General features: G+C 45.0%; 4 protein-coding genes and 1 long non-coding RNA gene across 8 annotated transcripts in view; 4 read left to right on the top strand and 1 right to left on the bottom strand.

The window, feature by feature from the left end:
- Positions 1–962: 962 nt before the first annotated feature.
- Positions 963–5,642, top strand: LOC137324135 (uncharacterized). The gene is made up of 3 exons (XR_010963509.1): positions 963–1,119; positions 3,985–4,033; positions 5,446–5,642. It is a non-coding gene; the product is annotated as an uncharacterized lncRNA (long non-coding RNA).
- Positions 5,643–43,050: 37,408 nt separating this feature from the next.
- Positions 43,051–80,359, top strand: LOC137324297 (cation channel sperm-associated auxiliary subunit epsilon-like). The gene is made up of 9 exons (XM_067988438.1): positions 43,051–43,107; positions 47,919–47,977; positions 49,304–49,382; positions 61,238–61,317; positions 68,341–68,440; positions 69,073–69,165; positions 71,772–71,926; positions 78,694–78,747; positions 80,230–80,359. Exons 1-9 carry the CDS (start codon positions 43,051–43,053, stop codon positions 80,357–80,359), a joined length of 807 nt encoding a protein of 268 aa, XP_067844539.1.
- A 2,571-nt stretch (positions 80,360–82,930) lies between these two features.
- Positions 82,931–92,960, top strand: psmb1 (proteasome 20S subunit beta 1). The gene is made up of 6 exons (XM_067988605.1): positions 82,931–83,134; positions 88,880–88,987; positions 90,247–90,328; positions 90,864–90,993; positions 92,181–92,287; positions 92,614–92,960. Exons 1-6 carry the CDS (start codon positions 83,040–83,042, stop codon positions 92,797–92,799), a joined length of 708 nt encoding a protein of 235 aa, XP_067844706.1. The 5' UTR covers positions 82,931–83,039; the 3' UTR covers positions 92,800–92,960.
- A 13,778-nt stretch (positions 92,961–106,738) lies between these two features.
- fam120b (family with sequence similarity 120 member B) lies at positions 106,739–200,205 on the bottom strand. 4 transcript variants are annotated; one of them, XM_067988604.1, is made up of 12 exons: positions 200,184–200,204; positions 190,572–190,630; positions 181,204–182,256; positions 177,855–178,035; positions 175,451–175,564; positions 174,036–174,211; positions 171,038–171,130; positions 156,934–157,140; positions 155,934–156,036; positions 154,887–155,039; positions 152,101–152,158; positions 106,739–106,813 (listed from the first exon to the last, which is right to left on the bottom strand). In XM_067988604.1, exons 3-12 carry the CDS (start codon positions 182,212–182,214, stop codon positions 106,780–106,782), a joined length of 2,130 nt encoding a protein of 709 aa, XP_067844705.1. In that variant the 5' UTR covers positions 182,215–182,256; positions 190,572–190,630; positions 200,184–200,204; the 3' UTR covers positions 106,739–106,779. The 4 variants fall into 4 exon arrangements, with proteins under 4 accessions (XP_067844705.1, XP_067844703.1, XP_067844702.1 ...); XM_067988602.1 differs by lacking the exon at positions 106,739–106,813 and adding an exon at positions 116,727–117,709 and having other exon boundaries at positions 200,184–200,205; XM_067988601.1 differs by lacking the exon at positions 106,739–106,813 and adding an exon at positions 140,907–143,232 and having other exon boundaries at positions 200,184–200,205.
- A 13,572-nt stretch (positions 200,206–213,777) lies between these two features.
- The window catches only part of dld (deltaD), a 7,216-nt gene continuing 3,956 nt past the window's right edge, over positions 213,778–217,037 (top strand). Inside the window, exons 1-5 of the mRNA XM_067988271.1 lie at positions 213,778–214,413; positions 214,554–214,847; positions 215,288–215,348; positions 215,482–215,739; positions 216,746–216,806. Of these exons, the coding sequence (XP_067844372.1) occupies positions 214,345–214,413; positions 214,554–214,847; positions 215,288–215,348; positions 215,482–215,739; positions 216,746–216,806 (743 nt within the window). The 5' untranslated portion in view covers positions 213,778–214,344. The remainder of the gene's footprint in view (positions 214,414–214,553; positions 214,848–215,287; positions 215,349–215,481; positions 215,740–216,745; positions 216,807–217,037) is intronic.

Here is a 217,037-nt window from a genome sequence, read left to right as displayed (position 1 = left end):
GTGCTCAGAAGGTTGAAGTCAGAGGAATCCAGTGTTGAAGTGGGGACAAAGGGATGAGATTGCAGAGATAAGGTAGGGGAGTCAACAAGGGAGGAGGGTGAGGGGAGATTTACAGATGCAGAAATTATTTTGAATTGAATATGCAGGGAATGGCAAGCCAGTGTAGGTCAGTGAGAATGGATGTGATGGGCAAATGGAACTAGGTGCATGGCAGGATGCATTGAAAATTTGTAGCTAATGGTGGGTGAAGGGTGGGATGCCAGCAAGGAGACTGTTGAGTAGTAAATTCTGGAGATGAGGGCTTCAATGGCAGAGGAGCAGCAAGCAATTGTTGGCTAAGATTTGAAGTGTAAAGCTCTGTTCAGAGTCAAATCAGAATCCAAGATTGAGAAGAGTCTGGTTCAGCTTGAGAGTGACCAAGGAGGAAAGTTAGTGGCAAGTGGAAGTATTGAGTCGTCCAGGATCTGATGTTGGGGCAAGCAGTCTTAACAGTAACAGCATGGAGGGAGCAAATAAGAGAAGTGGTAAAGCTGGGTATCATCAGGGTGCATGTGGAAGCTGATCCAGTGCCTGCATTTTACACCATGGAGGACTCAGGAGGAGCACCATGTAGGTAAGAGGCTAATCCAAGAACTAAACTTTCTGGAAGTGACAGTTTGAGAGTGGGAAGAGAAGCTATTGCTGAAGAGACAGTAATAAGTCCAGTCATGTGGCATACCTAACCAAACATTATTAAAAAAAAGCTTTTAGCTACGGATTTTCAAATCATCATCAACAACAAAATGGTACCCTCACCCCTTGCCAACACGTCTTCATCGCTTCCGAGGCAATCAGTACCACGTGACATCATGTCACCCCCAAGGGTGAGGGGACGGCGGTTAGCCGGCGTGACGTCTGATTTTAAAAACTCGTCAGCTGTTACATTAGCTGTCCAATAAGGAGCAAGCTTCCCCCCCCCTCCCACTGCGCGTAATGGGATGAAGCGGGCGGGAAGTTAACGACTCGGGCGCGTGCTGAGCAACTGCTGCTTGGGGTCTCGAGCATGTTGAGCCGGGGTGTGGCGGCGTCGTCGATGGTGCTGCTGCTGTTTGGCGTCGATGTCATTTCGGGCGTGTGGAGGTAGGCAAGGAGGCAGCGCAGCTAATAAAGACAATATGGACCCCCCCCCCATGCGAGTTAAAAGTACCTCCTTTCAAGGAAAGGGTTTGTGTAATAAACAATATGAACGTTTTCAAAAGCGATGCGTTATTTTCAGTTACCAGAAGGTTCCAGAATTCCCAACGGTTAGCGAGATTATTGATGAAACCAAACTGCATATAAATAGACATGATGTGGAGATGCCGGTGATGGACTGGGGTCTGACGAAGGAGATAATCTCCGAAAGCTTGTGATTTTAAAATAAATTTGTTGGACTATAACCTGGTGTTGTAAGATTCCTTATATAAATAGACAGACCAAGGGATTTATTTCCTGTAGTAAGATACCAAATAAACTTTGATAGGGCTGTAGTTCAGTCAGTTCCATTATTGAATCCATGCCGTAACCCCGCTGGTTATGAAAATGAAATGGTAATGGGTAGATTGGGTTAAATTCGTATTTGCTTTTAAAGCTGTGCATCAGAAAAGTAGGACTATTGATTTCCTCCCCCCCACCCCTATCATTCACCCTTGGGTGCTGCATCTCTGACTCTTCCCTTCCTGGGTTTCTCTGGCCAATAGCTGTTACAAGCCTAGTAACTCCCATAACAATTTTGATTCATCTTTCCATTGGAAAACATGTCAGGTTCCATATGTACGCTGATGACACCCAGCTCTACTACCACCATCTCTCTCCACCCCTCCACTGTCTCTGATTTGTCACACTGCTTGTCTGACATCCAGTACTGGATGAGCAAAAATTTCCTCCAACCAAATATTGGGAAGACCAAAACCATTGTCTTTGGTCCCTGCTGCAAACTCTGTTCCCTAGTCACTGACTCCATCCCTCTCCCTGGCACTGTCTGAGGCTGAACTAGACCATTTGCAACTTTGGTGACCTATTTGACCCTGAGATGAGCTTCTGATCACATCTGCTCCATCGCCAAGACCGCCTACTTCCACATACATCGCCTGTTTCTGCCCCTGCCCCTGCCTCAGCTCATCTGCTGCTGAAACCCTCATCCATGCCTGTGTTACCTCCAGACTTGACTATTCCAATGCCCTCCTGGCCATCTTCTACCCTCCATAAACTTGAGCTCATCGAAAACGCTGCTGCCTGTGTCCTAACTCGCACCATGCCCTGTTCACCCATCCCCTATTCTCGCTGACATTGGCTCCTGTTCTAGGAACACCTCGATTTTAAAATTCTCACCCTAGTTTTCAAATCCCTCCATGGCCTCGCCTCTCTCTATCTCTGTAACCTCCTCCAGTCCTACCACTAGATTGATTCCTGGGGTGAGAGGGTTGTCCTATGATGAGAGATTGAGTAGAATGTGCCTATATTGTGGTGCCTTCAGTTATCTAGGCCCTAAGCTCTGGAATTCTCTCCCTAAACCTCTCCCTCCCCCTCTCTCCTTTAAGACGCTCCTTAAAACTTACCCTTCACCTGTCCTAATATCTCCTTGAGTGGCTCAGTGTCAAATTTAGTTTGATGATGCTCCTGTGAAGCGTCTTGGGAAGTTTTACTATATTAAGGGTGCTTTATAATTGCAAGTTGTTGTTGTTGTCTCAAGTATCCCTTTTTCCCCCAATACCTTTGTCATATTTGATCTGATGACTCCATTTTCCACTTCAGAGCTTCAGAAATGTCCTTTTTCCTCAGCTAAGATTACCCCTCCACAGTGGTCAATAGGACCCTTGATTGTGTTTTTCCTATTTTCCCCTTTCTCTTCTCTCTCAGCAGTATCTTCCATGCCATCAGCCTCTGCATTTGCCAGATCATCTGCCAATTCCACCACTTACAAAACAATCCCACAACCAAGCACATTTTCTCCTCTCCACTCTGGTTTTCGAAGGTACCAGACCCTTCACAATACACTTGTTCATTCCCCCTCCCCCCCACCCCTGTCTCTTGTCACCTTCCCATGCAACTAGAGGGACTGCAACATTTATCCATTAACTTACTCTCATAATACTTCCTAGGGCACCAGATATTCTTTCCATGCGTGACAGTAATTCATTTTCTCAATTCTCTGATCTAGAATTGCATAGAAATTACAACATTGAATCAGGATGTTCAGCCCAATCAGTCCATGTTGGTGTTTATCCCCCATGTGCCCACCCTATTCCCAACCTTTCCTTGATACATCTATCTAGCCGGTTCTTAAATGTTTGTCTCTGCTTCAATCACTAAATCTGTTAGTGCATTTCACAGCCTCACGATCCTGTGTGCAAAAAAAAAGTTTATCCTGGTCTCTCTCCTAAACCTCTTATATTCATTGTCCCCTTGTTCTAGAGCTTCACTTTTGCAGGTTATGACTTTGTTTCAACCCCATCAATTTTATTTTGGCACACACTCCAAACTGAGTTTTGTCCTATGTACAATGTATAGAAGCTATGATAGTCCTCTGAATTTAAAAAAAAAGTAATTCCCCAAGTTGGATGAGACATCAAACCGAGGCCCCGTCTACCCTCTAACATGGATGTAAAAGATCCCATGGCACATTTCGAAGAAGAGCAGGGGAGTTCCCCCTGGTGCTCTGGCCAATATTTATTCTTTTATTGCTAAAACAGATGATCTGGTCATTATCTTATTGCTGTTTATGGGACCTTGCTGTGCGCTAATTAGCTGACGCTTTTCCTACACTACAACAGTGACTACACTTCAAAAGTACTTCATTGGCTGTAAAGTATTTTGGGATGTCCTGAGGTTGTGAAAGGTGCCAAATCTTTAGAGAAAACTTAAGTAAATTTAAAAGTAAGCTATCTTCACATCATAAAGCAAGAGCATTTTTTAACAATGTACTGTAATTGTAATTTTGTTCTAATTTTAAAATGACCTTTTCAGATATTACACCAAAATGGAAGGTCGAATTTTATTGAATACACGAAGCACTGTAAGTGACATTGCCACAACAGCAATGATTAATTATTACGTTAGAGCCATGATTACCTGCCTTCCTGTTATTAATGTTTGGGATTATCCGCCAACTGGACAAGGTGAAGTCGGAGCTTTGAGTTGGATGTACGGTAGTGTAGTGATTGTTACTGTGCTAGTAATGCAGAGGCCTGGACTAATAATCCAGAAAATGTGAGTTCAAATCCCGCCATGGCAGTTTGAGAATTTGAATTCAATTTTTAAAAAATGGAAATAAAAAGCTGGTACCAGTAAAAAGGTGACCATGAAGCTGATGGATTGTTGTAAAAAGTCAACTAGTTTCACTAATGTCCTTTAGGGAAGGAAACCTGCCTGATCTGGGCTACATGTGACTCTGGTCCCACACTAACATGGTTGACTTTTAACTTCCTTCTGAAGTGGCCCAGCAAGCCTCTCAGTTATATCAAACCGATAGAAAGGAACAAAAGAATGAAACTGGATGGACCGCTCAGCTGCAATCTAGGCATCGAATCAGGACACGAGAAAGGTGCACCCAGCCCAGTTGACCCTGCAAAGTCCTCCTCACTAACATCTAGAGCTGATGCCCAAATTGGGAGGGTATTCCCACAGACAAGTCAAGCAAAAACCTGAGAGAGTCATTTTCACAGAATCCAATCTATCACACAACATCCCAGACTCCTTCGTCAATATGCCTGGGTATGTCCTGTCCCTTCAGCTGATCGACTAGAGCTGGGGCCACAGTGATATACAGTCGGGTGGGAGTCAAACAATGCAAAGGAATCTTGCTGTTGATCACAAACAACAACTTGCATTTATATATTGCCTTTAACATAGTAAAATGTCCCAAGGCACTTCACAGGAGTGTTATCCGATAAAATTTAACATCGAGCCACATAAAGAAATATTAGGACAGGTGGCCAAAAGCTCGGTCAAAGAGATAGCTTTTAAGGAGCATCTTAAAGGAGAGAGAGGCGGAGAGGTTTAGTGAAGGAATTCAAGAGCTGAGGGCTTAGGCAGCTGAAGGCACAGCCGCCAATGGTGGGGCAATGGAAATCGGGGATACACGAGGCCAGAATTGGAGAAACGTGGAGGTCTCGGCGGGTTGTAGGGCTGGAGGAGGTTGCAGAGATAGGGAGGAATGAGGCCATGGAGGGCTTTGAACACAAGGATAATAATTTTAAATTCCATCTCACTCCACTCCTCAAAACCTCTACCCCTTTGTCCATGCTTTCATTCACTTCCCCTAACTCTTCTCCATTCACTGTTAGGTGTCCATTCTCTCACCAATGAAGTGTTTTGTGACATTGCACTATATAAATGCAAGTTCTTACATAAAAAATGTAATGGAATTCAGGCTTGTGTTTGAGCTAATTCAACACCTGGTAATACTAACTATTTTAATATTTACAGCTTCATCTGAATTATGAAGGAACATCATTTGTTGAATGGATTGTACCACATCTATGTACAATCAGCTCTCCAACGTAAGATTAAATTTAAGGAACTGCTTAATGGGGAGGAACAGCTGTTACTTTCTTTTTGGTCTTTTCTGGCAGGGAAAAGGAACATTTTCTGCTATATTGTAATAAACATTTATATGGTGACAAAATGATGCAATTATAATTTAACAATTAAATAACTTTTGAATATATTTGTGTACCTTTTTATTTGTTTGTATAGATTTTCTAATTGAACGAATCATGCCCATTGACCTATAGTAATGCTGACTGTGTGCAACTTTGTACAATCAGCCTAATTAAAATATAGTGAGCAAGGTCCAGGTGTGGAAAATTCCTGTGCTTAAGAGCCTGCCCATTGATGGGTGAAAAATCACATATTGTGGCAGGATTTAAAGGCCTGCAACAGCTTAAAGGATCAAGCATCCTGATTTAAAAAAAAATCTAAAACTGTAAGCTTCTGTGAAAAAACAGAAACTATGGAAGGAGTGGACCACAAAACAGGCAGGTTGTCTAATCAATGTTCTTCTAGAGGAAGTGAGGCAGAGGATGGGGGTCTCTCTTAGGCATTGTGAGCTACAGCCCCCAAGAGCAGCCTAGAGGGAATTGGAATAGGTGGCCACCAGCAGGAATATCACCTTCACAACACTGTGCACCTTGTAGCAATGCAGGAAAAAGTTCAATGATTTTACCAGGTTAGCCAAGGTATGAGAACCCACTATGACCTTGCATTAATGCAGTGTGCTAAGCATGTATGCACTTAGTTACTTTCCCCTCACACTATTTTAAAGTAATTTCCAAGCTTATCGTGGGTGCTCATGAGACAGCAGGATGTTCTTTGTACCCCCAACGTTTGGCTGGAATTGTTCCTTCATTCACATCCTTACATACATTCAATCCATAAAGTCCACCCATTCTTTGGAGCTGATTGTTACATGTGTATGTTGAAAAATGGGTATTACTGCAAGTCACCTTAACAATTGCAGCATCTCATTTTTACTCTTCTTACAGGAGATGACAGTCTATAACAATTGTGAGAGATCATTTACAGGGGAAACCACCTAACTGTAGATCTCTGACCCTATTGGAAGAAAAAGTCTTTTAAAATCCTGGGAATGGAGGCCATAGAAGGTGCCCGAGATGGGGAATTAGGAGGTTTGCCATAGTTTGTTAGCAAATTTTGTTGCTCTTCCTTTTCATCCTAATCTCCAATTCACTTTTTGCCAGCAAAGCATGTATTTAAACCCTTTTACCATCTAAATCCTACTCGTAGTTATACGTGAAGCCTGCTTATCATGATATCTTTATAACCTGTTTTCCTCTTTTCTCCAGATGTGCCACAGGAAGGCAATCCGGAGTTCCATCTGGCCATGGCCAGCTCTTTATAGAACAGACTGGTACTCTCTCGCTCCCTCCCAAGTGCCAGCCCTTCTTGGGGGGGATTTAGCCAATGAGCTAGAGGAGAGTGCACTGTGTGAGAGAAAGCATGAGTGACCAGGTTCAGGCGGTGGTGCTAGCAGAGAAGGAGGAGGAGGGCCAGATTGTGTCCCACCCCAGCTGCTGAACCTAGAGATTTGAACCTCAAAGGAAACTATGTTTAAAAGAAGGATACTTTTTGTGTATCAAATATTTGTGCAGACTTGGGGACTGTGCCAAGCAGCATACTACAGATGACAAGTCAGGTGGAGGAGTCCACTCGCTGCATGTGTGCAGTGTTGCATAACAGTTGTGCAACACTGCAGTTCACCATGGAGCTTGAGACGCTCCAGGAATATCTGTAGAAAAAGCTCTTAAGCAATCGGTGCTCCTCCCACTGATGCTGAGAATGCTGCCATGGAAGCCTGTGATTCTGAAGTGGAATGGGCTATCTCTTTGAGGACGAGGAGCAGAGTCTCATTGATGCCATAGGTTTTTTGTCATGCCAATCAGTGGCCATGGTGAGTCAGTGCCCAGAAGCAGTGGGCACTGATAGTGCTGTCTCTCAGGATGCCAACACATCTGGAAATTCCTGCCATCCCCCTCTGGCCACACAGAAAGCACAAAAGCCCAGGCTATCCACAGTTGTGGAAGTGGTGCAGCCTGTCTATGTTCTATCTGAGGCTTCAGTTGCTGGGAGACAAGGACCACCTCAATCCCAAGAGGTCTTATGGACACGCATCATCTCACATACTCCTGCCAAGAAGGCAGAACTTAAATGAAGTATAAGATTAGATTTAAGAGGGTATATGGCACACACTGTCACCAAGGGGCACCACTATAGAAGCAGACACTAGACACTCATACTTAATGTTTTGGCATTAAAATCTGGTTGCACTGTAGTTGCGGCAAAGTGTGTTCTTGCAAAGATTTGTGAGCATGTTTCATCAGGTGGCAGTAATATTTTTTAAAGTTGCCTGGAAGATCTCCACATCATGACTACCATCGACACCACAAACTGCCGGCTCACAGTGGAAAGGATATCCAAGAAGATCGCGCATTTAGACACAGACATCAAGTTTTTACAGAGCTGCAAGAAAGCAGACAAGATCCCGAAAGGACTCCAGATCACGAACCCACTCAAGTCCACATACAACTCGGATTACGCTGAGAGACTCTGCCGCCGTACCTCTCGCACACTCCGCAACCATCTCATACACCAACTCTACAGCAGACGCCACAACCTCGAAACCAAGATAGAGTCCATACTCTCAACCTGTACTCAGGACACAGCAGACCAGCTACGTTATACCGCCAAACAGACGAGGCAACGGAACTACGCTGCCTACATGAAAACCAAGAGCAGGAAGCTTGAGAAACTCGGCATCACCACCAGCAACGACCAAGCTTCCCCTGGTACCACGGTTGCAACCACAGGGAAGTCTATTGTCAATTTATCCGACCACACCCTTCAACCAGACGAAATCGAAGTTCTCAGCCGAGGGCTCAATTTCTGCCCCACTACCAAAATGGACCCCACTAGTCTCGCGGCGGATACAGAGGAATTCATCAGGAGAATGAGGCTCCGGGAATTCTACCACAAACCCCAAGATTTCAGCAGCGAACCCAATGAGACAATCGACGATCCGGAACAGCAGACAGAGGGATCCGCGGTACAGCAACCGAAGAGGAAAGAGTCAAACTGGACTCCTCCGGAGGGTCGCTGCCCTCAGCTGGACATGTATGCTCAAGCTGTCAGGAAATGTGTCAATGCCAGATTCATCAGCCGCACTCAGAAGACAGTCCAGAATGTCACCCGAGCACAACGCAACGCCATCAACGCTCTCAAGACCAACCGCAACATCGTCATCAAACCAGCGGACAAAGGAGGAGCCATAGTCATACAGAACAGAACAGACTATTGCAAAGAAGCATACCGACAACTGGACAACCAGGAACACTACAGACGGTTACCCGCAGATCCGACCAAAGAACACACCCACCAGCTCAACAAACTGATCAAGACCTTCGATCCAGACCTTCAAAGCATCCTACGCATTCTCATCCCACGTAATCCCCGCGTGGGAGACTTCTACTGCCTCCCAAAGATACACAAAGCCAACACACCCGGACGTCCCATCGTATCAGGCAACGGAACCCTGTGTGAGAACCTCTCTGGATACATCGAGGGCATCCTGAAACCCATCGTACAGGGAACCCCCAGCTTCTGTCGCGACACTACAGACTTTCTACAAAAACTCAGTACCCACGGACCAGTTGAACCAGGAACACTTCTCACCACGATGGACGTCTCGGCACTATACACCAGTATCCCCCACGATGACGGCATCGCTGCGACAGCATCAATACTCAACACCAACAACAGCCAATCTCCGGAAGCCATCCTACAACTCATCCGCTTCATCCTGGATCACAATGTCTTCACCTTCGATAACCAGTTCTTTACCCAAACACACGGAACAGCCATGGGGACCAAATTCGCACCCCAATACGCCAACATTTTCATGCACAAGTTCGAGCAGGACTTCTTCACTGCACAAGACCTCCAACCAACACTATACACCAGATACATCGACGACATTTTCTTTCTATGGACCCACGGCAAGGAATCACTAAAGAGACTACACGATAACATCAACAAGTTCCATCCCACCATCAAGCTCACCATGGACTACTCCTCAGAATCAGTTTCTTTCTTGGACACACGAATCTCCATCAAAGACGGGCACCTCAGCACCTCACTCTACCGCAAGCCCACGGACAACCTCACGATGCTCCACTTTTCCAGCTTCCACCCTAACCACGTCAAAGAGGCCATCCCCTATGGACAGGCCCTGCGAATACACAGGGTCTGCTCAGACGAGGAGGAACGCGATGGACACCTACAGACGCTGAAAGACGCCCTAGTAAGAACGGGATATGACGCTCGACTCATCGATCGACAGTTCCGACGGGCCACAGCAAAAAATCGCATAGACCTCCTCAGGAGACTAACACGGGACGCAACCAACAGAGTACCCTTTGTCGTCCAGTACTTCCCCGGAGCGGAGAAACTACGCCATGTTCTCCGCAGCCTTCAACATGTCATCAATGAGGACAAACACCTCGCTATGGCCATCCCCACACCTCCACTACTCGCCTTTAAACAGCCACCCAACCTCAAACAGACCATCGTTCGCAGCAAACTACCTAGCTTTCAAGAGAACAGCGTCCACGACGCCACACAACCCTGCCACGGTAACCTCTGCAAGACATGCCAGATCATCGACACAGATACCACCATCACACGAGAGGACACCACCCACCAGGTGCATGGTTCATACTCCTGTGACTCGGCCAACGTTGTCTACCTCATACGTTGCAGGAAAGGATGCCCCAGAGCATGGTACATTGGCGAGACCATGCAGACGCTGCGACAACGGATGAACGGACACCGCGCAACAATCGCCAAACAGGAGGGTTCCCTCCCAGTCGGGGAACACTTCAGCAGTCATGGACATTCATCCACCGACCTTCGGGTAAGCGTACTCCAAGGCGGCCTTCGAGACACACGACAACGCAAAATCGTCGAGCAGAAATTGATAGCCAAGTTCCGCACCCATGAGGACGGCCTCAACCGGGATCTTGGGTTCATGTCACGCTACACGTTACCCCACCAGCGAACAAATGTTATCTGTTTTTAATATAATGGGTCATTTGCTGGCTCTCTCTGCCTTCCGGATGTTTCTGCCTCTCTCTGTGTTTTTTTTCTCTTTTTTTTCCCTGTTTGTTTTTTTGTTGAATGTGTATTCGGGGGTTCTGCAGGTGACACCTCTCTGTCTGAACACGGTGATTGCCTTGGCAACGGGCAGTTGCAGGGGCAGTCTGTAAACACCATGTATTGTTCTATATGTATAAATGCGTAGGCTTCAAGGAGCTCTTGAAACATTTGCCTGAGGAAGGAGAAAATCTCCGAAAGCTTGTGAATTTAAAATAAAATTGCTGGACTATAACTTGGTGTTGTAAAATTGTTTACAATGGAAGATTTAAGGCATTGTAGGTGAAGGCATATTTGTGGAGGGCATAGGAAGATATAGGCCTGTAAATTCAATCACGCATGGTGCCAAACAGCCTCCTAAACCTCCAGTATGATGGTATTGAGCTGCTTAAGTGTTGTAGCTGCACCCATCCAGCAAGTGGTGAGTATTACACCGCACTGTTGACTTGTGCCTTTTTAGATGGTGGAGAGACATTTAGGGGTCAGGAGGTGAGCCACTTGTCACAGAATACCCATCCAGGTTCTGCTATAGACCAGCATGAGCTGCATCATTGTCTGAGGAGTTGTGAATGGAGCCGAACACTGTAGAAGCAGCAGCAAACAGCCCCACTTTGACCTTACAATGGAAGGAAGCGCATTGATAAAGCAGCTGAGGATAGTTGGGCCAAGGACACTGCCCTGAGGAACACTTATTCCGATGTCCGGGGCTGTACTGATTGGCCCCCAACAACCATTTTCCTGTGTGTGCGGCATGACTTCAACCACTGGTGGGGTTTCCCCTTGATTCCTGTTGAACTCAATTTTGCTAGGGCTCCTTGCTGCCATACTTGCTTGAATGTTGCCTTGCTGTCAAAGGCAGCTACTTTCTCCTCTCTCCTGGCATAGAGCTTGTGTGCATGCCCAAAGCAAGGCAGTGACGCGGGCTGGAGCCCAATGGTTCTGATGGAACCCAAATTGAGCGTGAGCAAGCAGGTTATTGGTGTGTAGGTGTTGCTTGATGGCACTATTGATGACTCCTACCACTTCGATGATTGGGTAGTGGCTGATAGGGTGGTAATTAGCAAGTCTTTATTAAAAATCACTAATAATTTTTGTTTAATGGTCACTTGTGAAAGGGTAGCAGCAATTTTATTCATTTAAATTATATTCAAGAAAACACAAGCTGCTTTTATAGTTTGCTGTAGCCTAGCAATACACTAGTCTCCCCTGGTAATGAGCCTGCTGACCGGCTGCAGAAAGCAGATTTAATGGCATAAAGGCTGGCTCTCAGAATCCAAATTAAAAGGGCAAGATAAAAGTAGCGTTAAAAGTATAATAGCATTCTTTGTTTTTCTGCAGGTCCCTCTCCGTTGAATTATTCTGTCCTGTGCGTGGAATATACAGAATTGAGCCAGTAGTTTTGAACAAGGCACGTATTTTTATCAGAGTAAACGAGGAGGAACAATGTGGTAGACTAATTTTTCAAATGAGGTTTCCCATGAAATTTGTTGTGCCAAACCTTCATCTGAATTAGTCAAGTTATTCTTTGAGATTCTGTGCTGCAGTTATTTTTACCACTAATAGGAAATTATAGGTCAAATTTCTGTTCTACAAAAAAAGCATTAACTTTTGTTCAAAAATACTTAGCAAAAAGGAAAATATATTTCGTTTCTCCATCATTGCACTTTCTATCTTCACCCGAGCAAGGGATTTTGCATGCTTTGTAGCAAGCTGGGGTTTACATACTGCAGCCATCTGAAAGCAGCGCTCAAAAATGTCAAATGGCTATGTAAGGGAACGTAACGAATAAAAATACCAGGGGTTGAGAGTAATGGACTCAGACAATGGCCCAGATTTTCCTTGGGACTTGTGCTAAAGTAATAGCGTATCTATGTAGGGACCCTTGAACGGCGCAAAACAAAAAGGAAACTATTAATTATGCCTTCCTGGGGCCTGCATTGGCAGCGAATGCTGTAAATTGGACTTTTATGCTGACCATTAACATCACACTACATTTGCGCCACAAATTGCTGGACTGTCAAGTTGATAATAATGTAGCAAGGGGGATGTCGAATCACTGACCTCATGGATGGCGTGCCCAATGGCTTATTTCTCTGATGAACCATATGGCACTCTAAAAAGCTGAAAACAGCTGCCATAACTTAGATTGAGGTGTGGCATTTAGAGTTGAGTGACCTGCAACTTCTGAAAAGACCTTAAATCAACTTTTAAAAAAATACTAACATTTAAAAAACCTTTTTACAATGCAGTAAAAAGAAACTAAGTGTTTTCTACAGAAATGTCTCAACAAGATCTGAAAATGGGAGCTCAGAACTATGGAGAGTAGGTTCTACAGACATCTTGAGCACTTCCCTGGGGTTCTGCAATGACATGCAGGATGTGCAGTTGGGCATTGCAGACTATCATAACATGTAGGGAATGGTGACCGTTCTTACTTATGAACATGACGCGTTCATCAAGTGGAGCCTTCAGTGGCACGTGAAATGGAACTTTGCTGCGCTGGGGACATGTCATACTTGATGAAGTCTGATGCCCTATGGCATAGGGGATCTGTTGAATGCAGGTCCTCGCACCGCCTTGGATAATGTTAGAGGTCACCGGTGCCTACATTGAAAGGAACCGCAAGTGTAGAAATTGAGGGACATCATTAACTTTATGGCTACTGACAAAGCCCTGAGGGAGGTGGACTGTGTGTCCAGGTCCTCTTTTAGGATCTCACAGAGGTGGCCCATTGCCTCCTTGCTGAAACACAGTCTGTGTGCGCATAGCTCCTCCAACTTTATCTTGAAGGACATTTATTCCATGCAGAGTCTCATTTGGGGGGGGGAAGAGGCAGGGTGATAGTTACATCTGCGCAGTCTGCGGCCACGCTGCCTCACTTGATGTGCCAGCTCCCTCTACTCCTTTTCCAGGTCGTCCATTGTGATCAAGATCAATGGAACACCCAGTGGATAGACCATTGCACTGCTTTCACCCTCTTCTGAGTGTCAAAATAGCTTGTGTTCTGCAAATGATTATCTTCTGACACACAAACATGATGGTATGATCGGAACAAAAAGACTACCAGAGATTAAAAGAATAAAAATCCTCTAGGAACGATTCATTGACAGCTAGAATGAGACTCCACAGCTGCATTTGTCCCTTTGTGGGCCTCCCAGATTGAGGGTCATGTGAGGACCATAAATCACTTCATTAACAGGTCACCCATGCCATTAATTTCCAGCCCTAAGTGGCTGTGATGCAATTAATGCAGAATAATGTCATAAATGCAGCAATTCTATGATCGCCATTAACTACAATGGAGAGTTGAGCGCCGAGAACGGACTTTTATTGGCTTTGGCAAGACTAATGGCGGAGTGGTGCAAATGGTCCATCCATTGGCGGAGGTTTGCAACTCATGGCATAGCTCAGTTACTCTGCAAATTGCTGGATTTTTAATGTATTAATAATGGCCTATGACATTAATGCATCATTATAATGGCGTGACTTACTAGCAATTGCAGGCCCCATGTTTCTTGGGACTTTTGCACCACTCCACCATTACCCTCGCCGGAAACAGTTAGATAATTATCATAGCTCTGCCCCCATTAAAACAATGGCGATTGTGATTTTCCTGCATTTAAAGTCAGTTTTCACACCACTGCCACCTAGACTTAGTGGTGGTGGCTTGACAGCATTGTGATTTATGCTTCAAGGTGGGATTTAAACTCCCAGTTGTTAAAAGTGTATTACTGTTGGAAAGATGAAACAACTAGGATCTTTGAGTATCTACTTCCTGCACCTAGGATTTTCAATTTTAATATTGCCATGCCATATGTCCGCAGCCCCTTCAACTTATGGGATTGTTTTCAGAATTTAAATAACCCCTTCTATGTTTTCCCACAGTGCTCAACCTCACTAAAGCCACTAACACAACAAACATTTTTTCTAAGGGAAAAATTTGCAGGGCTTGGGTAAAGAGCAAGGGAATAAGACTAATTGGATAGCTGTTTTAAACAGCCAGCACAGACACGATGGGCCGAATGGCCTCCTTCTGTGCTGTATTATTCTATGAATCTATAACACTAATTTGCTTATTAAACACTTGTTTCAATTATTTATGATTAAATTCATGTACATATACTTCAAAAGCATTTCAAACCCATCCACTCAGAAGAAAGTCAGTCAGTACATAAATTTTTGCTGTCCACAAAGATTTGTGATCTTCAGTCTCATTCAAGCCCAAATTATTCAGAACTTTTCAATAAAATTCTTATTTACATATTTAAAATTATGTGTGATTGTGGGTGGGCAAAACCTTTAGTTCAGATGGATAGTTATATCACATAGATAAGATGTGAATTTAAAACTGATGTCCAAAAATAAGGAAGTGTTGGCACCAATGAAAAACATAATGAAGAACTGATTCTATGCCACATATCATACAGTGAGAGCAAGGGATGATCACATGATTCTCCTAAAACTAAAGTGAGCAAAGCTCTCAAAAGCATAGTGTTTCGAGATTGACCTCAATTTATTGACAGACCTAATCGTAATGTATGTGAAAGATAGATGAATGAAGAATGTTGCAGAGGGAGTTCTTGGGTCTGGGTTGAGGAAAGACCTGACCTGGTATGGTGTGAGTGGGGAACAATTCCAGTTTTTTTATAAACAAGCTCATCTTACTACAAAAATTACCCTAAAATTGCAATGCAGATTCACTAGGATAAGACAAGGGATAAGATTACCAAAGAAATTAGGCCTGTGTTTCAGAGGGAATTACAGGATGGAAAAAAACGAAAGGATAAAGGGAAATGGGATCAGATTAGACTGTTCCAATGGGGAAGCTGGCGCAGGCACAGGCACCAAAATTTCTATGATTCTACAATCATGACAAACACCAAAGAGTTTCTTCCGATTTCTTCTTTCTCACACTTACAGATACACATCAAGAGAGCAGAAATAAAACGTACTGGCAGTTAAATTGGGCCATGTAGCGCCTACCTTTTAGGCGCTATGCTGCCAACTAAGGTTTCAAAATGGTGTCCAAGATCTAACGGGAAGTGCGCAGGTTGCCATCTTGGTAAAGGGGTTTGCAGGCGTGCGGCTAACGACCACTGGCAGCATGCAGAGTAGAGAGATCGTGACATGAATCAGTGCAACGCTGATTTGAAGTCACTGCTGCCATTTTGCAACTCCACACTCCAGCAAACACCCTGTCTTAATCTCGCATAGCTGAACACGACGTTAAATGGCATGAAGGACCCCCCCCCCCCAACCTCCAGTACTATTTAAAGGGATCATGACTTACAGGTTAGGTGCTGGATTATTTCTTATAGTTGCTGGCGCAATTGTACTCATTTTTGGAGGTTTCCTATACTTGGCTAAAGTTTAAGTACTCCACAGGAGTACTTTTTGTGTAATTTAATTAAAAGAGTTGCTTCCAGACGTGGTTGGCCTGGTTGGGCTTTCTCTGGGAATTGAACATGACTGGGAGAATGAAGAGAGGCCACGCGGAGCAGGACAAGCTGCTAGAAGAAGGAGGAGGGGAAGCAGGGCACTCAGCAGGAGGCCATATCCGTGGAGGGTCTTCAGGGACCAATTCTCTTACCTCAACTTCAGCGACGACCAGTGCATCAGACGTCTTCAATTCACAAAAGAGGACGTGACTGAAATCTGTCAACTGCTGCAGCCACAACTGCAGCCTCAAAGCAGGGCAAGGACAGCAATGCCTGTGGCTGTCAAGGTGACCGTGGCTCTTAATTTTTATGCCGGTGGCTCCTTTCAGGTTGCTTCTGGAGATGTAACAACATCTCAGTTTGCAGTGCACTGCAGTATAAAGGAGGTCACCGAGGCTCTATACAATGAGAAACACATTCATCTTATTCCCTCTCGCCAGAGACAAACAGGAGGGGTGAGCATGCGGTTTTGCATGGATTGCAGGCTTCCCCATGGTGCAGGGTGCCATTGACTGCACGCATATTGCCTTGCCTGCTCCTCATTTGAACTTGGCCATGCTCATCAACAGAAAGTGCAGCTGGTGTGTGACCACAGGCAGCGCATCATGCAGGTGAATGCCCGCTATCCTGGCAGCAATGATGATTCTTTCATTCTGCAGCAGTCTTCTGTTCTGCCTTTATTTGAACCACCATGGCAAGTCAAAGGCTGGCTACTGGGTGACCAGGGTTAACCTCCCGTGACATGGCTTATGACTCCGGACAGGAACCCACGCACATGTGCACAGCAGACCTACAATGAGAGCCATGCTACCATAAAGAACATTATAAAGCACACTATCAACGTCCTCAAGCAATGATTGTGCTGCCTGGACTGCTCTGGAGGAGTGCTGCAGTACTCAGCTGAGTGGGTATCAAGATTTGTGGTAATATGCAGCACAACCTCGCCATTATGAGGGAATAGCCCTTGCGACCAACTATCAGGTTAGAAGCTGAGGAACACTGGGAAGAGGAGGAAGTGGAGGAGGAGAAGGAAGTGCAAGAGGAAGGGAGGCTACAACGTAGACAGTCCCTATTTGCCAGGGCTCTACATGATTAGATTATTCATGAGCGATACCAGTAACCACAACGACACCTCCCATTCAACAACAGTCCTTACCTTTCCTCTATCACTGACCATCACATTGTCTTCTTTCTGACAACACATATTGGTTCCTCCCTCAGTTCACCGCAGAAATAAAAACCACCACAAATGCAAATTAAATCCAAATTTATCAATTCACTCATTAAATAATGCATACAAATTGAAACAAATCACCCTTAGTGCCAGTCTTCCTAGTGCCTTTACCTTTCCTAGTGTTCCTATGAGGTGCTTCCCCAATGGCTGCAGCATGGGAGGTAGAAGGTGCTGACTTTCAATTGAGGAGACTGCAGATGACCTTGGAAGATAACCTCGAGCAGTTCTGGGCCTAGAGGGCCCGGCTTCAGACTGCACCATCTCAGTCTGGGCTGGCTGGCTGACAGGCAACAGCAAGGGAGTGGCAGGGGTGGGAGCAGGAACGCTATCATCTTGAGAGGACAGTAGGTTCCTGTTCCATGGAGCCGCTGCCACTCTTCCGGGCTGGCGTCTCAGCAATCCTGATGATCTGTGGGAGAACAGATTGCTGGCCTGGTGTGACACTCTGGAAGCCCCTTTCAACAATTGTATCCAGAGCCACAGTGGCAGCAGTCTGACATTCCAATGCAGCAGTCACACCTTTGATGGAAGCTGTTTGTGTTGCAATGGAAGCTGTCATCAGACGCTGCATCATAGTGGGTTCCACAGGTGTGCTGATGGAGGTGACCACTCATTCCATATTGGAAAGGATGGGTTCCAAGCTCTGTGCAAAGCCCAATGCCAAGTGGAGCTGGATGTTGTGCGCAGGCTTTTTGGTAGACTTTCCAGTGCAGCAAGCATTTGGTTTTGTACGCCCATCAGCCTTCTGTAGACTTGCCATCGAAGTCCTCATCTGACTCCTCTGCAGCACAACTAGCGTGCGACCTCTCCCTCCGGCAAGCTAGCACCTGCAGTATCTTTCCCCCCCACCCCAGCTCCTGTGCACTTGTGCCCAGTGTCTCAACCCATGCAGATCCCTCCCCTATCCTAGCCTCTAAAGTACGCGTAGTGTCAGTCTCTGAGCTGGTGGCTGCGAGTGTAAGATCGAGCCTCTTCATCATCATTGTCTTCTTCCTCTTTCTCCTCTGATTGGGAAGGTTCCAGTTCTTGGGTATCTGAAATTAAAAAGGGACAAGGGTTGGATTGTGGTGAGGGGAGAGGAGAAATAAGAAATGCATTCTTCCACCATCTGCAGCTTGTGAGTTAGAAGAGATGATGGGATGAGGGAGAAGTGGGAAGATAAAAGGAGAATTAAGTATGTAGAGACCCTAATCATTGATCCCTCCAGTGCCGCCAGTGGCCACTGCCTCAGCGATGCCCCTTCCCATGATGGTCAGCATTGTCTCCTCCATGGGGGTTAAAACATACAGACGTGCTTGTCCACCAGTTTTTTGCTGCTACCTCCTGTTATGCGCCACCTTTTCCTGCAAGAAAGAGAGAAGCGTGTCAGTGTGTGTCCTGCCATATGTTTGGGTGCAGTGGCTGTCATGGTTGAATAGCTGCCAACATGTGTGAGTTGTGGGTTTGAGGCTTGCAACAGTGCTAAGTGTGTGACTTACTGGCCAGTTGAGCAGAATTCAGCATTTGTGTCACTCAGCAGAGAATAATATAGGAGTAGGGATCAGTGTTGGGACCACTGCTCTTTTTGATATATATTAATGACCTGGACTTGGGTATACACGGCATAATTTCAAAGTTTGCAGGTGACATGAAACTTGGAAATGTAGTAAGCAGTGAGGAGGAGAGGACCTCATTCCTTCTGAGGATGCACCGTCACAGGACAAACAGCCATGCACCAGCACAGATACTGGTACTTCGGTGGGTTCTGTTAGCCAGATAGTTGGATTGTCACCTCGTGTTGGAGGACGCACTCTCTCCAAGTTCTGCTCAGCTGGACACAGATGCTGAACCATGAGGCCATCGTTGAGAAGGAGAATGATTAAGGTACAGCTGCACTTTTGTGAGGTACGAGAAAAAGTGCCACGCACACTCTCCACAATAACGGAAAGGATGGAGGAGTCCAACTCCAACGCTAGTGGGTTGTTGTCGTGGGTGAACATGGAACAGGAACTTGCGAGAAGGTCTGCAATGGAGAGAGTGGCCGCCTCCATTGAGCTTCAGGTTCTCCAATGAGTCTGTGCAGGCCATGAACACGGCCGTGCAAACTTTGGATGCCGACATATCTGCAGCCTTAAGCAGGATGACAGATACCTTATCCGTGGCCTTACAAGGCATCGCTGTTCTGTACCAAACTGCTCTCTGGCAGACTGGTAGGAGTGATGTGGCGCTGGCCCGGGAAGAGGGATTATGGCGAGAGGGGACATGGAAGTGGGAACTCCACTCAAAGCACTCCCACATCTCACCCGTTGCCCCCCCCCCCCCAACTAGTACCCGCAATGCTGCCTCCTGTCCAGGTGGCCAAGTCTGCCCCTGCACAGGTGCAGGTGCAGCAGTCTTTGGTGGGGCCCTCACGGTCTCCAAAACCCATGGGTCGTAGGCCAAAGGCATCTCAGCAGTCAGGGCAGGGATCTGAGCAGCCTGTCACTACCTCTGCTGAAGCCACAGGGAATGCACTACGTAGAGCAGTAGAAGGCATGTGTTAAAGCAGTTGTAGTTCACCAAATGTCTGCACAAGGGAGTTTTAAGAAATGTTATGATATTCATTCTCCTTTTTTTTAAATTGCCACATTACATTTATTGATTATCACCACTAAAACGCCTTGGCCATTATTGCGTCCCATGTGTCAAGTCGCCCTTTCATTTGCTTCATCATGACTGACAATACATGACAATACCCATTGGCCAAATGTGCAATGGGTGTATGCGGGGTTGAAGGACTGTTTTGTGCAAAGTTGGGGGGGGGGTTGGTGGTGGCTGGTGCTTGTGACAGGCAAACTGAGTATCTCAATTTCTTTATTTTGTAAATCTCATATAGAGAACCTGTGAGATATGAGGGCATCCTTGGCATCACGGGCAGCAATGTGCGTGGATGGTCTGGCGATGGGTGCCCCATTTTATTTTCCTCCTTGTCCTCATCATCCTTTTCCTCATCCACCTCATCCTTTTCCTCTTCAATGTTGCCACCAGCAGAGGATGCTTGATGAGCGCCTTTGTCCTCCTCCACCTGTAACCTTCCCTGCTGCACTATGTTGTGCAGGACGCAGCACACCATGATTATTCTGGACATCCTCACTGGCAAGTACTGAAGGGCTCCTCCAGGCCTATCTAGGCACTTGAAGCACATCTTCAACATGACTATGGCTTGCTCAGTTGATACACCTGATGGTCATGCGGTTCCGATTGTATCGCTGTTGCGTCTTGTTGGTAGGGTTCCTCACAGTTGTCATGAGCCACGTCTGCAGGGAGTATGTCTCCGACGAGCCAGCTATTAAGTCTGCCTCCTGTCTAAAAGAGGAATGGAATGTTGGACTAGCCCAAAATGAAGGAATCATAACAGCTGCCAGAGAATCTAGCACACATCTGCAGAATCTCTTCCTGTGGTCGCACACCAGCTGTGCATTGATGGAATGATAGTTCTTTCAGTTTATGAATACTCCTGGCTCATGTGGTGGTCCTCAGATTGCCATGTGTGTGCAATCGATTGCGCCCTGCACCCATGGGAAACCAGCCAGAGAAGCGAAACCCACTGTCCGCTCATTCTGGCTGGGATGTTGCATGGGAAGTTGACGTAACAGGCGCCCTGGCAAACAATCCATCCGTCACCTGCCATGTACATGTATGTGCAGATGATTGAAAGACTCTGGAAATGTCACTGATGGTGCCCTGGTAGGACCCAGAAGCGAAGAAATTGAGGGAAGTGGTTACTTTTACTGCGACGGGCAATGTGTGGCTACCAGATCCAGCGGGGAGCAGCTCTTCCTGAAGGAGGGTGCAGATGTCTGCGACCACCTACCGACCCAATCTGAACCTGCGTAGGCACTCCTCTTCAGAGAGGTCCAGGAAGCTCAGCCTCTGCCTGTATACCCTCTTACGTGGGTTGTGCCTCCTGCGACGTTGGCCCCTCTGTTATACCCTCTCTGTTCTTCTCCAGGTCCTTGTTGCACACCTCTGTTTTGTGCACCAGCAGATCCCAACACAGCACGGTGTGGCTGACACGGATATTCATTTTGCTTCTCCTCAGATGTCCTCTCGAGTATATCCCCCCTTGTCCTGATCTTGTCGGTTTGAGCGGCTGCAAAGTCTTCCTAAAGCTGTCTCAACAAAGAACCATCAGTCTAAACAAAGAACTCTCGGTCTCAACACTAGAACTCTGAGCCATATGTTTGCCTGAGAGTCCAGCTGCGATGCTTTTGCTTTTATTTCAGATGTGTCAATCACAGGTTTAAAGGGCCAAATGAACTTCTGCATGAATTTTGCCTCTGTTTCACTGGCGAGATTGAGAAGCCAAGGTTAAAGTTGTTTCAGACTTAAAATTAAGTACCTCAACTATTTTAGTGAGATAAATTGCCCCTTTAACAATCCACCCACCATGGGACTTCCGGATTTCGGATGCACGTGTGCGCATCCAAACACACCTGGGTTAAACCCGAAAGTGGATGTCTCTGGAAACAGTAGTACTGTCAAATTATTAATAGATTGTCAACTCTGCCCCAGAGTGGTTATACACTGATGCTTTTTGACATCGATATCTTTACTGTGAAGTACACTTTAACCAGTGAACATTGATGTATTGCAGACAGCCTGAAGAAACTGATATTGGTACAGTGAAGCTAATGGCCTCCTCCTTTGCAGTAATTTCTGATAGAGCATTTTCTGTTCAAGTCCTGTTTAGTACAGCAGATTTAGTCCAGCTAACACTCTTGATTTCTCTTAGACAACAGAAGATGACGCACGCTACTTTAATTTACGTGCTGCCTTATTCAACTTTGTATGGTATATGGTGAGACTACCCAATGTTCAGAGGTAATTAATTGTAGAAAATAAGTTGTTGAATAGATGATTCTATATAAAAGTCTTATGTTCAGTGTTCAGTGACCTTGTGCTGTTTAGACATGAAAGGTTCCATGAGGAACTGGACTATGTTTGCTATTTGTTGACTGAGAAGGAATACAAGGATACACAAATACAGCCCAATTTTGAGAGGTTGACATTGCACCTGTTTAAATAGATACCAGAGGGATAATTTCATGAGACTGCGTTACCATCAGGGTGGAGGTGTAAAATTACAGCTCAGCTACATTCTTGCCTTCTGCTGTGGCAATTAAAGAAGGCAAGTCCTGGGAAGGGGGGTGGGGTTAGAGTAAGAGCTTTTTATTCAAACATCAATTTTTCTTCCTGCTGTCAGGTTGAGTTTCCTTCTCTGCTAGTCTGTTCTGTGATGTCACTGATGGAAAATATTCCTTTGCATCCCAGGTGCAGGGACAGAGACCTCGGACCAGCCTGAGAGCCAATCCAGGGCCTGCAAACCATGAGCAGCTGGGATGGTAGACTATTGAACTGGTAGTGTGGTCTCCTGGGGTCCCATAGCTTTGGATCAACTTTCAGACTTGTTTCAAGTCTTGGGCCAAAGTTTCTAATGGAGCCACACTTGGACATACCCCCATTAGTCATATCATTCAGCAATCTAGCAGGGAGGGAGCTTGTGCTGCAGATAAAGAAATAACTTGATACTTGTAAAGAAATACCAAGATTTGTGCAAGTATTCAATTTTAGTGCTGCTCCATTTTAAACTGTAAAAGTAATGTCCCCCCCCCCCCCCCGCAGTGGACTTACCTTCCACCTCGAGTAATTATAGATTGCCACCTGCCGTCTATATCGGCAGCTAACCATTTGACATTACCATAGGAGTCAATTACAAAGGCAGTCCCCACTGCTTTTAGCGGGCATGTTGGTTTTAACACGATTTGCCCGCTATACGTGGTGGATACTAAAATCAAAAAGGTAAGTAACCAACATTTTTATTTTAAAACAGGAAATCACACTTAGCAACTGCCTCTCCTAATTGTTAGCATCTCATCACGAAGGCAATCGCACTTTAACGAGGTGCTAACAGCCGGTTGGAACTGCTTGAGGACCGACTTTGGCTGAAATCAGCAGGGTAAGTATTTATTGAACTGCCCGAAATAGTCAGTCTGCTTCATACGTTATAAGCAGCTCCTTTGTAATTGACTCCTTTGGTAATGTCAAATGATTAGCACTATTTGCTCAATATAGGCGGCTGTCCAAGATAAGCGTGGACAATGTAAATGGTGGGGACAGTTTTAGCAAGCAGATCTAAACTGAAAGCTCAAGAGAACAATACACCTGTAACTTACTTGATGCATCTGTGCACAGCTGTTTGACTTAGGTTACTGATGCCCCCAGCGACAGCCTAGAATGAGCTGGTGACATGGAAGTTAAGAGTAGTTGTGACCTTAGCAGCAGGTGGCGCAACTCTACGACAGCTTCCTTTGGAAAGCAAAACCTCTGCAAGCGCTGCTCCTCAGTGAAATGCAGATAGGCACACCTTTGCCTGTATACTCTAGTGTGGGATTACCGATGGGTAAGTGCCTCTGGTGTAGCCTTAGCAGCTACGTCTCCCTGTATTGCTCGTTCTCTCCCAAGAAATAAAGTGTAAAGAATCTTACAACGCCAGATTATAGTCCAACAATTTTATTTGAAAATCACAAGCTTTCGGAGGCTTTCTCCTTTGTCAGGTGAATGTGGGAATCCTTGAACGTTTCGCATTTATATTCAGAGAACAATACCTGGTGATTACAGATAATCTCTCCAACTGCCCGTTGTCAAGGCAATCAAAGTGTTCAGACAGAGAAGTGTTACCTACAGGAACACCGAATATACAAACGGACAGAGAGAGAGAGGGAGAAACATCTGAAAGGAAGAGAAAGACAGAGAATGACCCGTTGTATTTAACTTTTATTCGCTGGTGGGGTTACGTGTAGCGTGACATGAACCCAAGATCCCGGTTGAGGCCGTCCTCATGGGTGCGGAACTTGGCTATCAATTTCTGTTCGACGATTTTGCGTTGTCGTGTGTCTCGAAGGCCGCCTTGGAGAACGCTTACCTGAAGATCGGTGGCTGAATGTCCTTGACTGCTGAAGTGTTCCCCAACTGGGAGGGAACCCTCCTGTCTGGCGATTGTTGCGCGGTGTCCGTCCATCTGTTGTCACAGTGTCTGCATGGTCTCGCCAATGTACCATGCTCCGGGGCATCCTTTCCTGCAACGTATGAGGTAGACAACGTTGGCCGAGTCACAGGAGTATGAACCATGTACCTGGTGGGTGGTGTCCTCTCGTGTGATGGTGGTATCTGTGTCGATGATCTGGCATTTCTTGCAGAGGTTGCCGTGGCAGGGTTGTGTGGTGTCGTGGATGCAGTTCTCCTGAAAGCTGGGTAATTTGCTGCGAACGATGGTCTGTTTGAGGTTGGGTGGCTGTTTAAAGGCGAGTAGTGGAGGTATGGGGATGGCCTTAGCGAGGTGTTCATCGTCATCGATGACATGTTGAAGGCTGCGGAGAACATGGCGTAGTTTCTCCGCTCCGGGGAAGTACTGGACGACGAAGGGTACTCTGTTGGTTGCGTCCCGTCGAACAGCCATGGGGACCAAATTCGCACCCTAATACGCCAACATTTTCATGCACAAGTTCGAGCAGGACTTCTTCACTGCACAGGACCTCCAACCAACGCTATACACCAGATACATCGACGACATTTTCTTTCTATGGACCCACGGCGAAGAATCACTGAAGAGACTACACGATAACATCAACAAGTTCCATCCCACCATCAAGTTCACCATGGACTACTCCTCAGAATCGGTTTCTTTCTTGGACACACGAATCTCCATCAAAGACGGGCACCTCAGCACCTCACTCTACCGCAAGCCCACGGACAACCTCACGATGCTCCACTTTTCCAGCTTCCACCCTAACCACGTCAAAGAGGCCATCCCCAATGGACAGGCCCTGCGAATACATGGGATCTGCTCAGACGAGGAGGAACGCGATGGACACCTACAGACGCTGAAAGACGCCCTCGTAAGAACGGGATATGACGCTCGACTCGTCGATCGACAGTTCCGATGGGCCACAGCGAAAAATCGCATAGACCTCCTCAGAAGACTAACACGGGACGCAACCAACAGAGTACCCTTCATCGTCCAGTACTTCCCCGGAGCGGAGAAACTACGCCATGTTCTCCGCAGCCTTCAACATGTCATCGATGACGACGAACACCTCGCTAAGGCCATCCCCACACCTCCACTACTCGCCTTCAAACAGCCACCCAACCTCAAACAGACCATCGTTCGCAGCAAATTACCCAGCTTTCAGGAGAACAGCATCCACGACACCACACAACCCTGCCACGGCAACCTCTGCAAGACATGCCAGATCATCGACACAGATACCACCATCACACGAGAGGACACCACCCACCAGGTACATGGTTCATACTCCTGTGACTCGGCCAACGTTGTCTACCTCATACATTGCAGGAAAGGATGCCCCGGAGCATGGTACATTGGCGAGACCATGCAGACACTGCGACAACGGATGAACGGACACCGCGCAACAATCGCCAGACAGGAGGGTTCCCTCCCAGTCGGGGAACACTTCAGCAGTCAAGGACATTCAGCCACCGATCTTCGGGTAAGCGTTCTCCAAGGCGGCCTTCGAGACACACAACAACGCAAAATCGTCGAACAGAAATTGATAGCCAAGTTCCGCACCCATGAGGACGGCCTCAACTGGGATCTTGGGTTCATGTCACGCTACACGTAACCCCACCAGCGAATAAATGTTATCTGTTTTTAATACAACGGGTCATTCTCTGTCTTTCTCTTCCTTTCAGATGTTTCTCCCTCTCTCTCTCTGTCTTATGTTCTGGCCGTTTGTATATTCGGTGGCCCTGTAGGTAACACCTCTCTGTCTGAACACTTTGATTGCCTTGACAACGGGCAGTTGGAAAGATTATCTGTAATCACCAGGTATTGTTCTCTGAATATAAATGCGAAACGTTCAAGGATTCCCACATTCACCTGACGAAGGAGAAAGCCTCCGAAAGCTTGTGATTTTCAAATAAAATTGTTGGACTATAACCTGGTGTTGTAAGATTCTTTACATTTGTCAACCCCAGTCCATCACCGGCATCTCCACATCAAGAAATAAAGTCAATGGGAAACCAATTAATTGTGCCGTGTCTGAAAAGGGAGGAAAGTAGCAGCCCCTGTGAAGATGGCGCAAAATCAGATGGCAGAATAGTTGACAACAACAAAAAAGCAAAAATTACACAATAATAAAAATTTTTACAGCATCTGTAAATGTAAGACCTGATTTTAACTCGAGTGGGAGTACAGCGGGGTCTGTGAGGCCCGGGCCGTTTTAACTCCCAGACCTCAGTTAAATGTTCAAAGGCAGACTCCCACCTGAACCCGGCATGAATCACAAGGACACCGGTGGGCAGGAGCGGGTTTTTGGGCGGCAGAAGGCCGCTGCCAGGGACCCAACGGAATGGTCTTCAGCATAAGGTAAGCGCTCGAGAGGAGCCCTGAGGCAACCGTGGTCAGGGAGTGGGAAGGTAGCCGGGGGCAAGGGAGGCCCAAAATTTCCTTGTGGGGCCCAGCGGAGCACTTCTGATCCTTTTGGCCCACAAGCAAAACTTGTGATACCAATCAAAAATTTATACTTACCTGGGCCTCTGCTGGCCAAGATCCTGCCTGCTGCCAGATTCCACTACAGCGATTGGGAGTAAAAATCGTGTCGGGGTCCAAATAATGTCATCTGACCCTGCTGAAAATCCAGGAGTTAAATTGGCAGCGGGCACGAGTGTATTGGGAATGCAGCAGGTAGTGTCCGACCGCCATTTTAACCCCCTGGGGTGTGTCTTTAAATTCTCTTCCGCCTTTATTACATGGCCTAGTGACCCTTAACACCAGTTTTATACTGATAGGATTATGATTCAGCACAAATAAGATGGAAATTGGGACATATTATGTCATCATGCCTTTGCTGCCTCATTTGCATGTGCCTGCCCGAAAAAGGGCAGGAGTTGCCGTCAGAAAAAGACAGTGGAAAATGGGGTGCATGCACGAATTGCTGGAGATCTTGTGTAATGGATCTCCATTACGACGGATCTTCAGTAAGTGTACAAGTGACTGGCACATGTTTCATTCTCCATATCACGATGCTTTTCAAAATTTGTGCTTTCTGCATTTACTGGTCAGGTCAAAAAAAGAGTCAATGCACTTTTCAATATAAAAAGTGAGTGTATCTCTGGTGCATATGTATCATTTTTTGCTGATATTCTGTCCTGTACTTTTCTTTACTCTCTAGGTCTCCATGTGCTGCACAGAATTCCTCAGTTAAGGGTGTGGGAAGCATCCCTGCCTCAGCTGACTCCACTCTGTAACTAACTACTAGGAGACATACAAGAGAGGCACATGGTCACTTGCCCCCTCTATTTTTTTTCTCATACAATTTTTTCTCCTGTGGGAAAGATCCTTATGCTTCACTTCACACCTTCTCAGCATGGAAATGCTGTGATATGCAATGCCACAGTATATAGAATCGAGCAAGCAGCCTAGCAATCTATGAGGCGATGTTTTACTGATGCAATTGTGCCCACACCATTGCACCATGTCATAATTTTGCACATGGACTTCAATTATGCTAACTTTTCCATGGTTTTATATCAACATGTACGCATGCAAAGCAAAGTAGGCTTCAGTTAATTGCATAGATAATAATGACTGTCTTTGTGACTTCCTGCAGCATGCCTTTTTTGAATGTTTATTTTCCTAGCAGTATGCAGTAATTAACGCAATATGATCCTGACAAATCTTATTGCTTGATTGACCAGTTTAGAAGATGAAGACAGTGAAGAGGAGTTTGAGTTTTCTTACAGACACATCCAGATGGATGTAAGTAATTCTATAGAAGAGAAGCGGCTAAAGAGCTTGAATTCTGTGATTTCGGTATTTCTTCTGCATCATATTCTGTAAATCGTTTTAAAATTCTTACACGGCTTACTGGCTGTCATTTTGCCCATTGTTTGTTGATTAGGTACTCAGGATTTGGATAGTTGACCCTGAAAAAGCTGCTTCTGCAGAACTGAATAAAAAGGCTGAAAAGCCTTCTCTGGTAAGAACATAATATTGTATGAATCTTACATGAATTTATTTTACTGAGAAAGATCACACTTGAAAGATACGTGCAGTCTCTACATGCAAACTAAAAGCCTCTCCAATTAATGAGAGAAACACTCAAACTCAGGGACACATTTAAATATTGAAGCTCCCAGTTAGGTGACCTCATCTTCTTCCTTTGACCCCGCCCCCACACCCACCTTCTCCCCGTTTTGCTGCCATCCCGCCTCAGTCTAGCTGGGTGTTCAGTTATTTTTCCTTTGCCAGATATTGCAGGTTGTTTACCTTTGTGCTTCTACACCACGATAAAAAGATTATAGTTTTCCGATGCTGTGCTGAGCCCAAACCAGTTTTTAGCCTCTTTGGTTCCCTCAATAGAGACAGAGATCTTATACTTAGACAGTTTTCTTCGTGATAACTTTTAAACTTGGATAGTATGCCACTGTTTATCAGACCATGCAGGTTTTTGGTGCCATTGGAAGCTTCGTGTCTAATTTTTATTGACATTTTTCAACCTAACACCTAGAATGCTTCCCCTCTAAGAACTGTCTGGTTTTGTTGTTAGGAGCTTCTAAAAGCTTTCTAGCAAAGTGAGAGCACATGATTTTCTTTTGCAAAAGATAGATGTTTCTAGACATTTTGAAAAGTGTGCTCCTTTGAAAGGAGGCAGCTTTGAAATATAAACAAGTATATGCGTGGTGTTTGTTATGCTGATCACAGTTTTGGGGAAAAAAAACCTGGATGGTAAAGGTCATATTTTGTCAATAGTGCAGTGCTCCATATCACAAGTTGTTGATCTTGGTCAAGCTGCCATGGATTGGACTCTGGATGCTTCCCCTCTCCACAAAAGAGAATAAATAAAGAGTGAGTTACTGACCCATTGGGTGTCATTTAATGGCGAGCTTAGGAATGGCATTTTAAGGACTCCTGGGACCAGGTCACCTACTTGCTCTGCCAATGTGATTTAGTGGAACCTAAAGAGGGAATGGCTGGATGGGCTGGAACCCATCATACAAGTAAAGGCCACAAGATCTGTACTATCATATTTGATTTTACTGAGCTAGTCACTGTTTAGAACTGATGTATGTTTTCACCCAACAGTTATCTCGTATTTTGACCAAAGAGTTCTTTAATCTGGGACAGGAGCTAATACTGGCAACGTTTCCTACAGCTCACAGTTATGAATCGATATTTAATACTAAAGGGGGGTACGTATTTAAGAAAGGGTTATTTTATGTAATAACTGAAAAAATGTTTTCTTTGTTTGTATATTTACCATTTTATAGGTTTAACAAAGGAGATTCTCAAACAGCATTTAATAGCTATTCCCTCTCACTTATTCTAACTCCATGTACATGTAGGAATTGCCATCATGTTATCCAGAATTTACAAGGACACCAGAATGCAGGAATAAAAGATGGCCAGCCAGCCAAGCTCTTTCATGACAAAATTAACCATTTCAAATTCTTTGTCTTACTCCAAACAAATACCCATTAATCTTTGTTGAATTAGGGATTGGTCTGAATCCCTTTTAAATGCTGTAACTATTACTGCATTGGGTAGCAATCTCTGATACAAGGGTGTCGATTTTAACTCCCCAAAAATTGTCACTCACGGTCTCATAATGGAGTCGGTACCCTTACTGCACCATTAATCCCGACGATGCGGGCAGTGCCATTTTGAAAGGAGCCTACCATTGGTTGCCCAAAACGCCTGCCTGTTTCAGGAGATAAACTCCTTTAGTATGCAAATAGGAGTCCTATGACGTACTGTGGACCCAACACAAAAGTTCTTGGTAGAACTGCATGAATTTCAATATGAAGTTGTTCTGGGAGGTATTTGCTCAGGATAACATAAGCAGCGGTCTACAGACATAATGGGTATGATTTTGACCTCAAGCCGGGTGTGAAACCTGGAAGATAAGTTAATGAGGTCAACAAATTTTACCTCCGGGCTTCACGCCTGGCAACCAGCCTGATTGATAGGCTGGTTGGCTGTCAGTCAGGAAGGCCAGCGGTAGCAGGCCGCAGTTGGGGATCGGAGGGAGGGAGGGATCGTGGGCCGGGGAGGACATTGGATAGGCTGGGGAGGAAATTGAAGGTCCGGGGAAGACATTGGATCGGCCGGGAAGAAGATCGGGGGCCGGGGAGGGCATCGGAGGGCTGGGGAGGACATCGGATGGGCCGGGGTGAAGATCAGGGGGCCGGGATGTGGAGATTGGGGGATCTGATGCCGGGACAGATCAGAGGTCGCTAGAGGTCGGGTGAAGAGTCGGAGTTGGGTGGTGGGGGGGAGTCAGTTGATTGCGGGTGTTCTGTCAATCAGGTGAGCTTGTTGGGCCTGAAAGGTGCTCCCCTGCTCCTTCAGGCCCACAAGCAGTGCAATAGAGGCACTCACTTCATGGATCCAGCCCTTCCCGCCTGCTTTCACCTGTTGTGAACCTGAAGCGATGGGAAACCCTAACAGATAAGGTTAAATTCATTTAAGTTTTCTAATACACAAAGAATTAAGTACCACAAGTATTTCAATTAGGTACAATGCCCCTTTAAGTATCGGCCTGCTGGCTTTAAGTGGGAGTTCCTGGTGTCTGCTGTCTACACGCATACATACCTACCTGAGTTAAACCCAGAAGTGGGCAAGTTGGAGCTGGGATGCGGTCCTGCTCCAACAAGCTGTTAGTTTAACCTCCTTAATTTCCCCCCAAAAAAATCCCGTAACCCCCTAAAACAGGCTTGATTTCCCCTTTTAGAAAACTCAGGTAAATGTTAAAGATGGACAGGTTAAATGACAAAAAGCAGGGCACATCTTAGTATGTACATTTTATTACCTTTTTACTGCATCATCGATGTCAGGAATCATTTCCTTCAGTTGATTCCATTGGTCTGTTGATAAAGAGGTTCCTTTTTTCCTGGCTTTATCTCACCATCTTAGTTCATCCAGTAGTCTCTGATATCATCTAGGACTTTGCCTTTAAACTCACACATACAAACATATCTCATCTTGCCAATCTGAAATAGATCATCATCTCTGTCACTTTTAGTGTTTTTTGCACCCCCAGGTAAGAAGTCTCTCTAGCCCAGAATTTTATGGTACAGACATAACCGAACGAGTCATAGTACCTCCTGCTGCAAAATCCTGGTCAGGACTTTTTTCTTTGTGATCCCCTTTATTTCTTCCCGCCAAGTACTGCTCATCACCATGCATCCAGCTTAAGGGAGGTTTTGGTGACATGAATTGTGCAATCATCAACAGTTCCACTCTGATCAGCTGGCAGGAGGCATAATTAAAACAAAGCAGCCTGGTGTCATGTTTTCCTTATTGTAAATGTAAAAAAAATCTTAAGTTTACATACAGGTTCTCCTCTTTCAGTTCAGTGAATCACATTTCTTCTGAATGGTGGTCTGTACAATAGTCAAACTGAGAATTGACAAAATTAGTAGAAGTCCACCAACTGAGATGGGCAAGTTCATGACATGACTGGTGTCTTTGGGATTTCTAATTGTGATTTGAGTTAATAGGTCACCCAAACATAAAGATGATTTTCAGTATAGTCTATTGGATTTTTTCAATAGGTACTGGACAGTCAGGATTTATAATGTAACCACGGAGATAATTCTAACGATTAGTGGCAGACCTATGACTTTTGAAGATTTATTTATCGTGGATACACACTACACAATTGAAAAACGTCTAGGACTCTCTGTCATTAAAGCACTTGGGTATCTTTCACTGAAACTGGCTCAGAACACCAATCCCATGCTTGTGTACCATCCATGTTCAGACAGCAGTGCATTACTTCTGACAGATTATGGTACCTTTATAACCCATGATGGTTTCATTACGGTGGAGGAGCTGAAAATTGTGCCCACCGATCTACAGTTTCAAGAGGAGAACAAAGTAATAACAGCTGTGTTCCTGGAGAGAAACATCTTATTTCTTATTGGAGATTCAATTTACAGAAGACATTCAAAAGGTTTTTATACAAAACTCGGGGTCAAGAATGGTCTACCTGAAAACGAGATTATTGGCCTACTGAGCAGAAAGAAATGTGCAGATGCTTATCCAGTAGAGGTAGGTCTATTTAATTTATTACCAAATTAAAAATACTTTTTCTCCTCATAAGCTTTTGCATTTTTTAACCATCCAGTAGCCCACAATTGTAGTTGCTTTAAAAGTACCAGAGATGAACCAGTAAAGTTTGGAGGTGAGTAGAAGAGGAGATAGCTTATGGAAATAGTCAAAGAGAAGTCTTTTAGTGAACACAGCAATGTGGATGCTTTTGAAACATGAGAATCTACAGAAACTATGAGAATCTTTTCTGTCAACATACATGCTATTACAGGGGATGGTTGTGAGAACCAAGATTCTTTTTAAGAGCCTGCCTTACTCGATGAAAGGTATGCCGAAGTTTGACTCAACCCCAAACCTTTTTGTGGCACTGCCTGGGAAATTCATGGGAAATGCACGGGGTTGCATGACTCCTAGAGATTATCAGAGAAACTTACTATCTCCAGCTCACTAACACCCTCTGAAATTCTCTTAGGTGGTCAGATCAGACCACCTATACGAACCTATCATAATAGCAGCACCGTCAGCCAAGAGAGACGAAACATTAACAGCAGGGGCAATAAGAAGATTTCATCTTGATCAGGAGAGATTTGGGGGGGTTTTAGTGCCATTGGTTGAGGAATAAATGTTGGCCAGAACAACAAAACTGCTCCTCTTCAAATAGTGCCATGGGATGTTTTACATCCACCTAAGAGGGGAGACAGGACCTCATTATAACATCTCATCCGAAAAGCGACAGCTGACAGTGCAGCACTCCCTCATCGCTGCAGTGGAGTGTCAGCCAATATGGTGTGCTCAAGTCCTGGAGTGGGGCTTGAGCCCATGATCTTCTGACTCAGGGGTGAGAGTGCAACCACTGAGTCCAAGGCTGACACATACTGAAATGTCTGCTCCACAGCTGGGTTGACCCATTATGTTATTTATACCAGTTATATACCTATTTGGATTGTTAACAAGTAACTAGCAGTGTTATTGTAGGCGTGCTTGGATTGGCTCAGTTGTGCATTAGATGTAATGCAAGAAAGTACACTGAGTAAAGTCACACAATCACTACAATTGCCGTCAATGTCACTTGGGTTAGAGAGGGTAAAATTGACAAGAGTTCCTGCTCTTGAGCACCATCCAGCACACTCTACTTGAAGTGCGTTTGTGTGAATGTTGAGTAAGGACAGGATTGTGCTCACCTGTGATGTTCTCTTTGGTCAAATAACCTGCTGTCACTCACTGTCAGGGAGCACACATGAATAATGCCCAATTGGGCAAACTGCTGGAGGATGTCTAGCATTTTGGAACCGTATCTCACTAAGGAAGCAATACCTTCATGGAGTGGAGAAGAGAAAATTGGCAAAAATTTTTTTTAAAAGGGGAATAATGTCCAGGTGATTCCTCCCCCATGAGATAACAAATTCCTGTTTTATGTGAAAGATGCACTTCTTTCAGCAACGACAAAGATTCTATCTGTGGTAGGGGTGGCCAACGTGTGTGTCATGAGCTGCAGTAAGCTTTTGGGGGGAATTTTGACTTTGGGTGATATTGTAAAACGGGCAATATCGATTCAGCCGCCCTTTATACACCTCTCTGTTAATTGTATCCATATGATTTATATCAATTAGTGTTAATTGTATTCAGGTGGTGCATATCAATTGAGAACCCTCTTGTATGCATTTATATGAGAGCTTATCTATGGTGTGATATTGATCTCTGAGAATAAAGGCTTGGGAGCAACTGAAGACCAGGCTCTTGTATTCGATCCTTCACCACATGGCTATCCAATTTATAACAATCTCCCCATTTTCATTTCCATTGAAGTCAATTTCATGTCTTTATTTTTAACTCTCCCTGTTCTGCTGAAGTATTGTTGTTAATTCAATTACAGTTGGCTTTCTGGTGATCTTCCAGACAATATTTGGCTATTTTTGTTTCAACGTAAATATTCCCTGCAATTCTCAAAATAATTATTTTTTAAAAAGCAGAGAGCATTTTCCAAAAAAAGCCAAAGAATAACAACCAAAAAAGATACTGGAAAACTGAAATATATATATATATATATATATATATATGTATAAACATTTTTAAAAAACAAAATCTGCCCTCCCATTACACCCAACCTAGATGGGACAGCACAGCATACAGTGCAATCCTGTTCAAACCAGGAGAAATTGCACTGTCTTATTTAAATGTATTAAACATTCAATGAAATTCCTGTATATTTTGTGTGAGATTACTTTAGGCCAGCCTGAAGTGACCAAACCTTCTGGCTGGAACACACATCCTTATATTTAAAACTTATACCTCTTTTTTGGTACTGTATTCAATTTCTTCTTCTGGCTCCAGAACTTTTGAATGATTGACTGCCCCTGATGTATGGTAAGTAATTTAACATGACTTTCCTCAGAAAGTACAGAGGAGGTTAAGAATTTTGCATATAACATATGTTACTTCTGGTCATATGACTATAATCCACTTTATTAAAATGTTTACCTATTTCAATTTATTTTGCAGGGCAGATATAGCTTGAGTTCAGGAGCTGCATGGACTAGCAACCACTTGTATCTTTTAAATTCAAAGGCAATCTTATTTACCAAACATTTAAAACTAGATGATTGGTCAGCTATCCTTAGACTCCAAGAAAGTGCCATCAAAAACATTGTTGCGGTATCATTTGGTTCACGTCCTCCTGAAGTTGGAGTCCTGATAGAGGCCAAGGATAAGCATAACCAAAGAAAACTAATCTTAACCATTTACAATGAAGAAACAGATACATGGATACGATCTTCCCTTTTCTTATACACTGATTCACACTCTTTGCCTTTTGGTCCTTTTCAAATGCAATTTATTGAATCAGCTTTGCCAACATTGTTTATCTGGAACAGCAAATCAGTGTTCTATAGCTTGAGGAACAACAGTAAGAGTGGAAACATGCGTATTAATGGAGACGATAACCTTTCCAAAGCAGTGGAAGGAAGCTATATCCATCAAATTGTTTTTGGTTAAGTACTTTGTTTTCTTAATAAATGATCATTTTTCTTGACAAATATATTATTGGTATTAAAATGTTATGTAGGCAGTAAAGATAATGATTTTACTTATAGGGGAAGGGAAGTGTCAGGAATACTTTTTGTTCAATGTATTTCCCCATTGTCTACTGAAAAAATATGTAGGGGTGGTTTTGCAAGACAAGTCTCTGAGCAGGAAGCCTTGCATGTATCAGAGATTCAGGCACATTGAACTTAATGACTGGAAAACCTGGAGCACTATGAATTGGGTGTGTTGACCTCCGCTTCCACTTCATGTTCCTGGCGAGCAAACATTTGCATTGGGAGCCTCATTTTGCAAAATTAGTCCATAAGTCTATCTCTAACTGTAATCTATAATATATACTAAAAATCTTATGCTTGCACACATTTCTTGTTGTCACCATTTGATTTCCTGTTGTCACTTTTTGGCCCCGATATTACCAGGGAGGCGGGATGGCAGCGGGGGCGGGGCGACTGGGCGTGTGGGTAACCCGCCCTGTAAAATCTGTCCGTTCCCCACGCGATTCCAGGTAAATTGAAGGCACTTACCATGGCTTCTGGGTTTCCCGTCATCAACCTGCACAGCGGGCGGACTGCGCACCCGCATCACAGGCTGTCAGCTGGAGGAGCCCTATTTAAAGGGGCAGTCCACCAATGCTGCTCATGCAGCAAACAACCAAAAGTACAGAATGGAGCTGACCAGGGGAAAGGCTGCTCCCAGATTTACCGATGCCTCACTCCAGGTCCTACTGGATGGGGTGAGGAGGAGGAGAGATATTTTCTACCCAGCAGACGGGAGGAAGTGGCCTGTCTCTGCCACCAAGAAGGCCTGGCTCAAGGTGGCAGAGGAGGTCATCAGCAGCAGCAACGTCTCCCGCATATGGGTCTAGTGCAGGAAGTGCTTCAATGACCTAACTAGGTCAGCCAAAGTGAGTACAGTTACTCATTCTCCTGCACCGTCTTCCACATCACCGCCCCCACCCCACAACTCCTTCTGCACTGTCAACACTACTCTATCATATCACTCCTCACACCCACTCAAACCTCATCCTCAACTTACCTGCACTTACTCACCTCCCCAGTACTCATCCCACCACTACCACTCAACCCAATCCTCATACAATGTCATGGCACTGTCACCCTCTGATGCATCTCTTTCATGGTCAGCCTCACCCAAACCAATGCATTCAGCGGTTGTCCACGTCACCATCCCTCACTCACGCCTCTCTACTTTCTCCCCTTGTAGGAGGAGAGGGCGAAGACCGGAGGGGGGCCTCAACATCTGGTCGTCCTCACGGACGCGGAGCAGGAGGCCCTTGAACTAAGCCGCACCCTCGAGTGCCTGTCTGTTGGGGACGCTGAGACTGCCACCCAACAAACGGCTGGTGATAGAACTTCAGCACTCAATAGCAAATGATGTTAACATGCCTTGCCATCTTCAGCACCTCAATATCGGTCATCATGCTTAATATTGCCTTCTGTTCTCTTACAGGGCCTTCAGTGACCGCTGTGACGGCGGAGGGCGATTCCTCAGAGGACCTGCCGGCCTCTGAGGGGGCACCGTCGAATCTGAGTGAGCCATCCACCAGCGCAGATACACACACCTCGGTGGGTCCCCGTCCTCAGTTAGTTGGATCACACATGGTGAGTCACCACACACATGTGGGCACGAGCAGAAACTGGTGGCAGGGGCAGCTGTGGAGCGTCCGCGTCGGTGGGAGCACTCTTCTCCAGGGTCTGCTCAGCTGGACACACATGCTGAACCCTGTGGGCCATCCTTTAAAAGGAGAATGGTCGAGGGGGAGCAGCACATCTGCGAGGTGCTGGAACAGGTGCCATGCGCACTCTTTCCAAATCCCACAGAGGATGGAGGAGTCCAACTCCTGCATGAGTGGAATGGTGGCACAGGTACAGGAGGGAATCTCTGAGATACTGTCACAGGGACGTGAGGGCATCTCTGAGATAGTGTTGCGGGTAAGTGCGGGAACGTCTGCGATGGAGGGAAGGATAGCCTCCATCGAGCTTCAAGCACGGCTCACCAATGAGTCCATTGAGGCCCTGACAACGGCCCTTTGGACTAAGGGTGAGCAACTATCTGCCGCCTTAAACAGATACTCTGGCACTGGCCTTAAAAGGCTTCACACATGTCCTCCAAACTGACGTCCGGCAGGGTGGTAGGAGTGATGTGGGCCTGGCCCAGGAGAAGTATGATGGCGAAAGGGGACATGGAAGTGGGAACGCCACTCAAAGCGCTCCCACGTCTCACCCGTTGTCCCCCTCTCGAGCAGTACCCGCAATGCTGCCTCCTCTCCAGGTGGCAGAGTCTGCCCCTGCCGGTGGAGCAGTCTTTGGCGGGGTCCTCACGGGCACCGAAACCCAGAGGGCATAGGCCCAAAGCGTCAAATCAGTCAGGGCATGAACAAGAGCAACCTGCCACTACCTCTGCTGCAGCCACAGGGGATGCACCACGTAGGAGTACTCGTAAGCGTACGGCAAAGGTTTTGTGAGCACAAAGGGGATGCACAAGGGTGTTTGGCGGTTTGTCATGTTTTTTATATATATTTGATTTTTGTTAATGGCACATTAAATATTATTATTGTCACCACTGCTACCACGTCTTGGCCATTCTTGATTGGCTTGTGTAACAAGTCCCTTTCATGAGGTTCATCAGAAACACCCACATTTGATGCCACCCATTGAGTCACCCTACAGTGGGTGTATGTGTAGTTGCACGACTATTTTGTGCAGGTGCCTGTGGCGCAGCACTGTGTTGTGGAGCTCCTCATGGCGGAGGTGGACGGCATGCCTAGCGAGGCTGGTGATGTTGCTTGTCCTCGGATGAAGTGATGAATGCAGCTATGGCGCCCCCCATCCTGACGGTGTAAGTTTGAGGGGATCCGCAAAGTAGGTAAATGTGTTTTCACAGCAGAGTTTTGGGTATAAATTAAGAATTTTGAGTGGAAAGACAAAGGTGTTGCAGCCAAAACTTTGTCTGAAGTGACAGAGTGCCCTGCTGCAATACATGAGATTTTTCCCCACTTGTCAAATAATCCTTTGCATCTCCTACTGGCTGCTGGCTGAAACACATCTGCTCCAACAGGGAGTGTTTCCCACAGCACGGGAAACATGGTGAGGATCCTTCAAAATTGCATCCCTGCCAAAATCTCCTGTCAATGAGGTCTGTCAAGTACCTCAAGTATCTAAATAACTATGTGAAGTAGCATCCCGCCGGCTTTAATTGCCGGTGGGAGTCTCGCATGTGGGAGCTGCGCGCGCACCCAAACACGTCACTGGTAAACCCAGAAGTCGGGGGGTTGGAGCCGGGCTCCGAACCCACTCCAGGATTCCGCCATTTTAGGAGCCCCCCCCCCCCCCTCCGCCCCCACTCGACCATCTGAAAATCGGCCCCTTTGTCACACTTTTTGTGTCAACTTTTTCCATTCTAAATTCCTGCGTTGACATTTATAATGTAAACTTTGTCATGTTGATTGTGCAATCACAAGTGGCTCTGGAACAACTTTCTGAGCAGTCAGCCAGCTCAGCTGCTGTCTTGATTTTCTTTTTCTGAGTGTATTTACCCAGCAGACAGATATTTGTTTCTCATCGTCTCATTGGTAATAAGCATGTTTTGTATATTTAATAATTACATTGTCCTGTTCGCAGCTGCTGTAGGACCTGGCCACTGCTGATCGGGTGCTCCATGGTTCGTTTCCAGCACCTGCAACTCTGGTGTGATTTATGAGTTCATGCAGCCTTATTTCAGCCTGTCCCTTTAAGCTAGCCTCCCACTTCTCTCTCCACCCCCCCCACCGCCCCCCCCAGATACTAAAGAGCAAGTTGTGATTGGCTGGCCTGATCTGGAACAGTGCTGCTCCCCACCGTGTAGCCTCCAACTGTTGTCTATGGCCACCGGTTCACCAAGCTTCTCTTGTCCAGACCTGGTCTGCCGCTCCGCAATCTCACTGTTTGTGGCTGAAATTTCCAGTACAGGTACAGCAAGCAATTAGGAAGGCAAATGGTATGTTCGCCTTTATTACAAGGGGGTTGGAGTACAAGAGTAAGGAAGTCTTGCTGCAATTGTACAGGGCTTTGGTGAGACCACCTGGATTACTGTGTACAGTTTTGGACTTCTTATCTAAGGAAGGATATACTTGCCTTAGAGGCGGTGTAATGAACGTTCACTACATTGATTCCTGGGATGAGACGGTTGTCCTATGAGGAAGGATTGAGTAGAATGGGCCTATACTCTCTGGAGTTTAGAAGAATAAGAGGTGATCGCATTGAAACATATAAGATTCTAAGAGGGTTTGACAGGGTTGATGCTGAGAGGATGTTTTCCCTGGCTGGAGAGTCTAGAACTAAAGGACATAGTCTCAGGACAAGGAGTCGGACATTTAGGACTGAGATGAGGAGGAACTTCTTCACTCAGAGTGTCGTGAATATTTGGAATTCTCTACCCCAGAGAGGTGTGAATGCTCAGTCGTTGAGTACATTCGAGACTGAAATCAAGGGATATGGGGATCGGGTGGAAAAGTGGAGTTGAGCTCAAAGATCAGTCATGATCTTATTGATTGACGGAGCAGGCTCGAGGGGCCATATGGCCTACTCCTGCTCCTATTTCTTATGTTCATGTCAATACTTGCCCGTGAGCCACTGCACTGTCCTTGTAATCACCACTGACCTCTCCACAGAGCCTCGGGCCCCCAGCTGGTTGGCTGACCCAAGGGTAGTCCCAATCTTCTCCTGCTGCCTCTCATCTTTCAGAGTGTATATAAAGAGCACTTTTATCTGCGCTCTTTATGTATATGTATTAAAATTAAACTTTTAATTCAGTCAACTTAAATGCCATTAGTAAACCTTTAATACAGTAGTTTGGGAATCAATAAAATGGTTATCTCCCCTCTCAGCACTCCCTGTACCCCACCCACCCACTTGTTGTCCCCATCCGCTACAAGCTGTTCCCCTTGGCCCCTTTACCCACTCATCTCTGCCCTCTCAGCCTCCTCACTCCCTCTGCCCCTCGCCCATTTCATCGTCCGCTCTTAGCTTCTCCCGCTCTTCTCCTCCCGCTCCCCCTCTGTCGCTCTGCCACTCCCCAACCCCTCTCACCTTTCCCCCCTTCCTTTATGTCCTTATATTTATATGTTATTTTCATTGTAAAATCCTATGTCCACAGTTATAATGGAAACTATCTGTGTAAACTTAACACACTGCAATTATGCCCTCCCACCAGTTATAGCACTACAGCACCTCCATTGGTGGGAGAGTGCATTACACATTGACAAGTTTACATAGGTAGTTTCCATTATTAACGTGAACATAAGAATTTATATATAGATTGGAATTCTTCTCTGTACAATGAAAATACAACTATTTTCCACTTATTCAGTATTTTAATCGATATTTTCTTTTCAACTATTGCAGATCATAAATTGAATATTCTAATTAAGATGGTCAACAATTTAATGCTTTATGGTGTGGTTGGCTCAGAAACGCTGGTGAAGCTACATGCATGGGAACGGAGTGATTCAAAGATAATCCTTTACTCAAACCTTCTAAGTCAGATTTTTGTAATTAAGTTAGTAAATTCCAAAATCCAAGAAGACCTATACCCTCTCCAGACGGAAGTTTACAGTTCTTTATTTTTGGAAGGAGCACCATCATGTCCATTCAAGAAATTTTTCCACACTATGCATTACCCCGTGTACTATGTAGACATGGGACAAGCTCTGTATTTTTGGTCTGAAATGATCTACACAGAGGAAAAAGGATTACAAATAGAATTATTAGATTACAATAAGAATCTGCTTCATTGGATGATCCAAAGATCCTATCAGATAACTGAAGGTTTTTATACAAGAACCATGGTACGTGATCATTCACTAACTAGACTTAAGTTGACTGAATTATTTTTGACTTATGTTTTCAAAATACTAGATATCCTTTTACATATTTTAAAATGCAGTCAGATCCACTTTTGTTGGTCACAGACTTATAATAGGAACGACTTTAACCTTTCCCGCCCGGCAGGTGGGGTGGGCGGTTAAAATAGCTGCAGAATACATACTGCTCCCTTCCCACTGCGTTCCTACCAGTTGCCATTTTAATCCACACAGTTTAGTCAGCTGAGGCACCTGCCAGAGGCAGGCAGGAGCATTGTGAATATATGCAATTCATCAGGAAGGCAGCATTAAGTAATCTACCACTAAGTTAAGGGTTAAAATTTTCCCTGTTGAATATGCTTACGTGTGCTATCCTCTTTTTCACAGAAATGTAATAAAACCCTTAAAATCTATTGCACATTACATCCCCTAAAATAAGTAATTTTAGTCTAGATAATTTTAGTGTGCTTTAGAAGCAGCAGTTTATAAAAGTATGCACTTATTTAAGCACTTGTCATAACTCCTATTGATTGGCATCAATAAGAAAGTTAAATGCCCCAACAATATGTCTCAATCTCAACCCCTCACCTTCGATTGTACAAGTGTGACATTTTTTTCATTTCCTATACCAGCCACCTTGTGATTTCACTTTAAAAAAATTATGCTCATAAAAGTGAGGAATGTCAGTGCCAGGGAATGGAACTCCTCCCATTTTAGATCCCCAGGACAAGATTTCCTCCCAGCTGAGGTCACAGCTGAATGTGTTGGGACTACACCTCCTCCCATTGCTATGACCCTGGGACAGTTTCGTTTTAATATTGTGGGCAGGCTCCAGGCACTATCTGAACCCTCTATTGGGAACTGACCCTGCTGGCACAGAGGGAGGGAAATCTGGTGCTGCTGCCGCATTTACATGGCTGCAGCAGCTTAAAGCTACCATTTTGTGTGACCACTAAATTGGAACATTGGTAATCAAATGATACCTGAGGCTGATTCTTCAGGGCATAGAGCCTCTAAACTTACAGACTCCTCAGTTGAGGTGTTACTGGCAGAAATCAGGCAAAGGAAGCAGTGGATTTTTGGCATCAAGGGAAAGAAAAGTCCCCCAACCCTAACAGCAGCTCTGCGGACAACCGTAGCTTCGGGCATATCAGCTGTGACTGCTGCCATTGATGCCTTGAGTGCCAGAGTGGAGAGGACTATCTCTCAGACCTTCAGTGATTTGATTGGTGCCACACTCACCTAGAGTTAAAATCAGGCCGAAGATTTAGAACCGACAAGGGAACAGGCCATACTAGATTTAGTCATGGGTAACGGATCAGAATTAGTTAACAATCTTACAGTAAGACAACATCTTGCTAAAAGCAACTAAAATATGATTGAATTTGATATTATACTTAAGAGGGAGAAGAGCAGGGCAGTGGAACTAATTGGATAGCTCTTTCAAAGAGCCGGCACAGGAAAATGATGGGCTGAATGTCCTCCTGTGCTGTAAGATGATTTGATTCCATGATATGCAGGTGAGACTATAATGGACAAAAAGGAAATGGCAGCTTTCTTAAATGAGTACTTTGTATCAGTTTTTACAGTAAAGGACAAAATACCAGGGGTACAAGGGAAACTAAAAATAAGTCAAGGGGCTATAAATTGGGCTGTGTAGCGCCCATTTTCTAGTTGCTACGCGGCCTCCTAAGGACCCATAATGGCGTTCGGAATGCGCCCGCACGCTTCTAGCGGACGTGCGTCGGACACCATCTTGGTAAAGGCATTTGTGCACACGCAGATACTGACGCCGGCACCATGTAAAGTATGGAAAATATGCATTAGATCAGTGTGCAACACTGTCTTAACCTCGCACAGCTGAACAGGTCATAAACAGCATGGAGGACCCCCCACCAGCACTATTTAAAGGGGCCATGCAGAATTTACAGGTTAGTTGCTGGATTATTGTTTCTGGCTGCTGATGCATTTATACCTGTTTTTGGAGTTCTCCTATACTTGAATACTAGGACTAGGGGACATAGTCTACAAAGAAGAGCCAGGACTTGCAGGAGTGAAGTTAGAAAACGCTTCTACACGCAAAGGGTGATAGAAGTTTGGAATGCTCTTCTGCAAACAGAAGTTGATGCTAGCTCAATTATTAATTTTAGATCTGAGATTGATAGATTTTTGTTAACCAAAGGTATCAAGGGATATGGGGCTAAAGCGGCTATATGGAGTTAGGTCACAGATCAAGCAGGAACAGGCTCGAGGGGCTAAATGGCCTACTCCTCTTCCTATCTTCCTATGTTCCTATAATAAAGTTTCAGTACTCTGCAGGAAGTGGGCTGGCTAGCTGACAGGCAACAGCAAGGGCACTGGCAGAGTGGCAGGGGTGGGACAGGAATGTTGTCATCCTGAGAGAGGACAGCAGGTTCATATTTCATGGAATCACTGCTGCTTGCTGCCTCCTGTTATGCGCCACTTTCTCCTGCAAGAAAGTGGGACATGTGTTGGTGAGTGTCCTGCAGGATGTTTGGGTGACGTGCCTGTCATGGTTGAATAGCTGCCAGTGTGTGTGACCTGTGAGTTATGGGTTTGTGGCAACAGTGGTAATGTGTGAGGGTGAGAGGAAGCATCTGATTGGAAGAGTTGAGTATTAATTGAAAGAGTTTGTTGGTATGTGGGTGATGGGGGGTGTAGTGGAGCAGTGGATGCGGCTAGTGGTGCATTTGGTAGGAGATGCCACTTGACAGTTGATCTCGTTCACCTTGACCACTCGTGTCAAAGCATTGAACTTCTTCCTGCACTGCATCCATGTTCGTGGTGCTATGCGCCTGGCATTGACTTCGTCCCCTACTGCCTCCTGCTGCCTCTTGAGCTTATGTCTGGAGGGCCTCTTGCCCCTCCTTCTGTCCACCTCTTGCACCAGTGCCTCTAGTGCATCAGCAGAGAACTTTGGTGCATGCTTTCTTGCAGGCCCTGGTACAATCTCCGTTCGGCAGATTGGTCAGGTCTGGCATGCAGATTGGAGGATGTGGGATTTAGTAGTGCGCAACCTTTATTCACTGTTTTAACATAACCCAACAGTTTGTAAACATAGGGATGGGACCTGCATCCATGTTTTACGTGTGTGATGTCTGATCTCCGTGCAGACCCGTATCTTATATTTTGAAAATAAGAGGTGCAGGTTGCCTTTACATGATGCAAGCCACTCACACGATATCAGGGCCCCCTTGCTGGTGAGCAGCCATTGAACAGCGCAGGTAGGCCTGGCTACTCACAGGAATCAGGTAAATGACCAGGCAGCACGAATCTCACGTGCTGCCTGCATCGCAACAACCAGGTACCACGACCCCCGTGCCCAGATTCGGGGGTCATCAAATTTAACCCCCAAGGGATTTAATATAGTTTTAAAAAATGGTAATGGAGAAAATATGGGATTTAGGATAGACAACTCTCCAGGACCTGATGGTTTCCCATGATATTAAAAGAACTAGGCAAGGAAATTGCAGATGCATTAGTCATAAGTTTCCAAAGCTCTCTGGATTCAGGAATTGTGCTTTTGGATTGGAAAATTGCAAATGTCACTCCATTTTTTAAGAAGGGAGGGAGGAAGAAATCAGGTAACTACAGATCTGTCAGTTTAACATAAATTGTGGTGAAGTTACTGGAATCTATCAGAGTGACTGAGCGCTTGGAGAAGTATCAGCTGATCACAGAGAGTCAGCATGGATTTGTGAAGGGTAGATCATATCTGACTAATGTGGTTGAATGTTTTTAGGAGGTCACTAGTATAGTGGATAGGGGAGTGTCTATGGATGTTGTCTACATGGACTTCCAGAAGGCATTTGATAAGATACGACACTAGATTATTAGCAAAAATTAAAGTGCATGGATTTGGAGGTAACCTTGTGGCATTGGTTGGTAATTGGTTGGGAGATAGGAAACAGAGAGTGGGGATAAAAGGAATGTTCTCTTATTGGTGGGATGCGACAACTTGTGTTCCCCAGGAATCTGTACTGAAACCTCAACTTTTCACCTTATATATTAATGACTTGGATGATGGAATATGGAGTTGCATATCCAATTTTGAAGATGAAATTGTTAGGAGGCACAGTAAGTTGTAAAGATGGGAGCAGGAAGTTACAAAGGGATGTAGACAAAATGAGTGGGCAAAACTATGGCAGATGGAGTTCAATGTGGGGATTGTGAGATCATCCACTTTGGATCTGAGAAAGACAATACAGAATATTTTCTTAATGGTGAGAGACTAGGAACTGTCGTTGAGCAAAGGGATATAGGTCCATGTATACAAATCACTAAAATCTAGTGTACAGGTACAAAATGTAAACAAAAAGGTTAATGGAATGTTGGCCTTTATCTCAAGGGGTTTGGAATTCAAAAGTGAGGAAGTGATGCTTCAGGTTTACAGAGTCTTGGTCAAGCCCCACCTGGAGAACTGCATTCAGCTGGGCACCACATCTCAGGAAAGATATATTGACCTTGGAGGGGGCATAGTGCAGATTCACCAGCATGATACTAGGGCTTAAAGAGTTAAATTATGAGGACAGGTTACATAAGCTTGGCTTGTTTTCCCTTGAGTTTAGAAGGTTGAGGGGTGATCTAATTGAGCTGTTTAAAATGATAAGGGGATTTGATAGGATAGATACAAAAAGAAACTATTTCCTCAGGTGGGGGAGTCCAGAACCCTAATATTAGAGCTAGGCCATTCAGGAATGATATCAGAAAGCACTTCGTCACACAAAGAGTGGTGGAAATCTGGAACTCCCCCAAAAAGCTGTTAAGGCTAGGGGTCAATTGAAAATTTCAAAATTGAAATTGATAGATTTTTGTTAGGCAATGGTATTAAGGGTTATGGAACCAAGGCGGGAGTATGAAGTTAAGATGCAGATCAGCCATGATCTAAATGAATGGCTGAACAGGCTCGAGGGTCTGAATGGCCTACTCCTGTTCCTATGGATACTCTAAGCAAATTGTTGGGTTTCTATATCAGACCAAAAAATAAGATAAAAACTAAGAACTTAGACAGGGCACCAGAGAAAGGAGGGAAAACCAGAGAGTTAATCAACCTCTATCATTGTTCAGAATTCACTGCCATCTAGTTCATAGAACCATATAGGTTTACAGCACAGAAGGAGCTCATTCAGTCCTTGTGAGAGTAATAAAAAACTAATCCCACTGCCGTACTCTCTCCCATAGTCCTGTATCTTCCTTTGATCAAATATTTATCCAATTTTTCCTTAAAAGATGCAGCAGGCATTCCATGCTGCAAAACCCTTTGTGTAAAGAAATTTCTCCTAATCTCTCTTCTCATTCTCTTAGTGACAATTTTAAATTTATGACCCCTTATCATTGACTTCCCAAGCAGAGGAAATAACCTTTCCCGATTCACTCTATCTAAACCGTTCATAATTTTAAAAACCTCTACTAAATCTCCTCTTAGTCTTCTCTGCTCCAGTGGAAATGGTGCAAATATCTCAAGTCACTCCTCATAACTATAGTTTCCCATCCCTGGCATTATACTTGACAATCTACGCTTTCATGCTCTCTATGACTTCATCTGTCCTTTTTATAATGGAGCACACATTACCCTAACTGGGGCCTCACCAAAGGCTTGTACAAAAGAAAGAAAGAACTTGCATTTATATAGCGCCTTTCACAACCTCAGAACATCCCAATGAACTTTACAGTGAATTAAGTACATTTGAAGTATAGTCACTGTTGTAATGCTGGGAAATTGGGCAGCCAAATTACGCACAGCAAGGTCCCACAAACAGCAATGAGATAATGACCAGACAATCTGTATATTAGTGATGTTGGTTGCAGATAAATATTGGCCAGGACAGGGCCTCGATTTAATGTCATGTCTGAAAGACGGCACCTTCGGCAGTGCAGTACTCCCTCAGTACTGCACTGAGGTGTTAGCCTGGATTATGTGCTCAAGTCTCTGAGTGGGACTTGAATACAACCTTCTGACTCAAAAACAAGAGTGCTACCACTGATCCAAGGCTGACATAAATTTGTCTTGTGCAAATTTATCATTACTTCTTTATTGTATGGCCCTATTTATGAACTCAAAATGCTGTTGGCCTTTTTTATGCATTTATCTACCTGCCCTCTCACTTTCAGGAAATGATGTATTTGAACTCCTAGGTCTCTGTTTATCCATAGTCGTCAGTGTCTTCCATTGAACTTATGCTCCCATTCCTTGTTTTTCCTCCCAAAATGTATTACTTCACACCTATCCCATTCTGTTATTCCACTAACCTGTCTATGGGACTGATTTTAACAATTGGCGCAAAGCAGGCAGATGGCGGGCGGTGCATGCCTGCCAGCTGCCTTACGTTGCTGCCGTGAGGCCCAAGACATTGCTGTTTGGGGTCAATTGGTCCAATCTACCCTCTTATCAGGCAAGGCTCTTTTTCAGGAGCGCTAACTCTTAAGATTTACCCAAGTGCATATTGCTGTTTTAACAGATCACAACGATGTTGTGAATTAGGATGGTAATTTTAGAGCCTTATAATCCCACACTTAACAGAATACTGAAGAAACTGTTTGTCATTTTAGTCAATTGAGTTTCATCACGATAGAGACTACAGGAACTCAGAAAACTATACGGCAGACCTGTAAGTATTTATCTCGCCCTTAAAGTAAATGGTTTAAGCTCTGATTTGAACCCTTCCACACCCAATGGGAGTGGGGCGTGCGGGGCCTTAAAATAGAGTCAGTGTACTTACCTCTCTGTTCATGCCACATTTTTGCCAGCCACTATTTTAACTCTCTGGTTTCGGGAGGTGTGTGAGGCCTCATCAATATTCAAAAGTCGGGATCCGATGGCATCAAGTTTGCCTTCTGTCCATTGCATTCAGAATAATAAAAGAAAAAGAAACATTTGTATTTATATAGAGCCTTTCATGACCTCAGGATGCGCTTTACAGCAAATGAAGTACTTTTTTTGAAGTGTAGTCACTGTTGTAATGTAGGAGACACAGGAGCCTATTTGCGCACAAATTGTCCCACAAACAGCAATGTGACAATGACCAGATAACCTGCTTTAATGATGTTGGCTGGGGATAAATATTAGCCAGGACACTGGGGAGAACTCCCCTCCTCTTCTTCGCATAGTGCCGTGGAATCATTTACGTCCACCCGAGAGGGCAGACGGGGCCTCGGTTTAACATCTCATCCGAAAGACAGCACCTCCGACAGTGCAGAACTCCGTCAGTACTGCAATTGAGTGTCAACCTAGCTCTTATGCTGAAGTACTTTAAAATTGTATTGTAGGGATCACAGCAACCAATTTGCACACAGTAGGGTCCCACAAACAGCAGTGTGATAATGACCAGATAATATATCTTCAGTGATGTTGGTTGAGGGATAACTATTGGCCAGGACACCGAGATAGAACTCAAAATAGCTCCATGGAATCTTTTACGTCCACCTGAGAGAGCAGACGGGGCCTCGTTTTATCCGAAAGAGGGCACCTCTAACTGCCCAGTACTCTGTCAGTACTGCACTGGAATGTCAGCCTAGATTTTGTGCTCAAGTCTCTATAGTGGGACTTGAACCCACAACCTTCTGAGCTAGAGGCAAGAGTGCTACCCATTGAGTCACTGGCCCTATCTACCATATCATAGTGCTTTCCACACTCAACTTGGGATGCTGCTTCTTTAAGAAAGTAGAGGAGTAAATGGATATTAGAATTTTGATTTGAATCGCTAAGAAGGAGCATAGACAATGGCACAAATCATAAACATTTGTTTATTTGATTGCCATACAAATGGCAAAATGGTTCGTGGTGGTATTAGGACGGCCATGCTACATAAAGCTAGCATTCCTCGAGAAGAATGGATAAATGGAGATGTAGTGTATTTCTATTCATACCAATATTAGCAATGTTGTACTTGAAACCTGTTTTAATAAGATGTGTGCAATATCATTTGCTGTTTCAGAAAAGCAACAAGTGGTGTTTTAACTGTGGAATTCCAGAGCAATTTTATCGCGTATACTTGTACATTCTCATCCAGGAGGGTAAGTTTTTTATAAACTATTTCGTCTGTGTGTTGATAAATTTACAGTTCTGATGTTTGAAATGGTAAGAGAAAATAGAAGTGACATGAGTTTGTCATTTATCAAAAATAAGTGTATGCAGTGTAGTGTCACAAGGATTGCAATGTATAAATATCCTACTTTACAGCTGCCATTTTAATAGAAACCCTATTTTTTTTTATTCCAAGTTCCCCACATATCATAAGTAGTTCAGCCTAGTTTGATAGGTTCTGAGCACATACATGACAATGTCATCAAAACCTTGCAGGTAGACAGTGCTGCGTGTGGTCTCTAACTCCCATATTATATAAATCCCCAGGACATGTGTTATTGGTCCAGTTCATTTTTCCTACCTTCTCTTTGAAACAAAATTACCAGCCTCTCTGCAGGAGCATTTTAGATTAGACGGACATCAGAGTATTAAACATTTTGTTATTGGATCTGGCCCGTGCGGAATCTTGTGTTTCTCTTTCAGATTTCACAGGATCTTAAGTTGTTGTCGCAGGTTGGTACTGGCCAATGAGTGTCTAGAAAATCGTGATCATGATTATGTCCGTAAACAGGGTTTCTGCTGCACCCCGGTGAAGTTATGGCGGCAAAGCAAGGGCATCTGAGGAAGATTCCAGGCCAAAAAAAAAGAAAAGCCTTAGGGAGGAATTTTAACTCCCCGTGAGGGAATGTGGCCTAGCGAGTGGCTGGCCTATTCGGGAGCAGCAGTGAGAGGGCCAGCTTATTTTAAAGGCCGAGCCTCATTATTTAAAGTTTGCAGGGCTATGGGGAAAGAGCGGGGGAGTGGGACTAATTGGATTGCTCTTTCAAAGAGCTGGCAGAGGGCCGAATGGTTTCCTTCTGTGCTGTATGATTCTAATATGCTGCTGGCCAAATTCCTGGCCAAAATGACTGGGAAGTCGGTGGGAAGCCCAAGGGGAGGCTTACATTTCCCTTGTGGAGCCCAGAGGAGCACTATTGCTTGAGGGGCCTTTTCTCCCAGTGATATGTCTCTGGCCTGATTCAGCCTGGCATGGGATCTAGCTCAGACCAATGTTAAAGTGCAGTCAGGTCCCGATGAAATCATCTGCATATTTAAACAAGGACCCCGCTGGCTTCAGTCGGTTGTTTTTTGCGCCTGTCATTTAAAATTGTAGTTGGAGGTATTGGGGCAGGAGGACAGTAGCTAAGTATCCTGCTCCATTTTAATTGCGCCTGCCCAGTTTCCGCCAGGTGAGGAGAGTTAAAATTCTCCCTTAATTTCTTAGGTCAAATGGTGATTGCAGTAACAAATCTTGTGCTGTCTAGCTGGCCGTACAGATAGCAAATAAAGCAGAAACATTACACTCAGCACAGAGAGTGTGCCCCAACTGGGCTGTTGTCATGCAGCGTACCTTTCAGCACTGACCAACATAATATATTGTTTACAACAAAAAGAAACTAAGTGCCTCCATAGTTGGGTCATCACATCTGCACCAACATCTCTAAAAAGGGCTTTAAATTCTGTGCCAAATCGCTGTTGTATATGATTGTTGCATAAATTGCCTGTCACACAAAGTCGATTTCACCATTCCCAAGTTTAATTCAGGTAGAATAAAACTCGCTAGTAAGAAATGACCGCACGATGTTTGCTGCATTATTCAGGACAAGTAATCCTAAGAAATTCAGCTATATCCACTCAGGACCAATTGTTGCCAAGGAAACACCCAACTATTCATGTGACCACTTCAGCTGAATCTGTTCATCCCCTGGTTCACTAACAGGGAACTTCCCTTTCACAATAAGCATAACTGGACCTTGGCCCTGTTCTCACATAAACTACAGAACAATCCCCTACAACCTCTTCTCCACAGTGGCAATAGATCCATCCCTAATAGATTACATTAAAGGGATGAGCTCTTCAAATAGCCTTTCTGCAGGGTCCTTCCTGACTGTTAGCATCATGATTTTCTGGGTGAGTTTATCACGTGCCGATCACTGGGGCTGACCAATGTCACGAAAGGGTCCTAAAACAAGCGCGGGAGCCATATTTTAATATTATAATGAACTTTCTGAATACTTCCAGCAGGTGCCCTGGATGCTTACTGGGGCGGCCGATCCAATATGTGGGACGGGCGGCGTGCACCACACCGCCTGGCATGATGAACTTAGGCCCCCTTTTCATGCCTGAGAAATGGATGCGGCGTGATCCAATTTCTTGGTAGGATTCCTACTATCCCATCCAACATCTCACCCTTTCACAGAGGTACTGGGGGCAATTTGCAACTGGAGCACACATCGAGCAGGCGCTGGGCAGAACGATCATATCAATGGCTCCAGCAGGAGACCCTCATCTAAAGGTTGGGTCTCATCTAAATATTTTAGACGAGCTGCCAGTGCTCAGCAAGTGCACATAGGCAGCTCATGCTGGAGGTGGTGTGGGGAATCCAATGGCTTCTCTGTGATGCCTAGCCAGCAGTCAGTCGCCGAGGAAGTCAGTGGGGGGGGGGGGGGTGCAAATGAATGGCCAGCTGTGGGCCTGAAGATTTCTGTGGGGCTCCATTCTGGCCCCACAATAACCGTTGTAAAAATGCTTTTGGGGCCGTTTTGTGAGCGGCCTGCAGTGGTCCCTGCATCTCTGATATCAACCCTCCTAGTTCATACTGGTACTGCTCCTCTTTTTCCTTCTCATTTCACCCTTCCACTCTTCTCCTCACCCCTCAATTCAATCTGGCACGTCTGATCCCCATTCAAGCTTTCTTCTTCTCACCCCCGGCATCTTTCTGCCCCCTAATACTTTGTATGAAGTTTGCAACAAAGGTAAAAATGTAGCAGGAGAAAAATTCCAGTGACACATTTCTAAATTCACAGGTTTCACATGTTTCTGTGGGTTGTCCTCTGAAGAAACACATAAGGGTAGTAAGGTATGGCTTATCTTTGCATTTGACTTTGTAATTTTGTTCTACTTCAGCCTGCCATTTTACTTTGGTCGGGAAAGTGAGTTGATCTAGTATTGTGTAATGAGACAGGGTTAATTAGTAATCTTATAATAAAGGATCCTCTGGGGAAGAGTGATCATAATGAGAGAATTTCATATTGAGTTTGAGAGTGATGTAGTTAAGTCCGAAACTAGAGTCTTAAATTTAAACAAGGCCAATTATGTAGGTATGAGGGGTTAGTTGGCTAAGGTAGATTGGGAAATTAGATTAAAAGATATGACGGTTGATAAGCAATGGCAAACATTCAAAGAAATAATTTAAAATTCCCAGCAAATATACATACTCTTGAGGAATAAAAGCTCCATAGGAAAAGTGATCCAACCGTGGCTAACTAGAGAAGTTAAGGATAGTATTAGATTAAAAGAAGAGGCTTCCAATGTTGCCAAAGAGAATAGTAAGCTTGAGGATTGGGAGGGTTTTAGAAATCAGCAAAGGATGACCAAGAAATTGATAAAGAGGGAGAAAATTGAATATGAGAGCAAACTAGCACGAAATATAAAAACAGATTGTAAGAGCTTTTACAAGTATGTAAAAAGGAAGAGATTAGTGAAAGTAAACATGGGTCCCTTAGAGGTAGAGACAGGAGAAGTTATAATGGGGAACAAGGAAATGGCAGAGACGTTAAACAAATATTTTTTATTTGTCTTCACAGTTGAAGTCACAAAAAACATACCGGAAATAGCGAGGAACCAAGGGTCTAACGAGAGGGAGGAACTTAAAGTAATTAGTAAAGAAAAGGTTTTAGAAAAATTAATGGGACAAATCCCCTGGACCTGATGGCCAACATCCTAGGGTTTTAAAAGAGGTGGCTGCAGAGATAGTGGTTGCATTGGTTTTGATCTTCAAGAATTTCCTAGATTCTAGAACGGTCCCCGTGGATTGGAAGGTAGCAAATGTAACCCCACTATTCAAGAAAGGAGGGAGAGAGAAAACAGGGAACTATAGGCCAGTTATCCTCACATCAGTAGTAGGGAAAATACTAGAATCTATTATTAAGGACGTAGTAACAGGGCATTTAGAAAATCATAGTATGATTAGGCAGAGTCAACACAGTTTTATGAAAGTGAAATCGTGTTTGACAAATCTGTTAGAAATTTTTGAGGGTGTAACTAGCAGGGTAGATAAGGGGGATGTAGTATATTTGGATTTTCAGAAGGCATTCGATAAGGTGCCACATAAGAGGTTGTTACACAAGATTAGGGCTTGTAGGGTTGGGGGTAATATATTAGTATGGATTGAGGATTGGTTAACGGCTAAAAAACAGAGAGTAGGAATAAACGAGTCATTTTCGGGTTGGCAGGTTGTAACTAGTGGGGTGCCGCAAGGATCAGTGCTTGGGCCTCAGCTATTTACAATCTATATTAATGACTTAGATGAAGGGGCCGAGTGTAATGTATCCAAGTTTGCTGATGATACAAAGCTAGGTGGGAAAGTAAGCTGTGAGGAGGACACAAAGGGCTCGATATTGCCAGGGCTGCGGGTTCGCGGCGGGGGGGCTATTGCGCCCGGTGAAATCAGTCTTGCCCCGCGTGCAATCGCAGCCTAATTGGATCCACTTACCTGGTCTTCCGGGTTCCCACTGCTGATCTGCGCGTCGGGCGGACTGCGCATGCGCAGTAAGGTCTGTCAGCTGGAGGAGCTCTATTTAAAGGGGCAGTCCTCCACTGACAGATGCTGCAAGAAATAGGAAAAATTACAGCATGGAGCAGCCCAGGGGGAAGGCTGCTCCCAGTTTAATGATGCCTCACTCCAGGTATCATTAGATGGGGTGAGGAGGAGGGGGAGGACAGAGATCTTCCCCCTGGCGGGCGGGAGGAAGCGGCCTGCCTCTGCCACCAGGAAGGCCTGGACGAGGTGGCAGAGGAGGTCACCTGCATCACCAACATATCGCCCACCTGCATACAGTGCAGGAGGCACTGCAATGCCCTAAGTAGGTCAGCCAAAGTGAGTACACTTATTCATTCCCCGACACTCCGTCTGCCACATCACCGCCCCCACCCCACATCTCCTTCTGCACTGCCAACACTACTCTGTCACATCACCCCTCACACCCACTCAAACCTCATCCTCATCTGACCTGCATTTACTCACCTCGCCAGTACTCATCCCGCCACTACCACTCAACCCAATCCTCATACAATCTCATGGCTCTATCTCATACTCACCCTCTGATGCATCTCTTTCACGGTCAGCCTCACTCAACCTGCACTACCTGTGCTGCAGTCACAGGGCATGCATCACATATGTGCAGTAGGAAGCGTAAGGCAAACGTTTTGCGAGCATCAAGGGGATGCACAATGGTGTTTGAGGGTTTGTCATGGTTTTTACTTATATTTAATTTCTGACCAACTCACATCACATATTATATTGGCACCACTACTGCCACGTCTTTGCGAATCTTGTCTGGTTTGTGCAATAATGCCCTTTCCTGAGGATCACAAAGAAAACCCACACCTGATGCCACCCATTGTGTCACTGCAAAGTGGGTGTAGGTGTATTTGCAGGGCTCTTTTGTGCAGACGACTGAGAGACGTTGGCGATGTCCTCGGTGGCACCCTGGAAAGATGCGAAGGAGAAGTTGTTGAGGGCAGTGGTGACGTTGACAGCAACAGGTAAGAAGATGGTGCTCGGGCCAGCCGGGAGCAGCTCGGCATGAAGGAGGCTGCAGATGTTCACGACTACATGTCGAGTGACTCTAAGCCTCCGTGTGCACTGCTGCTCGGAGAGGTCCAGGAAGCTGAGCCTCGGTCTGTGGACCCTGTGGCGAGGGTAGCGCCCTGTGCGACGCATCTCTCTCTGCGGTTGCCCTCTCTCCTGCTGTGCAGGTGGATGTGTCACAGCACTGTGTTGTGGAGCTCCACGTGTCAGAGGTGGACGACTTGGCCGGGGAGGCTGGTGATGCTGTTCGCCCTCCGAGGAGGTCATGACTGCAGCTACGGCGGCCCCCATCCAGAAGATGTACATCTGAGGGGGTCCGCAAGGTAAGTACATGTCTCTGGACCCCGCGGTAAGTGTGCAAGTTGGTGAATTTGATTGTCAGGAGGAGGGTGGTGGAGGCCAAACTTTGTCCAAAGTGACAGAGTGGCCTCCTGCAATAAGTGAGGGTCTCCCCCCCCCCCACCTGTCAAATGGACCTTTGCAGCTGCCACAGGCTGACAGCTGCAACACGTCCATTTCAACTGGGAGTGTTTCCCCCAGTATGGGAAACAGTCCCAGTTGTTTCTAAAATCCCACCCCTCCTGACATATTCCCTTAATCAGGTCTGTTAATGACCTGAAATAGCAAGGTAAATACTCTCAAGTGGCACCCCGTTGGCTTTAATTGCCTGCGGGAGTCCCACATGCGGGGGCTGCGCACGCACGTCGGCGCGTCTGTGGAGAACCCGGAAGTGGGCGGGTTGGAGCCGGGCTCCCGACCCGCTCCGGGATTCCCCGATTTTTGGAGCCCCCCCGCTAGGAACGCACCCGATAGCGGGTGCTAAAATGGAGGCCAAAGAGTCTGGTTAAGTGAGTGGGCAAGAAGGTGGCAGATGGAGTATAATGTGGGGAAATGTGAAGTTATTCACTTTGGTAGGTAAAATAGAAAAAATTAATATTTTTTAAATGGTGAGAAACTATTAAATGAGGTGTTCAGAGGGATTTGGGTGTCCTTGTACAAGAAACACATAAAGTTAACATGCAGGTACAGCAAGAAATTAGGACGGCAAATGGTATGTCGGCCTTTATTGCAAGTGGGTTGAGTACAAGAGTAAGGAAGTCTTGCTGCAACTGTACAGGGTTTTGGTGAGACCACACCTGCAGTACTGTGTGCAGTTTTGGTCTCTTTACCTAAGGAAGGATATACATGCCTTAGAGGCGGTGCAACGAATGTTCACTAGATTGATTCCTGGGATGAGAGGGTTGTCCTATGAGGAAAGATTGAGTAGAATGGGCATATTCTCTCTGGAGTTTAGAAAAATGAGAGGTGATCTCATTGAAACATATAAGATTCGAAGAGAGCTTGACAGGTTAGATGCTGAGAGGATGTTTCCCCTGGCTGGAGAGTCTAGAATTAGGGGACATAGTCTCAGGATAAGGGGTCGGATATTTAGGACTGAGATGAGAAGGAATGTCCTAGCTCAGAGGGTCATGAATATTTGGAATGCTCTACTGCAGCGGGCTGTGGAGGCTCAGTCATTGAGTATCTTCAAGACTGACAGCGATAGATTTTTGGACTCTGAGGGAATCAAGGGATATGGGGATCGGGCTGGAAAATGGAGTTGAGGTCGAAGATCAGCCATGATCTTATTGAATGGCAGAGCAGGCTCAAGGGGACGTCTGGCCTACTCCTGCTCCTATTTCTTATGTTTTTATGTTCAATGCTGCCCCACGTGATGACAAGCGTATGTGGGAAGCATACCTTTTTTTCCCTTGTTCCCAGTTGATACGGTTGAGATGTGCAAATTTGCCGTGTGAAGTATACCCAGATGTGACTGTTACTTGAGACTTAGATATAGTGTAATTGGGCTCCACTTTTTTCCTCTGATTTGAGACGGAAAATAGGCATATCTTGGGCACAAAGCAGTCGAACATCTGTTTTTGTGACTTCATGATACTTCCCTTCAATGCACTCTAATTCTGACCTACTTTTATTCCTATTTTCTGACCTATTCTTAGCTATAAAAATGTTTTTTGTATTTACTTATTCATGGTGACAACTAAAAACACCGCGCCGATTTTAACTCAGGGTGGGAAGCGGGTGGAGGGTGGCAAACCGTCCTAACCTTGGCAGCGTGAGGCCTGGGCGATTTTAACCAGCAGGAAGTGACAGCTGGTCGGCGGGCAGGAGTGCAATGTCGGGCAGCAGGAGGCCCCCACCGGGGATCAAAGGAACGGTCCCTGGCACTCAGGTAAGTCACAGGGAGGACCGCGCAATTGGGGGAAGGGGGAGGTGGTGAGCCTGTAGCAGGGGAGGCCTAAACTTTCCTTGTGGGGCCCGGAAGAGTGAAAAAAAAGGTTAAAGTACTTCACTGTTTGGACCTCTTCTGGCCCCGACTCCTCTTCCTACTAGGCTGGCCTGGAGGGAAAGCCACAACCTGATCTCCATATTTAAACAAAGACCCTGCCAGTTTAGAAATATAGAAACATAGAAAATAGGAGCAGGAGTAGGCCATTCGGCCCTTCGAGCCTGCTCCACCATTCAATATGATCATAGCTGATCCTCTATCTCAATACCATATTCAGCGGGTGTTAAAATAGAAGCAGGCAGGAAGAGAATGGGTCTTTGGCAGGTTAGTCCCATGAGCAAATTTAAAATCGCCCTACATGTCATGGTCCCATTGGATATAATAATCAGCCAATAGCAGTATCCAGCCATAACTACTGTATCTGACAAGAACCTGATAAGTACGTGTGAGCATGATTGGATTTTGTTAATTATGCTGAAGTATCCACACTCAGTTTTCGACAGACTGTTAGTTGAGTCATCTGAACCCTGATGTGTTTTTAATACATTTCTTAGTTTCTGTTGTCCTTTAATACCTGTTCCATTTATTGCAGACCCAGATTCTCAGGATGTGAAATCTTAAATCTCACAACTTACAAAATTCCTGGGTAAAGAAATATTTTGCAACATCTCTTTAATAGCAGAGTTATGCAGAAGGAAAGTTATGTGACATTCTTATGCCTTAATTAACAGCATTATTTTAAATTTGCAAATGAAGATGCAGCACTGTCAGTGGAAATCCCAGATTAAGGAGTATTGATATTATTAAGAATGCAGATTGCATAAATTTAATGGTTTTCTTCAAAGTTATCCAATCTTTCCATATTTCTATCCAAATTACAGAAGATTTTAACTTTTAAATAATAGACAATGCTTAAATTTATGTTCACCATCAGTGAAAAGATTTACGCAATAATAATCTCTCCCATCCCTTCCATGTCCTCTCCCTTTCCCCATCTCTCCACTCGCCCCTCTTCCCAACTCCAGTCATCCTCCCCTTCCTACATCCTGACCCTCTCCACCCTCTCCCTCTGCTCTCTCCTTTTGCCTTTTTTAAAAAATTCGTTCATGGGAAGTGGGCGTCGCTGGCAAGGCCAGCATTTATTGCCCATCCCTAATTGCCCTTGAGAAGGCGGTGGTGAGCCGCCTCCTTGAACCGCTGCACTCCGTGTGGTGAAGGTTCTCCCACAGTGCTGTTAGGTAGGGAGTTCCAGGATTTTGACCCAGCGACGATGAAGGAACGGCGATATATTTCCAAATCGGGATGGTGTGTGACTTGGAGGGGACGTGCAGGTGGTGTTGTTCCCATGTGCCTGCTGCCCTTGTCCTTCTAGGTGGTAGAGGTCGCGGGTTTGGGAGGTGCTGTCGAAGAAGCCTTGGCGAGTTGCTGCAGTGTATCCTGTGGATGGAACACACTGCAGCCACTGTGCACCAGTGGTGGAGGGAGTGAATGTTTAGGGTGGTGGATGGGGTACCAATCAAGCGGGCTGCTTTGTCCTGGATGGTGTTGAGCTTCTTGAGTATTGTTGGAGTTGCACTCATCCAGGCAAGTGGAGAGTATTCCATCACACTCCTGACTTGTGCCTTGTAGATGGTGGAAAGGCTTTGGGGAGTCAGGAGGTGAGTCACTTGCCGCAGAATACCCAGCCTCTGACCTGCTCTTGTAGCCACAGTATTTATGTGGCTGGTCCAGTTAAGTTTCTGGTCAATGGTGACCCCCAGGCTGTTGATGTTGGGGGATTCGGCGATGGTATTGCCGTTGAATGTCAAGGGGAAGTGGTTAGATTCTCTCTTGTTGGAGATGGTCATTGCCTGGCACTTGTCTGGCGCGAATGTTACTTGCCACTTATCAGCTCAAGTCTGGATGTTGTCCAGGTCTTGCTGCATGTGGGCTAGGACTGCTTCATTATCTGAGGGGTTGTGAATCGTTCTGAACACTGTGCAATCATCAGCAAACATCCCCATTTCTGACCTTATGATGGAGGGAAGGTCATTGATGAAGCAGCTGAAGATGGTTGGGCCTAAGACACTGCCCTGAGGAACTCCTGCAGCAATGTCCTGGGGCTGAGATTATTGGCCTCCAACAACCACTACCATCTTCCTTTGTGCTGGTATGACTCCAGCCACTGGAGCGTTTTCCCCCTGATTCCCATTGACTTCAATTTTACTAGGGCTCCTTGGTGCCACACTCGGTCAAATGCTGCCTTGATGTCAAGGGCAGTCACTCTCACCTCACCTCTGGAATTCAGCTCTTTTGTTCATGTTTGGACCAAGGCTGTGATGAGGTCTGGAACCGAGTGGTCCTGGCGGAACCCAAACTGAGCATCGGTGAGCAGGTTATTGGTGAGTAAGTGCCGCTTGATAGCACTGTCGACGACACCTTCCATCACTTCGCTGATGATTGAGATGATGTGGAGATGCCGGTGATGGACTGGGGTGGACAAATGTAAGGAATCTTACAACACCAGGTTATAGTCCAACAATTTTATTTTAAAATCACAAGCTTTCGGAGATTATCTCCTTCGTCAGGTGAGTAGTGAATGAGAAGTTCTCAAATCGCATATCTTATATTCGGCTGGGACACCATCACACCAATCAAAGGTGTCGTTGGTGTTCAGACAGGTTAGCCACGGAAAACAGTAGGTCCCAGTATGCTGAATACACAATGTGTCAAATTACACAGACAGAGAGAAAGAGACCCGAAAGGCAGAGAGAGAGAGAGAGAGAGAATTTCCAGTTGTATTAAAAACAGATAACTTTTTTTTCCCTGCTGGTGGGGTTACGTGTAGCGTGACATGAACCCAAGATCCCGGTTGAGGCCGTCCTCATGGGTGCGGAACTTGGCTATCAATTTCTGCTCGATGATTTTGCGTTGTCGTGTGTCTTGAAGGCACCCATGAGGACGGCTACACGTAACCCCACCAGCAGGGAAAAAAAAGTTATCTGTTTTTAATACAACTGGAAATTCTCTCTCTCTCTCTCTCTCTCTCTGCCTTTCGGGTCTCTTTCTCTCTGTCTGTTTAATTTGACACATTGTGTATTCAGCATACTGGGACCTACTGTTTTCCGTGGCTAACCTGTCTGAACACCAACGACACCTTTGATTGGTGTGATGGTGTCCCAGCCTAATATAAGATATGCGATTTGAGAACCTCTCATTCACTACTCACCTGACGAAGGAGATAATCTCCGAAAGCTTGTGATTTTAAAATAAAATTGTTGGACTATAACCTGGTGTTGTAAGATTCCTTACTGATGATTGAGAGTAGACTGATGGGGCTATAATTGGCCGGATTGGATTTGTCCTGCTTTTCTCCCTACCCCTTCCATTTGCTTCATCTCCCCTCCCCTGCCTTAGTTCAATTTCCTCCCCACCCTCTACTAGTGCTAGACCTGAAAAATGTCCTTGGTCTTGACTCCCTTGCCATTAGTTGTATAAATGTGACTGTTTCACCAAGAGGAAGAAACCCTGAGCTTCTTTCCGTCACCCCAGCTGAAGATTAGAGTACTCAGCACAGACACAGATTAAACCTGAGCCTTCCTCGTATGTATAGCTTTGTCTCCAAGGATGCAGTGCATTCACCCACTGAGCCATCATGGGCAGGTCCCTGCACCTCTGCAAAAGTGAGGCCTCCGTGCACATGCATTTGAAAAATCTCAGTCAGTTTAGTTTTCAGAATGGAAGTACATTTCTGTATATCATAGAGATCTTTCTGTGTTCAGGTCATCTTTGAGAAATCCCATAGCCGAAAATTTGGTGAGTTCTCCAAACTCTGAGATCCTTATTTTCACACAAAGTTAAATATAATTTCAAAAGTTTAAAAAAAAACTTTTATTTTATTTAAATATAATTTTAAAATTATATTTTAAAAATTAATTTACTTCTAGGACGTGCCTTATGACAAGAACAAATTTGGTTGCCCCATTAGGGTTTATTACAAAACGCCTTTCAAGCCAGATTTAGAACTGTAAGTATTTGCTACTAATTTAAAACAAATTGTCTGTGAGGTTTGAGCAGTAAGGCCATAGAAAAAACACATGCTATGAAGCTTATCATCTGGTGAAATAAATCAGGTTTTGCATCCCAATCTAGGCAAAGGACCTGTAATTTCATACAGAATAATGAATACCACTGGTAGTGAGGGTATTGTGCATGCATGTAGCCCAGCAATCTGGGTTCCTCAGGGCTCAGGCACTGTCTCACCCTATTGTCCATCTTTTTTTAAGTAGCCTTCTCCACTTATCATCCCACTCTACCCACTCTTTTGTTGATAATTCCACTCTACACTAATCAACTTTCTTCAGATCGGACACTGTCCGTGCATACAACCTCCAATGCTCTCACAGTTCAGCGGCTGCAGCACTACATCTTGATCTGCTTCATGATCTTTGTGGATTCCTTTATTAATCCACATTTGTCTAAGTGACTATTAATTTTGTCCCAGATTATTGTTTCTAAAGGCTTCCCCACCACTGAGGTTAAACTGACTGGCCTGTAATTGTTGGGTTTATCCTTAGACCCTTTTTTGAACAAGAGTGTAACATTTGCAATTCTCCAGTCCTCTGGCACCACCCCCAAATCCAAGGAGGATTGGAAGATTATGGCCAGCACCTCTGCAATTTCCACCCTTACTTCCCTCAGCAACCTAGGATGCATCCCATTTGGACCTGGTGACTTATCTACTTTAAGTACAGCCTGCCTTTCTAGTACCTCCTCTTTATCAATTTTTAGCCCATCCAGTATCTCAACTACCTCCTCTTTTACTGTGACTTTGGCAGCATCTTCTTCCTTGGTAAAGACAGATGCAAGATACTCATTTAATAGCTCAGCCATGTCCTCTGCCTCCATGCACAGATCTCCTTTATGGTCCTCAATCGGCCCTACCCCTCCTCTTACTATTTACTATTTATATGCCTATAGAAGACTTTTGGATTCCCTTTTATGTTAGCCACCAGTCTATTCTCATTCTCTTTGTTTGTTCCTCTTATTTCCTTTTTCACTTCTCCTCTGTACTTTCTATATTCAGCCTGGTTCTCACTTGTAATATTAACCTGACATCTGTCATACGCCCCCTTTTTCTGCTTCATCTTACTCTCTATCTCTTTCATCATCCAGGGAGCTCTGGTTTTGGTTGCCCTACCTTTCCCCCTCGTGGGAATGTACCTAGACTGTACCAGAACCATCTCTTCTTTATAGGCCGCCCATCGTTCGATTACAGTTTTGCCTGCCAATCTTTGATTCCAATTTACCCAGGCCAGATCTGTCCTCAACCTACTGAAATTGGCCCTCCTCCAATTAAGTATTTTTACTCTAGATTGTCCCTTGTCCTTTTCCACAACTAATCTAAACCTTATGATACTATGATCACTGTTCCCTAAATGTTTCCCCACCGACACTTGCTCCACTTGACCCACTTCATTCCCCAGAACTAGATCCAGCAATGCCTCCTTCCTCATTGGGCCGGAAACATACTGCTCAAGAAAGTTCACACTTCAGAAATTCCTCCACCTCTTTGCCCTTTACACTATTACTATCCCTGTCTATATTAGGATAGTTGAAGCCCCCCCCCTCCCATTATCACTACTCTATAGTTTTTGCACCTCTCTGTAAGTTCCCTGCAAATTTGTTCCTCTATATCCTTCCCACTAGTTGGCGGCCTATAGAATATACCTAGCATTGTACTGACACCTCTATTGTTTCTTAACTCTAACCAAATAGATTCTGTCCTTGACCCCTCAAGGACATCTCTCTCTCCAGCACTGCAATATTCTCCTTAATCAATACTGCCACCCCCCACCCCTGTCCTTTTTGTCTTCCCTATCTTTCCTTAACACCTTGTAGCCAGGGATATTTAGTACACAATCCTACCCTTTTTTGAGCCATGTCTCCATTATCGCCACTACATCATATTCCCATGTGGCTATTTGCGCCTGTAACTCACCTTATTTACCACACTTCGTATGTTTACACACATGTACTGTAAACCTATCTTAGACCTTCTTGTATTCTTAGTCTGATATCACCTAATACTGTGCTATTTCTTATTTTAGTGCTATCTGTCTCTCCCAATCCTTTGTGCACCTTGTTCCTCCTTTCTAATGCTACATCCTGGTGCCCACTCCCTTGCCAAATTAGTTTAAACCCTTCCCCACAGCACTAGTGAACTTTCCTTCGAGATCATTGGTCCCAGCACTGTTGAGGTGCAACCCGTCTGTCTTAAACAGGTCCCGCCTGCCCCAGAACTGGTCTTAGTGCCCCAAGAATCTGAAGCCCTCGCTCTTGTACTATGTCTCTAGCCACACACTAACCTGCCTTATCTTCCTATTTCTGTACTCACTAACACATGGCACTGGAAGTAATCCAGAGAGTAATACCTTTGAGGTCCTGCTTTTTAACTTCCTCCCTAGTTCCTGAAACTCTGACCGCAGGATCTCATCCCTTTTCTTTCCTATGTCGTTGGTACCCACATGGACCACGACTTCAGGCTGTTCCCCTTCCCCCCGCAGAATGTCCTGCACCACTGTGATGTCCTTTACCCTGGCACCAGGGAGGCAACATACCATGCTAGACTTACGTCAGCGGTCACAGAAACGCCTGTCTGTCCCCCTGACTATCGAATCCCCTATGGCTATTTCTATACTTCACTGTGCTTCCCCTGTGCAGTTCTTTGCACCATGGTGCTCAAGACTGCACTCCTTCGAGGTGTCGTTACCCTCACTGGTATTCAAGGTTTGAGAGTGCCACACATGCAGAAGATTCCTGCACTGCCTGCCTCTTCCTACCCTTTTGGATAGCTACCCACTTGTTATCCTGAACTTTCTGTGGCTGCGGGGTGACCACCTCCTGGAACGTACAATCCAGGAAATCTTTAGCCTCCCTTATGCTCTGCAGTGACTGCAGCTGCCCCTCAAACTCAGAAACCCTCAGCTTGAGCTCGAGCAATTGGAGGCATTTCCTGCACGCGTGGCCCTCCAGGACACATGAAGCGTTCTGAGGTTCCCACACAGCGCAGAAATTGCAGGCAATGGGTCTCAGCTGCCCGTCCATTATATTTAGAATATAATTTTTTTTCTAAATTCCCTTAAGATAATTGATTATTATTAATTTACTTACTGTTTACTTACCCCAATTAACCTACCCTTTTATTCCGGGTCTCCCAGAGCTCCTCCTCTCTGTTCACTGTGATGTGACTCTCTCTGCTCTTAATGAATGGGGAAAGGGCTCCTCCCCTGGTGCTCAGCGCCACTTCTTTCGACTCCATTCCCGCTTTTGTACTGATACCTGGGGCCCCTCCCCTGGTGCTCAGCTCTGCTTCTCTTGACTCCACTCCTGCTTTTGTACTGAAACCTGGGGCTCCACCCCTGATGCTCAGCCAGCAAGCGGTGCATTGATTCGGATCTCCTGGTTTAGTATGTGGGAGTTTTTAAAAAATATTATTTTACAGTGAACTAGTGAATTGACCAGAATAGAAGTGAGAGGCTCAATTACATCTTTCACTGTGCTGTGCTTTGGCTAGTAAATGGGATAAGAATGCAAATGGCCAAGAATGCAAAAATGCAGTTTGCTCTGCCATCTGCATGCAAAATCATGGCCTGGCTGGGGCAGAAGAAGTGTTTGCATTTGGCAGACTATTGGTAGCTGAACCACAGCATTAGGAATTCTCCCACTAACCCAGTGCCAAGTAAAGGATTACAGCTTCTTTAAATTATAACAGTTTGTTTTTACCCATTAATAAGGTGCTATACAATGTTCTGACAGCCTGCCCAACAGCAGCTGTGCAACTGGAAATGAGTAGAAAGACTTGGCACTGTCTTCTGTTTAGAGGGTACTCTGTGCACATTGGATGCTACAGTTTAAACATAAACTAGGCTTACGCCAATATTCAGACCGCAACTTTGAGCAACCACAGCAAACTGCACAAGAAGGTAAAACCTTCAAGATAATCCAAAGATTCAGATGAAATTTTTTCAGGTAAATTCTTTTCATTTTAAAGTAAAATGTTTCTGATATTTTTTTCCAAAGTACGTTCTGGTAATTTTTGTCAAAGCCACGGGAAGTGATTAGATAGACTGTGACTACCTCTAATTGGTTAATTGTCCTAACATGCATGCTTATTATAAACTAAACGTAGGCTTTAAATTTAGACTTGTAATCAGATTATACAAGGATAACATAAACATTTGAAGGGAGTTGATGAAGGAAGTGGAATTATCAACAAGTAGAGTTGGATGATAAATGGAAACGGTGACTAATATAAAGAAGGACAGAGTATGAAAGAGTGAGTGGGCCCTGGATAACCTGCTAGACCATATGCATGCACAAAACCATTAAAAAATGATGACATGTTTCTGTGTGAATGACTTTAATGTTAAGCAGAAATGCTTTAAATGGAGGTAAGCCCATCTCCTGAAATGTTTTAGCTTGAAGCTGTAGCTAGAAGTTGGAGTGATTGTAGTAGTAGAAAGTTTTGGTGAGATTAGCTGCACAATAAGGTATTTTTAAGGACTCTTTTGGTCAGGAACTACATTTACCTCAAAGAGACAAAAGCAATAATGAAATAAGGAATCCACAACAGTTGATTTGTGTAGTTGCTCAGAAAAAAACTTGATGGCATTTAAATCATCACTAACAGAAATTGCATGCAACAGCTTTTCGTCGGGAAAATGCTGGAATCCATTATTAAGGAAGTGGTAAGTGGGCACTTAGAAAATCATAACATGATTAGGCAGAGTCAACATGGTTTTGTGAAAGGGAAATCGTGTTTGACAAATTTATTAGAGTTTTTTGAGGATGTAACTAGCAGGGTAGATAAAGGGGAACCAGTGATAGTGGTATATTTGGATTTTCAAAAGGCATTCGATGAGGTGCCACTAAAAGGTTGTTACACAAGATAAGAGCTTATGGGGTTGGGGGTAATATATTAGCATGAATTGAGGATTGGTTAATGGAAAGAAGAGATAAATAAGTCATTTTCAGGTTGGCAAGCTGTAACTAATGGGGTGCCGCAAGGATCGGTGCTTGGGCCTCAGCTATTCAATCTATATTAATGAATTAGATGAAGAGGCCGAGTGTAATGTATCCAAGTTTGCTGACGATACAAAGCTAGGTGGGAAAGTAAGCTGTGAGGAGGACACAAAGAGCCTGCAAAGGGATACAGAGAGGTTAAGTGAGAGGGCAAGAAGATGGCAGATGGAGTATAAAGTGGGGAAATGTGAGGTTATTCACTTTGGTAGGAAGAATAGAAAAACAGATTATTTTTTAAATGATGAGAAACTATTAAATATTGGTGTTCAGAGAGATTTGAGTGTCCTTGTACAAGAAACACAAAAATTAGCATGCAGGTACAACAAGCAATTAGGAAGGCAGATGGCATGTTGGTCTTTATTGCAAGGGGGTTGGAGTACAGGAGTAAAGAAGTCTTACTACAATTGTACAGGGCTTTGGTGAGACCTCACCTGCAGTACTGTGTACAGTTTTAGTCTCCTTATCTATGGGAGGATATACTTGTCTTGGAGGCGGTGCAACAAAGGTTCACTAAATTGATTCCTGGGTTGAGAGGGTTGTCCTATGAGGAGAGATTAAGTAGAATGGGCCTATACTCTCTGGAGTTTAGAAGAATGAGAAGTGATCTCATTGAAACTTATAAGATTCTGAGGGGGCTTGACAGGGTAAACGCTGAGAGGTTGTTTCCTCTGGCTGGAGAGTCTAGAGCTAGGGGGAATAGTCGCAAGATGAGGGGTCAGCCATTTAGGACTGAGATTAGGAGGAATTTCTTCATTCAGAGGATTGTGAATCTTTGGAATTCTCTACCCCAGAGGGCTGTGGATGCTGAGACGTTGAATATATTTAAGGCTGAGATAGATAGGTTTTTGGACTCTAGGGGAATCAAGGGATATGGGGATCGGGCAGGAAAGTGGAGTTGGGGTCAAAGATCAGCCATGATCTTATTGAATGGCGGGGCAGGCTCGAGAGGCTGTATGGCCTACTCCTGCTCCTATTTCTTATGTCCTTATGTTCTTTTGCGATCCATTAATGGTCTCTATAGATTTTTTTTGTCTTTGGCCTATAGATTGCATTTAATTACTTTTATTTAAATTGCACCTCCTGACAACCTTATTGGGCTCATGTGTATCACTGACCCACACCATGTAAGGTTGATTAATTAACATGAACAATTGAAGTTGAAGCATTGCTGATATACTGTCTGCATTTCTACTGATGGTAATTAAGCTTCCCACACACTGTTGAGTGCAGTGATTCTCCCACAGTTATGTCACCACTAAGCACTCACTGTTAAAAAAACAAATATACAAAACCGTCAACAGGAACAGACTAAAAAGGTATCTAATTCTTTGTAGCTATTTTTCGAGAATAAAATTCCTAGGCCTATAAATGCAGCCGCAAAAGCACCCGTTTTTCAGTTGCTAACTGACCTACTAAGCTACCAATATGGCAGGCAGGAAGTGCACGCATATTTCCGGCCAGAAGTGCGCCGTCCGCCATATTGGGAAAGGAAAAATAATCGATGTGCACTGTCCACACATGAAACGGGCGTTAGGCTCTTTGCATGTACAAATATGGGTCCTTATGCCTGTTTGAGGACCCCACTGCAAGATTGGTTTGCCCTGAGGCAGCTGGCACTGGCTGCACTCAGGAAAACCAGATCTTGGGGCCATCTGCTACCAACAAGGTATGTTTTTGAAATATACTTACCTGAATGTAGATCCGGGAGTGCTCCTCCCAATGCCACATTTAAAGAACGCGGGCCGTCGCCGCTCCCCCACCCCGATCGCATCCGTTCTCAAATCCCCATGGCGTCTGATCTTCCTCCCCAACTTTCGTTTTCCCCCCAGCTTCCGATCTCCCCCCTCCGTCCTCCTCCCAAAACTTAGTTGTTTTGATGAAGTGTGATACCAATGAATAATGTTTACGAAATGAGGTCAACAAACAAACTTGTGGAATTTCAAGGATTTTTGTTGTTTGATTATAGGTATTTGGGTGAAAAACTCCTTTACAATGTATTCGCCAATTACATTATTTGGGAAGAACATGAGAGGACTGACTTCTATTATAATACAACCATGCTACAGGTGAAAGTCTGCAATATACAATATATAAATGGAAAATCTTGCCCATAGGGCTTGGTGTGGCACACTTGGCATAAAATATGGCACAGCACCAGCGCCTAAGGGGCAACAGCTTCCATTCAAGGGACAGTTGTGGCTAATTGTTCATAACGGCATAATGGGAAACTCTGTTCCCTTTGATGCGGAAGAATTGGGGATCTTGCTGCATTAAATGAGGATGGCCCTATTTGGGACTGCAGGCTACCTTCTAGTAAAAGCACAGGTTTATCTTCCAGTAAAAGCACTGCCTGGAAAGAGGTCGCCAATCGAGTTAACCCAATTTTCTCAATGGTGTATCCTCTGACTTACAATGAGCAGTGCCATGGGAGAGCCATTCGTACATTTAAAACTTAACAACCAGAAACGGAGTGAAGAATTCAGATTGGCACCAGGCAGTATAAACAAGATACTGCCTGGCTGGAACTTATACTGTATAAATGCAACCATTGATAATATACTCAAACTTCAATTGGGACATTTTCTCAGCCATTTAGTGCATTATGGCAGCCTCATTTGATTATGAGACTAGAGCAGGTGTTACCCATAACGTAGTGATCTTCGTAGATTTAAATCCACTTTGAATTTGCTTTTTTTAGGCTGGTTGTCAGCACGAAGCACAAACCTGGAAATCTATGCTTGAACAACACAAAGAAAAACATGTGCTGCACAAAGATGTCTGGGGTCCTAAGGTAAATTACCTGTCCAATGTGATTGTATTTTATGCCTTATGCTAAAATTTGGAGGGAGGGCGATTACAAAGGTGATTTTGTCTTTTAAATATTGCTACTCATCATGTAACACGTGGGCATTAAGCAGTTCAGTCTTTAAATTTCGAGCCTGATATTTCAAGAACAATGCATCAGATTACTATACTGGTTGCTCTCTCGTGGCGCTGCACATGGAAAGTCAAGACGAAATCCGGTATTCAGGTCGAGCATGTTAGAAAGCGGTCGGATTACCGGCCCCAGGTGGGGAAGGAGGTTCAGGGGAGCGGAGGAAGGAGATCACAGAGAGGGAAGGAGGAGGAGAAGGGTTGGGAGAGGGGGGAAGGGAGAGGAAGATGGAAAGGAGAAGCTGATAGGGCGCAAGGGATGGGGAAGGGAATGAGAAGAGGGGTAGGGGAAGAGGAGGGGACAGGGCAGGAGGAGAGAGAGCAGCAGAAAACAATGAAGGGGTGTGTGGCACTGGGCCATTTCTTCACATTGGGGTTGGTGGAGAGGAGGAGGAGGGAAATGGAGGAGAGAGGGAATATAGATGGGGAGAGAAGAGAGGAGAGACGAGGAGGGGGACAGAAGGTGGAAGAGAGACTGAAAGGGTTGGATAGCTCTGGGCCAGGGCTAATTTTACGCTTAGTGGGTGAGGGGCACTGTACTGGGTACAGCCCAATTCCATTTCCGTGGAATGGTGGTGGTGGGATGGAACAAGCCTTTTTCTTCTTTTGTGGGGTGGGATGTTAGAGGGCAGGTTTTCAGCTCAGGATGTGGGTTGGTGCTGTTACTTCTGGGTGATGAGTAGGTATTAATATGAGAATTTACTGTTAGGAAAGAATTCAAACCAACAAGATCACTGCCTTGTTACAGAAAAGCCTCAACCCTTGCAGGAACAGCATCACAACATGGAACATGTTTTGTTAGGCAGCCAACCAATTGAAGTGAGAACATGACCGCACTGCAATTTGTTCTGAAATCGTAGCATAAAAACTTTTGGAGGTCGTCTTATGCACTGTTCATCTTATGTAGGTCAATTGAAAATTTCAGAACTGAGGTTGATAGATTTTTATTAGGCAATGGTATTAAGGGTTACAGAACCAAGGCGGAGTTAACATACAGATCAGCCATGATCTAATTGAATGGCGGAACAGGCTTGAGGGGCTGAATGGCCTACTCCTGTTACTATGTTCCTATCTTATTTGAGGGTATAATATTGGATATTTCAGCAGAGATTGGAGCTCTACTTTTAAAAATATTTTGAAGTCTCAGATTTTGGCATCAGTTTTTACTGATTTAATATGCAAATCATGGTTTCCCCGCCTGATTAGTTTACTAAATAGGTATCGGAATGTCTGGTCCCACTCTTCTTAACAATGCTGGGCATATGGTTGAATTGCAATGTCCAAAGTCATTTCTTAAGTCACCACTATTTTCCTCAGGACATTTCACTGCAAGTTTCCTGCAACAACAAAAGATAACTTACAAGGCATTTTTTTTATCCATCAATTGGACTCCTGTACAAAAACCTGAACTTTACTCCAGATAGTTTGTCATGTCAAGAATTCTACATTTCACCTTAGAAGAATAAACTAGTTAAAAAGGAAAATTTAAAGATGATCTTTCTGCATGTTGGACAAACCACAATTTCCTACAGTTAAACATTGTCTTTGGCCCTCACCACAAACTCCATACCCTTGTCACCAATTCCATCCCCGGCCACTGTCTCAGGTGGAATTAGACTATTCACAACCTCGGCATCCTATTTGACCCCGAGCTGAGCTTCCAACCCCATATCCTCTCCATCACAAAGAATACCTACTTCCACCTCCGTAATATCGCCTGCCTCCATCTCGGCCTCTGCCCATCTGCTCCTGAAACCCTCATTCATGCCTATTTCACCTCCAGAACCGACTATTCCAATTCTCTCCCAGCGGCCATCTATCTTCCACTCTCCATGAACTTAAGCTCATCCAAGCCTCTGCTGCATGTACCCTAATCCGCACCAAGTCCTGCTCATTCATCTCCCAGATGCTCGCTGACTTACATTGGTTCCCGGTCCACCAATGCTTCCAATTCAAAATTCTTATCCTTATGTTCAAATACCTCCATGACCTCACCCCTCCCTATCTTTGCAACCCGTTCAAACCCTACAATCCTCCAAAAACTCTGTGTTCCTCCAAATCTGGACTCTTGTGCATCCCCCACTCATTTCACTCCACCATTGGTGCATACAGCTATCTAGGCCCCATGCTCTGGAATTCTCTCCCTAAATCTCGCCGCCTCTTTACCTCCCTCTCCTCCTCTAAGACCCTCTTTAAAACCTGACTTTTTGAGCAAGCTTTTAGTCACCCCTCCTAATATTTCCGTTTTTGTCTGATTACACTTCTTGGGACATTTTTCTAAGTTAAAGGCGCTATATAAGATGCAAGTTGTTGTTGGTATTGTCAAGCAGTATGCTGAGGGTATTGGCTGTTTGTGATGAACTGAAAAGACTTCCATTTTCCTAACATCATGTAATGCTCATAGGAGATTATGGGTGTAACAATAAGGTAATTAAGATTTGTGTTGATGTATTTTGGGTTAAGAATTATAGGTCTTGTTTTGAACGTCATGGATCGATTGGAACAATGGACCAGCCGTATGAAATTCTGAACCGAACCGGCCCTATGCACCTGATATGGCCAACTGACCACACTGGAGTTTACCTTTTCAATGTGAAAATAGTGGATCCCAACTACAGGTTGTTTGATACATACTTTACTGTAATATAAATCAATATTTATAAGTTGAAATTCTGAACCATGTTCACAAACAAAAATGTGAAAAATTTACTCATACTTCCATCTCTGGAAAAAATTGTTTCATTCTAAAGGCAGAGTTCCATTCTTTAACACTGACAATGTTACCGATTGCTAATTTTCTTGTGTTAGTGCTAGCACCTTTGCCACTGGTTTCATGGTACAGTGCTTATCACATCTACTTTACACACAGAGGGTGAAAAATTCGATAGGGGCCGTTTTTGGGCGTAAGTAGTGTGATGTGCTATTACCCCGCGCCCAATGGCCCCTGTGCAGGCACAACGCAAGTTTCCACCCACCCAAGGACTTACCTGCAATCAGCATTCCTTTCCAGGCCTTCCACGTGGAATCAATGCAATTTGCACTTTCCACCACCAGAGGGAGCTCAATCTCTTAAAGGGAGGATGTTTGTTAGAAATCTCTTAAAGGTAGCTGGTACCTGTTATTTGCTGAAAATAACAGTCTACTGTCTGCATGGAGTCTGAACGGAGATCAGACATCGCACACGTAAAACACAGAAGCAGGTCCCATCCCTATGTTTACACACTGATGAGTTATGTTAAAACATTGAATAAAGGTTGCGCACTACTAAATCCCACATCCTCCAATCTGCACACCAGACCTCACCAATCTGCCAATCTGAGTTGGTACCAGGCCTGCAAGAGTGCATGCACCAAAGTTCTCTGCTGATGCACTAGACACCTTGGTGCAAGAGATGGACAGAAGGAGGGACATCCTATATCCACAGGGGTGGGGGTGGGGTGGGGGGGGGGGGTGCAAGAGGCCCTCCAGACATATACTCAAAAGGCAGTGGGAGGCAGCGGGGGAACGAAGTCAATGCCAGGCGCACAGCATCATGAACATGGATGCAGAGCAGGAACAAGTTCACTGCTTTGACATGAGTGGTCAAAGTAAATGAGGTTAACTGTCAAGTGGCGTCTCCTACCAACTGCACCACGCACTACACCCCCCATCCCCCACATACCAACAAACTCTTTCCATCAGTACACAACTCTTCCAATCAGATGCTTCCTCTTACCCTTACACATAACCACTGTTTCAAGCCGCCCACCCACAACTCACAAGCCACACACACTAGCAGCTATTCAACCATGACAGGCACATCACTCAGACACACGTCCTGCTTTCTTGCAGGAGAAGGTGGAGCATGTCAAGAGGCAGCAAGTGGCCGTGGCATTTAGCCCCTCGAGCCTGTTCCGCCATTCAGTGAGACCATGGTGGACATGTGACCTAACTCCATATACCCGCCTTAGCCCCATATCCCTTAATACCCTTGGTTCAGAGAAATCTATCAATCTCAAATTTAGAATTCAAAAGTGAGCTAGCATCAACTGCCGTTTGCAGAACAGCTTTGCAGACTTCTCCCACCCTTTGCATGCAGAAGTATGTCCTAATTTCACTCCTGCACGTCCTGGCTCTAAATGTTAGGCTATGTCCCCTAGTCCTAGTATTCAAGTATAGTAGACCTCCAAAAACAGTTACTAAAGCCTCGGCAGCCAGAAGCAGTAATCCAACCACTAACCTGTAAATCCTTCATGGTCCCTTTAAATAGTGCCGGTAAGGGGTCCTCCAGGTACTCTAAGACACGTTCAGATGGTCGGAGTTTAAGACTGTGCGTTGAGTTGAGCTTTAAGTCCCAAAATGATGTCTACCACTTTAAATCAGTGTTGCACACTGATTGAAGCCATTTTCTGCCCACTTTACATGATTCCAGCATTCGTTATTTGCGCCTGCGCTAACTCCGATACCAAGATGGCGTCTGGCGCACATCACGCTGGAAACATGCGTGCGCATTCAAGACGCCATCTTGGATGTCGGAGAGGCCGTGTAGTGCTGAAACAACGGGCGCTACACGGCCCAATTTAGCCCCCAGAGGGTCCTGGCTTCAATCTCTAGTGAAACTAGCAACCTAAATCATACCCTTTTGCCATTCTTGAAATTGCTTCTGTGCTTTAATAGTTGTTGCCCATGTTAACACACAGACCCAGAACTAAAGGTTTTTTTTTGCTTATGTCCTTTTAATGAGCATTTAATAGGAGTACGGCAAATTGGCTCAGCATTTACTTCATTCTCAGTGTGCTAATTTTCTCAATTGAAGCTGGTATAAAAGCACCTGAGACAACTGGCAGAGGTCAAAGGGTGAGCGGAGTAGTAGACATCTTATAGAAATAGTCAAAGAAAGATTTTTTTCAGTGAATACAGTAGCATGGATGCACCATCAAGTCTGCCATTGGTGGACACGTTGGAAGAGGAGCAACAGGAATAGCAACAACAGGAGAGGGCAGCCCAGAAAGGTCAAGAATTCACAAATACCCAATGCGGCATGAGTACCGCAGATAGGGCAGTTACCTGGGCTTCAGTGAGGGAATGCTATATGCAATGGCAGCATCTCACCAGGACACAATCAATAAATTATTTCATCTCCTGGAACCAAACTGCATTACCAATGGAAGTGAAAGTAACCATTCCACTAAACTGTATACCACCAGGCCATTCCAGGCACCATCGGGAGACATGACAAGGCTCAGCCAGAATACAATTTACCACTGCAGATTATCTCCACAAGTTTCAGTACTCCCAGGTCTGTGCACCTTGATGTCCATTATGGCCTCCTTGTAGCTGGACTGGACTTATTGATGTTGCCAAAAGTGTGGTCAAAGAGGTAGGTTTTAAGGATCGTCTTAAAGGAGGAAAGAGAGGTAAAGAGGTGGAGAGGTTTAGGGAGGGAATTCAGAGCTTAGGGCCAGGCAGCTGAAGGCACGGCCACCAGTGTTGGAGCAATTAAAATCGGGGCCAGAATTGGAGGAGTGCAGAGATCTCGGAGGGTTGTAGGGCTGGAGGAGGTTACAGATATAGGGAGGGGCGAGGCCATGGATGGATTTGAAAACAAGGATGAGAATTTTAAAATTGAGGTGTTGCCAAACCGGGAGCCAATGTAGGTCAGTGAGTACAGGGATGATGGGTGATCGGGACTTGGTGCGAGTTAGGATACGGGCAGCATAGTTTTGGATGAGCTCAAGTTTATGGAGGGTAGAAGATGGGAGGCTGGCCAGGAGAGCATTGGAATAGTCAAGTCCAGAGGTAACAAAGGCATGAGTGAGGGCTTCAGCAGCAGATGAGCTGAGGCGGGGTGGAGACAGACGATGTTACGGAGGTGGAAGTAGGAGGTCTTGGTGAAGGAGCGGATATGTTGCCGGAAGCTCATTTCAGGGTCAAATAGGACACCAAGGTTGCAAATGGTCTGGTTCAACCTCAGACAGTGGCTGGGGAGAGAGATGGAGTCGGTAGCTTAGGAACGGCAATTGTGCCGGGGACCGAAGACAATGGCTTCAGTCTGCCCAATATTTAGTTGGAGGAAATTTCTGCTCATCCAGTACTGGATGTCGGATAAGCAGTGTGACAAATCAGAGACAGTGGAGGGGTCGGGAGAGGTGGTGGTAAGGTAGAGCTGGGTTTCGTCAGCGTATATGTGGAACCTGATGTGTTTTCAGATGATGTCACCGAGGGGCAGCATGTAGATGAGAAATAGGAGGGGGCCAAGGATAGATCCTTGGGGGACTCCAGAGGCAACAGTGCGGGAGCACGAAGAAAAGCCTTTGCAGGTGATTCTCTGGCTATGACTAGATAGATAAGAATGGACCCAGGCGAGGGCAGTCCTACCCAGCTGGACGGTGGAGTAGAGGTGTTGGAGGCAGATGGTGTGGTCGACCATGTCAAAGGTTGCAGACAGGTCGAGAAAAAAAATGAGGAGGGATAGTTTACCATGGTCACAGTCACATAGGATGTCATTTGTGACTTTGATAAGGGTTGTTTTAGTACTTTGGCAGGGCGGAAACCTGATTGGAGGGATTCAAACATGGAGTTGCGGGAAAGATGGGCATGGATTTGGGAGGCGACAACATGTTCAAGGACTTTGGAGAGGAAAGAGAGATTGGAGATGGGGCGGTAGTTTGCAAAGACAGAGGGGTCAAGGATGAGTTTTTTGAGGAGGGGATTGATGATGGCATTTGAAGGGGAGGGGGACAGTACCTGTGGAGAGGGAACCGTTAACAATATCAGCTAACATGGGGGCCAGGAAGGGAAGTTGGGTGGTCAGCAATTTGGTGGGTATAGGGTCGAGGGAGCAGGAAGTTGGTCTCACAGACAAGGTGAGCTCGGAGAGGGCATATGGGGAGAAAGGAGAGAAACTAGAGAAAGATACAAGTTCAGGGCTAGGGCAGAGGGGAATGTTAGGGGAAGTTGTTGGCAAGGAAAAGGGAGGGAAGCAGTAGAGGCAGCTTAATGGATGGTCTCAATCTTAGTGACAAAGAAGTCCATGAGCTCCTCGCATTTGTTGTTGGAGGTGAAGGTGGAGGAGAGAGTCGCCTAGGGGGTCAGACAGGAATTTTCCAGTGTATTTTTTCCCTTATTGGCCCTGGGTTTTTCTCTTTTTTGTCTCTCTCAGGAGATTACATGGTTGCGGGAGGGGAGGTAAGGGTGGGTGGGTAGGAAGTGTCTAGTCATGATGCTCCAGCCATCATGAGTGTGGGGCAGGCTTGATGGACCAGCTGGTCTTTTCCTGCCTGTCATTTTCATATGTTCATATGTTTGCTGCCTCCTGTTGAAGACTATGTTTAGCAAAAATAGAGCAGTATATATAGCCTGAGAGAATTTTGTGGAGAGAAGCACAGTATGTATGCTGCCAAGCGTAGCACAAATAAACTAGATGTACCTTACTAACTGAAGTTCAACAAGCAGAGTGACTACCTTTATATTATTCTATCTGCATATAAGGATAATAAGTAAACAATCTTTCTTATCTTTTGTTACCTGTTTCAGTGCTTCTGAAATATCCTCAATATCACTCTTGTGCTGCAATTATAACATGTTAATGGATAAATTCTGGTTAACAATATTCCTTTGTAAAGCTATTCAGGCAAGCATAAACAGCAATGTAAGAAAATTGACAGCCATCCTCATTACTTGTATTGGCACTTTTCTTCAAATGAGACATCTTTTTCTGTAGATCTTTCCATGTGCTCTGGATAGAAGATACTGTGTTCACTGCCTGCACAAATACATCTCATGATTGCCGGACTTTGTGTTTCGAATTGGCTAGCCCTCCACCCCAAAGAGCATATTCCATTAGTGTTGCAGAGGGGAAAGCCAGTATTTCGGCAACAGGCTGGATATGGGATAAAAAGATCTCCTGAGGGTCTAACTGGACACCAAGGTTGGCCATCACCAGATTTAGCTTGAAAGGGCAAATGGGGAGATTGATGGAGTTAGAAACACATAGGTGCTAGTGTTAGTTGAAAAAGATGACATCAGGAGTGCTGACATTGAGCTGAAGGAAATTTTCACTCATCCTGGAATTAATGTAGGCCAGGCAGTTGGAATGTACAGCAGCAGCCTTGGTGGTGGTGGTGAAGAGGTAGAGTTGGGTGTCATCAGCATACATGTGAAAGGCACTAATATCATGGGGTGGAGCAGGGAGTTTAATTGTTTTTTGTGGTGGATCAGCAGTGGAGTCCAGCTGTCTGATCTTGCTGGCTGCTGATATTCAGATAATTAAATTATCTGCTTAAAGATACCAGGCAGGAGTCAGGAACTGGATGACTGGGCCTGTGCCCATACAAGTGTTGGCACTCATGATCCAGGTGACAGAAGTATGTGGGGAGGGGAGGAGTGGGGGAGGAAAGGCAACATCAATTTTTAGGTTCTTTTTTTGATGGAGGTCCCAGGTTTTTTGAATTGTTTTATTTGAGGGTGATGGGACATATAAACCAATCCTGGTAGCTGCATCCTCGTGCTATTTGGGGTTTTTGTAGACAGAAAAAAAATAAATGGAGGGGGTTCCTTTAAGCTTCCTCCTTTTGCATGACACATATCTTCTCTCTCTGCTGAATGCAAAGGCCACATGTGAAATGAGTGTGGGCAATCTAGTAGGCACAGAGCCTGTTATTCAACACATGTCTTGACTGAGAGATAAAGAAGGTTGGTGTGGACATTGGTGCAGTAGAAGATGCATTTTCTGAGGTTGGGTTCAAAGCACATTGGGGGGAGATTTTTATTGTTCACTATTTTGAGCAAAATCATAAACATGTGTATAAAGAATATGTTTATAGTTTCATCATTTATAGTAAATAAATTTTCAACCCCCCCCCCCCCCCCCCGCCGCAGAGTAAATGGAGCTTCACTCTTCAGTTGGTCTATCCCAGGGATGTCCAAGCTTTTTGTCTTCATGGGCCACAGAGGTACATACCATAAAGCTTCAGGACCGACATGTAAAGATTAAATCGAGGTTCCCATGAATTTGCATATATCTCAAATAGCTGAGACTCGTAGATCTCCGGTGTTCTGATTAAGGATTTATGTGCCAGTGAGGCAGTAGTGCCAAAAACAGCCCTTTCCAAACTTTCCCATCCATAAGATTCAAACAGAATAAACCAGCAATTAAGAAATATGAGCATAAATTAGAACTGGATTACCTACGCCAACTGTGCATGATTGTTAGGGGTCGCGTATAGCCCGTGGACCACAGACCTAAAAGTAAGGTGACTCATTCTAGTCACTTTGATAAATGAAAATTTCCAGCCCTGGTGTTATTGCCACTAGGTAAAAAACTTGCTGTAGCTTTTAACAATGTGTTTTGAATTACTTTCCTGTTATTTTTAATTTGCTAATCTTATATTTTTTGTTTCTGTAGTTTCTGTGAATTGACAGCTCGATTTGCCGTAGAAACCTATGGAGTGTTAATCAGGTATAGTTTCTGTAGCAAAAGTAATCATCTAGAGTAGTCCAGTGTGGAGCCTTATCAACATTGCACTGCATAAAATATGAGATTGTAAAGAATTATTTTAAGTGAATTAAGAGTTTTCTTTGCAATAGGCATGGCACAATGGAATTCTGTGCATTATTTGAATTTTAGGGCACATGTGATGGGAAATATGCAGTATGGTGGCTTCGCATCATTTGCATCCATTATAGTACACTTGCCCATATTTATTGGTGTACCCTCAGGAAATTACGGGCCAAAGTGTTGAAAACTGTCATGACAAAAATAGTTTATTTGAGTTTCTAGTCTGTAGGCGCAAAACAATCATGCAAAATATTCTCATCGTCTAGGACATGCGTCATTGTTCTGTGTCAATTGTTCCTCCATTATCAATTGTATATTTAATTTAAATTTATCCTAAAATTTCGACTTCAAAAGAATTGAGGTTAAATGCTGGAGAAACAGTTCAGATGTTCTTTCCACATCCTGCTAGGTGATCAGATGAAGGGCACCATTTCATGCTGTGCTTGAGATGCTATGTGACATTATGATTTGACATACTATCAGGAGAAAACGTAACATGCTGAATTTGTTTTGCCTGAAACTCAGGCTTTGTTGAACCATAAGAAACTGTCATATTTCTTTTGTTGTTCTGACAAAGGGCATTTTGGACCTTCTCCTTGTATGTATAGTCAGATATATTGTATTAGTATTTGCCAAACTTTCATGCTCATATTTCTATAAGCATTCCTCCGTGAGAGCTTCTGGCACATGCCTGGAGCACATATTGAGAAACTGCGCACTCCCAGCCTGTGATTTTGTGTCCATTAAAGCTAACGGGCATAAAATCATGGGGTGGGAGTGCGCAGTTGCCAGTAGCTGGCTCGGTGAAAGTTTCACTCCTTTGTTGTAAATAAATACATTTGTCACTTTAATCTGTGAGACCTGCTCTGTACTTAGTATCCAAACAGTGTTTGGTATTGCAGTACAAAACTATGTAAAATCCAGTAAGCAGATCAGTGAAAGTAGACTACTTGTTCAGGTACATGCCTCAGCTAAGGACAGATCATAGAAAAAAAAAGGTCCCAGGTCATGCGGCACCAAGTCCGTTTAAGGGAACCACTGTTAAACTGTCGAGAGATAAAGTGGTTCAGTTGAAAACTTGAAACTGTAACAAAGGCATTACAGTGAGTCTAGCCATTGAGCTCATTAACACTGCTAAGGATTCTCATAATATGGATGAGTCCTACCATTTGGTTATAACTTCTGAACTCCAGATATCAAATAAATATTTATTTGGGAATATATATTGTTCCAAAAAGTACAAAAGCAATACCGTCTGGAGAAATGACGTTAAAAATTCTCTTGTGACTATCATTATGTTAGCTTCATAAATATGTATTACCTGCAATTTATAAAGCATTCAAACTATATCTCTTAATAATCATTGGTTCTGTGTCATTACAGGGATGACAACACGGTGGTTGTCTCTTTGGTGTGCTCTTTTATAATTATTCTACTCTGCAGCTTTGGCTACAGTTACTTTAAGTATATGAAGATCTTTGGAGAGATGCTGTACTACAAAAAAATTGATTAATATTCTTGATAACAACAGAACAGAGCTAGCATTATGGATTCCATAATTCTCTTTATTTTATCATAAATAAATGTTCATGCAATATCCTAATCTAATTATCAAATGGTTAAAATTTAGTGAAATGCAATACTTATAAGAATTGTTATGTTATTCATTCCCAATAAAATTATGTTAAATGACACATGTTGTCTATGAACTTTGACACCAAAGCAAGTACTAGGTTTGATGTGTTCTGTTTCCAGATTTTTTTGGTGGGGTTGTGGGGGGGATTTACATAGAATTACACAGAAATTACAAGCCGAAAATAGGCCACCTGACCTAACCAGTCTGTGTTGGTGTTTAACCTACACATGAGCAGTAGTTCTAATCCCATGTGCCCCACCTGTTCCCATATCCTTTAACAAAAGCAAAATACAGCGGATGTTGGAAATCTGAAATAAAAACATAAAATGTTGGAAAAACTCAGCAGGTCAGGCAGCATCTGTGGAGAGCCCTGGAGAAGGAGCACGCGGTGTCCGCCGGTACACTTGAGGCCTTCCGCGACCGGTGGGCACTGCAGGGACTGGAGGGCATATTGAGCACGAGTAGCAATATTATTTAATTTTGTAAGTTTCTTTTGTTTATTATGATTTTGTTTTCTATTAGTTGTGCTCCTCTAAAAAGGGAGCACTTTTGTTAGGTTTTTTGTTTGATGACACTGGGTAATCCAGTGTCTCCTTATGGGATTTATAAGAAAAGACATTTGTCAATGATAAATCCTTTAACCCACTTTTCCTTCAACCACCTATAATATCTAACCTATTGCTGAATGTTGATATGACTTCCGCTTCAATCACTAACTATGGTAGTGCATTCCTCAGTTAACAACCCTCTCTGTAAAAAAAAAGTCACCTGTTCATACTAAATCTTACATTTAATCTTCTATCAATGTCCCCTTGTTCTAAACCCCCACAACCACTGATCACAGTCTGTTTCTTTCTATTCTGTCCTATCACTTCATAATGTTTAACACCTCTATCAAATCATCCCATAATCTCCTCCTCCGTTTTAACAAAATCAGTCCCAACTTTTCAAGTCTTTCTTTGTATTTGGATTTCCTCATACCAGTTGTTATCCTAGCGAGTCTGCGCTGCACTCTTTCTATTGCCTCAGGTTTGATATAGATGCACCAATACATCTTGACTTTAATATTCTATACCTCTTGCCATAAAACCCAATATTCCATTAACTTTAATGGTGTTGTCCACTTGAGGTGCTGCCTTTAATGTCTTGTGAACATGAACCGCCAAATCCCTCTGCTTTTCCATATCACCCAACTTTCCATCAAAGTACAAGTACTACTTTCTTTAACCGAAACATACCAGCTCATATTTACTAACACTGAATTCCATCTGTCACTTTTTTACCCATTCCACCAATATCAATATCCCCTTACTGCTTCCTTTGGACCTCATAATTATTTACTATCCCTCCTATATTAGTATCATTTTCAAACTTGGACATCATTCCCTCTAGTCATATCCAAATAATTGATGCACACTATAGTGAACAGAAATGGTCCCAGAACAAAACTCTGAGACACTATTACCCACTTCCTACTACTCCGAGAAACTGCCCTTGACTAAGTGGTAGAACTTTTGCCTGAGTGAAAAAGTTGTGGCTAGATAATCTAGGCTGACGATTCAATGTAGCAGAGGGAATGCTGTGCATGTGCTATGCTGTTGGAGATGCTGTCTTCCACGTGAGATGTTAAACTAAGGCCGTATCTACACTCTCAGGTGGATGTAAAATAGGCACTATTTGAAGAGTAGGGAGGTGCCTTGACAACATTTATCTCTCAACCAACACCACTAAAACAGAAACAAAAGCAAAATACTGCAGATGCTGGAAATCTGAAATAAAAACAGAAAATGCTGGAAATACTCAGCAAGTCAGGCAGCATCTGTGGAGAAAGAAACAGAGTTAACATTTCAGGTCAATGACTTTTCGTCATAACCCTTCGGGTCATCGACCTGACAGGTTAATTCTGTTTCTTTCTCCACAGATGCTGCCTGACTTGCTGAGTATTTCCAGTATTTTCTGTTTTATACCACTAAAACACACATCATCATTGCAGTTTGTGGGACTTTGCTGTGGGCAAATATGCTGCTGTGTCACTTACTAATGCAGCAATCAAAGTTAGTCTTTTATTGTTCCGCTTTCATTCTCAAAATGATCAAGCTGCCAACCCTAAAAACTAGACAGGTAGTCACGCTAAAGTTTTGTTAAAATGCATTTTCCTCAGCAAAGCAAACTGCAGACCAGGATCTCACCCATATCTGGTTTTGGGTAAAAAGGTGACAAATCTAAAATTTACATTCCTGTAGGGAGGAGAGGGAGTTTCCTTTAATGCTTAAGGTGCTGCTGCTGCAACCCGCTATCCTTCCAACTGCTCCTGAAGGATCAAGGACGACACGCTGGGACAAGACAAGCGCCCGCATGCGCAGATGGTATTAGCAGGGGGGGGGGGGGAATAAGATAGCGGCACCGCTTTAGCGCATGCGCCCTTTCATCGGTGAGGCTGTACGGTATTTTGGGGGAATGATTTGGCTGTGACACAGCGCCGCCATCTTCGCAGTGAGACAGCAGCCGGGTGAGCGGTGGTGGTGCGGCTTCGGTTTCAACTTCAGCTCGGGGGGGAATGCCGCACTCTGACGGGTATATGGGCAGCATGGAGGAGTACCAGCACTCGAGGCCCGTGCAGCACCGCTTCTCGCCGTACGCCTTTAATGGAGGGTGAGTGTGAGTCACGTTCAAAACAAGGCCGCTCGGGGCCTGGGACGGTGGAGAGATGAGGCGCGGGCTGCGAGAGAGGACTGAGAGACACAGGCCCCGGAGGGAGAGGGGAGCTGCTCCAGGCCCCGGAGGGAGAGGGGAGCTGCTCCAGGCCCCGGAGGGAGAGGGGAGCTGCTCCAGGCCCCGGAGGGAGAGGGGAGCTGCTCCAGGCCCCGGAGGGAGAGGGGAGCTGCTCCAGGCCCCGATCCCGATATAAATCCTGATCTCGAACCGGAGCCAGATTCAGATCCCGATCCATGTCGGTTTTAACAAAACCTCCACAAAGTTCACATCCTGGTGATAGCTGCTGGGCTCAGTAAAAGGCGGCGAGTTATCGCCTGGCCCCGGTCAGAGTGTTGTGGTGGTTTACGGGGTGTATAATTCAATATTTAGTCCCCCGATCTCTCGTTTCCTCGGGACGCGATAACTAACGTTCGTTTTCGGTTTCACCCATTCGGAAATGACTTCCCACACCCACATGATAGCTATTACTGAGACATGGCTGCAGGATGGTCAGAATTGGGAACTAAATATACCGGGTTATAAGGTCTACAGGAGAGATACGGAAAATAGAAGAGGGGGAGGAGAAGCCTTAGTGATTAGAGATGAAATCACGTCAATGATAAAGGAGGATATAACGAGAGGTAAGCAGCCAACAGAGACCTTATGGGTTGAATTGAGAAATAGGAAAGTATCTAAGACTATAGTGGGAGTTGTGTATAAGACCCCTGGCAGCAGCTCTGAAGTGCTAGATTTTATAAATGCAGAGATTAGACAAGCGTGTAAGAAAGGCATAGTGGTCTTAATGGGGGACTTTAACCTTCTCATAGATTGGGAAAAGCAGACTAGCAACTGTCAGAACGGTAGTGAATTTCTTGAGTGTATCTGGGATCGTTTTCAACAGCAGTATGTCCTAGAGGCAACAAGGGGGCAAGCCATACTAGATTTAGTAATGAGTAATGAACCAGATTTAGTTAACAGCTTAACTGTGCATGAACATCTATCCAATAGCGATCATAACAGTAAACTGGGCAAATCTGTTAATGGGTAAAACGACTGATGATCAGTGGGAAATGTTTAAAGAAACATTTAACATGATACAGAATCGGTTTATACCCCTGAGGGGCAAGAACTCTACTTGCCAAAAAAGAAAGCCATGGACAACTAAGAGGTAAGGGACAATATAAGATATAAGGAAAGGGCATACAAAAAGGCAAAACATGGCACAGATCCTGGCGAATGGGAAAGATACAAAGATCAACAAAAGGTCACAAAACAGATAGTAAGAGCTACAAAAAGAGAGTATGGAAAGAAACTTGCAAGGGATATCAAAACCAATACGAAGAACTTTTATAGCTACATTAGGAAAAAGAGGGTGGTCAGGAGCAGTGTTGGCCCCTTAAAAATTGAAAGTGGGGATATTGTCATTGACAATGGGGAAATGGCAGACATGTTAAACAATTACTTTGCGTCAGTATTTACAATAGAAAAAGAGGATAACATGCTGGAAATCCTAAGAAAACTAATATTGAATTGGGGACAGGGACTTGATTAAAATTAACATAAGTAAAGCAACAGTAATGAAGAAAATAATAGCACTAAAGAGTGACTAATCTCCAGGACCAGATGGTTTCCATCCCAGGGTTTTAAAGGAAGTAGGTGAGCACATTGAAAGATTATAGTTAGGGCATCTGCAAAGTTCTCTCAATTCAGGAACTGTCCCTCTAGATTGGAAAATTGCACATGTCACTCTGCTTTTTAAGAAAGGAGAGAGAGGGAAACCAGGGAATTATAGACCAGTTAGCCTAACATCTGTTGTGGGGAAAATGCTGGAGTCTGTAATTAAGGATAGGGTGACTGAACACCTTGAAAATTTTCAGTTAATCAAAGAGAGCCAGCATGGATTTGTGAAAGGTAGGTTGTGCCTGACAAATCTGATTGAATTTTTTGAAGAGGTGACTAAAGTAGTGGACAGGGGAATGTCAATGGATGTTATTTATATGGACTTCCATTTGATAAGGTCCCACATAAGAAACTGTTAGCTAAGATAGAAGCCCATGGAATCGAGGGAAAAGTACCGACTTGGTTAGGAAGTTGGCTGAGCGAAAGGCGACAGAGTCGGGATAATGGGTAAGTACTCACATTGGCAGGATGTGACTAGTGGAGTCCTGCAGGGATCTGTCTTGGGGCCTCAATTATTCACTATTTATTAACGACTTAGATGAAGGCATAGAAAGTCTCATATCTAAGTTTGCCGATGACACAAAGATTGGTGGCATTGTAAGCAGTGTAGATGAAAACATAAAATTACAAAGCGATATTGATAGATTTGGTGAATGGGCAAAACTGGCAAATGGAATTCAATGTAGACAAATGTGAGGTCATCCACTTTGGATCAAAAAAGGATAGAACAGGGTACTTTCTAAATGGTAAAAAGTTAAAAACAGTGGATGTCCAAAGGGACTTAGGGGTACAGGTACATAGATCATTGAAGTGTCATGAGCAGGTGCAGAAAATAATCAATAAGGCTAATGGAATGCTGGCCTTTATATCTAGAGTACAAGGGGGCAGAAGTTATGCTGCAGCTATACAAAACCTTGGTTAGACAGCATCTGGAGTACTGTGAGCAGTTCTGGGCACCGCACCTTTGGAAGGACATATTGGCCTTGGAGGAAGTGCAGCGTAGGTTTACTAGAATGATACCCAGACTTTAAGGGTTAAGTTACAAGGAGAGATTACACAAATTGGGGTTGTATTCTCTAGAGTTTCGAAGGTTAAAGGGTGATCTGATCGAAGTTTATAAGATATTAAGGGGAACAGATAGGGTGGATAGAGAGAAACTATTTCCGCTGGTTGGGGATTCTAGGAGTAGGGGGCACAGTCTTAAAAATTAGAGCCAGACTTTTCAGGAGCGAGATTAGAAAACATTTCTACACACAAAGGTTGGAGAAGTTTGGAACTCTCTTCTGCAAACGGCAATTGATACTTGCTCAATTGCTAAATTTAAATCTGAGATAGATAGCTTTTTGGCAACCAAAGGTATTAAGGGATATGGGCCAAAGGCAGGTATATGGAGTTAGATCACAGATCAGCCATGATCTTATCAAATGGCGGAGCAGGCATGAGGGGCTGAATGGCCTACTCCTGTTCCTATGAGCCGCTTCTCGCAGAACTTTCCCTGCAGTTTGCGATGTGCACTTGTCGAACTTAAATATATTTACACGCTAAAACTATTTTTGTACAGGAAATGTTTATGAACCAAACAAAGAAAAGAAATGCCGGACTCCCTGGTGATTCAGTTGCTAGGTTTGGGGCAGAGTGAGTTCTGCGCTGACAGATGTGCCGTACTGCAGATAAGATGTTAAACTCAGGTTCTTTGCGCCTGTTTGTGGATGTTGGGTTGGTATTCTGGAACAATGAGATCAAATTGATCTTTTTTGTACAAAAATATTCAATTATTGTATGACTACTGCCAGCAGCTGTCGTGTAATGTAAGTGCAATATTTGGGCTGCTTTAATAGTACTTTTGGGGGATATGAGTGTTATTTTTTTATTTGCTCTTGTGTTTTATGCAGTGCTGGCAAGGCCACATTTGTTGCTCATCCCTAGTTGTGATAGAGAGCATTAAGTCTCGATGACATTGTATGGGACTGGCGTCGTGGTAGGGATCCCTTATTAGGATATTAGTGAACTAGTTGGATTTTTACAACAAGTAGCTGCGTGGTCATTTTCTGTGGTTCCAGTATGCAGATTACCAGATTTATTGAATTCAGTTTCACAACTTGCCTTAATGGGATTTGAGCTCAGGGTTACTAGTCCAATAATATAATTACTATGCTTAAATTTCTAATATAACCACTACACTACTTTATCCCAATAAGATTGGTGTAAGATGGCTCAGAGGCTTGTCTAATTCCACGGAGCTTCAGGTGGCCCAATGTCAGTTGCGTGTCTACTTGAGAGGCCATTGGTCGCAGAGACGGTGTCTTCTGTTGCAGGATCCAACTGTCACATTTCAGGATTTTTCTGACAATTTTTCCACAGAGAGGATTTGGAAAAATAGTTACTTTGTTTTTTTTAAGCAGTGAATTTTCAAATTAAAAACAAACAGCATCTGGGTGAATGGTTGTTAATATGCTAAATGGAAGTTGTTTTCCCCAAAGACTAAACAATAAGCAATTTGTTAGCCTGTCTTGGCAATCAAAAAAACCTCACACTCCCACTGTATTGAAAGTCTGAATATCAACAACTTGCATTTATATAGTGCCTTTAACATTGTAAAACGTCCCACGGTGCTAAAATAGAAAGAAACTAGGACACAGGCAGGGGGAGACTGACTTTTTTGAAACAGGATGCCTGTAAGACAGTCAATAAAGGAAAACTGTGAGGGCTTCCACTGAGGTGAAGAGGTTGGAGATGCTGGAGGATAGTTAGAAGCCATCTTGTCTTACTTAATTTAAACAACTCACTGATGTGGACTAGAGCATGGTGTGATCTTTGTTTTGTATTAAGCAGAGATAAGTTTGAACTCGGTGAGTCTGTATGTTCACCTTACTGTGAAATAAAGCATCTTAATGATTCGTAGTTGGCCTTGTCTCACCAACCTTTGGAGAGATTGAAGAAGTACACATTTGAAAGACGTAAATTCTGTTCAGGTAACAAGGGCATTCTATTGTAAAAACCCTCTGGGTCACTCAGTGTGAGTCAGCTCCCACAAAAAGAATGTGTTCAGCCTGCTTTCAGGTGCGACTGATGCCACTGTACTAAAGAAAGTATCTGTGGCAGACCTAAATTTATAGCACAACTCTACTTAACTGGTGAAGTGTAGGTTAATGCCCATTAACTTACAATTGTATGTTTAAATCCTTCACCATTTGCTGAGTTATTAACGTACTTTGGAGTAGGGGAGAATTGTGAACTGCAGACAGCACATTACCTCTTCTGTAGCACGAAAGATCAAGGTGCACAAATGTAGGGCATAGCAATACGTAGACTATTAGGCATCTTTCATGGAAACAAACAGCTGATGCAGTACGGTTTGATCTTTTTATTATGTGCTACCATGAAATTGGCTGCCACGTTTCCTACTTTGCAATGGTGACTAAGTTTCAAAAGTACATCGTTGGTTGTAAAGCATTTTGGGAAGTCCTGAGGTCATAAAAGATGCTATGTAAATGCAAGCCTTTCTTTCTTCGCTGAGTATCACAATTATACTTCCCCTACCCTCTGCACTCAGTGAAGGACAAGACGCGCTTTGGAAAAATGAAAATGAACCAGTCATCTTTGAGAGTTAAACATGCGGTTGCTAATGGTGTTTGTAGAGTGAGGGATATGGGAGAGTTGTTGACTTAAATGAGAATTGCTGAATACCACTTGAGAATTACTGAGTAACTTCTCTGTAAAGTTTATTGGATCAACTGTATTGAAATGATACAATACTATAAAAATAATTATCTGTATATTAAATAAGCACTGCACTATTTTTGTCCAGAATACCTCTTTTTTTTTTGCATTTCCTGCTTCTATTTCCAACTATTGATAATGTAAGAGCAACTGAACACTTTGTTTCTCGGTGTTTGATTTTCACAGCAAATTCTAGCATAATCTACCTAAAATCGCAAAATAAAAGGATGCCTTCAGGTTTTTTTGTTTTTGGAATGTAGTTCTGACATTTTGATTTTTTTTTTCCTTGTCTCATTTCTGAAGAACTGTGCTGGCCTTAGCTGGGGACGACTTTTCGATTGTCGCTTCAGATACACGACTGAGTGAGGGTTACTCCATTCACAGCCGGGACTCGCCCAAGTGCTACAAACTGTAAGTTCAAAAACATTGTTTTACATATGCAAAGTATTTTGACTGACCTTTCACAGTGCAGGCAATTCCATGGGTTTTTGATGCTTCCATTTCTTAGAACAGTGGCTTTAGGTAGAGCACCTCTGAGGTTGTGGCAAAGGGTTTATTTCTTCGTGCTTCCTTTACAATTTTGTTTCCTCCAAATTCTTATCTTGTGTAGCTCATTATAATGTGCCAGTTGTCTACATAAATTAGTGTATGAAGCACAGATTCAGTGTTCACATGCTGAACTCCCCTAGTAGTTTAGTTGATTGAACCTGAGGCCTGTCACTTTAAATTTTGTGGTTTGTTCATTTAGCTGATGTCTGCCAGGGTGACACAAGTACTACAGTTGGTCTCATCTCCTTGGACTAGAGAGTGGAAAATCTGCCAGGGTTTCCATTCCTGATCATTATCTGTGGACCCCCCTCCCCACAAGGTGTGGGGCAAGACAGTATTTGCACTGAATGCAAGCTAATGAATTTTCCTTTAAACTTGCATTTAAAAATGAAATTTATGTAAAGTTTTCTCTGTCTTTAGGTAAATTAAAGAGTAATACAATCTTTGGGGTAAAATGCTCAAAATATTGGAGCTTTATGTGTGGCTTAAGTTTGATTTTCTCGATTGGATCCCTCCAAATTAGTTATCCATTTATCTTCCATGTAGTCCATTTAATGGCTCAGGTTGTCCACCCTTCCCCCATTGATTGGGCTGCTTTCCTTGTGGGGGCTTCTGACTGCCAGGGAGATCAATCTAACGGCCACTAACTTTCCAGCTGTCAGGTCAGCCACATTCTGGAGGTGGACTCCCTGGCCTGAGAGGGTAGAGCTATGCCTCAGTTTCTGGTTCAGGTCGCCTGCAAATCGATAACTTTTTGCCTGCAAATTTTTACTTCCCCTCTTGAGCCTGTGCAAGGCAGTCCTCCCTGAGCGCTTGCAAAGGTTCTGGCTGCTGAAAGATTTCTCCTTCCCTGTCTGCCTACCGTTAAATGCTGGGCTAAATAGATGGTCCTTGGATCCAGCATTCAAACAGTTCTAATAGTGGAAAACATGGTGGAGGCTGTATTTCCCTCGTTTGGCTATTCTTATCATATGCCAGTGGAAAGCCTCGGCCACTTCTCTTTCATGTCACGTGGATTATGTTGCTCATGGATTATGTTGCTCAATGATTGTTCTGTGAATTACATTGGCATGTTCTAACTGACCTGATTTCACATTACCTCCTTTTTAATGTACTTTTAGGACAGACCAAACAGTGATTGGATGCACTGGATTCCATGGAGACTGCCTTACGCTAACAAAAATTATTGATGCAAGGTTAAAGGTATTTACAATCTTGTAGAATGCAACAGATGATATGAATGCCCAGCTAGCTTGGGAATTGAGGTTGGATGTTGAAACTACAATGCAGTGACATTAACTGATGAATATTTCTTTTGTATTTGTGTTCATCGAGGTTACAGGGAATAAATCTGACAAATAGAGCATCTCCCATTTTAGCCACTCAGTGGCAGCGTCAAGTAAACCTTGATCAGATATAGTGTGATTAGTTGCAGAGCTCCCTCTACTCTGTCCTAACACGGTACCATAGCCCAACCCTCAGAAGAGCATTCCCTAAGGCAAAACTGCCCTTTTAAGACCCCAGCCATTCCCTGGCTGCTCCAAGGTCAAATTAGAAGCAGTTTTGTGCTGTGGTTCTGTTAGAAACTAGGCAGGCTTATGGTAAATAACGTTTTAAGATTGTGGGACTGAAAGTTTTTTCCATTGTAATTCATTGTCTCCATGTCTCTTAAGTTGCAACGTTTGTTTTTGCATTTTAGTTAATGTTGCTATGCTCTAATGACTCTGGTGTGTTTCAGATGTACAAACACTCAAATAATAAGACTATGACGAGTGGGGCGATAGCAGCAATGCTCTCTACAATTCTGTACTCCCGACGCTTTTTCCCTTACTATGTTTACAACATCATTGGTGGCCTCGATGAGGAAGGTGAGATTGACTGTTTAACAGTGACTGTACCTCCCCTTCTAGTTTCTTCCCAGTTGTGAGAATTTCATATAGTAACACAGTACACTGGTCTGTTAATGTACTATCCTGTAGAGTGGTGGGTCATAAATTGTTGCTTGCATGTTCCTAACAAAAGGATAATTGGAAAACACATATTCTAGGCTATTTATGGAATAGCATTGACACAGGTCTGGCAACAGGTTATCTATCCACCTGCTCATCCTGGTGCATGGTATAGGATTTATGAAGAAAAAGATTGGTTCAGCTATAAAGGTACTGGAGATGAGGTGTGTCCATCTGTATCGTCTGCCATGTAATTGAGTCAGTTAAATCGGTTCTTGGAGAGCTATGGATAGATGTTTATCTCTGTTTAGCATAAATATACTATTGTGATTACTGGTATTTCAGCAAAGCTTTAGGTGCAAGATAAAGATTAGAGGCCGAGCAGGCCACAAACAAGAACGTGCTAGAAGCAGGCTGGTCAGCATCTGAAAAGGGAAAAGATGGGTTAAGGTTTCTGGTATAAACCCATTGTATTTTTACTGATTTCTAGCATTTGCAGTTTTCTTTATTGTTTACAGATGAGAGCCTCGGCTCAGTGGTGGCATTCTTGTCTCCTAGTAAGAAGGTTGTGGGTTCAAACCCCACTCTATTGACCTGAGCACAAATCTAGGCTGATACTTCAATATATTACACTGTTGGAGGTGCTAGCTTTCAGATGATCTGTTAAACTGAGGCCCCAACTGCCCTTTTAGGTGGACATACATTTATCCCTCAGCATCAGTACAACAGTTTAACTGGTCATGTATCTCATTGTTTGTGGGACCTTGCTGTGCACAAATTGGCTGCCACATTTCCTTACATTACTTTGAAAGTACTTTAGCTTTGAAGTGGTTTGGGATGTCTTGAGGACGTGAATGGTGCTAAATAAATGCAAGTTCTTTACTGTTGAGTCACTACAGAATCAATAATGCAAACTTGTACAAATAAATTATCATTGGAGTTGAACTCTGTGTATTTACAACTGGATTTCTAACCACTTTCCAATATTAAGTAACGAGTCATCCAATTATAAGAATTTGTCTGCCTTGAAAGATGCAGGAGAATAAATTATTAATGTATTCGTTCATGACGCACATGTTGAACATGTTTTCTCTTTTTTAATGCAGGGAAGGGCGCAGTGTACAGCTTTGACCCTGTAGGATCCTATCAGAGAGATGCTTACAAAGCTGGTGGCTCGGCCAGTGCTATGCTGCAGCCACTTCTGGACAACCAGGTAACATCTTTTGATCCAATAACTTCTGTCATTAGCTGTCTATAACAACTTGCACAACAAATGGAACCTGAGGCGGGGGGAGGCTGGGTGTCTGGGCTGCCTGAGCAAGACTGCTCCTGGTATGGAATCTCATTTGATTGGAGTGTGGATCATGGCACTCTCCATTTTCCAGTCAACAATGATAAAATTCAAACTTATGACACTATTTTCCAATAATTTTCTTTTAAATTGTACCTTTTTGTATCATTTAACTTAAAATTATCAGCTAAACTCAGTGAATATTTGGAGAGGAGGGAGACAATAATTTGCTGCACTTTCTTTGCTAGATTGGATTCAAGAACATGGAGCATGTGGAACACATCCCTCTTTCACTGGAAAAAGCCACACAGCTGGTAAAAGACGTTTTCATCTCTGCAGCCGAGAGAGATGTTTATACCGGTGACGCTCTGAAGATTTGCACCGTTACAAAAGATGGAATGAGAGAGGAAACGGTGCCTCTTCGGAAAGATTAAGACCAAAAACCCTTGCTGTTCAGAAGAACCTTATTGCTGATTTGGAGTAGTCATTTTTCTTTCACACCAATAATGCTTCTGAATGTATCTGCGCCAGCAATTCCTTTTGTATGTTTTGTTGTAATATACTGAGAAATAAAATTTCACACCAGTAAATTAAACGTGTTTCCGTTTCGCATTTCTAGGAGAAACTGTGCTCGTAAAGGCCTGTAATAACATCGCATTTGAGTGCAGAATGGGCTGTCAAATTTTCTACCGAAAATTTCGCGCTTTGTTTTTTTTTGCCAGTTTGCTCCCAAGTTCCCCTCCTGAGGACATTCACACCTCAGCAAGGAAAGAGTTTCATTGGTGCCGATTGACCTCTGATAACTCCCCCCATGTTGCAGCTCTTCATGTGTGAGTCTAGACAGTGAGTGTCGGCTGGCAGTTTGACCACGAAAAGCATCATGGCCGAAAAAGGACCTTGTCCTTGTTCAATGTTTACGTTGAACACTATTATAAAGCAGTCGTCTGATTCGGATACTGACCATCAAAGTACAAAGAAGTTAGTGGGGATAATGACATCCAGTGCCCTTTCCTAATGCGGCATCTTTATTCCCCAGATTTAAAATCCTGGTTAAAGCCTGCACGGTTCATGGCCTGACCTTCATGTCTGAGGTTTGTTGACCTCTGTTTTCTGCAGCTGCAGAAAACAAAGTTTTTGTCCTTAATGGTACAGAACTATTAATACACTTTGTAGAAAATGTTACCCTTTTGAGGATGAAATTTAGTCAAAGATGTAATTATGGGATAGTACTTATTACCATTTTTTAAAAAAAGTCAGTTGTTTACATAAACTGGTGGATCTCCTAGGTTATTGCTTGTGGCAGAGTCAGGGCATGGAGCACAGTTTCTGATGTTTACCCGGTCTGGTCTACACGTGACTCCTGTCCCACACAAGCGGTTGGCTCTTAATTGCCCTTTGAAGTGGCTGAGGAAGACACTCAGTTGTATTAAAGCCACTACCCAATGGTTCAAGGTGGTGACCCACCACCACCACCTTCTCAAGGCGCAACTAGGGATGGGCAAAAAATGCCTGTCTTGCCAGTGATGCTCACATCCTGTGAATGAATTTTTAAAAAAAAGACTGGAATCACAGAAAAGAGTCTTGCCCATGGGCCAGTGGTATATGGACAATGCAATTACCAACTGCACCACCAGGGGGAGATGGTGCCCGTTGTCTTCCCCTTGGTACAACAGCCAAATGTTCCAACAACTGAGCAGTCAATAGCGGCAAACAAGAACATTCATTAATAATTTTAATGCTCAATTCATTGAAAGAAAAATTGCTCCCTTTAAAAAAATATGCATCAGAAAAAAACACACCTGTGGAAAAAGCTGTGTAAATGTATCTAACTCGACGCGTGAACAGTTTTAACTTAGTAGAATTTCACCCAAAAAGGGTTAAAAGAGAGACCTTTAGTAGGGGAAATACAATTAACCAACTTTGACTAGGAAGGGGAAAATTTCTCACGGTTCCTGTTGCTGATCACTACTGGGACGTGCATGTGGATGGACAGCGAATGACCACAAGCTTGGGCTTAGTGACAATGCCCAACATAGTTGAATAACCTACTGGCACTCAACGCCTGGGCTCACACGTGAAGATTGGCCATTCAGGCAAGGTACCGCAGGGTAGGTGGCGGAAGGGGGAAGAGAAATGCAACACAAGTTTAGTTGAGGTAGATAAAACGAGGGCACTGCTGGATAAGTGACCTTCCTTGACTCAAAACCATTGTCAATATTTGTGAAAATTTTACCTGTGTTTATGCCAATTAAAGAAAACATCTCTGCTATCTTTAGAAAGTTGGCTTATATCTCATTGGTACTATTCAATTTTTGAACTTAATATAGTCAACAGCTAGAGGAGATAGAGATACATACAGTTAAAGGAAACCAACATCAGCAACTAAATCTCTTTCTGTCCTCATCTGACATTTGCACACTAGTGGTGAGGCCAATTATAACACCTGGACTGCTGCCCTGACGAGATAGATGATATATTTATATCAAAGCTAGGCATATCGGTGTGCAGGTGTGTTGTACAAATCAATTGAAATTCAAACTCTGTTTTTATCCTTCTCCACTTTACACTATTACACGTCGTGACTCCAAAATACAACATGTATTATTTTTTTAATGAAAACAAAATTTTGCGTCCGATTGTCGCGTTGGTCCAGCACCAAGCAATTGTAGGACGACTCATTTGCTTTGGTTGCTGTTGGGCCAATCAAGTTGCAGAACCAGATATCAGCACAGTCCAGATGATAAATGGCAAGATCGAGAGAAGGGGGGACGTGGCAGTGGGGATAACAAGTATTGAAGCAGTCTCCATACCTATAATTATAACACCCACTGAAATTGAAGAAACAATTAAAATAAAACCCAAATTCATAAAGAAATTGGATAACAGTGGAAAATCGACATAATTCTGCTCATGAAGATTTGGTAACTCATGACCAACAAGTCCATTAGTGATTTCTGAAGCTCACTTTGCAATAAGATAAACTGAGTCCTCCCTCAACATGGATATTTACAACTGCTAACATTATTGCAGTGCATTAATTTTTGTAAGTTGTAGAAAGATATATGGTTTTAAAAATCTTGTGTAGATTATGCACTCTTATTTCCTGTTATTATTTTTGGTCATACTTTTCTGCCAACATTTGTCATTGTAAATCCCTATGTCAGCCTTTCCCAGTAAGTTTACCGACGACTGTCATGACATAGTTGCAGGCTGTGGCCACTAGATGGTGCTTTCCTTCATTTTCTGAAGTCTCCCCAAAATCTAATCATCAACTAACTATATATATATTATATATGAAACTTGCAATTATATAGTGCCTTTAACGTAGAAAAACATCCCAAGGTACTTCACAGAGGTGTAACCAGACAAAAATGGACAGTCATCCAAAGGAGGAGATATTAGGAGGGCTGACCAAAAGCTCGGTCGAACAGATGGGTTTTAAGGAGGGTCTTAAAGGTGGAGAGGGAGGTGGAGAGGCATGTGGGGTTGAGGGAGAGAATTCCAGAGCTTGTGGCCCAGGTGGCTGAAGGCACAGCTGCCAGTGGGGGGGGGTTGCACTAGAGGGCCAGAGTCAGAGTAATGGAGAATGGGTTGGAGGAGCTTACAGAGATAGGGAGCGGCCAGGCCATGGAGGGATTTAAACACAAGGATGAGAATTTTAAATTGGAGGTGTCGGGGGACGTGGAGCCAATGTAGGTGAGCACGGACAGGGGTGATGTGCGAGCGGGACTTGTTGCAGGTTAGGATACGGGCAGCAGAGGCTTGGATGAGTTGAAGTTTACGGAGGTGTAGAACGGGACATCAGTCCGAGTAACAGTGGAATAGTTGTGTCTGGTGCTGACAAAGGCATGGCTGAGGGTTTCAGCGGCAGATGGGGCTGATGTAGGGATGGAAGAAAGTGTTGCTACACATACACATATATATGTGACCATTATGTCAATGCTATGTTGATATTAGTAACAACTTTATTTGCTGGATCACAACCTAAGATTCCCCCAGTGATGCAACACAATTGTGCATAAAAGCATTTTAAGGTCCTTACAGCACGAAAACACAGTACTGCAGTTTTCCATTTATAAAGTTGGAGAGGAGTGTCTGTATACAGCAGCATCCCAGGTCATTCTCCCTGGTATTTTAAATGAAACATAACAAAGGGGATCCGTGTGCTAAACAATACTGTAGCAAAATAGCACCATTGCTCCATCAGGACAAGGTCTTTCATGCACCGACTCAAACTCTGTTGTAAATTTTTAACAATCAGTACCATTATTGTGTGAATGGGCTGAAGCCCATGCACCGGTGTTTTTTTTTAAGGAGATGACAGTTTGCTGCCGGATGCTTGGTTTAATGTTGTTTTAATTTCTCCACCTGTTCCTCTGCCGTGGATTGCTAAATCCCAGCACTGTGATAAAAATAGGTTATTGAACAAATCTCTTCCATCCGATGCCACTCACTTGACGAATGCCATAAATGTTCCTATTGAGATTGCACGCTCCATCAATGTCATAGAAATGCCCTGGGGATTAATCTTTGATTGCCAGCCTGCGCTGAGCTATCTGAGGCGGAGAATGGGTTTCCAGTTCTCCTGGGTCGGGGACGGGATAAACTCCTGCTCGGTATCCAGTGTCTGGTCCCCTCCCCACTGGAATGTGCGCATGCTGGGAATGTCGGCTGAGGACACGATCTTGTTCGGCTGTGATGCCCATCGTGGGAGAATAGCCAGCCAACAGGACGCCTGGGCTCCAGCATGAAGAATGAGCGATGCACTGGCAGGTGCCTGGCCTCTACGAAACTCAACGTCAGCAAGGAGTCGGCAGCACAGGCAATTGGAAAATAGGAATTTGCATTAATCCTTGTGTTCAAATCTCTCCCTAGCTCTGTGACCTCCTCCAGCCCTACAACCCTCTGAGATCTTGGCGCTCCTCCATTTCTGGCTTCTTATGCATCCTCAATTTTAATTGCTCCATCATTGGCGGCCATGCCTTCTGCTGCCTAGGCCCTAAGCTCTGGAATTCCCTCCCTAAACGCCTCCACCTCTCTCTCCTCCTTTAAGACCCTTCTTAAAACCTCCCTCTTTGACCAAGCTTTTGGTCACCTGTCCTAATATCTCCTTATGTGGCTCGGTATAAAATTTTGTTTGATAATCGCTCCTGTGAAGCGCCTTGGGACATTTTACTGCGTTAAAGATGCTATATAAATGCAAGTTGTTGTTGTTATGTGATTCCAATGTATTGTATAACAATACAGCAGGTGGTGGTCTCATATAGAAATTGGTACAACCTGCTGCACATCTACTTTCTGACAGTTCTGAGTTTACAGTAAGACTTTATAAATGTAAGATCTCAAACATGAACTCACTAATTTTCTTCCCTTTTTTTCTCGGTCTTTTCCTGAAGTTATGACTTTTGTTGGGACGCAGTTCCACAGGGAAAACTTTGTTTATGAACCTAGACAGTGATTGGCACTCGACCATGGACGGCATCGCAGCTGAGCTTGATCATGTGTTCGCCTGAAGGTCCCCACGCACACGCACACACATATATATACAAACACATATACACACACATATACACATACACACATATACTCACGTCTTTCTACATCAAGAGCGCTGCATAAATGCAAATTGTTATTGAAAGGAAGAACATTTCCTTTGGGTTCACACAAAGTGATATCTGTTTTCATCTCCTGTGGGGGGCACTATTGTCAATTATATCGAAGTTAAGCAGATAATTCCACACACACAGTGACAGATGTAGGCACCAGGCTAAGCTTAAACAGTACCATGTGGCAAACCCTCAGGTTAAACACCGTGGCAATGAATTAAACCAGAATTAGAAGATATCAACATGCTTTAACATGTAGTTGTAGTTCGAAGAAAAATGCGTATAATCCAATCAAATCTAATTTTAAATCAATTGATGTTTGTCCTGCAGATATCAAATTCAGTTCCACCATCTACCAAGAAAGACTGGAGAATTCTGGTGTCTTCGCCCTTGAAAGGAGACTAAGGGGACCTCACTCAGGTAAATAAGATAGTAAAGGGTATAGGGAAAAGTAAATCCAGAACAGTACTTCAAGGTAAACCATGACAAAACAGAACAGGTCCAAACTGGCGAAAAGCAAATTCCTGAATACAAAGAGGGACAAATCAACGGAAAATCACTGGATTCCGGTGATGCTGGGACTGAGGATATGCCATCTGTTAGAAGTAACTGGCTAGGGTTGATTTACGGAGATTTGGGAATGGATGAATATTCTGGAGAATTAAGACACAGATCAGCCATGATCTATTTGAATGGCGCAACAGGCTCGAGGGGCTGAGTGGCCCACTCCTATTCCTGTGTTCCTATGTCAGGAAGTTCTTCGTGCAAAGAGTGATCAATACATGGAATGGGCTTCCAGTTAGGTTAGTGGAGGCAAAAAAAACATGGGAATCATTTAAGAAACAGTTAGATGTCGTGATGGCTGGAAGTTTGTTTGGATGGATGAGGTAAGACGGCCTTCCTGATCTACCTTGTGATTTTATGAAAGACCGACATTCACAATTTAGCTCATGCATGACCAGCAGATGGCGATCAATCACACTGTACCACTGTGCCTGCTGCCCATTCAATGAGCCATTCTGTTCTAGTCAGTGACGCACAACACCAGTCTTAACTAGAAACAATATTTAAACAAAAAGTGACGTAAACAAATAAATGGTAACACCAGAACTTGAGTAAGCAGGTAAATCTGGCTCCTCGTGTTTAATGTTCCCCTGTTTGTGTAACAGGTTTGTTTATTTGTTCGTTTTCTCCCCTCTTCTCTTGAAGACAATGTCTTGTGGTGGGAGGTGGTTCCACCAGGCTGGTACATTGTTCAAGTGGCCATTCCTTATGTGTGAAGTCCAGGCAATCAGTGTTGGGCTGCAGTTTAATCATGGATTTGGGGGGGTGGTGATCAGAGCCAAGCCCAACCTGTCCACACCCCGATCTCCACATCTCCACAACTGTCATCGGATAGCGGACAGGAGCTGGGCTGATGATCCCTCCCTCTCTTCCCAGGGCACCGAGGGCCGATTGTATTGCCTTCACCCTCCTCCCCCCCCCAGCTAATTCAGCACAGGCCTGGGATCATCCATTCATCTAATGGAGGGGGGGGGGAACCCTCCTACCTATTTATCCAGAATCAACTGACATGTCCCCACCACCACCACCCCCACTTACCAATGAAGATAAATAAGTCTGTGGATGTAATTGTCACTTCCAGTCAACTTTTGATCTGCTATCGTCACCGGAGCCCCCAAACTGCACTAATGAAAAAAAAAAATCATTGAGACAAACTTCCTCTGTCCTCGATATATTGATGGAGCGAAGGAAAGTGTGGAATGAGGAGAAGCTGCTCGGCCATTCAAGCCCAGCCCTTCCGCAGTCTGTGGGCTCCTTCAGCTGCTTAGGCCCTAAGCTTAGGAATTCCCTCCCTAAACCCCTCCATCTCTCTCCCTCTCTCTCCTCCTTTAAGACGCTCCTTAAAACCTACCTCTCTGACCAAACTTTTGGTCACCTGTCCCCATATCTCCTTATGTGGCTCTGTGTTGAATTTTGTCTGATTTACGCTCCTCTGAAGCGCCTTGGGACGTTTTACTGTGTTAAAGGCGCTATATAAATGCGAGTTGTTTTTATTGTTATGATGTCTGAGTCTATGAGCTCGACGCAAATCTCAACGTGTCCCAGGTTAGCTGGTGCATCGAGTTGTCCTTCCAGTTGGCGGAGTTATTGATCACTAGGGGCACCGTGTTCATCGAGTGTTTGGCCATCGTATTTATGAAAGGAGAGTGTAACGCACATCTGTAAGAGTGCTCCACAGTTAGTAACAATCATGTTCACGACTTCATTCTCGTTTGGTATCAGGTCAGACACTGCGAATTGCCAGTTTTTAAGGCGTTTCGCCACCTGTCTGGTTAGCATTAATGCCCCGAAAAAATCCCCACCTTGCATCGAAAGAGTAGCAAAGAGCAAGATCTCCAGATATTTCGAATTGACAGAGGCTGCTTGTTCCGAGAGAGGAAATAGAAGGCGCTCTACACAATAGTGGTGTGGCTGCTTTTCTCTCCAACACAGGCCAATCCTGTTCAAAGCGCCTCGAACATTCATTCCCACAAACTGTGAAATTCCTTCCTGCCTACGAAATATCACAGGAAATCACTTCACAAATTTATCCATACAACCAAACTCCTGCTGATCATTATAGCCGAGCGCAAACGCTCTGGTACAAATGGGAAAAGGTTTTGGAAAGTAAGATTTGACCCGTGGAGCCAACTTGGTCACTATAAATGGGGATCCATCCATCTGTCACGTTCTGCCCCGGGGCAGGTCATAACTCAAGTCTCGCACATGAGATTCTTGAGCCATGTGTCGGGGAACGATGGCTGAGGCAGTTTGCCGTTACCTTCCTCGCAGTTTTTTTGTCTTTGGAGCACTGTCTCCTAGGTGGGCTGCAACTGAGAGCCCCACATGCCCTTTACGGTGGGAGGGCTACCTGCACTCATTTGACACCCCACCCTCCCACCCACCCGACATCCATCCATCCCTGGTCGGCACTCCCGTCTCCACTTTCCAGGAGTGTCCGGAGTGGCGCTCAAACCCAGCCCTTCCGACTCTGAGCCAGTGGTCACTCCATCTAGACACAAGTCCCCAGTTGGATGTCAGCCTAGCATCTGGAGACCATGTTGTGGTTTGCACTTACTGGGGCTGTCTGGAGTGGGGCCCGAACCCTTCACCTTCTGATTCAGACGGCGGTATTGCCACCACAGAGCCCAAAGCTCGCTCCTGAATGATGATCATGAAAGGCGCGTTCCCCTGTATATAAACATACCTACACTGAGAGAATCTGTCGTGGGTCAGTTACCTTCTGTAAGAACAGCTTCAGATTGGGTATAAATCTTGAGCAATGTTCTGTTTCCCAATGGAAAATCCGGTCTGTTTCATCTCCTCGCTTGTGGTTCAAACGTCATCAAAAAATACGAAGGGAGAGGTTAGGAGATTGTTTTTTATGTAGGAGGGATTGTTAGGACACAGCATGCCCTACCAGAAAGTGGTGGAAGCAGAATCCACAATAGCTTCTAAAACAAAACCAAAGAAGTGGATAAATATTTGATAAAGTTTAAAAGGGGTGCGATGAAAAGGCAGGGGGAATGTGATTGAGTGGATAGCTGTTTCAGAGGCTGGTCCGGGTGCAATGGGCTGGTACGGCCGCTATCCGTGCTGTAAGATTCTACGGGCGGATCTTTCAACTTCGGCGAGGGGGTCATAATACGAGAAGTAGCAGATCAGCCCCTCCCCCGTTATACACCAAAGGAAAATCGGACGGGGTGTATATCAGGCAGCTGATCCGCTAACTCCCGTATTACAGTCCTGCTGAAGGTCCGCCCAGTGATTCTACGGGCGGCCCTCAGTCCTGAGACAGTGAAAACCAGCGGCTATTCAATTTAATGACCTATCGGGCACGAATGCTGACTCTCACATTTCACTTTAAATCTAGGACCATTTAACTTGAGAAGGATCTCGAACAAAAGCTTCCGTCGCAGAAGTTTCTGGTTGAGAAGGAGCCCGTTTGACCCATGGTGCCATTGCTGGGGCTTCAATCACCCCCGACCTGAAGTGCCTATTTCTAATCCCATGTTCCCCCCCTTGCCCTTTTCCCCACTAGCACTTAATATCGTTCCCCTTCAAGCGTTCCTCCTTAAAATACGGCAGGTGGCAGATTTTAGTTCAAAAGTTCCGATTGGAATATTTTGACTCCTGGCCGCTTGGGCAGTTTCTGTTGAAAATGGGTAAGAAATGTGAATTTCCCAACGCCATTGTCAAAAGGGGGCTAAAAGTCATCCTCTGACTAAATTCTTTTGACAGAGTGCAGAGCCTTGTTTTTGTCCGGGCTCACCCATCCTTTCAGCTACAATGACACGGAGGGTTCAGATAACCTGAGCACTTGGTGTGTGGACTCCTCCTCAGACCTCTGTGAACAATGGGTGTTTTCCAGAACCTGCTACAGTTTATGCAGCACTCAGATAAGAGGAAACATACGGCTTTTTTTTAATATATATATATATATATGTATAATCAGATCTGGGGTCTGAGCAGCCTAGGACACGTGACTCTCCTGCCCTGTTTATTTTGTGTTGATGTTCTTATGAGTCCTGCTTCCTGTATGTGAGGAAGGGCAAGCTTGCACACTCGAGGGGGCGCGGGGGGGGGGAGTCTGATTTTCAGCTCTGTTTCCATACAGTGTATCTCTTAGATAAACTAATTAATTGCTAGCCATCTTGCAAGTTAAAGGAAATGGTGCATCTCATGTCCTGATTGGAGAAATACAAGTTTCTTTTTTTTTCTCTGTGTGTGTGTGTGTGTGTGTGTGTGTGTGTGTGTGACATCTCCTTTAAGTTACGGGGCAGTCGGTGACCCTGATGTAATGAGGCACTGTAACTGGGTGCGCACAGGGAACGAACTGCCCGAGTGCTTTGTCCGCTGACCATTCCATTCACACATCACCACGTGCGTGGGGGAGGGGCGGGATTGGTGGAGAAAATGCTCTCTCAGCCAATGTTTTGATCGCTTATCGACTAGTGTGTGCGCTCTACGGTTCCTCCAAACGTACACGCAAAGGAGGAAAGAAAGAAACAAAGTGCATTTGTATAGCGCCTTTCACGACCTCGGGATGCCTCAAAGCCAATTATGTACTTTTGAAGTGTAGTCGCTATCGTAATTTGGGAGACTCAAGTTAATAATGTGAAGCAAAAGGCTTGAGCACAGAACTGGATCCTTTGTAAATTGGCCCGTAGAACATGTTTCAAACACACCTCCTGAATAGGAAGGCTTATTAACAACTGGACCGTCAATGTTACACTGTGGATAGAGAGCGCCGAAAAATAAAGGTCCTCTCTTTAGACCCTAATAATAAATACACAGGAATGGTGACTTTATGGAAACCATCTGCTGGAGGTATGCACTGAACTGTCATTTATAGCGTCAGCCTTCGCTCGCTGGTAGCACTCTCACCTCCGAGTTAGAAGATTGTGGATTCAAGTCCCACTCCAGAGACTTGAGCACATAGCAGTAGCGTAGTGGTTATGTTACTGGGCTAGTAATCCAGAGGCCTGGACTAAAATCCAGAGTCACGAGTTCAAATGGCGGCTGGCGAATTTAAATTCAATTAATTAAATAAAAAAAAAATCTGGAATTAAAATACTAGTATCAGTAATGATAGCCATGAAACTACTGGATTGTCGTAAAAACCCATCTGGTTCACTAATGTCCTTTAGGGAAGGAAACCTGCCGTCCTTACCCGGTCTGGCCTATATGTGACTCCAGACCCACAGCAATGTGGTTGATTCTTAATTGCCCTCTGAAATGGCCTAGCAAGCCACTCAGTTGTAAAAATCTTGCTAGGGATGGGCAATAAATGCCAGCCTTGCCAGCGACGCCCACATCCCATGAACGAATAAAAAAAAAAATAATCCAGGCTGACACTCCCAGTGCAGTACTGAGGGAGGTGCCATCTTTCAGATGAGACGTTAAACCGAGGCCCCGTCTGCCCTCTCAGGTGGATGTAAAGATCCCATGGCACTATTTTGAAGAAGAGCAGGGGAGTTCTCCCCCAGTGTCCTGGCCAATATTTATCCCTCAACCAACATCACTAAAAACAGATTATCTGGTCATTGTCACGTTGCTGTTTGTGGGACCTTGCTGTGTGCAAATTGGCTGCCGCGTTTCCTACATCACAACAGCGACTGCACTTCAAAATTGGCTATAAAGAGCTTTGGGACGTCCTGAGGTCGTGAAAGCCACTATATAAATGCAAGTCTTTCTTTCTCTTCCCTCATCTTGTCACCAGAACAGGGAGACTTAGAGTGGGGTCTGCCGTCCCATGAATTTCTACAGTTGCGATGTGTCGTACAACTTGCTGCCCGGGTATCACAAATTTTGCAAACAAAGTCCTAAAGGACGTGAAAAGAACAGGTTTGTGAGTGGGTTTGAGTTTAGCAACAAGTCATTTGCTCTAATCGGCCCTCCTAAAATCAGCTTGTGAGCTCAGTGACTGTCCCAATGTGATACTCTGACCTCTGACCCCAGTGGCTGTGCAGTGTGTTAAACGAAGTGGAGCTAATACCGTCACAACGGCCTGGACCAATGTCTCAAGAGATGATTCTGTACCCTACGTCGCTGCAGATACAGTGTTTCTGGCCCTTCAGCCCATTACAAAATCCTCCTGACGCACCCACCTTCACCCCACCTCTCCCCCATTACTACTCACTTGCGGCTCGGCTGACCCCATAAAAACTCCCCCAATAAATTCCCAGGCCTTTCCTGCAGTTCCTTTAAGAACCACTGGTTTGGCTGCTCACTGGCCTCGTATTAATGGGCAGAGGCTGCGTGACTCATGCACTGCCCATCGGTGCCTGAAAATTGCAAATGGGGCCCTCCAAATGGTGTTTAAAGGACCGCTGGAGGCCACTCGACGAAAGGCTCTGGGAAATTTTTATTTTATGGGCCCAGGAGAATCGGTAGTGCTCCTGCTGGGCCCACAAAAAGGCTTCGGCCCTCTGCCGCCACGCTGGTAGGGCCCCCCCCACCTGCCCTGGGATTACCCCCCCCACCACCTACTGGCTGGCTCAGGGTCGGAGCTGACTGATTTCTTGCTGCCACGGGGATGGGGGGGGGGGGGCGTTTGGCGCCTGCAGCTCGCCGGCGGAATTTAAATAAGACCCAAAGCCAAATTTAGCTCAAGCCTCAGGCCTGCACAGGCCGACACACGGAGCCATTGCTCCACCGACTTTACAACCCGTCTCGGGCACAAGTCAAACTTTGTGGCGCCAGCGCCCAGCTTGACTTGTGAATAACGGGCACCTAAGGGCTAAATCGGAGGCCCTGTGCCATCTGTGGGATTTCACCCAGCGAGGAGTCGATGCCTTGAAGCCGAGACGAATTGGAAAAGAGAAACAGTAGCTCGGGGTGTAACTTGTTTTAAAGAAGTGATTTTCGGTGAGTGTAGAAAGCCAGCATTTAATCCAGATTTCACTGAATCTGATTCATTGTTAAACCGTTAGTGACACTGATTGAGCCTTTTCTAGCCGAACAATGTCATTTATCAGGTCCGGCTGAAGATCAGTTAAACTGATGCTGAACACATGCCAACAGCAGTTTAAAGTTGAAAGCCTCTTTATGCGTTGCATGAAACTTGTTTTTCAAGTCATTTATCACAGCGTTTCACTGAGCAGTGATAACAGATCGAGCGTTTCTCATCAAAATATGACAGACCTAGAGAAAACGCTGCAGGAGGTTTTAATTTTTTTGCCCCCCTCATGAGATTTGGGACTGTGGATATTATTTTAAGAAAGTGGAACAGACAATTAGTGACACTAAAACTCCACTGAGGGCTGCACCATTCCTGATCCAGGCACCATGACCCCAACAAAAGCCACAGCACTGGAGTCCGACAGTCCCCATTTACACTGGATCTCACTGTGAAGAATCTGCTGCCTGGAATTTGGTATTTTTAATGCGCTGCTTTGGAAAAGGAGACACAAATGCAGTGTGATCTAGGAATCAGCTGTGGCTCAGTGAGTAGCCCTCTCCCCTTTGAGTCAGAAGGTTATAGGTTCCAGTCCCCACTCTGGAAACTTAAGCATGATACTCTAGGCTGATGCTCTGGTGCAGTACTGAGGGAGTGATGCACTGTCAGAGCTTTGGAAGCACTGCAAAATACAACTCTTGACATAGCCATGACAAAGGTGCTACCAGCAGCCCTAGTGAGGGGAGAGGAGAACCAGCCATAGCATTTTGATGTCAATTGTTTTCCTGTCCCCAAAAGTGTGCCCATGGATTAGGATAACAGCTCAGCTGCGATCCCCTGCGAGGTTAAATTGCCTGTTCCTGTTCACCATATTAAGCTCACACAGGAAGAATTGGTCGAGTGCCATCATCATATAGGTTCTGGAGGGCAGCCAGCATCCTTTGAACCGTACTCCAGCAAGGGGAGGGGGAAGAGGATGGAGATAGAAGGAATGTCAGTGGCTATTTGGATCTTTAAAGTTGGGAGTGCTGGTACAAAAGGCCATTAAAAAAGACAAATAGGATTCTGGGTTTGATATGCCAGAGCACTGAATACAAAATCAAAGAAGTGATGTTAAATTTATACAACATCGGTCAAGCTGCAGTTGGAGTTTTGCGTGTAGTTCTGGGCATTCCAGTATAGGGAGGATATCAGAACCATGGAAGGGTTGCAGTGAAGGTTCATGATACAGGAAGGAGAGATTACAGTTATGAAGAAAGACTCAAAACTTTTTTTAACTGGAGTTAATTTATTTACAGTATTTAAATACTTTTGGTTTCAGAAAATATTTGTTAAAAAAAAATTTCGGGAATGTATGCCAGGGGTCACTTGCTGACGGAATGTGCTCGCTGGGTTAAACTGTGAAGGAAAAGGTTAGAAACAGTTTAAAGTGTGTGACAGCCCTTTAAAGTGAGGATGATTCTCTGTATCCGTCACCAGCCCTACAACCCTCCGAGATCTCAGCGTTCCTCCAATTCTTGCCTCTTGCGCATCTCCGATTTCCTTCACTCCACCATTGTCGGCCGTGCCTTCGGCTGCCTAGGCCCTAAGCTCTGGAATTCCCTCCCAATACCTCTCCGCCTCTCCACCTCCCTCTCCTCCTTTAAGACGCTCCTTAAAACCTACCTCTTTGACCGTGCTTTTGATCACCTGTCCTAATATCTCCTTATGTGGCTCCGTGTAAAATATTGTTTGATAATCGTTCCTGTGAAGCGCCTTGGGGACGTTTTACTAAGTTAAAGGTGCTTTTTAAATGCAAGTTGTTGTTGTTGTCGTTGTTGATGTTGTTGTAATAGTCTGGTTTGGACGAATGGGGTTTCTGTACTTGTGAAGGGAAAAGCCGGGTCCAAGAGCTCAGAAACCCGGAGAAAACCGGATCAGATGGATACGAAATAAAAATGGACGTTTCCTGCAAGTCTTACTTTGTTGGGGAAAAAAAAATAAAAGGAAGACTTGAATTTATGCAGCGCATTTCATGACCTCAGGACGTCCCAAAGCGTTTTACATCCAATGAACTACCTTTGAAGTGTAGTCACTGTCGTAATGTAGGAAATATCTGGCAGAAAATCAGACAGACAGCAATCCCAGATAGAAGAATTTGTTTTGATTAGAATTTCTCCGAGGTTAAACCAGAATTCCTCTTTATCCAGAGACCGGAGTTTGATTTGCCAAGAGCTCAGAGAAATGTTGACTTTTTTTTTAAAAAAAACTTTCCCTGCAGTTATTTTTGTTGCAGTCTGAATTTACCAAACCCACTAATCCCACGGGTGATCACACAGAGAGAGGCCGGGCTCTTTGTAGCTAATCTGCAGCACTTCCTAACGACAGTTCTTAAAGTGAGACCGTGTTTGTTTTTTGGCAAAAGTTTATGATATCACCAGACATCGCGCCTGGGAATGCGTGTAATCTTTTTGTGTGTGTGTGTGTGGAGTTTTTTCCCTTTTTTTTGATGGGAGAAAAATCTAATTAAGTTTGAAAAGGTTTCGTCTCCGAGCTGGTGTGTGTTGTGTGTGTGGTGGGGGAGTTGGGGGAATCTCATTGAATCTGCTCACTCTGCTGCCCGGGTTCAGCGAGTCGGTGGTGGGGAGGAGGACAGAACAAACAACCTCAGACTGTGAGAAACACTCGAGGATGATCAATCTAAATCAATTAGGGAGCAGCAGGCCGACAATTTTAAGATCGCCACGTTAAAGGGGGGGTGGGGGGGGGGGGGGGAAAAAAATCACTTTGCGCGAAAATGGGAGGAGGAGGAAAAAAAAAAGGCCCATTCATGAGACCCCCACAATGAGAGAGAAAGAAGGAACTGCAAGGTTTATTTAATAACTTCTGTGGGCAGGAAAGAGGGATGCCGCTTTATTGGGCGAGTAATTCTCTTAAGTGTATTTCATGGTGAGGTTGGTTTGAATAGCTATGGTGGCAGAGAATGAATGGCTGGTGGGCCACTGACACAGTGCCAGAGGGAATTGTCAAGTTTTAACTTAATCACTAAAAGCAGCAGGTGACAATTATGTCGGACATTTACTTCCCTTGGCTTCTCACAGTCAGAAATACCAATTCCGCACAAAAAAAACGACAAGCTGAGATGGGAACACCACCGTGCTGGGGATCGTTGCTTCGCATCTAAAGATAATTTTACAGCGTGTATGATTATTATTAAGAAAGAAAGAACTTGCATTTATTTAGCGCCTTTCAGGGCGTCCCAAAGCACTTCACAGCCAATGAAGTACTTTTTTAAAGTGTAGTCACTCTTGTAGGGAAACGGGGCAGCCAATTTGCGCACAGCAAGGCCCCACACACAGCAACCGGATAAACACTTGAGGGATAAATGCCGGCCAGGATCCTGGGAGAATTCCCCTGTCCAAAGAGTACGATTTTTAACTTTTGTTTTACTTTCCTTTTGGGAACAGAGTGGTCGAGAACACTTCTCCAGACGCCACGATGAAAGTTTGCCCTGGACTCACCCCCTTCCCGATCGTGAGACCCTCCCGAAACCCTCGCCCCACGACTGACCTAAGTGCCCGGGGACCCTTCCTTTGGTCCCTTCCTCCGACCAGCTGCCTCTACCTGCCCATTTTGGGTGGGCAACTGAATGAGGGCATGGGGTCGAGGACCGGGAGTTAAAATCTCCTGGGCCTCTCGCTGCCGAGGTCTGAGGGGGTACAGCGCCCGCCTCGGCCCCCTGCCCACCTGATTCATGCCCCGGGTTAAAATCGGGGCTTATATGTTCCGAGGCCATCACCATTCGCCTTTCTTCGCTCTTGGCTACACAGAGGCCGGAAACTCACCACCACATGACAAAAAGTGTTCACAAGGTTTCCGCCTCATTTTAAAAAAGTTAAGTTTAATAAAATAAACAACTCCTTCACGTTTCTAGACTATAGGGTGAGCTATTGCCCGATGGGTCACAATCATTGCAGATGATTCCCACAATTCCAGTTAATCTTGTAATATAGGCCGTCCCTATTAAAGTTGCCATCCTTCAGTGACATGGTACAGTTCCTCTGATGTACTGTACAACTGAGCCAAACAGACCAGAAGTCCCAGGTTTGATGCCCAGACCGTGTTTAGTTAGCTGATCTCACCGTACCAACATATGAAAATGACGGGCAGGGAAGACCAGGTGGTCCATCGAGCCAGTCTCCCACACTCATAATGCCTGAAGCATCATATCTAGACACTTACCCCCGGCCCCCACTCCCACCCCTCCCCCCCGCAGCCATGTAATCTCCTGGGAGAGGCAAAAAAAAGAGAAAAACCCAGGGCCAATAAGGGAACAAAATGCTCAGGAAAGTTCTTCTCCGACCCCCTCAGGCAATCAAAACCAGTCCATGAGATCACATGGCCCATCTGTTATCTGTAAAACCACTTAACCTTCTACATGATGCAATCTCTGTCCCGGCCAAGAACCGGTCCAGCTAAGTCTTGAAGGTGTGCAGAGAGGCAGCACCCACTGCAGGATGAGGCTCTACAATGGCCTTCAGCCCTCCTGCCCTAGGACGGCGATCAAATCAGCCAGATCTCTTGCTCCTAATCACTGTCCAATGGCCTTCACTGGAAAGTGCACCAGCGTGGATTTCAGGTGAGGACAGGATCGGGCTTGTTGTGATGGAGAAATAGCCCACTGACAAACTGTCCAGGATCACACACGAGGACTGTATGAGGTACCTGATGGCATTTACGATCTTTGTAACAACAAGGACTTGCATTTATATAGCGCCTTTGACGCAAGGCGCTTCACAGGAACGTAAACAGACAAAAATTAACACCGAGCCAAAGAAGGAGACATTAGGACAGGTGACCAGGCGCTTAGTCAAAGAGGTAGGTTTTCAGCAGCGTCTTAAAGGAGGAGAGAGAGGGAGAGAGGCGGAGAGGTTTGGGGAGGGAATTCCAGAGCTTAGGGCCCAGGCAGCTGAAGGCACGGCCGCCAACGGTGGGGCGAAGGAAGTGGGGGATGCGCAAGAGGCCAGAGTTGGAGAAGCGCAGAGTTCCCGGAGGGTTGGAGGAGGTTACAGAGATAGGGAAGAAAAACTGAACCCAAACAAGACTGAGTGCCTTTAGGTTCGAGAGAAGAAAACACAAAGGGAAAATAAAACGAACAGGAGCAGCAATCCTATTCTAATCAATTTAGTAATGACCTAGAGCACCAAAAGAATTCCACTGCCTTATTCAATGGGGTATACGTGCTGAGAAGGAACATTGTTAAGAACTCGACAAATGGACAAGGCGTTGCATTCGAATAGTTAGAGCACAGGCAGCATCCTTCGGACCCAGTGTTTGAAGCTTATTTGACCTAAATTAATGAAATGTTGCTCGAAACAAGACAGCAGATTTTGTTTTGCAGTTGGGGCTAAGATCTGCTAAGTGTAAAGAATCAAGTGTTGCAATCCATTTATCGCTGCGTTTCATCTTCCGCCGTGATTTTAAACGCATTTGCATGAATTCCAGACAGTAACCGCACTCTCACATCTGTTTATGCAAAGTGCCTTTTCTCAGTTTAATTCTGAACTGAGCTGAGGTTTGACTGAAATTTGAGAAAATCCAAGTTTGTGAAATGCACATCGGATCTGGTGCAGTTTCCCAGGGATTTGATCCCAAGTCACGTTTGTTTGAAGCCTTCAGCGGAGTCTATGAACATAGTTACACAGCAGCTCCCGGTCTGATGTCTGATTTTTAGGTAGCTTCAGTTAGGGTATCAGCCTTGCAGGACCCTGTTAACATTGTCTGGCTCTGGCCTGCCTGAAACTCTATTGGGGTGATTTTCAACTGCGGGTTGCCCTGTTTATCAGGCATCCGGAGGTTGAAAATGGCAGCGTAACAACAGGCACCCCTGAAACACCTAATAAGAAAGACTTGTATTTATATAGCGCCTTTCACGATCTCAGGATGTTCCAAAGTGCTTTACAGTGGCGTCACTGTTGTAATGTAGGAAATGCGGCAGTCAATTTACGCACAGCAAGGTCCCACAAACTGCAATGTGATAATGACCAGTTAATCATATTTTTGAGAGATGTTGGTTGAGGGATAAATATTGGCCAGGACACCGGGGAGAACTCCCCTGCTCTTCTTTGAAATAGTGCCATGGGACCTTTGATGTCCACCTGAAAGGGCAGACAGGGCCTTGGTTTTAACACCTTACCTGAAAGACAGCACCTCTGACAATGCAGCACTCCCTCAGTACAGCACTGGAGTGTCAGCCTAGATTTTATGTTCAAGTCTTTGGAGTGGGGCTGGAACCCACAACCCTCTGACTCAGAGGTGAGAATGCCATCCCCTGAGCCACGGTCGAATCAGCTGATTCAGATGTGATTTTCAGACGGGCCTGTAAATGGGCGCCCAGCACTTGCACCTGAAATAGGCGGGAGGCTCCTTGGGTACGCGAATCGGGGTCCTAAGCCGGTTGTAGGATTCAAGTACGGGTGGAAATATGGGTGGACTGTGCTTGCTCAGGGCATTTGTTCCAGGCGGAGAGCAGCCTAACCGGTGGTCCTTAAAAGGAGCCACTCTAAACACTGCCTGGGACATTTGTGTGGGGCCGGGGGGGAGCAGGAATGGCCCAGGAGAGAGTAGGGGTGGATTTTGACTTCGTGCGATAGCGTAAAATGGGTGAAAGCGAGTCAATGGAAGTTAATGGAAATGAAAATGGGGAGAGACGTAACACAGACTCACCCGGTTTACACTATCGCCCAAAATCACAATTAACCCCGGAGTGTCTGGATACAGGGATGTGCAGAGTTTCTCCCAAACGTTAACATTTATAAACGTTAATGTTTAGAGAGCAAGAAGGGGAAAGCTTCAACTCTTCAATCTAAATTAATGTCAGGTAGAATTAAAAATTGGGGCAGGAATTTACTTTGCAAACTAAGTTTGGCACTGCATTGGATTGACACAATTTGCCTATATATATATAATATATATATATTCATACACTAGCACACATATACATAGTCAAAACAGATGGAAATTCCCACTGTACATATATTTTGGTGCTTCATATTTATAACAGATACTTATTAAAAAAAACTGACAATTCCAGAAAGAGAAACAGATCCAACTACATCTGAATCTTTTGCGTCACGATGCTGTCTTTTTACAAGCATTGTGATGGTATTTTCGTGACACTAAGGTGTTTTCTCAATGCAAATCCAATGGTGGTGATAAACATAGATGGATAAACATATGGATCTCACACAGGTAGATCTAACCTCTAGATGTGCAGAAATTGCAACCATTTCCTTCTGGCAGTCGGGATCATGGGAGGCTTGATATCTGACATGAGAAGCATGCTCTTCTCTATTCCAAACCTCTAGCACGCCACTGAAGGAATCTGATCGTGCATATCCTCTGCCCAGCACAATATGTCCTCTTGATGATTGTGTGTTGAGTTAAGGAAACCTATAGTTAGTGGTTGTAAGGTATATGTCTTTGCAGATCTGAACCCGTTTGATTTCATCATTAACCATTCCTTTTTTTTTCTATTAATACCAAAGAACTTTTTGAATTTTGTTCTCTGATCAGTTTAGAACAGTTAGCCACAAAATGCTAGTTCTTCTGTGATTTCAGTGGAGTCTGGCTTCAGTCTGAATCAGCATTTCTCCGTAACATCCCTTCTTAACTATTTGATCCAAGTGTCTATAAGAAAGTCTGTTGGAGACAGGCCAAACCTCTCTCCGAGCTGATTAAAAGAGCTGGAATCTCTTTGCAAAAACAAATTATTAACCGTTTGAATCGATGCCTCTATTGCCGTATAGAGTTCCTCAGTGGGCATCTCCTTCCACTAAAATTGGATTAGTCCATACTTCTGATCCACTGCATGAGTTTCTCAATTTACCAGTTAATTTGTGAATATAAAGCTGTTCCAAATACCTGCAATTAACATTGTCTCTAATTGTGCAGATGATGATTAACTAAAGAGAAATGGAGAGCTACTCCCCTCTTGTGTGCATAATATCAGAGACTGGATAGATGTACACAATTATTCTTTATTCTTACTCTTTAATCCCAGCAGACTTGGGATGTTCTTTCAGTCCTAGCCACTTACCTTCTACAATTTACCTTTTTAAAGCGTTTCTCCTTTCTATATTACACTTGGCAGGACACACAAACCCAACATGAAGGCACAGCTTCTTCATATCTCTCACAAATTAGAAACATTAGGAACAGGAGTCAGCCATTCAACCCCTCGAGCCTGCTCTGCCATTCAATTGGATCATGCCTGATCTGCACCTCCTCTCCATATTCCCACCTTTGCTCCATATCTCTGATGGCTCCTCTTACCTTTGAAGGCTCCAACCTTAGTTCTCCTTTATCGATTGACATTCTTAGCCCCAACATCTTCCCTGATCTCAAACAGAACTCCTCTCCTCCATTGATAAAGCTGCTTCTAAGAGGCTTTTCTTCTGTCTACTGTTAGAGGCTGTATTTATTTATGATCAGATGTTCTATCTATTCCTCATAATCAATAAGGTTCTTGAAATGTTAAGGTCAAATGTTCATAGATTTATTGAGTATATAGTACATGCAATAATGCTTAAACAGACACTTAAAATGTAGTACTTGCAATCTCATCAGGTGATGATGATTGATGTAACACATTACAGTTTTGAGCTCAGTATTCAGGTCAATCAAACCTTCAAACCAAATTCACATTATAATTTGCTCCTTTTTAATCCTTCCTCTTACCCCCGCGACATAACAATCAGCATGTTCCTACACCACATGGTTATACCGTAAGTTAGAAACAACTCCGTATAAAAGGAAACTACTAAGGAACCTAGACATTATCAATAACTCAGTCAACAAGCTGAACCCCTCACTAACAAACTCCTTTTCTGTTGAGCTAATGAGAATATACCTCCTTACTTTTGTTATCTTTATCGCATATTTCTTTCCTTTTTACATTTAATTGCTGTTCAACCATGTGAGTCTTGAAACCCTCGTCCATTTAACCAAACGCGTCTTGCTTCCTCTTGCAAAGTTATCTTTAGTCATGCCTAATTATCCTAACAGAGTTTTAAGAAAAGGCCTCCAAATGATGCTGTCTCCCTGTTAATGTGTCGGCAGCACTTTCGCCTCTGAGTCAGAAGGTCGTGGATTTAAACTTAAGCACAAACTCTAGGCTAACACTCCAGTGCAGTACTGAGGGAGTGCCGCACTGTCGGAGGGGCCGTCCTTCGGATGAGACGTTAAACCGAGGCCCCATTTCTTTTGTTCCGGTGGAAATGAGCGGTCGGAAAATTGCGTGCAATGGCTCCCAAAATTCCTGATATGAGCTGGTGGCAGTTGAGTCTTCCTGTTGGCTGAGCGGGCTTGTAAGATGACCCCTTGTACATTCAAAAATCATGAATAAGCTCTGAATAGATCTGAACCTGTTTGTAATGTACAACTTCCTCGCCCTCACACTCCTCTTACTTGCCCAGCGACTGGGTGGAGTTAGTTCACTCCTGGGCTTAGTCAGCGGGCAATCTGTTACACAGTGCCAGGTGGTCAACTAACTCTCATCCGATGGGCCAGTGTCAATCACAGCCTGGTGCTAATTCTAATCAAAGCTCCGTCACACTTTGATCTCCTTGAATTATTAACTCCTTGGACTTCAAGTCTGCAAGAGGGAAAACAGATTCCCAGTGGTACAAACGTGCAGTATTAAATTAACAGGTGATTTCTCACCATGATTCCAGCCCAGAATTGACTGCGATATTAACGTATGAACACTTCACATCTGCGTATGATAATCCTCTGGCAGTTATTTTAAAGGAGCAGCTGAGCCATTTATTTTAAATAGCAACACGGGGGAACAATGAAAACGAGTTAAAGACGGGAAACACAAAAAGGGGTGAAAAGAGATACAAAAAAACAGCGAGTGAAATGAAAAGCAGAAAATACTGGACAGGATCAGCAGCTGGAATAAGAGAAGATATTTTGGGTGTTTTGCCTTCCTGAGGCCTGTGCAAATAGTTTACACCTGAAATGTTGACCTGCCTTTACTCTTCACAGGGGCTGCGTGTTTCCAGCACTTCCCGTTTGTATTTAAGATGGGTGTTTTTTCCATTCGATTTACTTTGCCTGGAGAAAGCTGTCTCTCTTCTTTTTATTCATCAGATGCCTCGGTCGCTGATTTCCCATGATCCATTGTGCATTTTCCCAGGCCACTGTGAACCGCGAGGAGTCTCTGATCTCAGACACAACATGGGTTCCTCCGAAGGTGGGAATGATGCTCATTCACACCCACAGAATAAGTGCCCTCCGCAGGGAGCAAGGCTTTCCCTGAGCTCTTTAGTAGTCAGTAATAAGACTGTAATGCAGAAACATCCCTCACCCCCTGCTAGCCCTGCGAAAGCGGGAGTCCATTAACTTCACTGAGCTTCATTACATTATACCCAAGGTTTCCCATTGTGTCTAGAGGGCTAGCACTTAGACAGGGTGATTGAACACTTCTAAAAACTCACAAAGGGGTTTCGACCAACAACTCAATAAAGTTGTGAAAATTGATTCTGCCCACTTCAAAGTATCGTCATTTGAAACTATTCACTCACAAAATATCTTACAAAGCACCATTTTCATTCTCGTTCCCCAGCTCCTGCTACAAGGTAAGAGATCCTTGTGAAGTGACTGCATTGTCCAGACTAACATGTCACAATGTCCAAAGCTCCAATCACATTAGCATCAGAATCGAAAGAGGACTCAGTAGAGTTGGCCCCTCCACTCTAAGAGTATCTCGTACATGGGCTGGGCTTAACACCACTGGTCTACATCATTCCTCTGCTCATTTAATTTGTAACACTGTATTATGGAAGGCCCACATAAAATTGATTTTCTGTTAAAGCAAATGGGCAAATGTTAACTTTCCCTCCTGTAAAATAAACAACAGCAACGTAGTAAAACATCCCAAGGCGCTTCACAGGAGTGTAATCAGACACTGAGCCAAAGCAGAAGATATTAGGATGGGTGGCTGAAAGTTTGGACAAAGAGGTAGGTTTTAATGAGCATCTTAAAGGAGGAGAGAGAGGTTAGGGTGAGTTCTCCAGTGCATCCCCCACATCCTTCGCTCCACTGTTGGCGGCCGTGCCTTCAGCTGCCTAGGCCCTAAGCTCTGGAATTCCCTCCCTAAACCTCTCCGCCTCTTTCTCTCCTCCTTTAAGACGCTCCTTAAAACCTACCTCTTTGACCAAGCTTTTGGTTACCTGTCCTAATGTCTCCTTCTTTGGCTCTGTGTCAATTCTTTTGTCTGATCACGCTCCTGTGAAGTGCCTTGGGACGTTTTACTATGTTAAAGATGCTATATAAATGCAAGTTGTAGCTGTTCATAGAAATATAGTCCACCATCTATTCCACTCGGTAACCTCCTGTTATGTGCTAGTTTCACCATTACACGTGAGAATAACGGGGATCCTCTGTTCCTATTTGGACAGGGTGATTTGGCTCATGAACATTTCATTCCCATCATTGCATGCATAATGTAATTCACATAACCCTGCTGTTCTCACTCCTGCTACATTACTTGCGATATCCTCATTAACATTTCGAGTACAGTATTTTAAAAAAGAAATGTAAAAAAAATTAGTTTATCATTTTGTTAAAACATCTCAAACATGGCAGTCATTCTGTGCCTGCACAGACGCCAGTCAGATAAATGACTATTTAATTTGTTTTTTTTTGGTGGGATCGGTTGAGGGAGAAATGTGATTACAACAGCAGGAGAATTCCTTCAATTAGCTCCATGGGATTCACCTAAACAAGGAGACAGAACCTCGGTTTAATGTCTAATCCAAAGGACGGGGCCTCCAATAATGCAGCACTGCCTTAATACTGCAGTGGAGTGTCAGCCTTGATTCTATGTTCAAACTGATAACCTTCTGAGCCACAGGGCAAGTAAACTACCAACAATGCCGAGCTGATACAGAGATCTGGGCATATCCTTAGCAACTACGATTTTCCTTGATGTCTTTAGATCTTTTTGATTCATTTTTTGAATATAGGCGTTGCTGGCAAGGCCACCATTTATTGCCCATCCCTAGTTGCCTTTGAGAAGGTGGTGGTGAGCCGCCTTCTTGAACCGCTGCAGTCCGTGTGGTGAAGGTTCTCCCACAGTACTGTTAGGTAGGGAGTTCCAGGATTTTGACCCAACGACGATGAAGGAACGGTTATATATGTCCAAGTTGGGGTGATGTGTGACTTGGAGGGGAACTTGGAGGTGGTGGTGTTCCCTTGCACCTGCTGCCCTTGTCTTCTAGCTGGTGGAGGTCGTGGGTTTGGGAGGTGCTGTCGAAGAAACATGTCCAGTATTACTAGTAACATTCAAGCTTTACCTTTGTCCATTTCTTTAAGTTGCAACTTTGTAAGGATGCCCTGTCAGATCCCCTCAGTAGTTTGTAGAGAATTCACTCTTTCAGCGACAAACTGCCCTGTTCATTGGCCTCTTAGTACATTTGAGACTCTTGTCCCTCACCAGAAATATGATTCCAACGTCCACTGCAACAGGTACCAGTTGGTGTAGTGCCTGGTCGGTAACTTGAATATTTTGCAATTATCAACCAAGCCGTTATCTGTAAATATTTCATGCCCTGAAGCTGGATTAAGGAACATTTACGCAGGCTAAGTGGCTTGTTAGCTGATTGTTAAAGTATCACCACTGCAGGTACATTGTTACCATTAACAAAATCGCATGTTTGAAAATGGTGCTTTCTTGTGATTTTTGTTAGTGGGTCACAAATTGGCTGTCGCGTTTCCCACATTACAACAGTGACTACACTTCTAAAGTACTTAATTGGCTATAAAGGGCTTTGAGACGTCCTGAGGTCGTGAAGGATGCTATATAAATGCAAGTCTTTCTTTCTTAAATGACAATGAAATATAGTATCACATTTTTTGAACAAAGAGGCAACTCCAGCCCTAAGTGTTTGAAAAATAATTACTGATTCTGGGACTGACAAGAAGCTGTCAAACTAATCACACTGGTTTGCTTTCAACAGCATTCTGTACAGTTGGCTGGAGTTAGAGAGTCGAGGCGTGACATGGACAAGTTTGGCCCCTTCTGAAAATGTAGCCTGTGAGATAACCTTTTGTTTGATTGTGTTTGTGTCTGATAGAATGTGGGAGCGACCAGATGACCAAAGGGGCCTGTGCAAATATTGAGAGTTATTCGAGTCAGAACCTCTCACTGGAGCAGAGTCTAAAGTGACTCATTTTGATTCTGTGTTTCAAGCTTTAATAAAGGCCATAATTCCCCACATGCTCCAGGTAACTCAACTTGGGGCGGGGGGGGGGGGGGGGGGGTGGGGGGAGAAGATTACTGTTACCAAGTCCCAGGAGCTTGCACCAGTGGAGTGGGACAAGAGGAGGCCCCTAAAAGTTTCAAAGTTTGTGAATCTTCAGTTTCTGTAATGTTCTGCACTCAAATAAAGTAATTTAAATTCCCTCCCGCCCGCCAAAAGTACTGACGTCCCCTATGTTCGCTACTGCTTTGCCGTTAATGACAGGGACCGTGTCCTTTGATTTCACCCCAACGTTGCTTTCCAATTTGAACGCACTCGCCTATATTTGGGTGGTCACGTTCAAAGGCGTTGTCACATCCAGCAGTGAGCTGACCGAATACTCCTCAGCAGCTCTTCCGTCTTGACCCACCCCAGTGGACCTTAGCAGAAACATAGGAATGGCTGGAAGAAGAAAGGCCAGGGTCCATCGAGTTCGCTTTCTACCATCCTGGATGATACAATGATAATGAAGTTATTCCTCCTTTTTTTGTTCGTGAGCTGCGATGCTGTGCTGCGTCGTGTCTTGTACGTATTATAACGGTCTAATTAGAGTAATTATTATATTGACACGAGATTCTAGGAGCTGTTGACAAGCCTTTTATACCTTGTGTGCTAACTGAGATGTGTTTGCTTGTTTGTACTAAGCTAATGAGGTGAGTGAATGGAGATATTTGCAGATAGTGCAACCTCATTGTGTCAGGGATCTGGTAAAAGGAACCTCCGTAATGTTACTGAGCTGCAACTACTGAATGGGGTCATGCAATATCCCTGGCTAGGGAGAGGGAACCCTGCCAGGGTGTGTGTTCCAGGGCTCCCCCGGGAATTCTGCCCAGAACGCCTTCCCGTTCGGACCAGCAAAACCCAGGCCAGATGAGCTCTGACATGGGTCCTGTAGTAGGCCTTTGGTAGGCCCCAAAGACTGCCTGAATCAAAGGTAATCAATCGCTGGGGGCCTATTGTCACCCTATTGGAACGGCTGGGTGGCACTCTGACTGCTGCTCTGATGTGCCCACCATACAGCCACATGCTGCCCGTCCTGACTATGGAAATGATCCCATCCTTGTATTTGGGATGGGGTCACTGCCAATCCTCATTAGCGACTGGGAATCCTGATATGCCGCTCTTTCGGTGGTAGAACAGGAGCTCCAGAACTTCAAGACATGTTTAAAAATGAACGAAAAAAGAACCTATTAAAGTCAAAACATTAAATCTGAGTGGTCCACTCCTCAGGCCTTCAACTCCTTGAGATCTCTTCCTATTAGAACATTACTGCTGTTGGCAGCTCCCACTTCAGCAGTAGTACCTTCAGTCAACATACCCCATACTCTGGAGCTCCCTCAAAACCTCTCCACCTAATTCTGCATCACCCCCTCCCTTCAAAACCTCTTCAAAAACTATTTCTTCGACCATGCTTTTGGCCACCTTCCCTAACTATTCTCTTGACTCCTTGCTCGGATGTTCCTCCCCCTTTGCGAGGCTTCTCAGGGACATTTGGCTTTGTTAAATCCTTTGTACAATGTAAGTGAATTGGTGCCACTGCTATTGACAGCGGTAAGTATGATGGTGGTACTGGCCATCGCTGTTCCTGAGCGTTTGGTCTAGTCATAGCGACTGAAAATATGGTCTTCACCTTGCCCTGTATGGATCTCTGCCAGCCACAGGGACTAAAACGGTTAGATTATGAGGACAGGTTGCATAGACCAGGCTTGTATTCCCTCAAGTAGAGAAGGTTAAGGGGTGATCGAATTGAGGTGTTTAAGATGATTAAAGGATTTGATAGGGTAGAGAGAGAGAAACTATTTCCTCTGGCGGAGGAGTCCAGAACAACGGGGCATAATCTTAAAATTAGAACTAGGCCGTTCATGGGCGACGTCAGGAAGCACTTCTTCACACAAAGGGTAGTGGAAATCTGGAACTCTCTCCCCCAAAAAACTTTTGAGTCTGGGGGTCAATTGAAAATTTCAAATCTGAGATTGATAGATTTTTGTTACGAAGGGGTATTAAGGGTTACGAAGGCGGGTAAATGGATTTAAGATACAGATCAGCCATGATCTAACTGAATGGTGGAACAAGCTCGAGGGGATGAATGGCCTCCTCCTGTTCCTACGTTCCTACCAATGGGCAGAACTCAAATCGCAATTCATAACTATCAAGTCACCTGTGCGTCACTGGTCAATACTGTAGAATCGCCCCTGCAGTGTAAATGATTATTGATTCCTCAGCACATGGGGCTGCAGCACATTCCAGACCCACTAGAAATGGTTCTGAAAATTAAAGGGGGGTAAAATTACCAGAGACCTTTGAGCTTGAATAACTTGCAGCAGTTGTGAGAGATTTGTTTTATTCAGTGTCTAGAAATGGTGTAATTCTGACCTCAGCCTTTGGTTTCACACCTTCAGTAATCTGCTTACCATGTGTATGGCTTGGTGTCAATTGATTATCACTTGAAAGCTCCAGTGCCAGTTACACCAGTAGGTGCTTAAAAGAAATCACACAAGTGACCATGGGAAAGTTCCCCCGACACCTTTTCATCAGGGCAGATTGCACAGATGTTCATTTGAAGGCTGTGGTCTATCCTGACCCACAAACCCAATTAAAAGGTCCTTCTTGCTACATGCACGTTGGGTTTGAGCGAGAAGGGTGGATGGGGTAACTGCTTTGTGCTGCTCTGCTACTTTTACACTTGGTGTAAGAACCAGCACTTTGGGCTCGGCTGTTAATACAGAGACTGAGGCACCAAAAGCATGGGACCAACAACAACAACAACAACAACAACAACTCGCATTTCTATAGTGCCTTTAACGTAGTAAAACGTCCCAAGGCGCTTCACAGGAGCAATTATCAAACAAAATTTGACGCTGAGCCACATAAGGAGATATTAGGACAGGTGATCAAAAGCTTGGTCAATAAGAGATAGGTTTTAAGGAGCGTCTTAAAAGAGGAGAGAGAGGTAGAGAGGTTGAGGGAGGGGATTCCAGAGCCTGGAGCCCAGGCAGGTGAGGGAAGGGCCGCCAATGGCGGAGCGATTAAAATTGGGGATGCGCAAGAGGCCAGAATTGGAGGAGCGCAGAGATGTCGGAGGGTTGTAGGGTTGGGAGGAGGTCACAGAGATAGGGAGGGGCGAGGCCCTCCAAAAGACTCCTCCTACACTATCAGGCGGATGTAAAAGACCCCATGGCATCGTTTAAAGAAGAGCAGAGAGTTCTCTCGCTGTTTCAGTTAATACACCCCCAAAAAACCAATTGTCTGGTGACTTCTCTCATTGCTGTTTGGAGGACTCTGCCTTCTGGAATAGTGACTACATGTCACAAGTAACTCGTTGGTGGTGAAATGCTTTGGGATGTCTTGAGAACATGATAAGCTACCCATATATAAACACAAGTTTGTTCTTTCTTGATAAAACTCCCCTGATCAACACCGGGAGATGAGGAGTACTGAGCTGCATTGGCTAATACCTAATACCCGAATAATTCAGGTTTCCAGCATCCGCAGTGTTTTGCTTGTGGTTAATATCTGCACTGACTGAAAGCAGTAAGATGCATCAACAAAGCGTAAAACTGGTGAGCTGGAACCCCAGCTGTTGTATTACTGTCTGACGGCTGCAATCTGGTACCGAATTCACCCTGGTTTTGGTATAAATCTGGCACTGGTGATATAACCCCTGGGTGTGCTGATTTCTCCTGTATTGGTGTCTTTTGCAATTCTCTGTAAAATTATCCCTGCCTAGAAAGGAGAGCCTCCCTGAACCTCTCTCAACCCTTTTACACATTGCAACAATTGCTGGTCTCTGGTTTTACCTGTGTCCTGTGGAGGCTCATTAGAACGTGAGCACTGGGGGTCAGCAGGAACACACGTTCTCTGCAGTGGCCTTGCACACCCATGTAACCATGGTTACCTGAACGCCAGGCCTTTCATACACCGAGGAGTGCAGCGGTCGAGAGACAGGACCACATGTCTGCCACTGGCTACCCTCCTGTAATGTACAAGCCCCTTCCTCTCACAGTCTGGTTAACCAAGTCTGATTGCCACCCGGGGGTGCTGGAAATGTAGGGATGGATCGCCCGTCCGTTGATTTCAACCCAATGAAAATCGGGTGGATTCCACAATGGGAGAGGGATCTGTCGGGCCAGGTTATTACGCAGGACTGGGAAGTGGAAAATGACCTCCCGAGGTCTGGTATCTGTGTAGTCAGGAAGCGAACTGAAGCGTCCCGCATTTCTTGACCATTATCTGGTCCTGCATCTCATTGCTGTTTGTGGGATCTTGCTGTGCGCAAATTTGGCTGCCGCGTTTCCCTATATGGCAATGGTGACCACACTTTAAAAAAAGTACTTCTTTGACTGTAAAGCACTTTGGGACGCCCTGAGGTTGTGAAAGGCGCTATATAAATGCAAGTTCGTTCTTTCTTTAAACTTAATGTAGCCTCCAAAGTTTGTGTCCGATTGTCTTTGTTTCCGAGTTTGGATTGTTTCACTGATCTGGCCTGCCTCTTGCCACTTGTAGCAGCAGATGTAGGGTTTTTGTGGTGTCGACCAGCTCTGTTTAATCCCGCTGAAAAAGAGGTTGAGGTGCGTGGAGAGTGCTTTCACACACTGTACAGGAGGTGACAATACACACAGACTGATCTCATTTGTGAGCTGCTTGTGTTGGAACATCAGCTTCAATGAGGTCTTTATTGCCTGGGCACTGTTCCTCAGTAATCCTGTTCCACGCTCCAAAGATCAGTGGTGGCACGGCTAAAAAAAAAATAAAAGTGAAGAAGCCAATGATTAGGAACAAAAGGGCCTGACTTACAAATCGAGAATAACTGTGGCGCACCACACCGATTGTGAAATTAACGATACTCGCGCAAACCCCTCAATCATTCTCAAATCTGATCTACAAATTATTTCTTTAACTGGAATATAAACACAGCAGCCCCTGCGAGAACTAAGAAACAGGAAGTTACAGCGGGGGCATTCCTTAAAGGGAAAGTTTACCCCTGGTTTAAAGGTGGCAGCTGTCAATAATGTAAAACCCACAGCTTCTACCTCTGCACGCAAGGCCTTTCAAGTAATAAAATGTCCCCAGGCATTTTACGAACATAGGAACAGGAGGAGGCCATTCAGCCCCTCACGTCTGTTCCGCCATTCAATGCCATCATGGCTGATCTGTATCTTAAGTCCATCTACTCGTCTTGGCTCCGTAACCCTTAATACCCTTGCCTAACAAAAATTACAGGGACCCCCTAAACAGAAGAGGGCTGGGGTTAAGGCGGGGGGGGGGAGTTTTTCAAATGCATGGTCAAAGAGGGAGGGGGGGGGGTTCGAGGAGGTATTTGAAAATGGGGAGAGAGACAGCAAGGTAGACGTGTTCAGGAAGAGAATCCCAGAGTATGGGGGGGGGGGTTGCAATGGTTGAAGGGTTTACCACTGATGGTGGAGGAGGGGAGGGGAATGGGGGGGTCACCTTAGATCGGAGTTGGCAGAGTGACTTTATTCACAAGTTCGGTCCTGTGCTAAGTGACGTGAAACATGACCTCTCTGAATTATGGAGACATTTTTCACAAAACGGCAGAGTTGTAGCTGGAAGAATAAATGTCCATCAGTTACTGTGTTGTTCCCTCCCCCCCGCAACCGAGTGGGGTTTCTGGGTTTCTGACTCCTACAGGGGCTCAACACACTGATATTACATTTACCCAACTTAACCCTGAACGCCATGTACAGAACTAAATTCATTTCATGAGTGAGATAGCTGTGAGACTCGGCCTCTGCTCCATTCCAACACTCTGTTATCTCCCATTATTTCGGTCATCTGTGTGACTCAGCTGTCGAACCAGCGAACACACAGAACTGAGTCTCTCTATTCCTCGACTCTGCAATCTCCCAGCATTTCTATCAGCGGTGTGTCTCGACTGTTCTACCGGGTAGGACAGTAGCCCGTGCAGAATAAAATTCTACACCAACCCTTGAGTTTCCCGTTCAAACTAGGGGATCCCATTGCTTCTCTTTCATTCACTGTGTTGGGGAACTCCCTCCCTAAACCTCTTTGCCTCTCCACCTCTCCCCTCTCCTTAAACCTACATCTTTGATCAAGCTTTTGGTCACCTGTCTTAATAGCGCCTTACGTGACTCGGTGTCAATTTCTCTTTGATAATCACTCCTGTGAAGCGCCTTGGGGATGTCTTACCACGTTAAAGGTGCTATATAAATGAAGTTGTTGCTGTTGTTATGTTCTGGAACAGATAGTACGATTAAGGCAAGCTTGACCTTTGCACTATGGAACTTTGCAGTTAGATTTTGGTCCACAGCCAGAACGAATATTGAGAACTACTGACTATCTTGAGCTTCTGGCCAATGTTTTTGTGATACAACGAAAGCGTTTTATATTATGGCAGTACAGCACAAGCTGACAACAATGATGACACCGACCCAGGCCGCAGTCTAAGAGAGAAAATTCCACCTCACCAAGTGCCGATACAGCAATGCAATGTTGGGAGTGCACTTAATAATCTATCGGCTGGCTCAGCTGATCAAAGCAGTGAAAAAGAAAGAACTTGCATTTATATAGCGCCTTTCACAACCTCAGGACGTCCCAAAATGCTTTAAGTCAATGCAGTACTTTTTTTTGAAGTGTAGTCACTGTTGTAATGTAGGAAACGCAGCAGCCAATTTGCACACAGCAAGGGCTTTGGTAGGGGCACTACAATAGATGTCAGTGCCTGTGTGTTCGGGAGGGGAAAATTAGATCAGGTTCAACAACAACAACAACTTGCATTTATATAGCGCCTTTAATGTAGTAAAACATCCCAGGGCGCTTCACAGGAGCGATTATCAAACAAAATTTGACACTGAGCTACATAAGGAGATATTAGGACAGGTGACCAAAAGCTTGGTCAAAGAGGTAGGTTTTAAGGAGCATCTTAAAGGAGGAGAGAGAGGTAGAGAGGCGGAGAGGTGTCGGGAGGGAATTCCAGAGCTTAGGACCTAGGCAGCTGAAGGTACGCCTGCCAATGGTGGAGCGATTAAAATCGGGGATGCGCAAGAGGCCAGAATTGGAGGAGCGCAGAGATCTCGGAAGGTTGTAGGGCTGGAGGAGGTTACAGAGATAGGGAGGGGTGGGGCCATGGAGGGATTTGTAAACAAGGATGAGAATTTTAAAATTGAGGCATTGCTGGACCGGGAGCCAATGTAGGTCAGCGAGCGCAGGGGTGATGGGTGAACGGGGCATGGTCTCCTGCCTGATTGCTATCTGGTGATCCCCTACTGCAAGTTTTCAGTGTATGGGCATTGGCTAAGGACATGATCGGGCTGCTTTGAGATGCTTTTGCAGTTGAATATCCTGCCGACAATCATATATGAAAATTGACCAATTGGGTGAGGTACTGGGAGAGTGGCGATGGCCATGGAGCCAGACTCCAGCGAGGGTCAGCACCTGGCACAAAGGATTTCTTTGGGACACAGTAGCACATGGCTGAGAACACCAAAGCCCCTGGTTCCAAAAGGCGCAGTGTGATTTCGCGGTCACGGTGTGCTTTACAAAACTTTACCTTCAGAAGTTCCAAACAAACTGGAGCGTCCAATTGCCAATGACTGACGCCGAGCTGACGGTGGGTGGGTATGTCAGTGTGTATCGATGGTCATTTTAACTAAATCCCATTGTACAGCCATTGATCAATTACAATCCTGGAATAATTTGTGACTATTTTTCTTGCCAACTTTCTCCCCTCCTCTCCTGACAGTGTTGACTGCTCACTGGGTTATGGTGCTGCTGGTTGCAGTCACTCTCTGTTACTTCATCCAAGTAGCCACTATTCTTTTGCGAACATAGACGGTGATGCTTGGGAAGCTATGCGACTGTGAGGGGCATCACAGGTGATGTCCACACATGCAGGGAGGGGGGGGTTCCCCGATAGCGATCAGGAGCAGGGTACCCTCCCTAACCCAGGGCACCCAGAACCGCTACACTTCAGGGACCAGCCAACCCAACACAGATTAGAGGGAATTGAAATTGAAACATTGCAGCTCTGTGCAGTTCAGCTACTCACTGTTTTAACCAGCTGAGCTGTCAGGGAAGCCCGCTGTTTTTTTTTCTCCCTTTTGAAAGCTTTTCACCCTTGCCCCGCTGAACAAACAGAAGCTCCATATGGTCAGCACAAATGCTGGGGCAGGGTCTGAACAATGCTTTCTTCATCCATTTGGGCCACTGTAAAACTTTAAGCAGCAGCTCACTGCGCCTGCGGTGGTGTCAAAGTCACACCCGATCACTGCTCCCAATGGTACTTTTAAAAAACAAATCACTGCCCAGGCACCATTCCGTCAATGGCACAGGAAGTCAAGTGCGTTGACTCAAACTTACAAAGTTAGCAAACTGTTGAAAAGGTCACTGGATGGAACATGGGCTGTTTCAAACTATGTGAAACTCAGGCCATTTCCTTGGTGGAAACGCAAATATCATTAACCGTTTCCATTTACTGTAACGGCCGTTTATCCAACTTTTTAAGAGGCAACTTTCAAAATTTTATTGCAAATATACAAAACATATACTACACAACAAAAACCCAAGAGAAATATTAACAACATTTACAAACATTCCCCGTACACCTTCATCCCCCCCATTATTGGTCCAATTCCAACTCAGCTTTGACAATCAAAATCCCCCCTGTCTGTTCTGAGTTAGTTAACCTCCTCTGGAGCAGCACAATTGGCCCTGGGAAAGGAGGGAGGGGGGGGGGGTTAAAATCATCCAGAGTTCCTTCTTCGATTCGCGATCAAACAGGACAGCGAGGTTGCAAACAGTCAGCTTCAGCCTGAGGCAGTGGCTAGGAAGGGGGAGGGAAATCAATGGCGATGGTACGGAGTTTGTGGCAGAGGGCTGAAGGCAATGGCTTCGATCTCCCCAATGTTTAACTGGAGGAAATTGCAGCTCATCCAGGACTGGATATCAGACAAGCAAGCTGACGACACAGTGGCAGCGGAGGGGTTGAGAAGGTAGTGATGGTGGAGGGTTTGAGAGAGGTGGTGGTGAAGTAGAGCTGGGCGTCGTCAGCGTACATGTCCTCAAATGATGTCACCGAGGGGGCAGCATGTAGATGAGAAATAGGAGGGGGGCCAAGGATAGATCCTTGGGGGACTCCAGAGGTAACGGTGCTGGAGCGGGAAGAGAAGCCATTGCAGGAGATTCTCTGGCTGCGACTGGATAGGTAAGAGTGGAACAGTCCAACTCAACTGGACGACAGAGAAGAGGCATTGGAGGAGGATGGCGTGGTCAACCGTGTCAAAGGTTACAGAGAGATCGAGAAGAATGAGGAAGGATAGTGCACCATGGTTACAGTCACAGAGGATGTTGACACCAATGTCAACATGCGGTCGAACTCTGCCAATTTTTGCAATAAATTGGAAGGTTGACACCAGTAGCAGGGCCGTCCGGGAGAAAGGTTCTCACACTGTTAGTGTGGCATACATACCGCTGTATAATTGCAGCTGGCCTGCAAAACACCTTTTAAACTTTCAAACAGCCTGCCGTACAGCCCTTCAACTTCTAGTCACTGTAAAAAGCTGACTGTCCTTTCAGGCTGGTAATCAGCACTCCGAGTACAGGTACACAAGAGCTCTGCATTCAAACATATGACCATGACTGCTCGAACACACAGCTATTAATAAAAATGCAGGCTATACCCACACTGGTTGGTACAATGTAACTGGGACATCATTTTTCCCTCTGGAAGTTGCTGACTGTAGGTAGGCGACCATTCCACAGATCCCGAATGCCCGCTGGTATTGTGCTTAAGTGGCCATTCTTCTTGCGTGAGCCGAGACAGGGTGCTTTGGCAAGCTATTTTGTCATGGGTGGCATCACAGTCAAGCCCAATGCTGCCTTCATCTGACATTGACACCCAGCTACTCTCCACCAGGGGTCACCGTGTAGTAATCACGAGTTTCCAGCTGACTCCCCCACCCCGTCTCATCCCCTCCCTCACTGGCATCCTATCCTCACCTTGGCTAAGATGAGCTAAAGCAGCACAGACCAGTAATCAAACCGAGGACTTCCTGGACCTGTGTGACAGTCTCTCCACATATCCGCTCCATCACCAAGACCGTCTACTTCCACCATGGTAACATCGCCCGTCTCCGCCCCGTCTCAGCCCATCTGCTGCTGAAGCCTTCATCCATGCCTTTGTTACCTGCAGACTGGACTATTCCAATGCTCTCCTGGCCGGCCTCCCATCTTCCACCCTCCATAAACTTGAGCTCATCCAAAACTCTGCTGCCCGCACCCTAACTTGCACCATGTCCCGTTCACCCATCACCCCTGTGCTCGCTGACCTACATTGGCTCCCGGTCCGGGAACACCTTGATTTTAAAATTCTTATCCTTGCTTTCAAATCTCTCCATGGCCTCGCCCCTCCCTATCTCTGTAACCTCCTCCAGCCCTACTACCCTCCGAGATCTCTGCGCTCCTCCAATTCTGGCCTCTTGCGCATCCCCGATTTTAATCGCTCCACCATTGGCGGCCGTGCCTTCAGCTGCCTGGGCCCTAAGCTCTGGAATTCCCTCCCTAAACCTCTCCCCCTCTCTACCTCTCTCTTCTCCTTTAAGATGCTCCTTAAAACCTACCTCTTTGACCAAGCTTTTGGTCACCTGTCCTAATATCTCCGTATGTGGCTCAGCATCAAATTTTGTTTGATAATCACTCCTGTGAAGCGCCTTGGGACGTTTTACTATATTAACGGCGCTATATAAATGCAAGTTGCTGTTGTTGTCCCACACCGGCAGTGCACTTATAAATGGAGCCATAAAGAAAAAATGGGATTTTTAGTAATCATTTGACGATGCATCCATTCTTGAACAGATTTGGACCAAGGATTTACCTCAAACAAATGGAGTCAATTGGCAGGCAATGTGCTCGCACAAATGGTGCAGCCTGCAATCAGATCAGGGACTCATCAAGGACTCGTCATTGTGATGTGTGACTGCATTTAGACCCATTTATCATCACTGCAACACTTCGCATCAGCTCATGACTTCCTGGCCCCTGTAAAACCATTTCGCAGTGGTATTCAGGAACCGTTGACGGTGAAATATCTCCACTTAGGCTAAACGTGAGGCATTTCGTTGCACTGACATATGCCTGATTGCCCTAGAATTAAATATTCAAGGACCTGGCTCTCTTCTGATCTTCAGTCTTATAGTCGGCTGACAGCTGGGCGAGATCAGCTGCTCCTCATGCCTTTGGGGAAGGGATTTGCATCACTGCTTCTTCCCAAGCCACCAGCCACTACTTAAAGATTGTGGTTTGTAATTAAAGGCTCCATTTAGTCAGACACTGTTGAACTGGCCTGAGTCGGAATTAAGTGCTGATTGGAATTAGATGGCACTGTGTAAACAGATGGGTTGAAAATCTACTCATCTACTGGCTGTCCCACTACACAGCACAATGACATTCTGGTTTTGATTTCCACACTTCCTGGCTGGAGAAGTGAGACGCAATTAGGAGTTACATTGATGTCCCTCCCTCAGCCCCTTATACTGTAGAGCTGCTTCTTCCCCATGTCCTGGGGCTCCTGACCCCCCCCCCCCCCCGCTAGAAATACATAGAAATTACAACACAGAGGCGTGCCATTCAACTCAACCAGTCTGTGTTAGTGTTTATCCTTCACACCAGCTAATCCCATTTGCCCGCCCTGTTAAAAGAAAGAAAAACTTGCATTTATATAGCGCCTTTCACAACCTCAGGACATCCCAAAGTGCTTTACAGCCGATGAAGTATTTTTGAAGTGCAGCCGCTGTTGCCCGTATCCTCTGGGATTTGGCTAATGTACACTGTGCTTGCACATTGGTTTAAGTTGTGGTTCTGGGTTCAAGTCCCACTCCAGAGACTTAAGCACAAAGTCTAGACTGACACTCCCAGTACAGTACTGAGGGAGTGCTGCACTGTCAGAGGTGCCGTCTTTTGGATGAGACCTTGAACTGAGGCCCCATCTGCTCGCTCAGTTGGACATAAAAGATCCCATGCCACTATTTCGAAGAAGAGCAGGGGAGTTCTCCCCAGTGTCCTGGCCAATATTTATCCCTCAACCAACATCACTAAAGCAGATTATCTGGTCATTAGATGGTTGTAATCACACAGCTGTTTGTGGGATCTTGCTGTGCTCAAATTGGCTGTCATGTTTCCTACATTACAGAAGTGACTACGCTTCGAATGTACTTCATTGGTTGTAATGCACTTTGGGACGTCCTGAGGTTGTGAAAGGTTTTATATAAGTGATACCTTTGACAATGTGAGATTTCATCCAGTGCAGAATTTAAGTGTCAGCCTTGTTCAGTGTTGTCCAATACATTAACCAATGGCCACATGTGGCTAGTTGGGAGTCCAATGTGGCTAATTGCATTTCTGATTAGCAAATAAAAAATGAGTAATCGCCACCGACGTTGAGCATGTGATCTCAATACCTATATTCATGTGGCATATGCTTGTGAACTTTAACCTTTTTGTGCGTTTGTTGGTGAAATAGTAAAACAAGAAGCAGAGTGTGCGAGCGTTTCTAGATTGTTGTGAGTGCGTTACTTCCTAGGTTACTGAATGGAGGTGGATGTTTGTTAAGTACATTCACCTGTACTGTGTGACTGTATGCAAGGCGATTTCTACTAAAATTAATTTTAAGCAGTCGACTAGCCCACTGACACTTTACTATTAATTAATTAATATTCTACTAACATTAATATTTTCCACTAAAATTAATGCATGCGGTTAAAATGGTGACATCGTAGCCACACCTGTGGCTAATCAGCTATTTCTGTTGGACAACACTGGCCTAGATTATGTGCTCTCCAAGTAAAGGGCTAGAACTCACAACCTTCTGACTCAAGAGTTAAGATTACGACCAACTAGGCCAAGCTGACACGAGCACACGTTGAGTTAGCTGCGGCAGCAATAGGAGGCACCGCAATTGGGTTTCCGTGCCGAAGACTAGGGAGGGGGAAGCTCAGTCAGGGCGTCTGCTCCTCATTGTTATCCAGTGTGGAATTTGGGTGAGGATAGTAGCAGGCTTAGCTGTGATGCACTCGCAGTCGACTAGCCCGCTGACACTTTACCATTAAGGTTCATGCTGGAAGGAGAAGGGAATGGAAGGGGGCAAAGAAAACATATAAATGATACTAGTTTCAGGCTTGTTTTTTCTGAGGATGGGAGGGCTGATGGGGCTCCACATGCTAATATTTTATACAAACAAACACGATACTGTCTAATGTTAATAAGCAGATTTAAAAGATTTAAGGGAGATGTCAAACACGGAGAGAAGTTACATCTGTAGCGAAGCAGGGACCAATGGCATTCGCACAAGTCAGACATCCAGATCCAGATTTCACTCGAGTAACGTAATTATCAATAGCAACTTCACTGGAAAAAATTCTGTCATCGTTTCTGAATAAGATTTGCTTTATTGTTTACCAGGCTCCACACACACGGAAAGGAGAAGGTGGCTTCCTTTTAGCTGGTAGTTGGTTCAGGTCACAACAGAGAGGAAATCTAATCTGGTGGATAAAGTCCAGGAGCATTAGCGGGATTAAATACAGCAAAGGCAGCTTAGCAAGATCAAAGACCGAGAAGTCTCTGCGCTGTCGGAGGTACTGTCCTTCGGATGAGACGTTAAACCGAGGACCTGTCTGCCCTCTCAGGTGGATGTAAAAGATCCCATGGCACTATTTGGAAGAAGAGATGGGGAGTTCTCCCCGGTGTCCTGGCCAATATTTACCCCTCAACCAACATCACTAAAAACAGATTTACTGGACATTATCTCGTTGGTGCTGTTGGTGGGATCTTGCTGTGTGCAAATTGGCTGTTGTGTTTCCTACATTATAACAGTGACTACACTTCAAAAATATTTCATTGGATGTAAAGTGCTTTGCGATGTCCTGAGGTTGTGAAAGGCGCTATATAAATGCAAGAACTTCCTTTCTTTCTATTGTCAGGGTGGCAATGGATTAGGCCCAATACTCGATTAAGTTGATCAAAGACGCCTAATGCTACCAACTCAACGCAAAGTGAAATATATTCCATCTGTCACATCCCAGTTTAAGGGTGATAAAGCTAGAAGCAGTACATCTCCCACAGCACTGCTGCAGGCTGAGGACGAGACCCGGGCAAAATCTTTTCTATTTCCCAGTGCCGTATCTGGATGTGGAGGTTGAGGCACAATACAGGGCAGGAGTGAGTGGTGGGCAGGAGACGATGCTGGTCAGAGAGTGGGAGGCTCAGGGAATAAGCAGCAGGGCAGGCCTACGTTCATAGTATGAAGTTTGGGGAGCAAGTGGTGGTTGAATTGTGTGAGAGAGTGAGAGGCTGAGGGAGGCCACAGTGTATGAGAGAGTGAGGGGCTGAGGGAGGCCACAGTGTGTGAGAGAGTGAGAGGCTGAGGGAGGCCACAGTGTGTGAGAGAGTGAGGGGCTGAGGGAGGCCACAGTGTGTGAGAGAGTGAGAGGCTGAGGGAGGCCACAGTGTGTGAGAGAGTGAGGGGCTGAGGGAGGCCACAGTGTGTGAGAGAGTGAGAGGCTGAGGGAGGCCACAGTGTGTGAGAGGGTGAGGGGCTGAGGGTGGCCACAGTGTGTGAGAGAGTGAGGGGCTGAGGGAGGCCACAGTGTGTGAGAGAGTGAGGGGCTGAGGGAGGCCACAGTGTGTGAGAGGGTGAGGGGCTGAGGGAGGCCACGGTGTGTGAGAGGGTGAGAGGCTGAGGGAGGCCACAGTGTGTGAGAGAGTGAGGGGCTGAGGGAGGCCACAGTGTGTGAGAGGGTGAGGGGCTGAGGGAGGCCACAGTGTGTGAGAGGGTGAGGGGCTGAGGGAGGCCACAGTGTGTGAGAGGGTGAGGGGCTGAGGGAGGCCACAGTGTGTGAGAGAGTGAGGGGCTGAGGGAGGCCACAGTGTGTGAGAGAGTGAGGGGCTGAGGGAGGCCACAGTGTGTGAGAGAGTGAGGGGCTGAGGGAGGCCACAGTGTGTGAGAGAGTGAGGGGCTGAGGGAGGCCACAGTGTGTGAGAGGGTGAGGGGCTGAGGGAGGCCACAGTGTGTGAGAGGGTGAGGGGCTGAGGGAGGCCACAGTGTGTGAGAGGGTGAGGGGCTGAGGGAGGCCACAGTGTGTGAGAGAGTGAGGGGCTGAGGGAGGCCACAGTGTGTGAGAGAGTGAGGGGCTGAGGGAGGCCACAGTGTGTGAGAGAGTGAGAGGCTGAGGGAGGCCACAGTGTGTGAGAGGGTGAGAGGCTGAGGGAGGCCACAGTGTGTGAGAGAGTGAGGGGCTGAGGGTGGCCACAGTGTGTGAGAGAGTGAGAGGCTGAGGGAGGCCACAGTGTGTGAGAGAGTGAGGGGCTGAGGGAGGCCACAGTGTGTGAGAGAGTGAGGGGCTGAGGGAGGCCACAGTGTGTGGGACAGTGAGAGGCTGAGGGAGGCCACAGTGTGTGAGAGGGTGAGGGGCTGAGGGAGGCCACAGTGTGTGAGAGAGTGAGGGGCTGAGGGAGGCCACAGTGTGTGAGAGAGTGAGGGGCTGAGGGAGGCCACAGTGTGTGAGAGAGTGAGGGGCTGAGGGAGGCCACAGTGTGTGAGAGAGTGAGGGGCTGAGGGTGGCCACAGTGTGTGAGAGAGTGAGGGGCTGAGGGAGGCCACAGTGTGTGAGAGAGTGAGGGGCTGAGGGTGGCCACAGTGTGTGAGAGAGTGAGGGGCTGAGGGAGGCCACAGTGTGTGAGAGAGTGAGGGGCTGAGGGAGGCCACAGTGTGTGAGAGGGTGAGAGGCTGAGGGAGGCCACAGTGTGTGAGAGAGTGAGGGGAGATCACGGGGTGAGAGAGAGTGAGGGGAGATCACAGTGTGTGGGACAGTGAGAGGCTGAGGGAGGCCACAGTGTGTGAGAGGGTGAGGGGCTGAGGGAGGCCACAGTGTGTGAGAGAGTGAGGGGAGGTCACGGTGTGAGAGAGGTTGAGGGGAGGTCACGGGGTGAGAGAGGTTGAGTGGAGGTCACGGGGTGAGAGAGGTTGAGGGGAGGTCAAGGGGTGAGAGAGAATGAGAGGAGGTCACGGTGTGAGAGAGAGGGGAGGTCACGGAGTGAGAGAGCGTGAGAGGAGGTCACCGGGTGAGAGAAATTGAGGGAAGGTCATGGTGTGAGAGAGGTTGAGGGGAGGTCACGGTGTGAGAGAGTTTGAGTGGAGGTCAAGGGGTGAGAGAGAATGAGAGGAGGTCATGGTGTGAGAGAGAGGGGAGGTTACGGGGTGAGAGAGGTTGAGTGGAGGTCACGGGGTGAGAGAGGTTGAGGGGAGGTCATGGGGTGAGAGAGGTTGAGGGGAGGTCGCTGTGTGAGAGAAAAGGAGAGGAGGTCACGGTGTGAGAGAGTTTGAGGGGAGGTCAAGGGGTGAGAGAGAATGAGAGGAGGTCATGGTGTGAGAGAGAGGGGAGGTCATGGGGTGAGAGAGGTTGAGGGGAGGTCACGGGCTGAGAGAGGTTGAGGGGAGGTCACGGGGTGAGAGGGAATGAGAGGCGGTCACGGTGTGAGAGAGGTTGAGGGGAGGTTACTGTGTGAGAGAGGTTGAGGGGAGGTCACGGGGTGAGAGAGGTTGAGGGGAGGTCACGGTGTGAGAGAGGTTGAGGGGAGGTCACGGTGTGAGAGAGGTTGAGGGGAGGTCACGGTGTGAGAGAGGTTGAGGGGAGGTCATGGTGTGAGAGAGGTTGAGGGGAGGTCACGGTGTGAGAGAGGTTGAGGGGAGGTCACGGGGTGAGAGAGGTTGAGGGGAGGTCACGGTGTTGGAGAAGTTGTGGGGAGGTCACGGGGTGGGAGAGATTATGGGGAGGTCACGGGGTGAGAGGTTGAGGGGAGGTCACGGTATGAGAGGTTGAAGGGAGGTCACGGTGTGAGAGAGGTTGAGGGGAGGTCACTGTGTGAGAGAGGTTGAGGGGAGGTCACGGGGTGAGAGGTTGAGGGGAGGTCACTGGGTGAGAGGTTGAGGGGAGGTCACTGGGTGAGAGGTTGAGGGGAGGTCACGGTGTGAGAGAGGTTGAGGGGAGGTCACTGTGTGAGAGAGGTTGAGGGTAGGTCACGGGGTGAGAGGTTGAGGGGAGGTCACGGGGTGAGAGATTAATGGGCTCAGGAAACCATGGTGATGGTGGCTGAAAATATTTTTCCAATTTCTGATTGGTTGTCTTTGTGAAATATGATTGGCGACAACAAAATGAAGAAAAACTTAATCTCAATTTTTAGTAACAATCAGAAAGATAACATTCCTGTGCTCACTTATACTCTGCTCTTGATCGGTCCCCTGCCCTGACCCTCATAAACACCGTGATTGTCCTCCTCACATCCTGTTCTATTGCCTTCTCATACAAACGCTACCAGTAGCAAGACATCCCATATTTTGAGCTTTCTGCACACATAGCGAATACGTCCCTCACAAAACAACATTCCAGTGCCTGTATAACACTTGGTGATACGGTGGAGATTCTTATCACAATGTCCTCAACAACAGTAAGTTGTGTTTATATAGAGAATTGAATGTATTTAGGCATTTCAGAGAGGTGAAACTAATGTTGGGCAATAGTAGGAGAGAAGGCTGACATCAACGTCAAATAGATTCCACGTCCTACTCACCCTCTGACAAAAAAAAAAATTCTCCTGACCTCTGCCCTCATTCTTTTGGTGATGAACATTGAGTGCATAACGGCGCTCGGTTTATTCCGTACTTATTAACGAGTCAAGTTATTTTTGTGTTGTTATTCCTGTTAGTTTCCAAAGCATTACAATCAAATTCAGTTTCATTTCCCCCCCCCCCCCATCTCCTGAAGCCGCTGACAGCTGTTGGAGGACAGTCCTACATGCACAGCCTGTCTGACATCTCGCCCAAATGGTCAGTCTTCACTTCAGTCTACATTCACAAAGATGTCCAACAGTTGAAGATGACCCCGTCCTCATGTCTGCACGTTGTACTGGGATGACTGGACAGTGATCAGGAATGTGAATCCAGGCTGAGCGTTCCCCTCTCTAGCTCAGTGTTGCCCTAAACATTAGCCACTAGCCACATGTGGCTAATTGGGAATCCAGATGTGGCTAATTGCATTTCTGAATAGTAAATAAAATATGAGTAATGGCCACTGTCCTTGGGCATGTATTTCAATACTCATACTCACCTGGCGTACTTTAACCTTTTCGTGTGCTTGTTGGTAAAATAGTAAGATGAGAAGCAGAGTGTGCGAGTGTTTTTTGATGGTTGGGTGTGATTTACGTCCTTGCGAACTGAATGGTGGTAGATGTTTGTTAAGTAAATATACACGTGTACCTGTATTGTGTGAGTGTATGTAAGGTGTTTTCTACTAAAATTAGTGCATGTGGCTAAAACAGTGCTGCCGTAGCCAAACCTGTGGCTAGTCAGCAATTTTGATTGGGCAACACGGCTCGAGCCCAAGAGCATTGAGGCCAATTGTATTGGTCCTACCAACACCCCAGTTGAGATCGGGCAACTGACTGAGAATTGAACCTCAGACTTCGAGCTCCCTATGGCTCAGTGCTATACTGGGGGGCGTGCCTTTGCCCACTAAGCCATTGGGGGAATTCACTTTTCTTAAAAGGTCAGGATTTATCATAATCAATTAGGCACAGTTGCCTATTTGTGGCCAACTTTATTCAGCATGCGCAAACAAAATAATTAGCAGGCCCTTATTACGACAGGGTATGTTAATGAACACACAGAGACACATAGACACTACACATGGGACTAACAAGCTAGCAATTAGAAACTGAATCTGATTTTCTAATCTTTGCTTGATCTTTACTGCTAAATACTGGAGTGTGTAAAATAGCCATCCTCCTTCATTAATGTTCTGTATTTTGTTGGAAACATAGGAACAGGAGGAGGCCATTCAGCCCCTCGAGCCTGTTCCACCATTCGTTTAGATCATGGCTGATCTGTATCTTAACTCCATCTACCCGCCTTAGTTCCCTAACCCTTAACACCCTTGCCTAACAAAAATCTATCAATGTCAGTTTTGAAATTTTTAATTGACCCCCAGTCTCAACAGCTTTTTGGGGGAAGAGAGTTCCAGATTTCCACTACCCTTTGTGTGAAGAAATGCTTCCTGACATCACTCCTGAACAGCCTGGCTGTAATTTTAAGGTTATGCCCCATGGTAATATTTTTTATCTGAGAGCGTCACGTGGTTGCAACCTGTTATATAATTTACTGCCATTCTGCTGCACTGAATGAGAAAAAGAGCAACCTGTTATTGTGTGACCGAGCATGTTCCGCCCTGTATATGCTTTTAAAATACAGTAGCACAACTGACGGCAGATGTCATTTTTTCCTATTCTCGTGCATTGATTCCCCTTCAATCTGTCTGTGCTGTCTGCTTTAACCACTCCGCGTGGCAGCGAGTCCCACATTCCGGGAATCCTACGGCATAAACATACTGATATTCGGGAAACCTTTGTGTGGGCAGACTTTCTGCCTGAAGGGAGCCTGTTTCAGTGAGCGCTGGGATCTGATCTCCACACTTACACTCTTATTAAGTTATTGGGCCTCTGTCTGAGTGCCCCTGCAGTGCAAGCGGGACCTGACAGAGAAGTAAAAGGGTGGGGGGGGGGGGGGGAGACAGCAATGCACGGAGGTCACTGTCTGTAGTCGGGAGCAGTCGGAAGAAGCCTTGTCGGAAGAAAGCGTCTGCACTGTTTGGACAGGCTGAATGTCCCCTTCGTAATGTTATTATCAGTAAGGGACAGCGAAGCCTTGTGAAGAGAATTGGGCCCTAGAAATGGATACGTGTGTGCCTTATTATTGTGTTATCTGAGTGCAAACACTGGAGGGGATGTTTTTGTCACACAAAAAAAAATTATATAATTTACTGCCATTCCGCTGCACTGAATGAGAAAAAGTGAAATCTGAGCATAAAATGCTTTCAGTGCCATTGCACTCGGTGGCTCAGTTCCCATAGCAACCAGAGCACTTAATCAACTTGGTAAACAGATGGTCAGTGTGCAACAGGCAGCATATGTGACAATAAAGGCCTGACATCACCACAGATGGAGGGTGGAGAGAAGGCTGGTGCAGAAACATAACCTGACATTTCCTCCTCATTTGGTGCTGCATTGTAATCTCTCACACATGTAGATTAGCAGGGCCTTTTCATGCAGAAAGAGAAAAGTGAAAGGCAGCACAAAATCTGCTCTTAAACAGACTTCCAACAATTCACTGTTCACAGCAATTACTTAACCACGTAAGGGAGAGTGGAGGCCATGGACCACTGGCCTTGGAACGTGGTGCTCGTAGCCCATCAGGAGCAGAATACACATTCGCTGACAATGTTACTGCTTTCGAAATATTGCAAACACACTCAACTCTCTGTATCTTACCCCCCCCCACCCCCCCCCCCCCGAAGGCAACTGGCCTTTTGCTGGAGAATGAGTCCCACAGGTATCGGTAGCCCACCATGCTTCATACGTGGATCTACGTGGGCTATTCGGCTATGGGGGAGTACCTCAGCATGCCTGAGCCAGACCTCCGCCTCATGCTTTATTTAGCAGGAGTCCCTGGATAGTTATTGAGCTGAAATCCTGGCTGATTTTTCCTTTCCCTAACGTGGTGGCATTAAAGCCAACCACAACAACTCAACCCAACCACTGCTAACAATTCAACCCTAGGATTTTCCTCATCTTTGGTGCCCTTGACTCAACTAGAACCTTTACTCCCTCCCATTCTCGTTGTTCCCCCTCATCTTCATGTTCAAATCCCTCCATGGCCTCATCCCTCCCTAGCTGTGTAACCTCCTCCAGCCCTACATCTCTCCGTTCCTCTGACTCTGACCTCTTGCACAACCCCTCTCCCTTCACCACCATTGGTGACCTTCAGCTGTCTAGGCTCTAAGCACTGGAATTCCTCCCAAAACCTCTCCGCTTCTCCACTTCCTTCTCCTCCTTCAAAACCCATCTCTCTGACCAAGCGTTTGGTCACCCTTCCTAACATCTCCTCCTTTGGCTCGGCATCCATTTTTTCTTATGCTTCTTATGCATCAAGTGTCCGCCGTGGCTCAGTGGGTAGCACCCTCACCTTTGAGTCAGAAAGTTGTGGGTTCAAGTCCCACTCCAGAGACTTGAGCACATAATCTAGGCTGACACTTTAGTGCAGTACTGAGAGAGCACTGCACTGTCAGAGGTGCCGTCTTTCAGCTGAGACATTAAACCGAGGTCCTGTCTGTCCTCTCAGGTGGATGTAAAAGATTCCATGACACTATTTGAGGAAGAGCAGGGGAGTTCTCCCTGGTGTCCTGGCCAATACTTATCCCTCAACCAACATCACTAAAACAGATTATCTGGTAATGTATCTAATTGCTGTTTGAGGGACAAATTGGCTGCAGTGTTTCCCAAGATTACGACAGTGATGTCACTTCATTGGCTATAAAGCGCTTTGGGAGTCCTGAGATCATGAGAGAAGATACTGAAAGTGAAATGTATGTAAGTAGCAGTGGGACCCAGCGGGCTGGAATGCTCACCATGTCCCACACCTCAAGGGTGGGGAAGGTGTTAACTGGAAACCAGCTGCTTCTCTACTTGAAAGGAAGCGAGAAAATCCGAGAAAAGTTCACCTCTGACAACCCTGCCGGTGCTGCTGCTCTGAAACCAACCAGAGGCCTGGAGCAACCTATCTACCTGACCTTTCACCTGCAGGTGTTGTGTGCCTGGGGAAACCAATACAGAAAGGCAGTAGAGAATTAATTTTTTAAGATGAGATATCTTGATATTGGCCATTTGCAAAAATTCTCATTACGCCTGTCCCATTTCTCTGGTGGCCTGAGTATTTTCTCTCCAATTTTTTGGTCCATTCTCACCTTAAGCTGATGACATTTTGCTGGGCGTTAGTTCAATGGCAGTTGGCTACCGTTCAGCACTTTGCCTAAATGGCCATTCTTCAAGGATAAACCTAGACAGTAAGTGTCAGCAGGCTATTTGGCTTCAGCGGGGGCTTTACAGTCTAGCCTGATCCTGTCCTTACTCAATGTCCACACAAGTACATCTTTACAGCAAGAGGCACTGGGTAGCGATGGGAGGTGGGTTGGGGGGGGTGTCGGGGGGGGGGGGCTGAGTTTGGTTGATTTTATTCTCACTATGCCTAAGTGCACAGAGAACAATTGCAGGTCCCCATAACCATTGCACAGCAAAGATGAGGCTAACTCACTACAGACTGGAAGTCACACCCTTTAATCCATATAGCTGAGTTACAGACTGCCTTTTTAACCAGTTGAGGCATCAGGGAGCTTGACATCACTTTTTAAATACACTTCACATGAAGTTGAATGTACCGAGCAGAGCATATTATTCTGCGATATGATGTTACTACATTTCTCGGTTCGCAAACCTTGAGCTTAACTCTACTAGGTCAACAATGCCCCTTTAAGCCTGCTTTGGGTGACCGATGAACAGATTGCGGTCTGTGTGACTGAGAGCAGGCTCAAGTCCTGGCCCTGCATTCAATTAAAAGCTTGTCAGTGCTGCTGGGGGGTAGGGAGAGGGGCGGGGTGGGGGGAGACTTTTATTAGATGTCTGCCTAGGTCAATTCCCTGTGTTTTGGTACCAGATGATGCAGACTGTGTTGCAAGCAAGACCAATTCAGGATCTCCCACCCTACTCTAACACACACACACACACACACACACACGCAAACATCTACTTTTCCCCTTGAAATAATGAACACACGGTCTTCAACAAAGAAACATTTCAGCTTCCCTCTCGGCTGGAAAAGCTGTGCAGCATATAATTAGAAAGAAGGACTGAAGCACAGGATAAAATGTAAACACTTTACGTTTCAGTTGAAAATGTGTACACATTGTGACTGTGTGCTTAATACAATACTGCCATGGAAACCTGCACCTGTTTTCTGGGGGATCTGTATTATGCACAGTGACTATAGTGCTCATTAATCCCTGATAAGATAATGATAGCAATGAGCTGCTTGGCTGCTGCTGTTGCAGTAGAACCCATTTGCTGCTCACTTTAGGAAGCTGGCACACACATTACCTTGCCCTCCAACTTGACTTCTGCTGAGGCGTACCGTACTGAACTGTAAAATCCTCCCTCTGCGTTTTTGCTTTCTTCTTCCACACACGTCGATGCTTTTGCCTAACTCGACGAGGTTTGATGTTAAGGGACCACCGTTCTGCCAAATTGCCTCAAAACCCTGTCGAGCCCTCTAATTGCTGTAAATGAACGGCCTCCTGCGGCTTTGGGTTATTTATCGTGGAAGTGCTAAAGGTGGTGCTCGTGTGGAATATGCCCTGCTTTCTGAAGGCCCTTGACACACACTGCTTTAGTTGGGAGATGTTACTTCCATAAATTGAATCTGAACTGGAAGTGGCAATGTAGAACCTACCCACTTTCACCTTACACCTACCTGCGGGAAACCCTTCCTCGCTCTTAATCCGAGAAGCCATAAACTTGCCCCCTCCCTATCTCTGTGACCTCCTACAGACCTACAACCCTCCGAGATCTCTGCACTCCTCCAATTCTGGCCCTTTGCGCATCCCCGATGCTAATCGCTCCACCATTGGCGGCCGTGCCTTCAGCTGCCTCGGCCCTAAGCTCTGGAATTCCCTCCCTAAACCTCTCTCTCCTCTTTTAAGACACTCCTTAAAACCTACCTATTTGACCAAGCTTTTTGGCCACCTGTCCTAATATCTCCTTTTGTGGCTCAGTGTCAAATTTTGTTTGATAATCACTCCCGTGAAGCACCTTGGAACGTCTTACTATGTTAAAGGCGTTACATAAATGCAAGTTGTTGTTGATGTTGTTCCAAAAGGGGTGTGTGGCCTGTCTCCACTCATGAAACGGGCACATCTCTTCACCGGCCACTTCCAACCCATGGCAAATTGCAATCACAATCGAAACTGGCCACTCAGTGTCTTTGTACACTCGGCAAGATGTTACATTTTTTTTTATTCATTCATGGGATGTTGGCGTCGCTGGCAAGGCCGGCATTTATTGCCCATCCCTAATTGCCCTTGAGAAGGTGGCGGTGAGCCGCCTTCTTGAACCGCTGCAGTCCGTGTGGTGACGGTTCTCCCACAGTGCTGTTAGGAAGGGAGTTCCAGGATTTTGACCCAGCGACGATGAAGGAACGACGATATATTTCCAAGTCGGGATGGTGTGTGACTTGGAGGGGAACGTGCAGGTGGTGTTGTTCCCATGTGCCTGCTGCTCTTGTCCTTCTAGGTGGTAGAGGTCGCGGGTTTGGGAGGTGCTGTCGAAGAAGCCTTGGCGAGTTGCTGCAGTGCATCCTGTGGATGGTACACACTGCAGCCACAGTGTGCCGGTGATGAAGGAAGTGAATGTTTAGGGTGGTGGATGGGGTGCCAATCAAGCGGGCTGCTTTATCTTGGATGGTGTCGAGCTTCTTGAGTGTTGTTGGAGCTGCACTCATCCAGGCAAGTGGAGAGTATTCCATCACACTCCTGACTTGTGCCTTGTAGATGGTGGAAAGGCTTTGGGGAGTCAGGAGGTGAGTCACTCGCCGCAGAATACCCAGCCTCTGACCTGCTCTCGTAGCCACTAGAATAAAAATAATACTTGAATGCAAAAAACTGTTGGGCGTTCTGGCCTCAGTCCTACATTATATCACTGTGCTTGAGCTGTTACATTGAACAGGGAGCATTACTGAAAGCTGATGGGATCATGAGTCCTCTAGTTAAGTTTGAAGCCCCTACTCCCCCATTAAACTGACTGGATTGTCCACCTTAGGCATTACAAGACAAATTCCAGTTTTTCCGAAATTTCAATGCTCTTCTTAGAATTAACTTGCCTGCCTTTGGATCATACAATACATGATCTTAACAAACTTGTCAACTCTCACTCATTTGGAATGAGGCTTACTCACCTTGGTTTAAAAAATCCAGGAGGTAGATTTTCATCTGGGCCTGTTTCCGGGCCCAAACTCGGTGCTGCGAGTGCAGGAGATTCCTAACCCAAGAGGCCCGCGGATCGGCAGGAATTATTCCTCGGGCCTCTTCTACATATTTGGGGCGGGCTGCCTGTCGAGCCTCCAGTTGGAATGGGCAGTGGGGGGGGGGGGTGGGGGCGGGGAGCGGAGGGGACGATTGTCGGGACTGTAGAGTCGAGGGGGAGAACTAACTCCTGGCTCCACAAAAAGTTTTTTTAAAAATCTAAAAAACTTGCCGGTGGTTGGTGGCCATATGGATCGCTGAGGAATCCAGAGTGGGGCAGGCCTGAAGCCTGCTCCGCTCATCGGTAACTTCATTTTACACAGGGGTCCTTTAACAGGCGTTAAGGCCCCTAGTTAACAAATTCAAGAGGCCCATCGCCCGGGACGCCAAAAAAAATGGGTCCCACGAATTTAGCAGTGGGACCAACGCCTACGCAGATTAAAACGGATGCAATGAATACCCTAACCTCTTTCAAGGTATTGCATATTGCATCCTCCTGAAAGTAAATGCAGCATAAACGGGATGACATTCGGTCTCACTCTTTCTGATTCTATATTTTACTCCCAATGTTTCCCAGGTGTTGGCACCTCTGCCTTCACGTTTGATCTTTTTTAAGAAATGTTATCCTTGGTGTTTCCAGTTTACCACCCCCTCCTCTTGAAGGTGGCACAGTCCCATGGTCACCGCCGGTCCTGCGCACTAGGCCCACTGGGCCTTTCTGTTTGTGTGAGCCCAAATTGTCGGCAGGTCACTCAACCCCCGCACCCCCCGCCGCCCCCAGGCAAGCCCGATCCTGCCCTCACCTGACAGGCGTACTTTGCAGCAGGCGTCGCTGGATAGGATCCGTGAGTGAGAACCTTGGCTGACCTACAGGAGTGGGACGTCACCTAAAATAATTATAGGTGCAATTCAGGGAATTGAGGCTTCTGCTAGAAATTAAATTCAATTTGCAATTTCCATCCAGAATTTTTGGCCAGTCCCACAGGAAATGAGCAATCCCCGGGCTGCAGCACATCTCCAGTAGAGGACCTAGCCAGTTAGATATACATCATCTGATGTGGACTGATATACTCCCTGCGCCAAATACAGACCCTGTATTGTGCTACTAAGCATATTGACCATACTTACTCTCTTATTCCCTGAAACAGGTTCCACGAATGTTTTTACGATGATATTAAATGGGGCGGCCATATGTTTCTTTTCTATACTGAAATAGTTGTACCAAATTATCAGTTAGATTTCCACATTTCAAATCCCAGTCAAACACTCGAGCAGGAAGCTATTAACCTTATATCAAGCCAGTGGGCATTCAAAGTGTATTTGAAAGTCACTCTGTGACTGAAGAATTCTCCACACATTTTCCAAGCCTTCTAAAACCAGTCTGGGGACCAGGAAAAATCATAGAATTACATAGAATTCACAGCACAGAAACAGGCCATTTGGCCCAACTGGTCTACACTAGCCTCCTCCCACTCTACTTCATCTAACCCTATCAGCGTATCCTTCTATTCCTTTCTCCCTCCTGTACTTATCTAGTTTCCCCTTAAAGGCATCTATGCTATTGGCCTCAACCACTCCTTGAGGTAGCGAGTGCCACATTCTAACCACTCTCTGTGGCCCAGGGCCAGGTGGCTGTTGGGAGATATGGAGTTAAGCTCCTTTATCTTGCCGGGTGCCAGCCGGAAGATCGCAGTCCCGCTATGCCTGCTGCACAGTAGCTCTATTAGGAGGGTTCCCCTCTGCCCTCAAATTGGCCACTTTCCTCTGTGCCACCTCTTCTAGCAGGGCCTCCAAGCTCGCTTCAGTGAACGAGGCAGTCCTCGCAGCTCCTCCAGCCATCTTCCACACTCAACAGGCAGCTTCCGCCCAAAGTTGTGCATCACTCCTACGCCCTTTAAGAGCTGGTGCATTAATGGATTCCCCATTCTCTTCCCCCAAGTGAATAAACCCTAGTCAAATTATTTCAAATTAGCCAACTCCGCAAAATCTGATTGGGTCAGTCCACCACACAAATATCCCAGGTGTGTATGTGAGCAATCGCAGAACTGGCCTTAATAAGCCAAACTGTATTATTAATGGATACTAATTCTCAGCAACCAAAGAAAGACTTGCATTTATATAGCGCCTTTCACAACCTCAGGACGTCCTAAAGCGCTTTACAGCCAATTAAGTACTTCTGAAGTGTAGTCACTGTTAAGATGAGAAAAATAAGATACAAATATGATTCCACTAACAGCACACCTAAGCAGTGTGTACTGGTTTCAGCCACGCTGGCATGTGAGAAATTCCAACGTGTGTCACAAGAGAAAGGAGGAAAGATAGAAGGAAAGAAACAAATGACGTTATACAGCACTTTTTACATCTCAGGATGTCCCAAAGTGCTGCACGGCCAATGATTTACTTTTGAAGTGCAGGTACTGTTGTAATGTAGATACAGATAAGGAAGGTCATTTGTCCCATCTTATCTCATCCATCCAGAGAGATCACACAATCTCCCATCACGGCCTCTAATTGTTTCTTAAATGACTGCAGTGTTTTTGCAACCAGAAATCCATTCCGCATGTCACTGTAATCTCTTCAATCAGGTTTCCACCCCTGCCACAGCAATCAAAATCATAAATTACACCCTGTGACTGTGATCATGATGCGCTATCTCTTTTCGACCTCTCTGCAGCCTTTGACACGGTCGACCACACCATCCTCCTCCAATGCCTCTCCTCCATTGTCCAGCTGAGTGAGGCTGCTCTCACTTGGTTCCACTCTTACCTATCCGATTGTAGCCAGAGCATCTCCAGCATTAGCTTCTTTTCCCTCCCCTGCACGATTACCACTTGGGTCCCCCAAGGATCTACGCTTGGCCCTTTCCTCTCCCTCAACTACATGCCGCCCCTTGGTGACGTGATCTGAAGACATGGCATCAAGTTCCACCTGTACACTGATGACACCCAGCTCTACCTCTCCACAAGCTCTGAACCCATTCACAGGCTCTGTGTTGACAGACTGCTTGTCCAATGATGAACTGTAATTTCTTCCAGTTAAACATTGGGGGGGGGGGTGTGGAATAAAGCAATTGTCTTTGGCCCCTGCCACAAACTCCGTACCCTCTCCACCGATTACATCCCCCTCCCAGCCAGACAACTGTTCGCAACCTTGGCATCCTATTTGACCCTGAGATGAGCTTCTGACCCCATATCCACTCCATCACCAAGATCGCCTACTTCCACCTCCGTAACATCGCCCGTCTCCGCCCCTGCCTCAGCTCAACTGCTGCTGAAACCCTCATCCACGCCTTTGTAACATCCAGACTTGACTATTCCAATGCTCTCCTGGCCGGCCTCCCAGCATCCACCCTCCATAAACTTGAGCTCATCCAAAACTCTGCTGCCCGTATCCTAACTCGCACCAAGTCCCGTTCATTCATCACCCCTGCGCTCTCCATTGGTTCCTGGTCCTCCAATTTAAAATTCTCATCTCGTCATCAAATCCCTCCATGGCCTCGCCCCTCCTTATATATGTAATCTCCTCCAGCACTACAAGAACATAAGAAATAAGAGCAGGAGTGGGCCATACGGCCCCTCGAGCCTGCTCCGCCGTTCAATAAGGTCACGGCTGATCTTCGACCTCAACTCCACTTTCCCGCCCAATCCCCATATCCCTTGATTCCCTTAGAGTCCAAAAATCTATCAATTTCAGCCTTGAATATACTCAACGACTGAGCATCCACAGCTCTCGGGGGTAGAGAATTCCAAAGATTCACGACCCTCTGACTGAAGAAATTCCTTCTCATCTCAGTCCTAAATGTCTGGCCCCTTATCCTGAGACTGTGCCCCTAGTTCTAGACTCTCCAGCCGGGGGAAAACAGCCTCTCAGCATCCACCCTGTCAAGCCCTCTTAGAATCTTATGTTTCAATGAGATAACCTCTCATTCTTCTTAACTCCAGAGTTTAGGCCCATTCTACTCAATCTCTCCTCATAGGACAAGCCTCTCATCCCAGGAATCAATCTAATGAACCCTCAGAGAACTCTGCGTTTCTCCATTTCTGGCCTCTTGTGCATTCCTTTGGCCCACCATTGGCGGCTGTTTCTTCAGCTATCTAGGCCCTAATTTCTGGGATTCCTTCTCTGCAGTACCTTGCCCAAGTGGTCACTATTTAGCTGCAAGCCCCAACAGAGAGTATGATGGGCTGTTCCACCATGGGGCATCACGGCTAAATCCCATCATATTCTCAATGTTGACATACATGTTCGCCCAGTAGGAGTCACTAGACAGCTATCGAGACCATCAGCCTTGGTCAATTTTCCCCTGGTAGACATAGGGTTGTTGAAGTTATTCACAGTGTGGGATCAGTTGATTCAGCTCTAACTGGGGAATCAAAGCTAAGACCTTCCTGTCAGTACGATTCAACTGGATAAAGTTACTGAGATATCGGCAAAGCCCATTTTGTGCTTTTTAAATCATTTAATATTATGTTAGACTTGTACAAAAAAGATTTTCAAATGCAAAGTCAATAATTATCAGGATGTTTCCAGCAGTTTGTCTACTGAACAAGTAGAAATCAATGCTACATCTTCCTTCAGACCAAATGGCATTTTCTATCCGTTAAAATTTCACAATCCAACTAATTCCAGCCAGGCTGGGAACCTTGAAATCCAGACCAACTAAAAAAAAAATTGAAACACAAGATAATGGTTAGAACTTTAAACAGCAAGAAAGATCTTGGATAATCCATACGTGAGTTATTTTACATAAGGACAATTCAATGTATGTTCGTTTTTCATCCAATTCCAAATATTAGGAAAAGCCCTTTGATTCTGTCAACGCTGTGGACACCAGCATTGATTAGGCGATGGTAGTCTGACACCAACCTGTAGGCATGGCCACAGGATCATGATGAGTGTCCCTTATAGGGGCGTGGATGGGAGGGAGGAGGGTGCCAGTGCTTTGCAGGACAGTAAGTATAACAGGGTCAGCAGATACTGCATGCAACGTTACGTGCAAGTGACACAGTGGCGTTGACACAAACTGTGCTAACAGAACACAAAAGCTTGTTTGGTACGATGTATACTTGTAGATGGCACATCATAGATATCACCCCCCATCCCCCTCGAATGTTTTATAACGAATGAGCTCTCTTCTCATGGTGAGGCGGAAGGGGTTACAGCTTTCACACAAATTACATTAAGGCACAGGATCTGCATACTGCAATAAACGTGCAAAGTATTGGCACCAGTTAGTAAATGTGCCGTGCTACTGAGCTATACAACCTAGAAGGCCCCGGGTTTGATCCCCAGTTTGTGTTGAGTTAACTGATGTAGGTCACCATTGACCAGAAACTTAACTGGACCAGCCATATAAATACTGTCGCTACAAGAGCAGGTCAGAGGCTGGGTATTCTGCGGCGAGTGACTCACCTCCTGACTCCTCAAAGCCTTTCCACCATCTACAAGGCACAAGTCAGGAGTGTGATGGAATACTCTCCACTTGCCTGGATGAGTGCAGCTCCAACAACACTCAAGAAGCTCAACACCATCCAGGACAAAGCAGCCCGCTTGATTGGCACCCCATCCACCACCCAAAACATTCACTCCCTTCACCACCGGCGCACAGTGTCTGCAGTGTGTACCATCCACAGGATGCACTGCAGCAACTCGCCAAGGCTTCTTCGACAGCACCTCCCAAACCCGCGACTTCTACCACCTAGGAGGACAAGAGCAGCAGGTACATGGGAACAACACCACCTGCACGTTCCCCTCCAAGTCACACACCATCCCGACTTGGAAATATATCGGCGTTCCTTCATCGTCGCAGGGTCAAAATCCTGGAACTCCCTTCCTAACAGCACTGTGGGAGAACCGTCACCACACGGACTGCAGCGGTTCAAGAAGGCTGCTCACCACCACCTTCTCGAGGGCAATTAGGGATGGGCAATAAATGCCGGCCTCGCCAGCGATGCCCACATCCCACGAATGAATAAAAAAATAAGGTGCCCCTGGGTTTGGGGGGTGGGTGGAAATAAATCAAACCAGGGTTCCTGTTCCTGACTGTAATCCAGCAACCCCTGCTAGAAATTGCATATGTGTGGATGTGGGGTGAACACAGGATTAGGCTGGGTGTGATGCACCCTGCAGTCAAATGGCCGGCTGATACTCACTGTCTAGAGTCAAAGACGAAGACCAATGACGACTTGGGCAAGGTACTAGAGGAAGACTATTGTCCAACAGGAGAGAAGGGAGAAAACTGGCAGAAAAATCTTCACATGAAATAATGGAATGACATAGAGATAGTTGATCCAGTACTTCTGTCCGATGATGTGATTTTTGGCAAAGTGTAAATAGAACGTGGGCAACTCATGCCCCTGGATTCAACTTTCTGTCACACATGGGGCAACACCACAGGAGTTGAGACCTCGGTTTCTCGTGAGTGCGCTTTAACGCTAGGGGTACTCAGACTGAAGGATAGATCGATCTCCTGGACCTTTATTGGAGTTGGAAAAGTGCCTTGAAGACACCGGTGAGTTCCTGGAGGGGTGACAGGTATGAGGAGCAGTGAAACAAAACGCATTTTTGAAACTGGAGCGTGTTTCACGCAAGGATGAGCACTGAATTACCCAGGGTCAAGTTTATACACAGATGCAGGCTCTTGTCCGTGTGAACAATTCACTACTGTATATGCTCAATGCCGTCTTGGGCATGTTACTGAAATGAAAGTCCATGGGGAGATAGCAAAATGCTTTGTGTGGGAGCTTAAGGGTGGGCGCGTGGTCATCTAACCCCTTACCGTCACATTTAACTGCAGTGCCTGTGTGTGGATCTTCACGCCAGCAGAGATGAGGGGCGTGAAATTGGTCTTCGCCAGTAGTTCATGGTGAATCGGCTACTTGTTCTACACTGCACCGATTATCTTTCCCATTGAAATCAAAGACCAACTTCACACCTGAGATTTAGTTTTTGCCACTTTGAAAAATTTTCACTTGCGCTTGGTTTAAAACGCCCTCACCGCCCCCCCAAATTTTGTACGTCTTAATACAAGTCCAATTTGATCCTCCTGAATGCTATTCGTGCCAGTGAGTTACTTCATCAGATATCCCACGCAGTTACAGACACACCCGGGGTAATTACAGAAGTGATTCCACATAGGCTATGCTGAAGATGAGGGTTGCAAATCAGCGAAAGTGCCTTGGAAAGAGATTCCACTTTTGACAATCAGGAGCAGAGAATTCCAAACATGTGAATGGCCCGCAAGTTATGTCCATAATCACAACCATGTGAAAGATGCACACTTCAGCTAAAAGTGACCCTTCACTGGACAGTCAGTTACAAAACTCTGCTTGAATTTACCATCGACTATAGGTTGTGCTTGACATTTAAAAACAAGCCTCTGTAACATTTATTTTTTCACACTGCAGATGGATTGTATAAATATAAATTTAAAGGGACCATAAATATAAAAATCACCAATAAATCCAATAAGGCTGACTCCGAACCTGTACCCGCACACCCAGCAGGGATCATGGGGTGGTGATCAGAATTGGGAACCCTGATTGACTTTCCACTTCCAAACCCAGGGCGCTGGGTCCATTGGAACATCCTTAATGCCAGCTCAGCTGAGATCGGCTAACTCAGCACAGACTGGGAATTGAAACCTTCTTGGTCTGTGTGGCTCAGCAACTCTCTGTTTCTGAAGTGGTGGCCCTGGGTACTTTGCACAGTCCCAGTTAAATATACAGCACATGAATTAATACTACAGAAAACCCTCTACCACTGTAAATTCAAGAAGGGATTGGAGCAATTAAATAGAATATGCAGTCTATTGATTACCAAGAACATTTAACTGGATGCCCTGAGCTTCACAACCCATCTATGAATGCAGTTCGTAGATCACAAAATAGACTTAGATGAGAGGGGCTAATCAGCGCATCTTAGCTCCTCCATCCAGAATAAGAGGTCTACACTTCCTCCATCATTGCGTCTTCACTCTTGAATGAGTCTAAGGTTTTCACCTCCAACACCCTACCCAAAATACCATTCCCAGTGTTGATCACTCTTTGCGTGACGTTCTTCTGACATGTCTTCTGAACTTTCCTTTCACCGGTTTTGATTCACGCATCCTTCTTCTAGTATCCAGACACACCTTCAAATAGTCCTCTGGATTAGCCATATCTATGCAATTTAATAACTTGGATGCTCTTATAGAATAGAATCATAGAATCCCACAGAAGGCGGTCATTTGGTCCACCGAGCCTATGCCGGCTCTTTGAAAGAGCTATCCAATTACTCCCACTCTCGTGCTCTTTCCCCATAGCCCTGCTATATTATAAAGTCTCCTCTCGGTGATCTAACTGAGAGGCCAAACAGATTATAGAGGTCGGACTGATTATTGAGCGTTGCTTGAGTTTTACAGGTTGCTACTGCGTAGTTTCTGTATTTTCAATTTGACACAGAGTGTTACTTTAAAGTAAAGACAGCTTACACTCACCGCGGACCGAGCTGTGTTCTTCTGTTGTGGGGTCCCGGTCTTGGTTGAGGTCCTCTACCTGAGATAAATAAATAGATTGAACAAAACCCAACGACGAGTGCATTCGATTCCTGTGTGTGCTACCTACCGCTCCTCAAAACTCTTTAGTCAATCAGTACAAAAGAAAAAGAAAGAACCTGCATTTATATAGCGCCTTTCACGACCTCAGGATGCCCCAAGGTGCTTTACAGCCAATTAAGTACAGTGAGCTTCTTATGGCTTGAACCATACAGCAGCTCCAATAATATTGACTGACTGATGCGAGTGCTTTTCTGGCACTAGTGCTGGTGTTTGTTTTGGGCTTTTCAAAATTTGGATAGAAAACAATAGAAGGCAAAACTTTGGTGGGAATGGCGATAATAAAAAGGAATTCACATTCAAGGAAGTAGGTTTTTTTTCATTCATGGGATGCGGGCTTTGCTGGCCAGCATTTATAGCCCATTCCTAATTGCCCTTGAGAAGGTGGTGGTGGGCCACTTCTCACCAGGTAAGGAGTTCCAGGGTTTTGACCCAGCGACAATGGAGGAACGGCAATATATTTCCAAATCAGGATGGTGTGTGACTTGGAGGGGAACGTGCAGGTGGTGGTGTTCCCATGCGCCTGCTGCCCTTATCTTTCTGGGTGGTAGAGGTCGTGGGTTTGGGAGGTGCAGTCGAAGAAGCCTTGGTGAGTTGTTGCAGTGCATCCTGTAGATGGTACACACTGCAGCCATGGTGCGCTGGTGGTGAAGGGAGTGAATGTTTAAGGTGGTGGATGGGGTGCCAATCAAGTGGGCTGCTTTGCCCTGGATGGTGTCGAGCCTCTTGAGTGTTGTTGGAGCTGCACTCATCCAGGCAAGTTGAGAGTATTCCATCACACTCCTGACTTGTGCCTTGCAGATGGTGGAAGGCTTTGAGGAGTCAGGAGGTGAGTCACTCGCCGCAGAATACCCAGCCTCTGACCTGCTCTTGTAGCGACAGAATTTGGGTGGCTGGTGCATTAAGTTTCTGATCAATGATGACCCCCAGGATGTTGATGGTGGGGGATTCAGCGATGGTAATGCTGTTGAATGTCAAGGAGAGGTGGTCTTGTTGGAGATGGTCATTGCCTGGCACATGTGTGGTGTGAATGTTACTTGCCACTTATCAGCCCAAGCCTGGATGTTGTCCAGGCCTTGCTGCATGCGGGCACGGACTGCTTCATTGTCTGAGGGGTTGCAAATGGAACTGAACACTGTGCAATCATCAGCGAACATCCCCATTTCTGACCTTATGATGGAGGGAAGGTCATTGATAAAGCAGCTGAAGATAGTTGGGCCTGGGAAATTGCCCTGGGGATCTCCTGCAGCAATGTCCTGGGGCTGAGATGATTGGCCTCCAACAACCACTACCACCTTCCTTTGTGCTAGGTATGACTCCAGCCACTGGAGAGTTTTCCCCCGGATTCCCATTGACTTCAATTTTACTAGGGCTTCGTGATTAGTCAAATGCTGCCTTGATGTCAAGGGCAGTCACTTTCACCTCACCTCTGAAATTCAGCTCTTTTGTCCATGTTTGGACCAAGGCTGCAATGAGGTCTGGAGCTGAGTGGCCCTGGCTGAACCCAAACTGAGCATCGGTGAGCAGGTTATTGGTGAGTAAGTGCTGCTTGATAGCACTGTCAACGACACCTTCCATCACTTTGCTGATGATTAAGGGTAGACTGATGGGCGGTAATTGGCCCCGTTGGTTTGTGTGGAGATGGAAGAGTTCAATGCAAGACTTTAATCAGTGGTAAGGATGGACAGTCAGCTGGATATGGGACACCGCACCAATAAGGTCAGGAATTTTTGTTGAACAATGTGTTATTTTATCAGGTGTGAAGAATAGAGGCTGGCAAAATTTTAAAACTCCAAACTGCTCAGAAGATGTTTTGGCATCTAGAAACACACAAAACTTAAGAAATCAAATGCAATTACCCCTTCCACCGGATCCTTACTCCTTATCCTTCCTCTACTGACGACCTTGATTCATGATATAGTGTAGATTTACTAGAGCCCTCCTGGTACTTATCTAAGTGGCCACCCTAGACAGTGCATTTTGGTGAATTGCTTCACCACAGGGGTGGGCATACCAGTTGAGCCTAATCCTGTTCTCTGTAGGGGTCATTGTACCAGTGATCAAGAGCAGGATTCCTGGCTGGTTTTCCCTCTCCCCCTAGCCTGGAGTGACTGAGGTTAGCTATAGCACTTTCACTGCTTCCTGGAATCAGACCCGGGGACGTAGTAGCAATGCATGAGGTGCATTAAATCGTTGGGGAAGCTATGTTATTCTTCGTTAAGCAAAAAGCGTACAGTTAATGTGTTAAATCATATGTTCTACACGTGACCTCCACCACCTAGAAGAACAAGGGCAGCAGGTACATGGGAACATCATCACCTCCAAGTTCCCCTCCAAATCACACACCATCCTGACTTGGACATATATCGCCATTCCTTCATCGTCGCTGGGTCAAAATCCTGGAACTCCTTACCTAACAGCACTGTTGGGAGCACCTTCAGCACACGGACTGCAGGGGTTCAAGAAGGCGGCTCACCACCTTCTCAAGGAGCAACTAGGATTGGGCAATAAATGCTGGCTTTGCCAGCGATGCCCACATCCTGAGAATGAATTAAAAGAAACACCAGAGGATGTCAGTAGTTTTTTTGGGTTACTTTTTCATTACTCTGCCATTATTAAACACCAGAACATAAAATAGTCTATGCTGATATATGCGATCTTTGGCATACCTGCTCGCGCTGAAGTGGTAGAACCAGGCTGTTGAAACCGTCCCTGATAACCCGGGTGATGGGCAGAGTACGAAGGAGAAGAGTGGGCCCTCTGCCCACGCTGGGACATGTGTCGGCTGCCTCCACCGTGAGGACCAGGCCTTTCGGAGTTCTCTAGTGACACAGAACATGTGAGAGATCGATCTTACTTCTACAAAATCATCAACAAGTGAATCCGACTAAACTATCGCTTTCACGGCACGAGCAAAATCCGTGGGATTTTCCAAGAAGCCTTTGGTAGTTTTTGTCTCCCTTTCTCTGCTGATTTTTCCCCTTCTCACCTCCTCTCTTGAAGGCATTGGCAACTTTTGGTGGGGATGCTGTTCCACAGGTGCCAATCACCCTCATCCAAGTGGCCATTCTTCATGTGTGAGCCCAGGCAGTGAGTATCAGCAAGGTATTAATCGTGGGGGCGTCACAGCCACGGTCCTGTTCTCACCCCACGTCCACACATGTGCACTTCAGTCAGGAGTCAATGGACAGCGACCAGGAGCAGGAGCCGTGACTGATTATCCTCTCCCGAACCCTAGGGTGCTGAGGTTAATTGTACGTACATATCGTTACGCTGGCCGACATTAGCAACTCGGCTCAGACTGGGGATTGAACCTGAGCCTCTCTGGTCCATATGGCTCACTGTGGACTTCAGCGCATAATCTAGGCTGACACTTTAGTGCAGTACAGAGGGAGTGCTGCATTGTTGGAGGTGCAGCCCTTTGGATGAGACATTAAACTGAAACTAATGTAAATCTTTTAAAAAAAAACTGTAAAAGTTCTTGTTGACTGTTTTTTTAATAAACACTGAATTTTCTCCCCTAATTCCATCAATAACATTTACATTCGATCCCTCCTACCCTCCCCAGCCACCACTGATTTTCATTTGGAACTCCTTAAATAAAATATTTAAAATTCTTCATTAATGATCAGGTATTTTATCCCATCTCTGTGGTCTACACAATACAGGGAAGGCAGTGAAGCATCAAATATTAAAATTCAACCCTGGTCACTGACCTGTTACATGAGGCCGGGGTCTGCTCTGTATAATTCTCTTCTTTCCTGTACAAATAGTGCCGATGAGGAACTTCAGCCTCTGAAATTCCCGAACCAGGGCATCCTACAACCGGGAATTAAAATGATCAGTAATCTGACTAAACAAAAAAATAAAACATCACACGACTGAAATCATTTTGTAGCAGCCATTAATGATGGAGAACGGGACACACGCACAATTGCCAAACTTAACTGGCAACCCAAGATGACAAGCGACACGGGTAAAGAAGGTGGGTTGCTTCAACTGGCATCAGCACCACCCCACCCACCCCCACAACCCCAAACCGCCCCACCCACCCTACCCCACTCTAGAGAGAAGGGAAAAATAGCATCCTCTCTCCCACCCGCTATCCAGCTGGAAAGTGGGCGCGTGTCAATGTCGGCGGAGAACAGGATGTGATGCCCACATGGTCGAATAACCTGCTGACAAACACGGTTCACAATGACATATAAAGAATGAGTGCTTGGGTGAAGTGGCGTCTGTGCAACCTCACCCTAATGCCTTCAGGAGAGATGGGGAGAAAGCTGAAAAAGATAATAGCAGACTGCAGTCGAAGCCCAGACTGCAGTCGAAGCCCAGACTGCAGTCGAAGCCCTTATTATATGCAATGTTGCATTTTGAACAGAGGTTTGAACACACAGAAACCTTAATGAAGGCAACGGTCGCTTAGTAGTTAAATGAACATGTGGGCGCTTCAAAGCTTTTTTTAAAACACCATCCGTATCTAAGAACATATACACATTAAATATATACACTGAGTAAAATGTATATGTGCTCACATATGTAGACACAAGCTGACCTTGAAACACCAACATTAATCATTAAGTTCACCTTGTTTGTGATAACTGGTTTTTGTATGTATGTTACCAGATGGTATTTGCTTTGGAAAACAATCTACTGTAAACCACGATCATTAGTTGAGAATCACCTCAAGCATGCACACTCCATCTGTATACCTACGTTCTTTTCTAGAAGGTCCTCCATTGTACATCCACTGTGAGACTGCAGGTACTTTGCGTGGAAAAGCTTCCCGTCAAACACCTCCCACGGCATCAGGTCGACCATTTTAAATGGAAACCCGCAGGCACTATTAGCTGAAACGAGCACGGACAGGCCCCGAACAAAGAGGGACGCCAGGTGCACAGCCCGAGAGTCAACACGGGGCACCTGAGAAAGAGAGTCAAAGATTAATGGCCGGACAATGACGGCAAATTATTCACTTGCTGCACTTACTGTGCGAAACAGTGCCTGTCAGCAAGGGGTCCATCTGGTTGAATCTATACTAACAGAACGGTCAAAGTAGGTTTGAACAGCATAGCCAGCAAGGCACGCAAAACAATTTGCAAAGACATTTTATCTCTAGGTGAGGTAAAATCAAGAACTAAACTTCATGAGTCGCAGTACTTAGCTGATTCAAGTGCAGTAATGCAGTCGGTCCTTACACCTGCAAATGCGACTTAACACAACAGGAGGATGGAACAGTAATTTTATTGTTGGTTATGAAAGTTACAGAGTTAAAGGAGGACTGCACATGCTATCAATTAAAGGGAACTACTCGGTGCAAAGAATGATCCCAATTCCTCGATGAGCCTGTCTGAGGGATTACTAGAAATTAGGAGCTCTTGCGTTGGAAGTAAATACAATCCTTTCGCATTTTTTTATTAATTCATTCTCGGGAGGTGGGCGTCACTGGCGAGGCCGGCATTTATTGCCCATCCCTAGCTACCCTGAGAAGGTGGTGCAGCGGTTTGATACAACTAAAGGGCTTGCTAGGCCACTTCAAAGGGCAGTTTGACAACGTAAGCCAGACCGGGTAAAGATAGCAGGTTTCCTGTCCTAAAGTGCATGAGTGAACCAGCTGTTTTCATTTATGACAATCCGACAGCTTCATGGTCACTTTAATTGATACCAGTTTTTCATTTCCATTTTTTTTTAAAAACTGAATTCAAATTCTAAACCGCCATGGTGGGAATTGAACTCACGTTCTCTGGATTCTTCGTCCAGGCCCCTGGATTACTGGTTCAGTAATATAACTTGATTAACATAGGTAGATAATGCAAAGGTGTTTTTTTTTTGCTGCCATCCAATCCTCTACCCTTCTCTCCTAAGGTGCTGACTCCTGTTGGGGCCATGTGTCACATATTGCACATCAAAAACACTGCAAAAATATTTAATAGTACATTGGTTGTTTCTATATTGTCAGAGTGGACAGTACCAATCAGAGAAGGAAACCTGCTGTCCTTACCCGGTCTGGCCTACATCCGACATGATAGCGTCAGCCATGGCTCAGTTGTGGCACTCTCACCTCTTAGTCAAAAGGTCGTGGGTTCAAGCCCTACTCCGGAAACTTGAGCACATAATCCAGGCTGACACTCCAGTGCAGTACTGAGGGGGTGCTGCACTGTCGGAGGTGCCATCTTTCGGTTGAGATGTTAAACCGAGGCCCTGTCTGCCCTCTCAGTTGGATGTAATAGATCTCATGGCACTATTTCGAAGAAAAGGGGAGATCTCCCCAGAGTCCTGGCCAATATTACTCTCAACCCCAATGTCACTAAAACAGATTGTCTGCTCATTATCTCATTGCTGTTTGTGGGACCTTGCTGGGTGCAAATTGGCTGCTGTGTTTCCTACATTACAACAGTGACTACACTTCAAGAAGTACTTCATTGGCTGTAAAGCATTGAGGTCATGAAAGGCGCTTTATAAATGCAAGTTCTTTCCTTTAAGCCAACAGCGGAATCAAAGACAGAGCATAGACTGTTCTTCACATTTATAAACGTGAGGAACAGGCAAACAGACCCCCACAATCTGAACAAGCACCTATGAATACTGATTGCAATCTTCACCCAAAATTACTGCTTCACTTTGAACAGCTCTGCCTTGGGACTTTCTGTGGGAAAATCATATTTTTGCACATTGAAGCCAAGAAGGGAGGCAGTAGCTCTTACAGTGCAGCATAATTTAATCCATAGATTAACTTAATCCATAGATTAAGTTATCGTTACTATGGCTGATGAATCAATGGGCAGACAGTGCATGCGCTAGCACAGAATGGGGACTTTAAAAATCAGCTCAAGAAACGTGTGGATGCGGAGTGCACAACAAAATGTCAAGAGAAGTTATTTGTTCGGAGGAGTCAGTGACAGAATCGGGTGAAATTCACAACTCAAGCCCGTTCATCTCTCCCAGCAGAGGAAGCGAATGCAGCTGAGAGAAAAAACAGGGAACAAAAGAAGAAAAGCCACAGCCCGGTTAATGGAGCGTTTCCCGCACGGGGCAGGGAATGCGGCTGATCCGCAGAAGGCTAAAGACATTAGTCCAAAGCAGGGCATCTAACGTTACATTAAAATGAAGGGATTCTGTCAGCTGGGTTATAGATAACAGACAGTAGGGCTTTGTGAACTCCAACTGACAGCAGTTAAAACAATACCAGTGTCCTAGCAAATTTGCTACAAAACCCACTGCCAGTTTCTAAACGTGTACTGTATTTCAATTAGGTTCCCCATTGACTTATACAGTACGAGATGCAGATAGTCATGGGAAAAATCAATGGAAAAGTCAGTGCCATATAATCAGCATTAGGTCCACGAGAATCACGTGAAACGACGGTAACTTCATGGGCACTGTGCGTCTCCCTCGCTTTTATTTTAATAACTTTTTATTTCCAATTTTCTCCCTCCTTCCCTCAAGTGGCCATTCACGCTTCACGTGCCGATCGAGACAAGAGAGGGTGTTGGTCAGCTATTCACCATGGTGGGCATCACGGCTCAGCCTGATCCCGTTCCCACCCGACGTCCACTCGTCTGCACTTCCAGTAGAGGTCACTGGATAACAACGGGAGCTGGAATTTCTTCCTTCGCACCCAGGTGTGCTAAGGCCAATGGTAGTACCTTGTACTGCTGTATTCAGGTCAGCTGATTCAACTCAGACCAGGGATGAAAAGCTGGGGTTTTCTGGTGCGTACGGTTCATTGCTACCCTTTACCCACGAGGCTCTCGGGGAGCTAGTACAAATCCATCACAAACCCACTAAATTGGTCACCCGAGATTATCGACTACGTGAAATCTGAGAGCCAGTGCCACTTTCTCCTAAATTAAAGAATCAAAGTGCTTTCTACATTCAGTCATAACTTTTACCAACTTTTCTTTCTAAGCTCAACATTTTTCCACAGCAAACTTCAGCCGCATCATGTTGCTTAAAGCAGTCAGCGCAGTGGAATACGCGTGTTGGGTTTCCTTTCATTCTCACTTTACAATCTAATCCCAGGAGCCAGCCTCTGACATGCTGCTCACTGGATTCCTTTGCACACTGACTTCATTCTTATAAAGGCCACCGTTCAAATTTTCTTTGAAGGGCTTAAAGCTTCTATTTTCAATCGGGATTTCCTTCTCCTTTAAAACGTGTTCAGAAATGTTCCTATTGCGACACATGGTCGGTAGTTAGGAGTGCATTACAAGGGCGTAACACGTATCGATGGGGAGGGAGGAGGAGGCATCATGAAGCGCAACAGCAAAGCTCAAAGCTATTTCTGCTCATCTGACCTCCAGATATGTTCCTGCCTTGAAAGAGATGTGAGGTATTTGTTACTCTATAAACACAAAATATGAGATGGGCTTAATGGTTCCTCTCGTTTCAGAACGAAACTGGATTGTGGAATGAGCTGAACAAGTGTATCGCACAATTGGCACTGAATGACCTGAAGCTTCATTTCACAGTCTGGTACTGGGAATCGCAATGCTATCTTATTTAAAAAGGGAATAAAAGCTTCGTTTTACATTGCACGAGATCTGTGCTAGCGATGTTAATGTGGACTTGGGGATTTCACCAAGCAGTTGCGACCCCAGAAGTAAACTTGCCTTGATTTCCTAAGGCTGGCTGGCGCTTGATCACCTGTTTTTAAACCAGGTCTATCAAAGCCACCAGGATTAGTGAAATCCTGCAAGTTTGCCGCCTGGTTGTAGCCAGCTATAAGACCAGCTGGTGTGGAGCTGTAGCACAATATAAAAGCAGAAAATGCTGGAAATACACGGGTCCATCAGCATCTGAATATTTTAAGCACCGTGGGACATTTTACTACATTAAAGGCAAGTTGTTGAATAAAGAGACATAGTCATGGCTGATCACAAGTTAATTACAGATGGGGAAAGCCATTCGGCCCATCTTAGTTCATTCATCTAGAAAGATCCAAAACATTCTTCCCATTGCAGCTTCGAATTGTTTCTTAAATGATTCCAGGGTTATTACCTCCACCACTGTCTGGAAGTCTATTCCACATACTGATCGCTCCACATGTGAGAAGAACCTCCTGATATTAGTCTTAAATTTACCTTTTACTAGTTTGAATCCGTGTCTACCTGTCCTACTCTTGCAATTTAATGTGAAGCAATTTTCTGGACTTATCTGTACCATTCCCTTAACCATCATATATACCTCTATAAGATCACCTCTCAGATGCCTCCTTTCCAAGCTGAAAAACCCAAGTTTCTCCAGTCTTTCCTCATAACTCAGACCCCTGACACGAAGGAACAGCCCCATGGTTTCACTCTGCACTGTCCCCGGTGCTCAAACTCTCTCTCTGGGGCAAAAAGGGTTAAATTATGAGGACAGGTTGCAGAGACTAGGCTTGCATTCCCTTGAATATAGAAGATTAAGGGGTGATCTAATTGAGGTGTTTAAGATGATCAAAAGAGTTGATAGGGTAGATAGAGAGAAACTATTTCCTCTGGTGGGGGGAGTCCAGAACAAGGGGGCATAACCTTAAAATTAGAGCGAGGCAGTTCAGGGGTGATGTCAGAAAGCACTTCTTCACACAAAGGGTAGTGGAAATCTGGAACTCTCTTCCCCCAAAAAAGATGTTGAGGCTGGGGGTCAATTGAAAATTTCAAAACTGAGATTGATAGATTTTTGTTAGGCAAGGGTATTAAGGGTTTTGGAACCAAGGCGGGTAGATGGAGTTAAGATACAAATCAGCCATGATCTAACTGAATGGCGGAACAAGCTCGAGGGGCTGAATGGGCTCTTGTGACTTGGTGACCTTAATTGGGCACAGTACTTGGGGTGTGGCCTATCCAGAGTACTGTATAGTTTAAACGGGACCTCCTCTGATGTATACTGTGCCGTTTTAGTTATGGTGAACAATCTCCTCTCAAAACATTAGCAGTTTACTGAGCTCCCTCTTTTTAGATGTTGACACACATGCTGTATATTTCTGGCATTTTTTAATTGTTTTGTCTGCAGGATACAGTTTTCCTTTTTAGCTCTACTGTTTTATTCATTGGCTTTTCTTTTCCAAGTATAAGAGTTTGTATTTCTACAGCTGATGCTATTGGCAATATAATTGTTCATATTACGATTATAAGACCAACAACATGCCAAATAAAACTATCATATTTAAAAAATAATTAGAATTGCCATTAATATTACTATTTTTGCAGTAAAGGTACCATTGTGCACGCAACAGGACTGACCAGATCAGAGCTGCACATTCACATCGACCAAAATTGGGATATTGAGACAGGAGGGTAACCTTCCGACTTCATGCTCCGAGCTCCAGGGGGTGCGTATTGGAGATTTGGATGAGCTCCGCGCCCGACCCTTGACTTGAATTTGAACGTGCCTGTATTTCTGAAGGTATCTGCCGGAGCGCAAAATCGGAATATCACCTACAAGATCGGAGTGGACTGTCACCTTTCCCAACAAACTCGCGCACAAACACTCAAAGTGGAAAGGGTTATTTTTTTTTGTGTGACAAAGTAATGGTTAAATCCAGACCTTTCCAGCTCAGTTGTTAGCATACCAGCACAGCAAGCCATACACGTGGGCTGGACCGGGCACTTCTAATAGCAAGAGATTGAAAAACCAGTTTAACCCCATCCAATAAATGTTTTATGGTAAATAACCTTGTTTATGTTTATACTTCTGGCAGATGTAAACAGGCACTAATAATTTTGTAACCAGGCCTGCATTCGTCATCTTAAGAGTTTATCAGGACGGCCTGGCAAGTTGCCAATTATTTGGAGTAAACAATAAAGATAACATATAAACTCTTCGATTGCATAGGGGAGATTTAATAAAGGTGTTCAAAACTATGAGGGGTTTTGATAGAGTAGATAGGGAGAAACTGTTTCCACTGGCAGGAGGGTCGGTAACCAGAGGACACAGATTTAAGGTAATTTGGCAAAAAAAACCAGGGTGGTGGGGTGGAGGAGATGAGGAGAATTTTTTTACGCAACGAGTTATGATCTGGAATGCATTGTCTGAAAGGGCGGTGGAAGCAGATTCAATAGTAACTTTCAAAAGGAAATTGGATAAATACTTGAAGGGGAAAAAATTGCAGGGCTATGGGGAAAGAGCAGGGGAGTGGGTCTAATTGGATAGCTCTTTCAAAAAGCCGGCACAGACATGATGGGCTGAGTGGCCTCCTTCTGTGCTGTATGATTCTATGATATTGTTTTAATCTTTAGGTGATTTTACATTTGTTTAGCTCGATATTGCTGGAGAACAGCGCTTGTGAGACGGTGAGCTGTGTCAACATCGTTAAAACCAGGTTCCAGAATGGTACAGACAGATTGTCAGGAGTAAAGGAGCCAAGTTTAGCACGGAGAGCGGGAATGCAGGTGCTGCTTCCTTCTTAATCCAAACTAAATGTAGAAGTGAGTGACAGGGCAAGTAACGTGACGCAATGCAGCACCTCCCACCTGTAGCCATCGCTCTGCAAATTTTCTCCCCTTCCAAGCATTTATCCAATTCTCTTTTTGAAAGTTACTATTGAATCAGCTTCCACCACCCTTTTCAGGACATAATAACTCGCTGCGTTTAAAAAAAAAATGAAGATTCTCCTCATCTCACCTCTGGTCCACACTCCAGGAGCTGTCAGTCGCGTTTAGATTCCCCTCCATTCCCCCACCCCCACGCAGGAAGCTGAGTGAACTCGGACCATCATCGCTTGATGGTAAAGCTGCCCCATCTCCCGAGCCGCAGCCAGCTGTCTCCCCCGCTGGAGAGGGGGAAAAAAAAGAGCAAACCCCCGGCCAGATGTGACACTCCCCCCCCAATATCCCAAAGCCTCGCCACGTGCAACAACCTGACAGGTGCACGGAAACCCGCGGCAGATGTAGCACTTTCTGCACATTCCAGACCAGGTGCAACAATGGCCGGGATCCCCCCCCCCCGCCGACAGGTGCACGGGACCCGCGGCAGATGTAACACTTTCTGCACATTCCAGACCAGGTGCAACAATGGCCGGGATCCCCCCGCGCCCCGCCGACAGGTGCACGGGACCCGCGGCAGATGCGCGAGACGGCTCCCGGTTTACTGCAGGCTGCGCCCTCCCTCAGGCAAACAGCTGCCGCTGCAGACACAGGTCAGTTCCAAAGAGCAATCCGACGCTGTCTCTCTCTCTCTCTCTCTCGCACTGACTACCAGGTCCCCCACCCGTGTTCTTTAACCACTCGCTGCACTACTTAAAGAATTATAATGCGGGCCCTCTCTCTCCCTTTTCTTTTTTGAATATACGTTGTTTTAAGAGGGTCGTTTTTTTTTTCCTCTCGCAGGTACTGACAATAACGAGCCCCGGTGCATCCAGATCTGTCCAGCGACTGTCAAATTTTAATGAGAAGCATTTCCCCAAACAGCATGATGTCCTCATTATAAATTACCCACTCTAGCACGATGGAATGTGTGCAGTTCAAATGAAGGATTGCATTGGGAAAATTTTGCTAATGAAAGGATTTGCTTTTTCTTCAATTGGAGTGGGGGTGGAAAAACTACATTTCCAATTCTAAAATGAGCCAATTAAATGCACCTAATAAAAAGAAAGGAAGGAGAATCCAAATTAGACAAAACTGAAACAGCAGCATATAGTCTGAATTAAGTGTCATGTGCCTTTGAAGTACATTTCACAAGCAGATTCAAAACTACATTCTACTATTTCACTGCCGTATTTGGTATGTGGAATAAATGTACAGCGTTCACTGTTCATCTGTCCTCACTCCAACAGCAACCTAACAGTCCTCTGGAGGCGAGCATTGTGTGTGTTATAATGAGTCGTGTGCACTATAGCGACTGCCATAGCACAGTTTGAAAAAAAAAGTCAGGAGTCAAAGTTCAGCTGCCTTACAACCGAAACTACACTCTTAACTGCAGGCCTTTTAATGAGGGCCTGGCATATGCCTTGGAAGTTCTGGATAATTAACCAACTCTTCTAGTTAGACCTTAAAACGGCCCACTCTCCATCTTCCAGTTCACTTTTTTTTTCCCTGACTGCCTCAGTACAAGAAAAATGATCATACTTCTAAAATGCAGGATGGAGCCAGATTGAAGCAGACTGGTAGCTATTTGCAGCATTCTGTTAGTGGTTGCATCCATTTTGTCCGCCCCTCCCAAGTACGCACAACCACAGGATCTAGATGTTGTAGACAAGTTTTATTAAAAGCTGTAGGGTATTTGGGGTTTCTCAGAGCTGTTTGTGATATTCAAAGCCATCTAGTTTGAAAGCAGTAAGATTCTTTTGTGTTCCCGTAGAGGGAAGGAGATATTAGTCTGCCCAGGCTGAAACAGGTTAACAATCCCACATGAACCAACTCCTGCATTTTCAAAATTCCAGTAACAGCACTTTACCTAATGATTAGCAATGACAGCTGAAGCATGGCTTATTGACTCAAACACTACTAACCACAAAGGCATTTAGAAAGTGTGCCGAATGACTGCTTGTGACCCAATGAATGATTCGCAAAGTATCCACGCATTCTGCAGCACTCCCGCGTCAGTCTGGTACCCTGTTTACAGGCCCAAGGTCGTGTAGTCTCAATTCCAGAGCGAGTCCCACACACTGGTGGGGAAGACTTGCTCCTTGTTGTACAGGATCTCCACGTAGAATCAAGCAGCGCAGGAGGAGGCCATTCGGCCCATCGTGCTCGTGTCGGCCCTTTGAAAGAGCTATCCAATTAATCCCACTCCCCTGAATGCGATCTCACTGGCATCCTCGCTCTGTGGCTGCAATTCAGGGGTCTGAGGTCTAGCACAATGTGAATGTAAAGCGTGCAGGTCTGAGACAAGCAGACACCGAGGGCTATGCTAACATTTCAAGAAATGCACCAGCCTCTCCAGTCCCATTTCTCCAATTACTTCCATATCAGTTTGACATTCCTGCACTTTATGGTCACAGGAAAAGGATTGCAAAAATCCCTAATGGGCAAAAAAACAAGGACCAACAGGATTGCATCCTCCTCCCAAATATTCCTTATGCGTTGTAGGCTATGGGAATGTGGGGAGGAAGACATCGCTTAGTACCGAGCAACGAGTACTTGGATGGGGATTTTTAAAAATTGGTTCCCGAGATGTGGGCAACACTAGCAAGGCTGCATTTATTGCTCATCCCTACCACGATTGTTGTGTGAGTGGTTTGCTAGGCCATTTCAGAGGGGCCTGTGGGACTGCAGGCCAGACCCGGTGGATTCTGTTCATTGAAGCTCTTAGTGAACCAGTTAGTTTTTATAACAATCACTCTTTTGTGGTCAGTATCATACACACTGCACTACCAAATATCAGCAAATTGTGGATTCTACCGCGGGTCCATAAGTACAGTATTGTCTGCACTGCTATATGGTAATGTAACAGTGGGATGTAACTTAAACTATTCAATGCTAAGTGAGATAAATGTGCTAATTTACTAGCTTATCTTTGTTAAATTTTTTTTGTAATTTCTCAGGATGTGGGCATCGCTGGCAAAGCTGGCATTTATTGCCCTTCCCTGAGGTGGTGGTGGTGGTGGGTCACCTTCTTGAACTGCTGCAGGTGCTTCCACAATGCTGTTAATGAGTCTGCTTTAATTTTTGCTGGTGATAAATAACATAAGGTGAAGTGGCAAACTAAGCTGCCTACTAAGTCATGCTCCAGGGAACCTGAATTAAAAGATTCTTTTCGCCCCAGTAGCTCTGTGATATAACTTGGTCCTCTTGCTACTAATTATACTGTGGGACACATTCGTAACTAGATAACGGAGATTTGTGAATGTGCAGCAGCTTTTAAGATGCAAGTGTGACTTTGCCAGTGTAACATCTGCCGAAGTTGGGAGGAGGGGTGTCAGGTCCAATGGCACCAATTCCTCTTTGTTTAAAGGGCTGTCTCTGTCCGATGTAAAACAAATGAGGAACTAGCTAAAAAATGTTTTTTTTTTAAAAAGCAGGAAGATGTAGTTGCACACCTCTGCAACTTCAAAGTGTTAAACAGCATTAAGTGAAGCAGCCAAAGATATTCCACAGCAAATTTTTATATTGTTCTTTTAATCTGGATTTTGAGAGGCCAGTGTCCAGGAGCCAGTTCCCAATTGTCTGCAGCTGAGCTACGGAAAACAGATTAGAACCCAAATCTAAAATGAGAATAAAAGCAGCTAGGAAAAGATAAAAGGTCAAAGGTGGAACTGTGCCCCTCCGACACCCAAAAAATGGCAAAACATCAGTTGAAATTAAGAATGCCCACAAATTCCACATTCAAGGTGTTTAGTGAGTTTGTTTCCAATATACACATAAAACCTTGGCATTCAGTATATCAAACCCATGCAACAGGTTACAAGAAGGACTCCCTCTGTATATTCCAGTTTTTCCTCCTCCAAAGTTGTCCCTTTATCCTTCCTTTCCTGAAGGTGGTATCACATGCTGGGATATGAATCCAAGGGAAGGATTGGCACCTCATTGGAGTGGCCATTCATACTGTGCAAGTTTGTCCAATGAGTGTCGACAAGCTATTGATCAGTGGGGCCATCACAGTCAATCCTGGGTTTATCCTCACTTGATGTGCACACACATAAAGGAATCACTGAACGAAGATCAGGAACCAGAGCTGACTTTTCCCTTCCTAGCTTGGGAATGCTTACATCAGTAGGAATGCCGCTACCCCTACCTTGGCTAAGATCAGTTAACTTGGCACAGACTAGTAATGAAAGCTGTGCCTTCTCTGATCTGTATGGCTCAGCATCACACTGGGAAGTACATTTAAACCTTGAGCCATCAGGAGCGTTCAGAGGCACCTGAAACATTTTTTTTAAAAAAGGATCCGCCTAGGAGATCATTCCATCACAGTAACCCAAGTGGCCTAACTTTTGCCACCAGGAATACCACCAACTCCTTGGGTGGCAAGAAGCTAAAATTGGACTTTTCCTTTCCTGGGAATGGATTTGTGTCCCTACTCTTCAGGAAGTGTTTGAAAAGGTCAGTGAGCATTCTTTAAAATTCCACAGTTACCAAGTAGTTGACGGGCCTACGGGTTCAGGTACAAACAAGACCTACAGCATGGCTCACATCAATGATCGGGACTCCCTTAGAGTGGAAGTCATAGTGTCTTCAGAAGCTATGTGGTGCTGAGGGCTGGAGGACCCTTAAGACTGTAGATAAGTCACTGGATCGCCTTACAGAATGGTTTCCTGTCTGCCCCTTGCACTTATGAGTGACTGGAATGCGCCAGGACTGGAGTTTCAAAACAGGCAAGGGTCTCTCCAGGAGCAATCCTCTGCTTCCTTTCCAGGGTTCATCAATCACAAGGCATAAGCATGTGTTTTGAACTGGCAATTGATCAAATCCTCATGAATAGCTCGGCAGGTCCTCTACTTTCCAACTATTCTGTTTGATGTTGTTGGGAAACCTAGGACCACTGGCCAGTTACTTTCTTTGTTAAGAAGGCAGCTCTTAGCTATTTTGGGCTAGGTACTGGCCACGTAACAAGTCGGACTGCCTGATGGGCCCTGTGCTTTGAGTGATTGTGCCAAGGAGTTCAGCTGTAGAATACTGCTGTGCAGAAAGCCTGGGACCATGTCTGTGTGAATGCTGATAGGGAAAACTCAAAAGTAAACAATATGGCCAATGATTTTTTTTGTCCTTGCAGTTGAAGCTGAAACCAAACTGAAAATAGAACCTGCGAACTGTTCACCCACTAAGCAAGATCCTGTTGGAGAAACTGGGAAGGGAAGGAGAGCCGTTAGGCAGAAGCAGAGAGCCTTTCAAAGAAATGCCTTAGTAGCAATCGAGTATTGCTGTGAAGATGGACTGAAAGGCTAAGTGGGTAGTCAGGGAAATGAAGTAGGATCAATTGATTGCGTTCATCTATAAAGGCTTGAAAACCTGATCCGAAATCATTTTGTCCACTGGCCAATGCCTGTTCACAATCGTAGTCTGGGATATTGCTAATGACTAACAAGACCCGATGCTCTTCAACAAACGCTTGGAATGGCATAACCTGATTAGGGAGCGTCAGTACGGTTTTGTGAAAAGGAGGTCATGTCTAACTAAATTGAATTCTTTGACAGTCACTAAGATAGAGGTTGAGCATGGATGTCATCATACATTGATTTTCAGGAGGCATCTGATAAGATTCCACACAATGATTGCTAGATAAAATTAAGGCACATGGAACTGGGAGCAACATCCACACATTGACAGGAAATTGGTTGGGAGGAAGATACAGCAAATCAGGACATTGCAAATCACTTCATAATCAATGAATTACTTTTGAAGTATAGTCATTGTTGTTATGTAGGCAAACACAGCAAGTCCCACAAACAGCAAATGGTGGTCTTGGTTAAGGGAAGAATGCTGGCCAGGACACTAGAAGAACACCCTGCTCTCCTTTGAATAGTGCCACGGAGTCTTTTACATCCACCAGGACAGGCAGATGGGGTCTTGATTTAATATCTCATTGAAAGATAGTACCTCTGACAATGTATCTGAGTACTGCTCTGAAGTGTCAGTCTAATTATGTGCACAACCTTCTGACTCAGATGTGATAGTGCTACAAAGAGATTTAGGGGTCCAGTTACATTAGTCATTAAGAACTAACTCACAGGTGCAAAAGACAATCAAAAAGGCTCATTTGATGTGGGCTTCATCACAAAAGGTAGAGATCTCTAAAGCAAGGAAGTACTGGTCAGACCTCACTTGGACTACTGTGTTCTGTTTTGCACACCCCAACTTGGGAAGGATACACTGGTCTTAGAAAAAGTCCAACAATATTTCATCAGGATGATGCATGGAAGGGGGAGACTTAGTAGGTTATGTTCCCTAGATTTAAGGAGTTAAGGGGTGATCTGACTGAGGTGTTTAAGATAATTAAAGGAATTGACAAGGAACAACTCTTCTCTGTAGTGGAAGAAATCCACAATAAGAGGAAATAATCTTACAAGTCAACCGTATAATTCCCTTTACACCAAGCGTTGTGAGAAAGTGGAATGCATCGATGTAGAATCAATTAAGGTGAATAAAAGGGAGATAGATACTTAAAATAAAAAAACACAAATGCTGGAAATCTGAAATAAGAGCAGAAAATGCTGACATTACACAGCAGGTTAGTCAGCACCTGTAAAGAGAAAATACAGGTTATGGCATTTCAGGTGTGTACTCTTCATCTGACTCAGATACTTACTTGGGAAAGTAAGGGTATTGAAGGATATGAAGAGAAAGCACAGGGGGATTGTGAGTTATGACGATAAAGAGCTGCCATCGCTAACAAAAGAGTACAGCGGGCTCAATGGGCCAACTGACCTTCTCCTGTTAACCCTTAGGGTTTGGAGAGAGTACTATATGGAGTTGGTGTCTAACCCAATGAGCTGCAGTAGGGATTCAGCTGCAAGGAGGTGGGAAAGGCCAGATGAGTGTGCTGCCTTAATGGACCAGTTCATTAGGAGCAAGTGAACCCTGCACTACATTCCCCAGCTAATGGTGGGACGCCAGGTGTTAATAGTATTCATGCCAAATTTTTAAAAGACTTGCACTAATTCCTTTTGAACAGCCTAGCATGCTATCAGATTTAGCAACTCATCTATACTGCTCCTTTGTTATATAGCACTGTTTGCTTATGTCACAGATAACAGATTATAACAAGGGCCCAGTATAACTGCACAGTTTTGATTTGACATAAAGTTCGCTTTTGTTACTGGTTATTAAAAGGTCGATATAGAAATAGATTTATTTGCTTGAATGTTGACACAGGTACGGGGCTCCTTGCTATGTCCTAAGAACCAGGAAAGGCACATTGAAAGTTATCAGGGACAAGCAGATGGGCAGAGTCAATTACATACCTGTATCTGAGTGAGAAGGTCAGCTGGCTTGTCCCGAACACAGAGAGCCTGAGCCAAATATGCATCCAGGTCCTCCAGACATATCGTGCTTACCTGAAACAAACAATTAAACACTTTCTGAAAATAGGCACCCCGCTAGTCCGTTTCCAATTTACCATGAGATCAGGTTGAAGTTGATCATTCTGTGGTTACTATCTCCCAAGGGTGCCATGACTTCCAGTTCCTGTAGCTAATCTGATTCACTTAACGTCAACACGTTAAGATGTGCACCACCTCTTGTAGCTTCCCTAACACATTCAATCATGAAGCAATCATCTATTAGGTTTACCAACTGTGTCTCCAAACCATTTGGGGATTCTCAGTTTATATTTAATTGACTAAAATCCCATTAAAATAACCTTCCTGCTTTCATACACTCCCTCCATCTCTTCATGCACCAATCTCCCATTTTATGCTTAGTATGTCTGTAGCATACTCCTCCAATCTCTCTCAGGCACTCCCTTTTCATTTTACTTCTCTCAGGTATTCCCCTTCTATATTCTCTTTTGCTTGTGGTCGCCTTTAAATTTTTATTTTGTCAAGTGCTCCCTTTTTAATTCTTCAACTACCTTTTTAAATTCTCTGATCTCCACTGCTGCCTCATGCCAAGGATTCTAGAGAGTGGAGTTCTCCCAACACATAGTTCAGCATTTTTTGTTTTACCTTCAAATATTGACAGCTCCTGGTGCGGTCTGTCTCTCTCCATTAAGTTACTTCAAGTTTCTTGTTGGTTGGCATCTGTGAACCTTAATGCTGCCAGATTTATTTTGGACCTCCAAAGAGCCCTTGTGAGAGCGATCATGTTGGTCAACCACAAGAAGGTCTCTCCCAATGTGTCCTTCTCCTTTCCGCTATCTGATCACAAGCTGTCTGTCCCCTTCCGCCATCTGATCATGGGCTGTTCTTCTTCTCCTCAACCTGTCAACACGAGCTACCTCTCTCCCTCCCTGCCTAGTCTCATGCTCCCTCTGTCTAGTCTCTCTCTCTCCCTCCCTGTCTAGTCTCACGCTCCCTCTGTCTAGTCTCTCTCTCTCCCTCCCTGCCTAGTCTCACGCTCCCTCCGTCTAGTCTCTCTCCCTCCCTCCCTGTATAGTCTCCCCCTCTCCCTCCCTGTCTAGTCTCACTCTTCCTGCCTAGTCTTGCTCCCCCCCTCCCTCCCTGCCTAGTCTCGCTCTCCCCCTCTCTCCCTGCCTAGTCTCGCTCTCCCCCTCTCTCCCTGCCTAGTCTCGCTCTCCCCCTCCCTCCCTGCCTAGTCCCGCTCCCCCCCTGCCTAGTCCCGCTCCCCCCCCTCCCTCCCTGCCTAGTCTCGCTCCCCCCCTCCCTCCCTGCCTAGTCTCGCTCTCCCCCTCCCTCCCTGCCTAGTCTCGCTCTCCCCCTCCCTCCCTGCCTAGTCTCGCTCTCCCCCTCCCTCCCTGCCTAGTCTCGCTCTCCCCCTCCCTCCCTGCCTAGTCTCGCTCTCCCCCTCCCTCCCTGCCTAGTCTCGCTCTCACTCTGCCTCCTCGCCTAGTCTCCATTAAATTTTTGCTACAATGCACTGTGATTATTTTCAAAACAAACTGTTAAAAAAAAAATATCCAACTACCTGGAGACAAGTACTTCCCCTTACATAGCACTGTCCCTCGACAGCTATCTCCTCTTAACTAGAAAACCTTTGTTGAGCTTTCAGTGCATGAAGCTGCTGCTGTTTGGAATTTCTTTACTAGTTCACTGATAATTACCATTCCCTTTCTCTGCAGAATTAGGGTGGCAATGTGGGACCACAATTCATGTCCGTGGCCCTGGGGAGGGGAGGGGAAAAGTCAGCCATGTTTCTTGCTCCCAATTGCTGTCTAGTGCCTCCTGCTGGAAATATATTGTGCGGCTTGTAGAACTCACAAATATTTCATTGTGAACTTCTGGCGAAGGAACTGAACTTGTGGCGAACAGTCTGCTCACTGAAACTGACTTTTTTTCCCCTCAAAATATAAGCAAAGATGAAGGAGACTATTGGGCTCATCGAGCTCATCCTTCCATAGACACGTACCCACCTGCCATTAAAGCATCCAGTTGCTTCTTAAATAACTCTAGAGGGCTTTGCAACCATTACCCTACCAGGGAGACCATTTAATGTATGAATCACTCTTTGCAGAAAGAAGTGCTTTATGAACTTGCCTTTTACCAGTTTGTACCAAGGCTCCTTTACCCTGGAGTCCTGGTTTAATTTGAAATAGTTGTTTTAAATGTTACTGCATTTACGTAAATATTGCAGGTCAAAAACAACACTGCAAAAATATTTAATAGTGTATTGATTGGTCCTGTCCACTCTGGCAATGTAGAAACAATCAGGGAAGGGAACCTGCTGTATTACCCGGTCTAGCCTATTTGTGACTCCAGTCCCACACCAATGTGGTTGACTCTTAACTGCCCTAAGTTTCCTAGCAAGCCACTCAAGTTAGAAGGCGGCCCACTACCTCCTTCTGAGGGCAACTAGGAATGGGCAATTAATGCCAGCCTTGGCAGCGACGTCCACATCCTGAAAATGAATAAAAAAACGTGGAAGTGTGACACACCCCACAAAGCTGACTTAGAAACCAACACTGAGTGGTCAGCATTTTTCCATAAAACAGAAAAGTCTGCATGGATCAAAGAAATATATAAAATGGATGAAAAAGTAACATCATAAAATATTTCCATTATACCTCTGGATCATAATCAGGGCCACTGATTTACAGTGACTGAATAAATCAAATCCTGTTCTTATTAAATGGAATCTGGGATGTTTACTGTTGTTATGAGATCACATTCCAATCATTTGTAGCTATGCCCGCTTGTTTCTGTTGACTGAATAAGTCAGACTGCATGTTTATTTAGTTGGGTTATGGGATTTGCATGGGTGCTTTGGAACTCATACTCTGTCCATCATGCCACGAAAACCGCAAATGAATGGCCTCGATCAAAACAAGCAATCATATCTCCCTACCTGCAGCGTAATATAGATTAACAGGCAGCAGACAGCAGTAGTAGTGGGCAGCTCCAGAGGAAGTAGCTCCTCCCCAAAGTCCTGTAAGCCAAAACATGCTAGAAATGTGCAGTAACGCAACTTCTTAACCTCTGACCCTTCTGTCAGCCACAAGGTTTGTAAATCGGGAGTTCCTCCTGTAAAGAAGAGATTTGGTGTATGTTACCGCCTGCTTCAGCAGGTTCAAACATACTTTGGTAAACAGCGTGTGCTGCGTTGGCTGAAATAGCACCTTCACAGTGCAAATGAACAGCTTCTAGGTACCAGTTAAGCTCCTGCGTCGGAAATGACGATCCCATCTCTTTAATTTAAGGAACGGCATAAAAGCACAGATGGGAGCTCCCCCAATGGCTCAGTTGGTAAAGTCAATTTGTACCTGACTCACATAGACTGAAGGCTCTGGGTTTGACTTCTGGTCTGCACCAAGTCAGCTGATCGCAGCCGGATTGGCGGTTGGGGCACACCTGTTTTAGGGAAGGGAAAGTCATCCCAGGTTCTTGCTATCCTTTGAGCCGCTGCTGGAAAGTGCATGCGTGCGGACATCTGGTTGTGAAGTCCCCCACGGTCAAATGGAATAGAATTTTTCTAGCTTACACAGAGGTCAGTGACCAAGGCAATGAGGGCAACCTCACAAAAAGTTCTTTTCATTTGATAATTAGACAGCATACTCACTAGGGGCATTCAAATGAAAACAGAATGCTGGAAATGCACAGCAGGTTTGTCAGCATCTGTAAAAAGAAAAGATGGGTTCTGACGGAGGATCTCTGCCCAAAAAAGTTAGTTTCTTTTCCCCCGCTCTCCTTTCAGAAGCTGTCGGACCTGCAGCTTATTTCCAGCGTTTTCTGCTTTTATCTCAGATTCCAGAATCCACAATTTTTCTTTTTATCTCAATTAGCAGGTTTCCCTCTAGAAACTGGAGAAAAGTTACAATGCATAGATTATAATAATTGTAATTAATATTGTTGGGGAATGCTGAAACTAAAATTATTTATTCTTTATTGAACATTTTTTTCCCCCGTTAAGGTTTATGTGCGCATCAAGTTAAGGGATACCTGTGCTGGGAATTTCCAGATTCTGCAGTCAGTGTTACCGTTAAGCATTCCCAGGTCAGGTACAGCACAGCCGGATGTACCAGATACCACTAAAACAGAATAACTGATCATTTACCTCCTTGCTGTTTATCGGACCTTGCTGTGCGCAAATTGGCTGCCATGTTTCCCTACATTACAACAGTGACTACACTTCAAAAGCACTTCGTTGGTTGTAAAACGCTTTGGGTTGTCCTGAGGACATGAAAGGCGCTATATAAATGCAAGCTCTTTCTTTCTATTTCTTTGCTAAATTTGTCAAAACATAAAATGTGATGAGGGTGGTACCTGGTATCTCTGGTGGTAAAGCTGGCACAAGATCTGGCTGCTGGAGCAGGTTACCCGGGTATACAAACCACTCCTTTACTGTAGGACACAATCTGGCAGCACCAGGTTGGGCATCTAGACACAAAGAATTTCAAACAGGATTATCAGCTGTCGCGGGATGTCCTCTTTTAGTTGACCTGCAAAATGCTGAACACATCTTCACAGAACAGATCTTCATAGAATTTTTCAGTGTGGAAGGAAGTCATTTGGCCTACCATGTCTGTCTGAAAGAGCTATCCTTATAATCCTATTCTCGAGCCAGTATTTATTTTGGGACCAATGCAGTTGAATCAAAACAGCAGTGCCTATTTCACTCAAGTCAGTTAAGGAGAAACTGCATTAGAATGATCACTCTGGGAACTCACCTCAACTGGTTACGGTAGTGAGTAGCTCAGCCATACAGGGCAGGATCTCAGGCTGATACTTCACTACAGTACTGAGGGAGTGCTGCACTGTCTTTCGGATTAGACGTTAAACCGAGGCCTGGTCTGCTCCCTCAGATGGACATAAAGATCCCATGGCACTATTTGAAGAAGAGCAGGAGAGTTCTCCTGGTGTCCTGGCCAATATTTATCCCTCAACCAACGGATTATCTGGTCATGTACCTCTTGAACCCACCTACTGATCACTAATCAACGACCCATTGGCAGTGTACGCATACGGACTAGGGTGAAGATATGAACGAAGTAATGGAGGTTGCCAGCTGTCCACTGATCCGTACCCCAGCAAAGAGTCAGTGACATTCAGGCGGGGAGTAGGAGGGAAGGTAAAAATCGGCAAGAAGCAAGAAAAAGTTTTCGACATTCAGTTTTTACAGCCATTCAGCAAAAGGTCAGTGGAAATTCCAAACCGTGTTTAAGATAAGATGAGAGCAATTAGGGATCAACATTTGGCCTCAGCACCATCAGCAAAGGAGGAAAAACACAGTTAGGGTTTTCACTCCTAATCGCGATCTTGTTGAAAATGTTCACGTGGCTGTCGAGTGGGAACAGGGCTGGGCTCGGTTGTGATACTGCCCACAGCCAAATAGCCTGCTGATTTACAGTGTCTTGGCTCACACATGAAGGATGTTAAGGCCTTGGAGAGGGTGCAGAGGAGATTTACTAGAATGGTACCAGCGATGAGGGACTTCAGTTATGTGGAAAAACTGCAGAAGCTGGGATTGTTCTCTGAGAGCAGAGAAGGTTAAGGGGAGATTTAATCATGAAGGGTTTTGATAAAGATGAGGAGAAACTGTTTTCACTGGCAGGAGGGTCGGTAAGCAGAGGATACAGATTGAAGATAATTGGCAAAAGATCCAGAGGGGACATGCCTCTTTTGTGCCATAAATTTTTCTATGTTTCTATGAGGAGAACAAATTTTATGCAGCAAGCTGTTACGATCTGGAATGCACTGCCTGACAGGGTGGTGGAAGCAGATTCAATAGTAACTTTCAAAAGGGAATTGGATAAATACTTAAAAAGGAAAAATTTGCAGGACTATAGGGGAAGAGCAGGGGAGTGGGACTAATTGGATAGCTGTTTCAAAGAGCCGGCACAGGCATGATGGGCCGAATAGCCTCCTTCTGTGCTGTATAGTTCTATGATTCTAAGAATGGCCACGTGGGTGAGGTACCAGAGGTTGCTCGGTGTCCATGGAACTGACAAGACGTAGAGGAGGGGAAAAATAAATTATAAAAATACAACACATCACTGGCTCACCACACAGCTTTTCTACTATGCAGATATATTTTTGCAACAGTATGTACAAGGTTTTGCAGAAGAGCAATGCACAAAGACCTAGCTTCCATATGCAAACCTGGTAATTTGTATTGGTTGCACAAGGTAAGAAATCAAAAAGAGATAGCACCCCAACAAACATAAGTCTCTTTTTCAAATCACTAAGTACAGCGGGGTTATTTAGATTCTGAGCATTTATTTCTGCTTTTTTTTTTAAGTGGTTGTGTTTAAATGAGCAAGTGCTTATGACATCAGGGGAATTGGCATGGTGGAGTGGCTGAGTGCGATCATGTGAGAAAACTAAACTAACCTCAGCTCCCTTGATGTCTCAAATGATAAAACTGACCCCATTTAATGACCAAATTCCCCTAAGAACTGCACGTAGAAGATTCGTCCCACAGTTATTAACCTGGGGGTTCAAGTTGATGTGTGTGTGTGTGTGTGTGTGTGTGTGTGTGTGTGTATGATAATTCAGCATCCTCACATTGTCAGGTTCTGTAACTCCACCAGGTTCACCGAGGCGATTATCAGCACTCGATTTCAGCAGAAATAAATACAAGGAGGCTAATGGTCAAAAGCTCACTACCGCATATGAAACATTGTCACCCCTCCATTAGAAACATCTAAGTATCTACAGGAATCCTTACTTGGTTCAGCTGCTAGAAGAATGCCATAAATGGACTGTCGAGCAGGTCGGTAAACGATAGCTTGTCCAGGAAGTTCAGTGTCCAGCTCATCTTCCAGAGTGTTGCTGCACTCAACCTCCCCAGCATTCAGGACATTGTAAACAGTGTAGCTTTCTGCTTTGACGTGCTGCTCCCTTGCAACCTTATTAAATTTTTAAAAAATCAGAACATAGATTTAACGAGAATACCATTTAAAAAAAATTCGTTCTCTGGATGTGGACATTGCTGGCAAGGTCGGCATTTATTGCCTTCTCAAGGGCCTAGTTGCCCTTGAGAAGGTGGTGGTGGGCCTTCTTCTTGATCCACTGCAGTCCATGTGGTGATGGTGTTCCCACAATACTGTTAGGAAGGGAGTTCCAGGATTTTGACCCAGTGACAATGAAGGAACGGCGATATATTTCCAAGTCGGGATGGCGTGTGACTGGGAGGGGAACGTGCAGGTGGTGGTGTTCCCATGCACCTGCTGCCCTTGTCCTTCTAGGTGGTGGACTTTGAGGGTTTGAGAGGTGGACTAGTGCCTTCAAGGATTAAATTAGGATCACAAGTGGGGTGGTTTATAAATTGTTCCCTTTTACAATCCAGAAAAGTGGGTTAGCTTTAAGATAAGAGTTATGAGGGAAGGAATCTTTGGGTCTCTTTGTTTAGTGACGTCATAATGCATTCATAAAGATTTCCTGTGTCTGGTGTTTCTGGTGAAATCTTTTAAAATGTATTTATGACTTCACTGGAAAAACTGCTGACTTAGGAAGAGGAAAAGACTTTACGGTCCAAACAAGCCTATTCCTTTTTATAAATCACTCCTACCTGCCTGCTCGCTCATCATTCCCTTTCTCTTTCCACAGTTAAGGTGAGGGATAAAGGAAAGGAAAGGATTTGCTTTTATATGGCGCCTTTCATGACGTCAGTACGTCCCAAAGTGCTTTACAGCCAATGAAGTACTTATGAAGTGTAGTCACTGTTGTAATGTAGGGAAACGTGGCTTAGCAAGATCCCACAATACATGACCAGATAGTCTGTTTCAATGATGTTGGTTGAGGGATGAATAAATACTCCCCCAGTGCTGCACTGAGGCGTCATGTGCGCAAGTCGCTAGAATGAGGCTTCAACCCATGAACTCAGGAGGTGAGAGCACTACCATTGAGCCAAAGCTGACACATTAAGGTGCACGTACTAATAAATGTTAACTAAATGGCTAATATGAAGCTCTGCATTTCTTACACTGGGCATCAACAGTACAAAGAAACATTACTTATTCAGCAGCACCTCATATATTTGTATAACATTAATAAATATGATTACAAGACCCCAACATACAAATGCAATTTGCTTCTAACTCAAGCAATTTAAAAATAAAAATCAATTGACAAAATCATGGCCAACCAACTAATACTGTTACTGCCCTCTTAGGAACACTGGTTACTCGTGGTCTATTTGAATGAACAATTCCTTTTAAATGGGTTTGATTCCATTGAAAATATTCTTCCACCAACAGCTCATTCCAAGTCTAGTGCCCAATACAGAGAAGTAAATAACAGTGGATTAGATTAGGCAGAGGCCTTTCTGAGGTCTGGTTTCAAATCCAGCTCACTCTCCACTGCCTGATGGCTGCGAGGGTTTTCTGTCAAGTGGGAAATTGTCATGCAGTTGGGTTGCTCTTTGGAGGCTGGTGCTGGGGCACATTGTTGAGGGAACTTACTTTGCTATACCTGATCTGGGAGTGCTTGATACCAACAGTGGGTGCCCGAAATAAATGGTGTTCCATTTCTCAATCTCTGACACCCCTAACATAAAAATTCACTAAAAAAAGCACATTAACAAAAAACTGCCACAAAGGGAAGTGATCCTGAATTTTATTTTAAAGGAAAGAGAAAGAGAAACAATTCTCAGAATTTAGAAGAACATATATATAGATATATATATATATTGTTGCTGAAGTTATCCTTATGAAAGTGAAGGATGTCATATTAGGCAAAGAACATCCTTCCACTTCTTGCACCCAGTGCCAACATTAAGTCCTCCGAGCTCACATGTACCATGAGTTATATGGAGAACTCTTGTCTCCACACTGCCTGCTAAATTGCCATTGTCCAATCCCCAGTAGAGGATGCTGTTCTGCACCAACGCAACACTTCCACTTCCCACATTAACCACCCTTGTCGACTAGGCGTTTTGACCATATTTTTAAAATTTGTTAACAGGATGTCGGCAAGGCTGCATATATTTCCCATCCCTAGCTGATTCTGAGCAGGTGGCGATGGGCCTTCTCCTTGAACCACTGCAGTTCCTTGAGGTGATGATGCTCCCACAATAGTGTTAAGTAGGGAATTCTAGGGATTTTGACCTAGTGACAATAAAAAAAAATGGCGATATATATGTCCAAGTTGAGGATTGTGTGAGACTTTGAAGGGAACCTGGAGGTGATGGTATTCCCACATTGCTGCTCTTGTCCTTCTTAGTGGTAGAGGTCACAGAGCTGGGAGCTGCTGTGGAAATAATATTGGTGAGTTGCTGCAGTGCAACCCTCCGGTGTAGTACTGAGGGGGTGCTGCATTGTTGGAGGTGCCATCTTTCCAAAGAGGCCCCATCTGCCCTCTCGGGTGGACGTAAAAGATCCAATGGCACTATTTTGAAGAACAACGAGAGGAGTTCTCCCCGGTGTCGAGGGCCGTATTTATCCCTCAACCAACATCACCAAAAAAGATTATCTGGTCATTATCACAAATTATTGTTTGTGGGACCTTGCTGTGTGCAAATTGGCTGCTGCGTTTCCTAAATTACAACAGAGATTACACTTCAAAAGTACCATATTGGCTGTAATGGGCTTTTGGACGTCTTAAAGTTGTGAAAGTCGCTATATAAATCCAAGTTCTTTCTTTTCTTTATAAGAAGTTGCCGTCTGCCGCTGGTGACAAAGAGGGTGGGTGTTGGGTGTGCCAAAATGTGGCTAGTTTTGTCCTGTGGACTCTCACCCACTAAGACAGGGTTGTAGCTGCACAGCTCATTTCAGTTTGGGCAGCTAGAACCAGGAGAGCGATGATGCCCATCCCTTCACTTTGAGCCAGATACAAACCCAGGTCCCAGAGGTGAAAGCTCCTTGTACTAATTAATTACACCACATAGGCCCTAATTAACATTTTTAAACTAGCCACTGTACATTAAATATGTTTCTCAGCTCACTAATACAATTCTCTGTTTCATGCACTTGTTAACCCAATACCTTAGATACTGCCAGCACAGTTTGCATCAACTCTTTTCATCAAGCATATGTTACCTACCGTACTAAAATTTAGACAGCGAGTAATATACACACCTGCAATATCTTCTGGTCCGGGTACATGGCATTTTCATGTTGGCCTGTCACTGGAGATGTTTTGTTGTGAGGAAGCCACGGTGAGTGCTGCCCAGACAGTACGTAGGATTCCACACCCTCTTCCAGCAAGCCTTCAATTGAGTGGCGCAGATTTCTCTCCGCCTCCCTCAATCCGTCGTGCGAACGGGGCATGCCGGAGATGTAATGCGCCACTGCCGAGACCACCTCCTTCTTCTGTCTCGCGTTTGGGCCACTTGGTGAGTATCCAGCCAAGCATTTGTGCTTCAGTCCTTCCAGCAAGTTTTCTGGCACCACGTCGTTGCCAAGAAGACAGGCCAAGAGTGGCAAGTCTGTCATCTGCAGGCTGAGGGAGCGGCAGAGATTTTCTCGGGAGTACATGACGGTAGCTAGCTTGTCCAGACGCAGCTTGTTAATTGAAAGGTACGGCGCAGTGTCGTAAATGAGGTAGTCCGTGTCCTGACCCAGGATTGCCATACAATCATTTAACCTGGCGTAGTTGGCGACTTCATAATCTGCCTCCTGCAGGGAACATATGGTGTCTAAGCCCATGGACTTAAAGGCAAAGCGAGTGAATGTGGCCAATCCAGATGGAATGCAGAACATGTCTCTTCCTGGTTGGCAGGCCTTTGCTTTTATATACTGAAAGAGTTTTGCTATCTCTCGGTTGTTCCTCAACCTGCGCTTGACCCATTCTTTCCTTTTCTTCTGTTCTATTACCCCATCAAAGAGAAACACCAGCCCGATGCCAGCTGCTGCAAAAGCATCCACAAAGGTTTTCAGGCTCTGCAGGTACTCACGCCACTGCCCACCATGAACCCAGGCCTCTGGGGTGTACCAGTATCGGAGACATGCCATAGCTTCCACCACCACAACTGAAGAACGCCCGGGATAGGTGCGTCGGTGATGCTCTGTCATCTCCTTCAAATCCACCTGTACACTCGTAGCTGGGCAGACGTGATCCACAAACCACTGAAGACCCTTCACACCCATTGCTGCAGTTAGTCAATAATTTCAACAAATAGTATAGTAGGTCTGGAGAATAAGGAAAATATCAAACAATCAATTATAAAGGAAGAACTTATATTATACAGCACCTTTCATATCCCAAAATGCTTCACAGTCAACAAATTACATTTGAAGCCTAGTCATTGTTTTGTTGGTAATTGCAGCAGCCAATTTGCACACAAGACCCCACAAATAGCAGAGATGAATGACCAGAGAATCTGCTTTTGCGGTATTAGCTGAGCCTTTCTACAAGGCACAAGTCAGGAGTGTGATGGAATACTCTCCACTTGCCTGGATGAGTGCAGCTCCAACAACACTCAAGAAGCTTGACACCATCCAGGACAAAGCAGCCCGCTTGATTGGCACCCCATCCATCATCCTAAACATTCACTCCCTTCACCACCGGTGCACTGTGGCTGAAGTGTGTACCATCTACAGGATGCACTGCAGCAACTCACTAAGGCTTCTTCGACAGCACCTACCAAACCCGTGACCTCTACCACCTAGAAGGACAAGGGCAGCAGGCACATGAGAACACCACCACCTGCACGTTCCCCTCCAAGTCACACACCATTCCGACTTGGAAATATATCATCGTTCCTTCGCCGTCGCTGGGTCAAGATCCTGGAACTCCCTACCTAACAGCACTGTGGGAGAACCTTCACCACACGGACTGCAGCGGTTCAAGAAGGCGGCTCACCACCACCTTCTCAAGGGCAACTAGGGATGGACAACAAATGCTGGTCTTGCCAGCGACGCCCACATCCCATGAACGAACAAAAAAAGACAGGAGGTGAGCTCCCCTACTCTTCTTTTAAAAAGTGCCATAGGATCTTTTACATCCACTGACCAGGCAGATGTGGCCTCGGTTCAATGTCTCATCCAAAATAAAGCACCTCTGTCGATGTGGTGCTCCCTCAGTACTGCACCGAAGTGTCAGCCTAGATTATGAGCACAAAACCTGCAGTGGGATTTGAACCCACAACCTTCTGACTCAGAGATGAGAGTGCTGCCAATGAACTGAGCTGTCGGCAACGTCCCAAAGCATAACTCTATATCCTCGAGAACATACCGGCCCGTACGCAGGCCGGCGTGAATTGGGCCCTGGGACTGATCCCTGCACCAGAACAGGTAGAACCGAGGCCCAACTGATATTGGCCTCATTTACGTCAGACCAGCAAGCTACAGAGACCCGCTGTGTGTCTCCAGGCAGCTTGCTGAAGAGAATTTTGGGCCATTGCATCGCTGGCAGCAGCCCTCAGGTAGTTCTTGGATGTGGGGGGGAAGAGGGGGCGATCGGGAGGGGGCTGAGCAGGAGTCAGCAACGGTCTTGGGAGCTGCAGTGGAGCTGGGAGGAACATTCCTGCATCTTCCGACTCCACATTCAGGTAATTATATTTTACAAAACTTACCTTTTTGGTGGCGGCCTGCAGCGTTCCCTGATTAGGCCACGTGTAGACCACGCTTTATTAAACACAGCCGGTCATGGCAAACCAATTTGGTAAAGTGGGCATCATAGAGGCATTAAGCCCCTTATTTGTATATGCGAAGGGCCTGATGCCTGCTTCAGGCGTGGGTGGCACACTGCTGGCTCAGAATGTTCACGCACATGCCTCCCACCACATTGGACACTTCTGCACCAGTCTTATGCAGCGTCATCGAATTTCTAGGCCACTTTGTTGTGACAGTATATATCCTCTTGCTATTTTATTTGGTTAGTCCTTCCGCTAAAACAGTAGATAGAGTAATTTCAGATGAACATGTTAAGTGTCCATACGTTCTTAAGGCCTAACTTTTGCAACAATTGCAGTTCGGAAAGGCCACACCTCACAGCACTCACTATAATAAACCTTAGACGACGACTGTGCAGATTCAGAATACTGGAATTCTTAAACATTCTGTGTCTGTAACATCAATTCCTGATGTGATGTACCTAGAGCATGACTATATAGTTAGATCTAGGGCATGCAACTAGCATAAGGTCTCGTATGTTAATTGTGCTGCCAACACCACTCTAAGCTGTGTCTTATGCATTACGTTACACAGCAGGGTTGTAACAAGGGAATTTTCAGTGCGTGTGCTGCAAACCAATATTGCTGATTACTCGACAGTCAGAGGTTACTTTCTATATACCCGCCATGAACTAGGGGTTGGGGGCGGAGAAGAGGAGACATCCACTTTGGGTAGCAAAGAGACAATTATTGTATTATGTTTCATGCATTTAGTCAAATCCTCAAGAGTACAGAAATTTCCATGAAAGCACTTGCTATAAATCACCTGCTGTTCACCAAAATTGCTCTCATCAGGAATTCCCATTTGCACTGTCACTAACCTGATCCCCAAACTAATTATCACAGTCTTCTGTATAACTGAGAAATCCATCAATGTGTGTTATCACCTCCTGTTTGCCAATATGAACATCGCAAAACAAGAAACACATACAAGAAATCCAGCTTTTGGGGCTTTGGAAGGGTCCGCAGCTAAAGGTGCTCGGACCCCACTGGCAGCTTACGCGGGTCAGAAAGTTGGGTCTCCAACCTCACATGCTGTGTTCCTCTCGCGCCCTCAATTTCTAGATGGCAAGTTTTGACGAGAGAAAGTGGGCCTTGCCATGAGCCTGCAGAACCCTAGTTTGCAGAGGGAAATCAGGCCCTGACTTTAGATGAGGTGGTGCCTTCACGCAAGCTGCCTGTATAAAAGGGTGCAACGTTAAGAAGGTGGCCCACCCTGGTTTGAAGCTTGTCTTGAAGCTGGCTTGCTGCAGTTTGATTTGTCGCCATTTCAGAGTTTTTTCCGCCTGAGCATTTTTAACTACTTGCTTGTAACATCCTGCACATTTGTGAAGGCTCCATTTTTGGTCATTTTGGCAGAAGGGCAAGGGTGGGGGGGGAGGGGGGGGGAAATTCTGCAAGTTACACTTGCCTGATGTTTCGGGTATTGTTGCTACTGCTGTCCCAAATGCAGTCAAGCAAGGTGGGAGGATGGAAATCCTTTTGGAGATTTCAATTGTGCTCTATTACCTGGATGAACAAGACCAGTTTACAAGGACACGCCATCTTTAGGACCCAGTAGCTGAAGAGCACTCAGAACTTTTTTCTAATTGGCAGGGTCCCCACGATTGCAGGGCATCGTTGAGGGTACTCGTGGCCATCACAAGTCCATGTGAGAACTACAACATTTTCACGTACAGGATGGGCTTCCATTCTATAAATGTGTAGACGATTAATGATCACAGAAATATAGTCCTGCACATGAAATGCCCATTTACCAGGGCGCAGCCGTGGCTCATTTATTCTGCAACAGTCCACCGGGCCGTGACTCTTTGAACGGTCCTGTGGATTGAATAATTGGCTTTTAGAAAACCAGGGCTGCCCCGGCACATGACATTAATCGGGAACCTCCACTCATCAGTGTGGCACCAATACAACAAGCCCCCGTGTCTCCGCCAGTGTGTGTGGAGCACACCATTAACATGCTGAAACATCTGGTTCTGCTGGTTGGCCCGGTCAGGAATGGGTAATGCTCTACCGTCCAGCCAAGATGAGCAAGATCACCACTGTGTACTGCATGCTTCACAATCCAGAGAGGTGTCGGTGTGTACGTAGTGGAGGGTAACCAGAGACCTGATGGCCCCCAGGAACAGTGATGGAGGAGTCTGGGACGTTGAGTGATAGGTTAGATTCTGTAAGTATGACTATGTCAGGCTGTTGCTTGACTAGTCTGTGGGACAGCTCTCCCAATTTGGACACCAGTCCCCAGATGTTTGTGCGGAGGACTTTGCAGGGTCAACCGGGCTGGGTGTATCTTCATCGTGTCCTGATTCGATGCCTAGAAATCTGACATAAAAATAGAAAATGCTGGAAATGCAGCTGAAAAGAAAGAACAGATGACCTTAATGTTTTGTGACCCCCCAAAACACAAAATCTTCAGACAAGAGGGAAGAAAAGTTCTTTCCATTGCAACAGAATCAATGCTTCACACAAAACTGAAGCAGTTCACTGCTAAAAGTGGCCAATGTATTTTGTAGCAAGCAGACACACCTAGAATGCTTCACCAAGAAGAAAAATTGCATCAGATCAGAGTGAAACTTTGTCACTGTCACTTTGGGGATGCAAGGTGAAAACGACCATATTGTGAATTCACTCTTGGAGTGGGTTTCAAATATCAACATACTGGTGGCAAGGCTGCATTCTTCAACCTTGTTTGCACTGCAGTAAATCAGGGTCATCTCTAATATTGTCTTGCACAGGCACAGCTTCCACTACTGCAATATCACATCACCGTGTTGACAAAACACAATGCTGAGAAATGAATTGTTTGCTCAAAGAGGGATCCTGGATTAACAAGAGTCCCAGGGGACTGGGTGGTGCAGTTGGTTAAAACACTCTTTTGTCTTTGGGACCTGGGTTCAAATCCATTCCCAGAGACCTGAATGCAGTGAGGCTGACTCTCAGTGGGCACGAGTCCCAAAGCACAAAAATGCCTCGAGTATGGCGTAAATTGCTTCTATTTGCGTGAAACGAGTCTCACCTGATCGGTTTCATCTGGTGGACTAAACTATTTAAAGATTAGAATTCAGTCATGTTACGTGTTTACTGGACAAATGGAACAAATTGTACTGTGAATTCCTTCCCCTGCCCCAAACAAAATTCTGTGCAAGAAGGGGGGAAACTGGGTGGTACAGTGGGCTGGACACGTATCTTTAATCTCTAGGACCTCAGTTCAAATTCAGCCAGACTGAAGAATGAAAGTTTCCTCTGTCTGCTGGCTGCAGCTGGCTGAATGAAGTTTACGCAGTCATAACCTAGTTCCCACATTGCATGGGCCCACAGTACAAAACTGCTCCGAATTCCGTGCCAATTGCTGTACTCCCTCGGAGAGGTCAGGGAGTTGCCTCTGCAGAAATGGAACAAATGTCACACTGGCCACTGGACTTGACGTTTTAGTCCCTCCACGTTCACACAGTCCAAACCAAATACTCCGGGCTTTCTGATCATCCAAACTTTGGCTTCAGAGAATTGAAACCAATTCAGAAAACCTGAAGTTCATTCCAGGGTTTAGCTGTGGTCCACGCAAAAAACAATTCCAGAGCTCATTCCCGTAGCTCACACAAGACAAGAGAGAGAGAGAGAGAGAGGGAGGAGAAAACAAGTGAGAGAACGTTGCAAACACTTCCTCATTTTAAACCAGCGAAACATGTGCAAAGATGTTGGAATCTGTGCCGAGTTATCTAATCTCAGCAGGTGAGGGGCAGCAGTAGGGGCATTACAATTGGCCTCACTTATGAAGAGAGAGAAAAAATTTAAAAAATCGGCCAGAGCTTCTGCTCCCATTGGTTATCCACTACCTCCTGCTCGAAGTGCGCATGTGTGGATGTCGGTTGAGGGCAGAATTGGGCTTGGTTGTGATGCTTTGAATAGCCTTCATGTGTCTTCCAGCTGCTAGCTCAAGTGGCACTGGCACAGGATGAAGGGCAGGTCAGCTACACACCTTCTCAGTGGCATAAAGGTAAACTATGCCTTTCAGATGGAGACCCAAAAGAATGGGTGGCAAGTGAAAAGTGGCAACCCAGGCAAGATACCAGAGAATACCTAGCACCAAAGAATTACATCCCAGCAGGAGAAAAACGGCAAAAAAATTTAAAGTTTTAATATAATGAAATACAACAACAACTTGCGTTCATACAGTGCCCTTAACGTAGTAAAACGTCCCAAGACACTTCACAGGAGCGTAATCAGACAAAAAAATTGACACCAAGCCAAAGAAGAGAGATATTAGGACAGGTGACCAAAAGGTAGGTTTAATGGAGCAAGTTACAGGAGGAGAGAGAGAGGTGGAGAGGTTTAGGGAGGGAATTTCAGAGCTTAGGGCTGAGATGGCTGAAGGCACGGCCGCCAATGGTGGGGCAAAAGACATGGGGGATGCACAACAGACCAGGGTTTGAAGATGGCAGAGTTCTCAGAAGGTCATAGGGCTGGAGGAGGTTACAGAGCTAGGGAAGAGCAAAGTAATTCAAATACAGTCTATTCCTAATTCAAATTGAAATTGTGAGAATAAAGCCTTCTGTGCTTTTATAGTAAAATTGGTTAATTTTAACTACTGGATAATTCTATTTTTCCAAGCAAAAAACCCCACTGAATTAACAGGAGTAGACTGTAATGAAAAGTGTATGAAAGGAATCTGTGGAAATGAGAATTCCCTGATATCTCCAGTGAGCAACGCTGTAAAATCCACTTGCATTCTATTAATATGGACTCAATATCGACTCTTCTTATGTAGCCAGCTGTTTCCATGCGGTAGCTGTCATCAAAGATTTCACGGTCAGTCCCACTGGTAACTCTCATTTCCATGGATGCCTTTCATACACTTTTACAAATTTTGTTTTAAAGCCTGAAACAGATATCGGACTCAGGCAACAGAGGTGCAGTTTTAAACCGAATCACTATGCTTTTTAATCATCTGCTTTTCTATAATATCAGATGTATTGCATGTTATTTTAAGCTGGTCAGGGATAGTGTTATACTGATAGTGCTTGCAGGGAAAGGAAAAAGTAACCCAGTCAGTCGCACATTTGACAGTAAGAGAACTGAAAAATCCTGAGCAAACACAAGTACAGCTTTAAACTCATTTAACTTCTTTAACTTCAGGCACTGCTTCCCCTCCCACTCCTTTCAAAATTGCTGCGATCCTCCGCTTCTTATCTCCATCCACTCCACTGCCAACCCATTTCCAACCTACCCTATCCTCTCTAAGATGCTGGAGCGTGCTGTTGCACCGCATCCAGTGCCCAACTCTCCCTATTCAAATCCCTTCAGATTGGCTTTAGTCCCGTGCACGACACTGAGGCTGCCCGATCAAACTCACCAACGACATTCGAGGCAACAATCATGGTGCATTGTCCTTTCTCGCCCTCTTTGTGGCTTTCGGTATGGTGGGCCACATCATCCCCATGGGAATATTTTAGAGGAGTTATGTCAGGATGGGAAGAGGAGAATACTGAGTAGGGTGCCTCAGTCTTGGCACCACCAATACTTCTGATTTACATCAATTACTTGAATTGCAATGCAAATTGGTCAAACTTGCAGATGATACCAAACTAGGAAAGGCAATGGAATTAGAGGAGGCATCTCAGATATTACAGAACACGTTGGACAAAATGCGTATGTGAGCACAACAATGGCAGGTAAAATTTAATACAGATGAGTGCAAAGTACTGCACAAAAAGGGGGTAAGAAATGCCGAGGAGGAACTGGGAGAAGGTTTGGGGAACTAACTGAAGGCCTGGTTGAACAGGTAGGTTTTGAGGAGGCTTTTGAAGATGGGAAGAGATGAAGCAAGGCAAAGGGTTTGTGAAGTGAGTTCCAGAGTGCAGGTATGATGCTGAAAGCTCTACCACTGATGGCAGAGCGCAGGTGCAGAAGAATCTAGATTATGAAGAATAGAGAATGAGACCTGCAACTTAGGGTTGGAGGAAATGGTGACGGTGTGGTGGGGTGAGGTCAAGGAGGGATCTGTAAATGAGGATGCACTGAGGAAGCCATTGGAGATTGGTGAGGACATACAGGAACAGGAGTGGGCCATTCAGCCCCTCAAGCCTGTTCCACCATTCAATTAGATTAAGGCTGACCTGTATCTTAACTCCATCTACCCGCCTTGGTTCTGTAACCCTTAATACCCTTGCTTAACAAAAACCTATCAATCAAAGCTTTAAAATTTTCAGTTGACTTAGTGACAAAAGTTAGTCCTCTACGTGAGAACAGTACATAAATACAAATTGCTATAATTCTTCACAGTCCCTGGGCAGCAAATGCACTGTTTTTTTTAACTGAGAATAAAAGCTTCCTTAATCTCTTTTTATACCACAGTGATTTAAAACCTGGTAGTCCCTTTCACTCCTTCACTCTTTCTATGCATACTGACCTTAGCTGGAAACAGTATTGTGTGTTTGATTTCACTAATGTTTCATACAGATGAACTAGCTCATCCCTGATCCACTCTCCCAATGTTGTCACTGGCATTTCAGTAAAATGTAATGGGTGTGTATTTGAGACTGTCACACTATGTCCCCCTTACTTACTTGAGCTGTAATAAACACCCAGCAGTGCAATTATAGACTTTGTCCCACCAAACTTTGGGGAGAGTATTTTGAGCTGTATAATACTACGATGAAGTATTGATGGTTGCAAGTCTCTCACTGGTAATGGTAGCGGTAGTGGGAGTAATTTGAGGCGATGAATTAAGAATTTCCCACAAGAAGCTTCAGTGTGATTTTCCCCATTACTAATGGGCACCAATGTACCAACTGAGCTTGGTGACAACATTGTACCAACATCTCACCGTACCTTTAGTAACGGTTGTCTTACACTGCGACGATGCTTCAATGTTTCATCAACTATTACACCTGGGAAAGATAAAAAAAATTCTATTAAAACTGAAATGGTTGGGGGGAGGCATTGCATTAGTTCAAGAGATGCAACTAAACGAGCAGTCAGCCAAGGTCCCCGGGGAATGGATGGAGAAGGTAGTTCTGGACTTGATGTTCAAAACAGTAGCCCTGTTTCAGAAAAAAATTACATCGCTGCAGATAAAACCTTTGACCCCGAGGAAGATTTTTAAATTGTCCCAGTGACAGGAGCAAAGAAAATTATGTAAATTCCTTAATATATATGCACCCAGTGTAGGCTGCCCTCCAGGGTTTCTTTTTTTAAAAACAAGATGCCTTCCTTGGCAAATGTCTGGTGACAATTACTGCCAATTTTAACTAGGTCCAGGATTACATTATATTGCCCAAAATCAAACTCTCGTGACCTACACTAAAAGAGTTGATGCACGAGATTGGTCTGCTGGTTATATGGCATCTTCTCCATCTTATGGACAAGGGATAACATTGCAGGCTGCCATACAGCTACTATTGCTACTCCATCAGCCATACACTACAGCTAGCATTGATCAGGAGCCTCACTGTAGGTATTGTTTGGGGGGGGGGGGGGGGGGTTGGGGGTGGGTAGGGGAGTTGTCTTTTTCTCCCCTTCCTCTTTGCTGAAGGAGTTGACTCCTTGATGAGGTACAAATTCAGCGAGCGCACGTCACCCTCCTGTGCCTCACTCAAATGGCCATTCGTGTGTGAACCTACTCAGGGAGTGCTGAATTCAGCCAAGGAAAAGCATGTCCTGCCTTCCCTTGACATCCACACGTGTACACTCCCAGCAGGAGTGGGTACCCTGGTTGACCAGACCTGATCGTGTAGGGTAAGTGTGGGTGTGCATGCTTGGCATGAAGAATGGAGGCCATTTTGAATTGGGTGAAACTTGAAGTGCGGCCTAGTCTTGAAGTCTGGTTAGACCCTAGAACTGCGTTCAGTTCTAGGCACTGCGTTCAGTTCTAGGCACCGCACCTCTAGACATAGAGAAGATGTTTCCACTTGTGGGGAGATCAAAGCTAGGGTCTACAAATATAAAATAGTCACCAATAAATCCAATAGGGAATTCAGGAGAAACTTCTTTACTCAGAGTGGTAAGAATGTGGAACTCGCTACCACAAGGAGTAATTGAGATGAATAACGTGGATGTATTTAAGGGGAAGCTAGATGAACATGTGAGGGAGAAAGGAATAGAAGGATATGCTGATAGGGTTAGATGAAGAGAGATGGGAGGAGGTTTGTGTGGAGCATAAATGCCGGCATAAACCAGTTGGGTGAAACGGCTGTAAATTCTATGTAATTTTCCCTGCCTTAGTCTAGGGACACTGAAGTTTATTGTGGTTCCTCTCTATGCCACACTGGCTGGTTCGAGGATTTCTTGACATTCACCTGGGGAAGGAGGAAGCCTCTGAAAGCTTGTGAATTTTAAAATAAAATTGTTGGACTATAACTTGGTGTTGTAAAATTGTTTACAATTGTCAACCCCAGTCCATCACCTGCATCTCCACATCACTGGCTGAGGTCAGATAGCCCATACAGACCAGGAATTAAAGCCAGTCACACACTGTGTTTACCAAGTGAGCTGCTGAGAGAGCTGTACAAGTGGATTCAAAGCATTTCCTTAGCTTCTAATCTACTTTCAGATCATTAAGTGACAGCCCTGGAATTCGTCATAGCTGAAATAAATAAACCCAAACCTAAATGGAAGTTAAACTGTGGCATGGATCCAAGTTCAGGCCGTTGAGTATTGTGCCAATCACCTGGATTGTGTCTCTGGCAATTTTTTGTTATGAGATGTGCATAAACCATTTATCAGGAACTGAATACACTCTTGCCTCTTAAAACAAGCAGCAATGCAAGATCATGAAACGAGAAGTTAATATCAATGATTTGTGAATTTGACTTGCAGCTTCCTGCCGCTAATACTCTAAACTGTCTCACTCCCCTTAAACATCAGTACAGTGCACTATAACAGATAAAAATGTGTGCAATGTTCAGATTATGTCTACAAGGCGAGTGAGTAATGAGATGAATGCAGTAACTGCTATAATTTAAAAAAGCGCTGATGTCACATTCAGCGGTGATCTGGTGCAAATTAATCCAGACCTTATTAAATTCTATTCCACTTACTATTCCTCAGAGTGCAATCCATCCGATGTGGAAATTGACACTTTCCTGCACAGGCTAAATCTCCCCTCCCATAACAAGGCATTAGAAGGACTGAAAAAACTGTATTATAGAGGGAGAAATTGATCCTATTGAGACCGAGGCTAATGGGTTAAGTTTGCAGGTTTGGAACGCATTGTGAGCAAAGGCTATTTTTGCTTACAAAATATGGAGGGACTGAAGCTTGATAACTTAGTGCAAATACGATCTGTGGATGATATATCCAGTGAGTTCTGGTTAACCCAATGTCTCATCTCTCTGCCCCTTCCTCATCAAATGGACAGATGGAGGGTGTGTAAAAAAAAAACCTGGGGTTTATTGCCAATAAATCAGTTAAAAACAGTTGTCTTTAGCATGTATTATTGGGGGGGGGGGTTAGGGATAGCTCAGAGGGGACTCCTGTTCTCCCTCTAAAAAGGAGATATGGTCAACAACTTAACAACAGTTTTGCACGGTTCCATCATATAGTCACGGAATGCAACCGGAGAGGAAAGCACCCCCCCACACACCCAGAATCAGCTGTGACAAGTGGCAGACGTTAAGGATTAGAGAGGCCTAGGGTCTCCAGGATTTGTTCCGGTACTATTGGGAATTTCTGGGTAGGCAAACAGAGAAACTGCCATCTCCCGGCCAACCTCTTCAAATTTCTGTTTGGCACGCTTGCTTTCACAACACAGAGCAGTTTCTGATTTGGGAAAAGGAGCTGTCTAGGTGCTGAAGTTCCTTTATTTCCATTTTTGCAGCTATGTCTTTATTCTGCAATTTTTGCCACTGGCAAAAAGAAAACTGATTGCCAGGAAAAATGAGATAGATATATATGTATATTCTCTAGAGACATGTTTAGGTCCTTGGGACCTTGGCTGACTTCTCATTTACATGCCTCTCAAAATAAAGCAGCTTTCGTAGAGTTGTACTGCTTGTGAAATTTCAACTTTGATTCCAACGACTACATATTAAAAATTAAAAGTTTGTACTTCCCTCCTGGGCCAGTGGGTAACTGCACGGGCCAGTGTGTGAGAAACAGAACAGATCTGATCATCTTTTGTGAAGTTTCATTTCCTTCAAACTTACAACTTTTGACAATCTCAGTGAAAACCCATAAGGCTGGATGTTTGAAATCAGGATAGTACTCAAAGTTTGCGGGCCAATTAAATGCCACATTCTGTAGGACAACATAGCACACTATGTGTCTGAAGTTGTCACATTATTTTTCAAAATTAGCTTTGCAAAATTACTTAAGGTGGCATTTCACCGTGCCCTATTTTAATTCCACCAATTAGGTGGCCCGTGACTGCTACTCATAAATTCATGAACTGGTTATATTTCCATAAATTAGCATAACGCCTCATTTTTTAAAATGCCATTTCATCACTTCTTTTCCTCTTTTATATTTATCCACATCTCAGGATGCATAGGATCGCCAGGCAAAGACACTCTGTCTGCTTGCCCATGTTTGGAGCTCTGCTACAGGTACATGGTGCCTGCGGACTCACTACAGGCTTTCTATGATGGGTGCGTGCTGAATGAGATTGATTACTTCTTTCAACCAATTGTTATTTTAGTCGTTTTATTTTTATTTTAGGATAGATCAGTGTTGGCAAACCACCTGTCATTGTTAGTGGTGCTGAAGGAGGAGGTGGCCATTTGTAGAAGGTTGAAGCCCAAACCCCAAACCCACCAGTTACTGGTCCGTACAAAAACAGTACCGCTCCCCATACTGTGCATCATTCCCCAGGGCAAAGATGGGCAAACAGTCTGCACCCCAGACTCTGCAAACATCAGTCTGTAACCATGCAAGCCATGGCTGGAATGATTTATGCTTCTGTCTTCCTTCAGTTTTGGGGAAATGCCTGACATCTGCTCTGTTAGTGATCGGCAGCTCGCTACATGAAGAAGTGCAGCTGTAAACGTACATCCTTTCATTCAGAGTTACACTGCTGAGCTGTGTCACACCCCTCAGAGAGACTCTCTACACTTAGAGATGGATAATGCTAGTGAGCCAATATTTTATTTTTGTACACTTTTCAGTGATCAAACTCAATACCCAACATCCTTAAAAGTGAAATAGTGAAGGTCACCATTATTTGCAGCGTCATCACCAGAATTTATGTGAACCCTAACAATGGTAGCATGAAATTTTTGCACAGTCCATTTGAGGTATGAAAAACACTCAGCAGTACGATTATAGATTTTCCTTTTCGAACTGCATCTGTGAACAGCATTTTGAACTACACAAGTTACACTGCTACAGTGTTTATTATGTAGAAGGTGTATTCTCACAGATTTACAGAAAGATCTTGCATTTATATAGCGCCTTTCACGACCTCAGGACATCTCAAAGAGCATTACAACCAATGAAGTACTTTTGAAGTGTAGTCACTGTTGTAATGTAGGAAACGCAGCAGCCAATTTGCACACAGTGAGATCTCACAAACAACGTGACAATAACCAGATAATCTGTTTTAGTAATGTTGATTAGAGATAAATATTGGCCAGGAGTACTCTCCTGCTTTTCTTCGAAATAGTGCCGTGGGATTTTTTATATCCGCCTGAGAGGGCAGACAGGGCCTCGGTTTAACGTCTCATCCGAAAGATGGCACCTCCGACAGTGCAGTGCTCCCTCAGTACTGCACCGGGAGCGTCAGCCTGGATACGTGCTCAAGTCTCTGGAGTGGGACTTGAACCCGCAACCATTTGGCTCAGAGGTCAGAGTGCTACCTACTGAGCCAAGGCTGACACCAGCAATGACCAGGAGGGATTTGAAGGGGTTTTTGATGTGACGGACGTACAGGATGGAGATGGAAAGGAGGGTGTTCCAGAGAGTAGGGACAAGGTGGCTGAAGGAGCTGCCTCCGCTGGCTGGTGAAATACCGATGGTAACAGATCTGTCACCGGTGGTGAGAGCAATCTGACATGACAAATTAAAAATGTCTCACATGCATATTGGCATAAAGCATATTTTTTTTCCCTCCAAGGGCATATTGGCACCGACACTAAATAGGCCTGAGGTCAGCAGGGTTTTCCAAGTATAATGCACAATGAAGAAATTCAATTCCAACCACAACTTATAGAATCATAGAATCATAGAAGTTACAACATGGAAACAGGCCCTTCGGCCCAACATGTCCATGTCGCCCAGTTTATACCACTAAGCTAGTCCCAATTGCCTGCACTTGGCCCATATCCCTCGATACCCATCTTCCCCATGTAACTGTCCAAATGCTTTTTAAAAGACAAAATTGTACCCGCCTCTACTACTGCCTCTGGCAGCTCGTTCCAGACACTCACCACCCTTTGAGTGAAAAAATTGCCCCTCTGGATCCTTTTGTGTCTCTCCCCTCTCACCTTAAATCTGTGCCCCCTCGTTATAGACTCCCCTACCTTTGGGAAAAGATTTTGACTATCGACCTTATCTATGCCCCTCATTATTTTATAGACTTCTATAAGATCACCCCTTAACCTCCTACTCTCCAGGGAATAAAGTCCCAGTCTGTCTAACCTCTCCCTGTAAGTCAAACCATCAAGTCCCGGTAGCATCCTAGTAAATCTTTTCTGCACTCTTTCTAGTTTAATAATATCCTTTCTATAATAGGGTGACCAGAACTGTACACAGTACTCCAAGTGTGGCCTCACCAATGCCCTGTACAACTTCAACAAGACATCCCAACTCCTGCATTCAATGTTCTGACCAATGAAACCAAGCATGCTGAATGCCTTCTTCACCACCCTATCCACCTGTGACTCCACTTTCAAGGAGCTATGAATCTGTACTCCTAGATCTCTTTGTTCTATAACTCTCCCCAACGCCCTACCATTAACGGAGTAGGTCCTGGCCCGATTCGATCTACCAAAATGCATCACCTCACATTTATCTAAATTAAACTCCATCTGCCATTCATCGGCCCACTGGCCCAATTTATCAAGATCCCGTTGCAATCCTAGATAACCTTCTTCACTGTCCACAATGCCACCAATCTTGGTGTCATCTGCAAACTTACTAACCATGCCTCCTAAATTCTCATCCAAATCATTAATATAAATAACAAATAACAGCGGACCCAGCACCGATCCCTGAGGCACACCGCTGGACACAGGCATCCAGTTTGAAAAACAACCCTCGACAACCACCCTCTGTCTTCTGTCGTCAAGCCAATTTTGTATCCAATTGGCTACCTCACCTTGGATCCCATGAGATTTAACCTTATGTAACAACCTACCATGCGGTACCTTGTCAAATGCTTTGCTGAAGTCCATGTAGACCACGTCTACTGCACAGCCCTCATCTATCTTCTTGGTTACCCCTTCAAAAAACTCAATCAAATTCGTGAGACATGATTTTCCTCTCACAAAACCATGCTGACTGTTCCTAATTAGTCCCTGCCTCTCCAAATGCCTGTAGATCCTGTCCCTCAGAATACCCTCTAACAACTTACCCACTACAGATGTCAGGCTCACTGGTCTGTAGTTCCCAGGCTTTTCCCTGCCGCCCTTCTTAAACAAAGGCACAACATTTGCTACCCTCCAATCTTCAGGCACCTCACCTGTCGCGGTGGATGATTCAAATATCTCTGCTAGGGGACCCGCAATTTCCTCCCTAACCTCCCATAACGTCCTGGGATACATTTCATCAGGTCCCGGAGATTTATCTACCTTGATGCGCGTTAAGACTTCCAGCACCTCCCTCTCTGTAATATGTACACTCCTCAAGACATCACTATTTATTTCCCCAAGTTCCCTAACATCCATGCCTTTCTCAACCGTAAATACCGATGTGAAATATTCATTCAGGATCTCACCCATCTCTTGTGGTTCCGCACATAGATGACCTTGTTGATCCTTAAGAGGCCCTACTCTCTCCCTAGTTACCCTTTTGCCCTTTATGTATTTGTAGAAGCTCTTTGGATTCACCTTTGCCTGATCTGCCAAAGCAATCTCATATCCCCTTTTTGCCCTCCTGATTTCTCTCTTAACTCTACTCCGGCAATCTCTATACTCTTCAAGGGATCCACTTGATCCCAGCTGCCTATGCATGTCATATGCCTCCTTCTTATTTTTGACTAGTGCCTCAATCTCCCGAGTCATCCAAGGTTCCCTACTTCTACCAGCCTTGCCCTTCACTTTATAAGGAATGTGCTTACCCTGAACCCTGGTTAACACACTTTTGAAAGCCTCCCACTTACCAGACGTCCCTTTGCCTGCCAACAGACTCTCCCAATCAACTTCTGAAAGTTCCTGTCTAATACCATCAAAATTGGCCTTTCCCCAATTTAGAATTTTAACTTTTGGGCCAGACCTATCCTTCTCCATAGCTATCTTAAAACTAATGGAATTATGATCACTGGTCCCAAAGTGATCCCTCACTAACACTTCTGTCACCTGCCCTTCCTTATTTCCCAAGAGGAGGTCAAGTTTTGCCCCCTCTCTAGTCGGGCCATCCACATACTGAATGAGAAATTCCTCCTGAATACACTCAACAAATTTCTCTCCATCCAAGCCCCTAATGCTATGGCTGTCCCAGTCAATGTTGGGAAAGTTAAAGTCCCCTACTATTACCACCCTATTTTTCTTGCAGCTGTCTGTAATCTCCTTACATATTTGCTCCTCAATTTCCCGTTGACTATTTGGGGGTCTGTAGTACAATCCTATCAAAGTGATCTCTCCCTTCTTATTTTTCAGTTCTACCCATATGGACTCAGTGGGCGAACCCTCGGATATATCCCCTCTCACTACTGCCGTGATGTTCTCCCTAATCAAGAACGCAACTCCCCCTCCTCTCTTACCTCCTGCTCTATCTTTCCTATAGCATCTGTACCCTGGAACATTGAGCTGCCAGTCCTGCCCCTCCCTTAGCCATGTTTCAGTAATAGCTATAACATCCCAGTCCCATGTACCCATCCATGCCCTGAGTTCATCTGCCTTGCCCATCAGACTTCTTGCATTGAAATAAATGCAGTTTAATCTAGACTTCCCTTGGTCTTTGCCCTGCTTTCTCAGACCATCTGTCCGGTCATGTTCTGTACACTCTCCCTTACTGCCTTTTGTTTCTGTCACCACTTTATTTCCCACTGACTTCCTGCATCGGTTCCCATCCCCCTGCCACATTAGTTTAAACCCTCCCCAACAGCACTGGCAAACACTCCCCCTAGGACATTGGTTCCAGTCCTGCCCAGATGCAGACCGTCCAATTTGTACTGGTCCCACCTCCCCCAGAACCGGTTCCAATGGCCCAGGAATTTGAATCCCTCCAGCTTGCACCATCTCTCAAGCCACGTATTCATCTTAGCTATCCTGTCATTCCTACTCTGACTAACCCGTGGCACTGGTAGCAATCCTGAGATTACTACCTTTGAGGTCCTACTCTTTAGTTTAACTCCTAACTCCCTAAATTCAGCTTGTAGGACCTCATCCTGTTTTTTACCTATATCGTTGGTGCCTATATGCACCACGACAACTGGCTGTTCACCCTCCCCCTCCAGAATGTCCTGCAGCCGCTCCGAGACATCCTTGACCCTTGCACCAGGGAGGCAACATACCATCCTGGAGTCTCGGTTGCGTCCGCAGAAACGCCTGTCTATTCCCCTTACAATCGAGTCCCCTATCACTATAGCTCTGCCACTCTTTTTCCTGCCCTCCTGTGCAGCAGAGCCAGCCACGGTGCCATGAACCTGGCCACTGCCACCTTCCCCTGGTGAGTCATCTCCGCCAACAGTATCCAAAACGGTATACCTGTTTTGGAGGGAGATGACCGCAGGGGACCCCTGCACTGCCTTCCTACTCTTCCTCTGTCTGTTGGTCACCCATTCACTATCTCCCTCAGTAATTTTTATCTGCGGTGTGACCAACTCACTGAACGTGCTATCCACGACTTTCTCAGCATCGCGGATGCTCCAAAGTGAGTCCATCCGCAGCTCCAGAGCCGTCAAGCGGTCAAACAATAGCTGCAAACAATACTTGGTTTGAAACAGAAAGTATTTTTACTGCAGCTTTATAAAAAAAGTTGCTCGCCTGACACACATGGAGATTCCTCTCCTTTTTTTAGACCCCGACTGTTTACACCAGGAGTTACCTGAAGGAATCCTGCAAGCTTTGAATCTGAGTGCCTGCTCCACTTCAAATGGGCCATTGACCTCCCCCCCCCCCCCACTCCATCATCAGCAGCCCAGGGCAAGGTGCATGCAGGCGGCCCCAGCTGGACTCGAGGTCGGGGATGAGAGGAGTAGCCGGGCGCGGCCGACTGACAAACTGCCTTCCCGTCCCCACCGCTTAAACCGGAGGATCAAGAAAAAGAGAGAGAGACATTTACAGCTCGGGAGAGCTTCGGGGAGGAGAAGGCGACACCCGACAAAAATGCCTCTGAACAGCCACCTACCTGGGCTCGTCACCGCCGCCGCCGCGCGCGCGCGCGCGCTCCCGATCCAAGTACTGCGTTGCGGCGCGCGCGCGCTCCCGATCTACGTAGGGCATTGCGGCGCCCCCTGGTGGCAGTCCTCACACGGATGCTCCTTCCTCTCCCCACGCCCCATCCCCCCCCCCTCCCTCCCTCTCACTCAATTCACTCTCATCCTCCTTGAATTTCAGCCTTGGTTCAGTGGCAGCTCCAGGACCTCAGCACATAGTCTAGGCTGACGCTTGAGTGCAGTGCTGAGGGAGTGCTGCACTGGTCAGACACTAAACCTGTCCACCTACACAACCTCAGCGAAACCGCTACCAACATTTCAAGCATTGACCTACTGCTCTGATGAAAAGTCAATGGGTTGGGCGGGAAATTGGAGTTGAGGTCGAAGATCAGCCATGACGGAGCAGACTCGATGGGCCGTACATCCTACTCCTGCTCCTATTTCTTATGTTCTTATGTCCTAATCATACAGCACAGAAGGAGGCCATTCGGCCAATCATGCCGCTGCCGACTCTTTGAAAGAGCTATCCAATTAGTCCCGCTCCCCCGCTCTTTCCTCATAGCCCTGCAAAGTTGAATACCTGGGCAACCAGTAATTGATCTAATTCCATGGTCATCTTTCCTTAGGCCCTTGAAAATCCCAACAGAAAGTCTGGCCTTTCACAATACTGACATGAGCAGATCACCCTTCAACAACCTCTCTTTTTATTGGCTAATAAAACATACCTTAGAACCAGGTTCGTCAAGTTGGAAGCTGATTACAAATAATGCATTCTTTTGCTCCACCTTGCACTTATTGAGAAAAATGGCGCTTGGGAAAATTCTAGTGAAGGAACTGTTAGTGTCAGAACTTCCTTTATTAATTGTCTTTTGCTAATTTTCTCCCACTGCTCCCCTTCCTTTGTAGGCGTGACTGCTATTGGGGTATTATTGTGTGAGTATTAGATACCCTGCAGTACCTTGTCCAAGTGGCCATTCCTCATGTGTGAGTCTAGGCAATTCAGGTGTGGCATCGCAATCAAGCCCAATCTGCCCTCATCTGATGTCCACACTTGCGCGCTTCCCAACTGGAATCATTGGATAGCAATCAGGAGCAGGAACCCTAGACAATATTTTCCCCTTCTCCTAGCCCAGCGATACTGAGATCAATCGTGATGCCCCAACTGTTACTCTGGCGGAGATCAACTAATTCAGCCCATGCCAATAACTGAACCTGGGACCTTCTGTTCCGCGTAGCTTAATACTACACTGGGCACTGACTTTACCCTTTAGGGCAGCTCATCCTTTTATTGACACTGACTGGCAATAGGAGCCTAGTAGTGTTCATGATTCCAGGTCCAAAAAAGATGAACCTCCCAGCAGGAAAAAATATAATAAAAATTAGTTAACGGAGAAACAAGTGACTGGTTCTACAAGTGGCATGGTTCATAGTTAGGCTTCGGACTGTGTTACAGCATGACAATGTGCATGGCTGTAGGACGATGTGTGTTGCTGCATTTATAATAATTATGTGTCAGTACATTTAAGCCAGCTTCAGATTATTGATTTCATTATTAATGTACAGTTTATCACAGTGATTTTTAAAAAAAAAAATTTTGTTGAAAAATTCCTCTTCTGTTACCAATTATGCCTATTGTACCTCTGAGATAAATTTAGGAAACAATATATATTCTTGTGTCAGCTTGGCTCAGTGGTAGCACGCTGGCCTCTGAATAAGACGGGTGTGGGTTTAAGCTCCACAAGAGACCTAAGGTGGGCTGACGCTTCAGTATTGCACTCAAGGAGTGCTGCAATGTAGACCATCTTCTAGATGAGATGTTAATCTGAGGTCCTTTCCATCTGTTTAGTTGGACATAAACGACCCCATGGTAATAGTCATCTCATTGCTGTTTTGTGGGACAAATGGCTACATGATAACAGTCACTAAATATTGCCCATTCGTACCAACTCTCTTTATTATGGGTATTGGATCTTTCACCAAATCACATGAAATTTCTAGACAGTTTTGTGTGTGTGTCTGGTGGAGGTAGGGCGGGGATGGAGGATGGGGAGGGAAAATTGCACAGCTTGTGACTTTACACAGATGATATTGTTACTATTAGATAGGAACCAGCAACATTTTGGATTCCTTTACTGCAATGCCAGGTTCTCTCTCCCAGTGCTAGTTTCTGGAAAAGAGATAAAAAGAAAGACCTGAAACTCCTTTCGTCAGGCAGAGCAGGGGAAATTTAAAATGCAGAGTATTTCTCCAATGATATAGAAAATTAAACTGTATTTGAGATTAAGGCACAGTGTTGGGGCAGACTACAGGGAATTTTTCTCTGCATCTGGCCTGTCATATGCCTGGCTTGGCAGCACTTAAAATTAACACTAAGTGACAAAAGTGGAAAATATTCCATTCCCTAATATATAGGCATCCATCGCCCTAATGAGCAGAGAAAAAAAGATCTAAAAATATAGTGTTTTCAAACTAAGTTGAAAAGTTGGTACAATCACAAGACTTCAAAACCTCTGTAGTGTTCATGATGGAAAACAAACATTTGAGTTTCTCTGTGGCATTGTGCCAGGAAACTTCAATCACTAAGTCTTCATGTTGGTTTATTTGGTAAAGCAGAGGCCGGTCCTCCTTGGTTGTGACAAAACCTTGTCATTATGATTATGGGCAAGAGCGAATTACATCGAGGTGAAGGCGATATCAAAGAATAATTATTTTTTTGTGGGGATTCAAGCCTCCAAAAGAAGTTTTCAAATAATTCAATAAAATAAACCCGACGGAGCCCTTGGGCCGTCTCGCCTGTAGATGTTTTACTTATTATTCCAATTCATACAGGTACTGGAGTGATTGTCAAACTCCAAGATAAACCCTGGTTAAATACAAATGGAGGTAAGGCAGATCAACCCAATCAACCGTAAAGCACTAATTCATACCAAATTGCCCCAAAGGGACTGCAAAACCCAGTGATTAGATGCTCCTGGAGTGAATGCACAACAGGTAGCTAAATTACTAAGGACACAATTAAAACAGACAATGAGGCTCCACTGTGGGACAACCCACAAACCATAATTGAAAGGATAGTAATGAGGAATCATATCTGTGAATAAGCAGGCATGAAGGTGACTTTATTAGGGAAAAGTTCCCATTTTTTAAACAGCTGGCCAATAAATTTAGACTCCCAAACACTTCTTTTTTTTCTAATCTTAAAATTAGACTAGTTTTGAAGTCCCCCTTAAAGTGCTGATTTACTAAAACTGGACCAGAATAAATTTCATAACATTGTGATTGATATACCGAAGACCAAAAAATATAATATAACAGAACCTGTTCCGAAGTGGTGAATGGGGGTAAAGACCTACTAGGAAGAAGAGGGGAAGGCAAACAAAACAAAAAAAAAACACATATGGAAGAGCATAGTGTCAATTCAAAACAATCCCAGTTTAAAATCCATCCTGGTGTGTACTAAACAACAGTTCCTGCAAAACTAATTGTTTGTGAAGCGACTGAAACATTTTAATGCGATCAGGTGTTATATGAACACAAGAATTATTACCTTACCCTATCCAGTGATGTCTCTGATCTGGAGATTGCTGGCCTTAGTGCTGAAGATTTCTTTTGATAGCATTGTGCCGTTAAAATTTACTGGGGAATAAAATCCACAGTGAGTCCCCTAAGCCAGTTCCATAGTGGGTGCTCGTGGTCTTTATCCAGATTACAGAAGACTGAAGTGTCACCACAGAATGACTGCAGGTACGGTGACTTGGAAGCCACAGACTTTATCTGTGTGCTGTGGGAGAGCTCAGTTATTCTGGTTTTGGGTGGGTTGGGAAGAGATTTGAATCTGCAATTGCTAGGCATCTCAGAGAACATGGGAACAGGAGTAGACCATTCAGCCCTTCGAGCCTGTTCCACCATTCAATTAGATAATGGCTGATCAATACCTCAACCCCATTTACCCACCTTTGACCACTATCCCTTGATACTCTTGCCTAATAAGAATCTATCGCTCTCAGTCTTGAAAGCTTCAATTGTCCCAGAATCCACAGTCTTTGAGGGAGTGAGTTCCAGATTTCTGCTGTCCTTTGTCTGACTTGTTTCCCGATTTCACTCCTGAATGGCCTAGCTCTAATTTTTAGATTGTTCTGGATTCCCCCACCAAAGGAAATGGATTCTCTTTATTTACCCTAAGAAATCATTTTATCATTTTAAAAACCTCAATCACATCATCCCTTAATCTTCTAGACTCAAGGGAAAAGATGGATTTCCCCTCCCCCCAGTCTTCACCCATCTCCTCTTGGTCGCAGTGACTTGTAGAGGCATCGCCCACCCTTGGTACTTCAAAATAAGGAGTCATTCCTCAAGTGTCAGCCTAATCAACCATGTGGGTTGCATCCAAACCAGATTCTGCCTTCAACAGACCTCCAAGGTCCAGTAGGACTCATTAGTAATGATCAGGAGTAGAAACCTTGGCTGATTTTCTCTTCCCTAATTAAGGACAACGGATGAACGGACACCGCGCAACAATCGCCAGACAGGAGGGTTCCCTCCCAGTCGGGGAACACTTCAGCAGTCAAGGACATTCAGCCACCAATCTTCGGGTAAGCGTTCTCCAAGGCGGCCTTCGAGACACACGACAATGCAAAATCGTCGAGCAGAAATTGATAGCCAAGTTCCGCACCCATGAGGACGGCCTCAACCAGGATCTTGGGTTCATGTCACGCTACATGTAACCCCACCAGCAAGGGGAAAAAAAGTTATCTGTTTTTAATATTCTCTCTCTCTCTCTCTCTGCCTTTTGGGTCTCTTTCTCTCTGTCTGTATGATTTGACACAATGTGTATTCAGCATACTGGGGCCTACTGTTTTCCGTGGCTAACCTGTCTGAACACCAACGACACCTTTTGATTGGTGTGATGGTGTCCCAGCCTAATATAAGATATGCGATTTGAGAACCTCTTATTCACTCACTCACCTGACGAAGGGGATAATCTCCGAAAGCTTGTGATTTTAAAATAAAATTGTTGGACTATAAGCTGGTGTTGTAAGATTCCTTACATTTGTCCACCCCAGTCCATCACCGGCATCTCCACATCAATGCTAATTAAGGGGCATTGAGATTAATCATAATGGACCTTGACCTTGTCCAAGGGATCAAACGTGGCACCTTCCTGGTCTGTATGGCTTCCTGGGAGTGCTTTTGCTCTACTGAACCATTTAGGACGCATTATCAGAGGGTATCCTTGGTATTTTCAGTATAAAAGGAAGATCTTTTTGCACTTGAAGAATGAAAATCGCCAATGATTGATCGTTAGGACTAGATTATTTTCCTTGCATGTAGTTGAACGTTGGCTTGAAGTGTAAAGAAAGGTGCCTGGGATCGATGACGAACAGCAAAAGGCGAACATTAATGGAAATAGGTCCTATATTGACTTCTCGTTAAGATTGGCAGAGACTTAATATCATTTTTATCATGGCAAATGGAAAGTGAATTTGGTCACAACTCAATCAAACACCAACCTCGGTTTGCAGGGGCACCAGCATAAAGGGGACCCGCCTCAGGGGTGCCACTCAGTCAGGTGCCCACACGGGCATCTGGGCCTCGGTGCCCACTCACACTCGCCAGTCACGTTTCTGCTCCTGCTGTCGCCGTTCCCTCTAATCCAACCCCATCTCTCATCCCAAAGGGTGAGATTGTTCTTATTTCAAATTAATAGGCGCACTTTTTAACATGTCGCATTCTCACGCAGTGCATAACTTTTTTTGTTTGAGAATCTAAGTATAAATACTTAGCAGAACTGACGGGCGACGCGTTTTCATTTCATGAATGGGAATTGCAAAGTGTTTAGTAAATCGAAGTTACACTATGGTTATCTAGAAATACGGCTAACTCACATGCGGATCCCAAAACACGCACCGCTATACCTGGGTGAGTATTGCTCTGTTCGTTGTCTGTGGCGACACAAGGAGACACCAAATATACATACACGTATCATAGCACCGTACAGCACAGAAGGAGGTCATTCGGCCCATCGTGCCTGTGCCGGTATCTACAGGAATAGTTGGTGCACTCTCACTAACTGGCACAACGCCGCCCAGATACATTGGCACATACAGAGCCCACCCACACAAAGGGACACAGACAGAAACATACACAAAGGACAGGAAATGAACAAGAACCTTTCTCAATTTAAACATCTTCGATCGAATAGCATGTTAATGTTCTGAAAGTTTGGTTTTTCTCAACGAGGTGATAGCCGAAAACAAAATTATGGAGATTCAAACTGATTTTTATTTAAGGAAAGAAAGAGGCGTGATTATGCGTCTCTAGTTTCAGATCAAAGTTGACTATTCCGTAAGAGCACCGTCAATTTCTATCCGCATCTCTCCGTCGTATCACTAACGCTTGTCTCTAACGCTCTGATATTATACTCACTGTACTAAAGCCCAGTGTTTACCTCCACTTGATTGCAGTAAACACACAACATCTAAAGCTCAATCGGATTGTTTTTGTGTGTAGTATTTTTTTTCTTGCCTCCCCCTTCGTACTTTTTTTTCCTCCTCTTTTCATTAATAGCCCCTTCTATTGATCACAAATAGACACACCGCGGTCAGCGTTTCCTAGCAGCAGAACGGGGTGCCTCTATTCAGGGACAGAAAGAGTTCCCATTTATGGACGCAAGGGTCTGTGTGTGTTTGGAGACACACAGACCATGACACAAAAAAACTTCTGGGATGCTAAAGGAAGTCATTGTAGGTGACAGGAGGGGGAAAAGGGAAATAAAACAAGTGTGAGCCGTGAAACCCCCTTTTACTTCCTTTGCGATGTTTTCTGACATTCATTACATGGGATGTGTTCTATTTAGTATTCAGAATAATGTAAAGATGAGCTTTAACGAATAGATGCTAACTGCAATAATATTTACTATTTATATGTATACATGTGTGTGTATGTGTTTGTGTATTTCAGTGTATGTGTGTACGAATGTGTGTTTTTGTGTCTATGTGTTTGTGTGCATGTGTTTGTGTGTGTATGTGTTTGTGTGTACGTGTGTGTATGTGTGTACGTGTTTGTATGTGTATGTGTTTGTGTGTATGTGTTTGTGTGTATGTGTTTGTATGTGTATGTGTTTGTATGTCTATGTGTTTGTGTGTACATGTTTGTATGTGTATGTGTTTGTGTCTATGTGTTTGTGTGTCTATATGTTTGTGTGTACGTGTTTGTATGTGTATGTGTTTGTGTGTATGTGTTTGTGTGTATGTGTTTGTGTGTCTATGTGTTTGTATGTGTATGTGTTTGTGTGTCTATGTGTTTGTGTCGATGTGTTTGTGTGTATGTGTTTGTATGTGTATGTGTTTGTATGTCTATGTGTTTGTGTGTCTATGTGTTTGTGTGTACATGTTTGTATGTGTATGTGTTTGTGTCTATGTGTTTGTGTCTATGTGTTTGTATGTACGTGTTTGTATGTGTATGTGTCTATGTATTTGTGTGTACGTGTTTGTGTGTGTATGTGTTTGTGTCTATGTGTTTGTGTGTACGTGTTTGTGTGTCTATGTGTTTGTGTGTACGTGTTTGTGTCTATGTATTTGTGTGTGTTTGTGTGTGTATATGTTTGTGTGTATGTGTTTCTGTGCCTATGTGTTTGCGTGTATGTGTTTGTGTGTGTATGTGTTTGTGTGTGTGTGTTTGTGTGTATGTTTGTGTGTCTATGTGTTTGTGTGTCTATGTGTTTGTGTGTCTATGTGTTTGTGTGTCTGTGTTTGTGTGTACGTGTTTGTATGTGTATGTGTCTATGTGTTTGTGTGTACATGTGTGTGTCTATGTGTTTGTGTGTATGTGTTTGTGTGTCTATGTGTTTGTGTGTACGTGTTTGTGTGTCTATGTGTTTGTGTGTCTATGTGTTTGTGTCTATGTGTTTGTGTGTGTGTTTGTGTGTGTATATGTTTGTGTGTATGTGTTTGTGTGTGTGTGTTTGTGTGCCTATGTGTTTGTGTGTACATGTATGTGTTTGTGTGTCTATGTGTTTGTGTGTGTGTGTTTGTGTGTGTGTGTTTGTGTGTCTATGTGTTTGTGTGTGTATATGTTTGTGTGTATGTGTTTGTGTGTATGTTTATGTGTGTGTGTGTACCATTGCATATGCATCCCCAAGTTTAAAATGTTTAGTATACTTTCTCCATTCTACAATTTGAAAACAAAACGAAGACCCCATCCCAACCCCCCCACCCCTTTCTCTCCAGAATCGCAATGTCACCAGGCGTTCTACTGATCCAGATTTTGATTTCAGTTTCAGTGTCTGTTTAAAACACCCACAGGACCGTGTGGCATGGCCTGGCACCAGCCTGTGTGGTAACTTCGATCACCCTCTTATTTCATTTACAATATATCTTTAATTAGGCGGAACTAGGCAATGCTATTCCCTAAAGAGAATGTAAAGAGAGGAACAACCGAATTACCTATCAGAACTTTAGCACTGTGTTTAACTGAAAGGGCGACAGGTGGAAGTTAAATAACTTTACAGGTTGGGTAAAGGACCTTTTAAGAGCAGATTTAGGGATTAGTCAGATGTTATTGCTGGTATAAAATTAAACAGTGCAGAGCTCTGGGGAGTGTAGCTATCTGAGAGATTAATATATTGTGGAATTGTGCGCACAAAGCCTATCCATTGTGGTGATGTATGAGTGAGTAGTGAATGGGATCGAACATATGCAGCCTGTCACCGCAGATGCCGACATCTGTTCATCTTGAGGCAGATGCTTATAGAAAGCGATAGAGTCTCTCGAACCCTGGTCCGTCCCATTCAGACCCTATTGCTCAATACCTAGTGTAATAAATCAGATCGCATTGCACAGCAATGTTAAATCATTTGGTACAAAAAAAAACTGGAAACTATCGGAATTCATTCCAGATATTTAAAAAAAGTGTCGAGTTGCCAACATTTTATTGTATTATTGTGAGCAAGGAGGTGGGATATATGTAGGCGGCGAGTACAATGCTAAGGGGGACTCAACTATTTTACTTGTTGCAAGCACTTTTGGAGAAAGTCGACAAATACGCGTGTTATTGATGAAAATAATAGTCACGACAAGCACGCATTAAGTACACGCACACAAAAGCATCAATGAAGTGTAAACACCTGCAACCTGCCGAATTATAAATGCAAAGCTCGAGAGAGCCAGATTCTGGGATTAAACAGAACACTTTCTCTGCAGTGAAACTAAACATTGCATAATTAGCGGACGACTTTCCTCAACACAACCAAGCAAATGGTTATAAAGAGGAAATGTTGAATTAAATGTGTTGATATATCGATCTAGACTTTTCTTTCTCAAGATGTACAGATCCGGCTACTGTTGGCGTGGACGTTTAGCGACACCGCCCTTTCCTTTTCATACCGAAATTAAAAATGTAGAAATCAAAGAATTATGAGACAATCCACAGAGATTTAGAAGATACATTGATATCTGGCTAAGTGACTATCTTGCATCATTTACCCGTGTCAAGTTAGTGGATTTAAAAGAGCGCCTCTATTTTGTCATAATGTTTGTGGTATGACAATGATTGCATTAACGTTATATTTAGTAATAAGGATAGTGGGGAAAGAGCCTTTTCACCCTCCAAAAAAAGTCAACGTGCAATTTTGGAGACAGATTTAAAAACACACACACACACACACATTGCTTTTCAACAATGTGAAAATGCAGTAGCCTTCGGTGGCGCTGGCAATCTGTTAGTTCAGAGCTGTGCAATGGCCATTGTGGAAATGGTAGCCTGAAGTTATGTGTAATCCTCTGTCACAAGTCGAAGGCTCTTACAATCACGTTGGTAATTAGCCCCGGAGCCGGCAGATGTTCCCGAGCAGACATCGGCACGCGACCGGCCTCAGCCCCACAAGAATATCCAACAAATAATCTTTCCTATTTTTTTTGATTGCATTGCAAAAAGAGAGGGGGGAAAAAATCTCCTTTGCCTCCCCCCCCCCACCCTCCCTCCTTCCCCCCTACCCTTTAAACCCAAAGCAACAGGAGCGGAAAGGGAAGAAGTAAAGGAGGAGGAGGGGGGGGGAAAGATCAGGAGCACTTCTGAGATTGGGCAGTCTGGAGTATAAAGACACGCATAGAGCAGCTGGTCCAAGTAATCTGATCTGGAGACAAAAGGAATGCCCCCTCGGTTCTAAGATCACAGGTAAACATACCAGTTTTGTTATGAAAATGAGGTCTGGGACTAGCCGCAGCAGATGATTTTCGATGGATGGCAGTGTTTGAAAAGGGAGACCAGAGAGCTTCTTATCCATCATCTGCTTTCCTTTGCGCTGGCTGAGCCACGCGACTCGCGCTTTCTTATTCTGATTCGCACATGCCTCAGCACCAGCCTCAGCAACTCTCTGCTAACGCTCTTCAAAAAACTTTTTTCATTTTTTTTTTGTTGGGAGGGGGGCACTGGCGGAATCAAATCTTTAAAAATCGCCTTCCAGCTTTTCAGATTTACCATCGCCCGCCCACCCATCCCACACACACAAATCGTTCAGGGTTTATTTTCAAAAATGCACCTACGGTAAGCTCATAACACCACCTACACAAAAACTTTCAGAACCATTCCAGACTACAATATAATCGGCTCGTTTCTCACTTTAAAATCTTCCATTTGGTTTTATATTATTTGAAACCTCTGATTCCAGCGTGACGTTATCATTTAAATCTTAGATTGGATTTAATTGTCACGTTAAAGCCTTGATTCCTTTTTTAACATTGAAATCTTCGATTCCGGTATTATATTGTAATATTAAAACGGTGATCCGAGTTTCACACTGCCGTTTTAAGTCTTTGATCGCATTGCACACCGTAAGGTTAAAACTTTGATTCAGGCTCGCAGAGTTCACAAACAAATCAATAAATTGTAAACTGAACCATTACATAAAATGTGTGATGTGCTTAAAACAACAGATGCAAGGAATGGAAATTGTAACTGCCCTTTTCAGAGTTGTGGCAGTCCGTTTATGGTCTATTGATAGGATATTGCCCGTGAACTTTTCTCCCTCACCTCATTCTTTTTAAAACTGAAACGTATTTAGGTCTGTTACAGGGTTACACACACACACACACACACAGACCCACTGCACCTGCTAGCGACAGATTACATCTTATTTATTGCAAGGACGGGAACTTTGAGATCCAGTTTACTGGCGAGGTACTAAAGCAAATTAACCGATTGGCAAATTACACGACATTAAAGGGTGAACTGTAAGGGTCTTACAATGATTTCCCCAATAAATGAATCATACGAGTTGGATATTCTCGTAAAACCACGTGCTGTAACCAAAGTACGTACTTTAGGGTTTATAGATTTGTTCTCCTAATTCATCAATGCGGGAGGGGGAGATCCCTTAGTAATGGACTATCTAAGCCACATGTCATTCGTCATACCGTTACAGGTTCTTTAGCATGCTTTTGTGTGATTCGGATCGGAGGATCGCATATGTAAGTGAAGTCATACAGAGACATGCCATTTCCAGTGGAATAACGCCATTTGTTAGGAGCAGATGGCCGGCTAGCGGCTGACCGCGTCTGAGGCGTGTCGTACCCCTTGAGATCGAATCCCCCAAGGGTTCCCCTTGTCTTGATAATCAATGAAAATTAAACTGGAAAAAAAAGCTGAATAGTTAGACCTCGAGTCCCCAGCGATGTACCCTCTTTGTTCCCTTAGTTACTGGTGGGCAGGAGTTAAACTACAACAGCCTCCAACAGAACCACTTAAGTTAAACAGTCTCTCTGTCTCATTCCCCCCCTCCCTCCCTCCCCTCCTCAAACCCAGGCTTAGCCAGCTAGGAGGAGAGAGAGAGAAAAAAGAGAGCTTTCTGCCTCATTTCACGAAAACAGAATCGCGTGGCATAAATTAAGTATGAAAAGAATAAGTGCAGTGGGAAGGATTGCCATGTTTTAGTATGCCTTTCAGTTACGGTTTGCTGCAGCAATCGAGAAATCTGTGCCACGTCAATTCAACAAACGCATGCTGGGGGGTTGAGAAAGGGACAACTTTTTGTAGATTTAAACCCTTGCGCGTGGAACTTATTTACACTTGTGTTTTTTTTTAAATCGCAATGCATTAAGTTTTGCAATGCATTAACTTATTTGACGTATGCGCATTTTATAAAAAAAAAGTTAAACCTTTTTGCAAGTCATTGTTTAGAGGGGAAAGAAAGTCACTGAATCACTTGTTGCGTCCTTTCAGAAGAGTGCACACATAACAGAAAGGTTCCATCACAGTCCCGTTGCAGTTATTTTACTCGAAGTCAATATTTCTGCGTTTGGCTCTTAATTAAATGGGGTTGGGGTTTCTTATTGCACGCCTCATATAGAAGAAAATCCGGTCAGATGAGCCATTAATGTGGCAGACAACCGTGCAACACAATGATATTTTTTTTAAATAAAAAAATGCACTTAATAGAACTTCCATGGTAACCCTCCATGCGTTTTTTTTATGGCAAGGCGCGGCGGTATAAGTTCCCGGGGGTAACTGGTAAATGCAGAACACAGAGAGATTACTGCAGACTTGACCGTTAAATGCTTTCAGTGCACTCAAAAGAACCGATTTCAGTACCGTCTGCTTCTAACTGACGGCGGCGGAGGCAGCTCTATTTATAATAAAGGAATTTTTGCCCCTAAGTTTGAGTGACAGTTTGCAGTAAAAGTTTTTTTTAAAAAAATTAAAATAAACAGTCGCCCGTGTGTGTGTGTGTTTACTGATGGTTTTGTTTTAATATATATATATAATGAGCTGACGGTTGGTCAGTTGGTGTGTGTGTGTGTGTGTGTTTGTGTTTGTTGGCTGGATTCAGTGCAGGGCTAGGGTGCAGGCATTGTTGCAGAGGGAGGTTGCGTGCGCCAAGGGGAGCTGCACTATTGTAGGGAGCAGGTGCTTGCGAGTATTACCATACAGCTGAGAGCACAATGAGCCGCCTTGAGCTCAACAATAACAACTGCCGTAATGACAGCCACGCGAACGACACACACCCACCAACTTTTTTTTTTAACACAGCTTTATAGAAACACGCACACACACTGACAAAATCCACAAAATCCACTAACTTTCATAGGATGACTAAAGTATAGCATCCTTTCCCAGCGCCCCCCCCCCTCCCACCTCAAAGATTTCTGTGTGCAAAAAAAAATAAACAAAGTTATATAACTCGCGAGAAAAAGTGTGCAGGGCAGGAGGATATAGTTTCTAACACGCCTCCTCGTCTTTATATGTGTGTTGCTATTCGGTGTTAACTGATAAATGGTAAAAAGGGGGGAGATGCTCGTGTGTGTGTGGTTTTTAAATTGTGTATATATATATATATTTTTGCTGGAATTTAAATGAGTTTTTTTTCCCTGTGTATACCAGGAGAATTGCCCATTTTACAGCTCAGTGACCATTTGGCGATCTATTGAGGAGGGTGAAACTGGCCCCTTTTGTGACAGCTCGCCAGATTGGGGGTCAAACAATCTGCATGTCATTAGGAATGGAGAGCCTCCTCTGTATATAAAGGGAAGGCAGGCGCCCGGTGCATCAGTTGTTGAGTGCTGAGAATCGAGTCGAGACGAATTAGATAACGTGTGTGTATGTGTGTGTGAGAGAAGGGGGGGGGCAAACCAAAAAAAAACGTGAGAGGTCAAAATAAAAGGGGCCAACGAACAGGATCCGACTTTCCACAACAAGCAGACGAGAACATCAGGATTCTCTCTCCCTTCTGTATTTGGCACCCAGCAGTTAAAAATCTGCCACTGGAATTATCGTCAGGACCAGGAATTTCCAGATCGTCCCTAAATTTCCTGGGATCGTCTCGTTTTACTAGGTTTTTTTTGTGGAATTAAAACCCGGAGCATCTGGGAGGAAAAGAGACACGAGAGAGAGAGAGAGAGAACGGTGTTAGGACGGCGTAAAGGGAAAGCCTCAGCGTGTATATCGATCTGTCGTGCGCTGGTTTCAACCTCTTCCAGCAACGGACCGTCATTGAGAAACGAGCTGTCAGTCATCAAGGGAAGGGCGGTTCTGTGAAGAATAAGAGCTGCCAAAGGACTTGAGAGAGCAAAACAGAAACATTCTCAGTGGAGCTGGGAGCAGTAAGGTTCAGCCCGGGCTCTCCATTCAAATAGAGAGTTTATGCGAATGCTGTGCGCAGCAATGGCACGCCACCGCCTCCTCCTCATACTCATTGCTACACTACACCAGGTAAGCTTAGCTGTGATTTATTGTCATTTTCTCTTACTATACACATCTAAATAATTATTCAGTTCTTAATCTGGCTGCATTATACTTCACCGTTCTGTTTCTTACCCCCGCCACCCCCAATCCCTATTTATTTTTAACAGGCTTTTTCCTCTGGGGTGTTTGAGCTGAAGTTGCAGGAATTTAACAATCGCAAAGGTCTGAGTGGGAATGTGAATTGCTGTAAAGGCGGCTCGGCCTCCATCTACGGGCTGCCTTGCGAATGCAAAACCTTCTTCCGCGTGTGCCTGAAGCACTACCAGGCGAACATCTCCCCGGAGCCTCCGTGCACTTACGGCAGCGCCCTCACCCCTGTCCTCGGCTCCAACTCCTTCTCCATCCCGGACGCGGAGGCGTTCAGCAACCCCATCCGATTTCCCTTTGCATTCACCTGGCCGGTAAGTTGTGTCTTTTATTATTATTATTATTATTGTTATTTTAAGAGTTGGGTTGATGCGGGGTGAGCTTTTAATCATTGACAAGAGAGAGGAGAAGATAGATAGAGAGAGAGCAGACCACAAACGTAAAAAATAAGAGTTAACGGTGTGGGAAACTTCACAGATCCTAACTGGCAATTTTCAGCCCAGCGTGAGATTCCAAACGGCTTCATCTTACAATGTTATGTGTGAAAGCAGTGAAATTAAGCGTGAAGATGGATGACAACTGCGGCTCTGCCAATATCCTGTGCCGAGATTATAGCACACTCTCTTTATAAAGGTCCCCCTCTTAACGTTTACCAGAGGCTGCAGCGTGTGTGTGTGTATGTGTGAATTGACTTGATCTGATTTTAAAAAAAAGTTATTTTACTGGGTTTAAATGACTAACTTTTTTTTTACAGGGAACTTTTTCTCTGATCATTGAAGCGTTGCATGCAGAGCCCACTGATGACCTTAGTACAGGTAACTATCCCCCCCGCTCCAGAACCTCAAATCCATTTTAATCCTCCCTCCCTCCCTCCTTTAATAAAGTCTCTCCAGATGTTTCTCCTTACAACTTCTAAACTTTTCCTCTTCTTTTTCTTTTGGCTTCCAGATAACCCCGACCGGCTCATCAGCCGCCTGGCGACCCAAAGGCACCTCACCGTGGGTGATGAATGGTCCCAGGATGTCCACATTAGCAGCAGGACCGAACTCAAGTACTCTTACCGCTTCGTCTGTGACGAGCACTACTATGGGGAAGGCTGCTCCGTCTTCTGCCGGCCCAGGGACGATGCCTTTGGCCATTTCAGCTGCGGCGAGAAGGGCGAAAAGATGTGCAACCCAGGCTGGAAGGGGCAGTACTGTACTGAATGTGAGTATATCCTACCCAATGCACACTGACTTCCTTAGCAAAACGGACAACCTGCCCACCTTCCGGGACTCTCTCACTTGTGCAGTTAGTTGGGCTTTCGTTGCAAATGCAATGAACAGTATTTTAACTAGAGTTAGCGCTACTGCGCGAGTTTTAAAGAATGTATTTTTGCTTCAATTTAATATTAAAAACAAACCAGCCCTGTCCCTTATGCGTTGTCTACATTATATATATATATATATATATTGCATTGACCAGTGCAAATGGCAATGGGGCAGCAGTCAGCGGGGCCCTCCTGGCGCTTATTGGCCGGTTCAGCTCGATTGGGTGGGTCCCGGGCCCGGGCGAGGAGCGGGCGGGCGGTGGGTCCCCGGGCCCGGGCGAGGCGTGGACTGGCCGGCCGGCCGGCTGGCTGGCTGGCGGTGGGGTGTATTGTTGTTGAGCGCACACAGTCCGCGGGGCAGCTGCGCTGTGGAGCTGAGAGCGGGGAGACAATAGAGCAGCTGTCCTGCCACAGCCAGCCTGCAAACCAGCTGTCCAGTCTTATGTGCACACACACACACACACACACACAGAGCTAGATATGAAGGGGTGGAGTTGGGCAAATTTTTTTTTTAAAAAAGGGACTTCTGACCGACACTGAAAGGGAGAGAGAGAGAGAGAAGGGGGCGGGTGTGGGGAGCAAAATGGGCTTTGTGTTTCCCCTTTTTGTGCATGTATGTGTGTCGAACTGTGTGTGTTAAGCAGAAATCCCATCCCTTAATGATCAGCAAAACCCTCAGTTACCAGGCAAATCCCCACCCCCCAAAAAAAATAACATCACATTCTCCAATTATTCCCTTGTAAAACTTTTTTTTAAAATCTCCCTTTTCACGATTTGTTATTTTTTAAAAAAATAATAAGTTATGGTTTAGGGACTTGTCAAATCTGACTTGTGCTGATGTGATTTTTTTTTTTGTTTGTTTGTAAAGTGTAACTTTTTTTTCCCCCCCTCTTCCCTCTCCAGCAATCTGTCTCCCTGGTTGTGATGAGCAACACGGATACTGCGACAGACCTGGGGAATGCAAGTAAGTAATGAGAGCTTTTTTTTTTGGTCGGTTAATAGTACATAAAAAGAGCCGGTAAATGATCTGTATCAGAAGGTGCGTGGGAATGGAAGGGGACCTTCTGGAGTTCAAAGGGCCTCATCTCTTAGTAGCTGTTAGGTAAATTTTGGAAGCCTGGGAAACTTCAAGTCTTTGGGGATCAGGTGGCAAAAGGAAAACACTGCTGTTAACTTAAGTTTACAGTGCCCTACT

The sequence above is a fragment of the Heptranchias perlo genome, chromosome 8, assembly GCF_035084215.1.
Source record: "Heptranchias perlo isolate sHepPer1 chromosome 8, sHepPer1.hap1, whole genome shotgun sequence".
Lineage (NCBI taxonomy): Eukaryota > Metazoa > Chordata > Chondrichthyes > Hexanchiformes > Hexanchidae > Heptranchias > Heptranchias perlo.
Note: the sequence above shows the minus strand (reverse complement) of the source record. Positions and strands in the feature narration are given on the sequence as shown.

Coding starts and splice junctions, on each gene's coding strand:
- psmb1 (XM_067988605.1), top strand. CDS start 83,040: ATGCCGCACTCTGACGGGTATATGGGCAGCATGGAGGAGTACCAGCAC. Junction 83,135..88,879: donor CCGTACGCCTTTAATGGAGG/GTGAGTGTGAGT, acceptor TCATTTCTGAAG/AACTGTGCTGGCCTTAGCTG. Junction 88,988..90,246: donor TCGCCCAAGTGCTACAAACT/GTAAGTTCAAAA, acceptor ATGTACTTTTAG/GACAGACCAAACAGTGATTG.
- fam120b (XM_067988601.1), bottom strand. CDS start 182,214: ATGGGTGTGAAGGGTCTTCAGTGGTTTGTGGATCACGTCTGCCCAGCT. Junction 178,036..181,203: donor CGGACCAGAAGATATTGCAG/GTGTGTATATTA, acceptor AAATTTAATAAG/GTTGCAAGGGAGCAGCACGT. Junction 175,565..177,854: donor TCTTCTAGCAGCTGAACCAA/GTAAGGATTCCT, acceptor CTTTGTGTCTAG/ATGCCCAACCTGGTGCTGCC.
- LOC137324297 (XM_067988438.1), top strand. CDS start 43,051: ATGGCGTTCGGAATGCGCCCGCACGCTTCTAGCGGACGTGCGTCGGAC. Junction 47,978..49,303: donor GAAAACTATACGGCAGACCT/GTAAGTATTTAT, acceptor TTGCTGTTTCAG/AAAAGCAACAAGTGGTGTTT. Junction 68,441..69,072: donor ATAATACAACCATGCTACAG/GTGAAAGTCTGC, acceptor TGCTTTTTTTAG/GCTGGTTGTCAGCACGAAGC.